The 270,681-nt window shown below is 40.7% G+C and overlaps 1 protein-coding gene and 1 pseudogene across 9 annotated transcripts; one reads left to right on the plus strand and one right to left on the minus strand.

Annotated features, from left to right (window-relative positions):
* Positions 1–47,316: 47,316 nt before the first annotated feature.
* PPARG (peroxisome proliferator activated receptor gamma) lies at positions 47,317–195,085 on the minus strand. Of its 8 annotated transcripts, none has more exons than XM_025377456.1 (8): positions 194,778–195,085; positions 171,018–171,094; positions 103,112–103,339; positions 101,569–101,738; positions 90,210–90,348; positions 76,572–76,771; positions 64,892–65,342; positions 47,317–47,775 (listed from the first exon to the last, which is right to left on the minus strand). In XM_025377456.1, the coding sequence occupies exons 3-8, from the start codon at positions 103,329–103,331 to the stop codon at positions 47,528–47,530; spliced, it is 1,428 nt and encodes a 475-aa protein (XP_025233241.1). In that variant the 5' UTR covers positions 103,332–103,339; positions 171,018–171,094; positions 194,778–195,085; the 3' UTR covers positions 47,317–47,527. The 8 variants fall into 8 exon arrangements, with proteins under 8 accessions (XP_025233241.1, XP_025233239.1, XP_025233238.1 ...); XM_025377454.1 differs by lacking the exon at positions 194,778–195,085 and adding an exon at positions 194,451–194,623; XM_025377453.1 differs by lacking the exon at positions 194,778–195,085 and adding an exon at positions 193,302–193,602.
* A 27,945-nt stretch (positions 195,086–223,030) lies between these two features.
* On the plus strand, positions 223,031–223,795 carry LOC112619309 (annotated as a pseudogene). Its single transcript, XR_003118210.1, has one exon. The product of XR_003118210.1 is annotated as a glutathione S-transferase Mu 1 pseudogene (transcript).
* Positions 223,796–270,681: the final 46,886 nt, after the last annotated feature.

Raw genomic sequence — 270,681 nt, forward strand, 5'->3', positions numbered from 1 at the left:
ACACCAGACAGCACTTCAGCACTCCACTTGGGGCCATTTTAAACAGTTAAATCACCAGCAGAAAGCACAAAATGTGAAAAACATGGCACAAACTAGAGCTCAAAAAAGCATACTTATTTATGGTATGAGAGATGAAACAAGAAGGCAGAGTCTCCTTGTTCAACTTCAGCTGGGAATGTGCTCACTGAGTGACTCAAATGTTTTGGTGTTCTGTGCATGCACGTATCCGCAGATGACTGTGACTGTGATGTTACAAATAAGTTTTAGCAACTAGGTGAGTTTGTAAATACAGAATCCAAGGGAGGATGGACTATATCAACATACCCCAGTATCACTAGCACATCTAATACAATGAACAGTTATCGGTGAAATGTGCCACAGAACCCCCAAGTAATATGTGGGATATACTTCAGAAAAAAGTTATCTGAAATTCAAGTTAATCTGGGTGTCTTATATTTTATCTGGCCACCCTAGTGACAATTTATTGGGCATTTACTATGTGCCAGCCACTTTTGCATCCATGATCTTATTTAATTCTCATAACAGGGCTGTGAGATTGACGTTCTTACCTCTGGTCTGCAGCCAAAGTTACTGCACATGCCCGTGGTGTCACTGCTAGGAAGTAGAGAAGGCCAGATGAGGATATGGATCTATGGGGCTTATGCTCTTTTAATCTGTCATGCTGGATACAGGAGGGCAGTGCATTAACAAAACATGACAGGCCGGGTGCGGTGGCTCACACCTGTAATCCCAGAACTTTGAGAGGCTGAGGTGGGTGGATCCCCTGAGCTTAGGAGTTCAAGACCAGCCTGGCCAACATGGCAAAACCCCGTTTCTACTAAAAAAAAAAAAATATGAAAAGTATCTGGGCGTGGTGACTCACACCTGTAATCCCAGCTATTCGGGAAGCTGAGACAGGAGAATCACTTGAACCTAGGAGGCAGAGGATGCGGTGAGCGGAGACTGCACCACTACACTCCAGCCTGGGAGACAGAGTGACACTGTCTCAAAAACAAAACAAAACAAAAAACCAAAGAAACAAAACAAACAAAAACACACAACATTCAATACTGAAATATAAAAAATAACCAACAGTGTCAGTGGGAGGTCAAGGAAGACCAGGATGGGTTTAAGAGCCTGGGAGGCTTCCAGGAAGAGGTGGCATATAAGCTGCCCCTGGAAGGGAGGTTAGCCTTAGGAGGAGGAGAGGAGGAGGGCAGGTGGCTGTCTAGGGCACAGGGCAGGCCCACGTGCAAGGCTGGAATGGGCCTTGGTTCCAGAGCCTGGGAGGAGCTGGGCCTGGCTGGGGGCAGGAGGTCGGAGCTGTGATAAGGTCCGATAGGTAGGGTGGGGACCGATTGTGGAGGCGCTTAAATTCCAGGCTTGGCTTTTGGACTTTACCCTGCAGACAATGGGGAGCCACTAGTGTTTCTGAGCAGGGCAGGGCAGCCCCAGCTGTCGCCCCATTGTTTTTCTGAAACAGCATCGAATCCTGTAGTTTTTCACAGAGTCCACCAGATGGAGACATTTCAGCAAATTTAAACCACCTAGTGTCTGGCGGACACTGCTTCATCGAGGTGAAAACAAATACAGAGACCCCACTAAGCTCCAACTTTTTACTCAGCATCCTCAACGGAAAATGAAACAAAAATCAAATCAGAGACATAGTCCAGCTTCACTCTGCTGGTGAGAGAAAACCTCCGCTAATTTCACCATGTTGAAAGAGAGATTGAGCCTCTCAGCAGTTCTTTGAGGTCACTGATACTATCCCATTTACAGGTGAGGAAGCTGAGATTCTGCAGCATACATTTATGCCATTATTTGCCAGACTAACACCAGGCCAGGCCGTGGGACAGAATTGACACTGTGTGTGAAGGGACAGGCTGGTCAAGTCCCCAGGGCATTGCCTTGCTGTGTGGGCTCTAAAGGCCAAGAGTCCCTTGTGCAAAGGATTAAGAATTACCTGAGATCCAGAAAGATCTGTAGCACTGATGCTGAGAGCTACCTGGATTCCTACCATTTGCACTAATCCAGGTGTTTTTAAAAGATAGACCCACTTAATTCTCTCCAGCAACCTGGTGAGTTAATGATCATGATACTCTTTTTATAGGTAGGAAAACAGATTCAGAGAGGTGAGATAAGTTGCCCAAGGTCACACAGGGAGTAACATCAGAGCAAGATTACAAGCTCATGCCTGTAATCCCAGAACTTTGGGAGGCTGAGGTGGGTGGATCACCTTAGGTCAAGAGTTCGAGACCAGCCTGGTCAACATGGCGAAACCTCATCTCTACTAAAAATACAAAAATTAGCCGGGCGTGGTGGTGTGTGCCTGTAATACCAGCTACTTGGGAGGCTGAGGCAGGAGAATCACTTGAACCTGGGAGGCAGAGGTTGCAATGAACTGAGATCTTGCCACTGCACTCCAGCCTGGGTCTCAAAAAAACAAAACAAAACAAAACAAAAACATCAGAGGGTGGACTAGATTTCATACTCCTACTCCTGCCCTGTTTCTTCCCATGAACAATCAAACAAACTCTACTTCTGCGTAAATTTCCTAGAGAAATGCCCAAAGAAACAAATACAAAGATTTTTATTAAAGCATTATGATTTTTTTTTTGAAGGAGACAACCTTTAGCCAGGCATGGTGGTGCATGCCTGTGGTCCCAGCTACTCAGGAGGCTGAGGCAGGAGGACAATTTGAGGCCAGGAGTTCAAGACTGCAGCGAGCCATGATCACTCCACTGCACTCCAGCCTGGGTGACAGAACAAGACTTTGTCTTGGCAAAAAAAAAAAAAAAAAAGACAACCTAAACCTAAATGTTCATCCCTAGAGAAGTGGATATGTAAAACATGGTATAAAATGTTCGCACAGTGGAATGCAATGTAGCAATGCAGCAACTGAAAGGAGTGAGCAAATTCTTTTTTTTTCTGGGACAAGGTCTGGCTCTGTCACCCAGGCTGGAATGCAATGGAGTGATCACAGCTCACTGCAGCCTTAAACTCTTGGCCTGAAGCCATCCTCCTGTCTCAGCCTCCTGGGTAGCTGGAACTACATGCCTGTGCCACCACACCTAGCTAATTTTAAAAAAAATTCTAGAGGCAGGATCTCACTATGTCACCCAGGCTGGAGCTCTTTTACAGACAGTATATATCAATGTAGGTAGATTTCAAAAACATAACATTTGTTGATAAAGGCAACATGTACAGCAATGTATATTTTAATATTTGTGTAAAAAGATGCTTCAAGCAAACAAATAAGTACAAAGTTAGGAAACAACAAAACCAAAGTAATTTTGCTATTTAAGATCAACAGTTTGAAGATGGAGGTAGCCAGTATTCCGCAAGGGCCTCGAGGAGGCTGGGGAAGGAGGTCAGGAGCCCTCGGGTGCTGGCCCTGTGAAGCCCAAGCCTGGGATTTGTTGTTGTGGCAATGTGGCATGGTAGGGTCCTGTTTGCCAGCATTTCCAGGGTAAGAACCCAGTCCTGGCATTCCACAAATGATCCTGCCACCCTGTGACTGCTGTCCCTGCCAGAGAGAAGTGAGTGCCAGGTGAGGATCACTTCAAGCAGGAAACAGAGGACCGAGGAGCAGGTGCAGGGGCCCTGGGGAAAATGTGGTTCCTCCTGTGGGAGCAGGGTGGCTGGCAGTGACACACCTTCTGGTGTCTCACCCTCTTTCCCTTCTTTTTTGTCATTTTCTCTAAACTCATGGTCACACAGACCATTTCTTAATGTGTGTCCTTGACAGACCACGCCCACTTTCCAGCACCAGGTGCTCCAACTGGAATAAAAGGGCAGTCCTCACTTTGCCAGTCTCCCAGAGCTGTGCTGACCAGCATGTGAAATCACGAGCCCTAGTGTTCTTTGGAAAGTGTTCCTCACTACCAAGAGATAAAGGATCATCGTTTCTCCTCCTTCCCCCCTTCCTTTCCATTTGTCATAGTACACAAAATAATATGAGTACACATTGAGCCTAGAGTTTAACTTTCATCAGCCTGTTTTCCCATTCTTCGATTCCTCACCACACCTCTGTTAGTAAATATTTTTATTCTCCCCATTTTAAACATGAGGAAAGTGAGACTCAGAGAAGTTAAATAATTTACCCAAGGTAACCCAGCTAAGAAGTGACAACAGGGGGATTTAAACCCATGTCCTCCAACACAACAGACCCTTTTGCCTATGTTGATGCATTTTATGTACATTGTGTTTTATGATCTCATATCTTATCCAAAAAGAAGGTACAGGCAACCTTTAGTGTTATGTTTCCTCTCTTTCTTTCTCTCTTGAAATAACATACAAATCTTCTTCGTTGCAAGTTGTTTTTGTCTTGCGTGTGACCCCCCTATAGGTCCCTACCTCTGAGCTCAGAATTTTAATTTCCTGGGTGACTGAAAAACTCCGGTCTCCTCACAAGAGAGATGGAAGAAGAGGCCGAACATGGCCCAAACCTGGCTTTCCTACTCGCCTGGGTGCATCTGCCTCAGACGTCAAAAGGCCTGAATTCCAGGCAAACCAGGAATAATGCCCCAGTCATCAAATTTGAAACCAAAACTCAGCAAGGACATATATTTGCTGCCAGACAGCAAATAGCTTTTTCTTTTCTTTCTCATTTTTTTTTCACCCAAACAAAACATCCTCTTATGAAATATGTCCAATTTGCAATATTTACTTTCCCTTTATTTAATAACAGGAAAGGGTTTGCTGGACTTTTGTTGATTTTTGCATTTCTTATTAAAATTCTTAAGGGGGTTTTGGGGGAACTTAATCAGCAAAAAGGAGGAGGAAAAAAAAATCTCATGTGCATTCCACAGGACTTATTAATGGAGGAAGCTTGCTGTTTGTTTAAGAGCATTTTCTGATGGGAGAAGGCAAATCCTCACGTGTTCCAGAGGCTTCCTCTGACTCTTCCTTTTCTGTGCCTCCTTCTTGACTGTCTCCAGAGCATTTCCGAATCCCTTGTTCCAAACCTTCTGCCCAAGAAGACGGAGCGGAGTTTATGCCCCACTGCTGGGCTGGAGGAAAACTCACATTCACTGAGTGCCTCAGTGCAGTCGCGCTACCCACCACCTCAGTTTACCTCAAACCAGCCCTCAGAGGGGGCTGTTACGGGAACATTTGGCAGATGAGGAAACTGAGGCTTACAGCATGGAGTCCCTTGTCCAATCTCCCTTTCCTTATAGCGTATACTCCCTGGGACTAAAAAGAAAGGATTCCTAGTATTCAGAGTCCTACATCCAAGGGAGTCCTTACAGCAACTTTCTGAGATAGCTACACAATCTCCAATTTTCAAGGTTCAGAGAGCTAAAGTGACTTGTAAAGGTCACACAGCTACAGAGTATAGAGCAGGGATCTGAGCTATGCTCAGCCTGACTCTCACATCCATGTTTATTTCCCTTCCCCACGGAACCTTGGGGGGGCCAAGAGCAGCATGATGTTTCCTATAATGGAATACGCTCCCCTAAAAGGTCTTGGTCCTGCCTTCCTTGGTTCCAGAACTAGACCGCAAGTAACTTCAAGGACTTTGCCTTTATATTTTCATTTTACCAGAAATACTTATAGTTATCTACATTCCTATTAGTATATACATTATACTATCATCATAGTATGTACATTTCTAGAATAGGGCCTCGTATGGAGTAAGTCTTAATAAACAGCATGGCAAGTCCCAATGCTCTCCTTCTACAGACAAGAAAACTGAGGTCTAGAGAGAACAAGGAATTTACCCGAGGTGCCAGAAGACCGGAATGAGAATCCAGGTCTCTTGATTCCCTCTACATGGTACTTCCCCCAGCGTGTCGACTCAGTGACCTTCTCATCCATTCAGTTCCTACATGCCAGCTCCACACTGGAGGGTCGGGACACCCAGGTGAACCCAAGGCGATATTCGATGGCAAAGCTCTCACAGTCTAGCCGGGGAGGAAGCTCTGGAAAGTTGGACTCTCAAAGAGTGTGGCCAATGCTGACTGAGGAACTCCCAGGAGGAGGCGGCTTAGGAAAGACTTCTTGGAGGAGTGGACTTTTGCTGGGACTTGGAGAATGGGGAGGAACTGACCAAGTCAGAGAGGGCACCCCAGGCAGAGGAACCTGCCTGAGCAGAGGTCCAGAGCTGTGGACACACAGCATATCCAGGAACCATCAGGCAGCCTGCCTGGGAGAAGTAAGCCTGGAAAGGAAAGAGGCAACCTGGCTGTGAAAGGGCCTCAGATGCTGTCCTTCGGGGCTTGAGTCTTATCCCAGGGGCGGTAGGGCCACAGGGAAGGGTGGAAGGAGGGAAAGTCTCAGCAAGATTTGGTTTTGGAAGATGGCTCTGGAGGCCTGGGGGCTGAGAAGCTGCAGGGAGGAAGCTGCTGCCTACTCCAGGGGAGAGGTGCCGGGCCTTGTGAGCCTACGGTCTTCTTTCTACCCCTCCCTTCCTTGAGTGAAGTCTTGTCTGTCCTTCAAGCTCAATCTGCTGCTTCAGGAGCCTTCCCTGACCATGCATCTACCCTCCCCCAGAGCCCCTCTGTCTGATTCCTCTCTTTTTTTTTCTTGGGGTTACACCCTTTAGCATCTTCCTCTGCATTCTCAAAGTCCTTGGTAGCAACAGATTTTAGCCTTTTGGAGGTCAGAGACTCCTATGAGGGTCTAAGGAGAGGCTTGATTCTCACTCCAGAAAAATGCTCAAGTATATAAATGCTCAAATATGGACTGCACTGTGGAGTTTTGCAGACCCCCTGGAGTCGCTTTGGAAGAGGGAAGGGGACAATTCCCAGACAACCAGGGAGGCAAACACCCCAGAAGGTGTGAGTTACCCCTTGCAAACCCCTGAGGAATGGGTAGGCAGTCCAAGGAGGCAAGGGATTAAGAATGAAGATTGCCGTTGGGCGCGTTGTCTCACGCCTGTAATCCCAGCACTTTGGGAGGCCGAAGTGGGCGGATCGCTTGAGCCCAGGAGTTCAAGACCTGCCTGGGCAACACAGCAAAACCTCTTCTCTAAAAAAAATACAAAAATTAGCTGGGCGTGGTGGTGCAGGCCTATGGTCCCAGCTACTCGGGAGGCTGAGGTGGGAGGATTGCTTGAGACTGCGAGGTTGAGGCTGCAGTGAGCCATGATGATGGTACCACTGAACTCCAGCCTGGGTGACAGAGCAAGACCCTGTCTCAGAAAATATCTATGTTAAAAAAGGAATGAAGATTGCCCTCTGAAAGTTCAAGTATACAACCCAGAGGGGACCTTAGGCCATGGAGAGCCCTAAATGGATGCAGTGGAGTTTCTAAAGAAAGCACATACATGTCCTTCCGAAGAAAGCTTGGGTAGCCAGGGAGGCAGAGGGAAGAGGAGGGGAGGAAGGACCCAAGCCAAGGATTTGGGGGAGCCTCGTGGTAGGTCTAGCTCGCCCCGATGCTGCTAAACACTGGAGTCCCATAACTGACCCCTCCCTTCTCATTCTGTGCTCACCAAGCACCATTCTGATTTGAACTTGGCTTTCTGTGGAGTGTGCCTGCAGGGAGTTGATGTGTTGGCTGGAGGACACGTGTATCCGGTCCCTTTGGCAGTTACATTTCTCGTTGTAAATTAGTAAATTGGGAACAGACAATTCACAGAAGAAGCAATTCAAATGACTAATAAGCGTATGAAAAAAAAGTTCATCCTCACCAGTATTCAAAGAAATGTAAATTCAAACCAAAACCGAGATTGTTTCCAACCTATTAAATTAGAAAGGATTTCTTTTTTTAAGTTAATACAGATTGCTGGGAAAGGCGTGGCACAAGGGCACCCAGGGGGTTCTGCTGAGGGGCATGCGACCTGCTGAGGTGGGCGACACTGGGACCCTTTGTGGATGTTCTTTCAAGTCCTACAAAATCAATCCAGGCAATCTCATCTGCCTGAAAGCAACGGATGGAGGAGTCTTTCAAGAATCTGTTCGACAAATGTTTGCTGAGCACCCATGATGTGCCGTGCTTACAAGACACCATCTGGGATAGGGGCCACATAGAAATCCTTATCCCAAATGCCAAATGGTCTCAGACCACGAGGGAGGCTGGAGACCGCTTCCTGGGTGGGCTGGAAGAGGAGAAGAAGTGGAAGGGAACACGAGGGGGACAAGAATCAGCTACAGGCCATCTCTTCCCTGCAGGCCCACACCCTTCTCCCGCTACTTCCAGGACTTGTTAGACTTGATCAAGCTGAGGCTCAGGTGCTCTTGCTGGAACCCCAGGAATTTCCGAGAACCAAGGTCTCCAGCCTGGGTCCCAGAGAGATTGACCTCATTGGTCTGACATGGGCCTAGCCATAGTATGTTTAAAAAGCATCTTGGGTATTTCAAATGTGCAGTCTTGGTAAAGAACTACTGAGAAAGTGGAAAATAAGAAACTCAGTCCAAGGCGGTAGTTAAGAGCCCAGGCTTTGGGGCTACATGGACCTGATTCAAGTGCCAACTTGGTCACTTACTACCTGGGTCCCCTCTGGCAAGACACAAAACACTTCTCCTATTCTAGCCTTGGTTTTTTTCTCTGCAAGACAGACATCAAATGTCTATCCCATGTTGTCATGGTGAGGGTTAAATGAGTCAAGGCGTGTGAAGTGCTTGGCAGAGTGCTGGATGATATTCATGACTGCGACAATTCCTGGTCAGCCAGATACTATCACACATGAAGTCCCAGCAGGAACAAGGGGCTCTAGGCTCTGAAGGTTTCAGAAAATGACAAAGAAGGAAAACTCAGTTGAAACAGCCATGGCCGTCAGCTTAATTTTCTGTGAGCTGGGAGCAGATCCCCATGGAGCCTACTTGAGCTCCAGGAATTCTTGTTCTAGCTGACTGAGCAGATGAGGAAACAATGTGCGATTCTATCCAGAGAATCATTCCTATAGGCAGGGGGAGTACTGAACGGTATCAGAACTGCACTGATTTTTCGGTGCCAGGAGGTACCGGCCCCTTTTCTGTGAAGACAGCAGTTAAGAGGCCACGTTGGGGAGGCCCTAAGACCCAGTTCTACCGGATTCCACCACTGACTAGCTGTGTGACCTTGGACAAGTGACTTTGCCTCTCTCAGCTTCATCAGTTTATTTGTCTCTAACATGCTCTAACATGGGAATTCAACTGGTTCCTGCCACAGCTGGTCCCCGGGAGGACTTGTGGGTAATGCTGGTAAATTCTGAGAGCGGGATCTGGCTTGTGTTAAGGCCTGCAGGAACGGCCTCCACATGGGTCGCCCCAGCCAGGAATAGCCCTTCCCACCAGTTTCATTCCCTTATGGCGCTTACCCGCAACACATGGGGCCTGGAGGTGTGACTGCTGGTGTGTGTGTCCCAAGGAGTGCTGGGAGCTGATTCTCCCATTTCCTCAGGGCCCTTGGTTTACTGTATCACATCTGACTGCTGCTCAGAGGGACATGTATGAAACTAAACTGACCCCTTTCCTTTCACAGATAAGAAACCTGAGGCTCCCAGAAGGATGATGATGGAGGCCGCTGAGGTCCCACACTCAGTGGGTACTAGAACCATGGTCTCCCCTCTCTTCGCCAGCCACCTTACTCTAGCCCTGGTGCTGGGAAAAAATTCTCGAAGGAACACACACCGGGAATGCAGGGAAGAGGAGTGACCTCCAACTACCTTCTTGGGCAGTGAACTTGAATGAGTGGGGTTGAGGAGGAAAAGGAGACCACACACACCCCGGGGACTCCCGCCAGAAGTGGGCGAGGCTGTGCAGGTGGCTGGAGGACTGGGGTGAGCGAGCGGAGGGGGAGGCTGGGAGAGTAAAATTCAAGTTATTACGGGCAGGGTGACTCATCTGTGCCAACAGGCTGGTGAGACATAGAGAAACCCCAGGCACAGGAAGATGAAATGGGATAACGTGGTTGAAGGTTCTTTGAAAACACTAAACCAACCTAACAGCAGGGCGCCAAGAGAGCTGGATTCAAAGCCCGCTTCTGCAATGCACCTAGGACCTTGGGCAAGCGGCTGAGCCTCTTGGAACTTCAGTTGCTCATCAGAAAGGTGGGGGTGGGGGTGGTAGCAGCCTCAGCAGGAGTGATGTGGATAGAGTGGGTGGCACAGTCCCGGTATACGCAATGCCTATCAGCCACAACAATGGAGAGGAAGAAACTGGGCCCTCTAAGATGCCCTTCCTCATTGTGTCTTCTTGTCTAATTCTTACCTATCCTTCAGCCTCACCTGATTCCCTTAGGCAGGAAAGCCCTCTCTCTTCTCTGCACTTTCATGACACAGCCTTTCCATAGCTCTTATCAGACGAGGCCTGGCATTCATTGCTCTTTCAGGAGGGATGTCATCCAGCGGCCGGGTGGGGCCTGGGCCTTATTCATCTCTGTGCCTTGACTTTCTCCCAAGAGTCATCAGTGAACACTTGTTGAATGGCCAGAAGGCAGAAACAGCCACTGGGTGATAGCTCTCTGGGCCTTGCTATCAGAAAAGAATATGTTATTTGAGCTAATGAAGTAAAGAGGAGAAAGGAATTTGTAAATACATTTTTTAAAGCTCTACCAAGTTCTTTTTTTTTTTTTTTTTTCTTGAGATGGAGTCTCATTCTGTTACCCAGGCTGGAGTGCAGTGGCATGATCTTGGCTCACGGCAACCTCCACCTCCCAGGTTCATGCGCTTCTCCTGCCTCAGCTTTCCTAGTAGCTGGGATTATAGGTGCACACCATCATGCCTGGCTGAATTTTGTATTTTTAGTAGAGATGGGGTTTTGCCATGTTGGCCGGGCTGGTCTTGAACTCCTGACCTCAGGTGATCCGCTCATCTCGGCCTCCCAAAGTGTGGGGATTACAGATGTGAGCCACTGAGCCTGGCCTAACCAAGTTCTTTTGATGAGTACTATTTAATTCACCTTTTTTTAATTTTTATTTTTAAATGAATAGAGTCTCCTGTTTGCTTTTGTCTTTGGGCTCTGCTACGGATTAATGAATGAGAATGCCCCATATAGCCCACAGGATGATAAATCCACCTGGAATGTTTGTGAAAGAGCTGGGCAGGGAAAGTTGGTCCAATTGTAGAAAGCCCTATCACCAGCCATTAGCCAAGACAAAATAGATAAAGAGAAAAAGCATCCACTCTCAAGGATTAGAAAAATCGAGAGCTTGCACTTGTGGGCATTTGTGTGACATGATCTTCCTAAGCCACAGGTCGCTCATCTGTAAAATGGGGAAAGCAGGGCTACCCCTGCAGGGACGTTGAGAGGTTTGACGATGATGTGCGTAGTACCTGGCTGGGAACAGGTGCTCAATAACGCCAGCTACTCTTGCCATCACCACTCGGCGCGACGTGAGCTTCTTTTCTGGGCTAATTACATGAGGTTTAACGTGAGCTTCTATAATAAAATGACCTGTATCTATTTCTTTTTTTTTTTTTCTTTTGAGACAGAGTCTCGCATTGCCGTCCAGGCTGGAGTGCAGCGGCACCATCTTGGCTCACTGCAACCACCACCTCCTGGATTCACGCCATTCTCCTGCCTCAGCCTCCCAAGTAGCCGGGATTACAGGTGCTTGCCACCAAACCCAGCTAATTTTTTGTATTTTTAGTAGAGACAGGCTTTCACTATGTTGGCCAGGCTGCTCTCAAAATCCTGACCTCGTGATCCACCCACCTCAGCCTCCCAAAGTGCTGGGATTACAGGTGTGAGCCACCGCTCCTGGCCTCCTGTATCTATTCCTAAACGTGAGCCCAGCCCATTCATTATCTCTTCAATGGATAAGGATTTCAGAATTGGGATTGTGATTTTGTATGTTTCTATGAAATGCGAGGGAGAGGCAGGGCAGGTGGCTCACGTCTGTAATCCCAGCACTTTGGGAGGCCAAGGTGGGTGGATCACCCGAGGTCAGGAGTTCGAGATCAGCCTGGCCAACGTGGCAAAATCCACAAAAATTAGCCAGGCATGGTGGCAGGAGCCTGTAATCCCAGCTACTTAGGAGGCTGAGGGAAGAGAATCGCTTGATCCCAGGAGGTGGAGATTGCAGTGAGCTGAGATAGCGCCACTGCACTCACTTCAGCCTGGGTGAGAGTGAGACTCCGTCTCAAAAAAAAAAAAAAAAAAAAAAAGAAAGAAAGAGAAGAGAAATGGGAGGGAGAGTAGGGGAGCCAAAGGAGAATCAGGCAGGAGCTCAGGGCTTGGCTGCCAGAGTTTTCTTAAATAAGAAAATCCAGGAATTAATTCAAATAGGCAGCTGAACCTATGCTTTGTCCATTATTAATGATCCCCAAAACCAACCAGTCAACCAAACAACCAAGAAATAACACCACTCATCTTCCAAATATTCAGTGGGCTGCAAGGAATTTCCTCCCTCCCTCCCTCCTTTCCTTTCTTTTTTCTTTCCTTCCTTCCTTCCCTCTCTCTTTCCCTCCCTCCCTCTTCCCTTCCTTCTTTCCCTTCTTCCTCATTCCCTCCCTCCCTCCCTCCCTCCCTCCCTATCAATGTTAAATTGCTCTCCAGACACTCCTTCCTGTGTGGTAATTTCCTCCATCTAGCTCTTCCCAATCTCAGGATAGAAAGGCCATGGTGCTTCCCCGCCCCTCCTCGCCTGTTGCTCACGGGGCAAATGAACTGCTCCTCTGTACTTCTGATGTGAGAGCCGAGGAGCACCAACAGAACTGAGTGGAGAGTCTGGGGACAGAATAGTCTGGTTCTGGCTGTTGGACCTGTGGACAAGCCCTGTTTCCTCCCTGCCTCTGCCCTCTCACAGTGTGGTAGGAGCAAATGATGCTTCGGTCTGTGGCTCCAGTGAAGACAACTGTGGGTCTGGACTAGGGTTCCAATCCCTACTCCACTCCCTACAGTTGGGTGGCCTGGAGCAAGGTACACAACCATCAAATGAGTAACACTAGGACCTCCGCTTTAGGGCTGGGGCCAGGGTTAAATAAGATGCTGCATACTAAGGGGTTGCACAGTGAGCACTCCATAAATGTTGTCTGCTATTGCTGTTATGCAAAAAAGTATGCAATGGGACATCAGACCAGTCTCACACTGACAATGGGCCCAATCCTAGACTCCACTCTGCCAGTTCAAAAACAAGTTAGCCCTATTGGCCAGCGTGGCGTCATCTTATTATGTAACACCCATGACAGTGCTGGGTACAGCGGCTTCTGACCTTCCAGAGAAGCCCAGGCCAGGTCAGGACCTTGCCCCCTCTGCTCTGGGCTCCCAGGGATCCCCTGCCTTGGCACAAGGCTGAACACATCAAGCCAATCAGGTTGTGTAAATGAGTATCCTGTGTGCCCTGACAGAGGACTGGAGCAGCATACCTGGCCTGAAGGCAAGGAGATCATAAACTGTTTTCAAACACCACTAGCCAAACAAGCTCCCGCAGCCTGATTCAATCTGCAGGTTGCCAATTATGGGACTCTCCAGCTGCAAGACTGCTGGGGTTGGGCTGAACAATGATGACCATCCATCACCACAATTTATTTATTTATTCATTTATTTAAATAACAGCTTTATTGAGACATAATTTATACACCAATTCACCCTTTTAAAGTGTACAATTGGGGGCCAGGTGTGGTGGCTTACACCTGTAATCCTAGCACTTTGGGAGGCCGAGGTGGGTGGGTCACTTGAAGTCAGGAGTTCGAGACCAGCCTGGCCAACGTGGCCAGACCCCATCTCTACTAAAAATGTGAAAATTAGCCAGGCGTGGTGGCAGGTGTACCTGTAATCCCAGCTACTTGGGAGGCTGAGGCGGGAGAATCGCTTGGTAGGGAGGTAGGGGTTGAATCTGGGAAGTAAAGCTTGCAGTGAGCTAAGATCATAGTGCTGCACTCCAGCTTGGGTGACAGAGTGACACTCTGTCTCAAAAAAAAAAGTTTACAATTGGGTAGTTTTAATTGTATTGTATTTTAAGCCAAGCAGAGAGATACCAGTGGTTGGTTTTTAGTATACAGGTATTCACAGAGTTTTGTAACCATTACCACAATTAATTTTAGAACTTTTTTTTTTTTTTTTGAGGCAGAGTCTGGCTCTCTTGCCCAGGCTGGAGTACAGTGGCCAGATCTCAGCTCACTGCAAGCTCCGCCTCTCGGGTTCAGGCCATTCTCCTGCCTCAGCCTCCCGAGTAGCTGGGACTACAGGCGCCCACCACCTCGCCCGGCTAGTCTTTTGTATTTTTTAGTAGAGACGGGGTTTCACTGTGTTAGCCAGGATGGTCTCGATCTCCTGACCTTGTGATCCGCCCGTCTCGGCCTCCCAAAGTGCTGGGGTTACAGGCTTGAGCCACCGCGCCCGGCCAATTTTAGAACATTTTTTAGCACTCCAAAAAGAAATTCTGCATCCCTTAGTAATCCCCCCGTTCCTCCCTCCAGCCTTAAGCAACCCTCATTTAGTTTCTGTCTATGGATTTGCCTTCTGGATGTTTCATATAAACGGACTAATATACCATGTGGCCTTTTGTGTCTGGCTTCTTTCATTTAGCGTAATGTTTTTAAGGTTCATACATGTTATAGGATGTATCAATACTTCATTCCTTTTTATGGCTGAATATTATTCCATTGTATGGAGAGACCACATTGTGTTTATCCATTCATCAGTTGATGGACATTTGGGTTGTTTTCACTTTTGGGCTATAATGAATAATGATGCTATGAACATTTATGTGCAAGTCTTGTGTGGTTGTATGTTCTCATTTCACTTTTGAAAATACCTATGAGTGGAATTGCTGGGTCATATGGTGAAGTGCATATTTAACTTTATAATCAACCACAGAAGTGTTTTCTCAAGTGGCTGTACCATTTTGCATTCCCAGCAGCAGGGAATGAAAGTTCTAGTTGCTCCACATCCTCACCAATGCTTGCTATGGTCATATTTTTATTTTTATATTTTTTTGAGACAGAGTCTTGCTCTGTTGGCCCAGGCTGGAGTGCAGTGGTGCTATCTGGGCCACTACAACCTCCACCTCCCAGGTTAAAGCAATTCTCCTGCCTCAGCTTCCTGAATAGCTGGGATTATAAGCATGGGCCACTATGCCTGGCTAAGTTTTGTATTTTTAGTAGAGACAAGGTTTCGCCATGTTGACCAGGTTGGTCTCGAACTCCTGATCTCATGTGATCTGCCCACCTCAGCTTCCCAAAGTGCTGGGATTACAGCCATGAGCCACTACGCCCAGCCAATGATCAGTCTTTTTGATTTTAGTCTTTGTGTTGGAGGTACAGTAGTGTCTAGCAGTTTTCATTTGCATTTTTTTGCTGCATTTCCCTGTCCACAGTCTGAACCACTACACCCTGCTAGTGGGCCCTGCATTGGACACAGCACAAGGAAGAGATAGTGTCAGCCCTGGAGGGACCCACAGTTGGGGTCCGGGAGCCTCAGTTGCAGAATTAGCCTCAGTTTCAAGGGCCGTCTCTGCTAATCCCTCAGGGTAAACAGAGAAGGGTAAGTGTAGGTAGTTGAAAATAAGGCAAAGCAAAGAGCGTTTGGGTGATTGGAAGGGGAAGTTGGGCAGGGCCAGAGCAGGGAGCTTACTTAGCAATTTGGAGGTTGGCTGCCTTTGTTTTTTCAGCACGTTGGAATCTCCTGGCTACTAGAATTTTATTTCCTTTAATTAGCCTCCCCTACTTACGGCGACAGGTCAAGATCTCTAGGAAGTGTTCCAGACGACTCTGCCTGACAGAAAGATGTCCCAAAGATCCCTACGTTCACTCCTTAGAGTTAAAATGAATCCTGTTTCCCATCCCTAGACCTGACTTAGGGCAAAATAGTTTTACTTTTGGTGCTTTGACTTTTCATTCCTTGCTTCCCCTCTAACACTAAGAAAGTATATTATTTACGAAATATCTCTATCACCTAGAAAATATCTCCCTGGGAAGAATTAAACAGTTACCCATTAAAAACTTTAAAAAATGCAGGCATGCATCAGCTGGCGTTAGTGCACCAGTCACTATAGTGCCTTTTAGAGTCTATTTGGTAGAAAAATAAGTTACTATGGCGAAATTCCATCTACAAAAAAAAAAAACACACACACACACAAAAATTAGCCGGGCGTGGTGGCAGGAGCCTGTAGTTCCAGCTACTAGGGAGGATAAGGTGGGAGGATCACTTGAGCCCTGGGGGTTGAGGCTACAGAGAGCTGTGATGGTGCTACTGCAGTCCAGCCTGGGTGACAGAACAAAACCCTGTCTCAAAAAAAAAAAAGAAAGAAAGAAAGAAAGGAAAAAAACAAGTTATTGAAGCTTGAAGGCAAAGTCGGCTCCCTTGAAGGCACTTGGCTGTAAATGCGGGCACCGTCAGAAATTCCTTCAACAGCAACTCACATAGTCACCACTTTGGGGAGGGTAATTTCCTAATGTGGTGAGGACGTTTTAAATGCGGGCACCATCAGAGATTCCTTCAACAGCAAAAACTCACACAGGCATCATTTTGGGGACAGCGATTTCCTAAACGTGGTGAGGATGTTTTAAATGCTTATAGTAAAATACTCAGAAATGGACTGAAGGCAAACACCAGAGACAGAGAAATCACAGTGGCCAGTGTCTTCCAGTTTCTATGGCTCTTTGACAGGCATGATCTCGTCTAATCTTAGAAGATTAGTTACTTTCCCACTTTACAGATAAGCAGGCAGCAGCCAAGGGAGCTCTACAGATGTAGGAGAGACACCAAGACATGGGCTCCCTGCCTGCAGCAATTTCCCCAGCTCCGCATGCCTTGCCTGGGTTTTGAAGGATACTGTGGCTGCCAAAGAATGTTTGGTACTAAAGAAGATCTTAAAGAAGAAAACGGAGGAGACTTTGTCATTGCCCATCCTGCAGGTAAAGACAAGTCAGAAGAGGTCAGACAGTGCTTGGTGCACAGACACACCCTCCTGCCTTTTCTCCAGGCCAGGAAGCTGAGATGCCCCAGGCTGAGCACTGGGGACTTCTGGGAAAGCAGGCACAATTCCTAGCCTATCAAGCTTGTGGTCCAGAGCAGGAGACAGATATAGAAAGAAAGAAACAGGCTGGGCCCGGTGGCTCACGCCTGTAATCCCAACACTTTGGGATGCCAAGGCAGGTGGATCACTTGAACCCAGGAATTTGAGACCAGCTTGGGCAACATGATAAAACTCCATCTCTACTACAAATACAAAAAGTTAGCTGTTAAGACGGAGAGGTAGACAGAGCACTATGAAGCCCATAGGAGAAAGCAACTCTTTGGAGGATGGTTTAGGGTTATCTTTACAGAAAAAGGGACATTTGAGTTGGGCCTTGAAGGATGAATAGAAGTTCATTGGAAGATAACAGAAGGAACAACCTACAAGTCAGAAGAGCATGTGTGAGGCACCAAAATGTGAACCCATGGCAGGTACAGGAAGCTGTGGGTCCTTGAATGATCTGGAGCATGGTGTGGATGAGAGAAATAGCGGGAGGAAACTTGGTGAACTCAGTAGAGGCCAAACCCCAAGGAACCTTAAGGGCCAAGCTAAGGAGTTTGGGCCCAACCCATTGAAGCATTTCAAGCAGGGGAGTAACCTGATCAGAGTATGTTCTTGAGAAAATATCTTGGCCACCACCAGGCAGAATGGATAGAGAGAAAAGCTGAGTACAATTATGTGAGGCCCTTAGTCAGTGCCAGGCATGGCCCATGGACCTGTGATGTGCCAGCACCGTGCCAGGGACCTGGGATTGGAAGTTGGCTGGCAGCACTTCCAAAGGAAGCTAGAATCCACCTGTTGCACTACTGATGACCTCTTCCCAGTGCCACTCAGCTCAATACCCAGCAAGCAGAAAGTGGACATTGACCTTACTCCCCTTTCAGGGCAGATTCCAGGATACCACATATCACTCTGATTCCAGGATGGGAAAATGGCCAATGCTCAGCTGAGATTGCAGTGGCCCCAGTAATCCAGGCACCACCTCCTTGGTTCACAAATCTCTCACAACTTAGTGTCCTACGCCTGGTTGACAACCCAGTTCCCCTTATAGCCACAAAATGTTTTGGGAGGCAGGCAGCCCAGAGCTGGTTAGACCCCTTGCTTTTTCACAGGAGGAAATCGAGGTACAGAGAGTTGCCCAGGCTTGCCCAAGCTCTCAGAATTAAGAAACGGTGGATCAGGCCGGGCGCGGTGGCTCATGCCTGTAATCCCAGCACTTTAGGAGGCCGAGGCGGGGGGATCACAAGGTCAGGAGATGAGACCATCCTGGCTAAAACGGTGAAACTCCATCTCTACTAAAAAATACAAAAAATTAGCGGGACATGGTGGTGGGTGCCTGTAGTTCCAGCTATTTGGGAGACTGAGGCAGGAGAATGCGGAGCTTGCACTGAGCCGAGATCATGCCACTGCACTCCAGCCTGGGCAGCAGAGGGAGACTCCGTCTCAAAAAAAAAAAAAAAAAAGAAAAGAAAAGAAACGGTGGATCTGTGGATTCTCAAAACATCATTCCAGGTTGCTTCTCACAAAGGGTTAGAAAAATGAACACTGTGACATGTGCTATACATACATTTTCTTATGTCAGTTCTCATGACTACTCCCATTTTGCAAGTGAGGAAACTGAGGCTCCAAGTAAGATACATGCAGTAAAAGACCTAACTATCTGAGGCCTTGCAGATGCACCAGTTTGCCTCCCAAATCCGAAAACAGACTTGGATCAAAATCTCTTTGTCCACTGGCAGCAGTCAAGCCTGCTTTGCTAAGTAAGAACTGATGAAGACACAGGCCTCTGGAGATGGCAATATTTTCCTCATTGACATGGCAAATGACTTGCAAAACACTATGGCATTAAGAGAGGTTTTTGCAACAGAACTATTGTGACAAGGCGAAGAGACCACAATGCTCTGGGACTTTTCTTTAAAAAAAAAATCATTTTTTTCTCTTTTTGACAAATAATTCAGATCCTAGGCCAGCATTAGAGCAGCCAAGGGAAGTTGCCCCTCCCCCTGGCGGCACCCATTTCCTCCCAGGCCTAGGAGAGAGGGGCCGTGCTGGTACTGCTATCTCCCTGGCTGCCGCTCTCTGAGCCGGCCCCAGGTACCGGGGGTTTGTTTTATGGATGGGTCTGTCGTGAGTCAATATGATAATGTTTCCTGTGAGAACTTTATTTCCCTGCATTGTTTGCGAAGTCTGTGTGTGTCTGAGCACGTACTCCTAATCTGTGGAGTTTGCTGTGCCCTGGTGTGCAGGACACCCCTGGGGGTGGGGAGCAGGGACCTCAGGAGGCCAGACACAGGTTGTCCCCCGGCCCCGCTTGTTGCAGGGAGAGCAGGGGTGACTCCCTTCTCAGGCCTTGCCTCCAGCCTGTGCTGGGCTGATGGCTGTCCTCCTATTGAAGCCATTTAAATCAGTCCTCTCCAGTTGGGAAGGACTCATTGTGGGCCCCACGCCACACCAGCTGTGTGCACCCATGGCCCCTGGTGCCATCTTGGAAGCTTCTATTCAGGAAGGTCAGGAGAGGCCCCTTTCAGCCCCTTGACTTGCAGATGGAGAAATCCAGAGGTTACATGACTTGTCTAAGCTGAAACACCCATGCCAGAGGTAACAGGAAGACAGGGTGTTTGGAGCCAGTTGGTCCTGGGCTCAAATTCTGACTTTGCCATTTATCACTGGGCAAGTCTCTTGGCAGTCTCAGTTGCTTCAACTGCTAAATGGGCTCAAAATACTGACCTCATAGACCAGCTGTGATGATCTGATCAGAATACAGACACACGGCACACGCCACAGAAGGTGCTTGGAAAGCATTCCTTCTTTCCCCATTTTCTCTTCTTTTTTTTTTTTGAGACAGGGTCTTGCTCGGTCACCCAGGTTGGAACGCAATGGTGCGATCTCAGCTCACTGTAACCCCTGCCTCCTGGGTTCAAGCGATTCTCCCACCTCAGCCTCCCCAGTAGCTGGGACTACAGACGCGGGCCACCATGCCCAGCTAATTTTTGTATTTTTAGTAGAGATGGGGTTTCACCATGTTGGCCAGGCCGGTCTCGAACTCCTGACCTCAGGTGATCCTCCCACCTCGCCTTCCTAGAGTTCTTGGATTACAGGCATGAGCCACCTTGCCTGGCCTTCCCATTTTCTCTTAAATAAGGACTGAGGCTGGTATGTATAGGCAAATGCTACACGACAGATGCCATTAAATGCCATTAAGTCTGCAGAGCCATCCACATACCTCACCCAGAACAGTCCTTTTTGGGGACCATTTAATCAAAGCTACTGGGCTCCTGAAGTTTCCAAAACAGAGAGGAAATCACCTGGTGTTAAGAGATGCTGTCAGTATTAGTCAGTAGCTTGGCTGAGAATTTTAAAAGAAGCAAGAAAAAAAGAAGCAACTTTGTCACTCCAGTTCTCTGTGGCTTCCAAGCCCACTGCTCATTTCCTTCTCTGCCCCCTGCCCCCACCTATGTGTCGTACTCAGGGCTGGCCCTGCACTCCTGGCTCTGACCTTACCTGGCTTTGTGGCATCTCTTTTTGTTATTTCTTTTGACTCCCATTTACATCTTTCACTGGTATGGAACTTTCCAGTGGGTAGAGGACATTGATTGTTTTGATTTGCCCAGCATTTATCTTCCCTTCTTCTAAAATCAGAGGCCAGTTTTGGTTTTGAGACACCCCACACTCTCTTCATATGGTGCAGTCTTTCTAAGACTGTCAATGGGAGCACCCAGTGATTTTTGGCCAAGGGAGGGCATCTGACTCAAGCCAAGCCAATCAGAAGCCCTTCTCCTGGAACCTGAATCTTGAAGGGAATAACACAAGGAACCAACACAGTTAGAGTCACATCATCCCACAGAGGTTTCCTAAAGAAATGAGCTGGGTCTGCATAGGAGCTGCTTTTGACTCCCCCTGACCACAGTATGACTGGCGAGCCCCTTCCCTCATACCTTCTGAATAAATTGTTTGCCTTCCAGTTACAGTTGGTGTCTGTTGCTTGCAACCAGAGCATCCTGAGTCATACACAGTGTACATACATAAATGCATAGATAGCTTCCTCTTCAACTTGTATCAAGGGCAGGGACTGAGCCATTTATTCATTTTCTCATTCATTGATCGACAAACCATTACCAAATAACCTACTCTGTGCCAGTTATGTGCTGGAAGTTGGGAGTGCCGAAATGAACCACAGTCCCTGCTACAAGAAGTCCAAGTCTACCCTTATAAAAAACATGGCAGTTCTTCCTTCAGCCCTTCATTCACTCATTCACCAAATGCTCAGTGTGCACCCATTACGAACCAGAGGCTCTGCCGGAACTGGGCTGACAATGTAGAGGACAGAATTCCTGCCCACATGAGATCCTTAGCAATTAGCAGCAAGTTGGTGCTAAAAATAAACTCAGAATCCCAGAGGGTCAGAGTCTGAAGGCCGCGCAGAACCCACATGGCCTGCTGGTTTTCAAACAATCCTGCTGGTGGGTCCTGAGGGTTGAATATTGATGTTTCATAAAACCTTCTACTTTTTTTTTTACAGCTTTATTGAGGTATAATTTACATACCATAAAATTCACCCATTGTAAGTGTACAATTCAAGGATTTTTAAAGAAAACATATGGAGTTGTGCAACCATCACCATAATTCAGTTTCAGAACACTTCCAGCACCCTACAAAGTTCCCTCATGCCCGTCTGCAGTCAATCTTTACTTGAAGCATTCTAGTTTTCAGTTATGTATTTGATACAGGGTCTCACTCTGTCTCCTAGGCTAGACTGTAGTAGCACAATCACGTCTCATTGCAGCCGTGACTTCCCAGGCTCAAGTAATCCCCTACTTCAGCCTCCTGAGTAGCTGGGACTACAGGCATGGGCAACCATGCCGGCTAATTTTTTTTCTATTTTGAAGAGACAAGGGTCTCACTATGTTGCCTAGGCTGGTCTTGAACTCCTGGCCTCAAGTGATTCACCCACCTCAGCCTGCCAGAGTGCTGGGATTACAGGCATGAGCCACGGCGCCTGGCCTACATTCTAATTTTTTGAAAAGAACAGAATTTGAGAACCAGTGACCGATTCTAAACCAGTTCTTCTACAGATGGGGAAACTGAGGCCCAGAGAGGCGAAAGGGCCTGCTGAGGACAGCAGTGGGTCCACAGCATTGCCGAGATTCACCCCAGAGCAGCGTGATTTCAAACCCCAGTTTCCTCCCACTCGTGCGAAGCAGTTCTGAGGTGGAGTTAAGAGTCCTCAAATCACACAGTGGGGGTTCCAATCATGGCTTTACCATTTATAAGCTGTGTGGCTGTGGGCAAAATGTTTAACCTCTCTGGACCTTGGTTTCTTCATCGGCAAGTGTGGAGAAGCATAGTCCCTGCCCCAGGGGTTGCTGTGTGGATTGTATGAGATCACAGGTGTAAGATGCATATGTAGCACAGTGCGTGGCACAGAGTAAGCATTCAGGGAAAGTTGGCTAATAATGATCATTTCACCACATCACCCTCTCCCTATTTGCCCTCAGAAATCTGGAAGTGGAAAAGACAGTGATTAAACAAAACCCTGAGTAGACATGGGTGTACAGAGGCAGCTTTCTAAGAACCTGGTGCAATACCCCACCCTGGGCATCATCACCCCGTGTGGCGAATGGAGCAACTGCTGGGGACTTGCTCAAGTAGCCTCCGACCCGGCAGGGCTGTTCCTTCCTCCCAGTTTCAGGATTTCCCAACAGGCCCACAACAGACGCATTTCATCAGCCTCAGGGGAACCTGGCTCCCTTCTCGCCCCGGCCCAGAGGCGCCAGATGGGATGGAGGCTGGTTTTATGCTTCTGGATCCCCAAGAATGATGGGGTCCCACCCCTCTGCCCTCCCCAGCAGCGTCTCTCTGTCATCAGTGAAGCAGTTGAGCTTGATGGAGATGGGGCAGGGCACCCAGGAAGAAGGCAGTGAACTTAGCACAACGTTACCTGCTATGTATGTATTATCTTCATCAGCCCTGCCCATCATGCCTGCTTGACATTAGAGGAAATTAAAGGTCAGAGAAAGGGGGTGATATGCCCAAGTAAGGCGTTTCAAAAACATAACGATCTGAGGTAGACCAAGAGATCAGAAACAAGAGACCAGAGGTGGGATCAGGTCTAGGTAATGTGGCTCCCAGGAAGCAGAGTGACTTTATTTTTTTTAAGCACACATATATTAGACATAATTTAGAAACATTATAAAGAGCTCTGCCTTTGCAATGAAGCAAATATGACTCTGAGGGACTGCCTAAGTTTGCTAGGCTGTGCTAATGATCAGATAGCCTGCTCAATGAGTAGCTATTTACCAAACTCCTCCTGACTGCAGGGGATCGAGATTACAAGAGGTAAAATGACACCCCTAACTCCAAGAGCTTCCCAGGCTATGGTGTGGTTGGACAAAATCCTACAATAATCTACGTTTGACTGTGATGAGGATCAGAATCACAGGACTATGGGAGAACTAAGGAGGGAGACAGGGAGCATCTGGCATTGAAGGGTGAATTCACTGTTGACAGCTCTGACAGCTCAACAAGGCTTCGTGGCCCTGTGTAGCTGGAACTCAGGGGTAGGAAGTGGAGAGGCTGGAAAGGCTGGCTGATGTCAGATCGTGAGGGTCTTGAATGATGGGCCATTTTAACTTTATCATGTAGGTCATAGGGAGCCACTGAAGGTGTTTGAGCAAGGGAATGACACAACCAGAGGGCTCTTTAGGAAGACCGATCTGATGACTTACACTTGGAGTCAACAGGAAAAATGAGAGAGCCTTCTTTAGGCCCCTTCCTTTTTAAAATGTATTTGTTTATTTATTTTTTGAGATGGAGTCTCACTCTGTCGCCCAGGCTGGGGTGCAGTGGCACAATGTCAGCTCACTGCAACCTCCGCCTCCCACGTTCAAGCAATTCTCCTGCCTTAGCCTCCCAAGTAACTGGGATTACAGGCATGCGCCACCACGCCTGGTTAATTTTTGTATTTTTAGTAGAGATGGAGTTTCACCATGTTGGCCAGGCTGGTCACGAACTCCTGACCTCAAGTGATCCGCCTACCTCGGCCTCCCAAAGTATTGGGATTACGGGCGTGAGCCACCACGCCCAGCCAATGTATTTATTTTTTTGAGACAAGATCTTACTCTGTTGCCCAGGTTGGAGTGCAGTGGTGCAATTATAGTTCACTGTAACCTTGAACTCCTGGGCTCATGCAATCCTTCTGCCTCAGCCTTTCAAATAGCTAGGACCACAAACCTGTTCCACAACACTCAGCTAATTAAAAAAATTTTTTTTTTGTAGAGATGAAATCTCACTATGTCGCCTAGGCTGATCTCGAACTCCTGGACTCAAGCAACCCTCCTGCCTTGGCCTCCCAAAGTGCTGCAATGACAGGCATGAGCTACTGTGCCTGGCCTGGGCCCTTTCCTTGGGCTCCATGACTGAATGAAAGAGCAAACACGATGAACTGAACACCTACTATGTGTTAGGCACTTGCTGAATTTAGAAATAAATAAATGTCCTCTGTTAATGCGGTGATTACTCAGTCACCAGAGAGCAGATGATAATTTGGGGAATGGGCAGTGCTGCTAAAACCCAACGCCAACGAGAGGGGCAAGCTCCAGCAAAGAAAGACACAGAACCACAGGACGGTCAGGAAAACTTGTTCAACACCCTGGAGGCTGCTCTACAGTCATCCTTAAGAGTTCACAGTGATGGCGCTGGCAGTGAAAAAGTCCCTGATAGTCTGGATGCTTTGTTTGCCAATGCAGGGAACTACTTATTTTATCATGAACGTGAATAACTATGTAATGAGCACAAACAAAAACAGTGACAGGTGCGGCCCCTCCCTCCAAGTCCTCCTGGGCTGTCGGGGATAGCTTGAATGATGCTCCAGTGAAACCAGAGGAACTGGGTGAAGCTGAAGGTGGACGGTGGGCCACACAGAGTGGCCTTCTCGGTGCTCCTGCCCCACCTTTGATTAAAGGTAGGCCATGGGGCTCTGGCCTTTAATCCAAGACCAGATACTCCGAGACCCGTCACCTCTGTATTGCCTGGGCTCAGGCCACCATGCACAGGTGTTGCTGCCACTAACCAGAAAAATGGCTGTCAGCCTTGGGTTTCCACGTTGCTGTAACCACAGAAGGCGAACCTCCGTGTTGTGCTGCTGGAGATAAGGTTTGGGGGCTGATGTCCACTGTCCAACTCCATGACTCTCAGTCAAGATGCATTCCTGCCAAGCCTCCAGCTGCTTTGTCCTGGATACCACAAAGGCAGATGCAGGCCCTGAGCCCACCTTGCTCAAGGCATGTGCCCGAAGGCCACCCGATCCCAGCTCAGGCACCAGTGGCTCCAGTTATTCCCTTCCAGAAAATCTAAGGTCCTAAGAGTTCAAAAGAGGGCGAGGCCATCGAGGGCCAGGATGACCATGGAAGTGAATCAAGAAGGATGAACAGAAGAGCTTAAATGAAGTAGGAGAGAAAACATTGAGAAGGGGAATAGAAAACAGTGACAAAAGCTGCAATTGCCTTTTTGTTTAGGGCAGATGTATGCTCTTGGCAGGATAATTAGTTGGCCTATTAATTTCTGCCTCGTTCTTGTGAATGTACGAGAGACCCAAGAAACAGGCCAAGACCCAAGAAAATCAGCTTTCCTCCAGAGAATGTCATACCCCTGAAATCCTGTGCTCCCAGAGGTGGTGGAGCTGGGCTATTCTGGAGGAAGAAGGGCTCACGGGCTAGACAGAACAGAAATCAGGGGGCTGTGTCCACGGAGACTGGTGGAGGCCTGGGAGGCGGCCTGGAGCTGAGCCGTCGATGAGTCTGCCAGCTTGGAGGCCCACAGCCTGGGGACCTTGGTCAGGGCCTCCTTCCTCTCTGGTTTGACCTTCAGGGACAGAACACCCAGGAAGCACTGCAGACATAGCCATGAGAGAAGGAACACCACAGACCCACTCCAGTACCTTTCCAGATTGCCGCCACTCTGAAAACTGACTTACCTGATCTAGAAGGAAAATATATTTATCCTCAATTGTTCAGTGGAACAATTTTGTGCCCTGTTATAAAGGCATAGAGACATCAACTGAAAAGCAAATCACCACCAAATATTAGTAGTGGCATTCGTGTCTGTGTTGTCCACAGTCTGTACTTTATATATAAGGGACAGGAATTATTTTTGTCACAAACATTTTTAAGAGGATGAAGCAGGTTTCCAAACAGCATTTCGGTTACAAATTATGTAAATGTCTGTATGCACTTGTACAAAAAGCTTGAGAGATGTTAACCGCACTTGTCTCTTGGTCACCAGGTTGTAGCTGGTTCTTGACTTCTTATTTTCATTTTGAAATGAATATTTGAAATGAATTCATTTGAAGCTAATAGAGAATTTCATTCTCTATTTGACTATAGTTTTTTCCTATAATAAAATGAATTATATGGTAAAGAAAAAAATATATGGAACATTTTTGAAAGGGCGAGTAGGGATGACTCCCTCCCTACCCTCATAGCCCCTCCTGGACACAGAAGAAGGAAGGACATTGGGGTGGGGAGCTGGTGTAAGTAGAGTATTGTAGATGACAGTGAGCCTGGGTTGAGTTGAGGACCATCTGGACAGGTGCCTGCATTGTGCAATAAGTTTGGCTGGGTAGGAAGGATGGGACCAGATTTCAAAGCCTGTTCATCAAAATCTTTTTCCTCCCAGTGTGAGTCTTTGCATCAAACTTTTGTTAAAGTGCCTGTATCTACCCTTATGAGGCAGACAGCCGTGAACCGCATAACTGGATGGGGGCCTCTCATGCATCATTCAACATGAACCTTGGTTACAATCATTCATTCGACAGGCACGTACTGGGTCCGTCTATGCTAGGCTCTGCGATGCAGGCATGATTGTGGTGGAGCTGGTGGAAGGAGCACAGGCTTCTTCAGACAGACCCGGGTAACAGGCCCAGTTCTACCTCTTCACAGCTGGGAAGCCTTTGGCGAGTTACTTAATCTCTCTGAGCTTCAGTTCATTTCTCTCTAACAATGATGAGACTACAACCTCCTCCTGGCTGTCACCAGGGTTAAATGGGGTAATCACATAGGCAAAGCCCCTAGTGTGGAGATGGACTGGCATATCATGGAAGCTCAGTAGGGGTCCTGCTCCTACGTCCTTCTCCCCTGGGTCTCCTGAAACCTCCCGGCCTTCAGAGCCAGAGGGGAGAGGCAGATGTGAAACAGAATCTTTACACAACGGTCACGATGATGAGCAACATGAATGAGTAATTCCGTGCTCAGAGCCTGAACAGTGTTTCATTCTCAGAACAACTCTGGGAGCAGGGGTCGTCATTCCTATTTACAGAAAAGAATACTCGGGGTGAAAGAGGCCAGGCACTTTGTCTAAGGCCACACAGCTAGAAAGTGGCAGAGGTGGGACTCCCCTCCAGACCTGTCTTGCTCTTGGCCATGGAACTATATTCTTCTCCAATCTGATCAATGCCAACGCAGGGATCTGTCCAGGCTGTTGCTGGACCTTGAACTATCTGTTGGAGTCTGCCAGGTTCTGGGTCAGGCAGATGCAAGGATTCTTAAGATGGTGACTGTACCCATAGGGGTTTCTAGGCTCACGTGAAACTTAGATATGGAGCACCTTTCAGAATAGCGGCCTAAATTGATAAAAAAACACCATCAGTGCATTAATTGGCTTGATTTAGCCACTCCACAACGTATATATATTTCAAAAGAGCATGTTGTACACAATAGATACATACCATTTTATTTGTCCATTAAAAACAAATAAAATAAATTAAAATCTTAAAAACCTCACCAGGTCAATGAGTATTTACCAATTGCTTCCAACAGGCCCTTGAATTCAGGCCCTAAAATTGTTGAATTCTATCTTTGTTTTTAGATGGGGTCTCACTGTGTTCCCAGGCTGATCTCAAACTCCTAGCCTGAAGCCATCCTCCTCCCTCAGCATCCTAAGTAGCTGGGATTACAGGTGCGTGCCACTGTGCCTGGTTTTAGCTCACTGAATTATCACAGTGACCCACAACACAGAGATTCTCATCCTTATGCTAGGTGTAAGGAGACTGACAGCACACACATCCACAGACTTGCCTGAAGCCCCAGAGCTTGCAAGTTGCAGATCAGGACTTGAATGCAGATCTGCTGGTCACTTAATGCCCCACATTTAACCCCTGGGCGACACTGCCAATCTGGACAGCCCTTCAATAGGGATCCTAATGTAAACACAAGGAAATGGCCGCCCACCCAAACACGCATCCTGGGAGCAGGGAGCGTTGTCCGTAAAGTAAGGTGGCAGACTGTGGTGGAGGGTAGCCCTGGGTTTGAATTTCAACCTGGGCACTTAATAACTCTGCGACCTTGGGTGTGTCATGTCCCCTCTCTGGCCTCAGTTTCCTCATCTATAAAGAGTGTTGTGAACATATGAAATAATGTCTATTTCAATGTCCTGTCTCGGGGCTGCCACTCTATGGACACACCCAACAAAAGTTTGTTCTGCTTGTATCTAAGGAGCCCAGCGTTGTTTATCGGAGCCTCTGACTGGCAAACCCTTGACCCAAACCATTGCACAACGCTGGTCCCGATCATATGAGTCTTTGCGCCAGAGCTCAGGTCCCCTGAGTCCCCATGGCCTTATCCTGAGATGCTGAGGCTCCATGCCTGTGGCAATAGTTGCTTCACATGGCGGCAACTCTTCTTGCAATGGGGAACATGGAGGCAGCCAAGAGCTCAGTGGGGTCACCTCTGTGTGCTCTGTCCCAGAGCGGGCCTGCTCTTCTTGGGGATTGCTAAATATGGCCATGTGTCCCTGGCACCATTGAGGGAGCTCCTGCCAGGGCTGGAGAGGGCTAGAGGCAGAAACAGTCCCCACAGGCCACCATTGGTAGGGGCGTAGATGTCCGACTCTACCATCTCTTCCATTTGTCCACCTTCTACCCCAGACAGATCTGTGCTCCAATCTAGGTTCCATCACTTCTTCACTCTGTGACTGCGGACAGCTCACTTCTCTTCTCTGAGCCTTAGTTTCCTCATCTGTAAAACGGGGTTTACCATTCCTACAGTTCAGGGTTGATGTAGAGATTAAATGACATGATGAGTGTGAAGGGCCAGGCCCACGACGTGGCCCAAAGAGGGTGCTGAGTACATGTTTGTTTCCTGATGACCTTGGACAACCCACTTTTCTCCCTGGGCTTCAGTTTTTTCACATCAAACATGAGCTCTGATGGCCTCTGGGGGCTTTTCCTGCTCTCAAGTTCTCCAGGCTTGTCCCCAGCTGGAACAACAGTCTCAGGTGGTGTCAGCCCTTGGGCAGAAAGCAGTGGGGCAGGATCAGCTCAATGTCACTCGGCCACCGCTGGAGGCTCTGGGCAAGTTGCAGAGAGGCCTACGGCTTCCTACCCCCACCTTCCAAGCAGTAAGGACCTTCCCCTTGCAGGGTCAGAATAGGGGCACAGCTGGCTCTCTGTCCACCACTAATCTATCTGGAGCCTCTCCAAGGCCACTTTTAGTCACTTGAGCCTTTTCAATTTATGGTTCTCTTGAGCACTAGCTTGTCTGGCCTCTCCTTATTCAAACTGTACATTAACTTTCCCAAAATAATATAAGCTCCTGGGGGAAGGGGCTGTGGAGCAGGGTTTGCATGGTGCTGGGGCACAGTCAACAGTCACTAAATACGGAGTGCCTGTACATGCCAACTGTATACTCACACTCCGGGAGGATGCCCAGCCTCCTGGTATTCATGCTCTTGAAGTCCCTTGTTGCAGTGAATAGGGCTGGCCTGTGTGACCTATAGGATCTTGTGAAAATAATGGAATATAGCTTCCAAGGCTAGGCCATAAGAGGCACTGTGGATTCACCTTGCTCTTTTAGATTCCTCACTCTGGGGGAAGCCAGCTGCCATGTTGTGAAGACGCAGCAGGGAAGTCTACGTGGTGAAGAACTGAGGCCTCCCGCCAACAACCACATGTACTCGGCTGCTATGGCTGCCATAGCAAAATGCCACAGCCTGGGGACCTTCACCAACAGAAATTAATTTTCTCACAGTTCTGGAAGCTGGAAGTCCAAGATCAAAGTGGCAGCAGGGCTGGTCTCTGGGGAGGGCTCTCTCCTGGGCTTGCAGATGGCTGTCTTCTCACTGTGTCCTCACAGGTCCTTCTTCCCTGTGTGTGCATGCTCCTGGTGCCTCTTCCTCTTTTTAAAAAGACACCAGTCTTACTGGATTATGATCATCTTTATGACCTCATCAAACCTTAATTACCTTCCCAAAGGCCCCAAATACAACTACATTGGGAATTAGGATTTCAACATACAAATGTGGGGGGTGGGGGGGACACATTCAGTCCGTAATACCCTGTGAGTGAGCCATCTTGGAAATTTGTTATGTAGCAGTAGAATAACTGATGCACTAGGGGTATAAAATGACATATCAGTCTGATGAACTGTTCCTTCCCTCTTCTAAGGGACTCTTACTTGCTCACATCCTCCGGTGCCAACACATGATATTTATTCTGCATGGAAGTTTTCTGCAATTGTGCTTTGCTGCCCAGCTCTTTTAGGGCCTCTTGGGATGTTGGTCTAGAATGCAGACTGTTAAGACTCTACATGAGACCTATTGTGCAGATGCCTATGCATTTGGTACCCCATATCCCACCCCTCAGCTCACTTCTGATTTCAGCCACAGCTGAGATGGTGAATGGTTTGGGGCAAGCTGAGACTCACTTGCATAATCAGAGCCCCTCACAGGTAAGTGCAGCACATCTCCTCACCTTCTGCCCCAGGACTTTCTCCTTTCTCTGGCTATGGCAGCCTCCTCCTCACATAAATAAATACCATCAGGATGCCCCTGGGGCAAATCTTCAACCAATAGGGATGAGGCCTGTCCTTCGAACGAACCATCTTGGGAGTATTTCTCTATGGGGAGAGCAGCAACTCTTCCTCCTTCTCTGTCTCACTCTCTCTCACACATGACTGGTTCCTCTAAATCTCCTCCCCCAGACACTGCTGCACCTAAGTCCCTGTCTCAGGCTCTGCTTTCAAGGAGTAGTAAGATGTGCTGGGTGCCTTCATAGCCTCTCTGGATCCACACCCCATGCTTTGCACCCTGGGAGGCTGACTTGTATGGTTTGCATCAACAGGCATCCTACCCCTCTGGTTTCTGGCTGGCTTCAGTCAATGGGACACATGCAGGAAGCCAGATTGGGGAAACAGAGAGGGATCTGGGATTTATTCCCCCAGTTCCTTCTCCATGGTGTCCCCACGGGCTGGCTGCCTCCCCGGATCAAGGTCAGGTTCCTGTCAGGCCACTGTCTTCCCACAGCTGGCTCCCTCCACATGTTCTGGTGACCTGTGGAAGGTGACTGGTCCTGGACTCTGCCCTACCCCTGTGGTTTCCCTACACTCTGCCTGTCTCCTTGTAAATGATCCCTTTATTATTAAGCACTCTTCAAATTACCCACTTTGAGTGTGCCTGCTGTTTCCTGGTGGGATCCTGACACGATTCTCTTTGTGCTCCATGTCCTGTTGTAGATGGAATAAATCATGTTTCCCTTAGGTGAATGTAGTGGTTGCAAGGTATTTGCTCCAGAAACGATTTCCTTTTCCTTTGGCAACAGCCCTGGATTTTTGTTTGCAGAAATTCTTGTCTGCCCAGTGTGGTTAGGGTGGGGCTCCAACCTCTGCTTCAGGGTTAAGCCCATTGGCTTTTTGCATCTCCCTGGACACAGCAATTGGTTAGGTGGTGCATCATGTGACCTTGGATACAACAATCAGGTTGAAGTTTGAACACCAGCAGGTGCTGCCTAAAAAACATGGCAGTTTCTGGTCTGGAGCCCCCATGACCCTGCTAGATTTCTTGGGGGTGACATACTTCCCGTTGAGCTGAGCTGCAGTGTGGTGTCTCTGACAACTTAAAAACTACGTGTCCTTGGGTAAATTACTTAGCAATTCTGTCCCTCATTTACTTCTTAAAATAGTACATGGTAATTTAATAAGTGCCTCATTGAGCTGTCGTGAGACTAAATGAGATAACTCATGAAAAGAACTTGGAACAGAGATTTTATTAAAGCAACTCTTCTAGGCTTTACCCGGAGGGCTTTTCTGTCCTAGGACCCAGATAGAAGTCAATGGAGCTGGGCTGGGAAGACATTTGTGACAGCCTCCTGCTGTACTTGGAATTGCACCTCCCACCACAGAAGGCTTTGCTAACCAGGTCAAGCTCCTCAGACCTGTCATTCATCACTCCTTTTTTTTTTTTTTGATGGGGTCTCACTCTGTTGTCCAGGCTGGAGTGCAGTGGTACAAACACAGCTCACTGGAGCCTCAACCTTTCAGGGTCAAGTGATCCACCTGCCTCAGCCTCCTGAGTAGCTGAGACTATAGGTATGCACCACCACACCTGGCTAATTTTTAAATTTTTTGTAGAGATGGGGGTCTTACTATATTGCCCAGGCTGGTCTCAAACTCCTAGCCTCAAGTGATCCTCCTGCCCTGGCCTCCCAAAGTGCTGGGATGACAAGCATGAGCCACCATGCCATGTCCACTCACCACTCTTTAAGAGGCTTCTGGTTGATCACAGTTCTGGCTTTTGGCAGTTCCATTCCACTGGTTCCCAGATGTACCCAGGTATGTCAGAATCACTTCTCCCCATATCGACACAAATTAGCACCCAAACCTGATTTCCCACACTTCAAAGAGACAAGGCTCTCTGAAGAGGGTGGGAGCTGGGTCCCAGGAAGCATCATTCCGGGAGGGCTTTGATGGCTGGCTTGGCTGACACAAGAGGGCACAGTGCTGCCCTGCTTGCTGTCCCTCTAGTCTAACCTTTCCTCCTAAGCCTCATCAGTCATTGCTGCAGAGACTACCCGCAGGACCCTTTGCAAACAGCCATTTGGTCTCAGCCAGGCCTGGACCCTTAGTGAAGCAGGACAAGGAGAAGGGAAGGAGCTTCCTAAGCTGTCTGAAATATGCCCTTGTTAGACCTTCCTGCCTTCCCTCCTTCTTTCCCTTCTTCCTCTCTTCCTTCCTTCCTTCCTGCCTTCCCTTCTTCTCCTTCCTTCCTTCTTTCCCTTCTTCACCTTCCTTCCTTCTTTCCCTTCTTCTCCTTCCTTCCTTCCTTTCTTCTTCCTTCCTTCCTCCCTCCCTTCCCTTCTTTTCCTTCCTTCCTTCCTTCTCTTCTCCTTCCTTCCTTCCTTCCCTTCTTCTCCTTCCTTCCTTCCCTTCTTCTCCTTCCTTCCTTTCTTCTCCTTCCTTCCTTCTCTTCTTCTCCTTCCTTCCTTCCTTCCCTTCTTCTCCTTCCTTCCTTCCCTTCTTCTCCTTCCTTCCCTTCTTCTCCTTCCTTCCTTCTCTTCTTCTCCTTCCTTCCTTCCTTCCTTCCCTTCTTCTCCTTTCCTCCCTCCCTCCCTCCCTTCCTTTCTTCCTTCCTTCCTTCCTTCCCCCCCCGCCGGCCTCTCTCTCCTTTTTTGGTCCCACTATGTTGCCCAGACTGAGTGCAGTGGCTATTCACAGGCGCGACCATGGCTCAGTGCAGCCTCCAACTCCTGGCCTCAAACAATCCTCTGGCCTCAACCTCCTGGGTAGCTGGGACTACAGGGGTGTGTCACCATACCCGGCTAGAGTTTCATGTCTTCAGGTTAAACATTGATGTATTCAGATTCCCCTTTAAAAAATGTAATGTCCAAGAGCCCTTTTAGGATCTGGAATCTGGCTCATTTCCCACTATTCTTCATATATGCCCAGTGTCCCGTCCCCAGTGGACGGCTTAGTGTTTCTGGAACCCGGCTGCACTTGGTTATATTTCTGTGCCTTTACCTGTACTGTTCCTTTACCTGGAGCACCCTTCCTCACTTTCTCCGCATGAGCAGCTCCCACTGAACATTTAAGACACAGCTTAGGCTGGGTGCGGTGGCTCACGCCTGTCATCCCAGCACTTTGGGAGGCCGAGGTGGGCACTTCACTTGAGGTCAGAAGTTTGAGACCAGCCTGGCCAATATGGTGAAACCCTGTCTCTACTAAAAACACAAAAATATGCCCGGCTTGGTGGTGCCTGTCTGTAGTCCCAGCTACTCAGGAGGCTGAGGCAGGAGAATCGCTTGAACCCAGGAGGCGGAGATTGCAGTCAGCCGAGATCTCACCACTGCACTCCAGCCTGAGTGACAGAGCAAGACTCTCTCTCAAAAAAAAAAAAAAAAAAAAAGACACAGTTTAGTTGTTGCCTCCTCCATTCTCCAGGCTGAGTTAGGGAATCTCCATTATGTGCCTATAGCATCCCATATTAAGTTCCGTTATCGCTCGTATCTCTGCTGGTAACTGCTGGTTTACTTGTCTGCCTCACTCGCTAGACAGTGCTTTCTTTTTCCTCTTCCTTCCTTCCTTTTTCTTTCTCTCTCTCTTTCCCTTCCTTCCTTCCTTCCTTCCTTCCTTCCTTCCTTCCTTCCTTCCTTCCTTCCTTCCTTCCTTCCTTCCTTCCTTCCTTCTCTCCCTCCCTCCCTCCCTCCCTCTCCCCACTCCCCTCTCCCCACTCCCCTCTCCCCTCTCCCCTCTTTTTTTACAGGGCCTCACTCTGTCACCCAGGCAGGAATGCAGTCGTCTGATCACGGCTCACTGTAGCCTGACTTCCTGGGCTCAAGTGATTCCCCCATCTCAGCCTCCCAGGTAGCTGGGACTACAGGTGTGAGCCCCCATGCCCAGCTAATTTTTGTATTTTTTGTAGACACGAGGTTTTGCCATGTTGCCCAGGCTGGTCTCAAACTTTTGGGCTCAAGTGATCCACCCACCTGGGCCACCCAAAGTGCTGTGATTACAGGCGTGAGCCACCGCACTCAGCCCAGTGCCTGCCTGCTTGCCTGCCTGCCTGCCTCTCTCCCTCCCTCCTTCCCTCCCTCTCTCTCTCTCTCTTTCCCTCTTTCTTTTTTGAGATAGAGTCTCACTCCATCACCCAGGCTGAGTGCAGTGGCGCGATCTCGGTTTACTGCAACCTCCACCTCCCCAGGTTCAAGTGATTCTTGTGCCTCAGCCTCCTGGGTAGCTGGAATTACAGGTGCATGCCACCACACCTGGCTAATTTTTGTGTGTGTGTGTGTATATATATATATATTACATTATATGTAATATATATTTATGTATTATATATTATATAATAAATATATATTATATTTATATATATATATTTTAGTAGAGACAGGGTTTTGCCATGTTGGCCAGGCTGGTCTTGAACTTCTGACTCCCAAAGTGCTGCGATTACGGCTGTGAGTCACTGCACCTGGCCCCAATGTGTTTCTTAAAGGCAAAGCCCATGACAGGTTCACCCCAGTGTCCTCAGCATTCAGGATCTGGGTATACAGTAGGTGCTCAAGCATATTCTCACTATCTGTATAAGTGGGTGATTGCTGCTGTCCTAACTCCAGCCACCTCTATTGCTAACCTAGTGTCTTCTTAGTTTGGGCTCCTCCAACAAGCAGACCCTGAGAGAGGATTTGAGTGCAAGTAGTTTATTTGGAAGGTAAGAGAATACATGTAAGGCAGTGAGTGAGGAAATAAGACCTGGAAGAGAAGTCAGCCTGAAAAGTTGTTTTCAGGCAGGTTGGCACTGTGGGAGACTGGCTCTGAATCCCACTGGGGAAACTCTGGGAGTCAGTGCAGAACTGATATCCTACCTGAGATGTGAGGGAGCTGGGGTGTATACACCCCAACTAAATTAATCATCAGTCCTCAGTCAAGAGCTCCCCTGGGGAACACTGAGACCCTGGCAAATCTAGTCAGCTGCATGGAATAGCAAAGCAGACTTTTGTGGCTAGAAAGGGCTCAGGCAAGGAACCACAGGGGCTGGCGGCCAGAAGTCGGGCCAGTGTGCACCCAGGTGCTAAGGCAGAGGGACACGGGCCAGCCTCCTGCATTGGAGCTGCTGCAGCAGCCTCCTCAGTGGTCCCTACCTCCAGTTTCTCCATCCCAATCCTGACCCACACATTGCTGGAGGTCAGGGACTGTCTCACTCATCTTTATGTCCCCAGAATTCAACAATAGGGCCTATCTCAGAGGTGACACTTGGTGAGTACTGAACAAATGAATGAACAAATGACGGAATATGTGATTCAATGGAGGGCTACCAAATTAGCAAAGTTTTCATGCCTGGCAGGAGAAATTAGGGGTCTGGAGATCCCTGGGAGCCCAAACGCAGAGAGAGAGAGAGACAGCGAGAGAAAGAGAGAGAGAAAAAGAAAGAGAGCGTGAGAGCACATAGGTAGGTGGTGGGGTGAGGGCAGGAGGGATGCAGGTGGGCAGCGATGGGGAGGAGGGGGGACTGCCTATGGCTTTGAGGCTGGCTGGCCAGGTGGCCATGAAGAAAGGCTCTTTTCATATATTTTATGGGGCGGGGAGGCTCCCCAGGCCTGAGGGCCTTGCTGCTGTGGGAACAGTTTCCGCCCTGGGCCTGTGGGATTGCGTGACTCCTGGAGCACTGGGCCCAGGGTGTGGAGGCGAGCAAATGCCATTAGCCCTATCAGTGATCTCTCAGCGCAGATATGGAAGTTTGAGGAGGCCCAGCCGGCTCTGCCCAACTGTAAAGAGCCGTGATTGAGGCGGGTCATGGGAAGGTGGCAGTGATTAAGGGGGGTCGAGTCCTGCTGACTTCCTGCCCAGCAGGTAGTGGTGACCAAGGGAGTCAGAGGATGGGGTGTTAGTCACAGCATAAACCCTCTCATGAAGCTCGTAAAACCCAGGCAGAAAGTTTGCTGGGGGACCTCCAATAGCTCCAGGGAGAAAACCTCATTCCCTTGAAGCTGGAATTGTACCCGCCCTGAGGCCTGACTCGCGGGTACAGAGACACCAGGTCTGGTAACAGTACTAATAACACCGCCGCCCTAGGAGTGCTGGTCTGTGGTGTTTGCGAAGCACTTTCTCCTCCCATTATCTCATCTAATCCTCCATACGGCCCTGTTAGGTCTGTAGAAATGAGGATCACCTCCATCTGACTGATGAGAAAACGGAGGCCCCAAGGCTTCATGCTTGAAAACATGGGGGTGGGAAGAACAGGCAGGGCTTCCGAGCAGGGGCTGACTTTCAAGCGACACCACATCCAGGTTTTGGCACTGGCTGGGTTCCAGGGACGCAGGTCGGGGCGGGAGCGGGTGGCGGCAGGCAGCCCGGGGAGAAGGAATCTGAAGAGTGAAAGGACTCTGCCCTCTGGGGCCCTGCCGTCTGTCTGGGCCACTGCTGCCCTGATAATAAAACTCTCTCTCCCAGAGGCGAGATAGGCACTTAGGGAACCTTTCCTTTGAGTTACCGGAGAGAATAAAGTCCTGCGAAGGAGTCAGCAAGGCATGCCTCTTGGACGGTGTGTGCGTCTGTGTGTGGAGACAGAGTGGAAGAAATACCCACTCGGGCAGCAGAAACGGCCACAGGGGAGGGGGAGGCCCATTTGTGGAGGCCCCTAACCCTCAATTCCCAGAGATCCTTGGTTCTACCAATTTGAAGGACAGTCACTGTATTTAAATTTAGAAGACCTGAGTCTAAATCCCAGTTCTGTCACTTAATGGCCTCAGTTTACCCGCCTGTGAAATGGAACAATACTATTTCTCTCAGATGGTCACTGTGCCGGAGAAATGAGATGATGGGTGTCCTTGCCCCTGAAAGGCTCCCGGGAAGGGCAGTTAAATGGGAACCCCTTTTTTCCAGCAGCCCCCGGCACGCAGAAGGCGCTCTGTACATCTTTAGGGAACCAGTGGATACAAAGACAACGCAGACATTCAGACCTCCTGACCCCAGTGGGAAAATAGGGTTTGCGGGGGTAAGATGATTGACCTATAGTCCTACAGGGAGCTCCAGCAGGAATACGTGTTGGCCTCCTTTACTGTGGCTGTTCTGTAACCCTGGTCACCTTCTTCCCCAGCCGGCCTGCACCTCTAAGCTCCAGACACCCATAGATCAAACGGCCAATGAGACACCCCCACCTGGGAGCCCCACAGGTACCTCACCCTCAGGATTTCTGAAGCAGAACTTATTAATATTCTCTCCAACAAGCCCCCTAGTCCCATAAAGAGCATGTCCGTTTCCCACAATCCACGTCACCTGAGAATCATCTCGAGAGCTCCCCGTCCCTCACCTCCATGTTAAGTAGATCCCAAATCTGTCTACTCCTTCCGAGCCCAATGCCAATGCCATCCCCTTACCATGCCACTGCCACCTCTTATCTGTATGATGGTCACAGCCTCCTAGTGGTCTCCCACCCTCTGGTCAAGTCCTATCTCCTCGGCTGATGAAGGGATCACCAGAGGGAATATCTGATTTGCAACTTCCCTGCTTAAAACCTTCCAAGGCTCTCCATGCTCCCTGGATAAAGTAGAAATCACTCAGTCCATCAGTATAAGTCCTGACCTATATTTAAAAAGTCTTCATTCTATTCTACTGTTCCAGCCATTTCTCCTTCCCCAGCACTCTCATATCCCAGCCACATCTCAGTATTTATACTTCCCAACATGCCATGTGCTTTTGTGCATGAACCCTTTGCCAGGTGTTTCTTCCTTGTCTGCCTGGACCACTCTTATAAATCCTCCCACTCATCTCAAATGTCACCTCCGCTGTGAAGCCTTCTCTTACCTCCCCGCGGCAGAGGGAGACCTCTTCCCCACTTCCATAGCAAAGAAACCACAGAGCTCAGGTTATCTGGGACATTTAAAATGAATTCTTTCGACGTCGAATCATAAGTGCAATGTGGGGCTGGAGAAACATGGCTGTCTTCTTTCGTTGTGACATGCACAACCCTCTGTTCCGGCATTTGTGGCATTGGGTTACGTGCTAAGTGCTCTCATACTTCATCTATCTCATTCCTTACGGTAACTTCGGGAGGTAGGTATGAGCTTGCCCAATTATAAAAGAGGAGACCTAGACGGTTACATGGCTCGCCCACGGTCACACAGCTAAGAAATGGCTGCGTGGGGGATCTGAACCCACCTGCCTGCCTCTGAGCCATTTCACTCCTGGCACCTGTCAGGTGTCTTCTCGTTGCCAGCGTTTGTGTTTATCTCCTCCATGAGAGTGAGTTCTTTGGTGACCCAAGTCATGCCAGGCTTATCTATGTATCCCCAGAGCATGGGGACAGCTGGGGACAGAGAATGTCAGTGAGCATTTGCTGACACGGAGCTCAAATCTTTTGCTCCTCCCGCTCCTCTCAGGCTGACCATGAGCGACCTTTTCTCCCCTTTCAGGCTCTCTCCTGGGCTCCATTTTGGCCAGATTTCCTTTGTCTCCACTGTGCAAGAAGCAGGGTCATCAGACTCAAAGCCGGACTATTACTGGGGAGATGCTGGGCAAGGAACTTCTCTCCCTGAAGGACAAGAGGGTCTGTGCCTCTCAAAGTGGGGTACACAGCCCTCTCTTAGGGGCACTTGAAACCATAGGAAAGATGTAGAGCTCCATCCTGGGAACTCTTTTTCTTCTCAAAGTTTTGGGGTAGGTAGAAATAAATGAAGCCATTCAACTTCTAAATGATACTTTATACATAAATTTTACAATTACAAATATATATAATATCTATATATAAGATATTTTTATATATAGGAGTAAATGACAAAGCTCATGTTAACTGTTAGAGGAAAACCTGCGTGGGCTGCATTAGACTACACTCCTCACGTCTCCAGGGAACATGATGGAAACATGCAGGAAGCACCCCACAGAGTCGCACCGAGTCCCCAGCTGCGAGCCCCCACCCCGGCTAGGGATATAAGGAGATGCAGAATGACTTCTGCCCTGGTTCCTAGGTCCTCTCTTGCAGCAGGTCTCATGTAATGGAAAGACCATGGCTCTGGGGCTAGGAGGACCTAAGCTGGAATCCTAGAATGGAGTTATGGCTCTGTGACCTGACTTCAGTTTCTCATTTTCCCTTTGAGTATCATGGGTTTGACAATACCGTCCACCTGTGTGGAATATTCTCCTTGCCCCTCAGATCCCTGCTCCACTCTTCCCTACCAGGCTGTGTGCTCCAGGAGGCTGAAGCGCACGCATGGTATGCATTGGCTCTTTTGCTCTCCGGCTTCCAGCTGGCCTTGGCCAATGGGAGACTTTGGCAGCGGGATGAGGGGAGGAAAGGACTCCTCTTGGCCACGCCGGAGTGACCGGGGGTCGCATTCCTTGGTGTGAGGGGTACGACTCCTGTGGGGAGCCTCTTCTTTGCCTGCAGCCCTCTGGAGGTCGTGTCACCTTTTCTTCCCCTTGTCCTTTAGAGCTGGGTGGGTGGGGGTAAAGGCTTTCTGTGGAGGCTGGCCTGGGCATGTTTCACCATCCTTTCCTGGTTTCCTTTCATTTTAACCCTCCCACGACTTTGAATCTAGTCTCTGCATGACACGCTCTTCAATGATCTCTTTTGAGTGTGCCATTTCCCCCTGCTGGGATCCTGACCCGCAAACCACCTCACCAGGCCTGTGGAAGGATTCAGCAGACAGAGAGCAGTTTATAAGTAAAGCTTGGACTTGGTGCTGGAGAAGTATACTTGCTATCGTGAGGTGACAGAGTGGGGAGACAGGGGATGAGGGGGCAGCCCTGGCTAGAATCTTGACAGTAGGAGGCAACTCCTAAAACTCCTCCTTCCCCAGCAACCGTCCCCCACCCTGCAGCCCTGGGAGGCCTGGCTGGGGAGAGGCTTTTCCAGGGCACGTTTCCCACTGCTGTGGCAGCAGCGGCAGCATCATCGATAACACGCCGGCTCCTCGGAGGCCTTCCTGGCTCCAGCCCATCTGGCAGGCTCAGGCGGCCAGGGACCCCAGGCCAGGAGCCGCCAACCCGCTGACTCAGCACAACGCCCCTCTCTGAGCAGCTTGGCTTTGGGTGGGAACCAGCCAGCCATCCGGTGTCCCTCCCCTCCCCTTGGAGGTGGCTGGACCAGCCCCAGGCCTTTAATAAGTGCTGGCTGTTGCCTGGTCCTGGCTTAGGTCGCTAGGAGGGGTGAATGCAAGCTCAGGCAGCAGAGAACACAGGCCTCTGATGGTCAGCCAGAGAGGGCTCTTTCTTCCTGACAGCCTCCCCTAGAGGCCCCCAAGGCCTTGGGATATGAGAGCTAGAAGGGTAAACCAGCTCCCTGACTGTGGAGATGAGGAAACTGAGGCTCAGACAAAGGGACTTCCCAAGGTCCACTGCAAACCCCTATCAGACCCAGGCCAACACTGGCCAGGTCCTCACGGGCAGAGTCTCATGATTTCTTCTCTGGTGGAGGATGGTGGTTACCAATGTCCCCTGGCCAGGATGAGCTCCTAGCAAATCCTGTGAGGTTGGAGGTACTTGTCTTTTGAAGATTTTAATAGTTTATGGGACTCTAAGCGCTTCATCCATTTATGACCTCTTATTCTCACAACTCTATCAGAAAGGAATTGGGGACCTCACCAACTAGAGGAAGAAGCTGAGGCCCAGAGACAGGAAGCAATTTGCCTGAGGTTGCACAGATAGTATGTGGCAGAACCAAAAGTCAAACTGAAGTCTTTCCTGCCCTAACGCTTTTGCTCTGCCAACCAGGCAACACAGTCTTTGGTTCTTCCGGAGACAGCACAGCATACCAAGAGCGAGCCCCAGCAGGGCGGGCTTTGGGAAGCCTGAGGTCCAGTCTCAGCCCTGCCTCTCCATTTTTTTGGCCTAGCTCCTTCACCTCTGCGTGCCTTTCTTATCTGTGAAGAGTGGTGATCAGGCTTGCCCTGCTTTTTTTCATTTACTCTGTAAAACATGCAGGGTAGGTGCTGCTATTCCCATTTTACAGCTAGGGAAACTGAGGCCCATTCCTTTATTCATCATGAAGGAATTAGATGTAATTTGCTGAGATAGTTCTACAGGCCAGGTACGATGTCCCCAGAGAGGAAAGTGACCTACCCAAGGCCACATACATAGAAAATGGCAGAGCTAAGTCTCAAATGGACAATGGGGGCTCTAACCTACACTTTCCGGCTTCTGGTATTGTGGAAAAATGGCCAGGGGATCACAATTTTCCAACTCTTGCAGGAAGCCACTTGGATCCTCCTTGAGTCAAGTCCGTGGCACTAAATAGACCCCAGGAATGACACTCTCCTGGGAACTTTTGGCCTGGAACATATTTACACAACTCCAGAGGGGATGAAAATATCCCAACCCACTCCCTACAGACTCAAATTAGCAATTTTCTTATTCTTTATAACCCCTCTGGAAATTCCAACTATGTAATATTAGTCTAAAATTAGGAGTGTAAGTCACTAGAGAAAAGTCCCACAACTTGGGGAGAAAATGTTTCTGTGGCCTCATCCTGAGCATGTGTTCTAAATCAGAACACAGCAGTTGTCTTTCAAATACTTTTTTTTCTCCTAATCCTTATAGATTGGAGGCAAAATCTTTTGAGAGAATGTATTTTTACTCTACGGCCAAATGCCAAATTCAATCCCGGCTTTGAGTTTCCAGGCTCTTCAGGTGAGGTCCAGAACACTTGCACAGGAAGAGCCTGTCCCGTGGGCCCAGAATGCCTCCTTAAATGAGGGGCACTTTAATGACAGCAGCAATAACGTCACCCGCAGCCAACATTACGGACTCGTTTGGATGTACCGGGAACCTGAGTGAAGTGTTTTACAACCATTATTACATTTAGTCCTCATAACAGCCCTCTAAGGTGGATATTATCTCATTTTACATATGAGGGCAATTAAGGCCTAGAAAGATTAAGAGATTGGCCAAAGCCATATGGCCCTAGAACCATAAGCTGTGAAGTTAGACTTTTAACCCAAATCAGTGTAACTCTGCAGTCCACCCCAGGGTGCTGTCTCCAATAATAGTTGCTATTTATTGAACACATACTGTGTGCTACACACAGTGCTAAGTGTCTTATATAATAATCTCTCGTTTGTTTTTAATATGTGTTTTTTTTAATTTTTATTTTTGGAGACAGAGTCTCTCTCTTTTGCCCAGGCTAGAGAGCAGTGGTGTGATCTCGGCTCGCTGCAACCTCTGTCTCCTGAGTTCAAGCGATTCTTCTGCCTCAGCCTCCTGAGTAGCTGTGACTACAGGCACCCACCACATGCCCAGCTAATTTTTGTATTTTCAGTAGAGACGGGGTTTCACCATATTAGCCAGGCTGGTCTTGAACTCCTGAACTCAGGTGATCTGCCCGCCTCAGCCTCCCAAAGTGCTGGGATTACAGGCGTGAGCCACCGTGCCCAGCCTCTAATTTTCTTGAGGTCTATGACCAATGCAGGCCTTTTCTGGACATGAGATATGGGACAGGCAGGCTTTGACATATGTGGATAAAAATGACCACGATATCTCCATGAATTAGCTTAAGGAGGTGAAATAAAGCTCCTCGAAGCAGAGGATCTTTGTAGGTTGGGGCAGTATGAGCAACGGCAGGGAATGGATATCAACAGGGGATAGGGTCAGTGTCCTTAAGCTGCCTAGGATTGAGGCAAGAGATTGCGACCAGATGGAAGGGAAGGAGGTGAGCTGGAGCCCCCAGGGCACAGGAACAAGCATGTGGTAAGTGTGAGCCCAGGGGCAGAGCCAGGCCTGCGGGGTGGAAATCACCCAGGGGCTTAGAGGGGAGAGAGCTTCTTGTCTCTTCAGTAGTTGTCTGTGGGTTGGGCAACCATCAGGAGCATTGTAGAGGGAATTTCTAATTTGGGGAGTGTTGACTTTTGGGGTGCTGACTTTCCAAATTGCAAATTTGATATGCCTCTCTTCTGCCTGGCAGCATCCCCCAGATTCCAGGTGCTACCAACACAGTCTGAGAGAGCTCCTCGTCCAGGAGGACAAGGCTCCCACAATCTGCCGCTGACTGGTCACATCCACATTTTAGCCCAGGAGCTGTGGCAGCCATGCTCCTCCCCTGCCGTTTTCTGAACACTTGGAGAATTTCACACTCTTGGGCCTATGCACACACTCTGCAAATCCTTTCACCTCTCTAGGCACTTGTTGTGTCTGCTGAGCTGGGATTACTCATCCACAGACTGTGCACCCCTTGAGAGCACGGCCTAGTTGGGGTCACCGTCATAACTAGATGTGACTGGAGTATGGACTATGTGTTTAATGAATGCAGTGGGGCTATGGGACATTGTATGATCTTTTGAACTCTTAAGATCCTGCTATTTCTTTTCAGTCGGTGTTAAATGCAGGGTCTACCAGGTACAATGGCACGGTGAGGGTGGAGACGTGCAAGTAACAACAGCATTCATGATGCAGAGACAGCCAGGGGCTGGGGCCAACAACCAGGATGTGGGGGAGAGCAGAAGGTAGGGAGGGGGCCACCTAGTGACCATCAGGCATCTTGGTCCTCCTGTCTCATAACCCAAACTCCTGGAGAGAACGGGTAGGAAAAGGGGGACCAGAAAGCAATGGGGATGGGCATGGTGGAAATGAGCTTTGATTATTTGATGTAGAATTAGGAGCCCCGTGCCCCCCAACCTTCACTAGGTATTTCCAAGGGAATGGGTATCCAGAGGCCAACATCCAGCCCCTCTCTCACCCAGCTCCTTCCATCAGCACCACGAGGTCAGCGGGCCGTGTCAAGCAAGGAGGACCAGTCCACGAAAATATCTGCTTTTTAGCCTTGAGGGAGCCAAGAAAACGTCATCGGAGTCCAGACGCCACCAAGAAAGCCCACCACAGACGCCTCTGTGCCCTTCCCTCTTTGCCCGTCAGTGGAGGTGGTGGAGCTGCCCCTCTGGAAATTTGCTATTGTGACATCAGCTAGTGTTGCCACCTCTTCCGACCCTGGGCCTCCCAGGCTCCTCGCTCTGCACCCACATTGTAAAAAAGGAGCCAGAAACTCAGGCCAGCCCAGTTTCTTACGGTGGCTGGAGAAACAGGGTGTGCAGCTTCGCTTCTTCTGTGTGTCCCCTCTTTGTTCCTGGGCTCCACACACAGCGGGAGGAAGGAAAAGGGAGTCCGTTCCAGGGAGGTGCTGGGGGAGGGCTCTTGTGGGAGCCTGGAAACCCTTTCTTGACTCTTGACCAAAGTTACTTTTCTTCCTATTTTTATTAACAAAAATCCCTACGTGTGTTTGTGTCCAGAGAAAGTACTATGAATAACTGATGACACATTCGTTAACTTATGATTCATCCTGGGGGAGAGAGAGAGGGAGAAAGGAGCAGGAGCTTTGGAGGCTGAATATAAAGTGTTGTCAAATATTTAGCAAATGATCATCCAAGCCACAGGGAAAAAGTCAGAGATGGGAATTTGAAAGTTGCCAGGATTTAAAAGCCATTTAATGCTAACCATCAGTGCCAGAGAGCTGAGAGCATTTCTCTTCCTCCTTCCATTGGCAGCAACGGCTCCGATAATGTGGAAAGGCTTGGATGGGCTGCGGAGCGCTGGTGGGAACTGCGACCGGGCAGCGGGGCTGAAAGACTTTTTGTTCAAGACAGCTTGTAAATAAGGGAGTGCCTCAGAGGTGGACTCTCTCTTGTCTACTGCCTGTACATTCTCTCTTTCAAGAGATCCCTGACCATCAGCTCTCTACACAGAAGACTAGCCAGTCATGTGGGTGTTTCAAAATATCCTGATGTTTGGCATCAAGGAAGAAAAAAAAGAGCCATATGACTGACTGAATTTGTCACTTTCCTTCCAAATGTTTTGATGTTACTTAGACAACGGCTTCAGTCTTTGTCTATCTGTCATTCTAAAGGTTTGAGCTCAGAAGGGCTCTCTCCTGAAGGGTTAGGAACCCTACATTTTTAGGGCTGGGGTCAGTACTCACTTCTATAACCTGATTCTTGGGAGATACAGTAATTTTTAAGCAAAAGATGAACAGGTCTTTCTTGATATTTTGGCTTGAAAGCCTCAAGTCTGCAGTTATGTCTCATGAGTGTAAATACCATAAGACAAGATAAATTAAGGAAGTGGCAGGGAAATTTAGGTCAGTGGAAATACGTGTCCCGCACAACAGAGGCCTCCAGACAGTTTGTTTACACCCATAAGCTTGTCCAACTTGCCTTATTTTGTTGTTGCTGTTTGGTTTGGTTTAGGCTTTTAGTAGCCTGAAGCCATGGTTTTTAATTTCTGTCCCTAGTGATAAGTGGAAAAGAGGGATAGGGAAGAGGCTTTATTGGCCCAGTCAGAAACAGAAACTAAGAACCCATGACTATTCTCTCCCTTGGACACCCAGTAAGGCATTCTTCAAAGACATAGTAGGATGAGTTCATGAGTAGCCCATGCAAGTGAATGCAGTGGATTGAATCAACAAATCTATTCATTATGCCAAGAATGAACAGATTGTCCTGCCTTCAGGAAACTTAGAATCTATTTGCTTGGGAGGCAAGCATTCCATTAATGATGCGGATAGTTAGCCTCTGAGTTCAGAAAAGTAAGAGATCTCTGGACAGAGTGGTCCCAAGGAGGAGGACAGGAATAACCACAGCAAAACTGCCCTGCAGAAGAAAAAAGAAAAGTAGCTCTTCTCCCTCAGTTTTTTTTTTCTTTCATTGTGTTCCTGTTATTTTGCTTCTCTGGAATGTCTTTTCTCCTCCTCTCTACCTATTCCAGTCCAACACTTCCCTGAGGCCCTCTTCAGCAAATCCACAGATTCAGTCTCTAGGATTCCAATATTCATTCATCTTACTTCCTACAAACTCTTACCATTCACCTGGCATGGGATTTAATCTGTGCATTTTAATCCGTAGGAAAAAAAGATGAATCTTTTCTCTTTAGTTTATAATAGGTAACTTCTTTGTGGCAGTGTCAAATCTTTTTTATCTGTTTTAGAGACAGGGTCTCACTCTGTGGCCCAGGCTGGAATACAGTGGCATTATCATAGCTCACTGCAGCTTCAACTCCCGGCTCAAGCAATCCTCCCGCCTCAGCTTGTGAGTAGCTGGGACTACAGGTGTGTGCCACCACACATGGCTAATATTTAAAACTGTTGTAGAGATGGGGTCTCCAACAGGAGACCAGCTCAATTGATCCATCCACCTTGGCCTCCTAAAGTGTGGGGATTAAAGACTTGAGACACCATGCCTGGCCCAGATACCAAATTTTAAAACAGTTCTGTGTTCCCCAGAGTTTCTAGCAGTGCTCAGTTGCTGGCCACTGGCTCTGTGGGTGCACAGTGGCATTGATTAGCAGGTAGTATATGAATAGGCTGCTGGTGGTGAGTGAAAATCTCGGTTAGGATTGTGGAAGAAGACTGAATTCTGGGTAAGCCCAGGGATATACTGCATATCAGCATATCCAGACTACAAAACACATGCTCTGAGCCGTCTGATTCTGAAGTTCCCCTTCCCTTCTTAGTTCTGATTGTTAAAGCAGATGTAGAGTTCCTAAAAGTTGTAAATTGAGTAAAAAATTAATTTACTGAGAATGGAAGTGTATCAGCAGTTCCACTCACATATTTTAAAATGTCTAAGAAGGAAAAGAAAAATAAAGGAAGAAGGAAAGGAAGGAAGGAAGGGAGGAAGGGTGCGAGGGAGGGAGGGAGGAAGGGAGGGAGGGAGGAAGGGAGGAAGGGAGGGAGGGAGCGAGGGAAGAAGGAAAAGAGGGAAAAAAGAAAGCCCAGGGGCTAGGGTGGGAAACACACAAGACTCAGTAAATGAAATACTATCAGCAATTTCATAATATGGTAATTTTTAATATTAAAAGTAAATTGTAAATGTGTCTTTATAAACAATATGCATAAAATAGATCATATTCTAAAACCGTTTCTTTTTAAAATGCTTTTTCACAGTAAATTTCTTAGGTGTCAGATTTTCCCTCAGAATAGTGCAACTGGAAGAAGGGAAATGTTGGCAGCGGCTCAGGACTCTCTGCTAGTACAAGTCCTTGTAGATCTCCTGCAGGAGCGGGTGAAGACTCATGTCTGTCTCCGTCTTCTTGATCACCTGCAGTAGCTGCACGTGTTCCGTGACAATCTGTCTGAGGTCTGTCATTTTCTGGAGCAGCTTGGCAAACAGCTGCGAGGACTCAGGGTGGTTCAGCTTCAGCTGGAGCTCCAGGGCTTGTAGCAGGTTGTCTTGAATGTCTTCAATGGGCTTCACATTCAGCAAACCTGGGCGATCTGGGGAAGCACAAATGGAAAACACAACACGGGGTTCAGTCAAAAAATCCTCTGGGCCCCGCCTCGGAGGCCTAGGGAGCTCTACCAAGCAACTCATCTGTGGTTTTGGTTTGTTTTGCTTTGTATCTTAAATAGGTGGGGAGCAAGGGTAAGCAGATAATGGGTGAGAACTGAGGATGTAATCAGAACCAAAATAATCAGAGGTCTTTGCAGGGGCTTTTTCTGGCCAGGATGGAATCTGTGTGGTCAGCTGATGGAGCATGGCATCAAAACAATTTCATTCCCCAAATGAAGTTTCCTCTGCTAACATGTTTCTACTCAGAAATTTCCTTTTTCCTTTTTTTTTTTGAGATGGAGTCTTGCTCTGTCATCCAGGCTGGAGTGCAGTGGCACGACCTCAGCTCACTACAACCTATGCCTCCCCGGATCAAGCTATTCTCCTGCCTCAGCCTCCTGAGTAGCTGGGATGATAGGCGCTCACCACCACGCCTTTCTAATTTTTGTATTTTTAGTAGAGATAGGGTTTCACCATGTTGGCCACGCTTGTCTCAAACTCCTGACCTCAAGTGATCCACCCGCCTTGGCCTCCCAAAGTGCTGGGATTACAGGCATGAGCCACCATGCCCAGCCAGAAATCTCCTTTTCAATTTCTGCTCCTTCCTGATGAATCCATGTTTTATAGCTTCTACTCAGTTTCTTATCATAGCTTCAAATATGCTCTTTTCACAAATATGCTTTTAAAAAAAGGCTTGTGTTTTTGCTTGATTTGCTTATGCTGTGTTTGCTTAATATGGCGTATTTCCAAACGACAAAACACAGTTTTAAAATACTGATACATTTTAACAGAGGTTTCTTTTGAGTGGCAAGATTGCAAGCAATTTTCACTAGTTCTTCTTTAGATTTTTTCTTTAGTTCAATTTGCAAATGGTGAACTTAAATACCTTTTAAATATTTTACTTTTTTCTTTATGTAGATCTTGTTAGATTTATTCTCAAATACTTTATAGCTTCTATTGTGAATGGACCCTTCATTTTCATTACATCTAATATATCCCTGCTGATGTGTAGAAAACTAATTGATTTTAGTATATTGAAACGATTCCAATTTTCTGAACTTTTGTCAGATCCAATAGCTTTTAATCATGGATTTCTACTTTTTTTGGATAGATAATTGTATCAGCAATGGTAGCTTTATTTCTTCTTTTGCATCATTAACCTTTCTCATTTCCTCTTCTTGCCATAGTGTGTTGGCTAAAACCTCCAATATGGGATTAAATAATAGCAGCAATTCTTGTTTTATTCCTAACTTTGAAGGAAATGCTTCTAATGGTTTATCAGCAACTATGATGTTTGCTATAGATTATGGAGGACATGTTTTACTCCTGGCTTATCCAGGGGTTTAAAAATTTTAATTTGTTTTAGTCAGGAATGTTGTTGAATTTTTATCAAATGCTTTTACATTTCTCTATCTAAAGAGCTATGATATCTTGAAGAGTTATGGTTTTTATCTTAACCTAGCACAGTGAATTACATTAACAGAGTTCCTTATACCCTTGTAGTCACTTGCTAATATTTTATTATAGGGTTTTTGTACTTGTAGGTGATACTGGTTTAGAATTATTTTGGGGGCCATTCTTTGCCTGTTTTAGTAACAATGTTAACTAGCCTTATACACTGAGTTGAGAAGTTTGCCTTCTGTGTCGACATAGTAATGATCTGTTCCCTGACGGTTTCTTAGAATTTGTTTGCAGAACCATCTGAGCTTAATGATAAATCTATCATTATCTTTAATTTTTCTTCCATAGTTTTTATCTATTCAGGCTTTCTACTACTTATATGGTAAAGTTTTAGTAATTTATATTGGAATAAAGTTGTAGATGATATTGTCTTAGAATATGAAATGTATTTATTCATGCCCCTTAACTTAATCTTAACTTAATGCTTTTTCTTTTCTTTTTTTTGAGACAGAGTCTTAATCTGTTGCCCAGTGGAGTGGCATAATCATGGCTCACTGCAGCCTCCAACTCCTGGGTTCAGGTGATCCTCCTGCTTTAGCCTCCCAAGTAGCTGGGACTATAGGCATGAGCCACCACACCCAACTAATTTCTAAATTTTTTGTAGAGGTGGGGTCTTGCTACATAGCCCAGACTGGTCTTGAACTTCTGGCATCAACCAATCCTCCTGCCTCAGCCTCCCAAAGTGCTGGGAACATAGGTATGAGCCACTGTGCGCAGCTCTTAGAGCTCTTTATTTGTGCATTCTCTCATTAAAAAAATCTGATTTGGCCGGAGAATGGCAGGAACCCGGGAGGCGGAGCTTGCAGTGAGCTGAGATCTGGCCACTGCACTCCAGCCTGGGCGACAGAGCAAGACTCCGTCTCAAAAAAAAAAAAAAAAAAAAAAAAATCTGATTTGTCAAAGGTTTATCTAGTTTTTGCTTTTTTAAAAAAACATAACTTTTGGTTTATTAATCAAGTCTGTTTTTAAACATTTTGTGTTTTGTTTTTAATTTATTGAATTCCTTTTTAAAACTTTCTTTAGGTTTACTTTCTTCTCTTTTTCTAGTTGTTTTGAGTTGAATGCTTAATTCATTTGGTTTGGTATTCCTTGTTCTCTAATAAATGCATTGAAGCCTCCACATGCTCTTCTTAGTGCCACTTTGGTTTCATCCCATGGGCTTTGATCAGTGGTACTCTCATAGTTCTTTTCTAAACAGCTTGTCTTACAATTTTGATTTCATTTTTAACCTAAGAGTTATACAGAAGCATGTTTTTAAATTTCCAAGTAAAAAGTTTGGGTTTCAGTGTTTGTTTTCTCATCTCTAAGTTTTATTTTCTAATTTCCAGTTTGTTGCCTTGGGTTAGATTATAAGGTTTTCTCAGTAAGGCTCACCAAGAAGACAGGATATTCACTTGATCATCTATCTCGTATTGATTTCAAATTTGAGCTCTTGAAGGCTATTTATTTTCTTTTAAAAATTGTAACTCTTCTCTCCTTCATGGTATGAGTTTTACCCACCTTTAATATCCTTCATGACCTGGTCCTGGTCATCCTCTAGCCTCAGTTCTGTTTCATTTTGCTCCACGTTAAGCCATATTAATCTATTTCCATGCCAAGTTCCTCAAACACCCTATGTTCTGTCAGGACTCTGCACTTATTCAGATTTTATTCCTTCTGCCTGAAATGTTCTCACCTTCCCTTCACTCTTCTTATTGACTTCAACCATTTCTTCAAAATACAGACTGTGGTGGGATTCCATCCTGAAATCCTTCCTCAACAGTATCCCTTCCTCTCTCCTGTTCTTCTCATCTCCTTTCTCTGGGTCCCACAGCACCTTATAAACACCTCAATCACAGCTATACTAGTAGATTACATTCACTGAATGGTTATTATTTTCCAAAGATCGTGCCAAGGGCCTTATGTACAATATGCCATTTAATCTTCACAATAACCCCACGAGGTCATACTTTACAGAGGGAGAAATTAAGACTTAGAGAAAAAAGTTGCATCCTACGAAGATAGGCCACTTGCTAGTAAATGCAGAACTGATATTTGGATCTAAGTCTGTCTGGTTCCAAAGGTTCTGTTCTTATTCCTTATTATCTTGTATTGTAAGTTCTGACTTTCTTGTTTCTCCCCCATTAGACCATGAGGTAATAGAGGGCACAGACTGTGTTCTGATCGTTTCTGAACCACCAGTGGAAACACAGGAAGCATTTGGTCGACTGAGTTAATGAGTGAGAAGGCTGTTCTGGCCAAGAGCCCTGGATCGAAAAGCACAATTCTCTCGGCTGGTGAACAGGCCTGAAGGCAGAATCCCTACACAATGAAGAAGTCTCCTGTAAACTATGTTTTCCTGTGTCTAATAAACTCTAGTAACCTTTATCCATTGAGATGAGGCTCAAGAGAACAATGTGAGATGGCAGAGTGGTCTCAGAGTGGGATTTTCAGAACTCTAAATATTCTTCTAAGGTAACTTTCATATTTTTTTTCCATTAAAGAAGGAAATTGGTCTTTAGTTTGATTTTTTTCCCTCTCAGGTCTCCAACATATCCCATTGACCAGAATAAGTATAAGTTTCTTTTTTAGATTTCAGCATTCAATCCTGGAACCATCAGCAAAAGATCTCAGATTCTGAGAAGGAACAAATGATCTGGTCCTGGTCTGGAGAATTGGGCCCCTGGGAGCATGGGGCCTTCCTCACCGTTGCTATATGGGAACGAAAAAGCCACTGATGCTTCACTGAAAGCTGGGCCCCAGACTGGCACCTTGGTTTAATGACTACGGATCCTCCGGCTTGATAAATACATGCATCTGAAAGGCCAGAGGCAGAGGTGTGTCTCTGGTGCCAAGAGACAGGTGCCGAGAGAGGCCCTCCTCGGCCTGGGGTAGGCCTCTGCTAACTAGACACTGGCTCCTGAAACCTTTCTGCCGCTCCTCCTTCCTCCACCTGCTCCTTCTCTCTCTTTTTTTTTTTTGGTAGAGACAGAATCTCTACATTGCCCAGGCTGCTCTTGCATGCTGGGCTCAAGAGATTTGTCCTCCTTGGCCCCGCAAAGTGCTGGGATGACAAGCGGGAGCCACTGCTCCCAGCCTCCTCCTTCCTCTTGAGCAGCACCACTGGGGTCAGCCCTTGGGCTGAGGAGATGATGTTAATCTACTAGGTCCCGTTTATCAAACCAAGCCCTAACATGCAACTGATCAGGGCTTGCTGGAAACACTTGGCTCCGATGCAGTGTCATGGAACTGGCCTCTCTAGGAGTGGAGAGGGATCTGGTTTGGATTTTCAAACCCCTCTTTGGCAAGTTATTCTTTATGATGTGATGGATGAAGCTTGGCTGAATTGCTGAAATTTTGTGGCCATGGAGTAAGTATATTTTCTGCAATGATAAGTTAGATCATTTACAGATCAGTCCCATTGTCCCCCTGACTGAGCCTCCGTTAAGGCAAGATGGTTTAGGGAAGGAGGGCAGCAGAGAAAAGTTGTATATTTTACATCTAAGGCTTTCACTCACCAGCTCTGTGACCTTAGGAAAACTGATTAAGATCACTAGGCTCAATTTTCTTGTCTAAACAAAACAGATCAGACTAAATAGATAATCTCAAAAATCCTAATTCAAAAACTATAAGATTTATTCTCATTTGTAATTCCCTCTACATAATTCAGTTGGGGAAATATACTCAAACATCTAATTGAAAAAGCACATTAACATTAAACTTAAAACACCTGACTTACTTAAACAACAGAAAAGCTTCCTTTGGTCTTCAAGCTCTAGTCAACGGCAAAAGAGATCCATCCTGCCAAAGTTGTTCCCTACCCTCCACCCTCCAAGTGGTCACAACTCCCCACTAGTCTCTTTCCCTTTCTGTTCCACGCACATTCAGTCCTTTACTGAGCTAAGCCAGGTGCCACAGTTGTGCCACATAAATCCATCCAAACACCCAGACTGTGCCAGGGCCTTTCTCTTCTCTCCATTCCCAACAGCCTAGTGCCTGAAAAGGCACTGCTCCCAGGAGGCCCACCTGAGATCCTCTCCCTGCACCTTGCTGAGGTTACAGTTGAGTCTGGTGTAGGGCCAGGGCCAAGGGTCCTCTCTGCTCGGGTAGGCTGCCTAGAAGGCCCTTTTGGGAAGTGTGTGTGACTCAGACTCCAGGACTGAGCACTCCAGGAGGCTGGAGTCAATTACTAGTTCCCTACTCCCCAGGCTGTGAAGAATTGGGAAAGAAACCTTTCCGGTCTCCATCCACACGGTCCTGGAATTGATTACAGAGCACTGTTGATTATGGGCAAAGCTTCCATCTTATCCAGATCTGGTTCTGTGAAGTGGAGGGTTTATTCAAAGCAGATTCAAACATGCTGGTCCTCTTGAGATCTGCCCACCTGGGCTGGGTGTTTCCCTAGCACAGAGTTTCTCAGGAGGTGTCTCAATTAGGGAACCAGATGACCACAGCAGTCTCCTGAAGGAGAGGCAGGAAAACTAATGTGGGGAGTTTTGTCTCTATTCTAGGAGTTGCTCTCCCGGCTTTCTGCATCTTTTCCTATTGGCTCTCTGATAGAGACTAAAGTGAAACTGACTGTCCCTAGGGCGTTAAAAAATAACAAAACCAAACACAAATCTGATTGCAGGGCAGCTGTAAACTGATCCACAGACAATGAAAGACCTTAGCTCAGGTGCAGGCCGAAAACTGGAGGGGAGGCAGGGCTACTTAGGGAACTCAGTACTTTGCAATTTAACTTCCTTTTGTGCTTCCTCTCAAGTTTCCTTTATTGCACTGCTCCCTAAATTCACAGGCATGTTCTAGGAGGCAGTGGATTGGGAAGCTGAAGACTTGAGTCCTGTCTCTCTTCCACTTAGTTTCTGTGGACAAATCATCTAATCTTTCTGGATTTGGGCTTAGTTTTCAAGACAATGGCATTTCTTTCATAAGTGCATGGTGAGAATGAAATAGGTAGAGGAATTTTAGAACATATTATAATTCTTGTGTTCGTTCCAATAAAGGCAGTTTCCATGGGTTTGGGGTCAGGAGTGTAAGTAGGAGTGGATGGCATATCAACAGTCAGGAAATTGAAGGTTTCTGAGTTGTTCTTGGTTAGAGCAGAAATTCAGAAGCTCAAGAAAAATAATGCCTGATGCAGACACGTTTGAGGTGTCAGGCAAGTTCTCATTCCTGTAGTCGAGTGCATGTAGGCAAGGTGGTTTAAGAACAATAACAAAACAAAAAACCCACGGAGCCCCAATTCACTACTTCTTGAAGAAATGATGCTGGGAATTTGGGGGTACTTTTCTGATCCAACCATCAGAATCACAGTGGGCCTACACGGAATTCAGCAAAGTACCACGGTGTGGCCTATAGCAATTCCTTCCCACCATCCTACCGATAGGGAAAGATCATTTAGCAAAGTTATACATGTGTCCTCTTCATATTTAAATTTGAATTGGAGCTTGGTCTAGTGCAGGGATGATCAATTCTGGCTACATATTAAAATTATCTGGGGAGACTAAAAAAGCAAACAAATGCCTGGGAGCCATCCCTAGAGATTCTGACTCACTTGGCCTGGGGTATGACCTTCAGGATTTTTAATAGTTCCTGGGTGATTCTAATGTGTGGCCAAGGGTGCACACTACCAGCTGAGTGAGAAGCAGTTGGAATTACAACTCTGCAAGCTAGGTAACCTTGGACAAGTTCCCTCACCTTTCTATACCTCGGTTTCCTCACTTTAACAACTGGAGCTGTAGCGGTAATTTAACTCATAATGTTGTTTAGAGGACTGACGGACATACGGAAGGTGCTTAGCACAGTGTCTGTTGCACAGTGAATTAGCTATCACTATTTTCATTACTGCTCTGTAACCGTGCCTCATTTTCTTCCTACCTTTCTTTTCCTCTCATTTCTCTGATTTTCTTGGGTCCTTTCTATATTTTTCCTATTCTTTCTTCCTCAATTATTGCTTTCTTCATCCTTTTTTACTTTCTCTTCAGCCTCCTCCCCCTCCACCCCCGCCCCCCGCTGCTTTCCGGATGTTTTCCCCTTTTTATTCCTGGGCCTGCACCTTGCTGGGTATTTATAAGAACGCTAGCAAGGCCACCTTACATTAATCAGAGGTCTGAGCCATGGATGATTTGAAGAGCAATGTAGTTTACTGCTGCTTTCAGGGAAAGGGGATAACATAAAATAGAGATCTTGCAAATGCTTTGACAAACAGATAAAGATCATCTGTAACCAGCACATTCTGCAGTGAACACACATGTTGCTGGTACAGCCTTCACTCTGAAGTGGGTTAACATTCTGACACTCGTCGGTTTAAATAACAGTTTCACATTTAATTGCTTCCCCTATCTATGCCTGATAACAATAATATATATGACTGGGCCGGGATGGTGGAGCGGGATAACCTTAATAAAATCAAACCAGCCAATATTTTCTTTGATCCGCCCATTAAATAGCGATTACATCTCAACTTGCCTCATCTCAGACACTCTACTCCCACCTCTAATATGCAACTCCCAAACCACAAACCAGAGCACAAGCCCATCTAGTGACAGGGTGGGCAACCCTTTCCTGTGTGCCCTGTTCAAAGCCCCTCCACTTGACAGCACCACCAGTGGAAAGTGAGCATGGGCTGTCATTTCCGGGTCTCTCAGAGTGAAAATGGAACCTGAGATTTCTGTCCCACCCTGGGAAGCCCTTGTGTCCCTACTTCTGTACACCCTGGGGTTAGGGGCCCCTTATCGTTCTAGTCATTCCAGGTCACTCAATTTATATCCAGCCACGTGGTTTGCTCCCCACCTTTTTGTCAGGACCAGGGGAGCCGTCTGCAGTCCCCGCTTAAGCCTAGTGGTGTATGTACATTTCTGCTTCTTCTCTGTCCAAGAAGAAATCTGACTGGGGCTGGAAATGCAGGGTGGGAGGTAGAGGAAGAAGGGTGGTGCTGAAATAGGAAGAATGATCCCTTCCAAGTCTCCCACTAACCTGCCATCTCCATGCCCTGAATCCATCTGGTGGCTCTACCCTGCGATGCTCTGGGCAGGATAAGGGGAGGGAAAGGAAGAGAGAAGGGAAGACTAAGAACTCCTACCCTTCCTTACTCCCTCAACCTCTGGAAATGGCAACAGCACACCAAGGGCAGTAAGTGAAGTTAAAACCTGCCAGGTATGACTTTTCTCCACCCCGCTCCCCCGCTGTGCTCCTTGCCAATGTCTCTGAGAAAAACCTGTGATCTCAGAACACAGGCACACTCTCTAAATATGGTCTAAACACATGAAGTCCCCAAAAAGTTCATGGGCATTCCTGAAGGCTGGGAATCCAGCAGTCCTGCCATTCCCTGTCTCCTTTGGGGGCCACAGGACGTCCGAATCCTCCCCACTTCGAGGCCCTCCCCTTCCTCCAGGATTTCTTTCCTTCTGGGTTTTGTTCTCAATCCACACCTAATCCCCTTAAAGTGATAGTTGATAAAGCGATTAGCTGATATCTCCTCGGGGTATTTATATTGTAATAAGCGATCTTAAGAATCACTGTTGGTGGCATTTCAAGCAATGTGACTGGCAGGATTGAGTGGCGCTGCTTCAAATTATATCATATAGGGCAAAAGGGAAAATCAGCATTTACTGTGTGCTGAACATGTCCCGGGCATTGTGCCAGAGGCTTCACATCATGTTATTTGGTTTGCTCAGGGTACTGATAAGGAAATTAAAGCTCAGGGAGGTAAATAATTGCCGCAAGCACACATCTAGGAAGCGAGTGGGGATTTGGAACTCCTGTTCATCTGATTCCAGGGCTTTACACTGTGCCAGCCTGCCTCTTCTGGTCTCCCTACTTGTGACACTGGTGAGCCCTCCAAAGATTTCTCTAGGACTGATTGATGCCTTCACTACCTGTATCTGTTAGGAGTGAGTTGAACCAGTGCTGGGTTTTCATTCTTCCTCACTTGCAGATGATGTGTCTGAACGTCTTGGTGAACTGTGCCAGTCTGGAAGTCTGCCTGGGGTCACTCAAGAGTTTAAACACATATTGTGAGAGCCCAAAATGATAAAGTACCCCAGAAAGCAGCCCCGACTGACCGGCTGAGCCTCTTCCAGGACTGCCGGTGTGGGATCAGGAATGACTCAGCATTCGACCCAATAGTCAGTCTCTGAGGGCAAATCCAATTGCTTGCTTGCTCACTGGGATGGTCCCAGCCTACCATGCCTGGGCTGGGGAAGGGGTTTTATTTCTCAACAGTCACAGATAAAGATGCTTCTATATTTTACAAACAATAAAAGCCTGTATATGTATATGTTTAAAGTATATCAGATGATTCTAGGATGTTTCGTCTCCTCCCCATCGTTCTATCCCCGCCCTCAGCTCTCTGGTTTTTAGAAATTCGGTGCCAGTTGAAAACTCATAAATAAACTTCACCTTTGTCAAACCAAGTCTATGGGGTTATGAAAATGGTGAACTAATGGGACATTTCTAGATAACTCAAAGCGAGTCATTATTCAAAGCCATTCTGCCAACTAGCTGGGGGGGCAGGGTGAGAGGAGTGGCCTAAGAGAAGAGCCTCATAAGCTATGCAGAAACAACATAGGTGCCCGTAAAATTTTTTTCCAGTTAATAAATAAGTGCTATTACTCTCGGACACAATCGTAGCCCAGATAGGGGACAGGAACTATGCAATAACACTCTTTGGCTGTCGTCCTGCTCAAGAGAAAGCAGATATCCTTGTTTATTTGCAATATTACAAGAAAAGAGAGAAAAACAACTTTCGCCATGTAGGCACCAGCCTGTCTTGTCCAAAAAAACTCTACGGATGAGGGAGCTAAATCTTTAGCTGGTACAGGAGAGGTGGGAGAAAGTGGGCTGATTGTTGTTCACAGTATTTTTAATATCTATGTTTTATAATATTTTGGGTTTGGTCTCCTCTCCAGTTAACTAGTAATGCAGATGATAGCAGATGAAGAGGGGGTGGAAGGCACTGGGCTGTGCAGAAGCAGAGACTCCATAAGCCGGAGTTTCCTCCAGGAAAGCAATGGCCTATTCAAGCAAGTGCACCCAGCCTTTTGTTCCAGAGAGAAGACGACACTTTCCATTTTAGAGCTGGGAACAGTTTCAAGATTTTGAAGGGCAGCTATGGGACAGTGAAGAGAGATGAATACACCCAAACCCAGTGCTCCTCAAACTCAGTGCTGATGGAACACTGGTGTTCTGTGAGCTGGAGCGAGCGTTCTGCTGTGACAGCTGCGTCAGGGTTATTCTGTGTGTTTCTGAAGGGCAGGAAGAAATGAAGGGACTGGATGGTATTTCAACAATTTAACATTCCTCTCATACATTTTTCTGCAACCACTTATCTATATTAGAACCCAGTATAAGATGGTATCTCATTAAGCAGAGATGTGTTTACTCAGTTATTTAAAGTTTACTGTCCATTTTTGTGGGGAGTGCTGCAAACAGTACCATTATTTCCAGCTATCTGCTGGCTGAACACATTTAAGAACCAGAACACCAGTCTTCAGCCCTATCACCAGGCCCTATTCCTTCCTTAAGTAATTTTCAAAACCTAGGGTGTTAATTTTGTTAGACACATTAAAATGGTGTCTTAAGGAGGACTTTGGATATTACTAAGTAATATCTGAACTATAATCTGGAGATGCTTTTTCTTTTCTTTTTTTTTTTTTTTGAGACAGGGTCTCACTCTGTTGCCGGCTGGAGTGCAGTGGCACAATCACAGCTCACTGCAGCCTCAAATTCCTGGGCTTAAGCAATCCTCCTGCCTTGGCCTCTAGAGTAGCTTGGACTACACATGCATGCACCGCCACACCTGGCTAATTTTTGTATTTTTTGTAGAGACGAAGTCTCCTTATGTTGCCCAGGCTGGTCTCAAACCTCTGGGCTCAAGGGATCCTCCCAATTCGGTTTCCCAAAATGTTGGGATTACAGATATAAGCCATTGTGCCTGGCCTTGGAAATTCTTAATTACAGTATCTGGAGGCAATATGGAAATAGGCAGTTTTTGATAACTGCCAAAGAACTCTAGGACCGAAGCAATTAATTGAGATGCTTCCATATCTCAATACACAAAAGGCAGCAGGGTCTAATGGTTAAGTGCACCAGTTTCAAAGTCTGAGAGGCCTGGGTCTGAAACTTGGCCTCACTGATTAACAGCTCTTTGACCTTTGGCAAACTGCTTAACCTCTATAAATTTCCATTTTCTCCATCTATAAAAAGGAGGCAAAAAAAGTCCATGTATGTAGCCATGCAGTCTTCCTTCCAAGAAACCCAAACAAACAGATTATGGATGTATATAAAGTGGCCAGGACAGATTCTCCCACATACTGAAGCTTTCAACAAAAGGTAGGTAGTTTTATTATCATTTCAGATGATTATTCACTCAACAAGCATTTATTGAATAACTTATTCTGGGCTAGCACTAGGCTTTGATTCTACTTTAATTCCAACAAATTTTACAAAAATGTATCTATCTGGTATGACCCATGGGGGAGGCCCAGGGGCCTAGGTTACTCACCTAACTAGGTGTTATCCAATTAACATAAAATATCTGCTCCTCTTTGATCTATAAATGCATAGCAATGAAACAACTTCCCTGCTTCTACCCTATTCTCCTTGCCCACTCAACAGCAGAAAAGTCTACGATCATGCCAAGAACAGCCCTCCAAAGTGGCTTCACAGAGAAGGAACAGTGCCGGAACTGCTGGAAAAAGAAGGAGCTGCCCTCGAGGTGGTTTGCGTCACCAAGCCAGACTCAGGAGGGCACAGGAGGAGGCTGGATAACTTGCCATCTGCGGCCATTGTAGTGATATCGGCAGCTCCTCTGTCATTAGGACAGCGATGGCAATTTGCCTTGAAAAATATATTGTAAAATCCAGTGAATTTCCTCCCCTGTATCTTGGAGGTTTAGGAAGAACTGAAATGGATTCCAAACTGTTTTGAATTAACAAAAAGAGCTTTTGCCTGTTGCAGAGTTCCAGCTGGAACTCTCCTAGACTTTTTCTTCACAAAACAGCAAACACTCAAGGGGGCAAAACATCCACCAGAGTGTCCTGGGGCTTGTCAGCTTCACTGAGCTTTATGCTTGGCTTTGGCTGCTGGGTAGGTTTTGGGAGTTTGCTAGGGTGGCTGGCATGATGTTGCGGCGCCAGTTGCAAACATGGCTTTGCTGGAGGCAGTTTTATTACTCTTGACGCCGCCCAGCCTGTCAGTAAGACTAGGGAGTGCAAGGAAAGTTATTGCTTACCATGATGACCAAGGAAGCACTGTTCCTGGCTTCTAGATATGGGCCTACTTTAGGGATACAGTGAAGAGAGAGCAGGTTGCAGCCACCAACACAAGAGTGAGTTTATTGACCACAATCCACTGGCCAGAGCCAGAGGGGGCAGTTAGGACACCCAGGTTTCAATGTTAGTTCCATTGTGGCACTAGTTGTTGAATCTTACACAAATCGCTTAAGTCTATGACCCTCACTTTTCTTTCTGTGAAATGAGAATTAAGAGCCTAGGAGCACTGTCAGGATTGAATGAGAGAATGTACATGAAATGCTCTTAAAAAGGTACAAAGTCTTGAACTTTGGTTCTAGAATAGGTTGCTGTTCCTTTTATTTAGTTTAATTTTTGTCCCCAAGCTCAGGGGAGAGAGAGGGGAGAAAGACTCAAGAAGAACTAGGTCATCTTTCTCAGCAGCTTGATTTGAGAGCTGAGTGAACAGCGGAGATGCTAAGCCCGGGCAAATCTAAGTACCAATCAAATGGTATCAGCAGTTTTTAAGGCTGAAGTTTCATGGCAGCAATCTCAGGTAGCAACTCCAGTTTCCCCAGCAAATACTGAGTTGGGTCAAATCAGTTACTTTCATCTAAAAATCTCCTCTTTGGGTCCTCTAGGGACACCCCCATTAATCCCCAATTCCTTACCCCCGCCCACTCTTAGATGATGCACATCTTGCTCATCTTTCTTTTAGTCTGGGGCCCTAAGTGCCTTTGCTGAAGTGAAGTTCTTCTGTGAGTCCACAGCCAGCTCAGGAGGAGGCCAACTGGATCCCCACCAAAAGCACTTCTTTCTGAAACCACCAAAGTAATTGATAGACTTTAGAGTAAACTGCAGAGGAGAAAAGAATCACTCTTGTTAAGACTGGGTAGGATCAGAAATTTGTTTAGTGGATGAAAGCCTTTTGCTTAGCTGAATGGAAAATCCGGAATAGGAGGAAAAACCAATTGAGAAATTTTGTCTTACTCTAATGAAGCACAATCAAGGAGGTGGATCTCATCCTCTATGCCTGAGACTCAGATCTCACTTCATAAAGCCCAGAATTCTCATGACTGTTTCTTGTGTAGACCTTGCCTAGTAGAAACTAAGTACCTTTGAATGGCTCATTTCAAATGCTTCCCTTCGTGTATGTGGGTAGGAATACAAACTGCTATGAACATACACATATATGAATGTATATATCTATATATACATGAGTGTGCACGTAAACTTCTTGATAGGAAAAATAGGACTTTGTTAATTCTATTTTATCCTGAGGGCAAAGCCCTTTACTTTTCACTTACACCTTTCTGTACTCTTTCAATTACAAGATGACCGTATATTACTTTTATTTAAAAAGTTAATGAAAAGTCGGCTGGGCACGGTGGCTCATGCCTGTAATCCCAGCACTTTGGGAGGCTGAGGTGGGCGGATCACAAGGTCAGGAGATCGGGATCATCCTAGCTAACATGGTGAAACCCCGTCTCTATGAAAAATACAAAAAATTAGCCAGGCGTGGTGGCAGGCGCCTGCAGTCCCAGCTACTCGGGAGACTGAGGCAGGAGAATGGTGTGAACCCGGGAGGCGGAGCTTGCAGTGAGTAGAGATAGCGCCGCTGCACTCCAGCCTGGGCGACAGAGTGAGACTCCATCTCAAAAAAAAAAAAGTTAATGAAAAGTATTAACGAAGAGTATGTAATGACATAGGAAATTGACTAAGTGAAAAGAATAGACACGGGATATATAGTATGCTTAGGAAAACTATTTGAAATAAATTAAATATTAATATATTTCCAAATTTTATTAAACATAAAATGTGCCTTAAAATGGCAGATAAATAGTCTGGGTGCAGTGGCTCATGCCTGCAATGCCAACACTTTGGGAGACCAAGGCAGGTGGATCATCTGAGGTCAGGAGCTTGAGACCAGACTGGCCAACATGGTGAAACCCTGTCTCTACTAAAAATGCAAAAATTAGCTGGGTGTGGTGGTACATTCCTGTAATCCCAGCTACTAGGGAGGCTGAGGCAGGAGAGTCGCTTGAACCTGGGAGGAGGAAAACCCGGTTGTAGTGAGTGGAGATCACACCACTGCAAGACAGAACGAGACTCCATTTCAAAAAATAAAATAAAATAAAATGAAGTAAAATAAAATACAAGATAAATAATATCAACTGTTTTTCTAAACTGGTTTTTCAAAATTTAATATTTTTCTTCTGGCAAGCCTTATACTGGAATCTCATCCTTTTTTGCTGAATTAATCAAAGATACCAGAGAGTCAGGGATTAATTTAGGAAGTAGATGTGGTCAAGATATTAAACCATGCCAGGTAGTATATTTTTGTTCTATTAAACATAATATCGGCCGGGCGCGGTGGCTCATGCCTGTAATCCTAGCACTTTGGGAGGCCGAGGCAGGCGGATCACCAGAGGTCAGGAGTTCGAGACCAGCCTGACCAATACGATGAAACTCCGTCTCTACTAAAAATACAAAAATTAGCCGAGTGTGGTGGCATGTGCCTGTAATCCCAGCTACTCGGGAGGCTGAGACAGGAGAATCCCTTAAACCCAGGAGGTGGAGGTTGCAGTGAGCCGAGATCGTGCCATTGCACTCCTGCCTGGGCAACAAGAGCGAGACTTTGGCTCAAAAACAAAAAACAAACAACAACAATAAAAAGCTATAATATCAAGTAGTTATTTTAAAGCGAATCACAACTGGACCCTGGACTTACAGCTCCAAAGGTAAACTATGGGTATTGTGATCTATTTGCACCCTAGGCATTTAAAGGCCGGTATTCCACATGATGTGATGGTAGAGAGTGTAGAGTCTGAGCCAGCATGCCTGGTTCACAGTCCTGTCTCCATCTTTTGCTAGCCACGTGACCTCAGGCAAATGAGAAAACCTCTCAGCGCTTTGGTTTCCTCATTTGTAAAATGGTCCTTACTTCCCTGAATTGTTGTAAGGATTGAATAAATATGCACAAAGTGCTTAGAATACTGCCTGGCACACAGCAAATACTAAATAAATGTTTGCTGTTCTTATGACTACTTCACTATGCACCTGATTTCAGAAACATTCTCCTTTCAACTGGACAACAAAAGATCGTGCTCTTTATAACACATTGTGCAGCTATACACAGTTTACCACTATCCCCCGATGGGTTTTTCACAGAGGATATACTGTAGAGTACATATAAAAAGCTCACCTGAAGTCCACTTCAATAGGAAAACTTGCCACTTAAAACATTTTTTATACAGAGAGATGAAAGTAAAACTTTCTTCTACTCATGAGAGGCTATTGAAAGTAAAGTTTAGATTGGGCGTGGTGGCTTATGCCTATAATCCCAGCGCTTTGGGGGACCAAGGCGAGAAGATCACTTGAGGTTAGGAATCTGAAACCAGCCTGGGTAACGTAACGAGACTTCATCTCTACAAAAAAATTTTAAAAATTAGCAGGGCATGTTGGTGTGCCCCTGTAGTCCTGGCTACTCAGGGGGCTGAGGTGGGAGAATCACTTGAGCCCAACTGTAAAATGGCCATGTATTACTTCTATGAAGTGGCATGATCATAGCTTACTAACTGCAGTTAGAAGCTGCAGTGAGCTATGATCATGCAACTGCACTCCAGTTTGGGTGACAGAGTGAGGCCCTGTCTCACAAAAAAAAAAAAAAAAAAAGGAAAGGAAAAAAAAGCCACACTCAGTAAAAATCTGGCTTTTGGAACTGGTTAGTCAGATCATATACTTGCAGGGCCAAAAATACAACAAATTGCTAAATAACTAAATTTATTTCTATGTTGTGTGTTCGGTTCAGATTGCATTCTTAATCACAACCAACTACCTCACAAAGGTATTTTGAAGGGAAGCCATCAGAGGAATCCACACAAGAGAGTGGGTGGAGGTCAGTAGGTATGCCTTAATTCCTGATATCACAAAAGCAATTCAAAGTAGTATCTTACTGTTGGAAGGGCAGGAGCATGATTTGACCAGAAACACTTAGTAGTTCCTTCTCTACGTCAAGTAAGCATTGTCTTAAGCAAAGTTATACATGCCATTACTTACAGGAACCAAAGATTAGATTGGCCTCTAATCTTCCTTTCTGGAAAGGAAAGAAAGAGACAAAGAAACGAAAAAGAAGAGGGCATTTGATTGGAAAAACTATATTGTTGAGGGAAGAAAGAGAAGATCCTGGGTTACTCATAACTTTCATACTGCAAACTTATGATACTCTTTCTTGGTACAGCGTTTTGCACGTGTAGAGGTGATTCATGGCATTATGCCATTGGCACTTAAAGCGACAAAGAACGCAGACTAATAAGGAAATCCAAAATTCTTTCGGCCATCCCACCATCATCCCACCCTCTTTCATAGAGGATCAAAAGACAAATCTTACCTCCACTGAGAATAATGACAGCAATAAATATTGCCAAGTCGCTGTCATCTAATTCCAGTGCATTGAACTTCACAGCAAACTCAAACTTGGGCTCCATAAAGTCACCAAAAGGCTTTCGCAGGCTCTTTAGAAATTCCCTTGTCATGAAGCCTTGGCCCTCGGATATGAGAACCCCATCTTTATTCATCAAGGAGGCCAGCATTGTGTAAATGATCTCATGGACTCCATATTTGAGGAGAGTTACTTGGTCGTTCAAGTCAAGATTTACGAAACCAGGAATGCTTTTGGCATACTCTGTGATCTCCTGCACAGCCTCCACGGAGCGAAACTGGCAGCCCTGAAAGATGCGGATGGCCACCTCTTTGCTCTGCTCCTGCAGCGGGGTGATGTGTTTGAACTTGATTTTATCTTCTCCCATCATTAAGGAATTCATGTCATAGATAACGAATGGCTGCAAATAAAACAGGGGAAACATGGGTGACTTGGAGATTTCTAACTTAGTGAATGCCATCCCAGTTCAGAAAACTGTTTCTTTATGTAAACTTGCTTTGCTAACTAAAATCTTTAAAGCTGAAGATGCTTAATAATGAGAAAATACTCTCAAGTTCTTTTATTCATCTTAATTATCTTCTGGGACCAAACATATTTCACCAATTTTGGTCTTCTTTCCCTTTAATTTACACTGTAACACTTTACCTATGACTGGCTAAGAATCCCAATTTCTTTTGTTTGGGGAGTCTTCACTGTTGATTTTTATATTCATTTATTTATTTTGTTTGTTTTTGAGACAGAGTCTTGCTCTGCTGCCCAGCCTGAATTACAGTGGCACAATCAGGGTTCACTGCAACCTCCACCTCCCAGGTTTAAACAATTCTCATGCCTCAGCCTCCTGGGTAGCTGGGATTACAGGCACACACTGCCACGCTTGGCTGGTTTTTGTATTTTTAGTAGAGACAGGTTTTCACCATGTTGGCCAGGCTGGTCTTGAACTCCTGGCCTCAAGTGATCTGCCCGCCTTGGCCTCCCAAAGTGCTGGGATTCCAGGCGTAAGCCACCATGCCCAGCCAATTGTTGATTTTTAAAATGATACAAAATCTACTGTTTATCTTGGCTTTCAATGAAATACACTTTTAACCTTCTTTCAATAAAAAATCATTTCAGCAACTCAGGGTTGAAAATACCCACTTGAACATAAAGCAACTTTAGAGGCTTAAAACAATTTTTTTTCTTAAATTTTTTTTTCCTTTTCCTTTGTTCTCCTTCACGAGTAATAACTTTTCAGTTTTAGATGAAATCCTCTCAGATCGCAAATGAAACTATGTGCACATAAAATATGCTTAACTATTAAAAAATCACTCTGAAAGCAGATTAGAGCTATTGAACCAAGAAAATGTCTATTTCTTTTTTTAATGCTCTGGAAGCCATCTATTTCACAAAGAGCAGATATAGAAGGCCTATAGGTGAATGCTGCAAAAAACAGTTTTGAATTTATATTTTAAAATATCTGTCCTTACAGGTCAATCAATAAAATACATGCCCCAGTTACTTAAGTTTGCAATAGGCTGCTTTCAAAAGTTAAGTCATTTGGTCATGACATTATCTCTCTCTCACTTCCCTTGTATAGAACTAACCAAAGTCTGTAGTCATTGAGAAATTCTCAAGGCTGCTCTAAGGGGCAACATTTTACTTACACCGGATACACTGAAAGACACGTAAGGAGTTAAACCTTGAATCCTGTTCAAATACGTGTAAACCTGAAAGCACTGGAAGAAGAGCTGAGGGTATCTGCATTCTAGCTTTGGTTCTGTGGTGAACTATGCGACTTAAGAAAAGTCATTTACCTTTCCTAGGCCTTAAATTTCTCAATCAGGGGTTTCCACCTCTTCTCCAGAGGAAATTCTAGTTGTATTTCTCAGAAGCAGGATGTGTGTGGGGAGTGGGCATATGTGTGGAGAGCTGTGAGTGTGCATGCACAACAAACATGAAGTCTCTGATGGACTAAAAGTAGACATTGTTTTGAGCAAAGATGTTGAGAATTCTCTCTTGAATGGGCACAGAGAAGGTGCATGAGTGGCCGTGGCAGCTGGCTTCAAGATGCACTGGTTGGAGATTCTATTCATATCTATGGAACTCTATGATTTTCATCAAAAGATTAAGTTTGTTCTACACTGGAGGAAGTAACACCAACATTAAGGACTCTCAGATGTTAAATATATTTCCAAACTTGTACGTCACATCAACACCCTTTACTGGAGTTATTCTGGAAGTTTTTACTTTTGTTACAAAAAAATTCACTTCAACTGTACTACTTACCAAACTCCAAAAGGGGACAGATGTGAGGACCCCAGAACAGGTTTACCTGGTGGCTCTAATTTTTCAAGGGACCAAACTGTCCGTACCGTATTTCTTAAACATTTCGCTTGGGTGGTTTTTTTCCTTTTTCTTTTTTTCTTTTCAGGATTATTATTATTAATGGGAGAAATAAAAGGGGGGCAGAGCAAGTAACATCAATGAAAATTTACTGTATTTTTCCAGAATGTCAGGTTCTAATTATGAGAAAAATTTGAATGGATAATGATGCTGTCACAGAACCTAGAGAAAACGTGTTTCTTTGTCCTACAGGCATTTTATAGTGTATTATAATATATATTAATGAAATACTGACTTTCTTTTTCTAAAAAAAGTTATTTCATTTTTTGAGATGAGGTCTTGCTATGTTGCCCGGGCTGGTCTTGAACTCCTGGGCTCAAGCAATCGTCCTGCTTTGGCCTCCCTAAGTGCGTGCTAGGGTTACAGGTGTGAGCCACCACAACTAGCCTTTATTGGCTTTCTTTAATGTCATGAGAAAATGATGGTCTGGACACCTGAAAAGACCAACTGCACATGCAGGAGTACAAATAACATGAATACAAAATCATCGCCTTTTCACATGTGGAAAGACTGTACCCAGAACTGCCCACTTCAACTTTCAGAGGAGCTTCTGCTCAACCATTTGGCTTCTTGGCACAGAACATATGCATGAAATTCTTTCACCTCCATGTAAGTGATTTATCTGGAAGTACGCCCTGATAAATCACCCTTGTCACTCTTCCCCTTTACTTCCCCTGTCCCCTCATATAAAGCTCCAGGTTCCTGTTTTCGAAACTCTGTAATAGTTGAACACAGGGCACAAAATCCTGCTAATTTTCTCTCCCAATTTAACAACAATGTGACTTTAACCCCTTGGCAATTGATGTTGGTCAGGATTTCCTGGCAGTAAATACTCAAGGACAGAGAGAGGAATCAGCACCCCACCATCATGCCAAACCATTTCAGTTTTTTTTTTTTTTTTTTTTTGAGATGGAGTTTCGCTCCTGTTGCCCAGGCTGGAGTGCAATGGCGCGATCTAGGCTCACTGCAACCTCCACTTCCCGGGTTCAAGCGATTCTCCTCAGCCTCCAGAGTAGCTGGGATTACAGGCACCCACCACCACGCTCGGCTATTTTTTTTTTTTTTTTTTTTTTTAGTAGAGACGGGGTTTCGCCATGTTGGCCAGGCTGGTCTTGAACTCCTGGCCTCAGGTGATCCACCCACCTTGGCCTCACAAAGTGATGGGATTACAGGCATGAGCCACTGCGCCAGGCTCCATTTCAGCTTTTCAGTCCTTTCTGCATTCTGAAGAAGAGGTGAACTAGCAGAGAATTCTGGGTGTTGACATGCAAATGAACACCAGTTGTTTTTTTTTTTTTCCTAGTCATATCTGATTATACCGTTTTCACTGCATTTCTGAAGGCTGCATAGATTCTTTCTCTGTCAAACTGCAAGAGAGATCCCTGGGTGGGCGTGGTCTGCCTTTCTTTGCAACCAATTCACCAATTCTTAGATTGCAGACAGTTCACTTAGGCGTTACTTTCATATTTCACAGGGAACCTCCTTACCTTCAAACCTAGAGAGAAGATCGTGGCCAGCCTGCTTCATGGAGAGAGAACCTTTTAAAACCCTGGTCAAATTTGGTCTGCATAATTTTATCTTGAATCATTAATTTAACATGACATTTGGTACAATGTGGTACAATGTTCCATACAAAATGTACTGTACTTCCACGGCCGTGTTTTTGTATTTTTCACAAAGCAAAGTGGAGTCCTTACACTTGCCATCAGCCTGGACAGTATTATCCAAAGATTGCCATTATAGCAGCCGTATCATTCTCAAATTTTGTCTTAATGATTTAACACTTCTAGTTTGGGGCTAATAGTGTATTTATCTTCAGACCCTACATCAAATGGCTGGGTAAGCATCCCTCCTTAACAGGAAGGAGAGCTTAATTACAGCTAGGACATGATGGGGTGAATTCAGGTTTTGTGGTGCATAAAATGTACACAGTAGTGGGGCCTCTCTAAGGAAGGTACTACAAATTATGAGAATAAAATTGCTTGGGCCCTTCCCCAAGCACTGGAAGGAGCTCTGCACAAGGGAAGGGCCCCATGAAGCTTCATTAGCTTCATAGCAAATCTGTCACTGGTCATTGTGTGCTTGTGCTTTTCATATATTGGACAGACCAGAATAGAATGAAGAAAGCTGCACGTGAACCCAGTGTTTCTCCAGGAAAGCAAAAAGATTTCTGTAAGGAGAAATCAATTTTTTGAGGGATACATCAAATATAATTAATTTTGATATATTTAAATTTTCAATATTTTGACATATTTTGATTTTCAATTTTGACATATTTTGATTTTCAAAAATATATTTTGATTTTCAGAATAGGATTAAAGCACTGTTTTATATAGATGAGTAAATTCAATTATGGCATGCTTCCTATGTAGAATACAAAGACAATGGGGGAAATGGGATTAATGATGAAAATAGAGTAATTAATTTTTTTAACCTTTTTGAATGGAGAAATAGAACAGTACTGTTCCTGAGAAATCCAATAACATCAGCATTTTATTTTATTTTATTTTATTTTATTTTATTTTATTTTTTTTTGAGAGGGAGTCTTGCTCTGTAGCCCGGGCTGGAGTGCAGTGGCCGGATCTCAGCTCACTGCAAGCTCCGCCTCCCGGGTTTACGCCATTCTCCTGCCTCAGCCTCCCGAGTAGCTGGGACTACAGGCGCCCGCCACCTCGCCCGGCTAGTTTTTTGTATTTTTAGTAGAGACGGGGTTTCACCGTGTTAGCCAGGATGGTCTCGATCTCCTGACCTCGTGATCCGCCCGTCTCGGCTTCCCAAAGTGCTGGGATTACAGGCTTGAGCCACCGCGCCCGGCCCACATCAGCATTTTAACATGAGTTATGAAAGGTATTATACATGAATGCTCTATGTTTATAATCCTTTTGAATAACAAAATAGCAAGCTAAGGAATTTTCATAAACATGAAAATCACTCAAAAAGCACAGGGTATTCTGGGTGACTTTTCTAATTTGGCAGATTGAATGAGTGTAGTCAACCCGTCTACCCTCTCTCAAACAATCACTTGAGGTAACCCTGTCAGAGTAAAAACTGGCTTGGAAAAATGTGGGCCTCATCAAGTGTGGCTTTCCTGATGTTCCTAGTTTTACCAGGGCAAAACACTGAATTCTTAGGGCTCACCTTCATTTTGTTTCCTTCTTCCTTTTTACACATCTGACTTTCATCACCTGTGGCACACACGGTTCTCCTCGGTTAGCTACAATCCAAAATTCATTGGTTTGGTTTCCTCAGCCTCTTGCTGGTTTCTGCCCGTTGTTCCTGTTTCCCTCTTGTTGAGAACCATGAGATTTATAGGACAAAAGGGGTCTTCAGAAATAATCTGCCCCATCATTCTCTGACTAATGAATAAACGGAAGCCAGAGACATTCCAAAGTCAAAGTGCCATTTATAGCAAACCGGGAACTAGAACCTAAGTCCTGATTCTGGGTTGAGAACTTTTCCCTTTCCATTGCTTTCCATAGGACTTCCTCACTTCTTTTTTTCCTTTTAAAATGATTATTCTAGGATGAACTGGAGATTTTAAACTAACGCTCTTACATGCTGGGGTCTTGGGGCAGTGCCTTTTGAACGACTGTTTCCTAGAGGTGCTGGTGGAGTGCTGTGTGTGATAGAAGTGAAGTTTGAAAGCTGTCAAAGATATTCTGCTTTCCTGCAGGGTTTAGAGATTTAAGACAAACAAATGAAAACTTAATATGAAGAATGATTCACACTTTAATGAACTAGCACATAACCACAGCTCTTAAAAAAATCAATTGCCAGCCAAAGAGTTATTCAGCAGGCAAGCAAGGGTATTGGCCAACTGAGTCCAGCCATTGGGAAAAAAAATCCAAGTGCTTTTCTTTTTAACTCTAAAAATATTATTTTTAACTTATTCTCTGAAAGAAACTGGTTCAGATCTTTTATATCTTTAGCTATTCCTGACAGTCTTGGCAATAGAAGAATTTGCCGGGCGCGGTGGCTCAAGCCTGTAATCCCAGCACTTTGGGAGGCTGAGACGGGCAGATCACGAGGTCAGGAGATCGAGACCATCCTGGCTAACACAGTGAAACCCCGTCTCTGCTAAAAATACAAAAAATTAGCCGGGCGTAGTGGCGGCGCCTGTAGTCCCAGCTACTCGGGAGGCTGAGGCAGGAGAATGGCATAAACCCAGGAGGCGGAGCTTGCAGTGAGCCGAGATCGCGCCACTGCACTCCAGCCTGGGGGCAACAGAGCGAGACTCCGCCTCAAAAAAAAAAAAAAAAAAATAGAAGAATTTATTTTATTACTATTGATAGATGGATGAATGATCCCAGAAGCCTAACTTCTCCAGCAGCCCCAGAAACAAATTGGCACTACTATCCTGATTTTATTTCTACTGGGGTCCCTAAGCCCCTTTCTCTGAAGATTCTGCCTGATGTCTTTCCTTTGGGGAGCAAATTCCAGCTCACTCGGGCTTTTCCAGAGATAAAGGGAAAAGAGCCCATATGTTGTTTAGCTGTAAGTGTAGGATTTAACAGGACAGATATCTTTCCAATAGCTTTGAGTCACTGGGTTTGATGGCCATTGTAAATTTCAGAATGCACAAACTTAAATGGGTAAGGAAATGTTTTCATAGAAGTTTACATTTCCATATTGATTTTATTCTTCACTAGTTTCATATTTCACACACTATTTAGAAAGACATTTTTTCCAATGGCACCAGTTTGCTCTTATAATTATAAAAACAGTGACTCTACATGTACCTACCATAAACAATGTGATGCTTTGGAACCCAAAGTCCAATATAGCACAAATAAAGAGTTTTATTCCTTATTTGCAGATAGAGTGCAGCCAGAGCTTCGCCATCTCTTAGATAGGGGGTGAAAAGTTGGCAGGCACATCAAGCGTTTTTCTATTTATTGTTTTATGACAAACCATGGCACTGAAAATGGTTTTTGAAAACCACTGTTTATTTTCACCAACAAACATGGGATCATGTGACAATGATACACCCAGTGTGATCATCACACCAGGGTAATAGTCAAACACTGAGCACTTCCAAAGTCCATTCAGTTATCAAACTGCCTTCATGAAACAGAGCACCTAGTTCTGGCATATGCATGGTTTTCAGAGTGCAGAAAGACCTCTTAAATAAGGGGCCTTGGCTGGAGCAAGCCACTGAAAGGGAAATAGGTTGTGGGGAGAGTCAGTTCCATCCTATTGAGGATGGTTAAAAGGTCTATTGCTCCTAAAATTTCTTGTCCGGCAATCCATAGCTAACAATTCCATATCCCATCTTTTCCCGGCCCTAAGCCTAAAATTCCCAAGCATATTCTTAATTAGGCAAAACAATGAAAAGTAGGGCATCCTATACCAAGGACATGATGTTAAAGTTGGTAGAAGGGGAGCAGGGGAATGCAATTTATCCATTTTGAAAGGTGCAAGTGGCCCTAGGGAATAAGATCCAGGAGAAGGAAGTTTAGATGGGGAGGGGAAGGAATCCTGGTCTGCCTGGAGGCAAACGCTGAGCAGGCAGCAGGCATTCTACAATAGGCAATGGTGAAATTGAGGAGAATGATACATTTAAAGAATGGCCTCTTCAATCAAGCCATTTCCTTTTCCAAAGGTTCTGGGTAACTGGCAACCCACTATTCTGAGTAGCCTCCCCCAGCCTTGGCCTAACCAACACTAATGACATCAGTCTCAAGCAGGGTGTATAAGAAACGCAAATTGCTCTGCTGCACAGCCATAGCCACTTTTGTATACCTCCCACTCTCTCAAGAGTCCACATTTCTGCAAAACTTTTCCTATCAATGCAAATCTTAACTTTCATGAGTCCTGGCCAAGAGATAACATAACACCCCTGAGAGAGATGCTATCAAATGAATAACATAATCATGTAGATAAAGAACAAACCTCTAGTCTCATTGGAAATCACATTTTGTTTTTTTTTTTCCTTTCCCATATTCCTCTCTGAACTGTTTCTTTCCACTAGTGTTTAATTTGATTTTGCAAGATAAGGAGAAGAGAGGGTGCCAAACAATTGTAGTTTAGTTTTGTGTCATCAGTGAACGGATTATTTTAATTTGGCCCAGTCTCTCTTTTTCCAGATCCTGCCTGAATCCAGATCATCAATAATGTGCAGTTTGGTAAGCAAATATTGGGCTAGTTAGAGGCCCTCTGTTGAAAGTCCAGAATTTCAAAGGGCATAGGCAACCATGTTTAATTCAATTAAGCAAATATAGTCTGAGTAACTATTAGGGGCAAGACACAGTCCTAGTTATTGGAAGAAAATGACTAACGCTTGGCCTCTGAACTTGAAAAGCCCATAACCAAGCATTTTGCAGCCCTTTCCTTTAAATAACTTAATACCTGTTTATTCCATAAAGAACCTCCTTATTTTTTAACTCAAAGATTTAGAGCCAAGGAGTCAACTGGAGTGAGGTATCTTGAGTGTGTCCTCCAGTGACACAGATAAGAGCACGCTGGACACCAGTAGTGTAATTTTAAGTTCTTGACCACCGAGGCTTTTTTTTTTTTTTTTTTTTTTTTTCAGTCTTTTGCCTGACTTTCTGGTACTACTAAGTAGACAGGATTTCTAATAAGGATTGTAGGTACGAATTGGAGGATGAAAAGAAGGTGAGAAAGCAGTTGATGAAAACTAACCATGGCTGGTGGCTCACACCTGTAATACCAGCTCTTTGGGAGGCTGAGGTGGGAGGACTGCTTGAGCCCAGAGTTCAAGGCCAGCCTGGCCAATATAACAAGACACTCCCGCCTGGGCAACACAGCAAGACCCCACCTTAAAAAAAAAAAAAAAACTAACCAAAACTGTAGATAGTTTGCTTTAGGGCTCTTTCCTTTTCAGCAATCCTTTAATTTTTTTCTTCCTGGATATGAATAGTTTATTTTCTGTAGTCCAATCAGCTACGCAGAGGTCTTCATTTGTTTTTGATTTGCTATGGCCAATTTTCTCATTGAACGAATGAGCTTTATGATCACCAGTGTTGTGCAGTCCTGCGCATGTAAAAGCCAGCAGTCCTAGTCAAGGACTTTTGTAATTTGAAAAGAACCAAAACAGCACAAATTTTTTCCAGTTGTGAATATATTGGGACAGCAGATGAGGTGAAGAATTCCTACTGTTCTAAAAACTGAGAGAAAACAATCACAGAAAGTTTTCTCAGAGCGAAGCTTTCTCAGTGTGTTATGTCTCCTTGGCTCACTGACAGCAAGTGGGAAAGACTAGCTTCCTAAAGTACTGCGCTGAGGGGCTAGCATGCTACGAATCTTCTGAACTAGAGGCCAGAAAACCTGCATTATAGTCCCAGGTCTTCTACACACTTGCTGTGGGGTCTTAGGGCAAAATGTTTAACCTCTCTGGACTTTATTTTCCTCATCTCTAAAATAAAGAGGATAATAATAGCAGTAGTCAGGTGGCAATGTGACTCGAACCTAATAAATGTGCAAGGTTTTTTTTATACTGTAAAGAATTGAATCCAGGTATATTATTGTTGAGGTATCAGAGACCTATTTGCAAATCGGAAAACTCTTTGTCCTTATCAGTGTATGGCTCTATGCCGCAAGTTTCCTTTTTCTATTAACTGATTCTCTTACTAAATGGTTTAGCTAAACAGAAGGACTACCATCTTGAGATGGTCATCAAAATACATGAAAAGTTAATGAGATTTTCCCCACAATATATCTGAATAGGGGAAAAGTTACACATATCTATCAAATAATTGCATAGCTCTCTGGGAGGTGTTCACGTGAAAATAAATGAGTGCATACAAGGGCTTTCCATGGTTGGGACAGTGTCTTCTGAGTGTGTTCTGCAGTTCTTACAGCCCTAGGAGCATTGTGCAGACATCAGAATCAAAGCCAAACCCTGTCGTTAAAAACTGAGCTACAAAGCCGGGCGTGGTGGCTGCGCCTGTAATTCCAGCACTTTGGGAGACTGAGGCGGGCAGATCATGAGGTCAGGAGATCAAGACCATCCTGGCCAACACAGTGAAACCCCATCTTTACTAAAACTACAAAATTAGCTGGGCATGGTGGCATGCACCTGTAGTCCCAGCTACTCAGGAGGCTGAGGCAGGAGAATTGCTTGAACCAGGGAGGCGGAGGTTGCAGTGAGCCGAGATGGTGCCACTGCACTCCAGCCTGGCAACAGAGCGAGACTGTCTTAAATAAATAAATAACAACAAAAACAAAAACTGAGGTACAGAGACACGATCCAGGTCATCCAAGCTGATGGCAGAATTGGGACTCGAATTCAGGCACAATTTTATGCTATAATTCCATGTTGTTTTCTCAGTTTCCAGTCAGGGAAGAGCTTTGCTGCTTGGAAAACCTAACTCAGTAACAACTACAACCCATTCTGGGTTTTCTAAACGGTGCTGCTCAATGAGTGAACAGATGTTGGAGAGTCCACTGGAGTGGCCCAGGCAGCTCAGAGCCTTGCAGAAGATAAAATTCCATATGTAATAAAAGGACAGAGCTTCTAGTTGCCCCGGAATAATCAAGAATGCTACAAGGAAGGAAAGATAACCTAATATCTATAATCTATTTTATGCCCCATGTTGAACTTCCCTAAGAGGTAACTCTAGACCAGCCCGACCAACATGGCGAAACCCCCCTCTACTAAAAATACAAAAATTAGCCGGGCATGGTAGTGCACACCTGTAATCCTAGCTACTCGGGATGCTGAGGCATGATAATCACTTGAACCTGGGAGGCAGAGGTTGCGGTGAGCTGAGATTGTGCCACTGCACTCCAGCCTGGGTGACAAACCAAGACAACGTCCCAAAAAAAAAAAAAAAAAAAAGGGTAATTCTGGTAGTTCTCCTGAAAGGTGAAATAGTGGGATTCAATACATTTTCTAAATCTAGGTCAGGCTCTTCCCAGAGAAAAGCAAGGCTGCTTGAATGAATATTGCTGTGGCCAGTTATTTTGATGGCGAGAAAAGAGATGGATCCTAAAAGAGGGTGATAGGCTGAGGGGGCTTAAGTTCATTCATTAAAGTTAGGATGACCAATACATTCTAACACTATTCTCAAAGACTTGATGGACTTTTCTCCCTCTTCAAAATAATGTTTACTTATGCTATCTGAAAACATTTCCTGCATTTCAGACTCAGTCTGCAATATGTTAACAGCCAACAGTTGAACAATATTCTGCATGTGCATTCATAGCGCAGTAAACCATTTACTCAAAGAAACAAAAACCCACAACAACTCCCCGCCTCCCCCAATGAAGACAGCAGAAGAGAACTAACTGATTTGTCTGTTGTCTTTCCTGTCAAGATCGCCCTCGCCTTTGCTTTGGTCAGCGGGAAGGACTTTATGTATGAGTCATACAAATGTTTTGCCAGGGCCCGGAGGTCAGCGGACTCTGGGTTCAGCTGGTCGATATCACTGGAGATCTCCGCCAACAGCTTCTCCTTCTCGGCTTGTGGCATCCGCCCAAACCTGATGGCTATGGAGGAAGAGGAACGACAGGATGAATCATTGGATTACTACTGCTCTGAACATACACTATGCTCTCCCAGCCCTCGTTCCCACACAGTAAAAGCATCTCCTCCTCCACTGCTCTCGAGTTCTGGTTTCTGTCTACCAGTTTGCTCATGTTTTTATAAAAGTAGCACAGACCATCAGTAAAAATTAAACTGTTCACTTTAATTTTTAAAAGTTAATGCATAATCCTGCTGCGAAAGTGAAAGAATTCAAGAGTTTAGCAAAGGGAGGAAAGTATGTCGACTTAAACATGAAATAATTGAGAACCAACTCCTATTCATCCCTCAAGACCCAATTCAAAGGTCACCTTCTTTGCATCCCCAGCAGTTGACCTAAGGTCAGGGCACTAGAAGGATCAACACGTTTCACGAATTAAAATACGAAACTGTGCAGAATTCAAAGTTGTACAGACATAGGCTTTGTTCTCAGGGAGTTTGTATGATCTGTTTGTCTCTGTTAAAAAGAAATATGGATGGTGCTTTATCACATCTTACTAGTCCAGAGAGCACTTTTACATGTAGAGGAGAGAAGCCACAGTTATCTCCCAACTCTCCAGAGTTACCACTTAATGATGTTTGTCAGAAAGACAAACTGGCGGCCTGTAGGGTGAGGAAGTGTGAAAAAAGGTAATGAAAGAAAGAAAAGCAACGAGGAAAATGTAAGAGGGGTTAGTGGGGACTAGTTTGGGGAAAAAATAAACTGTAACTTTTCAACTCAAATATGTTTTCTTTCCTTCTTACCAATATGTTCAGCAAAATATTATTTTGAATCACGTTCTTTTGGGGGCACACTTTAGGTTCTATGTTTCCCATAATAAGGGTACCTGGCCATCATGTCCACTGCTCCCCATGCATACATAGCTCTGTTCTTACACTCACGACGTGGTATCACAGCCATGTGTTTTTATGGTGATCGGCTTCACTAGACTATATGCTCCTTGAGCGCAGAGACCATCATATTCGTTTACATCTCTAGCAAGACTCTGTCTCTGCTGAATCCCAGAACAAAGAGATGGCTCTTTTATTTTATTTTATTATTTTGAGATGGAGTCTTGCTCTGTCACCCAGGCTGGAGTGCAGTGGCACAATCCCAGCTCACTGCAACCTCCACCTCCTGGGTTCAAGCAATTCTCCTGCCTCAGCCTCCCGAGTAGCTGGGATTACAATGGGTGCGCCACCATGCCTGGCTCAGTTTTATGTTTTTAGTAGAGACAGGGTTTTACCATGTTGTCCGGGCGGGTCTCAAACTCCTGACCTCAAGTGATTTGCCCACCTCAGCCTCCCAAAGTGTTGGGGTTACAGGCGTGAGCCACTGCGCCCAGCCAGAGATGGTTCTTTTATATGTTATTAGGCTAAGGGTAGCATTTCTACCATGAGACATGACAGCACATGACAACTTTCCCATCTGAGTACTCCGTGAAAATTACCTTGGATTTTCCCAAGAAATTGACACGTACCCTTGAGTCTCAAATTCATAAATGCATTTCCATTGACCATAAATAAATTTTATCACTGACTAATACAACTACTGTTTTGTAGGGGCCTCCTTAGAGACCAGACTTGGGAGTTAGAGGGGAAGAAAATCTTACCTCTCATTTGGGATTCCTTTAAATTGAATTAGCCTGTATTTAGATACTTTTAGTAAATATATCCTTGGTACATGGCCTCTTCATATAGAAACCTTTAAACTGGGAGGTTTTGGTCAAAAATCCTGCTTCCCTACTCACTCTTCCCCATTTTCTTTCTGTGTTGTTCTACGGGGCTGAGGCATGATTGTTCATATTTTTATCTACTGGTGACCCCAGCCCCTGGTGCTAGGCTTGTCTGGGTCCCTCAGGATATGACCTCATCTCATAGCACTGATCACAGGAATTAATCTATAATGTTTTATTTCCTCCCTTGCCATATAATCTCCACAAAGGCAGGAATCTTGTTCATTATTGTATCCTCAGCACTTAGTACAATTTCTCGCACATATTAAGCCCTTGTCTACTGTAATTTGAAATACAATGGAAAGAAACCCCAGATAGCATAATCCTTCAAAATCCTCTGTGAACCTCCTGACCACTTTGCTCAGATAGAATTCCTTATGCAGTTGGCCCTCCATACCTGCAGGTTCCACATCTGCAGATTCAACCAACTGTGGATTGAAAATATTTGGAAAAAAGAACCAATAAAAAATAATATGGGCTGGGTATGGTGGCTCACACCTGTAATCCCAGCACTTTGGGAAAGGATTCGGCTGTAATCCCAGCCGAAGTGAAAGGATTGCCCAAGGCCAGGAATTTGAGAACAGCCTGGCCAACATAGACAGACCCTGTCTCTACAAAAATAAAAATAAAAATAAAAATAATTAGCTGGGCATGGTGGAGTGTGCCTCTAATCCCAGTTACTAAGGAGGCTGAGGTGGGAGGATCCCTTGAGTCCAGGAGTTAGAGGCTGCAGTGAGTCACGATAGAGCTACTACACTTTAGCCTGGGTGACAGCAAGACTCTGTCTCTAAAATAAATAAATAAAACAATGATAAAAAAAAAAAAAGACAAATAAAAAAATATGGTATAACAACTTTTTTTTTTTTTTTTTTGAGACAGGGTCTCATTCTGTTGCCCAGGCTGGAGTGCAGTGGCACAACCATGGCCTACTGCAGCCTCGACCTCCTGGACTCAATCGATCCTCCCACCTTAGCCTCCTGAGTAGCTAGGACTATAGGTGTGTGCCACCATGCCTGGCTAATTTTTAAATTTTTTGTAGAGACAGGGTTTCACCATGTTGCCCAGGCTGGTCTCGAACTCCTGGGCTCAAGGGATCCTCCTGCTTCTGCCTCCCAAAGAGCTGGGATTACAGGCATGAGCCACAACGCCTGGCCATAAGAATTATTTATACAGCATTTACACTGTATTAGATATTATAAGTCATCTAGAGATGATCTGAAGTATACAGGAGGATATGTGTAGGTTATATGCAAATAATATGCCATTTTATATCAGAGACTTGCACATCTAGGAATTTTGGTATCTGAGTGGATCCTGGAGCCAATCCCAGGGAATAAGGAGGGATGGCTGTACTATGTTCATTTCTTGTTCACCAGTAGTTCCCAATTGAGGAGTGGGGAGGGTAGGGGAGGCAGAGCATATCAGAGTCACATGGTAACTTCTGACATTATATGTTTTCCATGGAACATTTTGATGGGCCATCCATCCACTCAGTTAGGAGTATATAAAAAACCTGGGGTTTGGGACAGTTTATAAAAAGCTTCCTAAATGCTGGGCTCCTGTTGTATGCATACATTAGCTCATGTATTAAACTGCTACTATACTACGATGTTGGTTTGTATCAGTTATTCTACTTGAATATAAATTATATGAGTAACAGGTTTTCTCATCTTTGTTCCTAAGTGTAACAAAATACACATAGTAGGTTAACAATAAATGTTTGATGGATTAAACTCCAAAATATCAGGTTTAAAAACATACAGAAAACGAGACACTATGTCCATTAGGAAGTTTGGGAAAATGATCATGAGAAAAGCACTAAGTAAGAAGGCGTATTAAAAGAAGAAGGAATTTTGGTGTAAAACTCAGAGAAAATCAGTTATCCTATAACAAAATAGAGGTGACTAGAATCACCAACTATCTGCTGCTCCTGAACTTTTGTTATTTCACAGAACACACAATATTGTCTCTTTACTCAAGGAATAATTATTGAATGACTACTGTGTGCCAGGCATGGTTCTAAGCTCTGATTTAGTTTTTACAGGTAAGAGGCTATAAACATATGCAAAAGTTTACACACCTAGAAAAGCTATTTTTTCCTAATGGGTAATCAAAAAAGTTAATTTAAATGTACAAATAGCCAAAGATAGCCACTTATGACATTTGCTAGTCCTCCTTTTCTATCACCTAACAAATATAACCAGAAAACACCCCTAAAAACCATTTTAGAATTAGGATATATTAAAGTGAGATCCCTCTGCCATAATCTCACAAAAATGTATTTTTATAAGTTGAAGTTCCCCTCAAAGGCTAACTCTAATGAATAAATTATCTGTATTGTTATGTGCCCATGCTACAAATTAGGTTCCATTTAGTTACCAGTGCAACCAATTATATAGGTGATTTTAGCATTTTTATACACCAGAGGTTCATAAAAGGAATGAAAAATAGATCCCATTTGGTGAGACTAAATTCACATAAAACATACAAAAATCTGAAACTGTACAGAAAATAAGGATTTTTATTTACATACTTTTTTTTTTTTTAATCTTTCAGCTGAGGCACGCATACCTTTTTTAAGGGGGAAAAAGCCAGTGTTATTAGTATATATAGCCAGCAACGAAAAAGCCAGTTTCGTTGCTTCTGAGTCCCACATAATAGTACCTATCTACCTCATGTGAGGTGATGAGAGGAAGTGCTTAGCACAGTGCTGGGCACATGGCAATGCTTAATAAACACTGCTTTTATTGCTGTGGTCTTGGTAACTATGGCTGCTGTGGGTTCTAGACCAGGTTGGTAGTCATGGCACGCTGACCTCTCCCACAGAGAAAGAACAGAATCTGAAAACCTAAACTATGTGTCTGTCTGCCTGTCTATCTCTATTTCTATCTTTCCATCTTTAAATTGTTTGGGAGATGGTGTTTTTTAGTTAAGTAATTCTTGAGCCTCAGGTTCTACCTTTTACCTACCAAGAGGAGGAAAGTGATGGAGGTTGGGAGGTGTTTCCTGTAAGACTGAAGTGAGAGCTTAGAAATAGAAGATGAACAGGCCGGGCGCGGTGGCTCACGCCTGTAATCCCAGCACTTTGGGAGGCCGAGGCGGGCGGATCACGAGGTCAGGAGATCCAGATCATCCTGGCTAACACGGTGAAACCCCGTCTCTACTAAAATACAAAAAATTAGCCGGGCGTGGTGGCGGGCGCCTGTAGTCCCAGCTACTCGGGAGGCTGAGGCAGGAGAATGGCGCGAACCTGGGAGGCGGAGCTTGCAGTGAGCCGAGATCCCGCCACTGCACTCCAGCCTGGGCGACAGAGTGAAGACTCCGCCTCAAAAAAAAAAAAAAAAAAAAAAAAAAAAAAAGAAATATAAGATGAACATTCTGGATTGGGAGTCAGAACTATAAAGGCTGAGTGTGCTCATATACAAGTGTATTTTTCTAAATCTTCTACCACTGCTGATTAATCTTAAAAGGAAAATGCTTCATGTCTTACTGTGAGTCACTGAGCGAGAACTTTTGGCCTCTCTGGAAAGCAAGGGAATGAATACTGCACTGAATGTAGTCAGGAAGTTTAATTTCTAGTTTCAGCTCAGTGACAAACTAGCTATGTGGCTTTAAGAAAATTACTGAACTTCTCTGGTCTTCAACTGATTTATTTACTGAATGAGGAACTTAGAAAAGAAGATTCTAAAGTTTCCTTCCTCTAGCTCTAAATTTAGCTCTAAAGTTCTACAAATGTCTGCATAGTACTCGAGAACATGCTCTGCTCTCTTTTTAAAAACAGTATGTGTCTAGTTTTTGAGGCTCAAAGAAAATACATTCTGTCTGTTCTACAGATCTGGCACCTGTCACACAGAGCAACTTCCAGAACACTGGCACACAGTTTCCTATTTGGAATAATTCATCATCTACAGAGAAATCTGGTATCTTGGTAAAAAAAAAAAAAAAAAGATCAATATCAGAACTGGTAGGCTCCCTTCAGGAAGACTGGGTTTGATAGAGACTCACTAACTTCTGGGAAAGCATATTAGCATTCCTTTATATAACATACTTCTGTTGAGCAGAATGTAGCTACTACTAGCATGTCATAGATTCCATATTGTGTATTTAGTACTGACACTGTTGAACACACAAACATCAAGCACATGGAATAGTCAGATGCCTGCTTTTTGGATCTGGGTACAATGCTAAGAAACAATTAATCGACATGTTTTTAAAACATCTACCTAATTGTAGGAGCATTAAAGACAAATGCTACTTAATTACAAAGGTTAATTAAAGCAGGTTTTCAAAATAATAAATCAATAGAAAATAAAATAATGAAATAAGACAAGTCTTATTTTTGTCTTTCCACATCTAAGGGATGAATTTGCAATCATTATCAGGCTTTTGAAAATTAGTAAGGCTATGTCTTATGGTCAATTTTTCCACTTTTTATATGTTTGCTGCATATAAGCAAGATATTTATAACACGTGCTTTTCACATGGCTGTGCCAATAAGTTGTTTTCCCATCTCTCTTTAAAAAATTTTTTTTTTTAGAGACAGGGTCTTTCTCGATCACCCAGGTGGGAGTGTAGTGGCATGACCATAGCTCACTGCAACCTTCTGGGCTCAAGCAATCATTCTGCCTCAGCCTCCCAAATGGCTGGGCCCACAGGCGCACATGACCACGCCCAGCTAATTTTTAATTTTTTTTTGGTAGAGATGGGGTCTCGCCAAAACTCCTGGCCTAAGTGATCCTCCTGCCTCAGTCTCCCAAAGTGCTGGAATTGCAGGTATGAGCCACTACACCTGGCTCACCTCTTTCCTTCCTTCTTTCCCTCCCTTCCTTTTTCCTTTTTGTCTCCCTCCCTCCATCCCCTTCCTTCCTTCCTTCCTCCCTCCCTCCCTTTGTTCCTTCATTCCTTCCTTCCTCCTCCTCCTCCTTCTATTCTTCTTCTTCTTCTTTTTTTTTTTTTTTTTAAAGAGACAGGGTCTCATCCTCTTGCCCGGGCTGGAGTACATTAGTGTGATCTTGGCTCACTGCAGCCTTGAACATCTGGGCTCAAGGGATGCTCCCACCTCAGCCTCCTGAGTAGCTGGGACCACAGGCATGCACCACCATGCTCGGCTCACTTCTCTTTCTTGAGGGAAAAAAAACTTGTGCCTGCTGGAGGTTCTGCAGGATTTGGCAATCTAATAACTATTCTTTTGTAGTTCCTCTAAAGTAAAACAAGAAGCAACCTTTACCATTTTTCAACTATTTGTAGAGGACGTTTAAATATTTTCTTAGGTTTCTTTCAAAAATGAAGATGAGCAAAACACCACCAGCTCACCTCCTAACTCAATCTCTGATTCCCTGAAGTCTTCCTGACATCCTTTAATTCATTCACTGAACACTTGTTTGATGGAACACTGTGCTACGCCGATGGGACTGGAGGAAAGGATGAAAAGGACTTGTCTGGTAGGGGAGACTGGATATGTTACACAGATGAGTCTCTCTAGTGTACCTCTCTGTGCTACTCTACTATTACCTCCTCTTTAAGTTATCTTTCCTCCACCACTGAACTTACTGAAAGAGTTGTTTTCACTGCGTCTGTGTTTGTCACTTTCTATTTACTTCTCGATCTACTGCAATCTAGCTTCGGGCTCACTGGGATTTACCGAAACTTTGTAAAAATCCTGAATGCTTTTCTCACAGCCAGAACTAACGGCCTCTTCTAAGTTCTCAATAGACTTGAGCTCTCCAGCATTCTCCCAGCCTTTAATGCTGGCGACCATCTCCACCTCTTATTTCTAAAATTTCTTGTCCTGGTTCCTGCTGTTCTGGGTCCTCTAACTTTCTGCCAGCTGCTCTCCAGATCTCTCTGATGGTGCCTCTCCCTTAGCTTGTATTCTGTGGTCCCTAGTATGACCTCTCTAACCTACAACGGGTGCTGATGATTCCTGCTCTCTCTTTACTGAAATGTGGAGCCTTATTTTTCACGTCCTCCTGTATTCCTCTATACATAGTTGCTGGATACTCCATAGGCACCTCTAACACAATATAAAACTGAATTTAAAATTTTCTCCTCCAAACTGGCTCTTATTCCTGTGTTCCTTTCTTGGTTAATTCATTCTATCGCCCAAATGAGATACCCTAAATAATCTTTGACAACCTCTCTCCCTTCAGGCGCTTTTATTCATTGGTCACTGCTCTGATATTTCTCTCAATTTCCTTTCTTCTCGCCCTTCTCAATGTCTTATTTCCTCATATTGCATTGGTCTTCAGATGAATTTCCCAATTCCAGTCTTTTCTCTATCATTTTTACTGCTATCAGTAGTTTTTTTTTTTTTTTTTCGGTAATATATATCTGATCACTCTCTTGCTTTTTAAGGCAGAATATGGTATCACAGGAAGGCATGAAACACATAGAAAAGGAAGAGCAGGGAATCAGAAAAGTCTCATGGGAAGGAAGGCATTTGAATGAAGACTTGAATGTCAGGTAGAATTTCCACAGGGAACAGACAGACACATCAACAGAGGCCCAGAGGTATCCAAGCATAAGCCATTTTCCAGGAATAGCAAAATGCAGGGTTTGCCTGAAGTGTGAGTGGAAAGTGGGCAGGGGTGGGGAAAGGAGGTAGGCTACAACATGGATGGTTCTGGAGTCCACACAGGGCAGAGGGACAGGGTAGCCGGAGCAAACGTGTACTGCCACATGCATTAGGACTTGGTTACCTTTTCTGAAAGTTAAGATTTGGGTAATTTTTCTTTGCACAACCAAGAAGACTAAAGAAAAAAATGTAATAGGTTAGCCGGGCACGGTGGCTCATGCTTGTAATCCCAGCACTTTGGGAGGCTGAGGCGGGCGGATCACGAGGTCAGGAGATGGAGACCATCCTGGCTAACACGGTGAAACCCCATCTCTACGAAAAATACAAAAAATTAGCCGGGCTTGGTGGCGGGCGCCTGTAGTCCCAGCTACTCGGGAGGCTGAGACAGGAGAATGGCGTGAACCCGGGAGGTGGAGCTTGTAGTGAGCCTAGATCGTGCCACTGCACTCAAGCCTGGGCGTCAGAGACTCTGTCTCAAAAAAAAAAAAAAAAAAAAAGAAATAGGTTAAAGTTGAAATCTATTTGCCATTCAGAATTTTTCCTTTTCTCAATATACACTAGAGCTGCTATTTGCAAGGCACTGAGAGAACTACCTTAAAAATGCTGAGTGTCACAAAAATTTGTGAAATCATTTTTCTGGATTTTTATGAAGCCACTGAGAAATTATTTTGAAAGTTGTCAGTTTCTTAAAAAAAATTAAAAACTCTCTCTCATTTATATCATAAGACATCCTAGTCAGCAAAGCTAAGATTTCACTAGCTTTTAAATTTATGAAAAACATATTTTTAACCAAATCTCAGTGTTATAGAGAAAACCTAACTGAATGATTCATAAACAACATGTCAATTCTTCTCTAGATTATTTTCTTAAATAGGTCAGGTGCAGTAGCACTTTCATGTAGTTTCAGCAACTCCAGATGCTGAGGTGGGCCCAGCCTAAGCAACATAGTGAGACTCCATCTCTAAAAATAGTAATAATAAATACATAAAATTTTAAAAATAAAAAGTGCACTTAGCCTAAACTATTTTATTATTTAGTTCATACATAAAAAAAGAGCTCTGAATATGAATTATTCACTAGTCAAAAAAAATTTTTTTTTTTGAGATAGGGTCTTGCTCTGTCACCCAGGCTGGAGTACAGTGGTGCGATCATGGCTCACTGCAACTTTCACCCCCTGGGCTAAAGCGATCTTTCCACTCCAGACTCCCGAGTAGCTGAAACCACAGGCGCGCACCATCACGCCCGACTAATTTTTTGTAGTTTTAGCAGAGACAGGGTCTTGCCATGTTTCCCAGCCTGGTCTCGAACTCCTGAGCTCAAGTGGTCCTCTGACCTCGACCTCCCAAAGTGCTGGGATTACAGGCATAAGTCACACTGTGCCCGGCCCACTAGTCAAAATTCTTAATGACTAAATAATTTTATTAAAAATAAAGAGGACAAGGCCAGCGCAGTCGGTGGCTCATGCCTAATTCTAGCAATTTGGGAGGCTGAGGTGGGATCACCTGAGGTCAGGAGTTCGAGACCATTCTGGCCAACATGGTGAAACCCCATCTTTACTAAAATACAAAAATTTGCTAAGCGTGGTTGCGGGCACCTGTAGTCCCAGCTACTTGGGAGGCTGAGGCAGGAGAATCGCTTGAACCTGGGAGGCAGAGGTTGCAGTGAGTTGAGATCATACCATTATACTCCAGACTGGGTGACAAAGCGAGACTCTGTCTCAAAAATAATAATAATAATAATAAAATAAAAATAAAGAAGACATATTTTAAAAATGTGATTACTATAAAGGACTTGCCAGCAAGATTTTAAAACAAAAATGACTACTTTGAAAAACTATAAAAATGCGTGCAAGAGCCCATCTGACTAAAGAAGCAACATTATCCATGCGTCTTTTTTCAAGATTCTGCAGACACCAGCTTCACTAACAAACAGTAGTTGATGCAATGATCACTTAGTAAGTTACATGCACCACTGAGTGGCCTAGGAAGCAGGTCTGTATTTCTGCTTCATTTTCGTTTTGAGCTTTCCTCTAAGGGCAGTGTCTAGACACAGTAGTGAATTGATTGTGCTTGAGATGACTCAGGAAGGCTTCTGAGCAATCGGTGGAATTAACCCATGGTCTAGAAATGATGGGTTGTTAAATGACCAAAATAATTAAGAACGTGTGTTTATTTTCGTTACTTGCAGGAAAAAAATACGTTTCTGAAGCATATCAATCAGTCCATCAGCTGGGTACTTTTCCTACCCCATGCTGAAAGTGAATATTTGAGAAGTTATGTTTCTAACTGGAAGAATTCTGAAACTATGTTCTTCTACAACGTGTAGGTGATATGTCACAATGAAAATGAAAGTTCCCTCTGAAGAGCTGTAACGCTACATAACCCAGGATGCCATTTATACTTTCTCTAGCCCAGAGGCTCTGGATTTCTGCTCTCGGGCTACATCACTAATCATCAAACCAACTGCCCGAAATTGCTGAGCAATTGATCACAATATATAGACCTGACTCAGATACATAAATTATATTTTTATTTTATGGTACCAAAACATATAGGTGAAAACTTTTAAATTCAGGCAATTGACATGCCAGGTGCCTACATATTTGTGAAGACCGAAGCAATGTAAGACACAGAATAGCTGGTTGAAAAGTGAAAAATCCAGTGAGTTAGGTTGTTTGATTATACAGAATCACAGAATTTTCAAAGTGAAAGGACATAGTGATCACTGATTTCAGTGCCTATCCAATAACATTAGCAAGAGCCCTTAGGGTTCCCTACTGGTTCCTTCAGAAACCTCCTTCAAAGCTGTGAGTGCATGGCCAAAGGGGAAGCTACATTCATCAACCAGACTAATCAGAGACCAGAGAGCAGAAATAAGGTTAACACAGAATGGAGTACATTTGCTTTGGGGGACGTCCATGTTTTCTTGCACATACTGAAAACAGCTGGGTGCTGACTTTGGTATAACACTCAGAGCCTCTTTCGATAAAAAGGCATTCTATATGAACAAAAACTCTGTTGGCTTCACATTGGTCAAAGCAATGGATTTTAAATAGTGACTCAACTTCCTAGAAAACTTTGTATTTAGAAATGTTTTCTTCATGCAGCTAACAGGCAAAACTAATCAAAACCTTGTTGTTAGTCTGATGTTTTCTTTTCTGTGTGGCAAACAAACTCCCATAAAAACCTCTGAGGTTTTTTTAGTAATGTTTGCAATTTTTTAAGTGTTGAACTGCCTAAGTCTCTGATGTCGTGACACTTAATTCCTATATTTTCTTGCTTTTGCTAGAACTGAACGAACACTCCCTATCAAGATTGACCCCCTCTAGAGATAAAATAAATTGTCATATGAAGTCAAAAGATGACCTATCAAGTTTATGATAGCTTTCTTTGACTTTTAGGGGAGGAGAAAATCATACCATCCATACTACATAGGTTGGGGTTTAAATAATATTTGCCTATAAGCAATAAGCAATTGGAGATTGATTTTAAGTAAACATATGCAATGCGTAAGCACCAGGAAATATATTTTACATAAATGTATGCACTGCCTATAAGTAACAGGAATTATATTTTACATGAATGTGTGAAGTGATAATTTTTTAATAGGCAAAAAATAGTGTTAAAAGTGGAACTGGCATGCTTTCCTAGGCTATCTCAGTGATAATGACCTCAAAGTCAATGATTTCTTCATGAAGATGAAATAAGTTTATTGCAACTTGATTGCATCACCTAAAATATAACCCTTGACTTGGAAACTTGCCCTTATGTTTTATGAGGTCTGAAATAAAAAGGAAACTGATGGAACTGAACCAGCAAATTATTTTGCAATCCATGACTACAGTTGTATACAGCAGATGTAGTCAATTGTTGAGGAAGGTTGGACCAAATTTCCATCCTGTTCAGTACTGCTGATAGCTCTATTCAAAATACATTCTTGCCTTTAGAGGAATTGACCCATAGTAATGATACAGATAGAATTTTGTGAACTATTTTTAAAGGGTAGGTTATTAATCAATGAGTGACTCTCAAATATCTTGATGGTTTCCACTGTGAAAACCAAATATCTGCATGATAGAGCAAAAATTTAATTTTCTCAGATGCTTTAGAGTGCATATAGATGAAAACTGCCTTCTCACTAGATCAGTTTTGAGAGAGATGAAAACAAAAGAAAGAAAAAATAGGATAGCTGATGAAATGAAACTTCGAATTTAATTTGGTCATGTTGGCATTTTTTATTTCTTGAGTGCATTGAAAAGAACTGATTAATACTTGACACATATAATACTACCAAGTTATACCTAAAATTTATTTTGTCAGCCAGGCAACCAATGAGAACTAAATAGTGATCAAGAATCATTTTTTCAAACATGTTTGTCTTCCAGGACTTTACTGAGTTAGTTCCACAGATCACGAAAACAGGGGTCTTTTCTCAGGTCTTCTACATCATTTCCCTTAAGTTGACACCCAAAGTCATAAGCTTGACTTTAGACACAGGTTTCAAAAGTAGAAAGTTTTATTCTCTTACGTTTCTATGGCATTAAAGTTTTGCAGAACTATAAAAATAATTTGTTTTACCCTTTCCACAACTCATGGATGTTCCTTGAAGTGAAGGAAAGGAACACTTGTCTTTGCATAATAAAGAGCAAAAAAAAAAAAAAAAAATTAATTAATTAATTAAATAAATCTAAATTCTCACATGCCACTTAAAGTTCCAGACCCAGACATCTTCAGGATTTTCTTACGTTTAAAGTAGAAAGACACTACTGATACACACAAGTAAATATAATTCTCTATTTAATGCATGAAGCAATATAAAATTTAATCACGATGATCATTATATTTGTTCTAAAACACTAAAGTTTTTCCCATCATCCCCCAGATTTTTCAAGTCTCTTCTCTCCTCATGGCAAATGCCCAACCAGAGAGAGAAGGGTTCTATAATGAAACGTTAAAAACACTGACCTAAATGAGAAATGTTTTATCGACATGTAATATTCTAAATTCTGGCATTTGGTGGAAAACCTGTACACATTTTTGGCAATGGCCTTAGTGTCCACTGGTCTGGCAGCTATAATGAGAATAATAAAGTATACGGTGATGACTGTTTACTCACCATTATGAGACATCCCCACTGCAAGGCATTTCTGAAACCGACAGTACTGACATTTATTTCTACTTTTTTTGTGGATCCGACAGTTAAGATCACATCTGTCATAGATAAGCTTCAATCTGATTGTTCTCCGGAAGAAACCCTGCAAAGGGATATATATAAATATATGTATATATATTATATATAAAAAAAGAAGCAAATTTTAAGTCTTTGTGACACATGGAAGCAGCAACCTACGGCAAAAGGTTTACTGGCCTGGGAATCAGAAAAAGCAGGTTCTTGACACGGTTCTGTCACTGGTGACTTTAGACAAGTCACTTAACCTCTCTGGAACTAAATTTTCTTTGCTGTAAAATAAAGAACCAGAGGATCTCCACGTCCCTTTTTTAGCTCTTAGACACTGATCACATCCAGCTGCGGCTTTCACTGGATCTTGGCTCCACATTTGGTTTTCAGCATGCTCTAAGAAGTGCTCTGGATTTAATGTAATGCAAATAAAACACCATGTAATCAGTTCAGACTCTCTGCAAATCATTCCAACAGCATGCCCCAGCCTTTGTAATTGTGCTAAGCAGCCTGGCAAAGTTATAATCATTTCATTCTAAAATCTGATCAGGGCCAATAAAAATCCACATGTGGATAATTTTTTTGGAATTCTCTATGTTGCATAATTTCCTGCAGAATTTGTTTCACTTATTCATGCTGCTGAAAGTGTGCCCCATCATTGTTGTGGCTTACAGACAGAAAGAGACTATGGCAAATAACATGAGAAGTAATCAGATAAATCCTCACAAAATCGACTGCTATCTCAAAATGGCAAATACGTCAATTTGAGGCCAACTGAATATTCTGCTATATTTACATCTTTTGGAAAGAGCTGAAAAAAATCGAATTGGACATGTTTTCTGACTCCATTTTTTGGGTTCATCATATTCCTATTCATTTCTATTGTGTTCATCTCCATAAAATTTAATTGCTAATTCTTTCAAATATATCTGGCGTTGTTTGGTGCAAAAAGCACTGCATTAGTATTGCTGCGATCATTGACATGCATTTTGACTTTCTCCAAATTTCCATTCTGAACTCTGGATGTTCTGATTACTTGACAGCTTCACTTAAATAACTAATAGCCATCTCTAAGCCAGCCTGTCCAAATTGAAGTCCTGACCCTCCCCTACAAACTCACTTCACTTGCAACTTTCTCCATCTCGGCAGATGCAACGCCATCCTCCCAGATTCTCAAGCCCAAATCCTTGAAATCACTCTTGACTTATTTCTTTCCTCAAGAAGAAAGCTTTCTCTAAATACACACTTGCCTGTTTCCTTCATCGCCTTCAAGTTTTGCGTCTCACCTCTCAATGGGGCTAAGCCAACTTATTTAATACTGTGGCCTGTCCCTGCCCCACCTCTCTTCTGGAACTCTTGATCCTCTTGACTTTGCTCCAGTTTTTCTTCTTTCCAATAGCACTTATGACTTTCTAACACACCACAGAATTTACTTATTACTGTTTAAGTGTTTATTTTGTTCCTGCCCTCACTGCTCAATTAAAATTATAAGCTCCTCAGGGGCAGGAATAGCCTCTTATACCCCTGGATGGAATCCAAATGCCTATGATAGTGCTAAATTAAAATTTGTGGAATTAATATAGATGTCACGTAACTTCCTTTCTGGGCCTCACCTTTTTCAACTGTAAAATGAGAAAGCACTTCCACCTCTGGTGGTTTGTGACTCCAAATTATGACTGAGATGTTACAAAGGCAATAGGCTTGACAAAGTAACCATTATTCTCAATTTGGGTTTGTCATTTCCTTGATCTTTAAGAAAATATAGGCTGGGTGTGGTGCTCACGCCTGTAATTCCAACACTTTGACAGACTGAGGCGGATGGATCGCTTGAGTCCAGGAGTTCGAGACTAGCTTGGGCAACAAGGTGAAACCCTGTCTCTATTAAAAAAAACACACAAAAATTAGGCAGGTGTGGTGGCATGCACCTGTAGTCCCAGCCACTACTCTGGTGGCTGAGATGGAAGGATCACCTGAGCCCAGGAGGTCAAACTGCAGTAAGCCAAGCTATGATCACACCACTGCACTCCAGTCTGGGTGACAGAGTGAGACACTGTCTCAAAAAAAAAAAAAAAGAAAATAAAAAAAGGAAGAAAATACAGTTTTATCACCTACTATGTAAAATGAAATAATATACTATTTAATTTTGCTTGTTTTGAGGCTTTACTAAATGGTATTATACTATATGTAGTTTTTGGGACGCTATTAAAATTTAGTATGAGGTTTCTAAAATTTACGTTCTTTTTAGTGAAAGACTATGATTTACTCATTTTCATAATTATATAGTATTCCATTGTATGACTATACTATAATTTATTAGCCTATTTGCATGCAGATGAATGTCTGAAATGTCAATTTTTTGCTATTGTGAGAAGAGTTTCTCTAAATATTCCTGTAAATATTTTTAAGTAGCATTTCTGGGTTGTACAATGTGTGAATATTACATTTTACAAGATAATGCCAAATTGTTTTCCAAAGTGTCTATCAATTTACACTCCCCACAAGCATTTTATGAAAGTTCTAGTCTCTTCCACATTTGGTGTTGTCAGACTTCTTAATTTTGACAATCTAAAATGTATAAAATTGAATGTAAATCTTGATTTGTATGTCCCTGGCTTTTCACTTCCCAATTTCTAATTGTCTTTTCCTTAAAATTGAATTTTAGACTTTTAAAAAATATGCTAGATATTAATCTGTTGTCTGTTACAGATGTTCAAATATCTTCTCCTCTGTTTGGCTTACTATCCTTGAAATGTACTTTTTCAGTATTTTTGTTTTCTTAACCAATAGATATTTCATTTCACTCTCATTCTTTTTTTTTGTTTTGTTTTTTGTTTTGAGACAGAGTCTCACTCTGCTGCTCAGGCTGGAGTGCAGTGGTGCTATCTCGGCTCACTGCAACCTCCGCCTCCTGGGTTCAAGCGATTCTTGGGCCTCAGCCTTCTCGATAGCTGAGATTACAGGCATGCACCACCAAACCTGGCTAATTTTTTTTTTTTTTTGGTATTTTTAGTAGAGATGGGGTTTCACCAAGTTGGCCAGGCTGGTCTTGAATTCCTGGTCTCAAGTGATCCACTCACCTTGGACTCCCAAAGGCCTGAGATTACAGACGTGTGCCACTACGCCTGGCTCACTCTCATTCTTGAGAGATTACTGAGTACTCAGTTATTCACTCTTAACACTTTGAATTCTATTATCCTTCTGCTTCCATTTTGCTGTTGAGAAGTCTCTTGTCAATTTACTTCTAAGATGATCTACCTTTTCTCTTTGATTGCTTTTATACTCTCTATTTGTCTTTAGTATTCGGCAGTTTTACTGCAGCTTGTTTGGGCATGAATTTCTTTTCATTTATCTTCTTGGACATGTTGTTTCTGCATTACAGCTTCACCTGTTCATCAGTACTGGACTCCAGTGAGATAAGTAGTAGACTTTCTTATTCTAGCCTTCACATTTCCGCACACCTCTTTTTTATTTTCCATTTTCTTCTCACTACTTACTCACTAATATTGATTGCCAAAGTAAAAATCAGAACAGAAGCAAAATAACATGAAAATATATAATTATACTGGCAAAAGTAAAAACAAACATTTCTCACTAAAGTTCACTAGTGAGAACAGTTTTACACTTTACTCTTCCCCTGATCAGTGAAGAAGACATACCTCTTTAATATTCAAAGATCCTATGAATCCTTCAAGAACTAAGAGCCTTCACATTCCAAAAGATCCTGGACAAGACATATTCTTTAAGACACTGCTGGTTTCATTCTTGGCAATTTCTTTGCATATCTCTTTCAGTTTCAGGTTTTTCTTCTGCTATGTCCAGTAAGCTATCTAATCCTTCCATTGAACTTTTATTTCAGTAATTATACTTTTAACTTTTAGAAGGTTTATTTTTTTTTTCCACTTGCTTTTCAAATCATCCTGGTTATTCCTAATAGTTTATTGTTGCAAGCCTATGCCCTCTTCCTTTAAATAATCCATAATAGCTGCTTTATATTCTGTATCAGGCAATCCCAATTTCTGCTTCCCCCGGGAAGAGGAAGAGCAGGGAGTCTGTATCAGTTTTCTTGTTTTTGATGAATGTCATTCAAGATGATTAGCTTCTCACATGCTTGCTGACAGTATTTGGAACACACTTCTTGACCTTAAACTGGGGGACTCCTACAAGGTCTTAATTAGGAATTCAGTAGCCAGCAGTACTGCTGACTTACAACTATTTCAGACACTCTTGAGAATCCTGGCTTAATTCAGAAGCCTTACACTCAGCTCCTTCTCACTGATTGCTCAGAAAACTACTACAGGCATCCGCCTTTGGGGCAACGATCACTCCTGTACCTCTCTGGGCATCTACCATGGGGAAAACCCTGACCTGCTAAGTGTGCCTGCAGCTCATAGTTTCGAACTGAGGGTTTATTTGTTTCATTTTGTTTCATTGATGTTGTTTTGGAGAGTTTTCTCCACCTCCTGTGAGATCAGCAATGTCTTAAAGAATATGCCCAATGTAGAATTTGCTGGCAGTTGAAGTCTCTTTAATTCTCAAAGGGTTCTGAGGACCTTCAGATATCAAAAAGGTTTTGTTTTGTTTTGTTTTTGTTTTTTCTCACAGATGAATAGAATGCTAATGTATAGAACTGTTCCCATTGATAACAGTTGGTGAAATTTTTGTTGTTTACCATTGTGATCACAGATAATGTTGGTGAAAATTTTGATGTTTACCATTGTGATCACAGATATTTTATGATATTCCTTGACTTCTCTTTTGATTCTTGCTTTTTTAAGACTAATATTAGTGGGTGAAAATGCTACTTAGCTAGTTGACAGCTGGATGGCTCACAGAGTGCTCAGCTATTTGGCATGGCTAGGAGAGGAAGATTTTTTGATAAGAGAATTGTTGATCCCTTCCTTACACCATATACAAAAATTAACTCAAGATGGATTAAAGACTTAAATGTAAGACCTAACACAATAAAAACCCTAGAAGAAAACCTAGGCAATACCATTCAGGACATAGGCATGGTCAAAGACTTCATGACTAAAACATCAAAAGCAATGGCAACAAGAGCCAAAATAGACAAATGGGATCTAATTAAACTAAAGAGCTTCTGCACAGCAAAAGAAACTATCATCAGAGTGAACAGGCAATCTACAGAATGGGAGACAATTTTTGCAATCTACCCATCTGACAAAGGGCTAATATCCAGAATCTACAAAGAACTGAAACAAATTTACAAGAAAAAAACAAACAACTCCATCAAAAAGTGGGCAAAGGATATAAACAGATACTTCTCAAAAGAAGACATTTATGCAGCCAACAGACATACGAAAAAATGCTCATCATCACTGGCCATCAGAGAAATGCAAATCAAAACCACAATGAGATACCATCTCACACCAGTTAGAATGGCGATCATTAAAAAGTCAGGAAACAGACGCTGGAGAGGATGTGGTGAAACAGGAATGCTTTTATACTGTTGGTGGGAGTATAAATTAGTTCAACCATTGTGGAAGACAGTGTGGCAATTCCTCAAGGATCTACAACTAGAAATACCATTTGACCCAACCATCCCATTACTGGGTATATATCCAAAGGATTATAAATCATGCTGCTATAAAGACACATGCACACGTATGTTTATTGCAGCACTATTCACAATAGCAAAGACTTGGAACCAACCCAAATGTCCATCAATGATAGACTGGATTAAGAAAATGTGGCACATATACACCATGGAATACTATGCAGCCATAAAAAAAGGATGAGTTCATGTCCTTTGCAGAGACATGGATGAAGCTGGAAACCATCATTCTAAGCAAACTATCACAAGGACAGAAAATCAAACACTGCACATTCTCACTCATAGGTGGGAGTGGTACAATGAGAACACATGGACACAGGGTGGGGAACATCACACACCGGGGCCTGTCAGGGTGTTGGGGGAGGGATAGCATTAGGAGAAATACCTAATGTAAATGACGAGTTGATGGTTGCAGCAAATCAACATGACACATGTATACATATGTAATAAACCTGCACGTTGTGCATATGGTACCCTAGAACTTAAAGTATAATAATAATAATGATAAGAAGATAACCTCAAGGTTATGGTTTTATTGCCCTGTAGAACATTAACCATTTTGCATCTTATTTCAGGATTCTTTCTTTCAGTGACTATATATTCTTGGTCCCGCAAGTTCTTCTTTGAACTAGATTTACCATCCTGCTTTTTCCTTGTTAACGCGTTTTAAATAAATCTTTAACACATGTTCAAAAAAAAGAAGAGAATTAAGTTTAACTCTTATAATGGAAATTTCTGACATGACTCAGCTGATGCCTTTCAAAAGTATATCACATTTTTTGTGATGATTCAAGGTCTTTCAATGAATAAGCATTCTAAACATTATACACTGTGTATGTAAATAAAATCTTGAACTGAATACACAGATCCTAGTATACATCTTGGAACTTGATTTTACTTTTTTACACTGAGTTCATGATAACCAAGTGTTTTCTTGTCATCTGACTCAAGGAATCTAGAGAAGTAGATGTAAGGATATTATCGAGTGCTTTTCTGTAAAATTATTTATTGATTTACAGAACAAGGCCGGCTTCTCCAAATTTTCTTCATATTACTGATGAAGAAACACTCTAATAACACTCTTCTTTATTATTTCACAGTCCACAGAACAATGCATTTTCAACAACTTACTCTTCTGATGATCAGGAAGTCTGTGATGTGGTGTGCTGCAGATGCATCAGTCACCATTTCAGAAAATTATTTTGTGTATATATTTACTCTAATGTCTGCACATTTGTTTGTTAGAAAGTGATTCCTATTTTTCATATCATTTGAAAAATTTTCTTTGATCTCTCCTTAATTGCTTTAATTTTAACAAAACATCAGGGACAATGAGACCTCAGAATGGCATTGTTGATTTTACAATGAAATTAACAGCCCTGTGCTAGGCTTGCACTTGGCTTTCCCATGAAGCGTTCTGGCCCCTGGAAGCTGGATTAATAAGCTACAACTGGCAGGTGAGAAGAATTAAAACTCTTTCTGAAGTAGGGATGAATAGACATACAAGTGGCTAACAAGCATCCAGCATTCTTCTGTATACAGAAATACAAATGTAGATTACATTGTATTGTACAGTAGATTGTATTTACCGTATCTTTTGGTATGGCTATGGTTCTAAAATGATCTTTCACTAAAGACAAAAAATAGGATGGAACTTATCAAAGAAAAAAATATATGTCCAACATGTAAACAACAAATAAATGATAGCTTTCCAAGCTCTAAAGTATATATATGTTTCAGTTGCTAAAGGTTTTATTTTACATAAGTTTGCAATATTAACACACCCAATAATCTGTAACTATTTCACCTTAATTCAAACCCAATCTACTCATTCCCATCTGTCTGACTGAATTTTGGCAAGAATCACTAATATAAACCTGTTCCATTTACACTGTAAAATTGTTTAGGAAGATCTACCAACAGTTGTTTTATGTTGTGTTTATTCTTTTCAATCCATAAATAAGCCTGCAGCTTTGTGGTCAACTGTATTTTAATTATGAATATAACCCACATTCTACTGTAATAGCAAATGTGAAGCTGCCAAAACACCTCTCAGAAAATACATGCAGAGGAGTTAAACACATTTGCTAATTTCACTTTCCTGGCTTTTTATTGCGTATTGGTGATAAGCTAAGGCGATGTCTTTGATGAGTGACAGCCACTGGTCTAACGCAGCAGTATTCAGAATGTGGCAGCAATAATTTTGTTTAGTTTCAAAGTAGCAAAGAATGAGCAACTGCATTTCTTCAGAATGAAAAACTGCATTTCTTCAAAACGAGACTGAAGGCTTTATGGTCGCAAGACCCTTTTACTCTTTTTAAAATTATGGAAGATCCCAAAGAGTTTTTGTTTATGTGGACTATCTTTACTGACATTTATCACACTAGAAATTACAACTGAGAAATTATTATATACAAGAACATATAAGCAAACATTCCATTAGCTACCAGAGCTATGTCATCATCCTACATCATGTAGCTTGCAGAACACTCCACATACACTCCTGAGAGAATGAGAGTGAAAAAAGTAATAAAAATCATTATTATGAATATAGTTTCAACTGCATGGATGCCTTGAAAGGGTCCAAGCCCCAGACCACACTTTGGGAACTGCTGATGTATACCTGAAGAAGCCAAATGATATTGTTTCATTATGTAACCACATCGTACCAATATCATCTGAATCATTTTATAGATGAGAAAACCTGAGTAGGATGTAGCTAAATAATGACATATGCAAATGTACTTCACACAGTATCTAGTACATAGTAAGAATTCAATAAAAATCAGAATAAGAATTCAAAAAAAGTTTCCTTTTTCAATCCATCATCCATTTAGGAACCAAGATGTCCTAATTCTTTCCCAACTGCAGTTCTATATCTTTACGCCAAATAAAAACCCCAGCGGAGGCAGGGTTTATTTTATAAGGTAAATATTTACGAACAATTTATTCTGTGCAATGAATATATAATAAATGCTATTTTATTCATTGGGTATATTAAAATTATTTTAAAAGACTGCATATCAAAATATAAGTGGATTCACACATTTTCTTTAAGTAGTATATTACTAAATGTTTGAATTTTCCAAGAATAATATTTTTCTTATTCTTACCTTTAAAACTTGTAGATGTCTATTTTCCCTTTCCAAGTGAGTAAAACTTTCTTTACATTTTAGTCTAGGAATTCTGGAATTCACATTTTGGATGGTTTGCAAATTACTGCAGGTTAGTGTACAATATGCTTAGTTTTCTTCTATGTTTGTTTTTTAATCCATGATAGCTTAAGGACTCCCCTAGAGTCTTCAGGTTTTATTAAGTGTTTTTTCTCCCTCTCTGCCTTCTTCTACTTTCTAATCCTAACTTGAAGGCACCTGGATTTCCTCCTCTCTCTTCTCTTTTTTGCTACTCTTCTTCCCTGCTTGCTTCTAAGTTTTAGTGCTCTCAGAACTTAGATTTATCACTATAACCAACTACTGACAATGTTCCTGTCTTTCCATTTTCAGTTGTTTTCAGTAATGTTAGCTTTCCACAAATTTGTGACTAATAGGATTATGGTGGAACTACTTGCGTAAAGGTTTTAGTTTTCTAAGTGCTTTACTAGCCCATAAAAAACAATAACTTATTGTGGAAACTTAAACCAATCATGTCGTTTTTATTTATTTATAGTTGTAAATTATCAACATGACCAAAACAGAATGGTTTCTTCAGATAAATATGGCTCAGAATTTAGCAACAATTTACTCACTCAAAAATGGTATCTAACTCAGTAAAAATAAACTCTAACTCATTAAATCTAACAATAAAACTCAATAAAACTACAAAAACACTCAATAAAAAATCTAAGTCAATAAAATGACATGTTCTTACTACTCATCAAGATTTTAGATAATTGACTTAATACAATGATTTCATATAAGGTCATAAATATTTTAGCTTGGTTTAAATTACAGAATGAATGGGTTTTAGTGTTTTAAATGAAAGCATCTCTTGCCAGGAGTGTTTCAAAGTGTCATTTTGAAATTACAGACCTTAGAGATGAATAAGACCTTGTGTAGCCAATCTAATGAAGTCATTTTACACATGTAGGGCCTGAGGGATACAATGTGTATGTGACTGGCTAGTGACTTGGAAAGTGGCAGAGCTGACTTCTGGTTTTTCCCTTTTCACTGTATTAGGTTGCCTTTAGAGTAAAAACTGTTTGAATTGAAGGGATTTTAGAGATCATCTAATTCAGTGTCATTTTATTTATTTATTTATTTATTTGGAGTTAGGGTCTTGCTTTTGTGACCCAGGCTGGAGTGCAGAGGTGTGATCATAGCTCACTGCAGCCTTGAACTCCTGGGATCAAGTGATCCTCTTACCCAAGCCTCCCAAGAAGCTAGGACTACAGGCATGTGCCACCATGCCTGGCTAATTTTTTAAAATTTTGGAGGGATGGGGTCTCACTATGCTGCCCAGACTGGTCTTGAACCCCTGAGCTCAAGTGATCCTCCTGCCTTGGCCTCCCAAAGTGTTGGGATTACAGGCATGAGCCACCACACTCAGGCACAATCATTTTATAGATGAGAAAACCTGGGTAGGATGTGGTTAAATACTGATGTATGAACATGTTACCTTATACAGTATTTGGCATGTAGTAAGAATTCAATAAAAATCAGTTTCCTTTTTTGGTCCATCATCCATTTAGGAACCAAAATGTCCTAAACCTTTCCTAACTGTTGTTCTGTATCTTTATGTTGAATAAAAAGCTCAACTAAGCAGGTGCTTATTTTAGAAAGTAAATATTTATGAAGTTTATTCTGTGCAATGAGTATATAATAAATTAGTACTATTTTTTCATTGTGTGTATTAAAATTATCTTAAAAGACTGCATATCAAAATGAGTGGATTCACATATTTTCTTAATAATTAAGCAATAAATTACTAAATGTCTGAATTTTCCAAAATACCCTTTTCACAAAGGAAAGAGATAATGATAAATAGTATCTCCTTTCCCACACTGTTATACCTCCTTGCCTGTCCATGTATGTGGCTCACAGTGATGCTGGAATAAGGAAACATGAGGCACTGCTTTGAGAGCCAACACCACCTAAGGAGTCAGAGTCTAATCTGAGGTCTGCCACTTACTAAGGGATGACTTTGGCAAGTTTTACCAACCTGTAATTTCTACATCTGCAATGTGGCCATAAAGAAGCCCAATCTTACAGGATTGCTCTAGGGATTCAAAGATATGCATATATAAATAATCTGTAAAATCTTGTGTCTATACAATATTACATGGTATAGCAAAAAAAATAAACAACTAGAGAATGCAGGAAATCTGCATCCTGGTGCCAGATCATCACTGTCTTGCCATGACACCTTGGAGAAGTCACCTTTTTGTAAAAATCCACAAGATGCAAGAATTAAACTAGATCAGTGTCTCAAAGAATCCATTTGGAGAAAGGAACGTGGGGCAAAGCAGCCCCACTTTTATCCACTTTCTTAGGCTTTCAAATACTATATCATCCTTTGGGAGGCTGTGGGAGGATCACTTGAGCCCAGGAGCTCAAGGCTGCAGTGTGCTGTGGTAGCGCCACTGTACTCTAGTCTGGGGGACAGAGGAAAACACTCTTCCATGAAGAAAAAAAATTCATATTATTGTATCACCTAAAAAAAGGGTTCTGCTGAAATGAAATAATAAAGTTTCAACAATTTCTTTGAAGAAGATTTTTTAAAAATTACCTTGCATCCTTCACAAGCATGAACTCCATAGTGGAATCCAGAAGCTTTATCTCCGCAGACACGACATTCGATTGCCATGAGGGAGTTGGAAGGCTCTTCGTGAGGCTTATTGTAGAGCTGAGTCTTCTCAGAATAATAAGGTGGAGAAGCAGGCTCCACTTTGATTGCACCTGTGTATGGAGACATGTGAGAAGATAATTATCCCATGAAAACAGTCCTAAAAAGGCAACAAGGCAAGCCACCAAAGTATACCTTCATGCTATATTTGTATTGTTTTAGTGTAAAAACACTGGAGTTAAGGCAAGAAAAAGAAGGCTTTGTAAACACAGGCAAGTTACAACATCTCTAAGCCTCACCTGTAAATATAAAATGGGAACGAGAATTAAGTCTGTGGTTCTATGACCCCCCCAGTACCCTGCAATACTACAGCTCTAACAGACAACATAGAGGATTTGACACCAAGAAGCTTATTTTGCTAGGAAATGTTCTGTCTTTGGTATTCATCACAATATTAAATTATACATTTTATTTAAATATTGCATTTTATAAGTACTTTGAAACAACTCTTGCAAAAGAACTACAGAAGGAACACCGCTGTGAAAAGGTCATGGTAAGCCTAGCTAGAGATGCACGAAAAATAAGAGCCCAGGTTAGCATCAGTGTTCAGTCAAAAGAGGTGGTTTGTGAAATAATCTTTGACAGAGCGTGGCGGAACTTATGGAAGTAAGCCCTACCTTTTACTAGTTAGGCTCAGGGCTACTAAATTTCCATATTAGGCTCTAACTGAAAACCACACAGATAAATATAACTAAGCATATTATTTATCTTAAAAAACCACTAGAAATACAGGAAGTTCTGACTTGTCAAGTAATGATTGCCAATTACATAGTGGTGGCTTTGGAAAACCAGCATGTCAGCCCACACATGATAAAAATCAAGGAAATAGCATCACAGAAATACATTTTATCTCAAAAAGTACAGTACTAGTTTTTCTTGAGTCTGATGTTTTGATGTTGATTTAGTTAATGGCATGAAAATTTATCAATAGGCTACAATGTTAAAACAAATTTGTGCTCAAAAGTAGGTTTCAGTATAAACTTCTAAAAGGACATAACAGAAAAAATGTACTGTAGTGGCAGTAATATAGTGAAGATAAGTTATATAATGTAAGGTGAGACTTGGAATTGTTACTTATTAACTTACAAGGGGCCAAAAGAATTCAAAGTTTGGATGATGGACTCTTAGCCTGAGATACAACTGGCAGTGTAATCAAGGTAGAAAATGTCCCTAAGATAGAAGTAAGCAAGAAAGGAAAGAAGAGAGGAAGGAAGGAGTGGGAGAAGGCAAGATTGATCTGGGGCCAGCTTCCTTTCTTGCATTTCGTAGATACCTAGTATTTCATGGATAAATGAGTGAATAAATGAATGGTGAATGCCTTCTCTATTAGAATGCTAGTGTCTGCAGCACTATTTACTACAGGGTTACTGAGAGATAAGTCCAATTCCAGTCTTAGTAGTCTGAAAAGTGAAAATAAACATCATACTTTGGTACTCTTGAAGTTTCAGGTCATACTTATAATCCGCAACCATCGGATCTGTTCTTGTGAATGGAATGTCTTCATAATGTGGAGCAGAAATGCTGGAGAAGTCAACAGTAGTGAAGGGCTTGATGTCAAAGGAGTGGGAGTGGTCGTCCATTACGGAGAGATCCACGGAGCTGATCCCAAAGTTGGTGGGCCAGAATGGCATCTCTGTGTCAACCATGGTAATTTCTGAAAGGAAAAATAGACTAGCTGTGAAGTTAAGTCCCAGAGAACACAACAATCTCACAGAGTTTCAGAAAGAGAAATGAAAGAGTCTTTGGCAAAGTAATCTCATCTAGGTTCTCACAACAAGAGAAAAGAACATAACCACCTTCTTAGTGCTGTCCAGGCTGTTTTATGATAGAAAGGAAGTCACCCTTTACCCAGGTATCATAATAGAGAATCCTGAAACAGTGCAGACACATACAGTGTATCCATATAAACACCTTGCCAACAGTCCTGCTCTCATTATCTTCTACAGAAGGTCATCAATTGAGTCTGTTAATGACTGCTGTTATTTAAAATTTTGTTCAGTTTTACTGAAGTATAATAGACAAAAGTTTTTAAACTTAAGGTATACAGGCCAGGCACGGTGGCTCACATGTGTAATCCCAGCACTTTGGGAGGTCAAGGCAGGAGGATCACCTGAGGTCAGGAGTTCCACACCAGCCTGGCCAACATGGCGAAACCTCATCTCTACTAAAAATACAAAAATTGGCCGGGTGTGGTAGCATGCCTGTAATCCCAGCTACTCGGGAGACTGAGACAGGAGAATCACTTGAACCTGGGAGGCAGAGGTGGCAGTGAGGCGAGATCACACCACTGCACTCCAGCCTAGGAGACAGAGCAAGACTCCATCTCAAGAAAACCCCAAACCCAACCAAACCAAACCAAAACAAAAAACAAAAAACCACACACACACAAAAAAACTTAAGGTATTCAATGTGATGTTTTAATACATGTATTTACTATGAAATGATTATCATACTCAAGATCACTTCACACAGTTACCTTTTTGAGTATGAATATGTACAGTGAGAACACTTAAGATCTACTGTCTTAGCAAATTTCAAATATACCATACAGCATCACCAACTACAGTCACCATGCTGAAGGTGACCTATACTTAGGTCTCCAGCACTTATCCTGCATAACTGAAACTCTGGCTGACATCTCCCCATTGCTCTCGCCCTCCAGCCCCTGGCAAACACCATTTTACTCTCTGCTTTCATGAGTTTGACTTTTTTAGATTCCACGTGTTAAGTGAGATCATGTGGTATTTGTCTTTCTGTGTCAAACACTACCCAGTTTAATTATCTTAGCATAATGTCCTCTAGGTTCATCTCTGTTGTTGCAAATGACAGGATTTCCTTCTTTTTTTAAGGTTGAATAATATTCTACTGTGTGTGTACATATATATCTTTATGTGTATATATGTATGTGTGTATATATATATTATATATGCACATATATACTGTGTTTTCAAAAATCCATTCATCCATTGACACTTAGGCTGATTTCATATCTTGGCTATTGCAAATAATGCTGCAGTGAACATGGGAGAGCAGACAGCTCTTCAACATCCCAACATCCTGATTCCATTTCACTTGGATATATACCCAGAAGTAGGATTGCTGGATCATATGCTAGTTCTATTTTTAATTTTTTGAGGCAGTCCATTCTGTTTTCCATAATGACTATAACAATTTATGTTCCTGTGAACAGTGTGCAAGGGTTCCCTCTTATCCACATCCTTGCCAACACTTCTTACCGTCTGTGTTTTTGATAACAGCCATTCTAATGGGTGTTAGATGATATCTCACTGTTTTTGATTTGCATTTCCCTGATGATTAGTGATGGTGAGTACCTTTTCATATATCTGTTGGCCACTTGTATGTCTTCTTTCTAGAAATGGATATTCAGGTCCTTTATCATTTTTTTAACTGGGTTATTTGTTTTCTTGCTATTGAGTTTGTTGAGTTTCTTATATATTTTGGAATATTAACTCCATATCAGATGTACGATTTGCAATCCATAACTCCGTATCAGATGTACAGATTTCCCTATTCTGTAGGCTGACTTTTCACTTTATTGATTATTTCCTTTGCTGTGAAGAAGTTTCTAGTTTGATGCAATCTATTAATGATTGTTTTTACAGTGTGCACAGGGTTCCAGGACAATTTTACTCTCTTGAAAGTAGAAGCTCAAAATATTTTTCTCTTTAGGATGAAATTTTTCCTATTCTACTTGTATTCATATGCTTCTGTGTAATAGAAAAGTTGGCAAATTAAATATAGGTAAATGAACTTCTTCTTTACTTGCATCCTAAAATAATTTTGTGCTTAATAATACAAAAATAAAAAAATTTTAAGGGGAAAATTACTCAATTATTATTTCTGTACTATGAAATATTACTCAAATAATTATCTTTTCTGTGGATACACCTTTTCTTAAAGAGGAGAAAGTTTTCCCCACATTGAGAATAGAAAGGTTAGAGAGATTTGTGGAAACATTTGATCACACCTGGGAGTGTCAAAATCAGACTCTAGCCCAGCATGGATTTTAAACCACCCCCAAAACAAAAACAAAACAAAACAGAGACAGAAACAAGAAAACACATCAAAGACAAAGGAAAGGCAGGGCGTGGTGGCTCACGCTTGTAATCCCAGCACTTTGGGAGGCCGAGGTGGGTGGATCACGAGGTCAGGAGATCGACACCATGGTGAAACCCCGTCTCTACTAAAAAAAAAACAAAAAAAAAAAAAAAAAAAAAAAAATTAGCCAGGCGTGGTGGCGGGCGCTTGTAGTCCCAGCTACTCGGAGAGGCTGAGGCAGTAGAATGGCGTGAACCTGGGAGACGGAGCTTGCAGTGAGCCGAGATTGCGCCACTGTACTCCAGCCTGGGTGACAGAGCAAGACTCCGTCTCAAAAAAAAAAAAAAAAAAAACAAAGGAAAAACACTTATACAGATTCTAAGGCCATGGAATAGCAAGTTTCATGAATCATCTGCCCAATATCATATATGCCACATGCATTTTTCTAAACATGATTTATTGTCACAGTAAGTGCAACAAAACTCTTTTGGTTCACTTCATGTGAACTTGTAAGCCACTGAGTGTGTAGACTGGAAAACTTTCTGCAATAGGTACCTGGACTCTGATTACCTGAAACCAGTTCATTATTCAAAGTGGTACCAAAAAGCAGTGATAAGTATTTTAAATGTTAACCCTGTGGTCAAAAACACCAGTAGAGAGCTGTGTAAATTTAGGACTGCTCACACTGGAGACAGAAAGGAGCTGCTCATAAACTCCGGGACTCCTCAAATCACAGGTGTATCTTTCTTGTTTGCAGTCATATCCCCATTGGCTAACAAAGGGCTTGTCTCATAGTAGGTGCTCGTTAAATATTTATTTATTAAATACTAAATACGTTGATGACTTAATGAGATAGCTGTGAAGTTTTAGCAGAAGGGGCAGGGAAAGAGGGAAGCAAACTGGTATTGATCAAGCACTTCCCATGTGCCTGGTACATCCTACATTTTCTTCTGCATAATCTGAAATATGATTCCCACTTTATAGATAACCAAGCTAGGACCAAAGAAGTAAAGTGAATTGCCCAAAGTCCTCTAGCTAGGAAGTAGAAGATTCAAATTCAAGACTAACCCTGAAACCCTCTTCTGTATATGTAGTATCCTCTTGATTCTCTCATTGATGAAACAGGCTTATGGAATAGGGGCCACTCTCCTCTGTGTATGTGTACATGGGCCTCTTGCTTTTCCTTTTTCTTTTCTTTTATCTATTTATCATTTTTTTGGAGCAATTTTATTTTAATGTCCTCACTTTAACACCACTCGCTTTTTCTTAACAAGCAGATTGACAAGAAATTCACTCCAAAGGCAAACTTTTGCATTAGCTGAAGATTGAAGATTTCAGCTGTGATCTTCATAAGAAAAAATGCCTTGAGGCCGGGCTCCCGCCTATAATTCCAGCACTTTGGGAGGCCAAAGAGGGTGGATCACCTGAGGTCAGGAGTTTGAGACCAGCCTGATCAACATGGAGAAACCCCATCTCTGCTAAAAATACAAAACTAGCTTGGCGTGGTAGTGCATGCCTGTAATCCCAGCTACTCAGGAGGCTGAGGCAGGAGAATTGCTTGAACTCAGGAGGCAGAGGCTGCGGTGAGCCAAGATCGTGCCATTGCACCCCAGCCTAGGCAACAAGGGTGAAATTCCGTCTCAAAAAAAAAAAAAAAAAAAAACCTTGAAAACATAAACAAGACTAGTCCTGTGAATGTGTGTCTGTGGTTTCAAGAGGACTAATTAGGTACTGTATGGGTTCACATGTCTATCTACATAAATAAGTACCCAAACAACCTTAAGTTATCTGTGTTTCAGTGTCAACACTGCACACCAAAAAGGGAAATGTGTACTGGTGATAGCTAAAGGTCATTCTAGGACTCAATGACACCCAGAGAAAAGTCTGTGCTCCTAAGGACAGGGCACCCATCCAACAGTGTCCTTTATTTCAAAATTCATCCAAACCTGTTTAACGCAGGTCATTCCATTTACTTTGCTGTCTCCTTGGCAGGCTTAATTTTCATTTCTGTACCTACTTTTCTTAGTATAACTTATTTTCATATTAAAGTATATTTCCTTTGTCTACATTGTAATATCCACAAAGGTGGGTTTGTCACCTATTTCTCACTAGGCTATTACAAAGTTTTCTGTATACAGAATAAAGGCTGACAAAGTGAGTTAAAGGTAGTGGATGTGCTTCTGTATGAATACTGGGAAAAGAAAATAAGGATGCAAAAATATCTGGGGTGGGAGAGAAATTGGTTGCTCATGATTTTACTGGTTTAATTTTGCTTTCATTTTTAACATAAAACTTCAGTGACTCCCTTTCAATCACAGCAATGCTTCCTTCTTTTCTCTCTTTCTCTCTCCCTCCCTCCCTCCCTCCTTCCCTTCCTCCCTTTTAAAGAGACAGCATCTCACTGTGTTGCCCAGGCTGGTCTCAAACTCCTGCGTTCAAGTGGTCCTCCTGGCTCAGCCTCCCAAACTTCTGGGAATATAGGCATAAGCCACTGTGCTCAGCCAAAGCCATGCTTCTTATTACAAAAATCATATCCCTAGGGGTTATGTATTATACTGTGGAAATTCTGGGAAAATTTTAAATGTCAAAATAGCCTTCTCTGTGTTAAGGAAAGAAGGAAAAGTTCATGTAATTTTTAAAGATATTATATGAAATTCCTAGAAAACTTTGTACTTGTAGTACATCTCATGGCTAAAAGGATGCTGTTTTCTGTTTTTTTGTTTTGTTTTGTTTTTCATAGTAGCCTTTATTTTTGTTAGAGCAGTTTTAGGTTTACATAAAAATTGAGCAGAAAGTACAGAGGTCTCATGAAAGCCCTTCCCCAACCTCCTGTCCCCTCTCTACAAAACATGGTTTTCCCCTATTGCTAACACCTTGCATAGTGTAGTATACCTGCTACAACTGATGAACCAATATTGACACATTATTACTAAAGTCCATGGTTTACATTAGGGTTTGCTCTTTGTGTTGTATAGTTCTACTTTTTATTTATTTATTTATTTATTTTTTGGTGGAGTCTTGCTCTGTCACCCAGGCTGGAATGCAGTGGCGTGATTTTGGCTCACTGCAACCTCTACCTCCCAGGTTCACATGGTTCTCCTGCCTCAGCCTCCTGAGTAGGTGGGATTACAGGCGTGTGCCACCATGCCCAGCTAATTTCTGTATTTTTAGTAGAGAAGGGGTTTCACTATGTTGGCCACGCTGATCTTAAACTCCTGACCTCAAGCGATCTACCCGCCTCTGCCTCCCAAAGTGCTGGGATTACAGGTGTGAGCCACCATGCCCGGCCAAGTACTATGGGTTTTGACAAAGACATAATATCATGCAATCATTAGAAGATTACACAGAAGACTTTCACTGCCCCAAACATACCCCATACTCCACCTATTCATTCCTCCCTTCCTCCACCCAAGAATGGTATGTTTTTGCTCTCCTCTACTAGTAACGGCATACTGGTGGAAAAGCAGGAGAAACACTGGCCTTTTAGCTCGGCATTCAAGGCCCTCTATGCCTCAGCCCTAACTTACTTTTTCAGTTTTATTTCCTCTGGTTATCCCAGACCACACTCCCATTCTTGGCATCTCTGGCAGCTGGGCATATCATACTACCTGCCCAGATTCAACATGCCCTGCCTCTTTTAGTCATGCAGGTCACCGAGGCTGCTGTGTCTTCTTCCTACTCCTCACCTCTTCATGCCACAAGCCTGCTTGTCTTTCAAAACCCAGTCCAAATGTTACTTTCTCCGTGAAACCATCTACGAACCCTCCAACTTAAAAACACTCCATTCTCTGTGTTCCCACAGCACTTTGTACCTCTGCCTTTAACTCGGATATAATTATTTGGATAACTATCTCCACCATTAGATTTCCAGTCTGGAGCAAAAGGACAGCATCGAATTATTCTATTTTCCCATGTGCATATTCTATGCACAGGTTTTTTTTTTTTTTTTTTTTTTTTACCAAATTCTTGCCAATTGATGATCATATTTTATGCAGAAGAGTAAATTTTCATTTTGCTACTAAAGATGGAAAAATAACAATACTTTCTCAACAGTTTAGTTTTGTTAAGACTTAAGTTCCCTCCAAAAAAATGTTAATCTTCAACAGTATCAATAAAATACAACTTAAGCCATAACTGTTCCCCCTCAACGACGTACATTCAGTTTTTTCTCTTTTGCTGATTACAAGAGGAAGGTTGGGGTCCTAGATGGTTTTCTTATTTTTCTAAGTTGAAAGGACAAACTAAGAAAGAAAAACAGCTTGCCTCTTCATCTCTATGAAAACATTGCCCAAACACACTTCTCCCCTTCCCCCCTGCCCTTCTCCCTTCCCTTTTACTCTGGGACACCTTGACCTAAACAACATTATTCCATAGACCATAGTTACTGGGAGGCACAGTGGTTCCCTAGACATTTTATTTTATTTTGACTTAGAGATGGGTCCAGAAAGCCTGCTTCTAATTTTGTCTCTAGAAAACATAAGCTACTGTTTCTGCCAAGCTGTAAGTTGAGGAGGTGTTTTTTGTTACTCCGTGCAATTACCCATGAAAGAACAAATGAACAAAATATTTGCATGAACAACAACCCTTCTCAGTAACAAGAACGGGTCTTAACTCCCCAGCTGGTGACACTGAATTGTGTTGCATCAGGGGTATATCCATTAATTTCACAACCTTTAGAGTGTTTCAAGCAGGCAAAAGTCTTTAGGCAGAACTTGTAAGCAAGGACATGGATGTGTGCCGTTATCTTAGACCTTCAGACTTGGCTTTAAATGCTGTTATAGTCAATGCGCAGACTTTTCACAATACTCAAAGGATGAAGTAGTTCAACAAAAATACAACCAATTTCAAGCAAAAATAAAGTCACTTCTTTAATCTGATAGGCATTATTATTTGGGAGCATGGAAGTGGGTTGCAAAAGATGCTAAATTATAAAATTGAACACCAGAAATATATGCTTTACCTTTGGGGTTTTATGTTGTCCCTTATGAAGAGAAAAGAAAAACTATGATTAGAATAGCTGGTAAAATGTTGTATCTTCTTCATATTTACATTAGCTAATACTAACAGGACACTAAATCTGTGCAAAGTACTACACCAAATACTGTGCCTGGTTTGTGTCATTTAATCCTCACAACCAGCCCGAGGAAGTAGGTGCACTTATAATTTACCTTAAAGATGGGAAAACTGAGGCATGGACCTGGAAGTAAGTAACTTGTCTGAAAGTACACAGTTACTAAGCAGTAGAACTGACATTGAATCCAGATGGTCTGAAGCTCCATAGCCCACACTTGTGACTTTACACTGAATACTGGTTAGAAAAACATTATCTCTTCCTGATCTTCCAGTTCTATATTAAACAATTATTTAACAGTTCCAACAAACCTTCACTGAATACCTATGACGTGCCAGGCAGGCAGGGAGACAGCGGATGTACTACGAAGAGTAACTCTCAAATGAAAGCTTTATTAGAGAAACATGTTCAGCTAGGCAACAAGAGTATGTACCTGAAAAGCCTTTCATAGGTCCTTTGTAGTTTTGTTGGAAATGGCCTTAAAAGACACTTAACTGCTGATTTTTCAATCCCTTCTCATTTGTTTCAGGTTAATGTCATGGTACTCATAACTGTGGTTCCAACTTGTTTATCCAGTCCATCCTTACTGATTCATGCAGACCAAGATCACTCTGCAGTGTAAACTGACCTGGGAATTTACTAATTCCTCTCCCATCATGACAGCTGACATCCAGAGACAAGAATCATCCTGAAACACTAGAGCAGAAAAGGCTGTTTTGAGATCATCTGAGTTCTCATTTGATAGATAAAGAAAATGAGGCAAAGTGACCTGCTCAGGGTTTCCTGGTGAGCTAGAGGCTGACTGGACAGGAGCCCAGCTTGGCTCCTCTAAGCCTGGCATTCTCAGCGCCACGTTATCAAGTTGTTACATGTAAATATGCTGAAAATGGGACTTTTAGCCTTTGCCACTTTCCAGAGATCCAGATTTATCTTTGGGGGGTCTTTAGTGAATGTATATGAATGGAATCAAATTTATGAGGGAAAAAGTCTCATGTAAGGAACCATTTCCTGGATGGTAAATTATCACAGAATAAAATGCAGAAGAACTAAATCTGTAACAGAATTTGTTTCTAACAAAAGTCATGGACTCTGAATTAATCAAAAGGTTTAGGGAATAGTCTAATAAAATAAGCATTATCTTGGTTCATTTTTACATAGTAAGTTCAGATATACAAATTTTATGTGTTCGTTTGCTTTGCGGCGTTTGCTGTTCTGAATACTAACGGTGAAGAAGGATGGGCACAGCCCCATGTCAGATGCCCGAGGTTCCAATCCAACCCTATTGCTGGCAGTTCAGTGATCTTTTCATATCTAATCTCCATCTGTAGGATATTAATATTATCTCCCTCCTAGAGTTGTTGTGAGGATTAAATTAGATAATGTATGTAGAGCACTTACCATAGGGCTGGATACTTAATACGTTCTCAATACATAGAATTAATATTAATAGTATAACAGTAACTTGTGTACACACTAGTTACCAGAGTACTACAGTCATATAAAAGGTGGGCTAAAAGCCTCCAACACTACCACTAGGGCACAGGAAGAGGAAGAACCGCCAGCAAAGCCCTATTGTTTAAACAGGACTACGCCTAAAACAGATGTCCTGTTTTAAAGGCCTCTGGAAAAGGAGAGTCCACAGCTCCTCTTGGTTACTCATTCCAATGCTTAATTGCTCTTTAGCAGCCAGGAAAGTCTATGTCTTATCTGGCATTTCCCCAACTGTGTTATACATATGTTAATAATGTTCCTTTAAAAATAACTAAAAACAAACAAAAAAAATCTGGTGATCAAGTAAATTTAGGCAATGCTAGGTTAAGCAAGGTTAAATAGGTTTACTGTGAGACTTCTTAAACTAACAGGCTAATGTTCACGAGAATACACAAAACAGAGAAAAAAGCACAGTGTGCAATATTTGAGGAGTTTAATATGTGATGGAGTATAGTTTGAGAAATGATGATCTAACCTATGTTAAAGTTTGCAACTATCTCTTTTATCCCATTTTTTAAACATACAGTGATCATCCTCTGCACATTTGCCTTTTATCACGCGTACTTGAAATGTATTCCTAAGTTGTTCCTCAGTTTTTCTTTAACTTTAGAATGACTAAGACCAAGGATTTATGTTGGTTAAAACAGTAACAAAACCAAGAGAGAAAGGATTTCTTAAACCACACAAAAAGGAACACTGTGAAGATTAATGCCCCTTCTGTAGAGATGATCATAAGTACTTTCTGACAGGAAAAAAAAAAAGTACCATAGAAAGGATCAGGAATCAGAATGACATTGAACTTCTCAACAGTAACACTAGAAGCTAGAAAATCAATAGAACGATGTTGCTAAAATTCAGAGAAAAAAGAATTTCCAACTTAGAATTTTAGACTCAGCCAAATCGTCCATCAAGTATGGGAGTAAAGACAAGGTGTCCAGAAAAGTTACCTCCCATGTACTCTTTCCCAGAGTTCCCCACCAGAACCAAGGAAGAGAAAAGGTGGGACCAGGAAACAAAGGATCTGAAACACAGGAGAGGGGTGGAAGGTGGTCCCACGCGACAGATGCAGAGCAGCCTAGAGAAAACACAGGAGGAAGAAGGCCAGGTGGGATCACCTGAGAAACCAGAATGCCTGATATGTTTGACACTTCGAGAGGAGTTTTTATTACTCTGTCAGAGAGCTTGAGGATGAATTAGTGACGAGCACATAGCAAGAAATGACAACAAAATGAGCAATGACTAAGTGAAAAAAAATTAACTCCAAAAAAGTAAATAGCTAAGCAGGACAGGAAACAGAATCATAGCACACTGCTTGGCTCAACCTTAAGTAGCACTTTCAGTTATTACAATGTAAGCACAGACAACTGATTTAACCTCAAATTACAAGTAACTACACTATGAAGACGGAGGGGAGGGAGAAGTATGTGTTTTGGAAAAGGAAGTATGGTAGTAAAAGGACTAAATTATTATCTTCCACAGTAAGAAGTCAATAGATAAGAATACAATTTTAAAAATAATAGTATAAGTATGCTATGATGATTATTATCATTTTTGAGACAAGGTCTCTCTCTTTTGCCCAGGCTGTCGTGCTGTAATGTGATCACAGCTCACTGTAGCCTCAAACTCCTGGGCTCAAGCAATCCTCCGACTTCAGCCTCCTGAGTAGCTGGGACCACAGGCGTGCACCATCACCGCTGGCTAATTTTTATATTTTCTGTACAGACGAGGTTTCACCATGTTGCCCAGGCTGATCTCAAACTCCTGGGCTCAAGTGATCTGCCCGCCTTGACCTACTAAAGTGTTGGGATTACAGGCATGAGCCACTATGCCTGGCCAATAGTGTAGGTATGTTATTCTAGAGGTAGGAAGGTAAATGCCAGAAGAAATATGTGAAAGAGTTAAAATCATTGCCTATGAGGAGTGGGATTTAGCTGTGGGACTGTGAGGATCTCTTCTTCACTGAAAGCTGTAGCTATGTACAAGTGTTATTTAGATAAAGGTAAAAATTAAGCTAAAATTCAGTATCTTTTAATTGTAATATCTTTCCATGATTTCTCCTAACAGAGGGAGTAAGTCTATTCCTTGCATGTGTTACCGTCCTCTTAAAAGGGATTATCATGCAATCATCTGGAAAACTGGAGATAATTTTAATGTAGTTTCAAGTAAAACGAAAGAAAATCAGAAAATAGTTTTGATACTTGAACAACAAATGGCTCTCCTTTTGACTCAAGCATTTAAAAAATAAATTCTACAAACTCACTTCTTTTTCTTCACATAGTATCCTGAGTTTTGTTTAGTGAAGGAGGAAAATACTCTGGAACCCATCAGCAGAAATACAATTTAGTAACAATAGGTAACAATTATTAAGTGCTTGTTGTAAACAGTCCTATGTTGTTATACACAAATATTATTACCACCTAACAGATTAAAAATATTAGACATAAAAAGGTTAAGTGATTTGCCCAATGTCAAATAGGTATTGGGGCTAGAGTTTAAATTCTGTCATGGTTTCTCTGAATATAGAACCTTTATTTTGGGCACCATGAATTAAGAAAATGATTAGAGGCTGGGCGCGCTGGCTCACGCTTGTTATTCTAGCACTTTGGGAGGCCAAGGTGGGAGGATCACCTGAGGTCAGGAGTTCGAGACCAGCCTAGCCTACATGGTGAAATCCCGTCTCTACTAAAAATACAAACATTAGCCAGGCGCGGTGGCGCAGGCCTGTAGTCCTGTCTACTTGGGAGACTGAGGGTAGAAGAATCACCTGAACCCAGGAGATGGAGGTTGCAGTGAGCCGAGTTCATGCCAGCGCACTCCAGCCTGGGCAAAGAACAAGACACCGTCTCGAAAAAAAGAAAACTATTAGAAATTAATTCTTTGGTGTGTCATTTGCTTCTTCAATACAAACAAATGTATTTTCATTTTATTGTCTACTTAGACTATATTCAAAACCAAATTCGATGTTTCTGTGGTTTGATTTCCCATTGATAGCTTTGAGATCGAAACATTGCAATATGTATCTTTAGCTACAAATTTCTTTATAATAAGCCAGAAGGTCTCACAGAAAATTTTCAAATTCAGATCAACAAAGAGTATTAGAAAGACCATGTTTTTTATTATTATATTTTATTTAAATAATAATTCTTTTTTAAGGCAGGGTCTTACTCTGTCACCTAGGTTGGAGTGCAGTGGCACAATTATGGCTCACTGAAGCCTCGACCCCGCTGTGCTCAAGAGAGCCTCCCACTTCAGCCTTCCAAGTAGCTGGGACCACAGGCATTCACCACCACGTTCATCTAATTTTTTGATTTTTTTTTTTTTGTAGAGGCAAGGTCTCATTATGTTGCCAAGGCTGGTCTCAAACTCTTGGACTCAAGCAATCCTCCCGCCTCAACTTCCCAAAATGTTGGGATTACAGGCATGAGTCACTATGCTGGGCCCATGTTCATTTTAAAAAGCACATTTTCTCTTGCATGAACCACATCTTGTCTAGGGAGTTTGCTTACGCTGGTCCTGAGGTATCAGGACACAGAAAAGATTACAGGATTATGCCCTCACCAATATAACCATTTCTTCTGTTTCCTCAGCAAAAATTCACTATGGTTAAACTAGCTCAAACTTGGTTCCTCTGCTAAAAGTACCTTCACACATTTCTAAACGGAGATGTTACTAATAATCTAATTAGGACTAAGGCTAAATCTGTTGAACAGTTGCTTTGGTTTAGTTGAAATTCTACTTTGTCTAGCACACACAGGTAGCATATGAAGAATGAACGAAAGTTATTCAGAAATGAAAGAGGGGTATCATTACAGATCTCACTGACATTAAAGGATAATAGGCTGTATGCTCACAAATTGATAATCTAGGTGAAATGAACTCATTCCTTGAAGGACCTAATTTTCCAAAACTCATACAAGATGAACTAGACAAATGGAATAGGCCTACATTTATTAATGAAATTGAATCAGTAACTAATAACCTTCTGAAACAGAAGGCACCAGACTGAGTTCACCAAACATTTAAGGAAGTGATTTCTACCAAACATTTAAGGAAGTGATTTCTACCAAACATTTAAGGAAGAAATTATACCAATTCTCTGAAATCTCTTTCAGAATATAAAAGCAGAGGGAATACTTCCTAACTCATTCAATGAGACTAGAATTACCCTAATACTAAAACAAAACAGACATTACAAGGAAAATAAACCCTATAGACCAATCTCTCATGGACAGAGATGCAGAAATCTTTAACAAAGTATCAGCAAATTGAATTTAATAATGTATGAAAAGAATTATATACCATGACCCAGTGAGATTTAGCTGAGGTATGCGGGGTTGGTTCAACATTAGAAAACAAATTAATGTAATCTATCACACCCATAGGCTAAAGAAGAAAAATCACATGATCATATCAATAAATGCAGAAAAAGAATTTGATGAAAAAAGAGAACTTTCTAAACTTGATAAAGAACATCTACAAACAAAATCTATAGTTAACATCATACATAATGGTGAGAAACTCAAGCTTTTCCACTAAGTTTAGGAATAAAGCAAGGATATCTTCTCTCACTACTGCTTTTCAACATCATACCAGAAGTCTTAGCTAATGCAACAAGACAAAAAAAAGGAAATAAAAGGGATACAGATTGGGAAGGTAAAAATAAAACTGTCTTTGTTTGCAAATGACATGACCTCTATATAAAAAAATCCAAAAGAACAGAAAAAAGTCTCCTGGACCTAGTAAGTGATTATAGCAAGGTTGCAGGATACAAGGTCAATATACAAAAGTCATAATGCTTTCCTATATACCAGCAATGAACAAGTCAAATTTAATATTAAAAACACATTACCCCCAAATGGACATTACATTTTCCTCATAATGTCTGCTTTGTTTTACATTAGCACCCCCAAAAGTAAAATACTTAGGTAAAAATTTAATAAAATATATATGAAACCTATACAGGAAAACTACTACAAAACTCTGATGAAAGATATCAAAGAATGAAAAAAATGGAGAGACACTGCATGCTCAAGGATAGGAAGACTCAGTATTGTCAAGATGTCATTCATCCCAACTTGATCTATAGATTCACTGCAATCACAATAAAAATCCCAGCAAGTTGTTTTGTGGATATTGGCAAACTGGTTCTGCAGTTTATATGGAGAGGCAAAAGACCCATAATAGCCAACTCAATATTAAAGGAGAACAATAAAGTTGAAGGACTGATACTACCTGACTTCAAGCCCTACTAGAAAGTTAAAGTATTAAGATAGTGTGGTACTGGCAAAAGAATGGACAAAGAGATCAAAGGAGCAGAACACAGAGCCCAGAAATAGGAACATATAAAGGTAGTCAGCTGATCTTTGATGAAGGAACAGGGGTAACATACTGGAGCAAAGATAGTCTTTTCAACAACTGGGGCTGGAGCAACCGGACATCCACATGCAAAAAAAAAAAAAAAAAAAAAAAATGAATTTAGACACAGAGCTTACTCTCTTCATAAAAATTAACTCAAAATGGAACATAGATCTAAATGTAAAGTACAAAACTATGAAACTCCTTGAAGATAATATAGGAGAAAACCTAGATAACTTTGAGCACAGATATGACTTTTTAGATACACCACCAAAGACATGAACCATGAAATAATTGATTATCTGGACTTCATTAAAATTAAAATGCAAAACAGTGTCAAGAGAATGAGAAAACAAGCCACAGATGGGGAAAATGTATCTGTATAAAGCATATCTGATAAAGCAGAGGTTCCCAACCTCCAGGTCTGGACTAGTACCAGTCCATGGCCTGGGAGGAATCAGGCTGCACAGCAGGTGAGCTGCTGATGAGCAAGAATTACAGCCTGAGCTCCACCTCCTGTCAGATCAGTGGTGGCATTAGATTCTCACAGGACCACAAACCCTACTGTGAACCGTGCATGCAAGGGATCTAGGTTGCACACCGTATGAGAATCTAATACCTGATGATCTGAGGTGGATCAGTTTCATCCTGAAACCATTCCTGCCCCACCCCAGTTCATGGAAAAATTGTCTTCCATGAAACTGGTCCCTGGTGCCAAAAAGGTTGGGGACTACTGTGATAAAGAACTGTTATCCTAAATATACAAAGAACACTTAGAACTCAATAATAAGAAAATGAACAACCCTGTTTAAAAAATGAGCAAAATATCTGACTAGACACTTCATCCAAGAAGATATACAGATGGCATGTGAAAATGTGAAAAGATCTTCAACATCACATGTCATTAGAGCATTGCAAACTAAAACAAGAAGGTAGCACTACAAATAGAATGGCCAAAATCTAAAACAGTAACAACACCAAATGTTGATGAGAATGTGGAGCAACAGAAACTCTCATTCTTTGCTGCTGAATGGTACAGCCACTTTGGAAGACAGTGTGGCCATTTCTCATAAAACTAAACATATTCTTACCATATGATCTAGTAATCACACTCCTTCGTAGCTATACAGATCAACTGAAAACTTAAGTCCACAAAAAATCCACACACAGCATCTCTATTCATAATTGCCAAAACTTGGAAGCACTAAGACACCCTTCAGTAGTTGAGTGGATAAACTATGGCTCATCCAAACAACGAAATATTATTCAGTGCTGCAAAGAAATGAGTTATCAAGCCACGGAAAGACACGGAAGAACCTTAAGTGCATACTGGTAAGAGAAATAAGTCAATCTGAAAAGGCCACATACTGTATGGTTCCAACGACATGATATTCTGGGAAGGGCAAAATCGTCAAGACAGGAAAAAGATCACTGGTAGTCAGAAGTTAGGGGGAGAACAGAATGAACAGGTGGATCCCAGAGGATTTTTAGGTCAGTGAAAATATTCTGTATGACACTACAATGGTGGATATGTGTCCTTATACATTTGTCCAAACCCAGACAATGTACAACACCAAGAGTGAATCTTAGACTATGGACTTTGAGCGATAATGATGTGTCAATGGGGGTTTACTGATTGTAACAAGTGTACCACTTGGGTGCAGGATGTTGATAGTGGGGGAGACTGTGCATGGTGGGGGACAGGAAGTATATAGGAATTCTTTGTACTTTCTGCTCAATTTTGCTCTGAACCTAAAACTGCCCTAAAAAATAAAGTTATTAATTAAAAAAATAAAAAAAGAGAAGAATGGTGTTTAGATCAGAAAAAAGAAGCTGGAATGTTTTTCCCAGCTAGCTCCCCCTTCACGTTTTGGTTTTGGCTTTGGCTTTGTAGTGATAGGGGAATGAAAACAGGGGAGAGGAGAGGAAAAGGAAAAATGAAAGGAAAGATCCAGAGGAGTGTGTAATGACTCAGAAAGGAGGGAGCCACCGCAGATCTGCCAGAGTACCGTTTCCCTGCTGCCCACCCTCAAACACTATAAAGGACTTCCTACAACTGGGAAAAGACAGATGGGGTCAGGGTTTTAAATCATACTTTACTACTGAAGGTCCTCTAGTAGCTTGGCATTACCATAGGGGGAAAGCCACTTTCTTACTCAGAGTTGTTTAGTCTGGCAATACCATGTGATACTCTATGCTCTTTTGAAATTATATTTTCAATGTACTGTGTCAAGCACTCCTAATGGGAAGACAAGGGTCTTAAGCTAAATAGATATTGAGAACAAAAGTGTCAAAACAGATACAGCCAGATCACTAGTGGTTGTGAGCTGATTTGAAGATTTTCACTAGTTATACTACACAGTATCTTAACATGTATTACAATATGATATTAAAGTATACATAATAGACACTTTTCAAACTTTTAATCTTTCTCCTGAGCACTATAAAAAATATTCTAGGCTAGGTACAGTGTCTCACGCCTGTAATCCCAGCACTTTGGGAGGCCAAGGTGGGAGGATTACTTGAGCCTAAGAGTTCAAGATCAGCCTAGACAACATAGTGAGATCCTGTCTCTATAAAAAGTTTTTTAAAATTAGCTGGGTGTGGTGATGTGCTGTGGTCCCAGCTACTCGAAGAGGCTGAGGTGGGAGGATCACTTGAGCCCAGGAGGTTGAGGCTGCAGTGAGCCATGATCCAGCCTGGAGACAAAGTGAGACCCTGTCTCAAAAACCACCACCACCACAACAAACTATATGAAAGCATTTGATATAATTCAACATTCACTCATAATATTTTTAAAAATAAAAAATCTCTTAGGAAGGAGAGGGAACTTCGTTAGTCTGCTAAAGAATACCTATAAAAACCAAACAAATAAACAAACAAAAATCCTAGAGTGGCCATCATACCTGATGGTGAAATATTTAAAGCTTTTCTCCTGAGATCAGCAACAAGGTAATGATACTATCATTACTTCTTCTCACCACTGTACTGGAGATCCATCCAATGCAACAAAGGAAAAAGACACAGAAGAATTGGAAAAGACGAAATAAAACTAAAACTAACATTTCTTACAGATGACATGACCGTGTTTTTTGGTTGCTGTTTCTTTCTTTTTTTTTTTTTTTTTTGAGATGGAGTCTCACTTTGTTGCCCAGGCTGGAGTGCAGTGGCATTATCTTAGCTCACTCCAACGTCTGCCTCTGGGGTTCAAGCAATTCTCCTGCCTCAGCCTCCCAAGTAGCTGGGATTACAGGGGCGTGCCACCATGCCTGGCTAATTTTTTGTATTAATTACAAAAAAATGTAGAGACAGGGTTTCACTATGTTGGCCAGGCTGGTCTCAAACTCCTGAGCTCAAGTGATCCACCCACCTTGGCCTCCCAAAGTTCTGGGATTACAGGCATGAGCTACCATGTCGGGCAGACTGTGTTTTTAAAAATCCACAAACAACTCCATTACAGTTAATAAAATAATTTAGCAAAGTTGCTGGGTACAAAGTCAACATTCAAAAACCAATTATATTTCTATAAGCTAGCAACAAGTAGAATGTGAAATTTAAAAATTCTTTTTGCAACAGCATCAAAACAATCAAATATCTAGGGGAAAAAAATCTAACAAAATATGTTTAAGATCTCTATAATGAAAACCCAAAAATACTACTTCAAAAAATTAAAGAAGAAATAAGTGAAAGGATAGTCCATGTTCATGGATTGAAGGACTCAATATTGTAAAGTTTTCAATTATTTCCCAATTTATCTATAGATTCAGAACAATTCCAATAAAAATCCCAGCACTTATGTGTGGTAACTGATATGCTGAGTCTAAAATTTGTAAGGAAATTCAAAAGGCCAAGTGGCAAGGCAATCTTGAAGGGGAAGAGCAATGCTGGAGGATTTATACTACCAGATATCAAACTATTTATAAAGTTACAGTACTTAAGGCAATCTTAATTGGTGCAAAAATACAATGCAATAGAAGAGTAAGTCCAGAATAAATCCCAGACCTATATGGTTACCTGGTTTATGACAAAAATGTCACTGCTGGGGAGTGGGGAAAGGATGATCTTTTCAATAAACGAAGTAGGTCAATTGGATATCCACATGGAAAGAGATAAACCATTACCTTACAAAATATGCAAAAATCAATTCTGTGTGGATTACGGATCTAAATGTGAAACATAAAACCAGAAAACTTTTAAAATAAAAACTAACACACTTTATTAACCCTGGAGGAGGCAAAGCTTTCTTCAAAAGGATATAAAAAGCACTTACTGTAAAAGAAAAATCTAGTATATTAGACTACATTGATTAGAAATGTCTGCTTATTAAGTAAATGGAAAACCACACAGAGTAAGAGAAGATATTTACAATACATGTATCTGACGAGGTATGCTTTAGAACATTTACCTAAAGTACTCAATATAAAAATGTGTGAAAGACTTGAACAGGTACTTTACAAGAAAGGATAGCCAAATGGACAACAAACACTTTTTAAAGTGCTTAACTTTTTAGACATCAGAAAAGGGGAGATTAAAATTAGAATATGATACCAACACACCCATCAGAATGGCTAACGTGAAAAAGACAGAGAATGCCAAGTACCAGTGATGGTGTGGAAGAGCTACAACACTCATACACTTCTGGTACAAGTATAGATTCCTAGAGCCCTGTTCAGAACTGTTGGCAACATCTCCTGAAGCTCAACATACTCTATTATTGGCTGAACCATATAGTTACCAGAAATGCATACGCTCCTTCACTAAGAGACCTATAGGACAATGTTCATAGCAGTACTATTTGCAGTACTGAAACCCATCTGAATGCCCATCAACAGTAGGATAAATATGTTGTGATACATTTATACAATGAAACACTATACAGTAATGAGAATGAAGTACAATTACATTCAATAGTGTGATTAATCTCACAAACAAATGCTAAGCAAAAGAATCCAGACACAAAAGAGTAAACTATGTATAATTCTATTTACATAAAATTCAAAACCGGGCAAAACTTATCAATGAGTGAGAAACAGAATAGTCATAGGGCTTCTGGACTGCCGGTATTGTTCTGTTTTTTTTTTTTCTTTTTTTTGTCTGGGTGCTAATTTCACAAGTATGTTCACTTGTGAAAATGATTTGGACATTTTTCTCCACGTATATTATACTTCAATAAAAGAGTTAATTAAGAGACGATGTTCCATATGGGGTCCTAGGAGTGGGGGATGACAGAAGGAAACATGCAGACAAACCAAATAAGCAAAAACTCTTCCAGTTGTGTTAAAAGGACTGTCATAGAATTTTAGGACATTCACTTAAAACTTATTCAATTCAGAACTCATCAAACAGTATTAAGGCCAGCCATAGTGGCTCACACCTGTAAACCCAGCACTTTGCGGGGCTAAGATGGGAGGACTACTTGAGGCCAAGAGTTCGAAACCAGTCTGGGCAACACAGCCAGACGGTGTCTCTACAAAAAAATAACAAAAAGAGCAAAAAGAAAAAAGGAAAAACTGTATTAAAATTATTCTTTTTTAAAAACCAATACAAGCATTTTAATAAACTATCCGTTTTTGTAACCAGCTTCCTTGCACAATGAAGGCTAAATACATATTCAACTAAGGACTTCAAATCAGTGTAAATGGTGGAAATAAAAATTCAAAGGGTGTACATTTTATCTAAAAGATTGAAGTAGGCCAGGCACAGTGGCTTACATCTGTAAACCCAGCACTTTGAAAAGTGCAGGCAGGCGGATCACTTGAGATCAGGAGTTTGAGACCAGCCTGCCAACATGGTGAAACCCTGTCTCTACTAAAAATACTAAATTAGCCAGGCGTGGTGGTGGATGCCTCTAATCCCAGCTACTTGGGAGGCTGAGGCAGGAGGATTGCTTGAACCCAGGGGGCAGAGGTTGCAGTGAGCTGAGATGGTGCCACTGCACTCCAGCCTGGGTGACAGAGTGAGCCTCTGTCTCAAAATAAATAAATAAATAATAAAAAAAGAATCAGTAAGTAGTAAAAGTTTTGTTTTTGCTTTAGAACTGATATATTTGGCTTGTATATAAGACCTATTCTGCTTTACAAGGACACTGTATTTTAAACAATGCAGGAATTTTTTTCCTAAATTCTGAGGCCTACGTCAAGAGTGTCTTGTGTTTGGGAAGTTACTATGTTTGGATCAGCTGAGTAGTCTTTTGAGGCATTCCATTTAAATGAAATAACGTTAGCAGGTTAAATCCATTCAAGCTACCCATTTTTAAATTACGCTTTCTTTGTATCAACAATCTATTTTATAAACCTTGCTTCTTAGAAGTTACCATTATAATTTACTAAAGTGTTTCTCTTTTCCAAACTTCCTCATTTTAGTTTTCTTTGGCATTTTTCTTTCTCTATATCTTCAGCTCAGTAAATGTTCAATCAGTAATCTAAAACCTCAAATCAAGATAGCTAATCACCTAATACTATGTGCAAGGTGTTTTTTAGGCCTCACAAGAAACACATAGTATTGTGGTTCTTGAGAAGCTTACAAAGGTGAGAGATGTTTAGTAGCAGAAGGAAGTACAGAGACCATACTTGTGATAGAGATAGTAAGTACTTTAGAAATTTGGAAAAGAAAGACACTAACATGTCCTGAAATAATCAGGGATAGCTTTCCGGTAGACATGGGATCTGAATTATGTGGAGCCATTGGGATGGTTAAGATTTGGATAGTCATTCGTATTGAAATCCCAAGAAAAAGGTACATGTCCCTGTTATCAACATGCCCCTTATATTACATGATATTGCTTAAGAAATAATACTACGTGTATATAAGAGCAAAGTGTATATAAGATGAGATTTTGTATGTGGCATATACCTGAAAATTGAGTTGGTTTCTCCTAACTGTTTATATATCTTGGGTAACTGTGGCTAGAAATGTGGCTGTATCAACGGCAAACAGATCTCTTTGTAAATGGCAAAGACTTTTGTGTAAATCTGGCCATCCCAATATCAAACTCGCTTTGGCTCTTATTAGTATCATATTTTAATCCACTAAGCAAACTTGTTCAATCTATCTAATAGGTCTATAATGTTATTTACAAAACTAAAGGCAAGGCTTTAGGTAAAGTGTAGACAATAGTAAGATAACATCCAGTGATCTTAAATCAATCATACTTAATTGCTAATGCAAGCAAAATAATAAGAATAATGAGAATATTTTACTTTTTCCTAAATATCTGACTTAAAAGACCCAAGGGGAGACATTATGTCTCTATTAACTTCCATTTTAAAGATAAGAAGACAGAACTGACATGCTTGGCACCTATTACATATCAGGCAATTAATACATTAAGTGCTTCATATACTAGATATTAGCTAATTAAATAAGCTATTCTTTTTTAAACATTGCTAGCAAATAAGTGTTCTGGAGGTTCAAATGAATAATGAAAATATCAAAAGGTGGGTAGATTTGCAGAAGAAGCCAGGGATTTGGGTAACTCACAAACAAATGATGTTAAAAGTAATATTCAAATGATATTCAATGAATGTTATTCAAACTAATGGAGGGACATGGTGCAAACTAACTAACAGATAATTCAAAACATATTTGTGCCTGGTTTGTAGCACATCCAGTACTTGGTTTGTTTGTATTAGCATTGGTTTTAGAATAATATTTAACATACACTAAAATTTTGTTTTTATTTGCTAAATATATTCCAGTCTCTGACCTTGGAGGAGATCAGCTTGGTATTAATAAGTCAACAAGACCTGATTATACTTATTATGTGCTTGACATTTGTGGAATATAGAATAAAACATGGATCTTTTCTTCAGTGACTATATGATTTGGCTTAGGGAATATACAAAACAGGAAATAATACCAGACAGTTCTAACTCAGGGTTAAATTGTGTGATAGAAGTCATAAATGTTAGAGGATTCTATTCTTTCATTTAGCAAGTATTAATGAGCACTACTATTCAGGTATTTGGAATACATCAGTGGGTGAACAAACTAGACAAAGATCTCTGCCTTCATGCGGTTAACATTCCAGGGAGATGAAGCAGACAAGCAATACATACAATCCATCAATAAATTACATGGCATGTTAGAAGATGATAAACACTTTCTAAATAGGAAATTGTAGAGTAGAAGAGGAAGGGAAACGGGGAGGAGAGGTAATTCCCCTGTCTTAGGATGGGGAAGGCCAAGGTCACCCTCACTCGAAGGTAAGATTTGAGCCAAGATCATAGGGAGTTGACAGAGGTAGCCCAGAGGATGCCAGAGGAAGAGGGTCCTGGACAGGAACAAGAGCTAGGGCAGGTGCACGAAGGTAGGAGAGCATCTGGAATGTGGGAGGAACAGCAAGGAGGCCAGCATGCTTGGAGCAGAGTGGGTGGAAGAGAGAGAGAAGGAGAGAGAGAGGACCAGAGGGGTCAGTTGGGGTGGGGCAGGGCGGTAAGGGCCAGACTTGGGCTTTTGTTACAAGTGAAATGGGGAACCACTGCAGGGCTGTGGGTGGAGTGACGAATCTGACTCACATTTGAGCATTATCCCTGTGGGTGACTGGTTGAGACTAGGCTGTTGTGAGGTTAGGATGGAAGCTGAAAACACCATCAAGAGACTAGTATCCAGGCACAGACGGTGTCCTGGACTGGGCTGAAGGCAGTGGAAGAGGCAGAAGAGAGATATTCTGAACACATTTTCAGTTTAGAGGAGAGAGGGAGCAATGAACAGCAATGCATTCAGAGAATGCTTCACTGAGTAGAGGTTACTTGAAGCTGACCTTGAAGGACAGGGAGGATTTGAAAAGGTGGAAGAATTAGGAAAGGCATTTCAGGACATACTAGGCTTGGAGCAAGGGTGGGTCAGGCTTACTCTTGGAACAAAGAGATTAGTGTGAACAGAGCAAGGCAGGCCAATACCTGGAATGTGGTGAAAATAAGGTAAAATATATAAAGTATGCCTGGATTATAAAGAACTTTGAAAGACAGGGAAAAAGTATCTAGATTTCATAACATTCACTATGGTGCCTTGAAAATAGGCACTCAATAAATATTATTAGACTGATAATAAAGATAGGCATTTTAGGACCATTGGCAGTTTGCACTGGATGACAATGTTTCTCATTTAGAAGGTCAGCTAAAAGGCCATATAAAAACCTGGCATGAGGTGATGAGGAATAATTTCCTCGTAGGCAATTAACAGTTGACTGTTTTAAATCTGCTTTGCAGTGTTAACCACAAGTGCCACTCACCACTTGTGGGAACCTCGATCTTGTGTTGGCAATCCCTTGCTCAAATAAAAATTAAACAGTTTAAAACACTGTGTACTCAAATAGCCACGTGATCTTGATTCTGAGGTTGTAAGAGTTGGATGGCAGTTGCTATCAGTTACATGTGCAATTTCTTCGTCTCTAAATTAGTTACAGGTGCAAAACTGCATTTACCAAAAACAAAACAAAACAAAACATACAAAAAACAAACAAAAAAATACAATCTGGTAAAACTTTACAGAAACTTAATTCCATTCAAACAAGTCTAATTCATTATCACCTATATTTTCACAAATATTCAGCACTAGTAGATGGATATGAAGCATTTACTGGACAACCTCTAGTGCCTATTTTAAGCGTCCAAAGGGAGCTAACAGGACAGAAGTTCTGTATCACTTTTGTTGATCTCAGATAATGAAGAAATTTACTTTGCTCAGATTTCCTCTGTCTCAAGGAATATGTACCTAACAAAAGAGCTATGAAGATTTTAGAAATTTTCCCAGGGTTATCCAAACAGAGTTATAAGTGAGAATGCTGACAAAAATAGTAATATATGACAACCTCTATGAGAGGTATAAAATTGTTTTTCATTTAATGACCCATGTTTTATGCTGCAATTGGCAGATTAAATGGATAGTTGCTGTCAGGGAGCTTTCAAGACAAGTTGTATTCTTAGAGATAGTAGGAAAATAAAATTAAAAATGAAACCCTGTATTTTCTTGTAAACAGCTAATGTAAATGATATTTCTTTGGGGTGTTTCCTATAATTCATAATTTTGGAGGAAAATATGAGACAAATGACAGTTTTCAGAAAAACAGTGATTTTCAGAGTCTAGACATCTACAAAATCTGCAAAGTACTGCTGATGAAAAAAGAGGTTAATCAGAGTTAAGTCAGAAAAAAATGATAAAGCTAGAGCCACACTCAGAAAAAAATTAATACAGACAATAGTAATATTCAAGAAAAAGGACTTGAATTCTAATTACATGTGAAATTATGGAAATCAGGGGCAGGCTGCGATGGCTCACGCCTGTAATCCCAGCACTCTGGGAGGTTGAGGCAGGAGAATTCCTTGAGCCCAGGAGTTCAAGACCAGACTGGGCAATATGGCAAAATCCTGTCTCTACAAAAATTACAAAAATTTGCTGGATGTGGTGAGGTACGCCTGTAGTCCCAGCTACTAGTGAGGCTGAGATGGGAGGATCACTTGAGCCCAGGGAGGTTGAGGCTGTGGTGAGCTGTGATTATCATGCCTCTGCACTCCAGTCTGGGTGACAGAGTGAGGCTCTGTCTCTCTCTCTCTCTCTCTCTCACACACACACACACACACACACAAAAGAGCTGTGTCAATAACTCAAATCTTTTCTGGACTTCTACTTTAGTGTATGAAAAACATCATAATCTAAGTTTCTCAATGCCTCTGAGAAGAAAACATGTAATTGTCACTCTTATTTAGGCCAAAAGAATAATTTCAATTTCTTCATAGACAAATATTTAAGAAAGTGGGAGATAATTTCATCATTTGAAAAAATTAGACACGAAGATACTTTCTCTAAGTTTGATCATCTCCTTCTCAAAACATGCACAGGAGATCATGCAGATGCCCCACTTCATTCATATAACTGCCTCTTACTCTTGTGCAATAAAGAGTTCTGCAGTTATTGTTTTTCCATATTCCTTAAAATTTAGGTGTTTTTTTTGAGATGGAGTCTCGCTCTGTCGCCCAGGCTGGAGTGCAGTGGCGCAATCTCAGCTCACTACAACCTCTGCCTCCCGGGTTCATGCCATTCTCCTGCCTTAGCCTCCCGAATAGCTGGGACTACAGGCGACCGCCACCAAGCCTGGCTAATTTTTTGTGTTTTTAGTAAAGACGGGGTTTCACCGTGTTAGCCAGGATGGTCTTGACCTCCTGACCTTGTGATCCGCCCGCCTCGGCCTCCCAAAATGCTGGGATTACAGGCATAAGCCACCACGCCCAGTCTTTTCTTTTCTTTTCTTTTCTTTTTTAAATCAGAGCCTTCTATTCTAGCCACAAGTGATTAATGCTACAAGGCTAAAGCAATAAATTCCATACAGGGCTTTAGATCTACTTTCACAAGTATTATGTCATTTAATCCTCCCGTTAATCCTGTGTATTGTTAATATATGTGGAAACAGAAGGCCAGAGAAGAAAAATGGCATGCTTAAATTCACACAGCAAATATGTGGCCAAGATAGGATTGGTCCTTATATTTCCTGGTACTACATGGGTCCCTTTAAACTTCTGGAAAGGTGAAAATTTTAATTATCTAAATGTTTCTGAATATATAGTTGCCTGGAGTTATGTAACCACAGATTAAGTATCCCTCAATAAAAATGGCGTACAATCACTCACTCACTCCTATCTCAGGAGAGACTCATTTTGACGGATTGTCTATTGCAGCATTTATCATGTCTCTAAGGCATATTTCCATTGCTCAATCAGCTCCAAAGGACAAGTGTGTCATCATCTTTCAAGGCTCTGGTGCAACAACTTAAAATTGTAGAATTCACACAGGACTAAGTCTGGCACTCAAAGCAGGAGGCATATTCAGCTTGAGCTTGTGGAAGCTTCCCTTCAATCTCGCCAATTTTTACTGGTGGAAATGGTTTCAGAGCCAGCATGAGGTTACTTGGGGTTGCTTAAGGAGCTCTTGATAAAAAAAAGAAAGGGGAGCAATATAAAGGGGTTACAGCAACGATGGAGCCTTGGAAAAAGCATGGAAGTCCTCTTTGGGCATAAAGTGTAGTGGAGATTTTTAATCTCTTTTTTTTTTTTTTTTTTTGAGACGGAGTCTCGCTCTGTCGCCCAGGCTGGAGTGCAGTGGCCGGATCTCGGCTCACTGCAAGCTCCGCCTCCCGGGTTTACGCCATTCTCCTGCCTCAGCCTCCCGAGTAGCTGGGACTACAGGTGCCCACCACCTCGCCCGGCTAGTTTTTTGTATTTTTTAGTAGAGATAGGGTTTCACCATGTTAGCCAGGATGGTCTCGATCTCCTGACCTCGTGATCTGCCCGTCTCGGCCTCCCAAAGTGCTGGGATTACAGGCTTGAGCCACCGCGCCTGGCCTAATCTCTTGAATATAACCAATCTACCTGGATATCTGAGTCATTCACACGAAATGTGCCACTTTTTCTTAATAGCAGTACCCAACTATTTGCAACACTCCCAATTTCACTTTGCCTATGATCAGGAGGAAGCACGTAAGAGGACTACTGTACCCAGGCCAAATACCTCATCTCCCCAGTATTCAACACTGCTAGCCTCGGCTAATAATGATCATATATCTAATTTATTTGTAAGTCTGTCTGTTTTGGAAGAGGTGGAGCAATTATTTAAAGGTCATTTACAAAATACAGTAGGAGTAACAATCATAGGTCTTTGGCCTTTAGGAACTCACATTTTTAACAGAGAAACAGTGCTTATGAAGAAGGAGTAGCCAGAGACCCTGTAAGAAAAGGGTTAAATTATTGGTACAAAATATCATGTTTTAATTGCTAATAATTTCATTCTGTACCATGTTAATTAGGAAGAAAAGTACTGGATCATTCTTTTAGAGGAAATTGAGACTCAAAAAAATTAAACTCAGGGTAAATTCAAAGCATGAAGTTAGAGATTAGCACAGAATGAAAACTAACTTGAATCACATAACCATCCCTTACCACAAATAGTATTTGCCTCTCAGTTAACCTATTTTGTTGATATTTGTTGTACTGCATTCTAGACACGTTCTTTGAAAATAGACAAAACTATCAAATTTTGACTCAAGAACTATTTCACAGTATAGCCAGGACATTCTGCCCTGAGGCAGGCTAAATTAATAACTGAAGAAAGATAGCAACAATGTTTTTGGCTTGCAGAAAAACAGAATAACAGCACTTTAAGGAAAAAAACAAAACTCCTAGTTAAGAGGCTTAGATGACAGAAATACATGTTGAAACAAATTACTGTAATAAAATAAAACAGTATTTCAGGAAACATTTCTTACTAATTTTTAAAAAGCTTTATATTTTTAAAATGATGACTAATATGTTCAAACTTCAGGCTTCCAGGAAAACGAAAAGGTTAAAATCTATTTCAGCAATTAAGTGACTTAATTTTAATGCTGTAGCACCTATATTATAAAACATGAATCACACTAGTTAACAATCTATTTTTACGTAGCATCTGAGAAGAGAAAAATAAAATGAATAGAAATAAAGACATCAATATGAGACAAAACAAAACAGAAAAAGCGGTGCTAAGAAACTCCAGTAGAAGGAGCTGTAGAAATGGAGAACTTACATTTTGCAATGGCCAAGAAAGAAATATTGAAAAGGAGGTATCTGATTCTGACACACCTGAAGAGAAGTAATAGGTAGTCACTTACAATAGGCATTTACTGTTTGAGGAACCTCATTTTCTTTATGCATAAAATATGATGCTTGGAACAGATCTTTTTCAAGGTTCCGACAATCCATTCTGCAATGTATTGGGCACTATGCTAGGAGGCATCCTCAGAAATCTAATAAAGAGCATCACTTGGTCCCATACTCTGGTAAATTACAATTCTTTGGGAGAGCTAAAGTGCCCACACAGTATCTAGATTTCAAAGTAGAACAGAAAAGAACTGAGAGTACTTCAAGAGGAACAAAAGCGCTGCAAGAGGGAAAAAAACCATTATGAGAGATCTCTAACATACAAGATGAAAAGAGGAAAAAGTGACCCTTCAAGTCTAAAAAGCCCTTATGAATTCTTGGGAAATCTATGCAAACTCAGGAAATAAAAATGAACAGGATTGTTTTTGGATATAACTATACCGTTAGCGCTTAAAATTCAGGAAACGGGAGCCATGCACAGAGATAAAATACAGATTAGGTTAGGTTTCCTTTTTTAAGGATCTGAATATGTTTTTAAGTGAATGCGATAGCAGCGAGCTAAGCATTAAAATACTGGAGTGTACACATGATAGTATTAAAACAAACATAACTTGGAAGACAAACTACAAGAGCAATTTTACCCTTACATAAATGCCCCCACGTCCCCAATAGCCATATCTGGAAGGAACTTTACCTTGTGATATGTTTGCAGACAGTGTATCAGTGAAGGAATCGCTTTCTGGGTCAATAGGAGAATCTCCCAGAGTTTCACCCATAACAGCATGGAATAGGGGTTTGCTGTAATTCACACTGATATTTTGTCTATATCTAGCAAAAGATCAATCCGTTAAAAGAAAAAGACTTGAAGTAACAGAATTTGTGAATACACCCATGAGTCAAGACATCAGTTTCCAAATATTTGGGAGAGATGGGAATAAACACAGAAAGGACTGGGCTTGAATTGGCTGGCACTGTCCTGTTAGGAGCCAGCTGTGACAAAAAGTTGTGTCATAATGTTGTTCACTGCTTTGGCAAGACTTGGTACATTACAGGGAAAATATTGCCACACTGTCTCGCCAGTGACCCACATGTTCAGTGTCTTGTGAGGGGCATGAACTATACTGTATTTAGAATTATCAGAGCAGAGACTGTCCAATATCTACTTGCATTTCTAATTGTCGTAAAATTCACATCAATTCCTTCTTAAATGGAAAACTTTAAATCTCTTGCTTATGAAATACCAGAAAGCTTATTTGGGCAAAGTTTTCTTTCAATGTCTATTCCTGGTTGAATCTCTAATCATGTGATTTGAAGAAAATTTTGGAATTCAAATACATATCCATAGTTTAAACGTTGGTATTAGCATGCTACTGAAATGTTGTATTCCTAAGGTACTTGTTCTGCTGATTTGTGAAGCCCAAAATGATACTGACTGCTATCCAAATTCTGTAAAATTAAATAGTTGAGAGAATGAAGAAGGGTTTGATATGGTTTCGATTTAAATATCGGGTTTGCTTTCTTAAAAACTTCAGCTTATCCATCAATAGCAACTACAGCAATGTTACATCAGCTGATGTTTGAACATCAATTGATGTTTAAATGATAAGTGCTATGTCATAATGAAAAAATGGAGTTCTCTGTGAGAAGAGTAACACATCACCAGAAAAAAATAGACTTACGCTGTTAGGTTGGCGAGGAATTGTGGTCGGTTTTGTAATCAGGAAAAAGCTGGCTTCTTGCTCAAGGCCTTTGCCCTTTTTGGCAAGGAGAGACACTAGCTGTGCCAAATTACTGATGTGGGAGCAGGTCTTGTCACATGAGTGGCCTACTAGAATCACAGTGACTTTGCGGACTTTCAAAGATGTCCCCACACAGGGCAGTATATGAGAAGGCAATTAATTCTCTGAATTATATTTATCCTGATATTCCCTGAGTAAAATAAATATATATCTGGTTAATCTATATTGAGTAACTATTCATTCTTCAAGGGGACTAGTAAAAGTGTCCCTGTCAATCATGGTGCAAGAGCTTGATGGGGAAATGCTGGCTGGCTCTGAACAGCACAGAATAAAGTGGGGAGTTGGGCAACTGTGCCATTAAGCCCCAAAACATCTTTATTAAAGCAATCCAAGTTAAAGCAAAACTTGGGTTTGCTAATTTGTCCAAATGACTGCAGTGATTACGGTTGTGTAAAATTAGTCTTCTCTATATTCAGTTGAATTCTCAATAAAGGCGCTTCTCCTTCCCTCCCCATGCTTGGAAATTTACTTATACTACAAAGTAATCCAGACACAATGGTACAATATTTAAGGATATGACTGAATCGAACTCCAGTCCTATACCAGTCTCTGTTACTCTTTGGCAACATACAGATGCAGTCTTTCCACCTGTCCTCAAAGGGAATCACTTCTGGACTCTTCACCTACTGCTACTTCTATTCTCTTTTTTCTCAGACACCATTTAACTTCTGAGTCTACTGGGTAGTGAGGTCTTCTAAGCCTCTAATAGTTCCCATACTGTGCTTTAGCTTCTGAAACATAAGATTATATATTTTAACAGTTTATTATTCCATAGCATCAGAATCTGGTAACACCTACTCCTATAGCACCCACCACATTCTGACATTCCTTCTTACCCCAGACTATGTTTTACTTGAAAGCAAAAACCTGTCTTACTCATTGTATTTCATGCATTTGTTTGTTCAACAAATATTAATTGCCAATATAATATGTGGCAAGCCTAAAGCTAGGTGCTAGGCATACAATGATGAACAAAATGGATGTGTCAAAAAACAGTCAATTAGCAAAAACTACAATTTTAATAAACACAGAGCCTGCCACATAGCAGCTCAGTAAATGTTGCTTACACTTTTGGCAGCATACACAAACCAAGCAACACACAAAGCATCCCTACATTACTAACAAAACAGTTATACAATGTGGATTAATCATATTTTATGTTAATGATAGTCACACTGCAGTGCTAGATCACTTACAAAATAACTTGCTCACATGGACATTCAAATGAATGAAAATAAAGATGGATGAGCCAATCTCATCTGTATCTCATTATGTATCTGTTTTGTCTTTAGATACTGAAAAGACTTATTTTTACATTTATCCATCCCATCATTCATCAAATACCTACTAAGCACCAGGTACTGATCTAGGCTTAGGCAGTAAATAATAAGCCAAGGTGTCTATACTTAATGAGTTCACATGTAACTATATCAAAATTATCCAAATATACTTAAAAGAGTGTTCTTCTCATTTGCTTAAACCTGAAGGTCAGTTGGCATGCACTGATATCAGAAATAATATATTTGTTTAAGTAGAGTCATTACTATCAGTAAACAGTGTATGATCATCAGATAATTTATAAGACATGCATGTGACTATCCCTGTCTTCAAAGCCTTAAGATTCCCCCAGTGTCCTGCCCTTTAAAATATTGATTGGAAGGATATTATAACCAGATACATAAAAGACCATGCTGGTGATTTACATAAGATCTTAGAACTTTAGATCTTGCCTAGGGTGCTCTGCACACCAATGGGTTGTCAGCACTGTGCACATCAATGCAGCAGTCTATTGCTATTCATCCTATGGACAGTCCCCTTGCAGGATAGTCCTTGGTGATGTTACAGAGTGAGGACGAGTGGTGAAAGGCCACTTTCCTTATGCACTAGGTATTCCTTCTGTTGAGGGATGTAGGGTTCTATGCAATGTAGAGGTTGAGAAGAGGGCCATCTCTCCTAGGACTTTGGAGACAGAAGGGTATGGATGTGACTTTGAGTATACCACCACAGCCTCAGCAGAAGAAAGAATGGGGATAATGAGGAATTATTCTATAATGAGGAGGATGAAAAGCTAACTGTACTCCAGTTCATGACATTTGAAAAAACTGACCGTTTGGTATTAGAGAAAGCTACTCTTCAACATTTAGTCTTCAATATTACTTCACAGAATCTGTCTTACGCTAAAAGAATCTGAATATTGCTCAGTCAAAAAAACTCTCCACACTTTGGTACTTTTAGGAGAAGGCAATTCAACCAATAAAAGCTGTGAATGATTCAATAACAAAAAGTAAGGAAAGGTCTAAAAATCTATAGTTAATAAAATCATGATATTGAACCTATATAGTTATTTTTAGCATTATTTGGTGTTGGGATGACTTACATAAAATATTCCCATAATATAGAATATTAAATATTTTGGGGCTGTATTATTCTTGAAAGCTAATGAAAACTTTGCTCTTTTTTGCTATAAATTTGGAATTTATTCTCTAGAATAAATTTGAATTTTTAAAATTGCTTAAATTGCTTTTTCTTTTATGTGAAACAAGCTATGTCAGTATTGGTATAAAATTGTATTTACAGTATTTTTTTCTTTTGCTGTAACCTCATTTTAAAATCTGCTTCATTTAATTCTGTAAGTGCTACTATCACTTATGCTAGCTTCTAAAAGGTTAGGAGTTTATATTTCATTGTATCCCTAGAACCTAGCACAGAGTCTCTGGTTGGCATTAAAACACACATATTGTTTTTGTTGATGATGAGAGTAATGAAAGAACAGCACATCCATATCATATGTATCATTCAAGGAGGAGTTTAGAGACCTAATGAAATGATAATAGCATCCATTTTCTTCTTGTTCCAATTAAGATGTAAATTTCTGGATGATGCTCCAGTGGAAGCCAGATAATTGCTAACAAGCAGTATGACCACCCAAGCTCATTTCTCCCCCCACCCAAAAGAATGGCTGCCTTTTCCTAGTGCAATTAAGATTGGCTTGGAACCTTATTTTCAAGTAGTGGTTGCATCAGTTCAGGGTTTCTTCATAGTCACAGGGGAGATACAATATGGGAGAAATGCTGGGCCAATGAGACACTCCTTTGAGAAGAACAAATAATCCTGTATCCTGGATGTAAATTTCATCACAACTATCACAGCGAGCTGGATATTCCCATAAAAGCAGACAAAGGAAGGTCAATGTTCAATGCATCTGTGCCACTTTTTGAAAATTTTTTAAATTAAAAAAAATCTTGATGGGGGTCTTGCTATGTTGCCCAGGCTAGTCTCCAACTCCTGGGCTCAAGTGATCCCCCTGCCTCAGCCTCCAGAGTAGCTAGGACTTCAGATGCTCACCACCACACTCAGCTGTGTCATTTTCTTTTTTTTGAGACAGGGTCTCACTCTGTCCCTCAGGCTTGGGTACAGTGGCACAATCTAGGCTCAATGCAAACTACCTCCACCTCCCAGGTTCAAGACATTCTCCTGCCTCAGTCTCCCGTGTGTCATTTTTTTGAAAGGCGAATCCATTCTTCTTTAACCAAAAACTGTAATTTTGTTCAGATTTTCAAAAGTAATATATTTTACGGACATAATTATATTAAACAACTATATTGTTTTGATTTAAAGAAAAATAATGCTGCTGGGTGCAATGGTTCACACCTGTAATCCTGGCACTCTGGGTGGCTGAGGGAAGAGGATCCCTTGAGCCCAGGAGTTGGAGACCAGCCTGGGCAACAGAGTGAGACCCTGTCTCTACAAAAAAACCAAAAAAATTGGCCAGGCATGGTGGCATGTGCCTGTAGTGTCAGTTACTTGAGAGACTGAGGCAGGAGGGCTGCTTGAGCCCAGGAGACCGAGGTGCAGTGAGCTGTAATTGCATCACTGCACTCCAGCCTGGGTGACAGAGTGAGACCCTGTCTTAAGAAAAAAGAAGCCAACAACTCCAGTAAATGTGTATTTGGTATCAAAAAAAAAGGTCTTCTTAACTTGGAAGCAGTAGAAAAGAACACTGACATTGGAGCCAGAAAGCCTAGGTTTTAGGTTCTTGCCTGGGCTCAGTCACAAATTTACTGTGTCAACTCTTTGGGTCCACATTTCTTATCTCTAGAATCAGAAAAAGGCCTTTTCACAAAACAGAATAATTCTTAAGGTCCTTTTGAGTTTTAATGTTGAGACACTGAATAATATGATTGTAATTCATTTATTTAAAATTTAATGGAAATCCTCCACATTGTACATTTATTCACGTTCCAATCCTGAGTTACTATTTCCTTTTCATACCTGACTCATACATGGGTGACAGTATAAAAGGCACTTTCATCTGAAAAAAGCGTCTGATGGTAAATTAAAAGTCTCAAAAGGAAAGAACCAACCGAAAACTTCCTTTTCTGCCCCCCTTCAAAAATTAACTTGCCTCCAATATCTGAAAAAGAGCCTAACCTGTCTAACCACTTTCTAGGGATCAACTAAACACTTTTCAAATTACTCTAAGTTTGAACCAAAGACCTTTTGGTAACTTGTCGTTGCATGTAATATCTGAAATTCTCTAGTAAGCTGTTTTCTAGCATAGTGAAATACCATGAGCTATATTATCAACTGACACATTTTCATGTTGTGGGAAACCTAAACCTCTAAAACATGCATCTTTTTCAGTTTTCAGATTTTATCAATGAATTTTTCAAGATCAGTTATATGGAGGTTTATTGGGTAGCACATCCTGTCACTGGTGAAGCACACTGGGAATTCACAAAGGTTCTACAGCAAGCGTAGAGCCGTGGAGCTGCACTCAGGTTCAGCTGGTGTGACTTACCAGTTCTGTGACTGTACTAAAGGAAATTTATGGACTGTTGAAATCACGGGCTCACGAAACTTAATAAGAGGGAGATTAGCATATTCCAACTCTTAATTTTTGATATAAGAAAAATGAGTTCCAGAGGAATGAAATGATTTGCCCAAAGCATGACCTAGATAAATTAGCAGCAGAGTTTGGGCTAGAAATCAGGTTTCTCGATTCCCAGTCCAAAGCTCCAAACGGTGCTCTATCTCATTAAAATAATGCAGTAAGATGTTCAAATCAATTCTTCAGGTCAATGATCCTTAATGCCAACAGTCATCGTGGAAGTCATCAGCATGAAAGCATTTTTCTATGATGAATCACTTAATGTGGAGGAATTACCTATGAAAATGTCATTGTTCACCACAGAGTTTAGATATGGTGCTCTCTATAAAGTACTCAATCATGACGTGGTAATTAAAATTTGATAATATTTGAACGTCAGTTCAGAGTCATTTTGCTGACAAATGTTCTCTTGCCTCATTCACAGATTCTTCGTGAGTCATCCCAGCATGCTGGGGTTCTTCTGGTATGACGTTTTTGTTTCAACTGACAAAGTTCCTTGCTCTTATGAAAATGATCACATTACTATTTGAAAATTTCTACGTCGAGGTAATAATACTCTAAAAAAAAAAACACCTTGGAGCTGTATAGTGTTTTTATTTCGTTTGAAACTCTCAACAATGCTGGGAGGTTATTCAAAGCAAAAGAAGAAAATAATAACAACTATTGAATAGGGTTTCAATGTGGAACCAGGTAATAGTTTTTGGCAGTAAAGCTTTGAGTAATTTGTCTTTATTCAAAACGAATAAACAGTCAAACAGACCTGGGTTTGCATTCAAGCCTTGTTACGTCTCTGTGTTGTTATCCTTTCGGAGTTGTGAGAATTAGAGATGATTTAAATAAATCAATGCCTGGAACAGAGTAGGCTCTCAAAATTATATTATGAATTCTTATAACCAAATCTTTCAATCTCATACATGACACTTTAGTAAAGCAATAAGAGCAGTCATCAAGCAACACTCTTCCAGCTCTTATGTTAAAAGGAGCTACATAAATATGTTTCAGGAAGAGGTGGTATACAGAGTATGGAATCTTCAAAAACAAGTACAACTTTTTAAAGTTCACTTAGCAGAAGTAGACATATTTTCTTCATAACAAATAGAGATTTGACTGAAAATAAAATGTAACTGTGAAATCAGTACATAATAAACTTAATTTTGATGGTAATTGAACCACAGGCAGCACAGAGTATATTTTATGTTTATTTTCCAGTAAGATTCATCAGTCCATTAATAGTAGATTAGTTCATTCTAAAAGTTTGTCTCTAACAATCTTTATTAGGCACATTATAAATTCTGTCCCAATCTAGAACTTTACATTTGAACTTATAGAATACATCTTAATGCAGCATTAGTAAAAGTAAGACGACTTGAAAATATAAACTAGCTTTAAGTAAGTTTCAGATTCCACATTTATTGAGTGCCTACTCTGTCAGGGGCTGTGCTAAGTCTTTTAAACTATAAAAATTTGTCTAGACTTTATAAAAATTCTGTGAGATTGGCTGGGCAGGTGGTTCACACCTGTAATCCCAGAACTTTGGGAGGCCGAAGTGGGTGGATCACCTGAGGTCAGGAGTTTGAGATCAGCCTGGCCAACATGGCGAAACCCTGTCTCTACTAAAAATATAAAAATGAGCTGGGTGTGGTGGTACGTGCTTGTAACCCCAGCTACTCAGGAGGCTGAGGCACGAGAAGTGCTTGAAGTTGGGAGGCGGAGGTTGTAGTGAGTTGAGTTTGTCCCACTGCACTCCAGCCTGGGTGACAGAGCAAGATTCTGTCTCAAAAATAAAAATAAAAATTCTATGAGATTGAATGGTAGCCCCATTTCACAAAAAGCAAACAAGCTCAGAAAGAATGAGGATGATGTTATGACTAGATGATGGGCTGCTAAATACCGAGCAATATAGTTAAGTATCACCTAACTAAGAAAAGAGTAATAAATAAGACTGAGCCTCAATTCTCAAGCCATTTCCCTACTTTTAGTAAAGAGGATAAGACAAGTACAATGCACTCTAACGTACGAGTAGGTGGCTTGAGAGAAGTGTAAACAATCATGACCATTACTGGAGTAATTTCTGTTGAGCTATGTATTCTGCCTCTACTGTAGTACTCGCCACTGACTTGAGGCACTCAACTCTGCGAAGTCATTTACTATCACCACTTTACAGATAAAGAAATTGAGTTTTGAGATCACATAGCTAGTAAGAGGCAGAGAAGGGATTTAAACCAGATGCAATGGAGTACGAAAGATGTTCAGAGATGAACAGAGCCCTTCTGACTGGGCATGGAGATGGAAGGAATCCAAAAAGGCTTCAGGAAAGACAGGAAATTTGAGATGAGCCTAAAAGATAGAGAAGCTTTGGATGGCAGGAGCAAGGAAAGGGAACAGAGTGAAGAAAGGCAAGACTGAACCAAGAGAGAAGAGTGAGAATGAATTAGGGAATGAGAATCCACAGTATTGGGCACCTGTGGGATGTGTTGGGATAGAAATTTCCAAGGGCTACTAGGCAGTGAATTCAGATCAACACAGGGAGCCAAAAACAACAAACGTGTCTTAGACCTACTGTTTAAGGCTGGCAGAGTTGTGTGCGCACATCATTAAATAATACTGTATGTGTGTAGGATAGGATAAAAGAAATCTCTTTAGTAAAGATACTGAATTTCAAATGAAGTACAATACAGTTTATATATGTTAAATCTTTGTATTTGAAAGCTTGGTGGTTTTTAAAAACACTAGAGTGTTTTCTAGTCTTTATATCTTCTTTCCTCAAAGGAAACATTTTTATTTTCCTTGAAGGAAAGAATACACTGTTGCTTTTCTATCTGAAAAGGTAGGGTTTTTTTGTTTAAAACAAAACAAAACAAAACACCTTTCATTATTGTAGAACCAACCTGCGTTCATTGTTAAAAATTAGAAAATACAGACTGGTAAAAACATAATCATTATATTTCCACTACCAGAGATAACCAATATTGAACTCTTAATGTTTATGTATCTGGGTCTTTTTCTGGGCATATGTATGATCATGTGTATACAGAGATACATAAGCATGTACATATATACATATATACACAGCACGTGTATTCTTTAATCAAAATGAGATATGGTACTTCCTGGTAGTCCTCTGCTTTTTAAAGTCAATAATCTCCATCTTTTCATTTAATTACATTTTCATTTCAAGCAATACCCAGTCCATATTCACATTTCCCCAGTTGACCCCAAATGTTCTTTACAATTGGTTTGTTCCTAACCCTAATCTAATCCAGTATGATGAAATGCATTTGGCTGTATGTTCATAAGCCTTTTTAAATCTAGCATGACTACCCCTTCCCCTTAATTTTAAGGCCACTGACTAATTGAAGAGGTCAGGCCAGTTATCAGGTAGAATGTCTTAACTTCTGAATTTATCTGGTTGTTTTCTTGTTGTATCATTTAGGTTGATTCTCTATCCCCTGTGTTTCCTACATACTATATCCAAGGACTTCTGGATTCAAGTTAAACATTTTAGGCTTGAATACACCATAGGGGATGTGTACTTCCTATTCCATCACATCAGAAGACATAATGTATGACTGACCATCAGCCATGGTAAAATCTATCACTGAGTTAGAATGGTGATATGTCTCATCTCTCCATTGTACAGTTACTTTTTCTCCTTCAATTAGACAGTAATCAGTGCAATGTTACTTTGGTATTATAAGGATGTTCAGCTTCATTAATCATTCACCTAAAGGGGTAACAAACTTTATCATGTTTTCCTGAATCAATACTTGGAGTTTATGAAATGAAGTTTTTCTAATTCCACCACTCTTTCCACATTTATTAGTAGGAATTTTTTTTTCTTTTTTTGAGACAGGGTCTTGCTCTGTCGCCCAGGCTGGAGTGCAGCAGTGCGATCACAGCTCACCGCAACCTCTGCCTCCCAGGCTCAAGTGATTCTCCCACCTCAGCCTCCTGAGTAGCTGAGACCACAGGCATGTACCACCATGCTCAACTTTCTGTATGTTTTTGTAGAGATGGGGTTTTGCCATGTTGCCCAGGCTGGTGTTGAATTTCTGGGATCAAGTGATCTGTCCACCTTGGCCTCCCAAGGTGCTGGGATTACAGGCATGAGCCACTGTACCCAGACAGCAGGCACTCTTTGACAAGGAAGATCTTTCCTTCAGCAACTAAAGCCATGTAATTACCCTGAAATATAGTTCCTACAAGAAAGGAAGACTGCCTGTTTAATTTGTTCTCTTTTATTAAAAAGGTATGTATCTTCAAGACCAAACTTTCTTAGGCACATCTCTTTCCTCACATCATAAAACACTTACATATCTAAGTTTTTCTTTTTTCAGCTATTTTTAGAGAATTTTATTTCAACTTCACTTTTCTCCATTTTCCTTGGCCCTATGGACAGTTAACGGGACACCCACCCCATGGTTCTTCAAATATCTAATCTTTTTTTTTTTTTTTTTTGAGACGGAGTCTGGCTCTGTTGCCCAGGCTGGAGTGCAGTGGCACAGTCTCAGCTCACTGCAACCTCCACATCCCGGGTTCAAGCGATTCTTCTGCCTCAGCCTCCCGAGTAGCTGGGACTACAGGCAAGTGTCACAATGCCTGGCTAATTTCTGTATTTTTAGTAGAGATGGGGTTTCACCATATTGGCCAGGCTGGTCTTGAACTCCTGACCTTGTGATCCGTCCGCCTCGGCCTCCTAAAGTGCTGGGATTACACGTGTGAGCCACCGTGCCCAGGCATCTAATCCTTTTCACTGCATATACAAAACCACTTAACAACCACTAATAATATAACTTATGCTTTGGTTTTACCCAACAATTTCCACTAACAGAGATTTTCAGTGTTTAGCAGGTAGTTATTCCTAAATTACAGGGCATAGTTAGAATACAAACTTAACTGGTTCTTCCAAAGTTATGTTGTATGTCTGCATAGCTTTAGGAAAAGAGTCCAAGATTCCCGACAGGTTTGTGGACTAATAAACCACATTCTAATCATCTAGTTTGTTCTTTATACTCCTGGAGTGCTTTTCTTTAGCTACCTCTAGGAAGTAAGATGTTACGTTTTTATTTTTAAAAACATGAGCTCTATTTTAATAAACTTTTCATTTGAAACATTTGGAAACATTTTATTGAAACACAGAGGGAAGGAGGGGATGATGAAAACTTGGATCAGAAATAACTTTTACCACTCTAAATTAAGCACCTCTCTCCTGCCATAAAAATAAAAATAAAATTGAGACTTAATTCAGTCCTCCTCCTAATTATGTTTTTGTTATCTATTGCACACAGTCAGATGAATAGCTCAAAATGCCTACAGTAACTCTGGGCAAGTTGACAAATATCCTACACATTGAAATGAGAAGAGGGAAGGAGGCCAGATTGCTTAATTGTTACTTGGGAATTCAAGGAGGTGGACAAGCCAAAATCTGTATTGAGATCCAAAGAGCACAACTCTTTCCTTAGGCAGCAGGAGAAAACAATGGGCCAGGTTCTCATTCTGTGTAATCTCATAGGCTGGTTCCATTGTATAGCCCATTGTTTCTTCCATGTACTGCCTGAAGGGGAAGTATATTGTTATCTATGGGACAGCTTCCATAAGAGAGTTACATAGGATGAGAAGATAGCCTCTGGGAGATTAATGAATGATGGGGATCCAGTCTCGTATGGAACTTTCAGATCAACACTTTGAGAACTGTGTACCTGCAAGACTTATGCAGGAAGGTCAGGAAGCTTGTGTGAGCAAGAATTAGTGAGACAAGCAATATGCCACATATGCCATGGTAAATAAAGGGGCTTTGTTAGAGTATTTGAGGGAGGGGGAATCACTAGGAGGTAGAGATTCAGAGATAACAGAAATGTGAGGATGGGAGTGTCATGTGTGCAAGAAATCCTAGAGAACATTTAAACTAACACCCTCTTTACAGATGGGGAAACCAAGGCACAAAGATGTTAAGTGACTTGCCCAAGGCCTTGTCCAAGTAGAGTCAGTGACAAAGTCAAAGCTAGAATCCACGACACTGTAGTTACTGGATCCATTCTTTGGTTCCACTAAAAGTATTTTTTCAGCTGTGTCTTCTGACCTTGGAAGGGTCAAGGGAGAAAATATCTAATACCTAAATATTCTCAGGAGATCTGTAAGTCTTTATAAAAGGCTTTAAAACAGCATTATTGATGTATATTTTACATAGCATAAAGTTCACCATTTTGAATGTGCAATTCAATGAATTTTAGTAAATTTACCAAGTTTTGCAACCATCACCATAAATCAGTTTTAGAACATTTTTATCACCTAGTAAGATCTGTCATGCTGATTTACAATCAAACACCAATTCCTACCCCCAATCCCAAACAACTATTAATCTATTATACTCTGCCTCTATAGATTTGCTTCTTTTATTAGACATTTCAGATAAATGGAATCATATGAATCATATAATATATGGTCTCATGTGTCTGGTTTTTTTTTTCACTTAGCAGAATGTTTTGGAGGTTGAGTCTGGAGGTTCAGGTTGTGGCATGTGTCAGCGGTTCATGCCTGTTTATTGCTGAATTGCCTAGATTAGGCTGCGTATTGATATAGCACATTTTGTTGGTCCATTCAGCTGATGGACATTTAGATTGTTTCTGATTTTTGAGGAAAAGTTTTAAATTCTGTTTTCAATTTTACCTTAATTTTAATGACATACAGTGTGTAAGAATTCATATTTTAGATTATCTGTATGATTTTATAACTGAATACAGACAAGCAGTTTCAGTGCCACAGTGTCTACCTGTGATTTCATTGGTGCCCAACATTACCACTTTAGTTGTCTAAGGTTAGTGAAAGAAGAAGAAAGGTAAACTTTTAATACATAATTGATTCACCTGAGTTAACTGAAGTTCAAACTAGATCCAGTAATGCTGTAGAAAGGAATGTTTCATAGGAGAGTTGAAAAAGAAAAAAGTCTTGGAAAAATTTAATCAGAAATGTCATTAAGCAGCAAAAGGCGTTGAATCCCCAAAGGTATATGCTATAGCAGTCATCTCCATATTTGTACTTTTAATGTTAAGGGCTTTACAACTTATTTTAAAATTTATTTTGGTTGTATAAATATATAAGAACTATAAACATAGTTTACAACTTGGTTTACATATATTTACGGTACATTTAATAAAATTTATGTGAACACTGAGAATCATAAGAAATTTTTTCCTTGAAGTCTGCGCTGTACTCAAGCAATTGTAAGAGATACATATAGTAATAAAATAACTGAAACAGAACTTAAATTCTGTCCTAATATAAATAAAGACAAAAGAGGAGACACAACCTGTGCAAAAACCACACAGCCAGTTAGTGACAGCTGGGTCTAAAACACAGTTCATCAGTGTCATGGTTACCAAACATTTATTACAAGTTGTATGCTGTCAGTCTCATTGAGCCTTTCGTCATTTTATAAACAAGACTTTTATTAAAATTGAGACATGAAACAGATTCATTTTCTAAGTCATACTTTCCTACCTATGCCTGAATAATGATTGCCTTCCAAACCTTCAGTTTAGGATCTAAGATCTGGTATTCACAGAGTTGGCATGGGGAAGTGAAACGTTTTAGCTAACTTTAAGACTGAAGAGGCAGCAGGATATATTTATTTGTCCTTCCGTATTCATGAAGGATTGGTTCCAGGACCTTGTGAATACAAAAATCCAAGCTGCTCAAGTCCCTAATTTAAAACAGCATAGTATTTGAACATAACCTATGCACATTCTCCCATATACTTTAAATCATCTCTAGATTACATATAATAACTAATACAACGTAATGCTATGTAAATAGTTGTTTACACTGTATTTTAAATTTTCTATTTTTAATTATTGTATTGCTATTTTTATTTTTTAAAAATACTTTTGATCCATAGTTGGTTGAATCCATGGATGTGGAACACATGAATGGGGGGGCCAACTGCAAATGGAAAAAACAGAAGAGCCGGCTCGACTTTTAGCTCCGCCACTAACTCGGTTTATGAATTCAGGCAAGTCGCAACAGCTCTGCTCTTAAGTCCCCATTTTTTAAGTGGAGATAGGGAAAGGAGAGTAGATTAGATGGCTTCTAAGATTTTCTTTGAGCTCTTCGTTTCATGAATTTTAAGTGTTAAAAGGGATCTTCCATTATAAACTCTTGTCTCTATTCAGAATCAGCCTAACCTTTGCATAGGTTAACAATATTATTGCTATACTCTGCCCACACACCCACCTGTCCTCCCACGTTTTTGTTCACTATTTCCTAACATATAAGTTCTACTCAGAACGATGTACTTACTCACTCCTATGTGCCTACAGCATATAGTAAGTGCTCAAGAAATACTGAATAGATGCATTAGTGTAGAAATGAAAGTATATGTTCTTATTTTCTGCCATCCACTAGGACTTGTTTCTGGCTTCCTGATCTTTTTTATGCTGTAACACAATGAGATATTTCTGCTGGTTGGCACAAATTAAATGCTCTTTGAATGCCAATTAATTAATTCTTACTCCTAGTAACTCATATAGAGTCAATACCACATAATTTAGACCTAATCTGTTTCACGTATATTTGTTTTATTTCTCCAAGTATATTACTTGTTTTATTTCTTGAAGTATATTATTAAGTCATTTGAAGACGTGAAAGAGTATGCCTTCTACTTCATTTATAATTCTTAGTGCAGCATTGACTGATTGATTGCTAAACTCCAAACAGACAAGCTACTGTATTTTTAAAGGCCTTCAGGAGTGTACCCTATTCAAACTTAAACGTCCAAAGAAGCTCAGCCCCCTTGCTTTACTTTCAGAAGAGGCTGTAAGAAAGATGGTTATCACTCTTTGCATAATGCCTTTATAAAAACCTAAAGGCCTTTATTCAAATATTCTTCTTGCTCACCTTCTTTTCCCAGCTAAATAATCAGTTGCTCATAACTAGTTCCTGAGACCTGATTCAGTTTTCAGTACTTTAAACAAAATAAAGGAACTTAACTATTACTAAAAAATAATAGCTATCAAATCTGGAGGACTCTAAAGGAGAATATATCCACAGTAAGCCTTCTAGAGTAGATAAAATTAAATTTCAGAGTAGATTATTAAGGTAATCAGCAGGGATGTTCAGCTAATCTTTTCCAAAGAAGAACAAAGTTATCATGAATAATGTAAATGTTTCCATTTTTCTAAAGAACTATTATCTTCCATCTTTTTTTTTCTCTGAAGTGTTTCTAGTAGATGTCAGCATCGCTAGTCCTCAAAGAGTATCAAGAGGTGAAAACTCACAACATGGAAAACCTCAGACAGGAAGCTTAACGTTAGTGTTGCATAAAAGATACCACAAACTCCTGACCTGGTTATCCTCCTCCTCCCCACAACTCCCCAAGAGCAACCAGCATTAATCTAATGTATCTTGTGATGTTCAGAATGTGTTCACAAACCAATTCTCATCTTATTATGGAGAATTCAGATCGGTAGCTTTTTGGTTCCAGCACTGTCTCAACCGGAGTATCATTTTCCCTTTAATATATTCTCATAACTCCCACCTCTTACCCTTCCTGATTAATGTCTCTGAGATAAAGAGATTAAATTAAGATGGGCATATACCTCCTTACCCAAACTGGGACACTTTTAAGAGTGAAAGAGGGCACGATTTAAAAATCACACAAGGACAACAGGCATAAACTGGGACTGTCACAGGCAAACCAGGACATACCATCACTTTAAGATTAAGCAAGGTAAGGAGATTTAGAAAGGACAGTGGTGTCATGATGTCTTTGGTCCTGGCAACTAGAAACTAGGTCAATGCTGCCATTGTTGTTTCATTCTTTTTCCCACGTTGCTTTCCACTTCTAATGATTAGCTCACTGATCTAGGAATCATACTAATACTTTTATTGGAAATCTGTAATTAGAATGTGGTGGAGTGAATTTACTTTGCTTTGCTTTTCTTCTCTCTCTCTTTTTTTTTTTTTTTTTTACCATTGAAGGTTCACACAGGGCAGCTGTTTTGTCGAGGGTGAGAATTGCAAAGTTTTTGCCGTAGGCTCTCTTGCATTAAGAATTGTTGCATCTGGCCACTTTTCAAGCAACCAGATGTGAAGTAAGTAATGCCCATTTAGATTACAAATCTCATTTTAATATCTTTCAACATAAACAACAATAGTCAATTTGTGTATTTCAAGGCTTCCAAGAGGTGAGAGACATTCACCACACAGGAACCATACTATAAAAATGCTAGAGAAAATAAGTATCCTATCAAAAATATTTTTAAATGGTCAAAACTGCTTATTGCAATGAAGGCAGTAAAATAAAGCTTGATTTGATGACTACAAGTAACACAGCAGCAAAACCTCGAATAATTCAATTCAGTAAGTTCTGAGCACTTAACCATAAGCCTTAGCTATTGAAATGATTATATTCTGGAATTACTACCAACTCTGACAAGGTCTGTAAACACCACCTAAGGCAACACATGCTTTGATGGTACCGGTGCTCACATATTATTTGCAGAGTATTCAGAGCTCTAATATAGACTAAAAATCATCTCAATAGTGAATTCCTAACAATGTACAATTTCTACCAATCTTAAACTGCAAGTAAATGCATTTAAACTACCTTGAAAGAAAATTAACAGTAATTTCTATTACTTCCAATTTTGCAGTCTGGATTCATTATGATGGGTCTTGTGACTCATCACAGTAGGCTAGTCTGAAGACAGTCCATGCCATTTAAATCCATAGTCACAAGTAAAAGTAAGTATGGGAATAAACAAAATAAAGAATTAAAAATTAGAAATAAGCTTAGAGCAAATAAAGATGTTAAAATGTATTGACCTAGATGGTAGGATAACAGAGATGAAAGTATATATTGTGAACAGCTGAAGTACATGTTGGTACATAAAGTGTCTACTGGAGCAATGCAGGACAGGGTGGTTTTGACCATAAAGTATAAAATAATCAGTAATATTTGTATAGTCTCTTAGAGTTCACAGAGCACTTTTACATATATTATCTGTTTCATCTTGAGAAGTAGGAATTATTCCCATTTTGTTGAAAACCGAGGAGGGTCACAGAAGCTATGTAACTTGGCCCAGATCATTCAACCAGGGAGTAAACTCTGAACTTAAAAAATTTTACCCAAGTCAGCCGGGCACGGTAGCTTCCACATCTGTAATCCCAACACTTCGGGAGGCCGAGGAGGCTGGATCACTTGAGGTCAGGAGTTTGAGACCAGCCTGGACAGCAAGGCGAAAACCCATCTCTACCAAAAATATAAAAATTAGCCAGGTATGGTGGTGGGCACCTGTAATCCTGGCTACTTGGGAGACTGAGGCATGAGAACTGCTTGAACCCGGGAGGCAGAGGTTGCAGTGAGCCGAAATCGCACCACTGCACTCCAGCCTGGGTGACAGAGCAAGACTCTATCTCAAATAAAAAAAAAAAAAAAGAAAGAAAGAAAGAAAATTTAAACCAAGTTAAGAAACCTTTTTTTAGTAAATTGGGTAAAAAAAACCCCTGCTATTTAACAGACACTGTGGGAAATATTATACAAAGAAATATAAGCCTGCTCTTAAGGAACTTGTAATCTTCGGGGAGAAAGAAGCTACAAAGAGGTGAAAAGTTAAGTAATGATATGTGATTTGAATTAAGAATTGCAGCCAAGAACGGAAGAACCGTCACAAAGCAGCACCTGGTTAACTGCCAGATAAATGTAAAAAGGCCGAAGTTTCACAGGGACTCAAAAAAAAAAAAAAAAAAACCGTCAAAATGGGATGGTTGGGGACAATGGCTTCATGGAAGACAGGGGCCTGTATGTGGATCCTAAGAGTATGGCCTTTTAAAAGACGGCGACCATGCAGCTAGGTTATTTCCTATCTGTGACTCAACAGAACCTCAGTCATTAATGTCATATGAATAAAGACTGTTGTCTAACTGATGAAATGACTGACGACTGAATGAACGAGTACACAGAAAGGAAATGCGGAGCTTTCTAGGTGAGGTGGGGTGCATGAGCATGATGGGGGAGCATGAATATGAACCTATTACCATGTTTTACCATAGCTCAGAACGTGGCTTAGCCAAGGTTCCATAGCAAGATGGCACAGCTGAGGATCACTCGAGCCTGGGAAGTTGAGGTTGCAGCGAGCCATGATGGCACCACTGCACTCCAGCCTGAGCAACAGAGTGAGACTCTGTCTCAAAACAACAACAACAAAAACACAGGAATACAGGTCTCCTGACTCCCAGAGAGATACAGAGATGGAAAGAGAAAGAATGATGGCTATAAAATTAGATATACCCAAGCTGGAAGCCCTGCATCACCACATGCAGTGGTGTAACTTTGGGCAAAGCTATTTAACCTCTGTTTCCTCAGCTGTAGAAGAGGACTGTGGTGATAAATTTAAGAAATAATGTTCAAAAGAATAATGTAAAGCACTTAGAAGAGCTTGGCATACAGTAAGTTGAAATACTAGCTTCCTTCTCCCCGAACTATGTTTTAAAGAATGTTTTTGTTTGTTTGTTTGTTTTTACAAGGTCCACTTTGGTATTGCTACCACTGGAAAGATCCCCTATGCAGTTGGCTCATGACTTCATTTACTCAAATCTAATTCAGACATAACTTTTCAGATTTTTTATTTTTACAGATAGGATCTCACTCTGTCGCCCAGGCTGGAGTGCAGTGGTATGAACGTGGCTCACTGGAGCTTCGACCTCCTGGGCTCAAGCGATCCTCCCTCAGCCTCCCAAGTAGCTGGGACTATAGGTATGCATCCCATCATGCCCAGCCAATTTTTTAAATTTATTGTAGAGATGGGGTCTCACTATGTTTCCCAGGCTAGTCTTGAACTCCTGGGTTCAAATGATCCTCCCTCCTTGGTCTCCCAAAGTCCTGGGACTATAGGCGTGAGCCACCACGCCTGGCCTTCGGATGGTTCTTTACTGTGTACATGTCTACTTGCAATGGTAGTAGAATAATTTTGAAATCACTGCCCTATATATGGAGTCAGTGATCAGTAATCAAAGACTATTTATTCGGATGACATTAATAATGCTGAGGAATGTACTGATATACCTAGGCCTCTGGGTAGAATTACATAAAAATCCACATATTAAACAAAAACAAATGCCATATAACTGTGATTAACTATTAAAAACCCTTAACACACTGAAAGTTGTTCCTCTACCTTAAGAACAGATGGGCAAATGCTAAGGGAGAAAAGGTAGTTTAAAAGTTATTTATTTTTAAAAGCAGCTTCCAGAGCACTTCCTGGGATAATCTTCGAGATTTTCTATATCTACAGTATAATGTTATTTGCTATTCAAAAATTAAACTAAGATTCTAAAAGTTCTTGAATCATCAATTCAAGCCTATCTAAATTCAATTTAAATTTTACTTCACCCTATAATATTTACCAAGACAGAAAAATGGCTTAATATGTTGAAGAAAGATTTTACACAGGCAGAAATGAAAAGGGCTTTCTGGTTGACCAGGTTAAGCAGAAATTTAAATTTAGTTTTGCCAAGAACAATGTATACATTGTACATTCCAGTTCCTCATCATTTCACATAACTAGATTCTGGCAAAGGAATTGGAAAAAAATGCTTAATTTGACAATCGTTAGTATATAACTATCTCAGCACATACAGTTTCAAACACTATGGATATATTAAGACCAAATTTATATCTCTGCCTCAGTCCTCTAGTCTGAACCTCGACATTACATAGAAATATCTATTTGGTAACTCCATTGAAATATCTCATAGGCAACTGAAACTCAACAGGTTAAAAACTCCATTCATCCTCTCTTCCCTAAAACTGGTCCTCCTTCAATGAGCCCTATCTTAGGGCTCCACCAGTGCTGCCACCAATATCCCAGCTGATCACTGCCAAAAACAGGGAGTCATAATTGACGGCCCAGATACCTGCATCAAACTAATCGCCATGTCCTTTTGATTCTACTTATTAAACATTTACATTCAGCCACATGCTTCAATCTCTTCCACTTATCAACTGGAATCCAAGGACACTCTGTTCTCTCATATGCACCTTTCCGTAGCTTCCTACCTGGCGTCCTATCTGCCATCCTCTCCTCTCCAACCAATTCTGCATGCTACAGCCAGTGTGATGCAAATCAGGTTATGTCACTGCCCTGTTTAAACTCTATCTTGACTTCTGATTGTCTTAAACCCTGAATAATCTAGTTCTTGCTTCTCTCTGAAGCCTCACTGGATTCCTTTTCTCCACTTAAATCAGTGAGTAAACTAAGCTGTTTCCCCCATCAGAGCCTTCACATCTTATTTCTTCCATCTGTAACATGGTTCTTCTCACAACCCCTTAAGTTAACTCCAATTCACTCTTCAACTATCAGCATAAAAACCACTTCCCCAAACTCTCACAGAAGCTTAACTCATCCTATGCAACTGCTGTCATTCTACACAACTCATACCGCCATTTCTCTCCCTCACAGCACTCATCATTTGAGTTAATACTTGTTCTTCTTCTGCCTTCCCCACTACCTATAGACTTAATGAAGACAGAATCATTGCAGGATCTCCACACTATACAAAGAACACTGAGTAAAGCTTCCAAAGATGAGTTTTAGTGTTGGTTTTAACTTGCTGTGTTATCCTGGGCAAGTCACTTCCATCTTACTAATGTAAGAAAATAGTCTTATTCCAGGAAAATGTTCTTGCATTGTGAAATTTGGGCTTTATAATGACATTTTAGATTATTGATATTAAAACAGATTATTTTAAAATTCTAAAATTCTCAGAGTCCAAGAATATATTTGTGGATCTCCAAGAATCTGTGGATCTCAGTTTAGAGAAGAGATGGTCTCTTCAAGGTCTAAAATTTCTCATCATTCTGAGAAAATGGATTTTATTTTCTGGAATACTTCACAGTGAATCATACCCTAAATGTGAGCTTGTTAAAATGAGATTTGGGAGAGAATACAAAGAATTCCACAGCATCAACACATCCAGAACAATTCTTTCAGTTGAAGAGAGACAGATTCTCAAGTGATTTTAGCAACAGCACAAACAGCATTTGACCTTAATTCAATGTATGTGGCAATGGAAGGCTGACAGCATTTATCTGTGCTCAAATGAAATCATCTTTTTGACTTTGTGGAGAAATATGGGAGAAAATCACTTTAAAAGTGAGAGAAGAATACAAAGGCAAAAGGCAAACAACCCAATTTAAAAATGGACAAAAGTCTTGAATAGACATTTCTCCAACGAACACATATAAATGACCAATAAGCACATGAAAAGATGCTTAACATCAGTAGCCATTAGGAAAATGCAAATCAAAACCACAATGAGATAACACTTCACACCTAATAGGACAGCTATATATATATTTTTTAAAAAAGGTGTTGTAGCAATTTAGAGATATTAGAACCCATATATATTGCTGGTGGGGATGCAGAATGGTGTGGTAGCTGTGAAAAGCAGTGTGGCAGTTGCTTAAAAAGCAAAACAGAATTAGAATATGACCCAGCATTTCACTTCTGGGTATATACCTAAAAGAACTGAAAGTGGGGGACTAAAACAGATACGTGAACACCAATGTTTACTGCAGCATTATCTGCAATAGCAAAAGGCAAAAACAACCCAAGTGTCCATCAATAGATGAACAGAGAAACACAATGTGGCATATCCAAGCAACGGAATATTACTCAGCCATAAAAAGGAATGGCATTCTGATACATGCTACAACATGGATGCACCTTGAAGACACTGTGCTAAATGAAATAAGCCATATAAAAAAGGACAAATATTGTATGAGTCCACTTATATGAAATAATTGGAATATCCAAATTCACAGAGATAGAAAGTAGAACAGAGGCAACCAGGGCTGGGGAGTGGGTGATGTGGAGTTGTTGTTTAATGGGTATGGAGCTTCTGTTTGGGGGATGACAAAGCTTTAGAAATTGATAGGGGTGACAGTTGTACAACACTGTGAATGTAACCAATGCCCCTGAGCTGTACACTTAAGATGGTTAAAATGGTAAATTTTATGTTAAATATATTTTACCACAATAAAAAAAATGAGAGAATGGGCAACTTGTTTTTTACTGGTTGGACATCTAAAACTGCTAACCTTTTAATGAACTAATAGAGATATAAAATACACAAAATGGTTTTCATAGGAAAATCTGTTCTACAATCAAGAATCTCAAGAATTAGCAGCAATAAGTGTACAACTAATCTTCTAGTCTACCTGCTCTTTTTAGAATTATAGCGGTCCCAAAACTGGTTTATACTTATCAAGCCATACAAACTTTAATTCTACAGCTCATGTTAATTATTAATCCTTCTTAGTCATGAATGGTAGAAGTCTCAAAGATAACTGATCAACCGTTGAACTACAAATCAAAATAATCTGATATCCTATTATCCTTTTTATCCCCCTCTAGTGGAGGTGACAATGAGTGATTAAGTGACATCAGAATCAAGGAGAGAAAAGTGAGAGCACTATTACGCTATATAGTGGGTTCTAAGAACAAAACTTAATACTATTTATTCCCATTTTACCTTTCCAGTACACATATTTTGTAAGGAAAACAGAGCTTTTCAAGAGCCATGTAGATACAAAAGAAGCTTTCTTATTTGTTCAGTTTGATTGCTTTGTTTGTGATAACAAAGGACACTCATAAATTTCAACTTGATGAGTGATGCTGATAGAAGCAAGTTGCCATTCTTGGCTGAAAAATCCTGGAATTTTAACACCTTTTTTGTGATCGGAATATATTTTCTGAAGAACTTTCCTGAATCTAAGTCAACTGTCCTACAGAACAATTGTCACCCCTATTCCTTGCTCCTGGAGGAGGGGTTCTCCACTTCTTCAGACTCTGGGTCTGAGGCCTTTCTCAGCAGTGCCAAAAAAGGATCTGCACCAGCTGCCTCAGTAGTTCTCTGCTGCGGTCTTCATTCCCTTTTGGTTTGGACTTCTCGTTCTCTTCAAAAAATCTGCCAACTAGACTATGTCTCTAGTTTTTCTCAGGGTGCTTGGAATCAAACTGCTGAGTGGAAAAAGGCGACTACTCATAATAAAGATTCTGTTCTTTAGGCTTCTCTTTACTGGACTTCTTACCAAATGCCCAGAGGCCGTAAGTTCAAATTATCTAAATATAAAGAAAATGCTTGTTTGAGACCTCATTTGCCAAGGTTCCACTTAGACTGCTAATTTATAGACGGTCTGAAAACTCCTAAGTCCAGAAGATTGGAATCCGAGTGGTGACGCTGCCTGCGGTGAGGCCAACGGAACAGCTAAAATAAAACCAGCAGCAGAACAAAGGGGAAGAAGCAAACTGGGTACAAACATCCAGTCTCCTTTTCTTTTACCACCTGACTCTTCACTCTACCTCTGGTATTTTAAATTACAAGATAATCTCTTTCAAGGTAACTCCCAAATATATCATAGTAAATTAGTCATTCATTTAAAATATACACTGATAATGCAGATTTTGAAAAAAAAATAGTTAAAATTGTTAAAATTGAACAAACCTTTAAAGGAGGGAAAAAAAAAGCAATCAAAATCTTCTTTCAAGTTCACACTCTCACAGGATGGCTATGTCACTATCTTAATCAAAACCTAGGATATCTGTACAGCCTCCACTGAACACTCAATGTTTGAATACTTGGTTGTCATCTATGGCCGCACCACCTTGAACACGCCCGATCTTGTCTGAATACTTGGTTGGTCTTGATCAGTATTAGTTTCTACCCAAGAATCAAACAGTCATTTGTTAAAATCTCCTCTCTTTTTTTTTATATCTCACATAAACAAATACTCTAAATCTCTACTTAGGGAAAGGAAAGATTAAGGATAATTTACAAACTTGAAGCTTGGTACTGAAAAAGAGACAAAGACATCTTTAAAAGTCTACTACCCGCACAATGTACAACTTTGGCCCTATTTCTTAATTTAAAAAAAGATGAAAACAGTGAGTGACTTCCAAAACAGCGCTATGTAAAACTGTTAATATTCTGGAAAGTAGCATAAAGTATATAAAAACATGTATTTGGACAAATGTTCTTGCAGTCAATTTTCTCATTTGGGAACATTAACCAGAGATGTATCTGTTGATTTTATTACAGCTGTAACTTTTCCACTGTATGAAGTATTAAAGTTAAAAGTTGGCTTGCTGTTTCAGTGGTCTGGAAAAAGTATATTGTGTATCACTGGACTGCTGTAAATTTAAATCCATTTCCTCCATTTCTCAGCTCATCTTGGCAGAATAATTCTAACTAAAATGCAATAAACTATATTGTCATACTCCAGGGTTTTTACAACTCGATCTACCATATTTGGGGGTAGCGGGTGGAGTAGAAAGAACTCATAAGGAAGTAAAGGGTATTATGGTGACATTTTGTAACCTTTAGCTAGCCAGAAGACAAGCAAAATCATGTGTTTAAGATAGGAAGCATTACTAAATTTGGGATGACTTCTTGTGGTTTTCTTTTTCTTACATCAGCATCACTAAATTTGTTCAGAAATAGATTTCTGTTTTTCTAAATCATTTTTCATCTACATTATAAAACATAATTTTTTATAAATAAAATATTATTGGTAACATTTAAACTAATGAATGATGGAAAACTAGAATACTAATTTTTAAGTAACTACAAAACTTATATTTGAAAATTCTATGATTTCCACTGTCACTCAATTCACAAGTTTAGTTCCCTTTTCACAAAAAGTCAACATAGCAACCAAATGAAAAACCAATTTAAGTGATACAAAAATAGACAACACAGACAAGTGACTGCCTTTTGCACAATTAACGTGTCCCTGAATTGTCATGGAAGAGACTGAGGAAAAAAAAAAAATCAAAGAGGAGAAAAAAGAATGGGAAGAGCCTTTTTTTTTTTTTTTTTTGAGACAGTCTTGCTCTGTCACCCAGGCTGGAGTGCAGTGGTGCAATCTCAGCTCATTGCAACCTCCACCTCCTGGGTACAAGTGATTCTCCTGCCTCAGCCTCCCGAGTATCTGGGATTACAAGTGCACACCAACACGCTGGCTCATTTTTTATATTTTTATTTATTTATTTATTTAGAGACAAAGTCATGCTCTTGTCGCCTAGGCTAGAGTGCAATGGCGCAATCTTGGCTCACTGCAACCTCCGCCTCCTGGGTTCAAGTAATTCTCCTGCCTCAGCCTCCCAAGTAGCTGGGATTATAGGCACCTGCCACCACACCTGGCTAATTTTTGTATTTTTAGTAGAGACGGGGTTTCACCATGTTGGCCAGGCTGGCCTTGAACTCCTGACCTCAGGTGATCTGCCTGCCTCAGCCTCCCAGTGTTGGGATCACAGGTGTGAGCCACTGCGCCCAGCCGATTTTTTGTATTTTTCATAGAGATGGGGTCTCACCATATTGGTCAGGCTGGTCTTGAACTCCTGAGCTCAAGTGATCCGCCCACTCAACCTCCCAAAGTGCTGGGATTATAGGCTTGAGCCATCACACTCGGCACAAAGCCTCTTTATTGGTGGCATTTAATTTTGCAATTCAAACTTTCATTCATTTCATAAATATTCATTGGTTGTTGTTCTGTGTCAGGCACTGTCCTTGATGCCGAGGACACAGGAGAGAGCAGGATATCATCCTTGCTTTCAAGGGAATTTATAACTAGTCTAATCAGACATCTTAACAATTTTTAATACGAGGAAAAAGGAATTCATCCAGAAATTCTGACTTGTGGACTTAAGTTCTAAAAGTTTCTTTGTGCCTATGAAGATATTAGTTCTAATTTTAGTTATCTCAACAAGTTCCTTTTATAAATAAAGTTATACGGTTGATGTATCTGTGAAAAGATCAAGGCTGCTCCATTCCAGAATGCTCAGAAAGTTAAGCACAGTATTATAGAACGGTCCTAAAAGATCAGTTCATCTCACCTAATTTAACCTGTCTAATATATGGGAAAACTGAGGCCTGAAGACTGAAAGTATGGGAAAACTGAGGCCTGAAGAGGGAAAGTGACTTGAATAGGGTCACTTAACTGCCATGTAGTCTTTGTTTTTTGAGATTTCTTTCAGGTAAAATATAACTTTCAAAGTATAGTTGTAACTAGTGCTGTTATACATCTACGCTTGCCTGACACCTTTCTCTTATCCCCCCCGTACAGCAGGCACATCAACCTCATTATCCTTCCTTCTAAACTTGGTGGGAGCAGTCTTTTTTCTCACATTGTCTGGGTCTTTTTAACGTCTATTCTTTTTTTTTTTTTTTGTCTTTTGAGACAGAGTTTGCTCTGTTGCCCAGGCTGGAGTGCAGTGGCACAATCTCGGCTCACTACAACCTCCATCTCCTGGGTTCAAGAGATTCTCCTGCCTCAGCCTCCCAAGTAGCTGGGATTGCAGCCGAGCACCACCACACATGGCTAATTTTTGCATTTTTAGTGGAAACGGGATTTCACCATGTTGGTCAAGCTGCTCTTGAACTCCTGACTTCAGGTGATCCGCCCGCCTTAGCCTCCCAAAGTGCTGGGATTACTTAACGTCTATTCTGAGACCTCTCCAACACCATTCCCACCTTCTCCACTGATAAGCACTCTTCCTTACTGTACTTGACTCAGCTGCCTCAGAAGAACTGTCCTATGCACTGCCCAAATTAGCAATGGTCTAGGGTCACTTCCTCCATTAATTACTATCTATTACCTTCTAAATGCCGAAATATTCCTACCACTATGCTTTTATAATCTTAAACAAAGATCTTCTCCTTGAACATTCTAATGGCTTTACTCTTTTTTTTTTTTTTTTTTTTTTTCATTCTTCTTGACCTTTCGTCGTCATTTTGCAGCATTTCAATTAAAAGAATATGTGGGCTTGGGGGTTAGACAGATCTCAGTTTAAATCCAGATTCACCTTGCACCAGCAGCATGACATTCAGGCAAGTTATTTAACCACAATAAACCTTACTTAATTCACCAGTCAAATAGGGACAATAATAATTCCTACTTTACACGGTACTGTGAGAATGAAATAAGATTATACAGGTAAAGTTATTGCCACAAGGCTGGGTATACAGAAGTACTAAGCATTGTCTTCCTTTTCTTAAAAGTCCCCTCCTTTGGCATGGCACTCTCTCCACACGCTCATCTTCCTCTTTTAAACTCCACCTTTGTGTTGTTTCTTAAGACCTCAGCTTTCAAAACACTCTTCCATCAATGTTAATGACACCAAATCAAAGAGTCTGATTCTAAAATCTGAACCGAGGTCTCGTCACCTAACTTCACATCTTCATCAAATCCAAAAAGCAAGCTAATTTTTCTTCCTCTCAAAACAGAGTCTCTCTTCCCAATTTCTTTTAATACCTCCATCTCTCTATTTATCAGCCAAAAATTCATTTTTCACTTTTTTCATCCTCTTTATTTTTTATTCAGTCATTGAATCACATAAGCTATCAAAATCTCTCTTTTAGCTGGGCACAGTGGCTCACACCCATAATCTCAACACTTTGGGAGGCAGAGGTGGGAGGATAGCTTGAGCTCAGGAGTTCAAGACCAGGCTGGCCAACATAGCAAGATTCCACCTCTAAAAAAAAAAAAAAAAAAAAAAAAATTAGCTAGGCATGGTGTTGTACGCCTGTAGTCCCAGCCACTCCGGAGGCTGAGGCAGGAGGATCAGTCCGGCCTGGGAGGTTGAGATTGCAGTGAGCCAAGATGGTACCACTGCACTCCAGCCTGAGCAACAGAGTGAGACCCTGTCTAAAAGCAAAACAAAACAAAACAAAACAAAAAAAGAAACCAACTCTCTTTCACTTGTGCCTTCCAAACACAGCTTTTGTCACATCACTTCCCTAACCCCAAATCTTCAAGATCCCCAATACCTCCCAGACCAAGTCCAAATTCCTCAATCTTTGATATCTTTTGATAGCATGAAATTCTTTCCTCGTGAAGCTCCTCTTGTTTAAAATTTCCAGTTTCTTCCTTCTCATGTATCCACATCCTTACTTAAGGGTTCAGCTCAGTGCAACCATCTCATGAAGCAACCACTGACCATTCCAGTTCTGCACGTGTATCTTCTTCTCTGAACTTTTGCTGCATGCTTTTCCCTAATCAGATATTGCCTGGCTCTATTATTTAATTTTTTCAGTTGTAGGTACTGCCTTTGAAATAAGACCATGAGCAAAGAATATGTCACAATTCTATTGTCTAAAATAGTGCTGCATACATAAAGGTAGTACAATAACTACTTGTTTAATAAATAACACATACAAGTAGGAACCAAAAAATTTAAATGCCAATAACTAGTCTAGTCTTTCATGTGACTTAGAAGCCATGCTTCAAATTCTAAAGAAAGCTTAAGAGCCCTAACCAGTCTGTGAACTGAATATCCCTCATCCCTAAATTAAAAGTAGCTAGCAAAGGGATCTATGTATTTTTATGGATTCATTTTCAATATCTGCAACAAAAAAGTCTATGCAAAGATTAAATCAACAAAACTGTAAATGCATATCTCTCATGGAAATTCTTTTCTAAATTCAATTCTATAGCACACTTTGCATCACATGTTGATAAATTTAAAAATAATATTTAGTCAAGGCTGCTAATACTACTAAGATTAATTAGTAGAAATAAATGCATATCTGAAAGTGTTCAATGATACTGCAATTTCATTACTTGCACAATACTTGCTAGGAATTGTGTTAAGTACTAGGGATCCCTGAATATGGTCTCTGTTCTCAAGAAATACACTATAAAAAATATTGAATCAATGATAGTATGAAAATCAATCCATCCCAGTCATAAAGTCAGTGCTGTGAGAGGACACTGAGCAGCCTGGTGTGTCTGACCCATAAGATGTGTGGGAGCAGGTGGAGGTGATGACATCGAAGAGGTAGGCTGAGCCGACCACAAAGTCTCTAATGCTGTCTGAAAGGGGATGAAATATAACTATGGACTGGAGGATGATGGAAACAATGGATTGCTGGGTCACAGAGATAATCTGCAATAACTCAAATGAGGAATAAGGAAAATCTGAACTAAAACAATAATCAATGGAAATAAAATAGTTAGAAAAATTTATAGTAGCAGCGATCAGTAGGTTCCTATACAGAAAGATTTTGTGTCTCCCTCCACCTCCACCCTGCAGCATTTGGCACCTGGGGGCAGAAGTCTACCAAAAAAAAATGAATTATTCTTAGACTCTCATTTGCTGCTGCTATTACTTTTATTCCAAAGTCTGATGCATAAATTAGTTACCCCATATATATTAAGAACATTCATTAGTGAGACTTTTTGTAACTTCCACGTATCACTTAGAAGGAAGCAAGACACTCAACCACATGCCAGCCACCACTCATCCCAGTCCAGCTGATCTTCAGAAGGAGATGAACTTAAAGCAAGTGAGTCCACGCTGTCAGACACAGAGGCCATATAAAGGAGTGACTGCTGCCATTAAGCACAAAGTCAGCCTTTCCTGGTAAATATGTGGTAGGGTACCGATGTGGGCCTCTAACATCTCACACTTTTCATGTTGGTATATAACATAAAAGGGAAAACTGAACTAATTAACACAATGAAGGAGCTTAATGCTTTTCCCAAACAAAAATATTAAAAAGATATTGAATCACTGCAGAGATTCTTTGAACTCACATCACATAGATAAGCATTTAAAAAACAATTTAGTCTTCTCTTCTCTTCTTTTCTCTTTTTTTCTTTGACAAAGTCTCACTGTGACCCTCAGGCTGGAGTGCAGTGGTACAATGATGGCTCACTGCAGCCTTGACCTCCTGGCTCAAGTGATCCTCCTGCTTCAGCCACCTGAGTAGCTGGGATTACTAGCGGGTGCCACCATGTTTGGCTAATTTTTTTTATTTTAATTTTTGCAGAGACAGGGTCTCACTATGTTGCTTATGCTGGTCTCCAACTCTTGGCCTCAAGCCATCCTCCCCACTGGGTATCCCAAACTGCTGGGATTACAGGTGTGACCCACCCACTCTGCCTGGCCTATATTTCTTATAGTAATATTGTTATTGTGGGGTCTGAAACAGAAATAAATAAATGCAGAAATATCTAAGTAATTTCAACAAATGACTCATGCTACAGATCAGTTTCTAGCAGGCAGAGCACCCAAGTATGTTCCTATAAATCTTAAATTAATGAAAACACATTATTACCAGCAAGGAAATAAATACCAGTAGATACTGGTATTTAGACAATAGCAAAAGACAAACACCACATTCTGCTCAGCTTTAATTTGTAGCAAGAAAGCAGGGACTAAGGAATAATGACGCACATTCCTCTAGCAATACATACATGCATATATACATATACATGCATATATGCATATATACATACATATATATATATACACACACATACACACATGCATATATACATAAATGTCCAAGATGCATTTCTAACAACGCATCCTCAAAAAAGGTTAGTACGTGCTAGGAAACAGTCAATCCTTACTGCAAAATGTAATACCTCTGCATGCAGCATAAGGGAGCAGTCTCCATTTACACTACATCCCTTAAAGAATTACTTAGATTTGACCAGTGTGTGGGGCACTGATTAGCGTGTACTGGTGACTGTTAGCTTGAGTAAGTTACTTGACCTCTTTCTATTTTGATTTATTCATTTGGAAAAGATAAAAAAGTGAAGGCAATTATTACAGTAATACCATAAATATACGCTGTAAATTATTTCTAAGCCCTTTATATATTTGATCTTACTTGATCCTTAACATAAACATCTCTTACTTAACAGGTAAGGAAACTTAAAAGACGGCCAAAGAACAGAAGAGGAAAGACAGTAACTAAGTGGCCTGGCTCCCAAAGCAGTGAATTTCCCTGGAATGACATTGTTAAGGTTCTTTCAAAGTATAACTAAAAGGTCAGCATCAGTAAAAATAAATAAATAAATAAATAAAAGTAAAAATTATTAAACATCTCTATAGTAATAGGAAATTACTGTTGTATGTAATTATCACAATACTTCATGAGTAATATACTTTATATTTCCAGTGAAAGTGACAAGGAAGATTTTGCGGTTTATTAGTCATGCCAGATTTCTCTAGGTATGCATAAAAGATTGCTTAAAAAATTAGGTCTTGTCAATTGTATTTATACTTTAATGGTTACTTCTGTATATAAAAGTACTTCAATTTTACGACATTATCTGGAAGAAGTTCAATAACAGATTTTTAATACTCTACTCCTACAAAATGATTGTAAAGCTCCATGGGAATTTAGATTTGCACAAGTTATTAGGATGTGACCTTTCCCTTAGATTTCTTATTTTAGGATCAACTTAACATGGTATTTCCCCAGTGGGAGCTGCTGTACTTCCTTCACAGATAAGAAGAATAGCAATCACAAATTATACTGAGCAAACTTAGGGAAACATACATTTCTGTGATGCAGACAAAACTGAAATCTTAAAAGGAGAACACACTATGTATTCCTTGGGCTTGAGAGGAAAGCCATGTGGCTTGTTAACAAAAGAAAACAAAAGTCATGCCATTATGGTATTTCCCTGAAATTTATACCTAATTGTTTCTTGTCCCAGCCACCAAGTCTTATGACTTTTAAAGATTATTAAAGATGTTTACGTCACTAAATTTCCTATGTCCTGTCTAGTGGGAGTATAAAAGGTTAAAAATATCTAACTTTTAATAATTTAAATTATTTCAGATCACAGGATCTGGACTGAAGAACAAGAAGTCACAAGCTTACGGGGAAAAAAACTAGAAGAGTATGAAAGAGAACACAGTTGCTTTCCTTTTGCCCCATGGAACTAGCTTCCAATTATTGAGCACTTACTATGTAACACTGTATATGTATGATTTGTGATATATAAGCTATTGGAGGCACCCAAAGAACCAAGCATGCCATAAGTCAGACTGTAGCGCTCATAGTTGACTTTATTTATTTGAGGCAAAGAAAACTGGGGAAGGAGACACTGAATCCCCAAACAGAAAGTTGAGAATAAACAGGAGAGAATTTCACCCATAATCTTTTTCCTATTCATTATAATGCATTGTAAACATATAGCTTTGTATCTTAAAATTCTTATATCTTTATTCTAAAATTTGTTTCCCAAATATTCAAACCACAAATTTAAAAACATTTGGTTTTAAATAAGTATTTTTTAAAAACTAAACTGAACTTATCTCTGTGAAAGTCCTACTTTGTTAAATCTGCATTTTCAAAAGCAATCATTTCTTCCTAATAACTAGCAACTGAGACTTACAGGCCGTAAGGGACCCACAGCACAGTATTTACATTTTATTTAAATCTGACATAGCCTCAGGAAATAATCTGTAACTTCTTTGCTATTAAGCTGGGTTTTTTAAAAAAATACCATTTGGGAGGCCAAGGCAGGAGGATTGCTTGAGGCCAGACGTTTGAGACCAGTCTGAGCAACATAGCAAGGCCTCATCTCTGAAAATAATTTAGCAATTAGCCAGGTGTGCTAGTGTGTGCCTGTAGTCCCAGCTACTCGGGTGGCTGAGGCAAGAGGGTCACTTGAGTCCAGGAATTTGAAGTTGCAGTGAGCTATGATCGCACCACTGCACTCCAGCCTGAGCAACAGAGGAAGGCTCTGCCTCTAAAGAATAAAAATAAAAATAAACTGCTCACATCGTTCTAATCTCTAAACTACTATTGAAGCTCTTCACTCTCCAGCCTCCTACCACTATCATACACTAAAGCCTTAAGTAAATAATTCATTTAAATTAACAGAAATCATTTAAATGTACCTCCAAAATACATTTATGTTTTGTATGTTTTGTTCATTTGCTATTAATATATCCTCCAAGAAATTTGAAATGTCATAAAATTAATAATGCAAGAGTAAGGTAATTAATTGCTCAAACACTTTAACACAGAAATTCCTCTCTTGGCAATTTATCTGAAGAAAATAACTTTTTTAATTGAGTGAAACATGTACATAAAGATATTCATGGTATGTAATGGTATAAGAATAAAACATAATTATATAATAATTAAAAAACCAGAAGCCACCTAAAAACTGGCTTAGTAAATTATGTGCTATCACTAAGATTATTGCCATTATGAAAAATCTGAAAGCCAGATAGAAATGAAAAATTTATAGGACCTAACAGTGAAAGAAGCCGAGGGCCAAGTGATAAATATACAGCAACTGTCAGTAAATAAAAAGCATACACATGTGAACAATACTGGAAGAAACTACAGAAGAATAGTTTTTTTGTGTGGTTGTGATCTTTTTATTTTAAAAAATATTTCACAGCTTTCTAGTAATAAAAATGAAAAGAAATGAACAAAAATGAAACAAGCCCAAAGGCCAAAATTCAAAAGCAAAAGTAATTTGTCTTCGTTCCTAATCACATTTCCACCCGCCTTTAAGGTTGGGGCAGTAAGCATTGCTTATGTTTCAACAATGAAGCCCTGAATTCATAGCATGGGTATAGCTAGGCAGAGAGTTTATTTACAGAGGGCAGGACTGAACTTTGCATGTGAGCACATACAGAAAATGATAAAGATCGTTGTGTCCTATTAGTAATTTACACAATTGTGATTTGCTCCACCCAGTACATCTATAATTGAATTCCTCAGTCATAAAATCATTGAGACCAAACAAGTTCAGATATCTTTTATCTAAACCCTTTTTCTCCCTCACCATCAGTTAACATATTTCTTAAGGGGCTTTTCTTCTTTTTATAGATTCATTTGTCTTAGTTATAAATTAACCCCACAAGCAACTCTCCCAGCCACCCAGCTCTACTGTTTCCTGTGTACCAGATTTTTTTTAACCTTACAATTTATGGTATACAAGCCATTTAAACTGCCAGTTGGTAAATGATGTCCAGGAACCATCTTTAGATTTTTTTTAAAAAAAAGGTTCCTAAGGATTAATGGTCCTCTAAGCAGAGATTCTCCTTAGAGCCAGACACCCTGGCAAAGAAGTGGATATAACTGCTGAAGACTTGTTACTTCTTTTTCAGTTTTTAAAACTGTAATAAAATATACACAATATAAAATTTACCATTTTAACCATTTTAAGTGTATATTCAATGGCATTAAGTACATTCACAATGTTGTGTAACCATTCTCCAGGATGTTTTCATCTTGCAAAACTGAAACTGTCCCCATTAAACACTAACTCCCCATTCCCTTCCCATGCCCCAGCCCCTGTTAAGCACCATTCTACTTTCTATCTCTATGAAATTTGACTACTTTAGGTGCAACTTCTGTTACTTCTTGTTTCACCTAAAAAATGTGAACTAGTGTAGTTTGCTAAATTAGTTGAACATATACAAGAGTTACCGGCAAAAAAATTCAGGTTTGAATTCCAAATACTTCACATTTCATTTTTCATGCCAAAATGCTTGAATTTAGACCACTTATTTTCAGATGCCAAAGTACATACCTGCTCCTAACTTTGTCTTTTAAGAGTCTGCTAGGCCGGGCGCGGTGGCTCAAGCCTGTAATCCCAGCACTTTGGGAGGCCGAGACGGGCGGATCATGAGGTCAGGAGATCGAGACCATCCTGGCTAACACGGTGAAACGCCGTCTCTACTAAAACACACACACAAAAAACTAGCCGGGCGAGGTGGCGGGCGTCTGTAGTCTCAGCTACGCGGGAGGCTGAGGCAGGAGAATGGCATGAACCCGGGAGGCAGAGCTTGCAGTGAGCTGAGATCCGGCCACTGCACTCTAGCCTGGGTGACAAAGCGAGACTCCGTGTCAAAAGAGCAGACTCTTTTTTTTTTCTGAGATAAAGTTTCGCTGTTATTGCCCACGCTGGAGCACAGTGGCACGATCTCGGCTCACTGCAATCTCCGCCTCCCAGGTTCAAGCAATTCTCCTGCCTCAGCCTCCCTATTTAGCTGGGATTACAGGCATGTGCCACCATGCCCGGCTAATTTTGTATTTTTAGTAGAGACGGGGTTTCTCCATGTTGGTCAGGCTGGTCTCAAACTCCCAACCTCAGGTAATCAGCCCGCCTTGGCCTCCCAAAGTGCTGGGATTATAGGCATGAGCCACCGCGCCCGGCCCTGCTCTTTTGATTTTAAAAGGCTTTATGCTTTTCTAAAATTAAATTGATTTTCTAGACAATTGAACACTGTCACTGATTTCCTTTAAGAATGAAAGTTCCCTTAGGACCACTTGTATTCACTGAATTCCCAGACATTTTGCCTAGAAACAATATGGTCTTCTTCTCTCCTCTCCGCATTCAAATAAATATAAGACAACGAGTTCTAAATTCTTGTTCAAATCCAGTCTTGGGTAATGATGATTGGGTGGATCAAGAGATTTTTTCCAAAGTATTTCACGAAATACTTTGACAGTTCTGGTGTGAACTTTCAAATCAGACCCTCACTGTCACCAACAAAAAACACTGCTAAGATGTGGTTCCGGAGGAGGCAGAGCTTTGTGGAGTTATTCCCACTCACAGGTTTCTAGAGAGCTGCAACTGGAAGCAACTGGCTAAAGTATTAAGTACACTAAATAGAGACCAGACTAGTGGAGGCAGAGATGGGAGTGTGTATGAGAAGGATTAGAAAACAGCTCAAGAAATAGTCTTGATGAAAAGAATGCCTCTGCCTTACACTGTTCTAAGATTTGCAAATGCAGAATCTTAACTCTACAAATTAGCAAAAATCTAATGAGAACGATTATTTAGTGACTCCACTGTGACCTGTAAAAAACTTCTTAACTTGAAATAATCTGAGGCTTACGGAAAGGTTGCGAAGATAGTGGAGGGAGTTCCTACATACCCTTTAGCCAGCTTCCCCTCCCAGCTGCTACAGTGCAGTCCCAGTACAATTATCAATGTTGATACACTGAAGCCAAGATACAGCATCCACCTGAGTTCCAGCAACAGATGAATGGATAAAGAAAATGGGGTTCACACACACAATGGAATACCATTCAGCCATAAAACAGAATGAAATCCTGTCATTTATGACAACATGGATGAGCCTGGTGGTTATCAGGTTAAGTGAAGTAAGCCAGACAGACACCACATGCTCTCACTCATATGTGGAAGTTTAAAAAGTTGATCTCGTAATCCCAGCACTTTGGGAGGCCGAGATGGGCGGATCACGAGGTCAGGAGATCGAGACCATCCTGGCTAACATGGTGAAACCCCGTCTCTACTAAAAAATACAAAAAACTAGCCGGGCGAGGTGGCGGGCGCCTGTAGTCCCAGCTACTCGGGAGGCTGAGGCAGGAGAATGGCGTAAACCCGGGAGGCGGAGCTTGCAGTGAGCCGAGATCCGGCCACTGCACTCCAGCCTGGGCAACAGAGCGAGACTCCGTCTCAAAAAAAAAAAAAAAAAAAAAAAAAAAAAGTTGATCTCATAGAAGTAGATAGTAGAATAGTTGCTACTAGAGGCTGGGAAGGGCTGGGGATAGCCAGAGATTGGTTACCAGATACAAAATTACAGTTAGATACAAGGAACTGTTCTAATGTTCTATAGCACCGTGGGGTGAATATAATTAATAACAACCTATTGTAAATTTTCCAGTAGCTAGAAGAGCAGATTTTGAATGCTCCCAACACAAAAAAATTATAAATGTTTGAGGTGATAGATATGCTACTTACCCTGATTTGATCATTATACATTACGCATGTATTGAAATATCATACTGTACCACATAAATATGTACAATTATGTGTTAATCAAAAATAATAATAAAAGCAAAAAAAAAAGACCTAATAAATTGAGAATGGCACAATACTGTAACTATTTAGATTTCACTAGTTTTCCTACTAATGTCCTTTTTCAGCTCCAGGATCCAATCCAGGATCCCACATTGCATTTAGTTGTTAGGTAATATTCTCCTCCAGATCTGTGGTGGTTCCTTAGTAAAGATGTGTCTTTTATGCCTCTGACACTGTTGAACGGAGACGGTCAGATACTTTGAAGAATGTGTCTGTATTTAGGTTAAAGCTTTCTCATAGTCAAATGAGATTAAGGATGTTTGGAAAGAATACGAAAGGCATGATGTGTCCCTTTCAGGACATTCTATCAGGGGTACATGTGCTCACTGTGTCTTATTATCCTTGCTACTAACCTTGATCATGTGGTTAAGGTGGTGTCTATCAGGATTGTCCACTGTAAAGTTACTATTTTTCCTTTTGTAATTAATAAGTGGGGGCAGATACTTTGAGGTTATGCAAATATCTGTTTCACCTTAAACTTTCACTCAATTATTTTATTTTATTTTATTTATTTATTTTTTGAGAGGGAGTCTTGCTCTGTCGCCCAGGCTGGAATGCAGTGGTGCGATCTCGGCTCACTGCAACCTCCACCTCTTGAGTTCAAGTGATTCTCATACCTCAGCCTCCCAGGTAGCTGGGATTATGGGCACCCGCCATCACACCCAGTTAATTTTTGTATTTTTAGTAGAGATGGGGTTTCACCATGTTGACCAGTCTGGTCTCAAAGTCCTGACCTCAAGTGATCCACCCACCTCAGCATCCCAAAGTGCTGGGATTACAGGCGTGAGCTACCATGGCTGGCCCACTCACTAATTTTAGTATTTATCAGTGGAAGTTGCATGCAGCAATTATTGCTGTGACTTTGTGACAACAATTTTCTATTTCCTCCATTCCTTTTACATTAATTAAAGTTTTCTACAAGGAAGAGTTCTTCTCCCCCCATTTATTTACTTATTCGGTTATTTATTTATATCAATCTGGACTCATGTGTATATATTTTATCTATAAATAAGATTATAATTTGATATTATACGTAGTTATTTTATTGATGAAATTGTTCCAGCTTTGGCCACTGGGAGCTCCTTCAGGTTGACTCTTCTGAGCACATCCTTACTTTCTGGCTCCACAATATCCTCCAGGCTCAGCTTGTATTTTCCCTGCCCCAGGCTTAGAATTAACCACTTCTCCAAAGAGCTCTGGTTTCCTTTAAGGAAAATGGTATAGACTGAGTATCTCTTATCCAAAATGTTTGGGACCAGAAATATCTCGGATTTTGAAATTTTTTGGATTTTGGAATATTTGCTTAACATATACTTGTTGAGCATCCCAAATCCAAAAATCCAAAATCCAAAATACTCCAAGGATTGTTTTCTTTGAGCATCACCTATATGCCCAAAAAGTTTGGAATCTGGAAGCATTTTGAATTTCAGATTTCAGATTTGGGATGCTCAGCCTGTATTTGGAAACCACGATCTAGTTTGCTACTGGGGAGTCACTGCTCTAGGTTCTCTTAGCAGACAGAGTTAGCAAACATATGTATGTATAGTAACCCACGTATATACACATCTCTATATTAATTTCTGTATCTATCTGATGATTCTTTATTCAATATTGCTCGTTGTGGATTTCATTTATTTGCAGATTTCAGGAAAATGAGCTATTCTGTGATAGCTCATGATTTACCAAAATCAATAGCCCTAAAACTACATAAAACCTTGAAGTGGTATGTCTCCTTTTCCTTCCCAAAAAAGTTGGGGACTAAGAATTGCCTTAGAACCCTATAGTTAGGCCTCGGAAAGATAAATTATCCATGGTGGATATCCCAAAACTTTGGGAGCCCCTGGAGCCTCTGAAATCCTATCCCAATCTAGTGAGTTCCAGGAAGGAAGTAGTTTTAACGCCGGGTACCAGCTATAACTTAGCAATTCTTCCTCCTAGAATGGAGCACATCTGGCTAATATGAAGCTACTTTCTCCTTTGTGACCACAGATTATGACTGCATGGCCAATAGGGAACCAGGCAAGAAATCTTAATTTTTATCTCAATTTAATTAAAAGTATCATAAGACTCTAAAATCACGTGATTATTACTTAAGTAGAAAAATAAAATGAACGTAAAAGACTTTAATTAGAGATTCATTTTTAAGGATTTGAGTTAGTTCTCAACTTCTAGGTCATTTTCCTATCCTACCTTTGTTTTGTGTTAGACAAATATGTTACACTGCATAGTCCAAATGACTAGAAAATTATATAGCAGAAAGTATTAGAACAGTCAAAAATTACTCTCTAGGAAATTTTACAATAAAATACTATGTATAATTTGCATATTCTTTAAAAGGGATACTTTTCAATACAAATGCAGTATAAATTCTGATTTTACTTACTGTTAAAGGCTGACTCTTGTTTGAGAAAATGGTCTTCTTGCTGTATATTTTTGGTTTAGTGTTGGCTTCTTTCAAATCTGAACAATTAAAAAGAAACAAGATTTTCAATACAAACACATGTTCAAAAAGTGTACACATGTACACAGCCTAGGCTGCCAAAACGCACATGCCCAAATAAATTTACCTTCTCTACTAGATTTCAATCTGAATGTTTGCTTTCCCTGGGCCTATAATGCTTCATATTCTCTAGAAGTAACAGACCACAAAATGATTCATCATAAATCATGCGGGACGGGAGAATCTTTTAAAAATTATTTCATAAAAGAAACATGTATTAGATTCACTTCACCTGCTTTCCTATTTCCATCACTAACATGAATGAAGCCCCTTTCCATCTTTTATGTCACATGAATGATGATACCTCTATTACTGCGCAGACTTAAGAAAAACTAGACCTTAAACGGATTAATAACCTTGAAAGTTAATGTTTGATAAGTTATACATTGCAAGAACGATCCTTAATAAAATATAACTTCATTCTAGATGACACATGGTTAGTAAGCCTAAGGTGACAATACAGTCTTGTGCCACAACCACTTAGGCAAGGCAAATGCAGCACACCCCTTGCGAAGCAGACTTTTCAGAGGATGAACCAGAGAGCAGATCATCTAAGTAAATGGTCCTAGGGTCTTAGGATTCACAACCTTATCTCTTATGAAAGGCTCAAGGATCCTAGAATTGCTGTATTTTCCATCAAGACAAAACAGCATCTAATGCCAAAAGCCTTATCATCAGGGCTTGAATAGAGCCAACATTGAGACCTGACATTCTACGCAGTCTAACCTACATGAAACTCTACAGTGTTTTCTCTTTTAAATCTGTACCTTTTAATTTATATTTTTATAATCTGAAACTTTAAATTTATATAATTTTAATTTATTATTTACAAAAGCTATTTTATTACTTAACACTTGGCATAAACGTAGTAGACTATGAAGATAAAATTTTTCCCATTTTGTTAACTCTAGCAGGAAATAATATAAATCATAGCCAACGTATTTTGCCTGTTTGTTTATTTCTCTGGCATTGTTTAGTACTTCTATTTGAAAAATGAAAGAAAATCTTTTCACTTTAGAAGGCTGAGGCATGTGGATTCCTTGAGCCCAGGAGTTCGAGACCAGCCTGAGCACTACAGCGAAATCCTGTCTCTACAAAAAATAGAAACATTAGCTGGGCATGGTGGCGTGTGCCTGTAGTCCCAGCTACCCAAGAGGCTGAGGCAGGAGGAACTCTTAAGTCCCGGAGTTCAAGGCTATGATCACACCATTGCACTCCAGACTGGACAACAGAATGAGACCCTGTCTCAAAAATAAAAAAGGAAACTTTTTAATACAGACTCAATATCAAAAATAAAGCAACAATTTTCTTTTCAGAATGGGACACGTTCGTCTTTAGAAAGAGCTTATGTGTCAGTGTGTTATGCCCGCATGTTTTATGTTTTCTGGCTGTGACTGCTGACCGGTATCATGGCAATTTACATAAACACACTCTAATTTGTTAGCCAGAAATGAAAGGAGTACCCACAGTGAAACCGCTCATTACACACAACACGCAGAACACATGAGAGATGAGAAACAACTTTATCTACGACAGATTACCACTTGGGGGTTTTTTGATTTTTGCATTCTTTTTTTTTTTTTCACATTTAAGGCAACTATTAAAAAGGGTTCAAACGTGAAAACAAAAGGAAAGAATTTTAATCTAAAAAACTGAACAAAATCTGTATGTAAAAATTAAAGAATGTTGATTCCAGGTTAAGATTAAGTTGTACCAGCTTTCCTTGATACTTGTGCCAATTTTCCTTTGAAATACGTACGTATTTCTTCAGAAGTAGATGGACAAAAAGTAAAGATTTCTAGAAACTGGTATCTATTCCTAGTGTGTAGCTCCAAGTGTTGACTCAAACAGAAAACTTGGCTGGTTCTCACTACTGTCAGAGTCAGACAGATTTAGGTAACCTTTCCCCAGGCCCCCTCCTGCTACTAGTCCTCCTCCTTCTGAACCCATTCAGAATTGCGCTGTATCTTAGAAGGAATTGTCTCCAGACATGAAACACAGTAGGGCAGAGACAAGATCATTCTGCGGGGGAATAGACACCAAGGACTGCAGTTCTTTCACCTCTGCCATTTGGTCAATTAACTCAAGACTGGTTTATATTCATTTGATTATAAACGCCCTACCGATCATCTCTAGAAGCCAGAGAACTGGGCTGTGAAGACAGCAGACAATTGCCTCACACTTCAACACAGCCCACGTTAGATAGGGGCTGCTCATCTCTACTCACACAATGGTTTTACATCTGGAATGGGATTTTTACCAGAACCTAAGTAAATAATAAGGCAGGCCAAGGGTAGTTTACTCAGACTAACTTGTCAGAAATGAAATAAATGGTGAAGTTGACTTAAGTTATAGAAAAATATTTAACAATGGAAAGAATTGAAAACTTACCAAAGAATTACTTCCCCCAAAAGCTATTAGTTTTATAGGTGATTTTTTAAAGCTTTCAAGGAAGAGATAATTTTCCTACATAAGCTGTTTCTAAGTAGGAAAAAATATAGTGACATAATTAACTTTTCTGGAGTATCATAACACTGATATTAAAACCTGACAACAGAGAAAAACATCAGTCCCACTTATCAATATTGATTTTAAATAATAAATAAAATGCTAATTAACAAATTAAATCCTCTCTTAAAATAATGAGCCCCTGTAATCAAGTTAGATTTATCTCAGAAAGGCAAAGAAGATTTAATATTTGAAAATCTATTAAAATGTGTCACAGCACTAGGTCAAAAAACCGTATGATTACTACAAAAATGACAGAAACAGTACTCAGTAAAATTCAACATCCATTCTTGACAAAACTTCTTTTAAAAATTATGAAACTTTAAGAACAAGAATATTAATCTCAAACTTTATAGTCAGTATCATCTTAATTGTGAAATACTGGAGCAGCATTTCCCAAAATGTATTCTATAGATAACTTGTTCCCTAAGATTTTCCAACAGAAAAGGTTCTACCATAAAATAAATTTGCATATGGTCTTCATTTTTTGAGATTAATAAAGTACATTAACATAGTATGTACTCTGTAAACCTTGTAATTTAAAAAACAAAACCACCATCAACAGTAACAATTTGCTTCTCAGTTTAATTCAATGGTTCTCAAACTTACTTGAACACGTTTTTAATTTCTTATTATTTCACTCTTCAACTCACTTTACTGTGGTTTTTGTCACCTACCTTTCTACTGAAACTTAAGTACATGTCATCTCCTTCCTGCTAAATCCATTAGACTTTTCTTGACTTCAATTCTATTTTTCCAGTGGCATGCTGGTAAATATTTAATTGGCTCTCCTTGCAGAGAAAAATGCCCTGATTGGTAGTGTTTGCCAATTTTTGTGGTGTAAATAATCCCACCATGACTGATTTAAAAGCAGCACAAATATTACAGCGTATTTCCACTACTCAGATATCATGAACATGAATCATCTCAGCAATGTAAAATAATTAGGAAGTGGTGTGCTTTGTGTACTTATTACTTTTTAATATAATTTGTTTAACTGTATTCAATTTAAGCGTTAATAATAGCATGCATAACAATTGGCTCAATAAAATTCTGAAAATTTAACAACGTGGCTCCAGCACATCACAGTCTCTGCCTCTGCAGCATTTGATATTTTGCCCATCCTCTACTATTGAATCTGTCTCTTCTCTTGACTCCTTGAGATCAGTTTCTCCTTTTTTTTTTTTTTTTTTGAGACAGGGTCTTGCTCTGTCACCCAGGCTGGAGTACAGTGGTGTGATCATGGTTTACTGTAGCCTCAACCACCCAGGCTCAAGTGATGCTCTCACCTCAGCCTTCCAAGTAGCTGGGACTACATGTGTGCACCACCACACCCAGCTAATTTTTCATTTTTTGTAGAGGCGAGATCTCCTTATGTTGTCCATGCTGATCTCTAACCCACCTTGGCCTCCCAAGTGCTGGGATTACAGGTGTCAGTCATCGTGCATGGCCTCCTATTATCCTACCATATGATGACTATCTTAGTCCCTTTTCCTGGTACCCCTTCTTTCTGAGCTTTTCTATTTTGTGCTCTCCAAGTTTCTTCTTGGCCTTCGTCTCTTCTTTATATTCTTGCCCTCAGCACTCTGACTCATAAACACATCTACTCGCTTACAGCTCCCAAATCTCTCTCTAAACACAAGTTCTCTCTTGAGAGTTCCAAGGAAAAACAATTCAACACCTAATTGGACAACTCCTCATTCCCTGAAAAATTAAAAGAAATTCCCTTCTTTACCGGGGTCTTTCAAAATACATTAAAGAAAATTCAGTTTTTAATCACAAAGCATCTTCTCATATACTACTTCCCTTTAATTTCCCCTTAATTCCCTTTAATTTTCCTTTAAATGTTTTCACACACCATGCTCTCCAAAGTGTCTCCTTCACCAAAGGCCATCCTACCTACACACTCTTTATTCCCAGTCCAGGAATTTCACGATCTCTCCCTCTTCCTCTGATTCCCAGCACTTTGTTATGCATATCAACCCAAATCTTCTGCTTTTCATGACCAGTTCCTTTCTACTCATTCTTTAATTCTTCTTCATAAAAATATAGGACTGACCTTGTAAGATCAACTTTTTTAAGAGTAGGGGAAGGGATTACCATACTGTCAAATTACAATTCTCTGTGGTAAGTTGGGGCAGGTGGAAGTATGTGAACACTCACAAATGACTAATTTTTGTCCCATGCAAGTAAATAAATGGATCTGTCCCCTAACCCCACCATAGCTGACTGATTCAGTCAGAGGCCAGACACAAGATGAGCCATTTACATTCCTCTCCAGATTTTTACAACACTGATAAAATCTGCTATATTCAATTGACCTCTATATCCTGAGACAAAATAAAATGCCTTTAGATTAAGAGGAATTTAAGAAAGAGAGACAAAAAAAAATTTTCCTAACAGTGGTTGATTTTAAGTGATGATGAAGTCAGCAAACATAAAGATTTGGTGATCTAATTTACCTTGTCATAAGCAACAATAGGTACTTTCAAGTTGCTTACTACTTACAAGACACATAAGCTCATTTGCAGTGAATTAACACAACTAAGAGTTTCAATTTAATCCACTGTCACATGTGAATATGGTTACACTTGTATAGGTCTAATTGTTAAATGTGGAATAGTGGTGGTGGTGGTGATGGGATGTGGACATCTCATTCCCTGGAAGGCCAAATACTTGCAAAGTAGGCTCTTGTGCAGGACAGGGTGGCTGGATTCAGACTGTCTGGGTTCAAATCCTAGTTTTTTATCACCTGGGAGGTTATTTTACCTCTCTGTTCCTGTTTCTTCATCTGACTTTAATACTGTATATTGGGGGTCCCTCACCCCAGGGCTGTGAACCAGTAGCAGTCCATGGCCTGTTAGGAACCGGGCCACATGGCAGGTGATGAGCGGTGGGTGAGCCAACATTACTGCCTGAGCTCTGCCTCCTGTCAGATCAGCAGCAGCATTAGCATCAAAGGTGCAAACCCTATTGTGAACTGTGCATATGAGGGATCTATGTTGCATGCTTCTTAGAAGAATCTAACTAATGCCTGATGATCTAAGGTGGAACAGTTTCATCCCAAAATCATTTCCCCCTGCCACCAATCTGCTGAAAAACTGTCTTCCATGCAACCAGTCCCTGGTGCCAAAAAGGCTGGGGACTGCTGATGTACATAGCTATTGAAAGAATAAAATGAGATAATGTATACAATGTGCTTAAAACAGAGCCTGATATAGAATACGCATTCAACAAATATTAACTATTACCATCAAGAGCTAGATGACTTCTTTGGTGCTTAATTATGGAGTAATCATTTAGAAGGATGGTTAAATGACATTTTGGTTCAGGATTAACTGCAGAATGATCTAAAGGCAGAGAGAATGGAGAGAAAATGTTCTCTAAGCACAAAATTGTATGGTTACATTTATAAATTGATTGTAAAAGTCCAAAAAGTTATGATGGGTATTTGGGATTAGGAGGTAGAATGACACTATAGATTTGAAATATTAAGCAACAATTATTTGTTGAGCATCTGCTATTTGTTAGCGGTATTCTAGACAATAATGATACAGAATTAACAAAACAAAGATTCCAGCTTTTTTATGACTGCACATATGAAAGTGTAATAAAAAATTAGATGCTGAAGACACCTGCTATGTCTGCATTTGGAAAAAAGAAGGCAGAAACCAAGGTTGTTAAAGACAATTAGAAGTTATTCAACAACCATTATGCTTACAAAAATTTATGACTCAAAGTCTACCGACCTCCTTCTACCAATTTGAAGATTAGTGATTTAATACTTAAAAAAAATCAATCAAAATCCATTTTTAAGTGATATCCAACTTTATTTCATCTCATAAAGAGCAACATAACATTTTGTTAATGTTAAATTCAGAAAAAAAAATCCCTATTTGATCATGTGTTTAGTAGATAAAAATATACTTCACTTCCATATTACAGTCAGAGACAACCAAAGGCAGAGACAGTAGGAATTGGGAAAGAGAGGAAAGGAAGCAGAAATTCAGAGGGAGAGAAACAGAGACAGAAAAAGAAGGAAAAAAGAAAACATAGGGAACACCAGGAAAGAAAAAGGGGAGAAGGGTACAGGGAACAAGAACAAGAGCTAGCGCCACAACTGAGGCGAAAAGAGGAGGAAAGAGAGGAAGAGAGGAAGGAAAGAAGATAGAAGAGAGGAAAGGCTCAGACATTCCGATTAGTCAGAGGCAGTAACTTTTCCATGTTCAAGCTCAGCTATTTACTTTGGGTATCAGTATCAGAGAGAATCGTCATTGGTTGTTAAATATTAAGAAATTAAGGAGCCACCAAAATTACTCAGCCAAAAAGTTTTCCCATTGTTATTACATATAAATACGACTTTAAAGAAACCATCTTTGCTTCTCTCTGCATTCACGTTTTCCTTTGCTCATACTATTTTTCCATTTGAAATATTTTGTCCACCCTCACCTCACATTCGTTCAACAATATTCAATAAACATTTATTGGGTAACTACTGTATAATACCAGGCACATGTGAAATTTTTACATATATCTTAATGAAATGTATAAGCCATTTTAATAATACACAATGAAAATTGGCTATTTTAACAAAATATTCTACTAGACTTGAAGTGAAACAAATTTTTTTCTTCTGCAGCTAACATTTTTCTTCACCTTTTACCATAAGCATTAAAATCATCCTCATGAAAATGTCCTTTATCTGAGTTAAAAATATTCTAGAATTCCCCTTAAAATATAGTAAGACTATCACTCCTATAGGAGTCTACGTCCTCCACATCCTCTAAAGTGCGATTAACCTGTGATCATTCTAGCTGTTAAACATAACAGTTTGACATTTGCAGTAACTAGTCACATAAGTTGAACAATAAAAGTTATTTCACCCAGTTAAAATGACATCCCAAAGACATCCTCAAGTGGTCACGCCTGGTCTTGTTCAACCACAACATGACATCATGGGGGCAAGAACGAATGATTTACAGGTGGGCAGCTTGACTGCAATTTATGTAACTCACTTCTGCAGAAATTTGCATGACTTGTGACACACATCACGTGAAAGAGGAACTTACTATAAATATTAAAGTTGGAAATAAGTGTCTGAGAAAGCATTAGAGAATAGTACTTGCTTTAAAAAGAACTGTGGAACTAACTGTACAGATAAATTCAAAATTGAATCTGCATGCAAATTTAGGTAAACATAATTACAAGTGCTAACAGAAACAGACAGAAACTTAGTATCTGATGTTTCGATACAGTCAATCATGAAGAAAATACGTCCTACTAAGTTCATATTAGAGAATAGGGAATCATGGCACCTTAGGGTGACACAAGACCTTATAAGTTACCTAGTCCATTTCTCCCGCCAAAGCAAGATGTCTTGAGAGATGATTCAGACTCTACACAAATATGTCCAATGACAAAGCACTCACTTTCTCACAAATCATCCTTTCCCACTGTGGGACAGCTGTAGTTATTAGAATGCTTTCCTTATGCTGAGCTGAACTAGACCTCCCTTTAATTCCTAGCAATCCTTTGAAAAAGAAGGAGGGTTATTTATGTAACGGTGAGCTCCACAAGAGAAGGTGCCAGTCCATCTTGCCTACTGCCCCGGTCCCAGTGTCTAGCACAAGGGGTGGGACATTATAAAGGAGCCATAAAACATGACTGCCTGGCCAGGCACAGTGGCTCACATCTGCAATCCCAGCACTTTGGGATGTTGAGGCGGGCAGATCACTTGAGGTCAGGAGTTCAAAACCAGCCTGGCTAACATGGCAAAACCCCATCTCTATTAAAAATACTTTTAAAATCTAGCTGGGTGTGGTGGTGCATGCCTGTAATCCCAGCTACTCACGAGGGTAAGGCAGGAGAAGCGCTTGAATCCAGAGGCAGAGGTTTCAGTGAGCCAAGATTGTGCCACTGCACTCTAGCCTGGGTGACAGAGTGAGGCTCCATCTCCAAAAAAAAAAGACTGCCCTACAGCAGTCAGTCATCAACCCCACTCATTCATCCTTTAGGGCGGTGGTCTTCTAACTCTGGGATGAAGGAAGTTTCTTGTCTCTTACACCCACTGTGGATATTGCTATGAAATGCAAAATTATGTGCTTGAATATCATAATAATATTAAAGTTTTAAAGGCTTACCTTCAAATCTATCTTTACCGTGTGCCAGGTCCGTAACTAACACTTGTGGGGCAGCATCAAGCCACAGACCACACTTTGAGCACCACTCTCTGCTTCAGAGCATCGTCTACATCTGTCCTTCCACTTCACTCTCACAGGCCCTCCTCATGGTATGTCCAGATTTTGCAGCAGCCTCCTGACTGCTTTCCCTGCATGCTACTGCCAAATCAATCTTCTGATTCAATCATCTCACCCCTCTTCTTAAGATATGGAATCTCCCCGTTCCTTATGAGATAAAACCCACACTCCTTCTCCTGCATTCCAGACCCTTTATCATCTGGCCTAAAATCTACACTTCCAACCATGTTTCTCACTAACCACATCCATGCACTCTCCACTTCAAACTGGTTAATCTCTGCAAACCTTCCCCTAACTCTATGCTTATTCGCTATTCCAGGCTTTGTTTTCTTATCCTGGAAATTATTTTCTCTTTTGGCTACCTCAAACCAGGAACTTTTTTTTTCTTAATTTGAGGTAAAATTCACAATTTAAAATGTATTTATGAAGTGTACAATCCAGTGGTATTTAGTAATTCTTAAAGCTGTGCAATCATCACCTCTGTGTAGTTCCAAAACATGTTCATCACCTCCAAAGGAAATCCTGTACCCATTAAGCAGACACTCCCCCTTTCCTTTCTCTTCAGCCCCTGGCAACTCATCTGCTTCCTATCTCTATGGATGTACCTACTCGGGATATTTTGTACAAATGGAATCATCCTTTAATTCCCTTCTTGTTTCTTTTTCTGTACTGTTTTTAGTATTTTTCGTGAGGCTAACCTGTCAATCCCTGAGTTTCTGAAGTTTAGTTCAATTCCCACTTTCTCTATGAGGCTTTACCTGGCTGTGCCCTCCACTCCACACTGATCTTAGCCTTCTCTGAATTTCCATAGCATTTGTTTTCTCCCTTTACTTATTTCGGCCCTTAATACTGCTGTGAATTGTTAGTTACCAGTTTCAACATTACCCCTTCTTGGCTCATGTAGATGATAAGCTCCTAGCTACAGAAGCTCTGGTATCTCCCTTTGTGCCCAGAACCAACTTGAACACATGTGCAACTCTTTGTGTCTGGCAATACATGAAGGAATAATAAATCAAGAGAACTGAAGTCTAGATGATGAATAAGAGAAAGCCTCAAACCTGTTTCAGTTCTTTATCCTTCCTTATATTATCTTCTCTCAGTAAGAGAAGCATCTGCTTGTGTCTAGCAGGGCACTTCTTTGCCCTAGTAGCTGAACAGGTGTGGTGGCAGAAGGAGAATGGCAGGTTGCCCAAGGGTGGAGAGCATGGAAGTTCCTTGCATTGATCTTTAGTGAGCAGACTCTTACCTTCGTTTTACACCCACAGATGAAGGCCTATCAAGAAGAGTGGGTGTCCAGAGATGTCACTCCATCTATTTGCTTTGCTTGTATATGTAAAGCAGTTTCTTTGGTATTTTGAGGTTGCTCATTAACACATATCTACCTTGTAAAAGGAGATTAACTGTTAAATAATTGTGATGATAATACTTGTGATTCATATATGAACTAGCTGAGCAACTGAATTAAATGACATCTTATACACAAATGAGGCCAAAACTTGATACTGTTTTATCTAACATTGAATGAAGTTTAAGAAGAAAACCAGTTTCATTTTACGCATGAGTAGTAAGTCTGAATAACATTTTGTACTGGGCATTACTGTAAACTTTTCTCCAACTGTGGTATTAAGCAGAGTTTGTTACAGTTGCCACTGAAGGTTTCCAAACAAGAATGCAAAACAATACTCTGGTCCTCAGGCCATTAAAAAACCTGTTCTTCTGACCAGAACAACTACAAGGTCCAACATAGAATGTTGAAGTCTATAATTAACATTTTTCCCTTTCATATCCCATTTTGCCTGCTTTTGAATAACAAAATGGAAATTTCTCCTGGCATTAGTTCCATATCATTATGTATCATAAAAACAATACATAAAATAGGAATTAATATTTTAAAGAGTAGTTTAGGAAATTCCCTAAGATTGTGGAGAATCCCATACAAGTGATATTGAAAAAGCACACACTTGTCCTCAAAATAAAATCGAGTTGAAAAGTATTAATAAAGTGTATATAGTGCACCCAGTTTCCTGTGCTGCTGGCTGGGAATTAGGGAAGGTATACAGTGCACAGCAAGGTAAACAGAATAAGAACTACGATACACATTCCTATCCTCTAAGAACTAACAATTTTGCTTGGTACATGGAATTTTCCCATGAAAATTATAAGACACGACAGCAAATAATCAGCAAACATGTGTAACACAGAACATGGAATATATCAGATTCCATTTCAGAGTAGATCTGATTTCTAGTTACGTTTTACTTAGGCTTATATTAATATTTGCATTTTCTGAATTCAAAAGCTGGTTTCACCTCCTTTGAGAATGAAAAAAAAAAGCTGGGACCAGGATAAATATTTCATACACAAGATATATGACAAAGAAAGTCAATCTGACATTAAAAATTTTAATGTTCACAATAAAAAGAAATTAATTGTGGCTGTATTGTGCTTAGTTAAGATCAAAGATCACACAGAAGGCTAAGTCGAGTACACAGCATGAATTACATGAATGACTTAAAGACACAACCACGGCAATGTGCTGTGTTCAATCACTTAGTCATTTTCTCAGCTTTTATTGAGCCGTGGTAATTTGTGTACCCAGTGCCAGATACTGCTATGTCTCACCATTTTATAAGGTCATGATTATAGGTGGGCAGATTTAATGAGTGGTCATTTGGTAAATGTTTATAGAACCAAATAAATTAACTCTGTTGAAATTTGCAAAATTTGAAGGTTTTGGTTACCTCTGTATTGAGTTACACTGTAACATTTCATGGCCCTGTATATATGAAAGAATTAATTCTACTTAATTTTACATAACATCCATCAAAACTGACTTTCCTCATCATTTTTTCCCAAAAACTTCATGTGGTTCAGAATTTATTTCTAAGCGATCAATACGATATTTTCTGTCAACTTGAAAACAGAACTGAAATAGTAAACAGTTTGTGAATACAGAAACTGAAAATAGCTATAATAAGTAATTTGATCAAAATAATTTGGTTGTTTAAAATAGAATCTGAGTCTCCTTTTACTCAAATATTATATTCTAAGCTTGTAAAAGTTTGTAATGGCCTTTTAAAGAGAAAGCAGCCAACTTTATCTCCCAAGAAAAAAAGTTTTTTTGATGTTAATGGGACATTCTCCATGAACTTTGTTTTACATTTTGTTAGGGGTAAATAATTTTTTTAAATTAATTAATTTATTTATAAATTAAATTCACTTGGATATTAACCACTTAAATCTACTGTGAAAACATAAATAATCCTTCTGCAAAGTGAATAATCCTCTTGTCATTTGGATTTTCAAGGAAAGTAATAACTTATTAGCAAAGGATTCATTCTTACCTCCTTTGGAATAACTCCATTACTGAGACAGAAATAAATTATAAATATATTATGCATAATATACAATATATAATGTATGCAATATAACCTAAGATAACAGGATAGTAAGAGAGCTAGGAAAAAATATTCAAGGACACAGATTTTCTTCCCCATACCCTATACTAAACTCAGAGAGAGCCACCTGAATTCATGGTGCCTAGCAATGCCATCTAGTTACAAGGCACAGGCCCATTCACCCCCTCTTAGTCACTGTCATTCCCACTGAAAATGTTCTCCTTAAATCTAGATAACAATAATCGTAAACTCAAGGAGGAATGGGGATTTGTCTGTCTGTTCATGCTTTACCCTCCTTATCTGAAACAGCTCTTGGCACAAAGTAGGGACTCAATAGACATTTGTCGAATAAATCTACATTTAAAAAAAGCTTCAGGCTGGGCGCGTGGCTCACGCCCATAATCCCAGCACTTTGGGAGGCAGAGGCCAGAGGACTGCTTGGGCCTATGAGTTCAAGACCAGCCTGGCAATATGGCAAACCCCTGTTTCTACAAAAAATATAAAAATTAGCTGGGTGTAGTGGCTCACACCTGTAGTCCCAGCTACTTGGGAGGCTGAGGTGGGAGGCTCACTTAAGCCCAGGAAGTTGAGCCTGCAGTGATCCATGATGGTACCACTGCACTCCAGCCTGGGTGACAGAGTGAGACCCTGTCTCAATCAATCAATCAATCAATCAATCAATCAAATACAAAAATAAAAAGCATCAGTCTCAGTAGATCTATTCTCTAAGGTATCATCACATCGAGTTTATTTTACCCATAAACACATTCTAAGATCTATAAACTAAATATTGTTAGCTGAAGTTTGTCTTGGCTTATCATTAAGGATGAAATCATCCCAAACTAGGGAGGCATACAGAATAAATATTTATAACACTGATATGAAATTTCTAAAAAGCTTTTAAAACTTTAAAATAAAGATTATTCTAGGACATGCCACAAGTTTCACAAAAGAAGTCCCAAAGAAAGTGACAAGAAAAATGTAATCTGTAACCTCTGTAAAAGGCAAAACCACTTAACTTTCTCCTTTGGGATTTCTAGGACAATGCAACAGAAAAGATGAAAAAAGAATTCATTCAAAGGCTATTACTCTGTATATGTGTGTGTGTGTGTGTGTCTATACATATATATAACTTTCACAATGTTCACACCGATTTTAGGAAACCTCTACTCGCTTGCAATTTTACATTTCTTTTTATTTTTAAAATTATTATCACAAATTATATCAAGGGCTCATAATGACCATTTGTAACAGTTTACCTTTGCATGCATCTGCATCAGCTGCTATTTATAATAAGCGCAACATTCTGTCAGGAGCTGGAAAACTGGATAACTCTATCATGAGGTCATTCAATTTTAGAAAAAAAAAGGAACATAACAGAAAAAAATTAGAAAAAATAATCAAGAGAGAAGGGCTTTAAAAGAAAGTAACTCTGGAAACTATTTTTTAAAAGCTCTATTTGCCAGCATATGCTAAAGATCAAGTAGATCATGGACCCAAACAAATCAACCAAATTAAACCTTACGTATGGCTGAGAACATTAAGAGGCCATAAAAGTGATGGGTTTCTTTCCCCATGCCAAATGGAGACTAGGCAAGTAAAATGTACAGGGAAGTCCAATATGTGAAATAAAATTTAATGTAAAATAAATTTTGGGTATAATAGGAAAAAATCATGTATTGCCTTGATCTTTATTGATCAGAAGCACAGACACACCAAAAAGAAAAAAAAATCTATAAATGTATGCTTTTAATTATAGATGTAATTTATATTACTGAATAAACTTTGGGAAAGATAGAAAAATATAAAAACAAACAGAAAGCCCTCCATATCTCACTACTTTAATATAACTATTATCACTTTTGTATATTCTCTTCCAGACTTTTTCATATACATACATTTTTGTAAGGTTCCAATCAATAGTTCACATACTCTTTTTTTTCTACTTTTTAAATATTTTTCAGAGTTGTGAGTAGTTTCTAAATTGTCATTATAATTGCATAATATTTTACCTATTGATTATACCACAATTTACTTAACTATTTCCCTACTGTTGGATATTTAAGTTACTTCCAAATATGGGTTCTTATAACAATGCTTTTATGAAACTCTTTGTGTATATGGCTTTTCCTATATCCTCCAGCCCTTTGGGAAAAGTCCCAAAAGTTACAAAACATTGCCCAATGCTTTCTAAGTGGCCTGAACTAAATCTTAGTGACATCAGATATATATGAGTATAAATCTCTTTAATCCTTGAAATTACAGAATTTTAAAATAAAAAAAACTATTATCAACAATCACTAGGAAGGGAGTATTTTCTACTATTATTAAACTGTAATTGAGGTTTACAAATCTATATCTTGTAAATCTGTTTAACATGAACCAGTCCTCTAGGGCCGATCATCCTCTGTGATTTTATAAAATCCAGTCTTTGAAGCTGTAGTCTTTGACGCGGAGACTCGGGATTCCTAAGCAGCCATGCTAAGCTAAAAAGAACCAGTGTTGCAAGGTCTAATTAGTGAGCCGGCTCGCCTCTTGACAAAAGCTTATTGACAACAGCACTGAGCTTTTCTAAGTAATAAATGATAAGCCAGTGGGGGTAATTTTATAGGATGGTTCCAAGAGATCCTATGAATGGAGAGAGATAGGGCAAAGGACTTAACCATAAGCAAGGGTAAGGCCTACTAGAAATCATCCAAAGCACACTAACAAATGGGCCCCACACTATCAGGTGGGGTGCAAGAATCATCTTGGATCAAGAGTTCCCAAAGAGCATATAAAGCAGAGTCCCTAAAACACAGATTGCTAGGCCCACCCCAGGTCTGGGATGGGGTCCAAGAAATTGCATTTCTAACAAGCTGCCATAGGATGCTCACAATCCCAGGACCACATTTGAAGAACCATTGTCTTAGACTAATTCTTTATTCTTTTTTTTTTTTTTTTGAGACAAAGTCTTGCTCTGTCATCCAGGCTAGAGTGCAGTGGCACAATCTTCTCAACTCACTGCAAACTCCACCTACCGGGTTCAAGCGATTCTCCTGTCTCAGTCACCCAAGTAGCTGGGATTACAGGTGTGTGCCACCATGCCCAGCTAATTTTTGTATTTATAGTAGAGACGGGGTTCTGCCATGTTGGCCAGGTTGGTCTCAAACTCCTGGCCTCAAGTAATCTGCCTGCCTCAGCCTTCCAAAGTGCTGGGATTACAGGTGTGCGCCACGACCAGCTCTTTCTTCTTTATAGAACATTTAAGTGCCTACTAAGCATTGTGCTATACACTGGAATAGAATCCAGTCAGTACCTGCCTTCAAGAAACTGGTATCCAGATTTTTGCAGACATTGAACTGCTCTAGTCCTAAAAGTCACCCAATATTAGCCTTCTTCGCCTGGCACAGTGGCTCATGCCTGTAATCCCAGCACTTTAGGAGGCCGAGGCAGGTGGTTCCCCTGAGGTCAGGAGTTCGAGACCAGCCTGGCCAACATGGTGAAACCCCGTCTCTAATAAAAATACAAAAAATTAGCCAGGCGTGGTGGTGGGCGCCTGTAATCCCAGCTACTTGGGAGGCTGAGGCAGGAGAATCGCTTGAACCTGGGAGGTGGAGGTTGCAGTGAGTCAAGATGGCACCACTGTACTCCAGCCTGGGCAAGAAGAGTGAAACTCCATCTCAAAAGAAAAAAAAAAAAAAAGAAATGTTTTTTGAACCTTCTTGAAAACAAAGTGTACAAATACATTATATTGCTTTTAAATAAAATCAGGATGCTTCTAATCAGTTCCAAATTCTTTAAGAAAACATGTAGTAATCCTACATTGCCAAATGCCTGGGTATTTTCTTTACTCTTCTGGATTATACTTGACATATGCAAATGATTTTTGAAGTTTCTACTTCATTTATATTGACATCATTCTTATGTTTGTTTTCCTTTATAAACTTTATCCACCATATAAAACAGAAGAAAGAATTTATATAGGTGCTTTTCTAGATGCAGTCAAAAGCTTGTTTACATAGGTAATTATCAACTGATGGAAAAGAATAACATTTAGTGAGGAACACTTTGGGATTCTCTGTTTTAGATTCACAGACTTTAGCAAGACTTTGTAAAAAATGCATGACGAGTAAGCAATGTGATTAGTCATGAGGCACAAGGGTAGCCCATACCTAACTGCTAAATACCACCTATTAGCTGATTCACAGAATTATGACCTTGCTTTTGAGGTGGCTACTAAGTTTCTGTTTCTAACAGAGATGCACTGGCTTGCCATACTATTTTCAGCAAAAATAAAATTAACTATATATAATTATTATTTTTTTGAGACAGAGTTTCACTCTTGTTGCCCAGGCTGGAGTGCAATGGCGTGATTTCCGCTCACTGCAACCTCCACCTCCTGGGTTCAAGCGATTCTCCTGCCTCGGCCTCCTAAGTAGCTGAGATTAAAGGCATGTGCCACCATGCCCAACTCATTTGTATTTTTAGTAGAGGCGGGGTTTCTCCACGTTGGTTAGGTTGGTCTCGAACTCCTGACCTCAGGTGATCCACCTGCCTCTGCCTCCCAAAGTGCTGGGATTACAGCTGTGAGCCACTGCGACTGGCGCATGTATGATATTTTATGATCTGTGGATCTGCCAAAGGATTAAGCATTATTTATACTACTTTGGCACATTATTTTCTGAAGTGATTGAAAAGTTCTTCTCATTTCAATCTATTAGGAAGCTACTTTTAAAGCCTGTAAGAGTTGACTCATGAAGAGACCACATAATTTGTCTAACATCACAGAGGAAATACAAGATATAATGAAGTGATAATATTCAGATATTTAATTACATTAAGATAATACTAGCTCATAACTTGAACTGTGATAACATTTCTTAGGTTAATTGATGTTTCAGAATAACTGTTTTGAGGTCAAAAATGGTTCAAGGAAGATCTGTGACTTGTCTTGACTCAGAGAAAAAAAATGATGGGTAAATATATCTTTTTCTATCACTGCTATTCCAAATGGTTATTTTCCTATTTTGTTTCACCATGTCTGGCTTATGAGGAAACTGGGACATGCATTAACTTTATTTTTCCCTCTCCTAAACCCCTCTTTCAAACTCCAAATCTGTTTTCTACTCCTTAAAGGCCTTGTTTTCAGGTAGCAAAGAAACAAGCAACTAGCCTTTCACATTTTTGCTGATAGTGGTTTAGTGAACTAACCCCGCTAGGAACTTTGGCATTTTAAAAGTAGACCCAAAACTTTCAACTTCAAAAACATTTTAAACTTGAATTCGAAGACATTCAAATTCAAAGACATTTTAAGGGGTGAATGACAGCCAGAGGGATGTGGTCAAGGTTAGGAAGTTCCTTTCAGAACTTCATCTTTGCACTCGAACAGTTTGACAGTTAAGTTTCTCCACTGCCCTCGATATAAAGGAAGACTTACTCCTTAAACATATAGGATGAAAAAGTAACCTCTTTCCATTCCCTTTCCCAAATTATCTTCTTTAGTATAGAGCTAGAGAGAATAACAGTGCTAAGTGGCAAACTGAGATGTCCTATGATGTCACCAAGAAGCAGGGTAAATTCTTAGAAATCAACCTTGTATTTTAAGACTATACACAGTAATCATGCAACCTGCTGATTGTGGGAGTTGAGCATACACAGATCTGGTACATTCCTACTCACGGTATTTCCCTATTTCTCTACCTCCCTCATATCTACCTTCTCCTTATCTGTGGCAAACTGTGAAGGACTTCTCACCCCACGTTTATGCTAATCTGAACTCTTCTCAGAAGGTCAGATAATCTGTCTCAATATGTCTTATCCACGCATTATAATCCTCTCAGATGAGTCTACAAATTAAAGTGGTGTTTTTTTAAAAATAGTGACATAGTTAAAACCAAGCAATGAATTTATTTTCTAAAATCAATGAAGTGGAATAAAAATGCTTCCTAAACAGATATTGAATCCAACTGAACTGAACTTACACGATCTAATTTAAATCCCGACTGGAAGGTTTAAAATCTCCACTTAATGGATTCAATTCCTTTATATCTAAAAAATCGCAGTAGGAAAAAAAATTCATGGCACTGTCCCACAAAACATTTTCAAGTTGAGAACAGCCTGGCCACTGAACAGTTGGAGGTATGGCAATGACTCTGAGAAAGCCTACACTGTAGGATTAAGGCACTGGAAGACAACACGGCTCCCCACTGCCCGACAGGAATACTCGGCCCACCTACACGCACCAGTTTGAGCCTTTCTTTGCCTTCGCCTCCGCATCCTTTTAGTGAAGTCCCTACTTGGGCTTTGTAGCTTCACACTGCAGCAGGCAGAGTGGCTTGACAGTTCACTGTGCAGTTCGGGGTCCAGAGATGGTGGGAGAAGTCCTCTCCAACAATCCTCAGTCCCTAGTCCCATGCACACAAGCCTCTTCACTGCATCACCCTGTGTGCTGTTACCAGTATCTTCCCATCACCGAGACACTGCTTGCAGAGGCCTCCTGTTTGGCATATTCAGTCCAAGTCCCTTACTTTCTTAAGTAGGAGACACTTCACAACAATATATATCAAAAATTCACATGAAGAATTTAAAATTTATTATTTGGATGGTGCACAACTAATTATAAGTTTTTCCACTTACTCCCTACTAGTAAATAGGTGGGTTATTAGGAGACATCTGAACCTTTCAAGCCACTAAAACACGATTTTTTGGTGAGTGCTTGTTGAAAGAGGCCCATTTTAATGACAAGCACAAGTCACTATTTAGTCTTGTAAGTTTTGACACTAAACTGTCTTCTGATTTGATGGATCCTAGGCCTCATTACAAAATGAACTTGTCCCTGGGGAATATACGTTAAGAATTCACATGGTGTGCCATAAAAATATGCAAAGACTAGAACTTTATCAAATAAAAGCACACAATCTGTGCCTTCTAGATGCATCAGATGTACAATGTTAACATAAGAGGGTCTACACAGGACTCGCAAAGCTGGAATAAAAATAATTACTATGCTGATTTTTGTCCAAAGTCATCAGGGAATGGAAAGTACAATTTTAAATTGAATGATAATAAAATATTCCCAGAAATGGTTTATAAATTGATCACCACATGAGAAGCATGATCTTCAATCTTAATAATCTCAAAGTTATTGAAGTTTGAACTAGAGTAAACTATTAACACTGGTAAAAGAGTTAGCTATGACATAGATATTCATGAAGGTTCTCTTCAGAATATCAGCTCAATTCAATTCAGGGTCATGGTCATATCATTTAAGATACATGGGTTTGCTCATAAAGCCTTAAAATCATAGCAAAAAAGCAAGCAATAATAGCTGCAACACTTTCCCTGTTTCAAAGATGACGAAATTGAGTTAGAAAGGATAAAGGACTTGCCTAAGCTATAATAATTGAAACAGCTGAAAATGTAAACAGTCATACTCTGAATTAAATTCTCGGTATTAAAATATTGATGTGTACTTATTGTTGAAGAGAAATATTTAAAATATGTAAGTCTGTTTTTACAAAATAATTTAAGCATATACTATTATTGGTGACAGATATTATCTAAACATCTACAAAAGTTTTCCCAAAAACATGGCCTATTGTATTTGAATAGATTTCCTCCGAAGAACCTACTTTAAGTGCATTAATAACAGTTTTAAAACATATACTACATAACTCCTCCTAATCTACCTGTGTATTGTGAGAAAACGCAAACAGTAAGAACTTCCAAGAAGATTTCGAATAATCTTAAATCTAAATTTTTGATCTAGAACACTATGAAACTAACTCAGTTGATTCACTAGAGATATCTACACTTGCAAGATGGTTGTTCACAACTCTTACTATTCTTTTGTGGAGTCAAGTTAGATCCATTTCAAAGGACCTTTGTAAGCAATTAAAATCACTGCGCTTTTTGTTGCTTTTGGATGTTAAGAGAGAGAGTAAGCAAAGTGGAGATCTACCAGGAAAAATAAGCAAGTTAGAAATTCAGTTGTGGGGGGCGCATACGTTTACGCTTACAGACTAGTGACTTCACCAAGTTTTCTCTATTAGTGAGTTTTTAAAAATCCTCTACAGCTAATATTTATTTAGTGGAATCCTATGAGACCAAAAACTTCTTCCAGTACATTTGCCACACCTAATGACATATTGTATTTCCAAGTGCAAGTGACAATGAATCCAACAGAAAGACACCCACAATTAGAATGACCAACTCTGTCCTATGCATTGGGAATATATAGATGCTAAGAAAGAAGTGAAAGTGTGGGCCAGAATGTGTGAAACGTTCAGAAAATATCATTTTAACATATTTTCCTACTTCATGAAAGCCTCATTATTAATAACGATTTTACATTCTGAAAACTAAATGAAATGTATTATTAATACTTGTATATGTTCCACGGTTGTGCCTTTTACACAGCTTTCATGCGTATGATTATCTTGATAATTAAGGTTAGTGGCAAACATCCTTATTGTCAATTTCAGAAGGAGGAAAATAAGTATTTGTTTATATTTATATAACATTGATTAAAAACAATTCGCTATGACCATCAGTAATCCATTTCTAATTCATATTCCTTATGTCACACCTTTTCTCTTGTATACATTTTAAATGTCATAGGAATTTAGAAATTTGCAATTTTTTAAAGCATAATCTAGAATTTTTAAAAAACTAGTTCTGAAACATATGAAAAATGAACATTTAGGAAACTAGTGCTTCAAAGAAAATATTATATTTTATCATTAAAAATAGCAATTGCAAAAACATTTTCAAAGCACCTAAGTTCAATAAAAAATATGATGCCGGTGGACATTTTAGTTTTAATTTTAAAAAGAAATTATATTCTTTTTAATGTGAAAACAACATCTAAAAAGCCTGGGATTCTACAAAACTTTATACCTCACTGATGCCATGGTTTTACAGCAGTTATTGTTTAAAAACTGGAAACAAACTTGTAAATATCAAAAAAGTTTTTGATTTTTTTAAAAAAAATCATTAGTGTTTTTTTTCCTTTAAGTGAGTTTTAAAAGACTGAGATGGCCACCAGTTGATTCAAAGATCTTTTAATTTAAGACATAATTATTAGCAAGTTAACTATCAAATATCATATAATTTAAATCGGGGAGAAAAATTACGTGAAGTACACAGAAGACAAAAATGGATAGTTTTGTAACACTTCACTTTTTGGCTGAGACATTACCTTTAAAGTTTCGTATATTAAAGTGAATATTATGGTACTGTATTTGATTCCAAAGTGAATCTGACTGAAAATATACTTCAGAAAAATTACTTTAAAACTTGAACAGAATGTTTTCATATATTACTCCAAATGCTAACTGGTAGCATCTATGAGTGTTTTCTGTCAAACTCCCCTAAGAGTGGAAGGTATTTCTTTAAGAGAAAAGCCACAGTGAATGTCCATGCCAGTCCCTATACCAGAAAGGTTTTCTAAATCACCTAGCACCATCAGTTGGTTCTGTTCTCAGTCAGCAATCAATCACTTAGCTACAGACAGAAAGCCTGCCATTAAATATCCGAAACCTGTCGAAGATTTGCCCAGGTCCTTTTAAAGAGTGATTTATTGATTGTTCTCTTAATAACTCCAGTGAACTATTTGTCTCACGAATGACAGAAACAGTTGGGGCTAAAATAATGTACTTCAAAATCAGAGTTTTTTCCAGGAATAGGTATTATACAACTCAGTTTATCATTTTGTCTGGTTTTATATCCAAATGATAATGTACACAAATAAACTTTACATTTTGTCCCTAATCTTGCAAGGAAAAGAAGAAAAACTCTAGTTTCTTGATGACAGACGACTATTTTTAACTGGGTATCTTTTATAACAATGACACTATTTTTTACAACCGTTAGCCTACGACCCAAGTGACTTGGATTCTTATAAAACAAGAGCACTGCAAAATAATAATAATAATAATGACATAAGGATACTATAACTTTGCAAATTTCGGACCTATCACCAACACATTCCAACAAAATGCAATGAGAGTGAGCCAACTCACCTAAGGAAAGGGAATTAAGCAGAATGCAGAAATGCAGCCTTCTTGTCACCAGCAGAGGTAAAGGCCCCTTCCTTACCTACCACTGACCTTATATAAAAGCCGCAGCTCGGTTACTCCCCGTTTCTGACTCCTTACCTTAGGCTCCTCCCTAAACACCGAGGCGTAAAGTACCACGACTACACACCCATCTTCCACCAACAACGAGGGACCTGAGATTTCTGTTAACTTCTGCTGCCTCTACCCCCCTCAGTTAGGCTCCCAAGAGGACTGGTCAGCGCCTGGAACGTGCAGGAGCCCACAACGCAGCTACTTCGCCTTCCCAGCCCCCCGCGGTGCCGCTAGGGGTCCAGGCTGCGCGCTCCATCCGCCGAGGCATGGAGGAACCCAGTCCCCGTCCCCAGTCCCTCCGCCGGGCGCAGGGCCAGAACAACGCGTCCGGGCACGGGGCCTGGCCAGCCCCAAGCGCTCCCCTCGCTGAACGGTCCCGCGGTCCCCGCGCGGCGGTCGCCCCTGGGCTCTGGAGAGCGAACGGGACGTCCCCTCTTCCTCAGCAGGGGTGCAGCGCGGCCTCAAGACGGACGCACACACGAGGATCTTCGCTTCCCCGGGTCCAGACACCCTGCTCCAAAGTTCCCCCGGAGCGGCCCCCGCCGCCTGCGCACCTCTGCCGGGAACGCGGAGGTCCCCGTGTCTCCCGCTCCGCGCCCACCCGGCGCTCTCCCGAGGGGGGCTGTCCTGGAAGCCGGGACTCACCGGCTCGCGTCCACTCAAGTCAACACCGGCCACGGCTCTCTATCCCCGCGCCTCTCGAGCTGCCCGCACCCTCCGCCCCTAGTGCGCGCTCTGGTAGACGCGACCCACAGCCCGGGTGCCCTCAGCCCAGGACCCCTTCACCCGGTCACCCGTGACCCGCCCGCCCGCGACCCGTCAGTCTGGGTCCTCCTGGACCATGACGCTGCCTCAGCCCCGGATCCCTCAGCCAAGACCCCCTTCTCCCGAGCTCTCATCCGTCTGGGACCCCGTCAGTTCCCGTTCCCTCTGACCCGGGCCCCAGACTCTCGGCCCCGGCCCTCCGCGCGCCCCCTCCCTGAGCGCTCCCCGCCCCGCCAGCAGCCGGGTCCCGAGCGCCGCGGGCACCCGGACTCTGACCTGCGGCCGCGGCGGCGTGGCGCCCCTGTCCGGTGTCCCCGAGACCGACCCGAGCGCCCCAGGCGGCGGCTGCGGCTCGGGCTCGGGCTCCGAGTGCGGTGGGCCCCGCCTGCCCGCGGCGGAGCCGGGCCGGGCCGAGCCGGGCCCGCCGCGGGGGCGGGCGCGGGCGCCAGCTGGGGGTGGGGATGGGGGTGGGAGCGGGGGCGGCGGCGGCGGCGGCGCGCGGCAGAGAGGGAGCGGCCCCGGCTCGGCCGCCGCCCGCGCACAGTAGGGCCCGCGGCGGGAGCCACCGGCTTTCCCGCGTCCACTCTGCGCGGTGCCAGCTACCTGGTGTCGTTTGCTCCCGCTACCACCGCTGGGAGGCGGCCCAGAGAGGGTCCCATTTCGAAGGAGGGACCCGAAGATTAGGGGGATGCCCCGGCAGGGGCCGGTTTGGGGAGAGCCTAGGTGTGGGGCTTCCTCTCGGCCAGAGTGGCTTGCCCTTCACACGGCGGTCAGCCAGGCTGTCTTCCCAAGATGTTCTTTACAGTGACATTTTTAAAGAAAATTTAATTAAAGCGTATTTCGGGTCCCTCGGTTTTCTCTTCTGACCCGGTGGTACTGCACACTTTCAGAGTTTCTTGCATTTGTAAGTTACATGGTTCTTCACAAGTCACTGAGTTTTAATCATTAAAAACATTTCTTAAACTCATTAACAGAATTTCTTAAATTTCTTAGCAGTGTTTCTGACACCGAGGGACTCAGAAAACATGGGTGGGACCGAGTGGGGACGTGAGACATAAGAAACAGTTTCTCATGTGTTGGGTAGATAGTGACCGTTTCTTTTCCTGCCACACTCTCCATCATGACCTGTCCAAAGTGGATTGGCAGGTGCGTGTTCAGAAAGCCGCTGGTCTCCTGGACTTGGGGCTCCTCTTTCCCTTTTTCCAGTCGTATTTCTGGAGCATACTGTTCTGGGACTGACCCTCTTTGGGGAGGCAGCGATGCCTGAGGCCCCCCACTTCAGGAAGCTTATGGACTATATGCTGGGGTACTCTCCATTTCTTTCTAGCTTCATTGTGGTTACACACCTTCTGTGGTACAGAAGGTCCTCGTTTGTGGTTGGAGCAAAGTTTTGTAAGGATGGGTATCACAAGGGAAAAGATTCAGAAATTAAATCAACAGACTCATGTCCTTCCTCCACAGCCCCTAAGATAAGAAGCTGCGAGTCACAGATCTTACAGGGACTGACCACTGAAAGACCATTTCTTAGCCTGTGATTTAGGTAGTTAGGTTGACGGGGATCCACAGTCTACGCTCAGGTGGAAGTGCGGCGTGCGTCCTACTTCTTGTTCATTTCAGAGTTCCAATCTGCTTTTTTGGGTCTTTCTTCCTTTCTTTTTCTTTTCTTTCTTTCTTCCTTCTATGAGACAGGGTGTTGCTGTGCCTCCCAGGCTGGAGTGCAGTGGCGTAATCACGGCTCACTTAAGCCTCGACTTCCCGGGCTCGAGGGATCCTCCCACCCCAGTCTTCCAAGTAGCAGGGACTACAGGTGCACACCACCACGCCTGGCTAATTTTTTTTTAATTTTTATTTTTAATAGAGACGGTGTCTTGATATGTTGCCTAGACTAGTCTGAAACTCCTGGGCTCAAGTGATCCTTCTGCCTCAGCTTCCCAAAGTGCTGGGATGACAGGCACCAACCACTGCGCCCAGCCTGCTTTTTAAAATTACAGCTTTATTGAGGAATAATTAACATAATCTAAAATTTAAATACCATACAAGTAACATGTACAATTCAGGCCGGGTATGGTGGCTCACGCATATAATCCCAGCATTTTGGGAGGCCAAGGCAGGTGGATCACTTGAGGTCTGGAGTTCAAGACCAGCCTGGCCAACATGGTGAAACTCCGTCTCTACTAAGAAATGTAAAAATTAGCCGGGCGTAGTGGCACACGCCTGTAATCTCAGTTACTCGGGAGGCTGAGGCAGTAGAATCGCTTGAACCTGGGAGGCAGAGGTTACAAGCCAAGATTGTGCCACTGCACTTCAGCCTGGGCACCAGAGCAAGACTCCATCTCAAAAATAAATAAATAAATAAAACGTACAATTCAATGAGTTTTAGCTTATTGACAGAGTTGTGCCATCATCACCAAATCTACCCTTAGAACATTTTTATCACTCCAAAAAGGAACCTCCTCTCCATTAACAGTCATTCCTATTCTGGACAATTCATATAAATAGAATCATATCATATGAAGTCCATTGTGACTTTTTTCTTTCACTTAGCATAGTATTTGTGAGGCTCATCCATGTTATAGCTCATATTAATATTTCATTCCTTTTTATGGTCAATATTCCATTATACAGATATACCACATTTTGTTTATTCATCCCATGAATTGATGAATATAGCTTGTTTCTATTTTTATGGGCTATTATGAATAATGTTGCTGTGAGCATTCATGTACAAGGTTACTTGTGGACATATGTTTTTATTTCTCGTGAGTATATACCTAGGGACAGAACTGCAGGATCACAAGGTAACTCGATGTTTTTGAGGAACTGCCAGTCTGTTTTCCAAAGTGGTCACACCATTTTACAGTCCCACCAGCCATGTGTCAGGATTCCAGTTTTTCCACATCCTTGTCAACACTTGCTATAGTCTTTTTAATTTTAGCCAACCTAAAGGGTATGAAGTGATAGCTCATGGGGTTTTGTTTGTTTGTTTTGAGAGAAGGTATTGCTTTGTCACCCAGGCTGGAGTGCAGTGGTGCAATCACAGTTCACTGCAGCCTCGAATTCCTGGGCTAAAGCAATCCTCCCACCTCAGCCTCCCAAGTGGCTGGGACTACAGGTGCGTGCCACCACACCTAATTTTTGTATTCTTTTGTAGAGACGGAGTCTCACTATGTTGCCCGAGCTGGTATCTCATAGTTTTGATTTGCATTGCCCTAGTGACTATCCTGTTGAGCGTCTTTTCATGTGTTCATTGGCCATTTATCTTTTTTGAAGAAAAGTCTACTTAAATCCTTTCCCTGTTTTTAAATTGGATTGTTTTTCTTTCTATTGTTGAGTTGTAAGGGTTATTTATTTATATATTCTATATACAAGTCTCTAATCAGATACATGATCTGCCAATATATTCTCCCAGGCTGTAAGTTGTCTTTTTACATTTTTAAAAAATTATTTATTTATTTTTTTAAAACTGAGGTCTCGCTATGTTGCCTAGGTTGGTCTTAAACTTTAGGGCTCAAGTGATCTTCCTGCCTCAGCCTCCTGAATAGCTGGAATTACAGGCAGATGCCACCACCGTGCTTGGTTCTTTTTACTTTCTTGATGTTGTCATTTGAGTTTTTAATTTTGATGAAGTCCAGTTTACCTGTTTTTTCTTTTGGTGTCGTATTGGTGACTAACCCAAAGTCATGAAATTTGCTCCTAATATTTATTTTAAGAGTTTTAAAGGTTTAGTTCTTACCTTTAGGTTTTAAATTCATGTTGAGTTAAATTTTGTGTATGATGTGAGATGGTGGCCAATCTGTTTTTTGGTGAGAAAATTCCCATAATTCAGTAGCGGTGACTAAGGGGAACCCCACAACAGTGAACTCGTAAGTGGTGCAAAACTTTAGAGTTGAGCTGAATATTTTCTAAATTCCCTCTGGATCAAAAATTTTGTGATTTTTTTTTTTAAGGAGACCTATGGGTAGTGAAGTGTATAAATGTAAGAAGTTAAGTAATGTAAACTGAAATAATATGTCTACTTTTCAAATTGCAAATCTTGATCTATTAGTAGGTTATAAAATCTATTTATTCAGTCATAACCAGTATTTTTTAGTCAAGCAAAAAGGACAGAAATAATCAGAACACACCTACTGTATTAAAGAAAGTGCTGTTTCATAACTTTTGTGTTATGCATGTGTGTGTATCTGAGTGTACCAGGAGTTGGTATAAAATGTGATTTTTACTGTGGGCCATATCTTTTAAAGTTGGAAAAACACTGTATAAACTATAGCTGTAGAATTCTTTCTTTCCACAAGCATTTTATTGAGTGCTTATTTTGTGCCAGGCCCTCTGCTAAGTGCCGGGAATAAAATGATAAACAGCACATGGTCCCCACCCTGCAACTTTGCACACAGGCAGTGCGATCCATATGGGGTTCCTAGAGACAAAAGACTGTGCCTGTTTCAATTTTCCCAAACCACAAAGACTCCTTCCAAATATTGGTGTTTGGTCCCGTGGGACTTTTATTTTTTATTTTTTGCAATTAATGCTTAGTTGTTTATCTCATTTGAGATTTGCAGACATATTTACTCTTCTTTCAATAAAGAGGACTTTGTTCCCAGGTTTAGAATTGCATACTATGTTTATTATATTAAGAAGAGAGTGCAAGTCTAGAAATAGAAGTTTATCATAACTGAATTGATTTCCATTTTACTCCAACTATATTTAAACTAGTCTCACTGGACAGACCTCAGATACTTTATAGTAGTGTTATGCCACTTCTTAAGGGAAAAATTTAAAATCATAGCAAAAATTTTTCTTTATTATCCAAGTGTTCGGCAAAACTGGGCATTGGGAATAGTGACACGTAACCATTTTGCAGATTGAGTTTAGGAAAATTAGTGTGCTGTATTTGCAGTCAAGCAATCAAGCCACTCATTTACAGTAGCTGTGTATAATCGTAGCACTGACATTTGCTCCTTCTCTTTATCTGAGATACCATTTATCAATCTTTAAGCATTTTAAATTCCCAGGAGATTTAGAAGATCTTAATTTAAAATTTCAAAAATCATAACCAGTTCAACATGCCAGGCAGGTTAAACATACACATAGGCACACACACACACTTCCACAAATGTATCTACTTTTTGAATGACTCTGACATGTTCCCACTTGTGATTTTTACATCTAGTTATGAAATTTTACCCACAACCTCCCAATTTTACTTTGAATTTTATTAAGGTCCTTTTCTCCTCCTCTGTTTGTTCTGCCTCCTCCAATGTTGCCCTTCACAAAATAACTTGCTCATCTCTTACAAGGTCTTAAGGACCAAAGCCAGGTTTACAGCCTTTTCTTCTAACTTAAAATTGCTTGATCTTCTCATATGCTGTACCCCTCTGCTTCATTCAGCATTCTATTTCTATTTTGAATGGTTGCCTATAAGTAAATAAAAATTTCTGGGACATTTTAGTGAAAGTATTGATCTTGATTATATTCAAATCAAAAATATAATATAGCTATGTATTGGTTCAAAAAACCCACAGAGAGGCCAGGCGCAGTGGCTCATGCCTGTAATCCCAGCACTTTGGTAGGCCAAGGTGGGCGGATCACTTGAGGTCAGGAGTTCATGAACAGCCTGGCCAACATGGTGAAACCCCATCTCTCTACTGAAAATACAAAAATTAGCTGGGCGTGGTGGCATGCACCTGTAATCCCAGCTATTTGTGAGGCTGAGGCAGGAGAATCGCTTGAACCTGGGAGGCAGAGATTGCAGTGAGCCAAGATCATACCACTGCACTCCAGCCTGGGCAACAGAGGTGAGATAACACCGAAAAAAAAAAAAAAAAAAGAAAAGAAAAAAACCCATGGAGAATATAGCCAAATTAGTCATTTTTTCTCTTAATACACCAACTTAGAGCTTTCCTCTAGGTAATTTTTTTAAATGGAAAGAAATATAATAACACTCTCTTAAAAGCACTGAATGAAATAACCCATTTTTTTTTTACTCATCTATTTTTGAAAACATTTTATTTTATTTTTTATAATTTGGAAACGCCTATGAAATTAATGATGACATTTAATTTCAGAGAGATTTCACTTGGTAATTTCAACAGTTTTGAGTTAGACTATTTACATTTTAAGATTTTAATAGCTTAAGACACATTTGAAACATTCAAAAGTGATTTTGGTTTTCAGGGAATAAAAAAAGAGCCATTTGTCCTGCTTTCTCAATTTTTCTCCACTTTTCCCCCTAAAAATGGACCTACTTTGGGTATCAGATTATCCTCTAAGTATCAAGAGGCAGGAAGCCAATTGAGTAGAAGTTAGGACGACGGGAACTCATAATTTTCTTGGAGGGGCAAGTCCTACTTTCTAGTTGTCTTCTCCTTTCTGAAGAAAGAATTCTGTTTTAATCAAGTGCTGGTGTAAAGGAAAGAGCCCCGACCTTTATTTCTGCTCATTGTGACTTTGAACAGGAGATTCAACCTCTCTGAGGCTTAGTTTCCTCATCTGCAAAATGGCAATATAATATATTCTCAGGCCAGGACTCTGAGGCTACAGTGAACTGTGATGGTGCCACTGTACTCCAGGCTGGGCGACAGAGCAAGACCCTGTCTCTAAAATACACACACACACACACACACACACACACATTTTTATATGTATTTATATATATTCACAGATGTGAGTGTATGTATATATATATTTTAGAGACAGGGTCTCTAAAATAGGAATATATATATATATACACACACACACAATTAGAATGCAAAGAATATACACATATATATTCTCTTAATCTCATCAGTGAGATAACAGGAGGAATTACCAAATCAGGCTCCCAGTAGGAACTCAATAAATGTTACTTACCATCTGGATGAAAGCATTGAGAATACTTTTACTACTAGTCACTCACTAATCTGAAATAGTCACTCATTAATATTAAAACACAGTTTGGATGTTAAAATCTTTAAAAATATATGTTTCCTCTTTAGTTATCGGTCTGCATGGACATTCTACTCTCTTTTTTGCATATGAAAAAAATCGTGAGTCTAGTGGGTAGACTTCGAAACAGCTGTGAACCTGAGATTTCTGCGTGAACATGGTTTTCTCAGGACACTTGTGTGAATTTATAGATTCTGCTTTGTCTTATAAAACTAAACACAAAACCAAAAACTTTTTATTATGGAAAACACTAGACTATATAAAAGTAGGCAGAATAGTCTAGTGAACCCCCGACATACCCTAACCCGATGGCGTACCCTAGGCAATCTCGTTTCATCTGTACCCTCACCCACATCCCTCCCTGCTCTACAGTTCTGGAGGAAATCCCAGACAATGCATTTCATCATAAAACCTTCAAACTCTGTTAAATGTTGTTTTTATAAGTCTTCTGTTTAAACGTTGGTCAGAATAATTTGCTCTGGGAGAGTTTGGATTTATCAGAAAAGTTTCTCTACTGAAATATTTTCAACCCTTAACGTCTATCATGGTTGAGTTGTAAAGTGTGTTAATTGCTAAGAGGACTCTTGTGTGCACGCTACAGCTTCCGGAGGACCTAAGGACATAAGCATGCTCAGGCTAAGAAATGCTCAAGGAATCTAGACCTGGGGAAAGATAGGGTAGTCTCAGTTACTGAAAAAAAACAAACAACACAAAGCGTGTCTGTGCCAAGAACAGATTACAGCAGGGCTGGGTCCCATAAGCTTTGGGATAACTGGGTGGGGCCTGGGTTGGCAGATCCCTGGGGGGCGGTCACTTTCTTGCACCTTCCTTGACCCCTTGTTTGTTTATATATTGGGAAGCAACACGTGGCCCTCATCTTCCACCTCTGCTGCGTTTCTCTCTTCAGAATAGCTTCCGGAAGACTTTACTGGGAAGTCACTTTGTTCCTCTGTGCTTCTGCACTGGTCTATATAGATTGCTGTGGAAATGTCTATCTTCCCTCACTAAGATGTAAATGCCTTGACAGCAGAAGCCACGGTTGATTAGTCTTTTTATGCCCAGGACTCACTGTACTACAGTGCCTGAAACCATATAAGCGGACAATCAATGTTTGTTGAATGATTGATTGCTGAGTGACTAGCTTGTAAACCCAAGCCTACTCTTAAGGAAATAATTCAAATGTTGCCACCTAAGAGTCTTCCATCACTGTCATTCTTCATACTCTTAATAGCTTTATATTTTGTCATATGAGTTATCATTGCCTGAAATTATATGTTTGTTTAACTTTTACGTGTACATTGTCTGCCTTCCCACACTAGAAGGTAATTCCAAGAAGGCAGAGATTTTTAAATTCACTATTGTCACCTTAGCACCTAGCGCATGGCAAGTGACTAGCACCTAGCAAACAGCTCTCAATAAATTTGTATTATTGAAATAATGGTGATGTCATCAATTCAATCACCATTAGAAGTTGTATTTTCGGCTGAGCGTGGTGGCTCACATCTGTAAATTCCAGCACTTTGGGAGGCGGAGGCAGGCATATCACTTGAGGTCAGGAGTTCAAGACCAGCCTGGCCAACATGGTGAAACCTCATCTTTACTAAAAATACAAAAATTAGCTGTGCGTGGTGGTGCGCACTTTTAGTCCCAGCTACTCAGCAGGCTGAGGTACAGTAGTCCCAGCTACTCGGGAGGCTGAGGCTGAGGCTGTAGTCCCAGCTACTCTGGAGGGTGAGGCTGAGGCACAGGAATCGCTTGAACCTGAAAGGCGGGGATTGCAGTGAGCTGAGATTGTGCCACTGCACTCCAGCCTGGATGACACAGACAGACTCCGTCTGAAAAAATAAAAATTAAAAAAAAGAAAAAAAAGAGGCCAGGTGCGGTGGCTCACGCCTGTAATCCCAGCACTTTGGGAGGCCAAGGCGGGCAGATCACCTGAGGTCAGAAGTTCGAGACCAGCCTGACCAACATGGAGAAACCCGTCTCTACTAAAAATACAAAAAGTTTAGCCGGGTGAGGTGGCGCATGCCTGTAATTCCAGCTACTCAGGAGGCTGAGGCAGGAGAATCGCTTGAACCCAGGAGGCAGAGTTTATGGTGAGCCGAGATCATGCCACTGCACTCCAGCCTGGGCAACAAGAGCGAGACTCCATCTCAAAAAAAAAAAAAAAAAAAAAAGTTGTATTTACAATTTTATATGCCTACAACATTGATTAATATTCCCTTAGTTAAGTCCCCAGCTGCTAATTTTTGCATTACTTAGGTAGCCACATACTTTTCTGTTTTTATTAACAAAAAACTGTTTTGGACATTTGGACCCATGTGCCAGTTTGGAACATTCTGTTTTGAACATTTGAACCCATGTGCCAGTTTGGCTCTTGATGCATTGAATACCTACTGTTGATACATAATTTATATTTTGAGCAGAGTCTGAGGACTGGGAATGCTCAAGACCAAGGCTTCCCAACAGAGTGATTTCAGATAGGCTGTTCCCACTGTGATTGTTCAGTAATATAACTTCCCTTTCCCTGTGCCTATTTCTTAAATGCCCGAGGGTAAGGATGTGAGCCAAGCTGCCTGCAGACTTTTTGTTGCCAGGGCCTTCAGGAGAGCTCTCTTTCCAGTCTTTGGTTGGAGCCCCTCCCTGGGGGTGATGCTTTGGCATTGGCAGAGCTCTGTTTTGCATTTCTACTGGATTTTTAAATGTTTGGGTATGTGGTAGATAGGTCATGAATTGCATTTACAAGTTTAGACACTTTTGTATAATAGTAAGAGGAGGTAGAAGAGGGAGTTAAGGAGGTGTGAGGGCTTCACTGAAGAGTGATATTTGGTTTAGTGACATTGGGTTTTGGTAGCATCTCTTCCTACTATCACAATATGGACACATTTTTCCTTCTCAAAGTATTTTTCTGATTTTAATCTGTAACATTCATTTATTCTCTTAGTAAAAATGCAGTAGGTAAATTTCTTTCCGATCAATTTCTGCACATCTTCTTAGTATGCAGAGTTTTTATTTAAAAAATTATTTCTATAGTAGTAAGAAGTTAACTCTTCCTAGTTTTAATGTGATCGACCTCTTTAACTGTTCTTCCACCAAATGGACCTGCAGTGGTCTAGATGATTTGTATAATTTATTAATGATTGAAAGTAAATTGTTAGCCTTTAAGGCATTGTTTACTATGGCTCTATAAAACAGTTATCAATCACTGTGATTCTTCAGTAATGTAATCCAAGTATCTCCAGACGTTTCCAAAAACTTATTAAAAATCTGTCACATAGCATGCTTAAAGGAGGCAATGTTGCATAAAACGTATTTATAAACCACAAGATTATTAACGGTTTAATATATGGGCAACTCAACTCAGTACAACTAAATAATGAAAGGATATTTGAATCTCAGGGGAAAAACAAAACTAAAAAAAAGAAAAAGAAATTACAATAGGGGAAAAACAAAACTAAAAAAAAGAAAAAGAAATTACACCCTTAGCCTTTTATGAAAATAACAACTTTTTTCTTTTCTTTAAAACTATTTTAAAAATTACAGAACATAAGTTTCTCGTAAAAGGTCAAGCCACTTGTATGCAAATGTTTGTAGCAGCATTTTTCATAATAGCCCCCAAGTGGAAACAACCCAAATGTCCATCAACATTGTGTGTATCCAATGTATATTCCACACTGGAGACACAAAATGTGGTCGACAGAGCCAATGGAATATTACTCAGACAAAAAAATGGAGTGAAGTACTGATACATCTACCACACGGATGAGCCTCAAAAACATTACACTAAGTGGGCTGGGCGCGGTGGCTCACGCCTGTAATCCCAACACTTTCGGAGGCCGAGGCGGGCGGATCATGAGGTGAGGAGTTCAAGACCAGCCTGGCCCATGTTGTGAAACCCCGTCTCTACTAAAAATACAAAAAATTAGCTAGGTGTGGTGGCGGGTGCCTGTAATCCCAGCTACTCGGGAGGCTGAGGCAGGAGAATTGCTTGAACCCAGGAGGCAGAGGTTTCAGTGAGCTGAGATCGTGCCACTGTATTCCAGCCTGGGCAACAAAGCAAGACTCTGTCTCAAAAAAAAGAAAAAAAGTCAATTCTGTATGGTTCCTTTTATATGAAATGTCTGGTATAGGCAAATGCATAGAGGCAGAAAATAGATTAGTGGTTGCCAGGAGCGGGGGAGAGGAGAACTTAGGGAATGACTGATAATGGGTGCAGTTTCTTTTGGGGTGAAGTGTTTTGGAATTAGATAGTGGTGATGATTATGTAATTTTTGTTTTGAGACGGAGTTTTGCTCTTGTTGCCCAGGCTGGAGTGCAATGGCGCAATCTCAGCTCACCGAAACCTCTGCTTACTGGGTTCAAGCAATTCTCCTGCCTCAGCGTCCTGAGTAACTGGGATTACAGGCTCCCACCACCATACCCGGCTAATTCTGTATTTTTTAGTAGAGATGGGGTTTCTCCATGTTGGCCAGGCTGGTCTCAAACTCCCGACCTGAAGTGATCCACTCGCCTCGGCCTCCCAAAGTGCTGGGATTACATGAGTGAGCTACCGCGCCCAGCCACAACTTTATTAAATATACCAAAGCCCACTGAATTATACATTTTAAAGAGTAATTTTATGGGATGTTAATTATATCTCAATTTTAAAAATGTTTTTAATTATACTGAGAAAAATGATTATTTCTATTCTCCCTTTACTAAATAAGAACTAGCATGTTTCTAGTTTCCCCTTTCCACCCACCTACCATGTTTTGTCATTCTGTTATTCCAGGGCTGCAGCATATTGATGTGCAGTTTAACTCTGCTCGAAGGTAGCCAGCCAAGTGGATAAAGCGGGGCTGAAATCCTAGCAGTGTGCTCATCCTACCTGAAAGAAGGATGAGCCTAATTCATTAAAAAATCACCCATAACCTAGCAGTGGCCTTGATCTTTTTAAAAACTTTCTTTCTTTCCTTCCTTCCTTCCTTCCTTCCTTCCTTCCTTCCTTCCTTCCTTCCTTCCTTCCTTCCTTCCTTCCTCCCTCCCTCCCTCCCTCCCTCCCTCCCTCTCCCTCTCTCTCCCTCTCTCTCTCCCTCTCTCTCTCTTTCTCTCTTTCTCAGCGTTTCTCTTTGTTGCCCAGACTGGAGTACACAGCTCACTGCAACCTCAAACTTCCAGGCTCGAGTGATCCTCCTGCCTCAGCCTCCTGAGTAACTGGGACTACAGATGCATGTCACCATGCCCAGCTGATTTAAAAAAAAAAATGTTGTAGATACTGTGTCTTGCTATGCTGCCCAGGCTGGTCTTAAACTCCTGGCCTCAAGTGATCCTCTCACCTGGGCCTCCCAAAGTGCTGGGATTACAGGTGTGGGCCACCTCACCAGGCCAAGTGATCATTTAAGATGATCATTTTAATGGGGTTTTGGGACTATTTTTGGAGGGTAGGTAAATACATATACTTCTTCAGGTCTACTCTCTTGAATTAGAAGTCAAGCACTTCATTTTATTGTCATACTATAATGAATATACTCTAATGGATTACTTTCCAGAATGGAACACCCTTTGGCACTTTCTTAGCAAATTGGGTTGGAAATTATCCAGTTAATGTTAAAAAGCACATTTTTAGTTTAAGTGTGTGTTCTATAGTCCCTTTAATTTTGCCTTTTGGGTTTTAAGAGGATTCAATGTATTGTTCAACTTTACCTTATGATCCCTGAATATGTTTTTATGCTTGATATCACTGAAGTGCCACCACTACAAAGGGGATTTCCTGATACTTACTTGTTCTAACAATGCAACTTTTTCTGACAGCATTCTTGTATAGATTTCAAAAGAGCTCAAATAATAGTATTTTCTACACTAAATTTAATCAGTGACTCAACACACATTTATTGAATTACTATTATGTTCAAAATAACACTCTATTCCAAACAGGAAGAACTCATCCCAGCACTTTACATACGAAGTGCTTGTGTACCTGATGCATGGTAGGTACTCAGTGAATATTTATAAATGGATCAATGCCTAAAGAACAATCTTCTTAATTTGTGATGCCTAAAGATTAGACACTGTCTAATAACCACAGAATTTAATAGGCCCTTTATTCAATTGGCATTCTAGAAGGGAAATTATCTGATGTAAAAAATGTGATATAGGCCAGGAGCAGTGGCTCATGCCTGTAATCCCAGGACTTTGGGAGGCTGAGGCAGGTGAATCAGGAAGTCAAGAGATCAAGATCATCCTGGCCAACATGGTGAAACCCCGTCTCTACTAAAAATACAGAAATTAGCTGGGCGTGGTGACACGTGCCTATAGTCCCTGCTACTCAGGAGGCTGAGGCAGGAGAATCGCTTGAACCAGGGAGGCAGAGGTTGCAGTGAGCCAAGATCGAGCCAATGCACTCCAGCCTGGTGACAGAGTAAAGAAACAAACAAACAAACAAACAAAAAAACTAAGAATTCTGGCAAACTAAAAACTTTCAGTGTTAACTATTTGTAGTGTTTTAAACTGATAATTGTTTTCAACAATTTGTTTTTTGCTACTTTGTCAGTTTGTTTAGAAGTATCTGTTCTTAAACTGATAACTTTCAAGATCACTTAAAAGTGTTTCCACTTAAAAATCAATAATCAGCCGGAAAATGGTGCGAACCCAGAGGTGGAGCTTGCGGTGAGCAGAGATTGCACCACTGCACTCCAGCCTGGGCGACACAGCGAGACTCCATCTCAAAAAAGAAAGGAAAGAAAAAATCAATGATCAGCGGTTCTCATATCCATGTCAAACACTTAGTGTTTTGTAATTGTTATTGTTCTGTTTATTTGTTTGTTTGTTTCTAATCCCAGAAAGGTGGGATCTAGGATTCCTGGACTAATTAGAATTACCATGAATCTGAAATTTAAGATGCATGTAGGGTGATATTTTACGTTTTCGGTTTTTTTTTTTTTTTTTTTTTTTTTTTTTTGAGATGGAGTCTTGCCTTTTGCTCAGGCTGGAGTGCAGTGGCATGATCTCAGCTCACTGCAGCCTCTGCCTTCCAGGTTCAAGCGATTCTCCTGCCTCAGCCTCCCTAGTAGCTGGGATTACAGGTGCCTGCCACCACACCTGGCTAATTTTTATATTTGTAGTAGAGATGGGGTTCCCCATATTGGCCAGGCTGATCTCGAACTCCTGACCTCAGGTGATCCTCCCACCTTGGCCTCCCAAAGTGCTGGGATTACAGGCGTGAGCCACCACACTCGGCCTAAGTTTTAATTTTAACTACATAAATTTTCATAAACAATTTTTTCCTTGTAAACAACTGAAAGATTTCCAAAAAAGCCACGAGATTTTCTTCCCCAATTCCATCTCTCCTTCTTTGACTCAAGTGCTTTTCATATATGTTAAAATTTGAGAACCATTGCCGTAATGGGAAAGTCAGAATTAGTAAACTGAAAAATTTTGTTAGAGCTTAAAATACAAGGCTAGTTTTTTTTTTTATGTTGTTCTTTATCACACAAATTAGAGTCTAAATCTCAGACTCTAAGACAGAGAAAAATTGCATTTTCAAGTATTTGAGAACCATCATTTAAGATGATATCTTACCAAAAGAATCTCTTCCTTCTCACGAAAAAAAAAAAAAAGTTTAGTTCCAATTACTGTCAGCAAGAAATGCAAGCAATGGAAATAGTAAACATATTCAGCATGTGGGGAAACAGTTGGTATTCAGTAAACAGCAAGTAATTTATTGACTTGGCAAGGCTCCCTTGAACTCCAGTACACAGTTAACTCTTAATTATCTAGGAACAGATTTACTGTTTTGTAAATTCTTTAGAATGTTATTGAACTCTCTGTCCCTCATCTTGCTAAATTCTAGGCTGACATCAGTATGCCTGAGAGAGCAGTGGAGTTAATCAAGCTTGAAGGGTGAGCTAAGTACAGGTTCACTTTCAAATCCTTATTAAGCACATCCTCTTTGCCCTGCACTGTGTTAGGGTGAAAGACGAAAGATTCTGCTTTTAGGGAGCTCATAGTCCAGTAGAGGAGGCAGATAAGTTAAAAAAAAGAAAAAAAAAAAAAAGAGAGATTACAATGCAGAAAGTGCAATAAACATGGCAATAACATGGTGCCATGGAGGTACATAGGAAGGGGGGAAACCTAACCCAGGTCGCCTAATGGGAAGGCTTCCCAGATAAGAAATACCTGAGTTTAATCTTGAAGGATGAGTGGGATGTAGCCATACAGGAATACTTGGGGTCCAAGGGCGATGGATCATGCCTGTAATCCCAACACTTTGGGAAGCAAGAGAATGGCTTGAGCCCAGGAGTTCAAGACCAGCCATAACAATATAGTAAGACGTTGTCTCTACAAAAAATTTAAAAAGTCAGCTGGGTGTCATGGTGTGCACCTGTAGTCCCAGCTACTTGGGAGACTGAGGCAGGAGGATCACTTGAGCCCCGGTGGTCGAGGCTGCAGCGAGCTGTGATCACGCTACTGCGCTCCAGCTTGGGCAATGGAGCGAGACTCTTTTTTTTTTTTTTTTTTAACAACCTAGAAGGTAGAGTCCAAGGCCTTTTAAAAAACAAACAAACAAAATCATTTGCACTAGACAGCCTAAGTTGACCTCAGGTTTCCAACGTGAGCAATTGGGCTCAATTTGAGACACGTTAAGTTTTTGGTGTTCGTGGGGAATAGCCAAGTGAAGACGTCCACAGACCATGGTTATCCATGCTTGCTGCTTCGGGAAGGGGTCTGGGATGGACACGCAATGTGGGGTCATCATTGTCTGCCTAGCGATGGAAGCCGTTGATGGGAAAGAGATCTCCAGGAAAGGCAAACTGGGGTGGCCTCTGTGGGCAACGTGAGCTTTTAAGGGGTAGTGGAATCTGAGAAGGATCAGCTAGAAGGGCAGAAAAAAGAAAAATGAGAACAACTTGGTAGGATGAAGGTCAAAGGAAAAGAGCAGACAACACTGTCATACGGCACAGAGAAGTCAAAGAAGATAGGCCTGGGAACTTTGACGAGAACCAAGGCAGCAGCAGAAGCCACGCCAGTCAGAAACATTTATTAAGCACCTACTATGAACGTACCAGGCACTGTAAACTGTTGTGCTATTTAATCTTCACTATGGTCCTTTGAGGGAAGGCATTATTAATATTATCATTCTTAGATTACAGATGAGTAAATTGAGGCCCAGAAGATCTTGACCAGAGTGGTACAACTAGTTTGCAACAGTGAGAAGACTGTGACTCAGCTTAGCCTCGCTTGTGAGTCCGGCTCTCTGTCATGTGCTGGTGACCGACAGTGGTGAGAAAGCAGAGAGTGAGTGAGTGTTCTCTACTCTTTAGAAATCTTTGTCAGTGAAGCATAGTGGGTAGATTTCACAAAGAAGAGGCAGAGTCTAAGCAGGTGTTTTTTTGTTTTAATTTTTGTTTTTAAGATGACAGAGGCTTGCCCGCGATGATCAGGTAAAGAAAGAGAGCCACGGAAAAAAGAAAAAGTCTTCAGAATGAAGGGACTGATGCCTGTCTAGCCATACTTCCACTTCTGGGGTTGAATCACAAGAGATCTGAAAGAAAACCTGCCGGTGTGAACAACTGAAGCTGTTTGGTACTGTGTGAGTGTGTTTTAGGAAAGAAATCACCTGCAAAAAATGTCCATCTCGCCTTTTCTCATTTAGGAATTCATTAATACGATGAACATCATTCATGATGAAGTAGACTGAATTTCTAGTGTAACCACAATCCGGAACTATACTTGCCACATCAAACCAGGCCCTACCTATCTAGGTTCAGGGCAAAGAGTAGCAGCTGGGGGAGGGGCTCCACGTACACTTTTCCTTCCTGTGTCCACACTGTAAAATCCAGTACCTTCTTTCTTTCCATCAGTTGCTGTTCTCAGTGGAGGACCCAGACCTCTTTTTTTTTTTTTTTTCAATAGAAAAAAATGATGCCCATCGCAGAGCTCTTGGCTGGTCCTGCAGCAGAGCTAGAAGTTACTAGTTCCTGTTCTCCCAGATCTTATTTTTGAAAACTATGTGCCAGTGTGGCTAAACTTTATTTAAACTGAACTTCTAATAACATACTAGAAAAGAAAATTAATCCCAGTTTTTGTTTGTAACTTTATTATAAGGACTTACAATGAAATTCGTACCCAGAGCTCTTTGTAGATTCCTCCACAAGATAAAGGCTTTGCTGGTCTGTGGAGCAGTGGCTTCTAAATCACACTCTAGGTAATTATTTTATAGGTTCAAGAAAGACATACGCTACTGGGGACCTACTGAGCCAAGGCACTAATGCTAGGGCTGCGGGGAAAGTGCAAAGTGCAATGCGGACATCTTTTGTGGGAGTGCTCAACTTTCTTAGAGATGGGGACCAGAATTCAGAGTAGTGAAGCACCAATATAAGTAGTAAAAGAATGTTTACTTTTTCCATTTAAAAGCAATGATACCAGTAATGCATGAATATATTCTTGCAGAAAGGAATACAGAAATCTCTAGAATAAATTGTTCAAGTTCCCCCTCATGACCTCCCCACTTCCACTTCCTTTCCCAAATTGAGGTGTTTCTTGTTGGTCTCTTTTCTATGCATTTCCACACAAACAGAAGCAAATATGTATACTTCTACACGTATGTAATTTAACATGTGTACTTTTATTACTGTTCAGCATAAATTGTTCAAAATACATTTTTTTCTGCGAACTTTTTCCTTAAGAAGGTCTATTCATGTCAGAACATATACATGTATTCTTTTAAAAGTCAGTGTAGTATTACTACAGAATAAATCAATAAATTTATTAAAACATTAGAATGTATCCCACACAAGAGAAACAAAAACTACTAAATTCTAAAACATTTGATTGGCAGACACTAGTGATTAATTCCATGTTTAATTCCATGTTTAATCATTTGTTTGAGTAGACTTAAGCTTCATGGAAATTTTCTCCACTTTAATCTTTTAAAAACATAGATTTAATATTAATACATTATTTTGACATATAAAAGCCCTTATATAAATGTTTTGCTTAAAACCAAGCAACTTAAAAGGAATATTTAAGTGGAAAATACTGGAATGCTACCTAGTTAGCATATATGATTGAATGCTATGGATCCCACAAGGCAGGACTAGAATGAAATAAAAGAAAAAGATTCTTAAATATCTCAGGAAAATGGGAATTCTTGTGGTACCTAAGGACAATGGTAGGTCAGTTTCGGCTGGGTGCAGTGGTTCATGTCTGTAATCCCAGCACTTATGGAAGGCCAAGGCGGGTGAATCACCTGAGGTCAGAAGTTCGAGACCAACCTGACCAACATGGCGAAACCCTGTCTCTACTAAAAATACAAAAATTAGCCAGACGTGGTGGCAGGCGCCTGTAATCCCAGTTACTCAGGGGGCTGAGGCAGGAGAATCACTTGAACCCGGGAGGCAGAGGTTGCAGTGAACCGAGATGGTGCCACTGCACTCTAGCCTGAGTGACACAGCAAGACTCTGTTTCAAAATAAGAAAAAAAAGTCAGTTCTTTTCTGATCATTGTTAAACTGATAACTAAAATCTAAAAAAAAAAACCAAAAAACCAAAAAAACACTACTTCTTGTTTAAAGATATATTTGGCCAAGTGCAGTGGCTCACGCCTGTAATCTCAGCACTTTGGGAGGCTGAGGTGGGCAGATCACCTGAGGTCGGGTGTTTGAGACCAGCCTGACCAACATGGAGAAACCCTGTCTTTACTAAAAATACAAAAAAAATTAACAGGGCGTGGTGGTGCATGCCTGTAATCCCAGCTACTCGGGAGGCTGAGGCAGGAGAATCACTTGAATCCAGGAAGCAGAGGTTGCAGTGAGCTGAGATCATGCTACTGCACTCCAGCCTGGGCAACAGAGTGAGACTCCATCTGAAAAAAAAAAAAAAAAAAGATATATTTGTACACGCACATGTATAGAGGAAAACCATAAGTTTATGTTTTCTTTATGTTTTAACAGTGGTTATCTCCGGGTAATGGTCCATATTCAAGTGATTCTTATTCTTTATCTTTTTCTGAACTTTCCAATTTTAAAAATAATAAATACATATTAGTTTTCTTAATTAGAGAAAAATGAAATAAAATGAATTAATAACAAATGAATGAAATGAGTATGTATCTTGGCTTGAGAACAGAAACTGTGCCTTCTTTATCTTTACATTTCCCCACATTACTTTTACTTAAGCGTAACATATACAATTATAATCTTGGGTCAAACAAACTTAAAAATAGGCTTGTAATATATAAATAAACACAACACCTAAAGTAGTTTTTATTCTAGTACTACTAGGCCAGCATACAAAATATACCTTTATTTACTAATGTGATATCTCTTCTGTTAAATAATTAATTTTTTAAATTTATAATTTCACGAAATTTAGTTTTTAAAAAAGCTTATTCTTGTCATTTCCAAAAAAAGAGAGGGGAAAGGAGAGAGGAAGCTGTGCTTAGTGGGAAAGTTGCAACATTCGGTTCGTGAGTAGTTTTTGCTTTAGATATTTTTTTTCAACAACTTCTCTTACATAAGAGTCCTGTGATATCTCCATAGGGAGAAATAACCCTCAGCTACATTATGTCTTTTTAATTTTTCCTCCAGATAGTGTTTGCAAATCAACATGTAGGAATGACTCCATATTTAAAGTTATTAGCCAACTCTAGTGTCTATTTGCCATTAAGGACAATTAGTAATTTTAACAATCAATGAGAGTTTATTTTAGGAGAAAACTTACTGAAATTTTCAGGAAATAACCTTTTTGTTCCAAAACAGCTGTCATTGAACACCATTATATCTACAACAATTAAAATTATCTTTGGTGACTTTTAGCATCTGGCATTGCTCCATTATTGTTCAGTTAAATATTTTTCAAGTTTGCTAGGACTTTTGCCCACCACGTGCTTACGACTCTTTATTGTCAATATGTATCTTAGAAGTCACCTTTGTGACATTACTTTTTTTGTATTGTGGGAGAGTGCATAATTTCTATAGTGAATTGCCTGAGAAATGAAGTAATATTTATTAGGAAATTGCAGTACATATCTACAAGTTACCTACAAACATACAATTATAATTTATTCTGTTATATTTAACAACAAATATTCCCTTCTCTCTTTTACTAGATCCGTGCAAAAAATAATTCCTAGTTTAAAGAATTAGCTAATGTGCAGTGGCCAAAAAACAAACAAAAAGCAAAGAGCAACATGTCATTTTGATCAATTTAACTGAAAAATATGAAGGACATTTCCATGTTGAATTCACCCAGACCATTAGTGCAGGGAATTGATTGTTAAAAACAAAACCAAAGAAAAACAAAAACATACTATTTTGCATCCCAATGGAAGTCATAAATATGTTAGTTCAAAACCCATCCAAAATGAGTCATGTGTCTTAGAAAAAAATAACAAACCTGAGATCCTGTAATACCTTACCCAATTTAAATCCTAATTACGACTTCATGTTTGTTTCATTTTGAGACAAAGTGAATGCTTATCTTTAGAAATGACTAATTAAGCATTGAAATATAATAGCTTCAGGAGCCTAAATGCATCATATGATAAAAGAACAATACTTTTAAAATATCTGAGGCCTTGATCACTATTATTGAGTTATTATTTTGAGGGGAAAAAATTATGTGCCATGATTTTATTCAAACCAAAAAAAATTTGGAAAATATTTAAGAATTATTACTGATTATTGAAATCTAAAACACTAATACCAGTGAATATTTCTTATACCCTAATACTTCTCTGAACACTTACAAAGCCAATAATTAACCATTCAGACTGAAGGAAAAAAAAAAACTGGAAAGGATTTATAAGGGTGAGTAGGGTGAAATTTATTTAAGTAACTTCAAAAATCTGCACAAACCCAAAGCAATTTGAGCTCTGTGTTATGGATTTGGGGGACTGTCAATGTGCATCGATTGTCCTTAGACTGCCTCTCTTGCAACTTCTTCTCTCCTCTACAACACAACTGATATTGCTATTCCTGATGTCCCCCATCCCCACAAGTTCACATAATCAAATCCTGGACTATTTTTGATGAGAAATAGTAGCTAACAAGATTGTTTTCCCACTCTAGGCAGTTGAAAATGGAGGACGTGCAAAATATTATTTAAAAAGCAGGTTGCAAAACTAACTTTCAAAAAAGTTAAAATGGACTAAAAACTTGAAGACAGATACTCCGTTGAAGACAGATACTCCGAATTGTTAAAAAGTTCTTACCTCTGGGGGACAGAGTACTGGTGATTTTTCTTTTCTCACTTTTTTCTGCATTTTTCAGGGATTTATGTATTACATTAATAGTTAACAAAATAGTAAAAGTCAAATATGGGGAAAAGTATCTCATTGGTCATGAAAATGTAAATAAAATATGCAAAACACTGAATTGTTTCAAATTATTGTTTAAAAACTACTGTTGTAAAATGATCCAGGCCTCCAAGCTCTTCCTCTCATTTGCGGAACATAAAGTATATTTTGGATCAACACATGGAACATTCCAGACAATGTGAAACTAGAAAGGAACTGCACCTGTATCCCGACACCACGCCAAAAAAATGTAGCTACTGAATAAATACTCATCTTAAATTGGGAAAAGGAATGAAAGTCCATTTTCTACTTACTCCTATGCAGAAAAGTGAAAGTTTTATTCTTGGCATAAATATGATAGAACTCGTGGGACAGTAACTATTATTAAGAAGGTACTTTTTAGAGTTTGACTCCACTGAGCAGTTTTAAGTGGAAGAGAAGGCATTGCAGAATATGAATGAATGCTATAACTGAAAACTTGATGGTTTTGAATTAAACTCTGGCTATTTACTTTGTGAGTTTTGAGAATCACTTGATTAATTTTTTTTCAGATGATTACTTGTACCAAACAGGGAAAGAACATCGTGTATTTAAGGATTTGTTTACCTAAATGAATGCGCTTGGTGAGGAGGAATTTAGCTTCAGCAGAATTTTCTGTAAGAAGAGTAACATTTACATAATGGCAATTCTAAAAAAGTCATCTTTTTCAGAGAAAAATGTGAAGCAATGTGTGTGGAAAGCTGCAAAATCTAGAGTTGCAGGCAGATTAGGCAAGAGGCGCCTGGTGAAAAATAAAAAAAAGAATTAAATCATGGCTAAAGATTTTTTCCAGCAAAAGTAGTTAATATGTGGAACAAACTGTTAACATGGCTTTTAAAAAATAATCAGAAGCTGTGAAAGAATTCTGACAGGGGAGATGAGAGACATGAGATAAATGGGGAAGTAGAGAATAGAAGCATGAATATGTGATGGCACGTGTGACTTTGCCATTAATTTTATTATCTTGGCAGAAGACCTTAGATCAATGAGGAAAGTGGATGGAAGACAGGGCAAGCTAAAATTTAGCTCTCTAGATGGAATCTTTTGCTTATGTTTTTTTCTTTTTATTTTTTTTCCCCACTGTATTTGTTTCTGGGGAGTATATTCTATAGCAGAAAGACTCCCCCCAAATACTCTACATTTTACCAAAAAAAATGGAAAAGCATACTATGTGAAACTATTGTCAGACATAGATAGAAAAGAGACCAAAGAGAAATCTTCACCTTTGCATCTTCAATTTCAACAGGTGCGTTGTATGTTCCTTTAAAATCTGATGCTTTGGCTACACTCAGGCCTTTCTGCAGTAACCTTAGCAGATGTTTAAGGAACCTAAATTGCTGAAGCCAGTTCCAGTCTAATAAAATGATCTATATTTCTTTCTTCAATGAACCTTTTTTTTTTTTTGAGACTGAGTTTCACCTGTTGCTCAGGCTAGAGCACAGTGGCGCAATCTCAGCTCACTGCAACCTCTGCCTCCCAGGTTCAAGCAATTCTCCTGCCTCAGCCTCCCAAATAGCTGGGATTATGGGATTACAGGCACACACCACCAGGCCCGGCTAATTTTTGCTTTTTTTTTTTTTTTTTTTTTTAGTAGAGATGGGGTTTCTCCATGTTGGCTAGGATGGTCTCGAACCCCTGACCTCAGGTGATTCATCCGCCTCTGCCTCCCAAAGTGCTAGGATTACAGGCATGAGCCACCGCGCCCAGCCTGAACCTTCTTTTTAATCTTACAGTTTCTCCATTTATCAGAATGTGCAACTGCTCTTGAATTCGCTCCCTTCTACTTAAATGTTGGATCCCACAATCCATATGCAAAAAATGAATTTCAGTAGAAATCCAACATTTCAGTAGAAAATCTATATCTCAAGCATTGTGCTAGATACCAGAGACACAACACAGGATAATTCGGAAAGTTTCCCATTCTGTGTATACCAAGTTCTTGCCCCACCCCCCGCCCCACAAAATTGTGTAAAGGTTCTAATAGTCTCTACAGTGGTATCAAAAATAATTTCTCCTTTCTAATTTGGAGAACATGAACATTAGCCATTATTTGTTTCTCAGTAATTTTCCACATGCCAGTCATCCTATCTTGGAACTCCTCCTCCATCTCAGACCAAACCTCTCTCCTGCTGCATGACTTTTCCCATGTGACCCTTTAAATAAATTCTAAGATTTTTCCCATAATTAATTAATCTCAGAAATCAAAATGAAACATGTCACCAGGGTCTTATTTAAAGCCAAGAAATCTGTTGGCTATTATCCATCCTTGTTTCTAAATTAAACAACCCCAAATACTATTCTCACCATCCTTGTTTGTTAATATCAGGCATTTTCTCCTCAGAGAACGAGGGCCTATACAACAAAGACTTTTGATATGTGCGCACCGTAACACGAAGCACACTTATATTTCATTTCAATGATATATAAGGACGTTTTCCTCTAAAATTTCCACATCCATGTGCTTTGAAAAGACTCACATACTAGAAATGAATTTTCCTGAGTAAAATACTGCCAGTTTTCATTTTCTGAATGATCCAAAGTATAACAGCTCAAAATCTTTTCTCAAAGTCTGACTCTTTGGGTCTGGTAACAATTTAACATACAACTAAATCTTTATGATTTACAGATGGATTGCTTGAATTATACTTTATCTTTGGTGACTCAGCTCTTCCCCACCTTTGCCACTTTGCCAGGTTCAAGTATGCTGGAAAGGAAGCAGAAATGAGTCAGGGTCAAACATGCAGAGTCTAATCATGGGGTGTGTGTATGTGTGTTTGAGAGAGAGAGACAGAGATTGGTTTCATTCCCAAGCCAAACTCAAGATGGTCCATTGTGTTGTTGGAGGAGATGGTTACCCCATTCTCCATGATGTTTTTATTTCACAGGGCTCATCCCTGTATCAAAATATCTCACGTGTGCCATAAATATATGCACCTACTGTGTACCCACAAAAATTAAAAATAAAAGAAAGAAAGCTGGAAGGCACATTAAAAAAAAAGATTGTTATTTTTTAAAGTCCCTCCCGTTGAGTTAGATAAATTATTACATATAACTAAAGAGAAAGCTGGACACCTTTTCTTCCTGCCTTCCTTTTCCCCTTTTCCCTGCCTCACCCCTTCCTTTCTTCATTTCTAATATTCTCATTTCAGCTTAAAGCGAAAGGTTGTTTAGCAGCAGGGTAGGAAGGATACCTTATATCCAACCCTCAGCTTGATTTCTTCTAGTCCTTAGGGTGACATTGACCTGGCTCTGAGGACCAGTGCACTCCAGCTCTCCCGATGTGCTCTCCCGGTTGGTTGAGACCACAGCCTCTGCACAGCAGTTCACCCCGGAGCCTCCTGTGCCTGGCTGCCTTTGTCCTTCTCCCTCCTCTGTTTGCTCCCTGCTCATTCTCGCTCATTTTCGTCTGCCTTTGTCTGTCTCTGTCTCATGCTTCCCTCCATCTCCACATCTGCTGTTCCTCTTCTCTGCTTCTCTTTCATTCACTAACATTTTCCCCCTTTTTCTCACTGAAACCTTGAAATTATAATATAAAATATTTTTATTCTTGAATTTAAATGGAAAAGGTGATTTGATAAATTAATTTCTTTAAAGATGTAATTGTTGCAACTTCTAATTTTTTTTCCAACAAGTTGGTGACCTTTGATGGAAACACAGCAGCATCACTGCAGCTTACAGAATTACTGCTTAGCAAATGCATGAGACATTCAAAGGGACTTCTGATCAGTTTTCTAAGTTTCTCATGATTATCTTTTTTTTTTTTTTTTTTTTTTTTGAGGCAAGGTTTCACTCTGTCACCCGAGCTGGAGTGCAGTGGCTCACTGCAGCCTCTGCCTCCTGGGCTCAGGTGATCCTCCCACCTCAGCCTCCCAAGTAGCTGGGACTTCAGGTATGTGCCACCACACACGGCTAATTTTTGTATTTTTTTTTTGTATTTTTTGTAGAGATGAGGTTTCACCATGTTGCCCAGGCTGGTCGTGAACTCCTGGGCTTAAGCCATCCACCCTCCTTGGCATCTCAAAGTGCTGGGTTTACAGGCGTGAGCCACCACACCCTGCTTCATGATTATCTGAGAAAGAAAACATAATAAACATTGAAATGCATAATGATCATTTGTATTTTTGTTTGTTTGAGACAGAGTCTCGCTCTATCCCAGGCTAGAGTGCAGTGGCACAATCTCGGCTCACTGCAGCCTCTGCCCCCCAGGTTCAAGTGATTCTCGTACCTCAGCTTCCTCGGTAGCTAGGATTATAGCTGCCCACCACCACGCCCAGCTAATTTTTATATTTTTAATAGAGATGGGGTTTTGCCATGTTGGCCAGGCTGGTCTCAAACTCCTGACCTCAAATGATCCATCTGCCTCGGCCTCCCAAAATGTTGGGATTATAGGCCTGAGCCACCGCAACACACATGAAATGCATAATGCTCTTTCAGCAGGGTTGCCAACTTTAGCAAATGAAAATACAGGATGCCTAGTTAAATTTGAATTTCAGATAAACAAATCATTGTTTAGTGTGTGACCCATGCGATATTCGAGATAGATTTATACTAAAAAAAGTACTTGCTGTTTATCTGAAATTCAAATTTAACCAGGCATTCTGTATTTTGTAATTGACTATATTCATAATATTTGTGTGTGCATATATATATGTGTATGTGATATTTGTGAGCTGGGTGTTTTTAATTTGGGGACTATTTACAGTTTCCTTGCTATTTCTCCTCCCTTATGCAGTATATAAAGTATTCCCTTTACATTTTACCCCTTGGGTATATATACTTTATTCCATTTCCTTCCAACTTTATCTTAAAAGTAGATGGGTTAAGAGAAAAACATACCAATGTATTCAATTCTCTATCACCTCCCTCTGAAAATGGTGTTTACTTAATAAACATCAGGCAAGGGCAGCACTTTTGAACCTCTTTTAAAACAGTCAGCTTTATGGTTACACTAAGTAGATTTGTTCTTAACTTCTCTCATTTTAAAACAAAATGTCTGAAATTATGAATAACTATAGTAATAGTAGATAACATGTATTGAGCACTTACTATCAGGCACTGTTCAACATTATATAATGGCTTAAATCACTTACACCCCACAAACCATTGACGTAGGTACCATTAGTACCCCTACTTTGGAGATGAGGAAAGAGACACAAAGAAGTTAGGCAAATCCCAGTTTCCCATTTTTAATATTTTACATTAGTATGATACATTTGTCACAATTAATGGACCCATGTTGGTATAGATTATTATTAGAGCCCATGTTTCATTCAGACATCTCCAGTCTTTCCCTCGCGTCCTGTTTCTGTCCCAGGATCCCATCCCGGGTGCCGCATTTCACTTAGCCATCCTGTTGCCTTGGACTCCTCTCGGTTGTGAGTTTCTTAGGCTTTCTTGGTTCTTGATGACTTTGACAGTTTTGCACAGGACTGGTTGCATATGTTGTAGAATGTCCTTCGGTTGGGGTTTGTCTGGTGTCTCTTATGGTCAGACTGGGGTTGTGGGTTTGGGGGAGGGGGACCCACAGGAATAAGTGCTGTCCTCATCAACCTTGACCACCTGGCTAAGGGGGTGTTTGTCAGCTTTCTTCATGATAAAGTTATTCTTTTTTTCCCTCTTTCCATACTGTACTCTTTGAAAGGAAGTCATATTCCTAACCCACACTTTATGGTTATTATGATTGAGCTATTTTTTAAACGTCAGCTTTATGGAGACACAATGCACGTTATATAATGCACCTATTTACAGTGTACAATTCTGTGGCTTTCAGTATATCCAGAACTGTGCAAGCATCACCTCAATCTACTTTAAAACATTTTCATCACCCCAAAAAGAAACCCCATACCCATTAACAGTCATTCCCCTTTTCCCTCCCCTCCTTGCCTCCCCCAGCCCATGGCTACCACGAATCTACTTTCTGTCTCTACAGATTTGCCTATTCTGGACATTTCATACAAAAGGAATCATGCAGTATGTGGTGTTTTGTGACTGGCTTCTCTCACTTAGCATAACGTTTTGGAGGCTCATCCATGTTCTAATATGTTTTAGTATTTCATTCTTTTTTATTGCTGGATAATATTTTATTGTATGGATAGACCGCATATTGTTTACTGATACATCCATTGCTGGACATTTGGGTTGTGTCCACTTTTTGACTTCTATGAATAAGATTGGTACGCACATTCAGGTACAAGTTTTTACATGGACATGTTTTCATTTATCTTGGCTAAATACCTAGAAGTGGAATTGTTGGATGTACTTGAGCTATTATTAAAAATAACAAAAAATGGCTGGGCGTGGTGGCTCACGCCTGTAATCCCAGCACTTTGGGAGGCTGAGGTGGGTGGATCACTTGAGGCCAGGAGTTTGAGAACAGCCTGGCCAACATGGTGAAACCCTGTCTCTACTAAAAATACAAAAATAATTAGCCAGTTGTGGTGGCAGGCACCTGTAATCACAGCTACTCAGGAGACTGAGGCAGGAGAATAGCTTGAACCCAGGAGGCGGAGGCTGCAGTAAGCTGAGATCGCACCATTGCACCTCCAGCCTGGGCAAAGAGAGTGAAACTCTGTGTCAAAAAACCAAAAACCAAAAGCGAAAACATAGCTGACTAGGCTGTGGGCTGTCCCTGCTTCAGTTCTCCATACTGGCTAGGAAAATTTAGCTGATTGTCCTATAAAACCAGAAAAGGCCCCTCTAATCTGTGGGCAAGTACCCAAACTGCAAGAATGTTGACTAAGATGAAAGAAAACAGCTTCTAAAAGCCTGTCTACACATCCCATCCTATAAACCTAAGGCGAATAACATAGCTTATCTGTACTGAAAAAAATACAGATCCCATATATTACTAGTTTCTGTTAAAAAGTTATGATAGGAAAGTTGTCTGTCCTAAGTCTAGATGTTCTACAAGGTGCACAAAGAGTAAGTTGTTTGTGCCACATTTTCTTTATCCATTCCTCCATAGACAGATACTTAGGTCAGTCTTGGCTCCATATCTCGGCTATTATGAATAATGCTGCAATGAACATGAGAGTACAGATAGGACTTCAACCTACTAATTTCATTCCTGTTGTATATGTACTCAGCAGTGGGAATGCTGGATCATAAGGTAGTTCCATTTTTAATTTTTAAAGGAATCTTAATACTATTTTCCATAATGGGTATACCAATTTACATTCCACCAACAGTGCACAATGGTTCCCTTTTCTCCACCCCTTTGCCAATACTTGTTATCTCTTATCTTTTTGATAATAGCCAGCCTCACAGATGTGGTACATACATACAATCGAAAGTTATTCAGCCATAAAAAGCAAGGAAATCCTGCCATTTGGAACAACATGGATGAACCTGGAGGACATTATGCTGAGTGAAATCAGCCAGGCACAGAAGGACACATATTGTATGATCTCATTTATACATTGATATGGTTTGGATTTGTGTCCCTGCCCAAATCTCATGTTGAATTGTAATCCCCAGTGTTGGGGGAGGGGCTGGCAGGAGATGATTGATCATGGGGGCGGATTTCCCCCTTGCTGTTCTCGTGATAGTGAGTGCGTTCTCATGAGATCTGGTTGCTTAAAAGTGTGTAGTACCGGTCTGCAGAATCTGCACCAACCAGCACCATGCCCATGACACTGGGGTACGGGGACATCCACGGGCTGGCACACGCCATCCGCCTGCTCTTGGAATATACAGACTCAAGCTACAAGGAAAAGAAGTACATGATGGGGGACTCTCCTAACTATGACAGAAGCCAGTAGCTGCATGAAAAATTCCAGCTGGGCCTGGACTTTCCCAATCTGCCCTACTTGTTCGATGGGGCTCACAAGATCACCCAGAGCAATGCCATCCTGTGCCACATTGCCCGCAAGCACAACTTGTGTGGGGAGACAGAAGAGGAGAAGATTCGTGTGGACATTTTGGAGAACCAGTCCATGCACAACCTGATGCAGCTGGCCATGATCTGCTACATCCCAGAATTTAAGAAACTGAAGCCAAAGTACTTGGAGGAACTCCCTGAAAAGCTAACGCTCTACTCGCAGTTTCTGGGGAAGCGGCCATGGTTTGCAGGAGACGAAATCACCTTTGTGGACTTCCTCGCCTATGACATCCTTGACCTGAACTGTATATTTGAGCCCAGCTGCCTGGATGTCTTCCCAAACCTGAAGGACTTCATCTCCCGATTTGAGGGTTTGAAAAAGATCTCTGCCTACATGAAGTCCAGCCAATGCCTCCAAGGTCCTTTGTTTGGGAAGTCAGCTATGCCTGGGAGCCTGGAGAACACTGGAGAACAGCCTGACTCCCTGGACCAGGCTTCTTCCTTTTTCCTTCTTTCCACTCTCTTCTTTTTCCCCCAGGCCTCATTGGCTTCCTTTCTTCTAACATGATCCCTCCTGCATCGAGGCTCTTTAAAGCTTCAGCTCCCACTATCTTCCATCAAAGTCCCCCTCCTAACATCTCCCTTTTTCTGCACTAACACCAACCTGACTGCTTTTCCTATCAGCGCTTGTTTCTTCTTTGAAAAGCTGGACTGATCCCTGAGCTCCCCAGCACTGTCATCAAAGACCATCTGCATGCCCTGCTCCCTTTGCTGGGTCCCTACCCCAGCCCTGTGTGATGCCCAGTAAAGCCTGAACCATGAAAAAAAAAAGTATGTAGTACCTCCCCCTTCACTCTCTTCCTCCTGTCTGGCCATGTGAAGATGTGCTGTTTCCTCTTCACCTTCTGCCATGATTTTAAGTTTTCTAACGCCTCCCCAGCCATGCTTCCTGTAGAGCAAGCTTGTCCAACCCACGGCCCACAGGCTGCATGTGACCCAGAATGGCTTTGAATGTGGCCCAACACAAATTTGTAAACTTTCTTAAAATATTATGAGATTTTGAACTCAAGATGGATCAAGGACTTAAATCTAAGACGTAAAACTATAAAAACTCTAAAAGATAACATCGGGAAAACTCTGTTAGACATTGGCTTAGGCAAAGACTTCATAACCAAGAACCCAAAAGCAAATGCAACAAAAACAAAGAAAAATAGATGGAACTTAATTAAACTAAAAAGCTTCTGCACAGCAAAATAAACAATCAGCAGAGTAAACAGACAACTCACAGAGTGGGAGAAAATCTTTGCAATCTATACATCTCATAAAGAACTAATATCCAGAATCTACAAGGAGCTCAAATATATCAGTAAGAAAAAAAAAAAAATCTCATCAAAAAGTGGGCTAGGCTGGGCGCGGTGGCTCATGCCTGTAATCCCAGCATTTGGAGGTGGGTGGATCTCAAGGTCAGGAGATAGAGACCATCCTGGCTAACACGGTGAAACCCCGTCTCTACTAAAAATACAAAAAATTAGCCAGGCATGATGGCACATGCCTGTAGTCCCAGCTACTCGGGAGGCTGAAGCAGGAGAATCTCTTGAACCCGGGAGGTGGAGGTTGCAGTGAGCTGAAATCACGCCACTGCACTCCAGCCTGGGCAACAGAGGGAGACTCTGTCTCAAGAAAAAAAAAAAAAAAAAAAAGTGGGCTAAGGACATGAATAGACAATTCTCAAAAGAAGATATACAAATGGCCAACAAACATGAAAAATTGCTCAGCATCACTAATGATCAGGGAAATGTGATACCACAATGTGATACCACCTTACTCCAGCAAGAACAATGAGTGGATAAAGAAATTATGGTGTACACACACACACACACACACACACCATGGACTACTAGTCAGCCTTAAAAAGGAATGAAATAATGGCATTTGCAGCAACCTGGATGGAATTGGAAACCATTATTCTAAGTAAAGTAACTCAGGAATGGAAAAACAAACATCCTTTGTTCTCACTCATAAGTGAGAGCTAAGCTATGAGGATGCAAAAGCATAAGAATGATACAGTGGACTTTGGGGACTTGGGAGAAAGGGCGTGCGGGATAAAAGACTACACATTGGGTACAGTGTACACTGCTTAGGTGATGAGTGCACCAAAATCTCAGAAATCACCACTAAAGAACGTATTCATGTAATCAAACACCATGCTTTAAAGCCTTATATACTGAATTGAGGAGTTTGAACTTTATTCTCAGAGCTAGGAAACTACGCACATAATCTGAGTGTGTGATGGTGCTGAGAGGTGTTTCAGAATGTGACCTCTAGCATTTGGCACCTGGCTTCATGATGTAGTTACTGTGTGTGAATTTCGATCTCTGCATCTGCAAAATACACTAATACTTGTGTTTGCCTTTTAAGAATATTTTGAGAATTAAGATAATACACACACACACACACACGTATTAGGAGATTTTTTTGCAATTTTTTTTTTAAGTTCATCAGCTATTGTTAGTTAGTGTTAGTGTATTTTATGTGTGGCCCAAGATAATTCTTCTTCCGATGTGGCCCAGGGAAGCCAAAAGATTGGACACCCCCGCTGTAGAGTCTGCGGAATCATGAGCCAATGAAACCTCTTTTCTTTACGAATGACCCAGTTTTAGGTATTTCTTTATAGCAGTGCAAGAACGGACTAATACATACATGAAATCTGAAAAAGGCTGAACTCATAGAAGCAGAGAGTAGAACGGTGGTTGCCAGGGGCAGGAGTACGGGAACTGGAGAGATGTTGATCAAAGTACAAACTTTCCGTGCTAAAATGAACAAGTTCTGGGGATCCACCGTGCAGGATGGGTGGTAGTGGACGTATTCATTAATTTGATTGTGGTAATCTTTATACAGTGTGTATGTGTATCCAATCGTCATGTTGGACATGTTGAATATATTCAATCTTTATTTGACAAGTAAAACTTTTTTAAATGAAGAGTAGTTTCTGCCTAAGTCTTGTTGTTGAAACTCTTCTAAGGTTGCTGCTATCGCCATTAGAACTAAGTATTATTATTTATAAGGAAAATGGGAGCTAGAAAAAGGCACAGCAGCTACTACTTTCCAAAGCAAGGGATGCATGTGCCATTTTAAGGAAGCATTAGCTAGAAGGAAAATGTAAATGATTTCACAGTTTTGTGCACCAACACTTCTACACTGGAAAAGTGGGAGGGACAGGAACAAAGAATGAATCTATATAGTCTGGAATATCACCTCTTCCCATTAGCTGCTCATGGTAGGAACTAGTTCAGCTAATCAGCAAGATTAACAAATCAAAAAATATTTGATCATTTTCCTATCCTTGGTGAAATGAAATTAAGCCTGAGCAATTTGCAATAGGTAGCATTTTAACTGTTCCCTTAAAAAGGAACAGTTGATGGTACTTTTATAAAATTGCCTTTTTCCATATCTACTATTCCTTTGAAATATGATCACCAAAATTAAGCAGCACATTTTTAGGGATGGTATTTTTGCAGAGAATAAGAAAGGTGGAAATAAGTCTGTTTGTGATGCATCATAAGACACCAGAAGACAGTGGTCAACAGAAACTCCTCACATCTTCTCTTTCTTTTGTTCCTTTTTCCTTCCTGAAGGATCTATTATAGGGCCCCTCACACAACCGGAATAAAATAGCTGTTGGCTGATTGCTAACTGATTTACTTCTGTCTCCACTTACAGAATTTTGCTGACTCTTGATAGAAAAGATGCGTATTAAGCAATCTATTGAAATGCAAGTCATGGTCTGGTCATCATATGTAAGGTACAGCATAATGTTAGGGTATTGTACAAAAGAAAGTAACAGAAAATTGCTTCTTTAAAGAATGCAATCATGGGTGTACACTAAAATAAAGTCCTTAAAAATGGTAGTGGTGCCTAGACTAGTGTGTGGTTTGAAAGGAGGATTCTCTGGTTGCTATTCAGATGGCAACATCTGAGGAAACAGCCAAAGGAGAAAAACTACCTAAGGAAGAGGGAGGAAATCTCTTTTCCTGGGGACATTTGCAAGCTGACTAGACTCAACTCAGCCTGGAATGATGTAGATCAGAGTTGGTGTGCAGGGAATGCGTCTCAGGTAGGTTGAGATAATGATCATTTTAGCCCTAAGGGGAGCTGGCCAGGACTGGGGCCCACAGAGAACCAAGGGTGATTATTTGTGTCCATGGGGGCCTCTTGTATTTACCCCTATGTGCCATAAAGATATCACTTCTATCAACTCTATGATGTGAAACAGGTTGAGAAGCTAGTATACAGAGGAAGCTTGACAGAGGCTGACCTAGATGATTATTCAGCAAGGGTTAAGGATAAAACAAATTCTCCCTCACTCCTTCTCATGAAGATGAACTATGGTACAATAATTGCAATTCATTTTTTATTTAGCTTTAGAATTTGATTTTGTTTTTAGATTAAAATATGGGCGTCGGTAATATCTTCAGGGAGTGGGAACCAAAGGGTTTTAGTCTAGCATTAGAGAACTCAGCATCAAGTTTTCTAGCACTTGGTTACGCGATTCTCATAACTGGGGTTCCACCTTATTCCCCTCTGCCTGACATCCTGTCTTGATGTTTTGCCTTGTACCCCAGAACCCCCGGAACTGAGGTCCTTCTCTTGTTCTTACAAGTCTTTTCTCCAAAGGAATGAACTTCTCTGCTCCTGAAATCAAGCCCAGAGCATTCCAGGAAGAAAAAACAACAACATCTGTAGAGATGCTGAGACAAGAACAAACATGGCGTGTGCGGGGAGCTTGCAAGTCGTTCAGCATGACTTAAGTGAAATGGAAGGTTCTAAGAAGAGTAAGCGGTCGAACTACAAAGGTAGACAGCAAACATATCATGAAAGGCCTGACCTGTCATCTTAAGGATGACATAAGGTCCTCATGCCCTCATCCTGAGAGTGTACTGTGGATACACAGATATTATGTATAGCATATGTAAACACAATACACATTTTAACATATTTTATTATAAAATAATGCACTTTATTATAAAATAACATACTTTATTATAAAATACTGCATGCTTATTATAAAAACACTTGGAAAATGTGGAGAAATTTTAAGAAAAATAAAAATATCACCTGTCATCCCATTAGCAAGATAGTATCATTGATATTTTTGTATATTTCTTTCCAGATTTATTTTGTGCACATGACACATCATTATTTAACTTATGTAGAGTGGTCTGCTTCTATCACTTAACAGTACATCTTCTACTTTTCCCATGTTGCTAAAATTCTTCCAAAACACAATTTTAACGATTATATGACATTTCATCTTAAGTAGTACAATTTATTTAGACATTCCCTTAGTATTTGAAAATGGGTTGTTTTAAATTTTTTTCTTCTTATGAATAACAGTGCAATAAGTGCCCCTGTACATAATACTTATATTCTTCACTGATTATTACCTTGGATGGTTTCCTTGCAGTAGAATGTCTGGGTCAAAAAGCAAAAATGGGCCAGGTGCCATGGCTCAAGCCTATAATCCCAGCACTTTGGGAGGCCGAGACGGGCAGATCACGAGGTCAGGAGATCGAGACCATCCTGGCCAACACGGTGAAACCCAGTCTCTACTAAAAAAATACAAAAAACTAGCTGGGCGAGGTGGCGGGCACCTGTAGTCCCAGCTACTCAGGAGGCTGAGGCAGAAGAATGGCATAAACCCGGGAGGCGGAGCTTGCAGTGAGCTGAGACCCGGCCACTGCACTCCGGCCTGGGCGACAGAGCGAGACTCCGTCTCAAAAAAACAAAACAAAACAAAACAAAAAACAAAAAGCAAAAACCGCAAAGCTTTCTAAGAATTTTCAAATTATATTTCATCAAGGTTGTGTCCACGTTTATTTGTATCAGAGTATCTCGTTACACTCTTCTCAACATTTAAAATTAAATTTAAAAAAACTCTGCCAATTTGACAAGCAAATAATAATAACTAATTTTTTATTATTGACAAATAATAATTGTAGATATTTACGGGGTACAATGTGATGATATACATACATTGTAGAAAGATTAAATCAAGCTAATTAACATATCTATCACTTATCTTTTGTGTGTTTGTGGTGAGAACATTTAAAATCTAATCTTTTAGCAATTTTGAAATATACAGTATGTTATTATTAACCATGGCTACCATGATGTAGAATAGATATCTAAAATTTATTCCCCCTGTTTGACTGAAACTTTGTACCATTTGACCAATGTCTAAACTTTCCCCATTCACCCCTCACCCCCAGTCCTGGTAATCCATCTTTTAAATTATAGTTTAATTAATTTATTTAATCTAATAACAAAATTGGACATAGGGTTAAGGCTTTATGTAATATGTGAGAACAATGCGAAGAAGAATGGCTTTTATTCTATGACGAGACTCCTTAAAAAGGTCCAATTTCTAAATCCGTGACTCTATCATAGCAAAACAACTTACTAAAAATTAAATATTCATTCTAAACAGCATCAAATAGTCAGTTAGATGAGAACTTTTTAAACGAGATTTCCTTTGTTATGTAAACGCAACCTTACTTAATTTTACACATAGGTGAAATCAAATTTCTATTTATTTATTTTAAAGTATTTTCAACGTTTATTTTAGATTCATTGGGTACATGTACAGGTTTGTTACCTTGGTATATTGCTGACGCTGAGGTTTGGGGTACAAATAATTCCCTCACCCAGGTACTAGGCATAGTACCCAATGGTTCACTTTTCCACTCCTAGTTTCCTCCCTCCCCCCAGCAGTCTCCAGTGTCTATTGTTGCCATCTTTATGTCCACAAGTACCCAATAGTTAGGTCCCACTTATAAGTGAGAACACGTGGTATTTGGTCTTCTGTTCCTGTGTTAATTTGCTTAGGATAATGGCCTCTTGCTGCATCCATGCTGCTGCAAAGGACACGATTTTTTTTTTCTGTGGCTGTGTAGTATTCCATGGTGTATGTGACTGCATTTTCTTTATCCAATCCATGGTTGAGGTAACCCACCATTCTACATTCTAGTACTATGAGTTAGACTTTTTTAGATTCTACATATAAGTGTAATCATGCAATATTTATCTTTCTGTGTCTGGCTGATTTCACTTAGTGAAATGTCCTCCAGGTTCATCCGAGTTTTTATACAGAATTTCCTTCTTTTTAAAGCCTAAATAGCATTCCATTGGGTATACATACCACATTTTACTTATTCATTCATTTGCTGATGGACACTTAGGTTGATTTCATATCTTGGCTACTGTGAATAATGCTGCAAAGAACACAGGGGTATAGATACTTCTTTGAAATAATTATTTCAATCCCCTATACCCAGAGTAGATTGATGTATCATACGGTAATTCTGTTTTTAATTTTCTGAGCAACCTCTGTACTGTTTTTCAGATGGCTGTACTAATTTAGACTCTCACCAACAGTGTACCAGGGTTCCTATTTATTTATGTCCTCACCAACACTTACTTTTCGTTTTTTTGATAATAGCCATTTTAGCAGGTTTGAAGTGATAGCTCGTTGTGGTTTTAATCTGCATTTCCCTGACAATTAGTGATGTTGAGCATTTTTTTATGACCTGTTGGCCATTTGTATGTCTTCTTTTGAGAAATGTCTGTTCAGGTGTTTCTCCCATTTTCAAATTGGGTTATTTGTTTTCCAGCTATTGAGTTGTTTGAGTTACTTATATATTTTGGAGATTAGCCCCTTAAAGATGTATAGTTTGCAAATATTTTCTCCCATTCTATGGACTGTATTTTCACTCTGTTGTTTCTTTTGCTATGCAGGAACTTGTTAGTTTGGTGCAATCCCATTTGTCTATTTTTGCTTTTGTTGCCTGTACTTTGGAGTCCTACCCAAGAAATTGTTGCTTAAACCAATATCATGGAGGTTTACCTCTATGTTTTCTCCCAGTAGATTTACAGTTTCAGGTTTTACATTTAAGTTTTTAATCTATTTTGAATTGGTTTTTGTATATGGTGTGAGATAAGAGTCCATTTTCATCCTTTTGTATGTGGATATCTAGTTTTCCAAACCCCATTTACTGAAGAGACTGTCTTTTCCTTATTGTGTGTTTTTGGCACCCTTGTCAAAAACTGGTTGACCATATTTGCATGCATTTATTTTTGGACTTTCTATCCTGTTCCATTGGTTTATGTATCTGTTTTTATGCCATTACCATGCTGTTTTGATTACTATAGTTTTGTAATATATTTTCAAATAAGGTAAAGTGATGCCTTCAGATTTGTTCTTTTTGCTCAAGGTGACTTTGGATATTAGGGGTCCTTTGCAGTTCCATACAAATTTTTGGATTGTTTTTCTATTTCTGTGAAAAATGACATTGGAATTTGACAGAAATTGCATTGAATCTGTAGATTGCTTTGGGTAGTGTGGATATTTTAACAATATTAATTCTTCCAATTCACGAATACAGGGTATCATCCCATTTATTTATCTCATCTTCAACTTCTTCATCAATGTTTTATAATTTTTAGTGTACAGGTCTTTTGCCTCATTGATTAAATTTACTCCTAACTATTTTATCCTATTTTTAAAAATGTTATTGTAAATAGAATTGTTTTCCTATTTTTTGAATAATTTGTTGTTTGTGTATAAAAATATTACTGATTTTTGTATGTTGGGTTTACATCTTGCAATTTGCAGAATTCATCAGTTGTAACAGTTTTTTTTGGTAGAGTCTTTAGATTTTCTACATATCAGATTATGTCATCAACAAATAGATAATTTCCCTTTTTTTCTTCCTAATTTGGAGGTCCTTTATTTCTTTCTCTTGCCACATTGCTCTGGCTAGGACTTCCAGTACTATGTTGCATAGAGTGAGCATCCTTGTCTTGTTCCTAATCTTAGAACAGTTTTTGACTTTTCAGCATTGAGTATGATGTTAGCTGTGGGCTTTTCATATATGGCCTTTACTATGTTGAGGTACATTCCTTCTATGCATAACATCATGAAAGGATATTGAATTTTGTCAAATGGTTTTTTTTTTTTTTTTAAATTGAGACAGAGTCTCGCCCTGTCACCCAAGCTGGAGTGCAGTGGCATGATCTTGGCTCACTGCAACCTCTGTCTCCTGGGTTCATGCAATTCTCCCACCTCAGCCTCCCAGGTAGCTGGGATTACAGTTGCAAGACACCACACCCAGCTAATTTTTTTACTTTCAGAAGAGATAGGGTTTCACTATGTTGGTCTAAAACTCCTGACTTTGAGTGATCCACCCGCCTCAGCCTCCCAAATTGCTGGGATTACAGGAGTGAGCCACCACAGCCAGCCTGTCAAATGCTTTTCTGCATTTATTGAAATGATCTAATGAAAAGACTGTATTTATTCTGTTGATATCATATATCACATTTATTGATTTTCATATGTCAAATCACGCTTGCATCCCAGGGATAAATCCCACTTTATCATGGTGAATAACCCTTTGAATGTGCTGTTGAATTGGGTTTTCTATTATTTTGTTGAAGATTTTTGCATCTATGTTCATCAGGGATATTGGTCTGTAATTTTCTTGTGTTGTAGCATGCTTGTCTGGTTTTGCTATTAGGATAATGATGGTCTCATAACATGCATTTGGAAGTATTTTCTCCTTTTCAATTTTTTTTGGAAGAGTTTGAGAACAATTAGAATCAGTTCTTCTTTAAATGTTTGGTAGAATTCAGTTGTGAAGCCATCCAGTTCTGGACTTAATTTTTTTTTCTTTTTAGATATAGGGTCTTGCTATATTGCTTAGGCTGGTGTTAAATTCCTGGGTTTATGCAATCCTCCTGCATCAGCCTCCAGCACCTGGGATTACAAGTGTGCACTTCTACATCTGGCTTGGGCTTTTTTTTTTTTTTTTTAATGGAATGATATTTTTTATTTAAATGTATTTGATAGCTAGTGAGGTAAACATTATTTTAAATGGCCATTTGTATTTTTTTCTTTAAATCATGTGTTAATGACCTTTTCTGATTTCCTTATTACAATTTTAGTGTTTGACTATTAATAAAAGTGCCCAAGTGGCCATTTTTATGTATGGGCTTAAGTTGGGTATACCTAAGTAGATGATTAAAAAAGGACTCTGTTAAAACTTAAGAAGATCGGCCGGGCGCGGTGGCTCATGCCTGTAATCCCAGCACTTTGGGAGGCCAAGGTGGGTGGATCATGAGGTCAGGAGATTGAGACCATCCTGGCTAACATGGTGAAACCCCATATCTACTAAAAATACAAAAAAATTAGCTGGGCGTGGTGGCAGGCGCCTGTAGTCTCAGCTACTTGGGAGGCTGAGGCAGGGGAATGGCGTGAACCCGGGAGTCAGAGGTTGCAGTGAGCCGAGATTACGCCACCGCACTCCAGCCTGGGGGACAGAGTGTGACTCCGTCTCAAAAAAAACAAAAAAAAAAAAAACAAAAACAAAACTTAATAAGATCATGGAAGTTATTAAATTTCTTCACCTTTGTTCATACTCTACTTACCAAATCACACTTACACTAAAAATGGACAGATAGCCTGTGAGATAATGCTACTCATTAACCTGGGTAGAATTGTCTAAGTATGTTATCATTATATTTACTCTTTCCACAAGAGTTAAAACAATCAAGTGTATTTTGTTTAAAAGATCATATCTTCCATCTTCTTTGGGGCTGTGGGCTGCTGGTAGGGGTGAGTATATAGAAATAATGATGACCACGAAAGGTCTTTTTTAAGACCAGGTGAAAACATTCCAATAAAGATGTGAAGGCATGATTTGCCATAAAGAACTTCAATGCAAATAATCTCAACTAACCACATTCGCAAAAGAGAAGATAAATGCAATATGAATTTGGAAAGACCTTTAGACGGCAGCTAGAATGTAGGATCACAAAAGAATTTTCTTCCCCAAATGGAGCCAAATGTACCAAATGAAGTGAAAAGAACAAAGAATATACAGTCAGTGTTGAAACCATGCGAAGGTCTCCATTTCATTCCACAAACTTCAGAAACTATTGTCAGATATGACACAAATTTTACCCAACTAGAAGAGCTACAAGGAATAGGCTCTTGACTTCCTCTCAAGAGGGAAGTGCAGTGGAGCAATCAGTATTGAGGGAAATTTTCACTGACGTTTTGGTACGAAGACTGGATATTTAGGTGACAAACAAAATGCAGAAAACTATCTTCAAGCCTCTCCCTCCTTAGATAAATAGATCATAAGCCTCATTTTGAACAACTCACAGAATTTACCTCTTTTTCCCTTGGGCCAGGTGGAAAGTGAAAGTCTTTGTTCAAAGCAGCAAATGAAATCTCTGCATGGAGGGAGGGACACTAGACCACATCACACTAAAAGTTGAAACACCCAATGCTTTCACACTAAGTGCACCACACCAGCTCGACGGTTTACTCTGAAACAGGGGAACACTTTGAAATTCAAGAGGGCCTCATTGCCTCAACTGTTTGTCTACAGGGAGAGACCCTTTCCCCCCTAACTCAATAGAATGCGCTTTTGATTCAGAGCTCATTACAAAGATAGGTGACAGGCCGGGCGCGGTGGCTCACGCCTGTAATCCCAGTACTTTGGGAGGCCGAGGCGGGCGGATCACGAGGTCAGAAAATCAAGACCATCCTGGCTCACACAGTGAAACTCCCTCTCTACTAAAAATACAAAAAAAAAAAAAAAAAATAGCTGGGCGTGGTGGCGGCGCCTGTAGTCCCAGCTACTCAGGAGGCTGAGGCAGGAGAATGGTGGGGACCCGGGAGGCGGAGCTTGCAGTGAGCCGAGATCCGGCCACTGCACTCCAGCCTGGGCGACAGAGCGAGACTCCGTCTCAAAAAAAAAAAAAGAAAAAAAAAGAAAAAAGATTGGTGACAAAGCTTTATTAACTCATCTGCAACAAGCCCCAATCCTCTCTTCTCATTCCTTCCTGCTCTCCCCAGGCAGGTAAGGGATGGAGCAAAACCACGCCCCATTCACGTCCGCCCTTCAACACACCTTCTAAGGGGAGGATCCACTATTACCCAGGTAAACTCCCTGGAGTCAAGGAGAATTTGCCTACACTATCTTGGGGGCAAATAGTCCAGGATAGGATTGCTTTGTCAAAGATGGGTAGGGAAAACAAGTTGAATGGAGGACCCGTGCAGACATTTGTTACTCTCCCCTCCACAGGCCCCTAAAAAGGAAAAAACAAAAACCAACTGTGCAGAACTGGTAAAGAATCCAAACTTACCCCTGAAAGAGAAGAACTGGTTAGATTCCATATCCTTCACACTCTTGAGAGATTAAAGGGAAGACGAGATAACAAAACTAAAGAATAAGGCCCCCAAAGAGCTGGAAACGCTGGGGAAAGAAACTGAGGAGGAAACAATACAGAACAAAAAAATGTGTGAAGAGTAAAAAAGCACAGAACATACATGGAAAACCAAGTCGAAGACATATTCAGTGACAGGAGGAAGCATTACTGCAATGATTACTTCAATTTGCACATCAGAGAGACTTGGGGAATACATAGAAAATAATCAGTATCAAGAAGAATACTAGTGAAGCTGCTGAAGATAAAGAAGATTCCTACAAGTATCCCGAAAGAGAGGATCAAGCCACCTGCGCAGGGAAAAGGAATTCATTAGCGGGGCTGGAGGTTTCTGCACAGGAACATTCGCCTAAAACAGCAAAGCGACATCTAAACATTTTGAGTGAAAAGCACATGCCTGAACAGTTCTATGCTCAATGTCATTCACTGGTACAGGCAACAACAGGCAGCCTCACAGAGGCAAGGATTCTGGACGCAGACCATTTCTGAGAAGTCTAACTGCTGCCCAAATGCTCCTCAGAGTGGTCATCTGGATTTCCACTGTATCATTTCCACTTTCCCACCTGCTTGTCAACACTTAGTATTCAAAGATTTTAAAATTGTTTCCAACCTGATGGACGCACAATGGTATCTCCTCACTGTTTTAATTTGCATTATTCTGAGGTGAAGCTCCAAATGGCCCTCCAAAATGGTTGTACCAACTTTCACTGTCATGAGCAGTATTTTAGTTTTTGCTCCACATCATCGCCCTCTCTGATATTTGGTGGAATGAAGGTGGTCACCAAGTGGTCTAAGGTAGTCTGCAAATTTCCCATTACCTCTCTTAACCATTTGTGTAAGTACTGCTGGACTACCTCTACAAATACGTGAATGTTTCCCCCACTGCAAACACGGACTGGATCTTACCATACACACCATAATGTCCTTCATTTCTTCAATGATAGGAAGGCTCCACAATCCGCTTTCCCTCTTACCTCCCACCATCAATAAACTCTGTGAAGAAGTTGTATTGAAAATATTCCACCCTTCCTGTATCACAATATTGAACTGAAACTCCATCAAGGTTTACTGGAGTACGGGGTGATATATGAATTCTCTTCCCTTTGGTCTGGTGGATCCTCTAGTGGATCTTCCTTTTGTACTACGTTACTGCTTGAGAAGAGAAATAAATTTTACCGGAACTCTGGCTGTGGGTGCACACACACAAAGTGAACAGTGATAAATAAACTGTTAATTTGGACAAATTGATTAATTTCCAGTTAGTTATAGAATCATAAAATATAATTCTCTTACATATCTAAGTAATATTTTATCATGCAAACATGGTAAAACTAGTAAATCCCTGTGAGATAAGTCAATTACACCCTAGGTAGATTATACTTCACAGTCACCCTCCAGTTCTGTTACTGTGGAAAGTCAACCACAGGTTCCCTACTTCATCATTGTAGCTTGGGTTTGTCTGCATTTCTGTCAAAAACACATATTCTCCCATTGAGGATGTCAATGATAACTTAGCAAGAAAAACCTAAGAAATAAGTGTTTAGAATGGTGTCTGGCACCTAATAGGTGTTGAACATGACTTGCTGAACATATGAAAACTAACTTCTGTTTTCTGACTGAATTTTCTATTAAATCCATCCTTGCATCTTATGTTGTATTTGAATTATGATTTTCAGCGGTGAAATGGAGGTCATTTGTAGCCAATCCATATGGCAGTCTCTGCTACTAGGTCTACTTGAAGTTGTTTCATTTTTTTTTTTAGATTCATCTTGCAAAGGCATGTGGGGTGGTGCAGATGAGATATAATATTGCATATTATATAAAGAAATAGGATGTGAATCGCTTCTCTTCACACCCTCCCCTGAGTAGCTACCTCACATTTTCCCATACACTGTTCCTTTAGGATCATGTCTTTCTCCCGATTACAAAACAAACTTAGGTGCACAGCACTCAGACCCAGGAGCTATTTACGTGTGGTTTGGAAAGGAATAAGGGCAGGCAGCTGGAATGCTAATTACAATCTTGACAATCTTGGACTTTGCTTCTCTCATCCAGATTCAAATTTTTGTTCACATTCCAGTTAAACAAAGTGGATCAATGCATATCTTTACTTCTGTTCCCCTTTGAAACATTATCAAAATAACAAAATAGGAATTTATCATGGCATGAACTCACCAGTACAAAGGGAATCAAAGAGGAGACAACAATGGATGGAAGATTCTCCACATTTTTAGAAGGTGGGAAATAGAAGGACCAGTGGTAACTGACTTAGGTAGAGTGAAGAAAGCAAAAATCTAGGTCTACCGATGAAGAGAGCAATAAGAAGAGGGTTGATTCATTCCACAGAACCCTAGAAAGTTTATTGGATGTATCAGGTGAACCTTGGATGAGGAGAATTGAAGACTGCCTGAAAAGCTGTATCAAGAACATTTCCATGTCTATTCCATTCCTTCATCCAGTGAAGTGACTATGCCTCCATTACCCTACAAAAGAATGGAGGTTTATTCCTTGGAGAAATTGAAAGAGGGAGAGAGGTTCTGGCACAAGAACTGTAGGCATAATGGAGGGTACAGGTGAGCACGGTGACAAGAGTCCCTCCTCTTTTCTCTGGCATCCAACCTTATAAACCCTTACTTTCCCCAACCATCCCTCCAGCCCTCCTAACCCCCAGTATGCTTTCTCCCCACCAGAAGATTGCATGATTCTCCCCTAGAGAAACTACTTTAGGAGAAAAAAATTTATAGCTAATGACATTTAGGGGGCTTCTCAATGAAATAAATGGGCCTTACTGAATCACATCACAGCAAAGTCCACCATTCAACAAACACTGATCATGCCTCATTCTTAAAAATAAACTGTCAAATACTACCAAACTTTTGAGAAGCACCTCCACAATGAAAGAGACACAAATAATTAAAAAATCAAAGCAAATAATCTGAAAAAAGAGAACTCAGTGAAAACAAACAACGCAAGAAGCAGAAAACAGGTGCAACAATATTCTGGGAGACAAAAGAGAATACATTGTACTCATCAAATAAGAACAATCACAAACAAGCAAGAGCTCTTGAAAACCAAAAAGATAAAAGTAGTCAATACACATATTAGAAAATGAAGTTGAGAAAGTAGAACTAAAAGGCCAGCAGGTGAAAAACAGAGAGGAAAAATAAGACAACTGGAGGACTGTGCTAGCATTTTAAAAATAGGAATTCTAGAAAGACAGAGTAGAGACAGAGAATGACAAGCCATTGGAAAAAAAAAAACAAACAGAAATCTGAGTCCATACCAAGGAAAGGGAGATAATAGATGGATGGATGGATAGATAGATGGATATATGGATAAACAGATGGCTAGAGGATGGATAGGTGGATAAATAGATTGGATGAATAAATGAAGAGATGGATGGATGGACGGATGCATGGCTAGCTATTGAGTGGGAGGGTGGATGGATGCAGAGATGGATGGATGATTGGACAGATATTGGATGGGAGGGTGGATGAAAAGGTAGGTGGATGGGTGACTGGGAAGAGAAGGGAGGGCTCTTTCTTTCAGTAGAATGCTGAGGGCTTACTGGTGAATGTGAAGGGAGTGCGGGAATTAAATCGCCATTTGCAACCATCATAGCAAAGATTGGTTCAGGCAAGAATCATTAATGGATTCTGATTCAGGGCAAATTTTCAATAATTAAGAGGATAATAGCATGGTCTTAAAATGTCTTCCCACAGATTACTTATTGCAGGGGGAAAAACAACTATACATGGAGAAATTGAATAGCACCTTGACCAGGTGACCAAAATGAACATCACCAGTGAGGGGCAAATGGGCAGTAGGTGTATCTTACATGTGATGTCCTAAAAAAGGACATATCATTGAGGTGGTATTCTGACTAGAAAAATGCATAACCTGAATCATCAGGAAATAAAAATGAAAGGGAGAGGGCTTTATTCTTTTAAAAAATGTGTAAAGAAAGAAAAAGATGTAAGTGGAAATTTCCAACTAAAGTAGGCTAAAGAGACATGATAACTAAAAACAATATCTGATACTAGACTGGATCCTGTTCTAGAGAGAAAAATATACACAAAAAACATTTTTGGATCAGTTGACAAAACTGGAATATGGATGGTAGATTAGATAAAACACTTGGCCCCCAAAAATATATACATACACTCTCTCTCTCTCTCTCTCTTTCTCTCTCTTGTGTGTGTGTATGTGTGTGTGTAAAGCAAACAGAATAGAAAAGAGAATCTGGGTGGAGATTATATGGCTGTACCATGTGATATTCTTGCAGTTCTTCTGTAATTTTGACATTATTCACAAATAAAAACGTTTTTTAAAAATTTGCCTCCCACTTACTTTTTCTTAGAAAGTTACTACAGAATGTGCTCCAACAAAATGGTGGAATAAACTAATTACAAAGAAGTCAAGAATCCAGGAACCAGGGGAGCCAACACCAGAGAAAGGGAGGGTAATTCTCAGGATGACAGTAGAGGCAAGGTTGATGCTGGGTAGGAGCCAAAAAGGGCAACTAGTCCTGCCTGGAGTGGGAGGATAGAAGGGTTCCCAGACAGTTGTTGCCCCCAAAATTATATCTATAGGTTACCTATCCGATGTGTCTGTGTTGAACTGAGTTTTACCATTCTTTAGAGAATTTGGGAAGAATTGGTGGTAGTAAAAACAAACAAATGAGCAAAAAGGGGGCAATTATTAACTCCAGAAAAATTAACTTGTACAGAAAAGGTAAGTGGGAGGCAATTATTAACTCGAGAAAAATTAACTTGTACAAAAGGAATACACATATAATGTACTATGTGGCTTGCTCATGAGCAATATTTACATGGTAATAATAATGTAAAAACAGGGCTAGTCACAGTGACTCATGCCTGTAATCCCAGGGCTTTGGGAGGTTGAGGTGGGAGGATCATTTGAGCCCAGGAGGTCAAGGTTGCAGCAAGCCATGGTTGTACTATTGCACTCCAGCTTGGGCAAGAGAGCAAGACCCTGTCTCTAAAATAATAATAATAATGTAAACACAGAACATTCATTTATCCAAAAAGTATGATAAAACTATATTGGGAGGCCCAGCATAATGGGTCATAACCTGTAATCCCAGCACTTTGGGAGGCCGAGGCAGAAGGATTGCTTGAGTCCAGATATTCAAGACCAGCCTAGGCAACATAGTAAGACCCCATCTCTACGCCACACACACACACACACACACACACACACACACACACACACACTAGACAGGCATCGTGGGGTGTACCTGCGGTCCCAGCTACTCAGGAGGCTGAGGCGAGAGGATCATCTGAAACTAGGGGTTTGTAGTTGCAGTGAGCCGTAATCGTGCCACTACACTCCAGCCTGGGTGACAGTACAAGACCCTGTCTCAGAGACATACACACGCGCGCGCGTGCGCACACACACACACACACACACACTATATTGAAAGAGAGGAATAAAGGAAAGGAAAGAAGATGGAGGGTGGAGAGTAAGTGTCCTAAATTAACAGCTTCCGTAACTTCAAGTTGGGAGATTCCTGAGGCTATTAAAAAGGCACCATAGGCCGGGCGCGGTGGCTCACGCCTGTAATTCCAGCACTTTGGGAGGCCGAGGTAGGCGGATCACCTGAAGTCACGAGTTTGAGATCAGCCTGGCCAACATGGCGAAACCCCGTCTCTACTAAAAATACACAAATTAGCCAGGCTTGGTGGTGGGCGCCTGTAATCCCAGCTACTTAGGAGGCTGACGCTGGAGAATCACTTGAACCGGAAGGTGGAGGTTGCAGTGAGCTGAGATCGTGCCACTGTACTCTAGCCTGTGCGAGACAGGGAGACTCCATCTCAAAAAAAAAAAAAAAAAAAAGGGCAGCGTAAGCATAGCATTTAGAAATATGAAAGGAAATATCAGAAGAAACAGAAGATGTAGCAGAAGAAAGAGGTGAAAGTCATTAAGCTGTGCCTGAGAAGCAGAACTCAGGGATGGTGGTTTGGGGGAAATTTAGTTTTTTATGCCAGTTTTTAAAAACTGTGAGTGTGGTGTGTGGTGCGTGTGTGTGTGTGTGTGTGTGTGTGCTGGTTTTGAGAGGGAGAGGGAAAGGCAGAGATTGGGGCTTGAATAACAGGAATTTGCAGAACTAAAGGAGGCTGTACTCATTACACGTGTTGCAATGTGCTTCTGCTTAAGAATATTTTTATGACCACAGTGGAGTGTGATGTCTAAAACTAAGAAGGAGAAGCACACGGAAAGGTGTTCTCCTCAAAGAGAGGTTGTTGTCTGTAGTTCTGGATACAGGACAGGATGGAAATGGGGAAGCATAGGAAAGATGCTTGATTTAAACAAATGAAGTGCTCAACCTCCTCATGGGTTCAGCAGGGGAATCGTTTCACCTGCAGGACAGCTGTAACACAGCAAGGCACAGAGGAGTGTGGACATGTCATTCGGGCTTCCAGCTGAGATTTCCCTGGGGACTTGGGAAAGCCAAGGAGAAGGGTGTGGGTGGTACACAATCTCTCCGTCTGGTTGGTGGAAATTTCAAGGCTAAGCAGAAATAGGCTGAATTTTCTTTGGCAATTAAAAAACGTGTAAGAATACCACTGATTTCTTAATCCAGTTTTGCAAGTACAAACAATGACTGTGTATTATAAAAAGGGCTATTCAGATTTAGATTTCTTCATAGTTCCAATAAGGCAAAGATCAAATTTTAATGTTAAAAAAAAAAGACAAGCAGACAATGAGTGACAATGTTCTAAATACTTTAGGGACGGTTTAATTGCTCTTTGGTTATGTTGTTTCAGACCGTAATTCTTGCAAATGTAAAGTCAATATGCAAAATTGAGTTAAAATATAATAGTTATAAACGTTTTTACTCTCCCATGTTAATCTAAAATAAAATAAAGCCTATGCTTTTATGAAAGCTGATGATGTCCACATATTGGCTGGAAATGCTTCTTGATTATAATGTTAAATGGATCCCATCAAAACAAAAATTTTAAAGTCCATCACCTGGATGTTTTCAAACATCTAGACACACAGTGCCATGCAGACAAAACATCCAAATGGCATAACCCAAAACACACCGACAGTTGGTAGAACCTGGCAGGTTGTGGCCAAATATTTGGGATGGTACGGCTAGATGTGCACTGCACTTTTCTCAGGCCTCAGGAAATGAGCTTTTTAAAAATATGCGTTAAGTTGGCTTGTCTTTTGCTGAGCTGGGTTATAATTTTGACTCTTTGCCTTCATAACCATATGCACAAGTTTGAAAGTTTCATTTACACATCACGGGGGAAAAAAAAAGTTTTGTACCCTTAGGTTTCCAAACTGGGATCAGGAATTTGTTAAATTTATTTTAATAGTCAACTTTGTCTCTAGTAGATACCTGTTAGCTACATTTTTAACATAATAGAAAGCAGCCAACCAGTGTGATCTAGCTGTCATTTTTTAAAAAACTGAGGACAATGCAAGAATGAGTATCCAGTACAAGAATGCGTACACTTTATAACCATAGCATTCCCCTGGAGAGATCACAAGAGTGAGCCGAAAAGTGCAGCTTCCTCACCCACTCCATACCAGAGGAACATTCCCCTAAACTCACCTATTACCCCCATTAAAAAAATGTGTATAAATTTAAGGGGTACAAGTGCAGTTTTGTTACATGGATATATTGCCTAGTGGTGAAGTGCAACCATCACCCTAATAGTGTACATTGTACCTTTTAGGTAATTTCTCATCCCTCACCCTGAACATGCAGTATTTGGCTTTCTGTTTCTGTTTCACTTAAGATAGTGGCCTCCAGTTCCATCCCTGGTGTTGCAAAAGACATGATTTCATTCTTTTTCATAGATGAATAGTATTCCATTGTGTGTGTGTGTCCCACATTTTCTTTATATCACCCCAAATTTGGAACTTAGGCAAGGAGGAAGAATTTAACCAAACGAGTGAAAAAAAAGAAACACTCCCCTTATCAATAATGCCTAAAGTTATTAATATATATGTTTACATACATATATATGGACCTAGAAACCAACAACAAAAAACCTGGCTCTCATAGTTCTAATACGTAAGTGAATAAATACCAAATCCAAACCATCCTATATGGTAAAGAAGAAACTAAGACTGAAATAAACAAGAATACTTCCAAATTTTTTGTGTTGTTGTGGTCTTTAGTGAAATAATTTTTCACTTTAGTGAGATAATTTTTCCTGGCGCATGGCTACTAACTATATTTTCACACATGGCCCTGTGGGAAGCTTACACGTTCTTCCATAACAACACAGGATTCTCGTTCCAGCCAGCACTAACCAATGTTTTGGTGCCCATCATAGAATCATAACACGAGAAAGCACGAAAAGACACCACAGAGTGAATTCAGTTCAACCCTTTCTTTTGTCCACGAAGGCATTAAGATACAGAGGTGTTAAGTAACTGATCCATTGTCCAGAGCCAATGAAAGGCGGAACCCAGGCATCCCGTTTCCTGGTGCGGTGTTCCCCGCTGCTGTCCAGACATCTCACTACTCCTCCTTGGTAAGAGGGACTAAGTGTCGACTTGCAGCTCCTTCCTCTTCTCCACCTGCCTCTTCACCATGTCTTTCCTTCAGATGTGCTCTTCCCTTGCCTCTCATCTTTCCCTTTCCTCCTCTTAAATGAATCCTGCCATTTCTAACCTGAAAAAATTTAAGTGTCTGCTGACACAGCATCTATACACAACTTACTAATGTGTTTTAGAAAACATCAAGGCAAAATCATACAATAGAAATAGTATTCAATTTGGATTTAGGAAACCTAGTTTGTAATCCTGAGTAGTTTGTTGTTGTTGCTGTTGTTTTGTTTTTTAGACAGAGTCTCGCTCTGTTGCCAGGCTGGAGTACAGTGGTGCGATCTCTGTTCATTGCAAGCTCTGCCTCCTTGGTTCAAGGGATTCCGCTGCCTCAGCCTCCTGAGTAGCTGGGATTACAGGCATGTGCCACCACGCCCGGCTACTTTTTGTATTTTTAGTAGAGACAGGGTTTCACCACGTTGGCCAAGACAGTCTTGATCTCCTAACCTCGTGATCCGCCTGCCTCAACCTCCCGAAGTGCTGGGATTACAGGTGTGAGCCACCGCGGCCAGCCGAGTGTTTCTTTTAATTTTCTATAACTTTAGGCAACTCACTGTGCAGCTCTAGGACCAGTTTGCTAATCTATAAAATTAGAGGCTTGGTCTGGGTGAGCCTTAAAGCCCCTCTATTTCTATAGTTGTATGGTTATTTTGCTTTTTAACAAATTTAACTGTGAAAGCAAACAAACCCCCCCATATGTTTCTTAATCTTCATAATTCCTCACCCACTGGAACAAATCTATAATCTTCATGGTGTGCCTCAGTCTTAGCTTCCCTTTTCCACCCATCAAAATGGGAATTATCTCTATGTAGTTCTCTTTATGCATTGCTTACCACAGCACCATGCAGAGTTAATGGCTTAATAAGGACTTTTCAATCTGATGATGTCAACAATTACAAAATATAGTGCAAACGTAGACATTCTAATGCCTGGCATTTAAAAATCTTTACAGAAACCTCTTTATTTCATTTATTTATTTTGGTTTGGTTTTACTCTTCTTTCAAATACCAACAGTAAAGCATTGGTTCTGGCAGAAGAAAATTAATTAAAGCTCTTTAGGGTCAATTCCTAACCAAAGAGTTAATTAATTAATTTTAAGGGAAACCCAAGGGAGGCATCTTTCTTTCCTGGCCCCTAATACCCAGGTTTAACCTAGTCCATTCAAAAAAACATTGAAATTCAAGTGGATAAAAGAAGAGTTGAAACAGAGGCTAAAATTTTAGCCCTTGGGAAGACTGTAGTATTTCTTCCTTTTAAAAGTGTATTTAAAAGAAAAAAATTGTAGAAGATAAAAGGAGATAACTTATTTGTAAATAAGACTTACTTAGGTTTGTGGTCTCTAGGATTTGCCATAACATGTTCAACTAGAAAAGGAATTCCATACTATTCAAAAGGGTGCAGCGTGCCTTATGTCTAAAATGAAAGTTGAGAGCCAAAGAACTGCCCAATAGCCAATATGAATCATCATTCCAAATGATAAACAAAGGACAAAAATAAAATTACTGAGAGGAGAGAAAAAGCAGAATTACTGGACGCTTTCCTGGATTACCTAGGAGTGTTAGCTTAACTCCTCTTCTTATAGAATTGTGGATTTGCCTTTTGAAGAAATCCCAGCTATCAATCACCCTAACAGCTAGCCTGGCTAGGCAACTGCATCGGTTTGCTGGTTTGATAGCAGTCTGTGTGAGAGAGCTGATTTATTTGTACCGTTCTTCCTTGGAAAATACGTTCTCATTTTGAACTTTCTCCTTCTTCATACTGGTGCTACAAAAATTGGGGGTGGCTTTAAATATGCCACAGCAGAGATTCTTGCTTTATTTGGCATGCCACTTCAAGGAGGGAGCAATAAAAGACATGATGAGGGCTGTAGAGATCCCGGATCAATTGCCAAGTGCAATTGAAAACAATTAACACTATCTGATCTTTCATTCTCACAATTCAAGGTGAGTGAGAACGAAAGTCCATTCATTAGTACAGAGACTGACACTTAGATATTTGGGTGTCTTGCTTATGAACAAAAGACGAGCTATCACCAAAATGGCACACAGAGAGTGGCATATCTTTATATTATTGCATTCAGAATGACTAACAAATCTCCTCATCAACCATAAAGCCAGCTATGAACTGACCCCAGTGCTTGAACATTTTTGTTAACTTAGAAGGACATATGTGCCATTCATTAAAATGCTTTTCAGTGAAGAATTTATTTTCAAGGGTTCGCCTCCATAATCCATGTGTTCTTGGTCACATTAGAAACATATTTTTTTAAATCACTTCTGCCAAGTCAGCACTCAGTGAAATAAGGAGCTGATACTTTCATATGCTTCACACTCTCCGTTTCTCTCCCATCTTCCCTAGCAGTTTCTGACCATTTCACTGTTCATTAGCCTTTCCAACCAAGTAAAGAAGACATTTTAAAAGATGAAGCTCAGGCAAGAATTTGATGTTATCTAAAAGCAGCATGTTTGGGGAAAGCTTCCATCAGGAAGAGGATGAAACCTGATTTACCAGGAATTTAAGAAATATGCTTCAACTGGCCATTCTTTTGAAGTCTCCCAAAGAGAATTTTTCAGAATTGGCCACCCAACTGAGGCAGTAGATGTGGATTATTAACTACTCAAAAGTAGGGACTTTGGAATCTCTGCTTATGGAGCCAAGCACAACACTTCAAATTTTGTTTCCCTCTAAGGTGACACTGTCCCAGAGACAAAGGCAGCCTTCTCAGGAGTTCAGGGTGATTAGGTGGACAAGCCATCAACACACACCAGGCTCGGGGAGCCAAAAAGAGAGAAAAGGAGGCAGAGCTACATGGCTTTTGGGTGAGTATCTCAAAGGTCTCACCACTCTAAGATGGTTCTCCCAAAGGCCTGCCTCTGATGGCTAACATTTTCCCATTCAGGAGATGGTCATGTGAGTTGTACCACCCACTACAAAGCAAATATTCCTTGAGAGATTAACACACGAAAATAAATCATCATCTTTCCATACTGCTCCGGTATCACTTCTGTAGTCTCATTCTATTTTTAGCATGACCATCGCCTGAGAGCAAATTTGAATCGTGTGTAGGAGAGGTGGGGATGTGATTGCAGGGTAGGGGTGTGTGGAGATGGAGGGAGGGAAGGAGATGGTGCAGGAACCAAGTAGAGAAGACTGTGCAAAGAAAGGGCAACTGGCCTGAGAAGATGGAGAGCCATTCTGTTCCACCCATTAAGGCATGTCATGAACAGTGAGAGCCTCTTGCCTGCCCAGGAGCTGCACAAGGGATCCTGAAATAAATTTCTTCTTCACACTTGTGTTTAGTTCTGCTCCTTGGCTACCTAGAGAGTAGAAAGTATGGCAGGGCTGTTTGGCTTTGGTGATGGTCAGCCCTGGGGAGGAAGAGAATGAAGAACTAGAGGAAGGTTTTGGCCTCCCACGAGGTGTGTGAGTAGAAACTGGGATCAGGAATTTGACCGTAGAGGAGGGACTCCTGGTGTGAACAGCAGTGTAATTTTGGTGAACAGATGGGTAGGTGCGGTGAGTGGAAGTGAGAATCAGAGCAGAAGTCTGGATGTGGGGAGGGGGCAGCGGTGGGAGCTCCATGGCTGCAAAAAGCTAGATGCCTCTTTGCTCTTCCCTCTCTCTCTTTGGTATTCTGCCCCCTTTTTTCTTCTCATCATTTTGTGTTTTTTTTTGTTTTTGTTTTTTTGGTCCCCCATACTTTATCTATCTATCTATCTATCTATCTATCTATCTATCTATCTATCTATCTACCTACCTACCTACCTATCTCTTATTTATTTTAGACATAGGGTCTCACTCTGTTGCCCATGCTAGAGTGCAGTAGTGTGATCACAGCTTACTGTAGCCTCAAATTCCTGGGCTCAGGGGATCCTCCCACCTCTGTCTCCTGAGTAGCTGGGACTACAGGCACACACCACCACACCCGGCTAATTTTTTAATCTTTTGTAGAGACAGTGTCTATGTTGTCCAGGCTGGTCTCAAACTCCTGGGCTCAGGGGATCCTCCCACCTCGGTCTCTGGAGGATTATAGGTGTGAGCCACTGCACCCAGCCCTTATTTATTATTTCTTTGTTTGTTTAATTGTGGCAAAAAACTACCTAACATAAAATTTACCCCCTTAGCCATTTCTAAGTATACAGCTCAGTAATGTTAAGAATATTCATACTATTGTGTGACCATGCAAAACTCTTTTCATCTTGCAAAACTGAAACTTTGCTCCCATTAAACAACTCCCTATTTCTCACTCGTCCAGCCCCTGGCAGCCACCATTCTACTTTCTGTTTCTGTGAATGTGACTACATAAGGAACCTCATATAAGTGAATTCCTACAGTATTTGTTCCTTCGTGACAGGTTTATTTCATTTGACACAGTGTTCTCAAGGGCTATCGATGGTGTAGCATGTGTCAAACACTCACTACTTTTTAAGACTGAATAACATCCCATTGTATGGAGAGACCACATCTTGCTTATCCATTCATCTGTCAATGAACAGGTGGGTTGCACCCACTTCTTAACTACTGTGTATGTTTTCTGAAACTGAAGCCTATTAAAAATTATTTATATACTAAATAAATCACCAGGACAAAGGAGGAAGCATAGGATATGGGAATCAGGTTAGGAGCTTGGTATCCAGTATGATCTTGGACAAGTTAATTCATCTCTCTGAGTCTCTGTTGAGGGATTTGGTTTAAATGAACTAGGCAAATGTCCTTCTTCTGTCATCTATGATTTTTTGTTTCTATTCTTATGTTTAAAGCAGGAGGGTTAAACTGTTATCTCAAATTAAGTAAATTGTTCCTCTTTGTATGAGAATATTTTTTATATTTTTCCCGTTGATTAAGTGGTCCTATACAAGAAAAGTCCTCTACTTCTGAGTCCCTTTTGAGTCATTTATATTTTCAAGCCCCCTTTGAGTCATTTACTTGTACTTTTACATATTAATGCATTTAATAAATTTTCTCCAGATAAGCCCTAAGACAGTCTCTTTTAAACTTTAGCCTCAATCAAATGCTTTTGATGCACAAATATTCATTGAGCACTTATATATGTTCGAAATTGCATTAGTCACCATGGAGAATTAAAGAAACAAAAAACAAGAGTAGTAGACAACAAAGAGTAAACTACTCTTATGAAGCTCAAAGCCTAATCCACTGTGTCTTCAGGTTTGGGGGGATTCTTGATTTTTTAAAATTTCCTTTCATTCTATTCTAACTTGCACTTGGATTTTATCTTCATTACTACTTCTAAAATTAATGACTCCTATGGTATTTCTTTGGGCTTCCTTCCCCATCAGAACAAGCCAGTTGCTCATAAGCTAACACTCTTGCATGTGTGGTGAGATACAGAGCATTCTGTTCCACCCATTAAGTCATGTCATGAAGAATTAGAAACAAAACTATCCAATTAGTTAAAAAACAGAACAGGTTGAGTCTGTGTGCCAGCAGTCTTAAAGAATCAAGACGCTTACTCTGGAAAGATGATTGATTGATGAGCAACATACTCAAAGTCTATCAAAGACAGATTTTAACAAAAGGACGCCGGGACTAGGGAGAATCCAATAGAGCTTGAAAATGAAAGACCTGACCAATGAAAGAAATGTGCTCCTAAAGTCCCCAGAAGAGGCCCAGCCTGTGAGTATAGTATAAAATAAGAGTTTGATGGATGAATAGACCAGGGCTGAAAGACGATTCATACAGATCGAAGAGCCTCCTTGTGTGTAGTTTGGTAGTTGCTATTACATGTCTACCTCAGCTCCACACAGTCCCCCTGGAGCCAGAGGAGCTCATGTTAAAAGTGTTGCTATGGGCTGAATTGCATTCCCCACCCCACAAAACGCCTATGTTGAAGTCCTAACCCCTAGTACTTCAGAATGTAGCTGTATTGGGAGATAGGGCCTTTACAGGAGTGATTAAATTAAAATGAACTCATTCCAGCAGGGCCTAATCCTATATTACTGGTGTCCTTCTACGAACAGGAAATTTGGACACAGACACTACAAAGGGAAGAACACGTGAGGACACAGGGAGAAGGTGGCTGTCTACAAGCCAAGGAGAAAGACCTCAGGAGAAACCAACCCCGCCAACACCTTGATCTCAAACTTCCAGCCTCCAGAACTGTGAGACAATCAATCAATTGTTGTTGTTTTAGCCGCCCAGCCTGTGGTACTTTCTTACAGCAGCCCTCACAAACTAATACAATTGCAACACACACCTTTATTTTATTTATTCAGCAAACACTTATATAGAGCTTATTATGTGTCAGGCACACTTCTAAGCACTTTACAAATATAATTTAATCCTCATGGCAACCCTGTGAGGTAGGGACTACTATTGTTCCCCTTTTAAGGATGAGGAAACGACAGTACAAAGAGGTTCAGTAATTTGTTGCCATCTCCTACTTAGCATTAATAAGTGAAGGAGCTGGGATTGGAACCCGGGCGGTCTGACTCCAGTCCACTGAATCCCACCCTACACATTCTCTGTTGCTCTGTCTCCTGGGATTTGACTAGGGGTTCCAAGGTACAGGCTAAAACTTGTCTCCATGGTTGTATGGGTGTGTGTTTTTAAAAACCTAACACCACAGGGTCCCTTACTGCCAGGTGGATTGAAATCACATTTCATAATGTTTTTCTAGATGTTTAAGCCTCATATCAAGGGAAACAATCCAGGATTCCTGCTAAATATCTGCTGGTCCTTCATGAGAGGCCTCTCCAGGCCTGGATGAACAATTCTCATTTCTTACCTAGCAACATTCCTCAGAGGTATGAGAGGGTGATATTGTCTCCTGTTAACAACACAGATAACTTCTTCTAGTTATGCAAACCTTGAGGAATGGCACTAGAGGCAGCGTTCTGCAGCCACACAACACAGCATGGAGTCCAAGGACTTTTCTTTCTGCATCCTTGTCTGCAAACAGACTGCCAACCAACCCATGTGCAGATGCTTGATTTCAAAGTGTGAAAAAAAAAATCTTTCTGCAAAATCAACCAGAGAAGCCAAACTTAATTAATAAACATTCGAGATCATGAGTAACTGGGGCCAGGTTCAGAGGGGTGGGACTCACTGCAGGGAAAAAGGGAACCCTTTATCCTTGGCCAGGCAATGCAAGGGCTTTGAAGCTTGGTGTTGTCTTAGTGGTATTTTCCACGAGGAGCACCAGAAGCTGGACCGCAGTGCAGTGGGGAGAGTTAATTCCTTTCTAATTATTAAATGGAAGGAAGGTACACATGTCCAACCTGCTGAACACGCCACTTCAATCTTGCCCGTGCCGGGCCGCAAACCTTCCCACACCCTGCCCTTTAGAGTTTCAGGTTTAAGGCTTTGTTTGCAGTTGTTCTCTGCTCAGAGTCATGTGTATGGGAGCCAGAAACACACCTCTTTCCTTTTTCCCATTGCAGGTGACTCACTTGTAGCTTTTTATGGAGGTGACGGAGAGAGACCAGGGAGGGCATGAGAGGGCAAGATGGCGCCAGTGCAAGTTGGGACTTCAATGAATCAATATTCTTAGTGACTGAGAGACAAAGCGGAGGGAGGGGCTTGTTGTGGCGCATACACTCAGCAGCCTTTCCACTTCCCTCAAGAGCTGGTGCTGGACCCCACATGACCCGGGGACCATCTTGACAGAAGGTCAGCAACAGAACCTGCTGCAATCGCGGCCGAGGAAATAAAGCCCAAAGTACGCTCAACAGGAGCGGGGCAGGGACGGACCACCTTCCCTATGCCATTTCCCCTCATGTCCAGTCAAAAGCTCAGCTTCCTTAAAATGATCTACGTGGTTTTCTATCTTGTTCTAATAGGAAGCCTTGCACTTTTTTTTCTCCCCTGCATTATCTCGGGTATTTCTAAGCAGGCCCCAGTCCCAAGATTTCCACTGCAGAGAAACGCTAAGGAAGCTTGTTGGCAGAGTTCTCCTGTTCTGGGAGCCAGCTCTGCCCTAGGTGTTCTAATGTTGACATGTGCTGCAGGGAGCCGACTTAGAACATCTGAGAACAAAAGGAGAAAAACATTATGAAACGTGATTTCTACCTGGATATGCCAGATAGGAAGGAAACATCTCTGTAAGAAAGCAGGTCTCAGCCTGAATCCCAGTGCCCTAGGGAAGAATGCCAGGAGGTTAGTGGTGGTGATGGTGGTGGTGGGGGCTAGTGCAGAATGAGGCTCAAGAATTTTTAAATGAGGCCACCTGGCTTTAGGCAGGCAGCAGGACGCTAAAATGCCTGCAGTGCCTTAGGTATCAGCACCCACCAAACCCCTGGGAAGGATGTGGGTCATTTTGGCACAGTCCATTCACTTCTGGCAAATATAAGAAGCCAGGTCAGATTCACCCACACCAGACACAGGAGAACACTTCTTAAGGAGCCAGTTCAGAACATTCCATGAGAAGCCAGGGAAAGATTTTTATAACTCAGATCTTTGTAGATCTGTGATATCTTTGGAGATGTTGCTGCAGAATGGAGTTATGGTCAAGGCTGAGTTTGGCTTTTTCTCTGGGTAGTTTAACCCAAAGGGAAGGGTTTGGAGAATTCTGGTTCTTCTTGCTCCCTTCACTCCATCCTCAACCCCCTCCATTAAACTGAAGTTCTTTATCACTCCCTTTAGGGGATATGAAAACACAGCAGGTAGCTTTATGCTCCTTCAGGTCCTCCCAACTCGAATAGCAACATTGCTAGTTTATCATTTCCAGCTAAGTCAGGCAATACCTGCTATGCAGGATTTCCAGGCAAAATAATTTACTGCAAGAAACTGTCAATTGCTTGTCTGCCCTGGTGACTCCAAAGAGATTGACAAAGACCAGAGATATGAAACGAAAATATTTGTGAAATAGAATCCCCCAGCGTGGCACCACTCTTATCTTTTTAAAGTAATTCTAAGACGCTTATTCACGTTGAAAACTCACCCTGATGGCCCTCCCTGATGAATATTTGTATAATTGGATATTCATTTGTTACTCATTTAGTTAACCAATTTGTTTAGATGGAGCCCAGGTTTATGAGAAGTGAACCAATTTGCATGTACTTTTCTGTCAGAAAAAGAGGTTCATCCTACCACAAACAGAGTGAGGCTAAAATTCACACAAAGATATATGTTATGTGAGACATTTTATAAAAGGAACGTGCACATGTCCTAACAATTATTTTAGAACATTGGGTTCACCTGGAGCCGATCAAATGGTCTCATCAAGTTTAAAACAAAACAAAACAAAACAAAAAAACTATTGATGAAAGTGCTTAAACATTTTCTCACCCAAGCTAAATTGTGTTGGCCAAATTTTGCTGATGGATTGCATAACCGAATTAGGAACTGGGAATGCCAGAAACCCACTTGAGGTTGACAGAGCAATGAAGTTAAAATAACTGTGGTCACCAAAGTACTGAGTCAAGAAAATTCTCTCGGTTCATGGAGTGATTTGGAGAGAAAGTAAAAGGAATTCAGTGGTTCTGTGGCAGAGTATCAAGCTTTCTGAATCAAGAGACCTAACTTCAAGTGCCAGCTTTTGTCACTATTACCCAGCTCTGTGACTCTGGGGAATTCGCTTCTCCTCTCTGGGCTTCGTTTGTGGTATGAGGGACTTAGATCAGGTGATCTCTAAGATCCCGTCGATGACAGATAGTCTGTGAAATGAGTTACATTAGTTTAGAGTATGCTTGTTTTGATCAGTGATACTTTTTTTTTGTTCATAAGTGATTTAACTAAATTAACATTTGCACTACACTGGAATACTAGAGTTTTTTCCAACGCTTTTTCTAATCCCTGAATTCAACTTGGTTTACCAGGCTACTTCAGTATTTTAGGACTAGAAACTTCCAGGTGGAACTCATGCAGTAGAGAGATTATCAGAGTGAACTGTCAAAATAGTAGGATGGAGAGCTTACGTCAAAGCAAAGAATGAAGGTATACAACACTTGTCTAAATTTTTGCAGCAAGAATATCAGAGTGAGGGAATTTGAAGAAGGCCAAGACAGGAAAATGTGTGTTCATAAACATTCTTTTCTTTTGGAGCATAAACTTTGGTATAAAAGAATAAAGAAAATAGAAGATAGTCAAAATAAACATTTCTAACATTTAAAAAATAAAATTATAAGAAAAATTCTTGACACTTCATAGGCTAGAAGCAAAAAAGTAAAACCTCTTCAATAAAGGTCATGCAATACAGCCTGCATGGCAAAACCCCACCTCTGCAAAAAATGCAAAAATAAATTATCTGGGTGTGGTGGTGTGCACCTGTAGTCCTAGCTACTTGGGAGGCTGAGGTGGGAGGATCACTTCAGCCAGGGGATCAAGTCTGCAGTGAGCTGAAATGGCACCACTGCACTCCAGCCTGGGTGACAGAGTGAGACCCTGTCTCAAAATAATAATAATGATAATAATGCAGTAAATGCTAGTCTATAGTCTATAATCTATAATCTATGTTTGGAAACCTAATTTTTATGATCTCAACTAGTAAACCATAAAATCTCCACTCAAAGAAGGAATTCTCTAGAAAATATGGAAATCAAGAAGTGGAAGCAGAAGATCAAGACAGAGGTCCTCACTCAGTGTCTTCAATAGGTTCTTGGAATTCATTTTCTTTATTCATTCATCCATTGATTGGCACTTAGGTTGATTCCATATTTTGGCTATTGTGAATAGCACTGAAATAGACATAGGAGTGCAAGTATCTCTTCAACATATTTATTTCCTTTCTTTTGAATATATATCCAGTAGTGTAATTGCTGGATCATATGGAAGTTTTATTTTTAGTTTTTTGAGGAACCTCCAAACTAAGTTACATTCCCACTAGCAGGGGATGAAGGTTCCCCTTCCTCCACATTCTCACCATCGCCTGTCAGTGCCTGTCTTTTTGATACAAGCCATTTTAACTGGGGTGAGATGACATTTCATTGTAGTTTTGATGTGCATTTCTCTGATGATTAGTGACGTTGAGCATTTTTTCATGTACCTGTTGGCCATTTGTATATCTTCTTTTGAGAAATGTCTGTTCAGATCTTTTGCCCATTTTCTTAATCGAATTATTTTATTTCTTGCTATTGAGCTGTTTGAGCTCCTTATATATTCTGGTTATTAATCCCTTGTCAGATGGATAGTTTGCAAATATTTTCGCCCATTCTGTGGGTTGTCTTTTCACTTTGTTGATTGTTTCCTTTGCTGGGCAGAAGCTTTTTAGCTTGATGTAATCCCATTTGTCTATTTTTGCTTTGATTTGTCTGTGCTTTTGAGGTCTTACACAAAAAAATTTCCCCAGACCTGGAGCATTTTCCCGTGTTTTATTCTGGTACTTTCATGTTTCAGGTCTTAGAGTTAAGTCTTTAAGCCATTTTGATTTGATATTTGTGCATGATAAGGAATAGGGGTCTTGTTTAATTCTTCTGTTTATAGCTATCCAGTTTTCCCAGCACCATTTATTAAAAAGACTGTCCTTTCCGTAGTGTATATTCTTGGCATCTTTGTTGAAGATGGGTTGGCTGTAATTGTGTGGAATTATATCTCAGTTCTCTGTTCTGTTCCATTGGTCTATGTGTCTGTTTTTATGCCAGTATCATGCTGTTTTGGTCACTATAGCTTTGTAGTAAATTTTGAAGTCAGGTAGTGTGACATCTCCAGCTTTGTTCTTTTTGCTTAGGATTGCTTTGGCTATTTGGTCTTTTGTGATTCCATATAAATTTTAGGATTTTTTTTTTTTCATTTTTGTGAAGAAAGTCATTGGTACTTTGATAGGGTTTTCATTGAAGAAACTAATTTTGCCACAGACCTATGTAAACAAGAGTTAAGTTCCTATGGCACATTTCTGGTCACAAAAACCACCAAACTTCTAAATAAAGACCAAAATACTTCTAACAGTAAACACTGAAATAAATGTGAGCTACAAATACATTTAACAAAGATAAATAAAAACAAATAAGAAGATTTACCCAATTATAACAATTCAGGGTTTCAGGTGGCCAAAGTCCAGCCAGGCAGCTCAGGGCACAAGGCAGGAGCCAGCCCCAGCCAGGATGCACTCACACACACCCACACCAACCACACTCACTTCCCATGGCAGGGCGCACTCACACACACCCACACTTACTCACGCTGGGATACGCCAAAGAACCTAATGTGCATATCTCTGGAATGTGGGAGGAAAGCGGAGGGCCCTGAGAGAACCCCTGCAGATATGGGAAGAACTCCACACAGACAGTGGCTCCGGCCAGGGATAGGTTTTTTTCTCATCGAACTTAGAATGAGCTGACAATGTGATTCAGGAACCTGCTGTATCACCATAAAGCAAAATGTTCCCATCATGGGAGTGTGAAGGACTGGCTGGCTAACATCAGCCTGGGAACTCCTTACTTACTGTGCTGCCGCGCTTAGGGTAAGTTCCTTGAGGAACAGACTCTGAGATGGAGATTTGCTGGTAGGAGGCTCGCTGGGACTGCTCTCAGTGAATAAAGGAGTGTAAAGGAGTGAGGGAAGCAATACGGTTGCAACGGAGGCCTCCATTGGTCCCACAGAAAGTTCTGGAGCTGGAGGCAGCCTTTCAAAGTTATCTCCAATCAAGGCAGGGAGACTGGGCCTTTGAACACCCACACTGACTGGTCACTGGATATGAGCCTCACCCAGGGAGGGCACATAACCTGGGGGGAAGCAGCTCTCTGTGGCTGAGGGAGAATCCCACAGCGAAACTCAGCTGTGAGCTTTAAACAGTCAATACGTGCTGCTTGGGCAAAGAGGGCCTCAGTCCTGAAGGGGGAATTTGGGCCCCTGCACCACAGCATCTGCTATTCCACTTGGTAGTATGGGAATTAACTCTTCAGTGTATTTAAAACTATATAATATAGTAATGAAACCCAAGCAGCCCCATCTATTTGGAACACATCTTCCAAAAAAAAGAGTAAAACATATCTTTGAGCAGATAGATATGTCACCAAGTCTACGCACCATAGTCAATGAAGTTTATTCATATGGGAGTCTCTGCACAAGAAACCAGGCAATAATAATTCCTATGCCCATATCCAATTAAAAATAACAAATTAAAAGTGGTTCCAGGTATGGTGGCTCACACCTGTGATCCTAGCACTCTGGGAGGCTGAAGCGGGAGGACAACTTGAACCCAGGAGTTCAAGACCAGCCTGGGCAACATCATGAGGTGCCATCTCTACACAAAATAGAAATAATTAGTCAGATGTGGTGGTGCACACCTGTAGTCCCAGCTACTAGGGAAGCTGAGCAGGGAGAGTCGTTTGAGCTCAGGAGATCAAGGCCGTAGTGAGCTATGATTGCACCACTGCGCTCCAGCCTGGGTGACGGAGTGAGACCCCCTATCTAAAAATAAATAAATAAATAAATAATAATGATTATGTCTTCAAGAAAATGGTACTCTATACATTTTGTTTATAAGGGAAAAACAAATTTCGGATGATTTCCTTCCAGAACAGTTAATTTTTTAAAAGCTTGACTGCTTATTTATAGTCATCCAGAAAACTTGGCTATCCAAACTGCACGCCATTCTCTGAAAGTTCTGTAGAGTCAAGTTTTGACAACTTGCATAGACACGGAAGTTAAAGGTTAATGGGCCTTCAACAAAGGGTTTATTAGGTACATGTTCACATTGCAGATTTGTGGCAGGTTATATCCTATTTCTATCCTTCCTTAATCAGGTCCCCTACGCACATGCCTGATAAGCAAGAGAAGAGGAGTAGGTTTCTCAGGTGAATTAGACAATTCAATTGCAAGCAGTTCAGAGCACGCTCTTAGCCCGCCAGCCATCTTGCCCTTGCTAACCTGGTTTAGAAAAACTTTCTGCTTGCAGGTATGATAGAATCCTGCCCATTCATCCAGTCAAAAGTGTGTATTTGGGGAAAAGTGGAGATGAAGAAGGTGCAATGAAAGCAAATCTCTGACCAGCTTTCAGAAACCATGACTGCTGCAGGAGCGCGCAGTTCTTGTCTTTGGACTGACTCAACTAAATATGAGGAGAAAGTGTTCCTGAAATTTTACTTAACTGGAGAGTCAACAGGAGTAAATTTTTTTTGTGAAACGCTGAATCATTCTAATGCATGCAGCCAGAAGTTTATGCAATTCCTCTTTTATCACCGGAAGATCTTTAGTAATTGTGGGCACTCCTCTTATTTCAATAACTTCAGAGAAGGATTGTTGACACCTTAGATTAAGCCAGTGGATACATGCTACCTTTTCCCATTCATAAAGTCAAAGAAGTAGGATGTACTGAAAACCTGAAAGTCATTAAAGGACTGGACTTTTTCTTTCTTACCTTAAATTCTTTTTAACACTCCTGTAAGATTCTTATGTCATGAAAACAATTTGGAATCCTCTAATCTTAAATGCATATAAATCTGCCTCTCTCCTTCCCTCACCAAACATTTTTTGTCTCAGTCAAGCCTCCCGGCTCATGTGGCACTTTTGGCATGCACATAGACTGCTGTATTTTCATAGTGTGGAAGGTGAAACCCACACTAGAGCTGGACAACCTCTCTGCTGACGAAACCACCTGTTTTCCAGTTTTGCTTATATTGCATTTTCAGTGCAGCACCAGGAAGGCTGTGAGCACTTGAATAAACACTAAATCATGAAAATAATTGTGTCCCTTTTACTTATCTTTTAGCATTTAGTTGCTTAATATCTTGTGTAGTGCACACCAGGCATAACACAAGTTAATATAAACCGTAGATTTTTAAACCTAAGAGATTTGACTTCATGTAATGATTGTCACTCATATAAGTTATCTAATATGTTACAAACGTTGAAGAGTAGATTGTCTGTCAGAAAATATACATAAAAATATGTGAGATCCACTTCGATTCACCATGCCCCCCCATGATAAACAAAATCCAAACCCCAAACACAAATCGAGTGAGATTGGCCATCATCTCCATAGCAGAACTTACACTTTTATATCATATAAAGAGAACCTCATTTTCTCCATGAAAAGATAGACAAAAATTAGTGTGCCTGACCTTAAAAACATGGTTGGCTGACTTATTTCCAACATCAATGGAGCAAGCTGGAGATTACTATTTGTACCTAAGGGAAATAAGGCATATTTGGTGCTCCTACCCTTATGTTGCAGAGAATCACAGAAGATAGCTAATGTCATTAGAGGTGGCATTCCAGTGGGGTTAATGAGTAACTAAAGGCCCATTGTAAAGGGATAACATCTGGAATATGCATGGCCTAGGAGGAAGAATGGACCTTAAATTAAACTGGCAACATGACAAAGTAATCTTGTTTAAGTGAGAAGTTAAAGTTTCTCCAAGCTATAGGAGACCTGATTACATAACCGGTAATTTATTTTACTATATTACATTCATATTCATTCATTCATCCCTATATTACCTAGAGTGGGAACACATAAACCATCATTGTTCCATGAAACCAGAGAGCAGATTCTAGCTCTTCTGCTTCCAGGCATGATGGAATAACTGGTACCAGAGTTTTTTCTCCCCGCTGGAGACAACCAGAAAGCTGGACAAAATGTATGAAACAACAGTTTTCAGGTATTAGGCAAAGGAGAGCACAGGACTGTGATCCTTAAGAGAAGAGAGACAAACAAGGTTGCCCTCTGCTCACCCCAGCTTTCTGCTAGAGGCACTATCTGGACTACAGTCCAGGGAGGTGGAACTCAGGCAGTATATGGGGGTCTGGTGATTGAGGAGGCAGAGATTAGAGTTCTGGGAGGATGAGGAGACAGAGTGTTTGGGATGGAGTAATGGTGAGAAAGAAGCAAAAGCTCCAGAAATTTGCATGAGTTCTTCTTCAGCCTGTGGCTGAATACTAAGCTGAGCATCCACAGAATGAGACTACACAAGGCAGGGCTAATAACCGGGGCAAACATAACTATCAGGATGCTATAAGCAATTCCTGAAGCTCACACAATGCTAGGAGGCATTCAAGGACAGGACTCTTTAAACACCTGGCACATTCAGTAGAGGTTCCAGAAAGATCAAGCCTTAGAAGGATGGCTGAACTAACTATAGTTTCAGGTTATCCTGTATCTACATAGCAAACTTAAAAAGAAGCCTCAAAAGGACCAAACTGATCCCCAAGTATTTTAGCTGCCTGCCAAAAAGCCCACAATATCCTTTGAAAGAAGATAACAAAATACACCAACACAAAACATCACAATCTCTAGTATCCAATACAAAATTGTGAGACTTGTGAAGAAACAAACAAACAAAAAAAGTGACCTATAGCTATTATAGGTGGCCCTAATATGACACGGATGGTGGAATTATCAGACAAGAACTTAAAAAGCTACCACAAATGTATTCAAGGATTTAAGTTAAAATGTGAATACAAATGGAAATGAAATTGAAGATATGTAAAAGAGCTGAATGGACATTTGAGAGCTGAAAAATACAATATCTGAAATAAAAAAATTCACCAGATGAGATTAATAGCATTTTAGACAACGCAAAAATGCAAAACAAGATCAGGGAACTTGAGGCCATAGCTATAGAAACTATGTAGTTTAAACAGAGAAGAAAAAAATTGGAAAAAAATAGAAAGAAACTTTGTAATTTGTGTGACTATTAAGCGGTCTAACATGAATATTAAGTGGTCTAATATGAATATTAAGTGGTCTAACATGAATATTAAGTGGTCTAATGCCCAAGAAGAAGAGACAGAAAAAAAAATGTGAAGAAATCAAGGACAATTTCCCCCAGAATTAAAAAAAAAAAAACAAAAAAAAAATTCCACCAACTTATAAACCTATACATTCAAGAAGCTCAGTGAATCCCAGGCAAGATAAACACAAAGGAAACTATGTCAAAGTACATCATAATCGATTGGCTGAAAACAAATTATAAAGACAGTCTCTTAAAAGCAGCTAGAGAAAAAAGATACATTTTTTTTATACTGAGGAAATACAGATAAGAATGATGTCTGCCCTCTTCAGAAACCATGCAAACCAGATGATTTTTAAATGATGAAAGAAAAAAATATCCAGTGAAAATATCTCTAAAAAATAAAAGTGAAAAAAAAAACACAACACATTAACAGAAAACACTGGGAGAATTCATCAGCAGCCAACTAGCACTGCAAGAAATGCTACAGGAAGTTATTCAGGCTGAAGGACAAGGATATCAGATTGAAATTTGGATCTACTAAATTTTTCTTTTTAAAAATAACTTTAAAAGATAATTTATAGGCGGGGCGCAGTGGCTCACGCCTGTAATCCCGGCACTTTGGGAGGCCGAGGCGGGCGGATCACGAGGTCAGGCACGAGGTCAGGAGATTGAGATCATCCTGGACAACATGGTGAAACTCCGTCTCTACTAAAACACAAAAAATTAGCCGGGCGTGGTGGCGGGCGCCTGTAGTCCCAGCTACTCGGGAGGCTGAGGCAGGAGAATTGCTTGAACCAGGGAGGTGGAGGTTTCAGTGAGCCGGGATTACACCACTGCACTCTAGGCTGGGGCAGAGCGAGACTCCGTCTCAAAAAAAAAAAAAGATGATTTATAGATAATCTTTAAAAGATAGTTTAAAGTTTGAAGCAAAAATAATAACAATGTATTGAGGGGTTTATAACATGCATACTTTTTTTTCTTTTTTTGAGACAGAGTCTTGCTTTGTCACCCAGGCTGGAGTGCAGTGGCGCCATCTCGGCTCACTGTATGTAGCCTCTCCCTCCCAGTTTCAAATGATTCCTGTGCCTCAGCCACCTGACTGGCTGGGATTACAGGGGCATGCCACCACACCCAGCTAATTTTGGTATTTTTAGTAGAGACAGGGTTTTGCCATGTTGGTCAGCTGCTTTCGACCTCCTGGCCTCCCAAAGTGCTGGGATTACAGGCGTGAGCCACCGTGCCCCGCCAGACATGTATACAATTTAAACGTATACAACAATAACAAAAACACGAGCGAGAAATAGGCTTTTTGCATTTTCATTTTACAATTAAAATGTGGCAAATATATAATAACACAAAATTTTCTAATTTAACCATTTTATGTGTGCAACTCAGTGGCATTAAGTAATCCACAGTGCTGTGCAACCATCAGTCATCTCTATTTCGTAATTTTATTGTCATTCCAAACAGAAACTCTGCCCATTAACAATAACTCCCTGTCATTCACATCCATCCCCAGCATGGTTACTTCTATTCTACTTTCTGTCTCTAAGAATTTGCCCATTCCAATTATTTCATATGAGTGGGATCACATAATATTTGTTCTTTTGTGTGTGGCTTAATTCACATAGTACACTGTTTTCAAGGTTCGTCCATGTTGTAGTGTATGTCAGAACTCCATTCCTTTTCATGGCTGAATAATATTCCATTGTGTGGAAATACCACTTTGCATTTATCCATTAATCTGTTGATGGATACTTGGATTATTTCCACCTTTTGGCTCTTGTGAATAGCACTGCTGTGAACAAGTATCTGTTGGAGTTTCTGTTTTTAATTCTTTTGGTTATATCTAGGAGTGGAATTACTGGGTCATATGCCAACACTATGTTTTGTTTTTGAAGAAACTGCCAAACCATTTTCCAAACTATTTTACATTTCTACCAACAGTGTACCCGGGTTCCAATGTCTCCACATCCTCACCAACACCTGTAATTTCTCTCTCTCCGTTTCTTGATAACAGCCATCAGTAAAGGAGGATCTCATCTGGTTTTGATTTGCATTTCCCTAATGACTAATGAAGTTGAACATCTTTTCATGTACTATTTGCCACTTGTATATCTTCTTTGGAGAAATATCTATTCTAGTCCCTTGCCCAGTTTTTCATTGGGTTGTCTTCTTGCTGTTGAGTTGTAGGGGTTCTTTATATATTCTGGATATGAAATGCTTATCATTTATGTGATTTACAATTTTTCCCCCCATTCTGTGGGTTCTTTAAATTTTCTAGATACAAGTGTCTTGTCAGATATATGTATTATGAATATTTTTTCCAGTCTGTGGCTTGCCTTTTCATTTCTCTTGTGGTATCCTTCTGAGAGCAGAAGATTATAATTTTGATGAAGTTAAATTTATCTTTCTCTTTCTCTTGTGGTTAGTTCTTCTTTCATCTTAGCTAGGAAATATTTGTTTGGCCACGTGTGGTGGCTCACAACTGTAATCCCAACAGTTTGGGAGGCTGAGGCGGGCAGATCATGAGGTCAGGGGATCGAGACTATCCTGGCTAACACAGTGAAACCCCGTCTCTATGAAAAACACAAAAAATTAGCTGGGCATTGTGGCATGCACCTGTAGTCCCAGCTACTTGGGAGGCTGAGGTAGGATAATCACTTGAACCCAGGAGGCGGATGTTGCAGTGAGCCGAGATTGCACCACTGCACTCCATCTTGGCAACAGAGCGAGACTCTATCTCAAAAAAAAAAAAAAAAAAAAAAAAGAAAAGAAAGAAAGAAAGAAAAAAAGAAATGTTTGTTTAACCCAAGGTTGTAAAATTTTTCTGTTTTCTACAGTTTTGACACACTGTAGTCAAATTTTTGAAAAATAAAGACAGAGAATCTCGAGAGCAGCAAGAGAGAAGCAGCTCATCCACATACAAGGGATTTTCAATAAGATCAATAATGGACCACCATTCAGCAGTAAAAAAGAAGGAACTACTGATACATGACACACGGATGATTCCCAAAATCATTAGGTTGAGCAAAAGAAGCCAGAGAAGGGTACATGCTGTGTGATTCCATTTAAATGAAATTCTAGAACAAGGAAAACTAATCTATAGTGACAGAAATCAGATCAGTAGTTGGCTAAAGTCTAGGACAGGTGGGTGAGTGGAGAAGTGCAGGAATTGATTGCAAATGGCATGAGGGAACTTTCCTGTTGAGAGAAATATCCTTTCTCTTGATAGGAGGGTGGTTACATGGGTATATACATTTGCCCCAACTCACCATGTACCTCTTAAAAATGGGTACATTTTATTGCATTTAAATTACACTGCCAGAAGTTTATTTTGAAAAGTTTTTAAGAGTAGATTATAGTAACTAATTCAGTTAACAGTACATATTGATTTAACGCAATACCACTTTTTACTAAATGCCAGGTAGGAAATACAAAGCTGTGTGTCCTTTGGCAAGTAATTTAAGGTCTTTGAGCTTCATATTTCTTGTAGATAAGGCCAGAATTACTTATGGAGCACTGTTATAAAGATTACATGAGAATATTTTAGTTAAATCACTTAGCATAGTATTTGGAAGCAATATAATAAATCTTAGCTTTTTAGATTTTGTTTATAACATGCATAAAATAGGACTTTGTGAGGATCATATGAGAGAATTAATAAAAGCCCTTTGCATACAATCAAACACTAAGTAGGTTCTTCTTTTTTTATTTTTTTTAATAGAGACAGAGTCTTGCTATGTTACCCATATGTCAACTTATGTTGAACTCCTGGCCTCAAGCCATCCTCCTACCTTGGTGTCCCAAAGTGTGGGATTACAGGCTTGAGCCTCTGCACCTAGCCAATCAATTCTGATTATTATTATAAATAAACAGAAACATAAGTAGAAACTTGCTGTAGCTTTTCAAAATTCAGCATGTAAAATTCAGACTCCTCGGACTGGCCTGTATCAGTAGTTCCCAAACTTTGCCTAGCAAAATCACTAGAGAAGTGTTTGCAAAAACCAGATCCTAGGTCACATTCTATCTAGATAGAACTACTGAATCTAAAGTCTCTGATATTGAGGTCCTGGAATGCAGATGATTCTAATGTACCACCAAGTTTGGGTGGTACCTATGAAAATATATTCCTGTTTATCAGTCATTTATATTTATCAATTCATTACATATTTAATGTATTTCAGTTATGTCAAAGCACTGTGCTGAGTCCTAAGATTAATGATTTTCAGTTAGTAATATCAATTATTTATAACTGGATGCTTCTGAAGTGTATGATGGTATTCTCTATAGTATCTTATTCTCTTTATCAACCATTTCTTTATAAAACTCTTATATATTAGTCAGTGTTCTCCAGAGAAACAGAATCAACAGGATTTGCGCACACACACACACACACACACACACACATATTTTAAGGATTATATATATATATGTTATATGTTCCTTATAATATGGATTTATTATAAGGAATTAGCTCATAGAATTACAGAGGCTAAGGAGTCCTAAGATCTGCAGTTGATAAGCTGGTGACCTGGGAGAGCTAACAGTGTAGTCTTGTCTGAGTCTGAAGTTCTGAGAACAAGGAAAGCTAATGGCGCAGGGTCCAGTCTGAAATCCAGCAGGCTTGAGACCCAAGAAGAGTCTCAGTTTGAGTCCAAAGGCAGGGAAAGACTAATGTTCCAGCTCAAGCAGTCAGTCAGGAGAAGTTCCCTATTATGAAAAAGTTTAGCCTTTTTGTTCTATTCAGGCCTTCGACTGGTGGGGTGAAGGTCACCCACACTGGGGAGGTGCAATCTGCTTTACTCAGTGGACCAATTCAAATGATAATCTCCTCCAAAAGCACCTTCACAGACACACCTAAAATAACGTTTGACCAAATATCTGGGCATCTCATGGTTCAGTCAAGTTCACACATAAAACTAGCCATCATACCATGTTATTATTGAAATGTGTGGATTAAATTAAGATAGTGAAATAAATATGAAATAAATCCTTAAATTTTTCCCATCCAAAATCATATGTGATTATAAAAAGACATAAGTGTATAAAGAATAAATAGCAATAAAGCAAGAAAAAAAACATGACCAGACCAGAATTTTGTGGAATATTTGAAAAACAGATCTGACCAAATGCACAGAAAAAAAAATCAGAGGAAACCATAATCAAAGCATGTACAAGAGAAAATTGCTGAAAAAGCATAAGCAATTTAGAGTGGTTCTAAGCACAGAATCAGGAAATTCAAGTTGGGGATGGCGAGGAGGGGGCTGGAGCATTCATCAGGGTTACTAATTGGGGGGCTGCATTTGGAGCCATTAGGCCAGCTGGGTCTTCCCCATTCCCACTCGTTTGCAGCATGGTTAACAACAACTACATCCAGATTAAAGCACTGAATGTGGGAGTAAGAAAAATAGGCCAATATTTTAGTAAGAGCCAAACATAAGAAGGGTTATCTCCACAGAGTCTTCACAGCCAAAAAATGAGATCACTGACAACCCCATTTAGCATAATATCTGCTCTCCCCTGATTTAGCACCTGAATTAGATAATGGCAAACAGAAAAAAGCACCCAAATAAGGAATCTCAAGCATAGATGAGCACACAAAAAAGAATAACAAATATTTGAGAAAAATCAATAGCATGATATGGAAGCATCAGACTCAGCAAAGAGATTAATTCCTGAGCTAACGGAAGAGTGTGAAGTAATACCTTTCCATTAAGATGTCAACACAAGTTCACACTTTCATGTACCCTCTCTGTAGAAATATAGAGAAATGACTGTAAAATGTAAAAAGCAAAACCCCAAAAGGTCATTATATCTATACTCAGCTGAGTTTTGACAACTGTGCCAAAATAATTCAATGGAAAAAGAATAGTGCTTTCAATAAATCATGCTGGGACAACTGAATAACCACATGCAAAGAATGACATTCAATCCTTACCTCACACCATATACAACAATGAACCCAAAATAGATCAAAGACCTAATTTTAAGAACTAAAATTATAAAACTCTTTCTCATTCTCAAGAGGAATGAAACAGGCCTAGTGTGGTGGCTCACGCCTGTAATCCCAGTACTTTGGGAGGCTGAGGCTGGAGGACTGCTTGAGACCAGGAGTTCGAGACCAGCCTGGGTAACAGTGAAACCCTACCTGTATAAAAAAAATTTTTTTAAATAAAATTGGCTGGGCGTGGTGGTGCACACCTGTAGTCCCAGCTGCTCAGGAGGCTGAGGTGGGAGGATCGCTTGGGCCTGGGAGGTCACGGTTGCAGTGAGCTGTGATCACACCACTGCAGTCCAACCTGGGCAACAGAGTGAGATCGTGTCTCAAAAAAAACAAGAGAAGGAATGAACCATGGTTACCACAGGTAGAGGTGGGGGAGAGGAAATGAGGAGATAGGGGTCAAAAGATACAAAATAGTGGACATGTAGAATGAACTAGCCTAGAGATCCGATGTACAACATGAGGACTAAAGTTAATAAAATTGTATTGCATTAGGAATTTTGTTAAATAAGTAGATTTTAGCTGTTCTTGTCACAAAAAACAGTAACAATATAAGATAATAGATAATGTTAATCTGCTTCACAACTATTTTATTTTCTCTATATGCCCTGTAGCATCATGTTATAAACCTGAAATATATATATAATACAATTTATTTTTTTAAAAACAGGTGAATTTAGCAAGACTGCTAGATATCAGGACAATGTACAAAAACATCAACTTGATTTCCACATGCCAGAAATAAACAAAACAATACACATTTTTAAATGATAGTATTTACAATAGAAAAAAATTAACTACCCAAGAAAAAAAAATCTAGCAAAAGATGTAGGAGATCTCTGCACAGAAAACTACAAACATTACTTAAATGAATTTAAAAAGACCCAAATAAATGGTATAGGCCATATTCATGGATTGATAAGCTCAATATTGCAAAGATGCCAATTCTTCCCAAATTGATCTTTAGATTACATACAATCCTAATCAAGAATGATAAGCTGGTGAATAGCAAAGATAATCCTGATAAAGACAAATGTTGACAGGCAAAACTATTTGATAAAAAGGCTCATTATAAAGCTACAATAATTCAGGCAACATGGTATGTAGATATAGAATATATAGAACACAATAGAGATAGAACTCAATAGAACATAATAGAGAGTTCAGAAACAGACTACCAGATTTTGATGACAAAGTTGTCACTGTAATTTCATAGGTAATAAATGGTCTTTTCACTTAATGGTGCTGGATCAGTTTGATATCTATAATGAAGAATAAATAAATCCCAACTCTTACCTCCCACCATACACACCAATCAATTCCAGATGATTTGTAGATCTCAATATGAAAAGAAAAGCAATAACACTTTTAGAAGATAACATAGGGAAATAAGTAAAAATTTCTTGAACAGTAAGAGAAAGCTGTAACAATGAAGGAAAAGATAGACAATTAGGACTTAGTTAAAATTAAGAACTTCTGTTCACCAGCAAAGAAGAAAACGAGAAGCTAAAGAACTGTAAAAGAAGATACAAAGCAATCCTTCTTGGCAAGCAATATGAATGTCTACATAGAAACTCCCCAAATTTCTAAACAGAAAGCTAATAAGAATTCAGTGAGGTTCTTGAAGAGAAGATCAACATTAAAAAAAAATCAAGAGCATTCCTATGCACCATTAGTATATCAATTAGAAAATAAAAGTATCTCTATCATAATAACAAAAACTATAAGCTATGTAGGAATAAATCTAAGAAAACCCAAGTAAGATAATTGTGTGAAGATAATTTTAAAAGCATCATTAAGCCAGGCACGGTGGCCTGTGCCTGCAGTCTCAACTACTTGGGAGGCTGAGGTGGGAGGATCACTTGAGTCCAGGAGTTTGAGTCCAGCCTGGGCAACATAGCGAGTCCCCATCTCTTACAAAAAAAGGGCAGGGAGTGGAGGAAGCATCATTGAATAACATAAAAGAAGTCCTAAATAAATTGAGAGATATATTACATTTATGGACCAAAAAGCTAAGTATTATGAAAATGGCAATTCTCCCCCAAATTAATATATACATTTAATACAGTTACAATAAAAACTCTAAAATTCTTTGGAGGGGCTGAGAGTCGAGTCACAGAGACAATTTTGAAGGAGAACTTGGTAAGGGACTTTCCCAGTCAGATATGAAGATGTATTATATAACAATTGTGACAGAGTACAGTATTTGTGCAAGGAGAGATGACTAGATTAATGGAACAAATCTGAGAAGCCAGAAACAGACCCAAGCAATGATGTAGGACGAAAATACCCCTGCAGGTCACTGAGGCAAAAAGAAACTCTTCCAGAAGCTATGTGGAGATCACCGGTGGTCCACATAGGAAGAAATGAAACTGTATTCCTTTTTCACAATCACAATGATCAATTCCAGGTACATTAGAGCCCTAAATAGTAGCGGCAAATTTATAGAGGAAAGTTATCTTTATGACCTTGTGGTAAGAAAGTCTTCTTCAAACAAAACAAAAAATATATAAACCCTAGAGAAAAATATTAATAATTCGAGGACGTTAACATTTACAATTTTTGTGCTTCCTGTTTTCTAAGGACAAAAGGAAATATCCTTAACCTGATAATAGGTATCTACTGTATTTAGTAATAGTTAATAATTCACTATGACAAGCATTTCCTAAAAGTTAGAAGGAAAACAAGGATGCTTCTTCATGTAATTTTCAACATTTTGCTGGAGGTTCCAGCCAATGAAAATTCAAGATAGGGAAAGATTTTAGCTATAAATATTGAAAGAAAAAGACAATATTTACAAATTGTGTAATTGTCTATCTAGAAAAATTCAAGAAAATTGGCTAGGCACAGTGGCTCACACCTGTAATCCTAGCACTTTAGGAGGTCGAGGCAGGCGGATCACGAGGTCAAGAGATCAAGACCATCCTGGCTAACATGGTGAGATCCCATCTCTACTAAAACACAAAAAAGTAGCCGGCATGGTGGCGGGCACCTGTAGTCCCAGCTACTCGGGAGGCTGAGGCAGGAGAATCGCTTGAACTCAGGAGGCAGAGACTGAAGTGAGTGGAGATCGCACCACTACACTCCAGCCTGGGCAACAGAGCGAGACATCTCGGTGGGAGCAGGGAGAAATTAGCAAATCTTAGGCCTGGCGCAGTGGCTCACACCTGTAAATCCCAGCACTCTGGGAGGCCTAGGTGAGTAGATCACCTGAGGTCAGAAGTTCAAGAACAACCTGGCTAACATGGTGAAACCCCGTCTCTACTAAAAATACAAAAAGTAGCTGGGCACGGTTGCAGGCGCCTGTAATCCCAATTACTCAGGAGGCTGAGGTGGGAGAACCACTTGAACCTGGGAGGCGGAGGTTGCAGTGAGTTAAGATTGTGCTGTTGCACTCCAGCCTCGTCCATAGAGCGAGACTATCTCAAAATAAATAAATAAATAAATAAATAAATAAATAAATAAATAAGAAAAAGAAATTAGCCAATCTTATATTAAATAAATCATCAAATGTTATTTAAGGAATGAACGAAGACCCAAATAGGTTAATAGTTCATCAGTAAATATTTGTTGAGCACCTATTAAGTCTCAGGCACTGTCCTAGGTTTTGGGGCTATTTATAGTGATAAACAAAACAGACAAAGGTCCTCATTGCTGATAAAGAGAGGCAGACAGTAAACAAAATAAATAAGTAATATACAAAGTGTGTTAGATGGAGACAAGTGCTGTGGAGAAAAATAAAGCCAGGAGGGGAAGAGGGAGTGCTGGAGAGGAAACAGTTTAAAATAGGTGGTTGGGGAAGGCCTTGACTAGGGGGACAATGTATGCTACACAATAGCAATTATTAAATTGCAGAGAGGTCAATTCTCCTGGCAGATAAATATGTAAATTAATGTCTTCTTAATCAAAATGTCAAAAGGTTTTTATTAAAGGAACTTGACAATTTAGTCATAAGCTTTATATGGAAGAGAAAATGTGCAAGAGAAAATAATC

Source organism: Theropithecus gelada, chromosome 2 (genome assembly GCF_003255815.1).
Source record: "Theropithecus gelada isolate Dixy chromosome 2, Tgel_1.0, whole genome shotgun sequence".
NCBI lineage: Eukaryota > Metazoa > Chordata > Mammalia > Primates > Cercopithecidae > Theropithecus > Theropithecus gelada.

Coding starts and splice junctions, on each gene's coding strand:
- PPARG (XM_025377451.1), bottom strand. CDS start 132,062: ATGGGTGAAACTCTGGGAGATTCTCCTATTGACCCAGAAAGCGATTCC. Junction 103,340..131,980: donor GTCTGCAAACATATCACAAG/GTAAAGTTCCTT, acceptor TTTTCCTTTCAG/AAATTACCATGGTTGACACA. Junction 101,739..103,111: donor GAAACTTCAAGAGTACCAAA/GTATGATGTTTA, acceptor CTCCATACACAG/GTGCAATCAAAGTGGAGCCT.